The sequence below is a fragment of the Atractosteus spatula genome, chromosome 9, assembly GCF_055471065.1.
Source record: "Atractosteus spatula isolate fAtrSpa1 chromosome 9, fAtrSpa1.hap1, whole genome shotgun sequence".
Lineage (NCBI taxonomy): Eukaryota > Metazoa > Chordata > Actinopteri > Semionotiformes > Lepisosteidae > Atractosteus > Atractosteus spatula.
Genome location: NC_142714.1, coordinates 19,247,558 through 19,471,030, shown reverse-complemented (window position 1 = coordinate 19,471,030; position 223,473 = coordinate 19,247,558). Strand labels below are relative to the sequence as shown.

At 36.2% G+C, this 223,473-nt stretch overlaps 10 protein-coding genes across 18 annotated transcripts; 5 read left to right on the top strand and 5 right to left on the bottom strand.

Moving 5' to 3' along the window:
* The first annotated feature begins 43,153 nt into the window (after nucleotides 1-43,153).
* On the top strand, nucleotides 43,154-45,492 carry fam181a (family with sequence similarity 181 member A). Its single transcript, XM_088925210.1, has 2 exons — nucleotides 43,154-43,770; nucleotides 44,190-45,492. Exon 2 carries the CDS (start codon nucleotides 44,260-44,262, stop codon nucleotides 45,139-45,141), a length of 882 nt encoding a protein of 293 aa, XP_088781336.1. The 5' UTR covers nucleotides 43,154-43,770; nucleotides 44,190-44,259; the 3' UTR covers nucleotides 45,142-45,492.
* A 1,742-nt stretch (nucleotides 45,493-47,234) lies between these two features.
* Nucleotides 47,235-74,883, bottom strand: asb2a.1 (ankyrin repeat and SOCS box containing 2a, tandem duplicate 1). Of its 5 annotated transcripts, XM_088925209.1 has the most exons (13): nucleotides 74,730-74,870; nucleotides 73,710-73,912; nucleotides 69,995-70,301; nucleotides 67,781-67,843; nucleotides 64,353-64,487; nucleotides 60,508-60,674; nucleotides 58,109-58,264; nucleotides 56,927-57,172; nucleotides 55,789-55,960; nucleotides 54,189-54,242; nucleotides 51,091-51,649; nucleotides 50,545-50,698; nucleotides 47,235-50,035 (listed from the first exon to the last, which is right to left on the bottom strand). In XM_088925209.1, the coding sequence occupies exons 2-13, from the start codon at nucleotides 73,894-73,896 to the stop codon at nucleotides 49,893-49,895; spliced, it is 2,343 nt and encodes a 780-aa protein (XP_088781335.1). In that variant the 5' UTR covers nucleotides 73,897-73,912; nucleotides 74,730-74,870; the 3' UTR covers nucleotides 47,235-49,892. The 5 variants fall into 5 exon arrangements, with proteins under 5 accessions (XP_088781335.1, XP_088781330.1, XP_088781333.1 ...); XM_088925204.1 differs by lacking the exon at nucleotides 73,710-73,912 and having other exon boundaries at nucleotides 49,401-50,035; XM_088925207.1 differs by lacking the exons at nucleotides 67,781-67,843; nucleotides 73,710-73,912 and having other exon boundaries at nucleotides 49,401-50,035; nucleotides 74,730-74,883.
* A 5,165-nt stretch (nucleotides 74,884-80,048) lies between these two features.
* ccdc197 (coiled-coil domain containing 197) lies at nucleotides 80,049-90,055 on the top strand. The gene is made up of 9 exons (XM_088925165.1): nucleotides 80,049-80,356; nucleotides 80,738-80,783; nucleotides 81,539-81,715; nucleotides 82,151-82,308; nucleotides 82,779-82,861; nucleotides 83,192-83,364; nucleotides 85,414-85,524; nucleotides 86,861-86,977; nucleotides 88,637-90,055. The coding sequence occupies exons 1-9, from the start codon at nucleotides 80,250-80,252 to the stop codon at nucleotides 88,844-88,846; spliced, it is 1,182 nt and encodes a 393-aa protein (XP_088781291.1). The 5' UTR covers nucleotides 80,049-80,249; the 3' UTR covers nucleotides 88,847-90,055.
* On the top strand, nucleotides 89,857-94,006 carry LOC148828360 (ubiquitin thioesterase OTUB2-like). Of its 2 annotated transcripts, none has more exons than XM_088925166.1 (6): nucleotides 89,857-90,747; nucleotides 91,012-91,092; nucleotides 91,848-91,966; nucleotides 92,749-92,833; nucleotides 92,948-93,139; nucleotides 93,674-94,006. In XM_088925166.1, exons 1-6 carry the CDS (start codon nucleotides 90,739-90,741, stop codon nucleotides 93,875-93,877), a joined length of 690 nt encoding a protein of 229 aa, XP_088781292.1. In that variant the 5' UTR covers nucleotides 89,857-90,738; the 3' UTR covers nucleotides 93,878-94,006. The 2 variants fall into 2 exon arrangements, with proteins under 2 accessions (XP_088781292.1, XP_088781293.1); XM_088925167.1 differs by having other exon boundaries at nucleotides 90,448-90,610.
* A 467-nt stretch (nucleotides 94,007-94,473) lies between these two features.
* ddx24 (DEAD-helicase 24) lies at nucleotides 94,474-103,954 on the bottom strand. Of its 2 annotated transcripts, none has more exons than XM_088925163.1 (9): nucleotides 103,908-103,954; nucleotides 102,378-103,246; nucleotides 101,257-101,661; nucleotides 100,407-100,560; nucleotides 98,630-99,145; nucleotides 98,008-98,083; nucleotides 97,508-97,696; nucleotides 96,840-96,969; nucleotides 94,474-95,149 (listed from the first exon to the last, which is right to left on the bottom strand). In XM_088925163.1, the coding sequence occupies exons 1-9, from the start codon at nucleotides 103,952-103,954 to the stop codon at nucleotides 94,920-94,922; spliced, it is 2,616 nt and encodes an 871-aa protein (XP_088781289.1). In that variant the 3' UTR covers nucleotides 94,474-94,919. The 2 variants fall into 2 exon arrangements, with proteins under 2 accessions (XP_088781289.1, XP_088781290.1); XM_088925164.1 differs by lacking the exon at nucleotides 103,908-103,954 and adding an exon at nucleotides 103,809-103,879.
* A 957-nt stretch (nucleotides 103,955-104,911) lies between these two features.
* Nucleotides 104,912-146,550, top strand: ppp4r4 (protein phosphatase 4, regulatory subunit 4). The gene is made up of 25 exons (XM_088924847.1): nucleotides 104,912-105,770; nucleotides 108,816-108,889; nucleotides 122,553-122,655; nucleotides 124,675-124,822; nucleotides 125,669-125,745; nucleotides 126,786-126,892; nucleotides 127,210-127,317; nucleotides 129,567-129,688; nucleotides 131,115-131,237; nucleotides 131,768-131,931; nucleotides 135,082-135,201; nucleotides 135,685-135,762; nucleotides 136,786-136,869; nucleotides 137,842-138,021; nucleotides 138,478-138,583; nucleotides 139,291-139,438; nucleotides 140,437-140,581; nucleotides 141,709-141,747; nucleotides 141,847-141,918; nucleotides 142,215-142,278; nucleotides 142,562-142,642; nucleotides 144,550-144,640; nucleotides 144,950-145,011; nucleotides 145,338-145,491; nucleotides 145,593-146,550. Exons 1-25 carry the CDS (start codon nucleotides 105,681-105,683, stop codon nucleotides 145,636-145,638), a joined length of 2,586 nt encoding a protein of 861 aa, XP_088780973.1. The 5' UTR covers nucleotides 104,912-105,680; the 3' UTR covers nucleotides 145,639-146,550.
* Nucleotides 146,551-147,201: 651 nt separating this feature from the next.
* On the bottom strand, nucleotides 147,202-152,078 carry LOC148828357 (protein Z-dependent protease inhibitor-like). Its single transcript, XM_088925542.1, has 5 exons — nucleotides 152,013-152,078; nucleotides 150,645-151,246; nucleotides 149,495-149,768; nucleotides 147,834-147,981; nucleotides 147,202-147,440 (listed from the first exon to the last, which is right to left on the bottom strand). The coding sequence occupies exons 2-5, from the start codon at nucleotides 151,231-151,233 to the stop codon at nucleotides 147,249-147,251; spliced, it is 1,203 nt and encodes a 400-aa protein (XP_088781668.1). The 5' UTR covers nucleotides 151,234-151,246; nucleotides 152,013-152,078; the 3' UTR covers nucleotides 147,202-147,248.
* A 4,081-nt stretch (nucleotides 152,079-156,159) lies between these two features.
* atxn3 (ataxin 3) lies at nucleotides 156,160-165,884 on the bottom strand. Of its 2 annotated transcripts, XM_088925643.1 has the most exons (11): nucleotides 165,809-165,884; nucleotides 165,129-165,293; nucleotides 162,449-162,493; nucleotides 161,946-162,031; nucleotides 161,105-161,171; nucleotides 160,395-160,482; nucleotides 159,853-159,988; nucleotides 159,182-159,345; nucleotides 158,747-158,873; nucleotides 157,968-158,047; nucleotides 156,160-157,468 (listed from the first exon to the last, which is right to left on the bottom strand). In XM_088925643.1, exons 1-11 carry the CDS (start codon nucleotides 165,830-165,832, stop codon nucleotides 157,386-157,388), a joined length of 1,065 nt encoding a protein of 354 aa, XP_088781769.1. In that variant the 5' UTR covers nucleotides 165,833-165,884; the 3' UTR covers nucleotides 156,160-157,385. The 2 variants fall into 2 exon arrangements, with proteins under 2 accessions (XP_088781769.1, XP_088781770.1); XM_088925644.1 differs by lacking the exon at nucleotides 157,968-158,047 and having other exon boundaries at nucleotides 165,809-165,862.
* A 1,497-nt stretch (nucleotides 165,885-167,381) lies between these two features.
* ubr1 (ubiquitin protein ligase E3 component n-recognin 1) lies at nucleotides 167,382-207,891 on the top strand. 2 transcript variants are annotated; one of them, XM_088925071.1, is made up of 47 exons: nucleotides 167,382-167,488; nucleotides 170,404-170,663; nucleotides 171,321-171,399; nucleotides 172,723-172,833; nucleotides 175,753-175,883; nucleotides 176,711-176,849; nucleotides 177,308-177,370; nucleotides 177,870-177,993; nucleotides 178,226-178,333; nucleotides 179,416-179,504; nucleotides 180,517-180,615; nucleotides 180,934-181,091; nucleotides 181,204-181,303; nucleotides 181,892-182,020; nucleotides 182,286-182,466; nucleotides 183,008-183,069; nucleotides 183,268-183,378; nucleotides 184,404-184,469; nucleotides 185,238-185,339; nucleotides 185,617-185,680; nucleotides 185,828-185,952; nucleotides 186,615-186,667; nucleotides 187,107-187,209; nucleotides 189,610-189,658; nucleotides 190,105-190,259; nucleotides 191,099-191,198; nucleotides 191,809-191,912; nucleotides 192,532-192,612; nucleotides 194,007-194,188; nucleotides 195,171-195,370; nucleotides 195,667-195,760; nucleotides 196,076-196,228; nucleotides 196,409-196,509; nucleotides 196,599-196,683; nucleotides 196,835-196,983; nucleotides 197,124-197,179; nucleotides 198,603-198,699; nucleotides 199,250-199,317; nucleotides 200,139-200,286; nucleotides 200,444-200,531; nucleotides 200,913-201,049; nucleotides 201,867-201,975; nucleotides 204,412-204,468; nucleotides 204,734-204,811; nucleotides 205,470-205,640; nucleotides 206,311-206,412; nucleotides 207,231-207,891. In XM_088925071.1, the coding sequence occupies exons 1-47, from the start codon at nucleotides 167,444-167,446 to the stop codon at nucleotides 207,370-207,372; spliced, it is 5,208 nt and encodes a 1,735-aa protein (XP_088781197.1). In that variant the 5' UTR covers nucleotides 167,382-167,443; the 3' UTR covers nucleotides 207,373-207,891. The 2 variants fall into 2 exon arrangements, with proteins under 2 accessions (XP_088781197.1, XP_088781196.1); XM_088925070.1 differs by having other exon boundaries at nucleotides 195,168-195,370.
* A 9,029-nt stretch (nucleotides 207,892-216,920) lies between these two features.
* Nucleotides 216,921-221,798, bottom strand: prph2lb (peripherin 2-like b). The gene is made up of 3 exons (XM_088925633.1): nucleotides 221,218-221,798; nucleotides 219,484-219,730; nucleotides 216,921-217,187 (listed from the first exon to the last, which is right to left on the bottom strand). Exons 1-3 carry the CDS (start codon nucleotides 221,796-221,798, stop codon nucleotides 216,921-216,923), a joined length of 1,095 nt encoding a protein of 364 aa, XP_088781759.1.
* Between the last annotated feature and the right edge of the window lie 1,675 nt (nucleotides 221,799-223,473).

Below are 223,473 nucleotides of genomic sequence, written 5' to 3'. Positions count from 1 at the left end.
CGCTTTTGGTGAAGAGAATGAGATTAATATTACAGTGCTTTATTTAATTCATTTGATGTTCAAAGTGCACAAAAGCACGCCACATACAGTATGTGCAGGCAGTTCTCTCCTATTATGTGCACTCTTAAAGGCGCCATGAAGATAAATACTTATCCAGCTTCGTTGAACTGTTTTCTAAGGAGTGCCGGGCATATTGCACTGGATACATAGTAAATTTTAAGCTTGATGCTGTCAACTTCTCCGGATGAAAAAGTTGCGTAACGCGACTTCAGCAATTGTCAGTAATTAACAAGTAAAACAACATTAGTCTTTCAACGTTATATTTTATATTTTCCGTTTTCTAGAAACACAAAATGAACATGATTTGAGAGATTTAAGGAAAGACAGCTACAAATCCACTAACAGTAAGACGCTGTATATGAAGTCAACGGTTTCTTCTCCATTTTTATGAAATTTTACATCGCATCAGGAAGGAACTACATTTATACAAAATAATCTGTCAGTTTGGTGCATATTGTAATTTTAGAAAACCTTAGCTCAATTATACCAAATATATTAATTTCTGTGAGGTACTGTATACATTGCCTGCATATTTGTGATTTAAAGGTCTTATGTCTACCAGGAGTTTAATTTGGGGAGTTAAGAGACACGAGAACGGGCACTCCCTTCAGATAGCATGTAGCACTTTTTGTTACAAGTTAAAAGGCAAGTTAGAAGGCATTTGCGCCGCTCATGTGGGATGTCTAAAATATCACCGTTGCATCAAGCCACTCAGCTATTGTTTTTTTTTTAAATCTGCATAAAATGGTACAGAACTACCACCCAGAGAAATTCAATGCAAAACCCGTTAAATTAATTTTCGGTGTCCGAATTCGTGTTGGACACTGCACAACTGGTGATATAGTGTTTAATATTTCTTGTATACACTAAGTAGATCATATATACATTTCCTGTTCTACTGTATGTAGTCTCAAAATACAACCTATGTACAGTACATATGTATATGTACAGTTATGTACAGTATAACATTATTCACTAGCACTGAACCTGGTTACTGTCTAGTTCTGTGACAGAAACCTTGTCCTTTAGTGTAGCAGTTTCTCTGTTGTCCAGGAAGAGGCAATGTCTGACACTGAATTATTTTCTGGTTTACCAGCAGGTGGCACTGTATGGTTCCAAAGTTTTAGATGGCTAGCTTTTAAGTCTCACTGCATGGTTCTGAATTCTCCACTGGCTGCCCAGAGAGTGGCATTGTGTGACTCTAAATACTTCACTATCTAGGGAGTGGCCCCCAATAAGAATTAACAACTGTGTTGTTCAGATGTCAGGGAAGGTTTTGTTCTGCATTCAACAACTATACTTTCTCATCTTTTTATTTTCACTGTTATGCACTTACTGTGTGTATGTTTTACATGTCCTCTGTTATTACGCATATGCCTTGTATCCACAGTGAGTTGCCTTTGATATGATTGTCTGCTTGCATTTTACATTACATAATCCCATTAATATTCCTGTTAACAACATTGTAAAGGCAAGGTCCAAATTACCTTAGTGTGCGTACTCCTGCCCACAAAACCAATATACATTACATTATACAGAAAGAGAAAATCAGTCTTTCAAAATGTCTTTATTATTTTCCTTTCTTGTCAGATAAATTGGAAACTGTCTTCAAAGATGATTTTATGGGTCATACTTTATATTGGAATCTTTGACAGGATTGTGTAATTACTTTGTATAATAGCTCAAAAAACCTTTGTATTTTTTCTTCATTTCCATGACTATTTGTAATACCCATTTTCTAACATTTTGGTAAAATATGAAGCTTTTGGAGCACAAAACAGAATTTCAATTGCACAATGTAAGTGGCACAAACACATCTACAAGGGCAATTCAGAGACAGCAGTTACTCTGGTGAACATGTCTCTGGAAGAAGAGAGAAAATCTTTAAGCCCAGAGAAAATCATGAACATGGAAGAGGGGATGCAGACGCCACACGCAAGGCATTCCACCCCACAATCAAACCTTAGAGGGCCGAAACAGAATGCAAATCTATTGATAAAACCATTTAATAGCAAATTTAGCTAAATAATGTCTCCTTCAATAAAACATAATATTATCATTATCAAAGACGCATGTACAAGCAGCTCACTCTACATGCATATTAAACCTGTAGTAATGTGTACAAAGAAGGAGGCTACTGTGTTATAACTGAAAAATTACTTGAGAAATGTATTATGGTGAAATTCCACATGGGCTGTTCAGCTGTAGTAAAAATCTTCAAATGTTAGGAAAACAATTAGAATTAGGAAGGCTTTTTAGCTGAAAACTTGTCGTCTCCTCTCCATAGATTGTTATTTTTCGGTAACTGCACTGTAACAAAAAAAACTAACGAGACTCCGATTAGACACACAGCTGGTCCATAGCATGTAACGGGAATGGAGGACTTACAAGAAAAGCATGGTGATATAATTTTAAAAGATTTTAGAAAGAACTCAATACAAACAACTGGAGTCTTATCTGCCTTCGTTTTTGTACTACAGTATGTTAATCCCAATACCTTTCAACAGCTCCATTGGACAACTTATTTGATGATACAGCTAACTGCGTTATCTCCTTTAATTCAATAGCAAGGCCTGGGTTTTGAAGTTTTCATAAATATCTATCCCCAAGCCATGGGAAAATAATTAGTAGATGCTTTAATAAGCAAAACATTGATTGAGACCAGGCTCAGTAGACACTACACAGAGGAGGATATAGAATTAGCAGTGTTTACCGTACATTCCCTAAAATGATACTTCAAGTGTCATAGAAGATTGCACTTCTCAAACTGTATGTGAACAACAACTTCTATTCATGAAGGATTATCAGTTAAATTAAGATTACTGCATATGGTAATACCTACTGTAAGTATCAAAGAGGTGGTTCATATTTTCCACACTTCTGTTAAAAATCAATTCTTATGATATTGTGTATTACAGTATATGTACAATGTTTCCTGGTAAAAATGAGAATGAACATAAAAAAAAATCATTCTGATTTATCCATGCCTGGACTAAGTCAATAGATTGTACATACAATATCTGTCTCTCCCACAGTAGCCAAAAATGCTGGTGTAAATTGAATAAAATTATTGAAAAATTGAAATGCACTTTTATGACAATATAGATTTGCTTACATATTAGCAGGTTTGTACAAAATAGATAGAACTTGCTTTCCAGGTGCTACAGTACATTTTTAAATACTATATCCAATTCAGGGGAGCTGGAGCCTAACCCAGCAAGCAATGAGCCAAGGTCGGATACAACCTGGAAGGGACACCGGTCCATTGCAGCCAACTGCTTATTAATTGCTAATGATCTGTTAAAATAACTGTGTCTACTAATCTACTTTTCCTAAATGCATAGAAAGAAGTAGGTTGAAAATCTCAGTCAGCAGAGCTTTGAATTTTCACAGCTCAGAGCTTATTCCACTAACAGCTAGAAAGGCTGTAGACAATATTTGCGAAACAGCAAGGAAAAAAAAAGATGTTAAGAGTGTTTGATCTTCCTGTGGATACTTGCTATTGAACGTCTCTTCAAACATTTGATTCAGCAGTTGCCAGAAAACATTGCCAGAAATTTCCCTTCGGTTTCTTGGCTTTTTTTTAGGTCACTGTTGGATAGTAACATTCTCTGGCACTTGTCTAGTGTTTGGCCTGTCTCTTAGATTACTGTAAAAATATACCCAGGAACCTTATATGCATACATATACACTATGTAAACCTTAGTAGAAGTTAATTGTGTCCTAAGAAATAAAAACAGTATTATTATAACAATTATAAATGTCACAAATTCTTTTAGATACATAATGCATAACTTGTGAGTTATAGACTCATTTATTTTTTGCTGTTATCTAGGCCAGAGCTTTAGGTACTGCCCTGTTAAACAATATTAAGCGAGAACCTTTTGTCTACTATTTGAACTATTCCCTTTTTCAATCAAATTGTCCAGTGTCCTTTCTATGGACAGAACTGTCCTTTCTATGGATGGAACTCATCAGGAGGTCCATAAATTGTCTTTGCCCATTGTGAGTTGAACCATAATTCATGATCTTAGTTTAATATACTGAGAATTGTTGACACTCAATGGCTTTGCTGTAATAGAACCAGTAAAACAAGACTGCTCTGTGTAACATCATAGAATGATATTTAAAAAGCTACTTAGAAGAATAAATACATTTCCCTGCAGGGGTAAATAATTGAATAATGTAAGATGTTACTGCCTTTGTAATTGACCTTTTTTCTAATATAGAACAACATTTCACTAGTTAGCAAGTTTTAAAAGGAGGTAAAATGTGTTATTTATAGATGACACAGAAGTGATAGAAGTAGATCAGTTCTATTAGCCTAGATAAAAATCGGTTATTTATATACAATATATGGTCTACAGTATATATTGAAAAAAAATAACAAATGCTATAGGTGGAAATACTAATTTCTTGTAGTTTTAAATGCCTCTGTAAAATATTGAGAATTTAAAATTCTATTTCAGCTGTATGTGCATTTCTGTAGAAGTGATTGCATTGAAGTGAACAGAACCACCTATTAAATAACATGATTGCTTATGAAAGATTGACTGTTACCCAGTCCAAAATGTCCTTATAGTTTTACTGGAACATGTGATTATGTGTACACTATATATCATATTTTCTTTATAGTTTTACTGAAACGTGTGACAAAATGTATACTATATAACCCCCATCATGTTCTTCAATTTCCAAAATACATAAAAAATTGAATAGTTTAGCAGAATTCTACAGTTCAAAACTGGAAATTGCTCATGCACATTGTGATGAAACAGCACAGTGAAAGGAGTCTCTTCATGTATTATATATAAATGTAAAGTGCTACAAAATAACACAGAAATGTACGTACAGTATATTGTGTATGTGTTTAGTAATCATGACCAATTATGACCAAAGGATCTGAATATCAAGATACACAAATTAAAACAAAGTACTGTATCTGTAAGGTTAGTAATTTCACATATGTTAAAACTGAGCTACTTTTTTTTTATAAGTATTAAAGGAACTTACATTGTACAATGTGTAAAACAACTGTTAGGATTGGAGGCAGTCAGGAAAGTGCCAAAGATTAACCAAACTGGAGACAACAGTGAGGTGAATTTCCGTATCCTCCAGAACAATACTGAATGATACTTTATCTTTGAATCTCGAAGTGCACAACAGGAGTACAGATAATCACAACAGAATTAGATAAACGTAATATAATCATCAAGAATCAATCGGCAAATCAATAGTGGTCATATTAATATTGATGAGTAAAGCATATGTGATATTACATTTATTCAGTCTCTTCATCTGTTATTTATTATGTATGTGAGACATACATAATGGCAAATCAATAGTGGTCATATTAATATTGATGAGTAAAGCATATGTGATATTACATTTATTCAGTCTCTTCATCTGTTATTTATTATGTATGTGAGACACTATAAAATGCCTGGTAAAAACTGTAGTGTATTGTTTATTAAAACATGCAAACAGTGCTAGTAAATGTAATTTTTAAGCATACCATCAAAACAAGAAAAAGCTATTAAAATATTACACAATACATTTTAAAAGGATTATATACTATAACTCTGGTTACTTCCAATATAAATTTATTACATACCAGTTAATTTGGAACATTAATTAACATTCTATTTAAAAAAGTGCAGTGTCCTATAAGTCAATTTGCTTTTAAGCATCAATGTAATACATGCAATTAATCCTAGACGGTTTCTCTTATTATTAACATATTACAGAACTCTAGGCCATAATATTTTCATTCCACTAGGCAATGGTAAAACAAGGGAGGTCAAGAACTGTCATCATGAATGTGTGCAAAAAGTCCCGTCAATACCATTTAATTACTGGAAACAAATAGACGCACAGCATCATACACAAGAATAAAAACTACTACCAGGGAGAAAAAAGTGCTGGGATACATCTTGCCAAAAATAAGGCACACTTGATCTGAATCTAATACTATTTCTGTCTGAACTAAGCCAGACTTAATTGAGCTTTAAAAGTGATGTAATCTAATTAAATAATGATGTATAGCTCAGTGTACATTAAGGGAGATTTGACTGATAGTTTATCCAAGACAAGAATGTTCACTAGAGATCCTTTGGGCCTTCACTACAGTGCTTTAAGGTACAATTCCCTATTAACTTTAATTGGACCCAGGTTGACTGTAATCAACTTTGATATGTGGACAACAGAATATTTTAGCTCGGCTTGAAAAATGTTGTCCCAATGCTTAATTTTTAAGATGTCTCATATTCAATGGGTTTTGGTACAGTAAATCACTCACTCCAAGAGCTGTAGAGCTCCCACACCTTACTGATAAAAATAATAGTAAACTAGGAAGATGGCCCAAATGGACAACAGATGAATGGAGAGCAGAAGACATGGAAATGGGACTACATGAGATAAGAAACACATTTCAATTTCTAATATTTTGTCACCAGAAATGAAAGTGTAGTGAAAGAGTGATGATCTAACAATATTTTTTTATTCTTTTTTCTGTTTCATAATAATCTAAATTGTAAAAACAAGGTTTGCTGCCAACGTCATGATCGAAGCTCTTTTCTTTGTTGGTTTATCGGTAAAAGTAAAAATGATCTTTCTTCTAACTTATCAATTTCTGATTAAAGACACTAATTAACTGTTTCCTAAGTTTACCAATGTATGCACTTAAATTTAATAAATCATGATAGATGTACATTTTCATAATAAATACAATTAAAGAAATTAATAAAATTCAAATTAAGCACAAATCGCTATAAATGTAGTTATTATTAGTAGTAGTTGTAGTAGTAGTAGCAGCAAATGATTATAAAAAATGTATTGGTACGTATTGTTGAAATTAAATGCTGAATTATTAAGAAAGCCGTGAAATAAATTGTAAATACTTAAAGCTAGGTAAGTATCCATCCATTTTCCAAACTGCTTAATCCATCTGAGGGTCAAGAGGGAAGTTGGAGTCTGACTTGACAAACAACAGAGGCAACAGGGGATACACCCTGGACAGGATGCCAGTTTATCACAGGACACAGACAGACACAGACATGCACACACTCACACCAGAGCCAGTTTTCCTAGAAGCCAATTAACCTACCAGTTAGTCTTCGGACTGTGGGAGGAAACCACAGCTTTTGGAGGAAACCCATAAATAAATGATATACAGTATAAAAGATAACTGTGAGATCTACATAGAAGAGCTGAATGCATTATTATCGATACCATTGCAACATTTCATAGTCACTGAGGAGCACTATTGGAGATGTAGGACATGTGAATGCACTTATTAGTTCAAAGAGGAAGCACCAGGAAAGCTCTCCTGGTACATTGCATGTAAAAAAAGCAGCAGTATTGCTCTAAACAACAAGATCAAACAGGTAGGATAAGCTCCAGGAGTTAGGTTTACACTCCAGCTCAGAGATTTCTGATGTCCTGATATTGGGACACTTTATTTTCTAGATGACATTTCAAATCAGTGGCTGCATTGAAAACATCAGAACATGAATAAACGTCAGCTGAATAAATTGCAGTTCATACACGCAGGTTGCATTGAAGAAAATCTGAACCCTAACCCTAACTACCCAAACCCTTAGCTAGGGTTAGGGTTAGTATTATTAGAAAACATAGAGGATGTTTGATGGCATGGCTGTGTTTTAGGACAGAAGAGAAATTTAGGAAATGTGATATTTTAATGTTCTCTTCATATTTTTTTCTTGCAAATATGGCTCTATATACTGCATTGCCCTAAATTGGGATGTTGTCTAAATCCCCAAAATGCAAAAGATTGAAAGAAAGTGGTTAAATGTCTTAATCTGTTGCATTTGGCATTGAATGCACTGACATTTAAACAGGTGTAGCTAAAATATATTGGGTTTTCCAGACTCTTAACCTATTTAACTCTGATACCATGTTCATGGAGAGTACGATTCGACACAAAATTTGCAATAAACAGAATTCTTGTCAAAAAATGAAATTGTACCATAGTTGATACAATTTGCTTGGTGTGGCAAAGCCCCTTAAGTCTTTTCAGACTAATATTTTAATGCCCTGAGTTATATTTTCTGCTTAAATGAGTGTTAAGTTGAATTAAAGAAAATCTGAACACTAACCCTAACTACACAAACCCTTAGCTAGGGTTAGGGTTAATATTATTAGAAAACATAGAGGATGTTTGATGGCATGGCTGTGTTTTAGGACAGAAGAGAAATTTAGGAATTGTGATGTTTTATTGTTCTCTGCACATTTTTATTCTTACATATACTGTATGCCTATATTTTGCATTACCATAAATGGGAATGTTGTATAAATCCCCAAAAAGCAAAAGATTGAAAGAAAGTGGTTAAATGTCTTAATCTGTTGCATTTGGCATTGAATGCACTGGCATTTTAACAGGTGTAGCTAAAATTTATTGGGTTTTCCTGACTCTTAACCTATTTAACTGATACCATGCTCATTGAGAGTATGATTCCACACAACATTTCCAATAGCAGAATACTTGTCAAAAAATGAAATTGTACCAGAGCTGATACATTTTGCTTGGTGTGGCAAGGCTGCTAAGTCTTTTCAGACTAATATTTTGATGCCCTGAGTTATAGTTTCTACTTAAATGAGTGTTAGGTTGCATTGAGGAAAATCTGAACCCGAACCCTAACTACCCAAACCCTTAGCTAGGGTTAGGGTTAGTATTATTAGAAAACATAGAGGATGTTTGATGGCATGGCTGTGTTTTAGGACAGAAGAGAAATTTAGGAAATGTGATATTTTAATGTTCTCTTCACATTTTTTTCTTGCATACTGTATATGGCTCTATATACTGCATTGCCCTAAATGGGAATGTTGTCTAAATCCCCAAAAAGCAAAAGTTTGAAAGAAAGTGGTTAAATGTCTTAATCTGTTGCATTTGGCATTTAATGCACTGGCATTTTAACAGGTGTAGCTAAAATTTATTGGGTTTTCCTGACTCTTAACCTATTTAACTCTGATACCATGCTCATGGAGAGTATGATTCCACACAAAATTTGCAATAACAGAATTCTTGTCAAAAATGAAATTGTACCACAGTTGATACATTTTACTTGGTGTGCCAAGGCTGCTAAGTCTTTCCAGACTAATATTTTGATGCCCTGAGTTATAGTTTCTGCTTAAATGAGTCTTACATTGCATTGAGGAAATTCTGAACCCGAACCCTAACTACCCAGACCATTAGCTAGGGTAAGGGTTAGTATTATTAGAAAACATAGAGGTTGTTTGATGGCATGGCTGTGTTTTAGGACAGAAGTGAAATTTAGGAAATGCGATATTTTATTGTTCTCTGCACATTTTTTTTTCTTGTGTATACTGTATGCCTACAGTACATTACTGTCACACAACGCAAAGGGGACTAATGGTGTACTGTAGGTGTTCGGCCCCTATGCGGTGCCGACAAGAAACAGGTCAGACTTCCAAGGGACAGGAAACGAAGTTCGAAGTCGGAGTAACCAAGCTAGGTCGAGAGTCCAGAGGTCGATGTGGCGAGGCAAACAAATCCAAGAGACATGAGGCAGAGGCGAAGTCGAAGGCAAAGCAGGGTCAGGAGCCCAGAAGTCGAGGCTGCAAAGTAAACAAATCCGAGAGAGGCGAAACAGGGACGGAGTCAAGAGCGAAGGCAGAGCAGGGTCGGTATCCAGAAAGCAGTAGTAGAAGGAAGGCACACAAGAGTAAGGCAAAAACCAACTCAACAGTGAGCGAGGAGTGAGCGGAGTGAATGGGTTTATATGTGAAAGCGGGGAGTGTTGAGCTAATTGCTAACAGCGGCGCCGGTGTGTAAGCCGGGAGGTGCACGCGGGAGTATGATTCTTGACAATTACGGTAGGTTTTCATATTTAGATTGGGATGTGTAAAAATTTCAATTTACATAGAGACTCTTAACCTATGGTATGGTAACCTAAGTATTAACTTTTTTTCTGGTGCATGGTAGAAGTACTATCAACTACAGTAAAACTTTACAAGGTTTCAGGTTGCCTAGTGTTCTTTACATGAGTAGACACATGAGTACAATATTCTGTGCACATAAGCTCAGACAGATACTGCCTCTGAAGATGTGTTACTCCAAGACGCACTATGAGCTGTATCCCAGCTGTTGATGATGCATAGTTTCCATGGGGAGTCATCTCTGCTCTGGCAGATTACCAGCAGGGGAAACCTGGCCAATCACAAAACCTCAGACTCAAGGACCCTGTCATGTATCCACACATTTTTTTTGTGGGAAGCTAATTATTTATGGTCAACAGTTGTCTTCAGACCTCCAAAAAGCATCTAAAGTTTAGATTTTCTGACCTTAGCTTAAACAAAAAAAAGATGACTCAAGTAACCCAAAATGATTCTGTTACATTCATTTCAGAGCAGCAAAGAGTGCCATTTTTTATTAACTGAATTAGAATGGGCAATTATTTTTTATTTTAAAAACACTTTGTTTGGAGTTAAGTGTTTTCATTCCTCTGACAGACCCGCTTGACATGGCCTTACAGGAGAGTGAGCAATGCCGGGTTGTCTAGCTGACTTTGGAGTCCACATAGCTCACTGACAGAACTGCTGACTTGATAACGTGAGCCTGGTGGACTCAAGCCTATCCAACATGGTGATGTTCGCTTGCAGAAACCTGGTCACAATCAACATGTGCCATGTCATTATGCCCCAGGAGTGCTTGCACTTTAGGTACTCCCAGTGAGCACCAATACAGATTTAGGAGTCCCCAGGAGCTCTGACAGGCAAAGTTCAGACATCTTTATTTAATACATTTAATAAAATTCTGTGTAGTAAACTGTTGAGAAAGTCACTACAGTAAATAAAAGATTGATTGATTGGTTGGTTTAATATGAAAAGTCATGAAACTATATAGGAGGCAGGTAAAAACAGAAAGCCTACCTGCCACATTTTTAATCACTAGAATTTAAAGTTTACCTACAAGGTGTATTGACTTGCAACCTGAAGACAACTGTGCTGCAGAAAACCTCTTGAATTTTACTTTGTTCTGAAAATACTTTACAGTAAGTGTAAAATTGTGTTAATATGGATACATATTCTATCAGAATGAGACCAGCTTCATTTCACTTAGCTTATCCACACTGTAAAAGCAGTTGCTGCTGTTAAGAAGAAAGCTGATGTCCAGAAGACACAACTTTCTGTTACAGTTCGAAGAAAATAATGATTTTTTGTTTACAAAAATGACATTTTGTTCTCTGTAAACAGCACCCTGTAAGATGTATAAGGCCAACAGATTCATTTGTAGGTTTTCAGGATCTCCCTGAGCTGCATTTGTGTAGGATTCACAGTTAGAGAAAAATCTTCTGTCACAGATCAGATCTGTTTTAAATCAAATATTATTATTTAAAAGAGCTGTCCGAGGGCAGTCCTCAAGGATTCAAGGGCTGAATTCTAGCTAGCTAGATAGATCTCATTTAATGCTTAGTGTTTATACACCATGGAGATTATATTCATCTACTGTAGATCATGTAAGTAAGTAATTGAGCTTAATCAAAAAAAGAGCAGAAAACACAAAATGACAGGTCTGTTTTGTATACTTTTGATTTTAAAATAATCTTTTCTGGTTTAGCTGTAGAACTGTAAAATACTGAACTCATTTTTAATTTAAAATTGTTAAGGACAAACAATTTTAAAAGGTCTTTTATATTTGATATCTACAGAAGGTGAAATAACCACCTTAAAGTTCAACTGGTTGTTCAGGACAAGGAACTCCTAAAAACTAGGATTTGAGTTTTCCTTTCAATGAGTTGGCTGATTATTGGTCCTCCAGACATTCACAATTCCACATTATATTTAGCACCTACTCTCATTGGCAGAATCTTAAGGAATAGTTAGTCAAGTCTCTCTCAGTGGCAAGCCAGGCATGTGTGACTCGTGCAACTCACAAGATCCCTGCTGGAATTTGATCTTGGTCACTCACTCATGATCAAGCACACGGACAGCAGACAACTCTGCCATTCCAGAAACCCATGATCTCTGCTATGGCAGTTTTACTCTGTCTAGCATTCAAGGGGAGTTACTGAGCCCTGATACACGTGGTCATATTAAGGAGCATGTCAAAGATTTCCATTACCTTCCTGGAAAGAACAATCTCCATACCTCAGATACCATTATCTTCATCCCTACCTCAGATGGAGGAGATGAGTAACAGTCCTGCTGTAGCAGTGGAAAGAAATTGAATTGCACATGAATACCTGCCAAGTCTTTTCATGCTATTCTTACTTCTTTCAGGGCCCTTTACAATTAGATTTCCTAATTGACTAATGATCGCCTATAAAAATAAGTATTTCCACTTCCAAGAATGATGACTTCTCTCGAGAATATCCTATCACACAGACATTATTAATTGGTTACTTTAAGTATTCTGGGCATAATACCAATTTACCATTTTCACATAAAAAATCCACCCCATTTCTGTCTCATTCAAATTACATTAATTCTTCATCTACACATGAATATGCTATACTTTCAAAAGCAAGACTTCAGGTGGAAACATCGGGAGATATTTAACCAAACCAGTATTGTAACAGTCTCAGAAAATTGCTTTGGACTTTATCAGAAGTGGACAACATTTGATTTAATACAATAGTTTTGTTCACACAAAAAGATGTGAATATAACAGATAAATGAATAAACAGAACACAAATTAATTACAAAATGAAGATAATAAGAAGATAAATAAAAACAATATTTTGCATTCTGTTTGGATAATCTTTGACACCTTAGGCAGCAAGAAATTATTTGCCTTGTGGTGTTTATGTTTTGTCACATATGTTGCACTTTTGTAAAGAATATTTTACTATTACATTCCACAGTCATCTAACTAAAATTAGACTTCTCATAAGGGTATTATTTCTGCTTACTACACACATGAACACATGAGCCAATTATAGTGGAGAAAATTTCTATTCTTTAGACAGCAGTGAAAGGTGACCTCTAAAAATGTTTAATGTGTCCTACAGTTATTTACAGACCACAGTCAATCAAAGCCACAAGACTTTATGGCAGATATTCAAATGAAAACCAGCAGAGAGAAGTCAATTTTAGTGCAGCATCTACTGCAGGATCTGTCTCATGTTTATTCAGCAATTAAAAAAAATATATATAAACATAATGTTCTTCTCATTAACATACTGAAAAACAGCACCTTCATATCAGAAAAAGTATGATTTTGGTAGAATTAGATGTTGTGCATAGAATTCTGTAGGTATTTATTAATATAAATTATATTTTTTCTTACTTACATTTGCAGGGAGGATCTTAGTGATGTGTCTGATCGTTTGTTTAGATCTGTTCCGTGTGGTGAAATGTTACCTTTCCATAAGAAACTATGTTTTACCAAATCCTTTGGTATTGTTTTCCCACCCACAAATAATCCATCCACCACAAGTACAGTATCTTAAGAATATGTAGTTGAATCCACTTTTGGATTTAGTATCACTGAAATAGTAAATAATACACATACTTTTTTGCTTGCCCATTTCTGCTGTCAGTTGAGAGTTTCCAACATTGACATTGGGCCAATGGGAGTTACAAAACAACTATTGACAGAAAAAGCAGAATTTCATAACAAGATTGGTTTTACAGCTAGTTGTCAGTTCTGATACTCTGATTATTTATTGAAAACGTTTTATATGTACTGTACGTTCTTGTACAGTTTTGGATAGTCATCTGTCCTGCCAGTCTGGTGAAACCTTCTCTGCAGTCGGGACACAGTGTCTGGCAATGCTGGCACATGACATACCTGCCTGCAGCATGCCAATGGCCCTCTCCCTTGCTTCTGGTGACATTCGAGGAATTATGGACTGCACAGCAAACTGACTAAATGTGGCCTTTTTCTTGCAGTGACCTAAACTTTGAATTAAGGACTTTTTAAAGGTGACCCGATCAGGCATTGTTCCACCTGGGCCTCGTTGGGTATACTGTAAGTGCTCTGAATTAGATTTCGTGTGATTGGCAAGTTGCAATGCCTCACTGCACAAGCTGTATTGCTGGTCAGAGGGCTTAAAACAAAGTGACAGCCTTCTGTGAAAGTACATAAGCTATAACTATAGTACAGTATTCTCATTCAAGAAAATTTTGCATTTCTTTTTTCCATCCACATATATAAAATACACCTTTAGTTTCTCAGATATCAAATTTGTTTTTTGCAAAAAAAGTATTGGATCACCAGGAATAAATCAAAGTACCAATAAATAAATAAAAATAAATACATAAAATAAATCTCAAAATAAATAGGTGAATACCAATGGAAGGGAAAGAAAGAAGCCATATTGAGATACAGCATAATTTAAACATACACATCTCTCAACAAAATGTCATGCTTCAGCTTTATTTGTATAACCAATATAGTTACAAAGCCTAACAATCCTTTGTACATACAGTAGCAAAATTCATGATGATCTTTCCACATGTATGCACAGATGGAGGGACAGATGAATGCACAGAGATGTAAAGAATTATGTCCCAATCACTATCCATCTTTCTGCAAGCAAATCACAAATTATTTACACTAATGATATATTAATATGGTGAATGTTGTCCTTCGACATCAGTAGAGCACTGAACAATTTTGTTAATGATGACTGAAAACATACTGTAATCGATAACTAAAATTCAACATAACAGTAAATTAAATACAAATTAAATTAAATGAACCACAATGAGGTGATCATAACAAAGTTAGTAATCCACAACATTGAAGTGATAATAACAGAGTTGTTACACAAGCAATAGTGAGTCAATATTATGTCTTTCCAACTAAGGGCCTGCTGTTTTTGAGAATTCTGTGGGTCTGTTCAAAATGTTCTTAAGGAAAGCTTTGTCCATTAATGTCTTTTCAATCAATGAAAATTTTATCTTTTTGTCTTTAATGTCTGAGTGAAGTGTCTGGAGGAGTAATGTTGATTGATAGAATAATAGGTTTGAGTCTAGGATTCTTTTAGCTTCCCATAATAGAGCCAAATGCAGAATGTGTTCACAATGCCAGCATTTCTGAATAAGCTTTAGCATGTGTGTAAATGCACCTGATTTTAAAACAAAAGCATTATCAAGTAAACAGCTGAAGCAGATAAGGGCATCATCCTCTGTAAACTCAACAGACACTGTTGTAGGTGATGTGGAGTTTTAATTTACTTTAACAATCAGAAATTGTCACAGTAAATTCCAAGAGTACTTGACAACTTTAAGGAACCAATCAACCATAATACTTTACAGTGTCATGCACAGATTCTAAATATACAGTATACAATGTCTTGGATATAACCAAAACATACATAAATAACAAATACTGTAATGCAATAGAATATATTGTGAAACAGTCTGCTGTGATACAAAAGGCTTGTCATTCGCTCAGGGATTACAAAGATCAAAATCTGTAACGTCAGAGTTAAAATGCATATCGACTGTAATGTGCTATTGTCCACCTTGTATGTTTATCAGTCTTATATAATTAATCATATTTATTCTCAGATACAAGAAAATATGCATTACTATCATGAACTAAATACCAAGCGTGTGTTACGCCCAAGCTGGCAAAAACATGATCTGACCTGGGCAAACAGGACATTTGCACTCGCTCTCAGCCTTCTTCGGAACCTGTGAAAATGCGGTCGTGATGCATTTCTCAAACAACCTGTAAATCTACCAATCAATCAGGCAATTAAGATGCTATTCAAGTTTTTTTCCTACTCTTTCAGTGTCAAGAAATAACAAAAAAAAGTTATAGCTTTGTTGTCACTTAAACGCTTGTCCTACAAACAACTTTTTTTGCCACTATCCGAGCATCGAATCAGCAGGGTCTGTTGCCCTTATTGCATTTTCCTGGCTTGCACTTTTCTATCCCTCTTTTTTTCTTTTTTTGACTTGCTGTCACCACCAAGGCTTCTGCTCCCCAGTCTTCTCCACGGCCGCTACCAGGTAGTAATTTACACTGGGAGTCCGGTGACATCTGACAGCTTTATTCCCACCAGCCTCTCCACTGCAGTTAAGGCAGTCTATTCACCTGGTCATTGACTAATTTTTTCTCATCTTTTCAATCAACCTATATCATTTTTTCATTCACCATTTGTTTAAGCCTCACTTCCACCGAACCTTTCTAAAGACTCCAGGGGCTTCACTGAAAACCTGCGCTTGGACTTTGACTTGTCTTTTACAGCTACCCCAAAACTTCTGGAGCCTCACCATAAAAGCATGTAATTGAAATAATAGTTCAACTCATAAGAATTATAATGTGAATAAAGAAGTTTTACACTCAAAGATCCATTGACCACATATCCTTGATGAGTTAAATGTCCTGCTGATAAGACAGATGTCAGGAACAGTTCTTTCCGGGCCCTATGCGGACGACACGATGCGAAAGGTGAAGAAACAATAGGGAAAAATATCATGCAGGAGTCGGTCAGGAGACAGGGGGGCGTGTCCATGCAGTGCTAGTGTCCAGGGGGGAATGAATCCAGGGCGAACAATCCAAGGGTAAATCCAGAGGGGGAATCCAAGACAGGAGGTTTAGTCCAAGACCAGGGGATCCATCCGTAGTTAAAACCAGAACCGGGTCGGGACCGGCGGGGCAGGGAATCAGGAACAGGAAACTAAAACCATAACGGAGCCAGACGCGGCAGGACCCCGGGCTCTCACGACACGGAAATCACTGAGAAGCCCCGAGCAATCGCCTGCGTCTGGCTTTAAAGGTGGAACTAAAGAGGGGCTGGAATAAGGAACAGGTGTGGGGAATGTGACAGAACGAGGAAGGGCTGGAGCGCCCTTAAGAGGAGGAGTAACGATCGTGACAACAGAGCTGGCTCGAGTGGTCCATGATCCATCCTGGAGCTGCTCTGTGCTGGGAGTTTGTTTCCTCCCAGTTTTGCCAAAGTCAGCATGGTAGGCAAGTGGTTCCTTGGTTCATCCTGGCTATAGCTTGATTCTGAATTTACTCAGATAATAAGGATGTTGACATAAAAATTGTCTAAATTAATTGATGATGCAAAATAACAGTAGGTTATTGAAGACAGAACAATAATTATCAATAAATGATCAGAAGCAGGATCATAAAATGTTGTAGAGAGAGAAATGGCAAGTATGTCCTTATAATTAAAATGCATTACATTCAGAAGAATCTTTGTGAAAAAAATTCTGAGGTATCATTGCATTCTATTGCATTGCATTATCTCATTATCTGACATAGTATGAGATTATAATTGGTATTTAAATTAGAAAGGATATTTATCTAATAGGTCTATTAAATAAACTCCATAACTGGAGTGAAAGAAACAGATGTGGCTTTTCATATGAAATTAGTTTTGCGATTCTTTGACGTTTAGAAGATGATACCATTAGGAGTGCAATGAACTAGATTGTATCACATTATAAATCTTATTAACATAAAACTATAAACCTTTCCCTGGATGTACCTTGGTAGTAAGATTAAGATAATCACTTAACTCATTCCTCTGAAAACAACCAAATGTTAGTCACATGTTTTTTGCCAAAATGTTAAAGTTTTATTTCTAAAACATAAAAACTTGGAAAAGTAACACCTATACTGTAGAGTAGAGTTTCCTCATGTATTTAATCTAAATCCATCCTCGTTTTTCGTGTGATTCAGATTGCACAATATAGTGACATTCAATCTGGCTAATGACATCATGGGTAGTTGCTTCTGCAGTGGTCTGAAGAAGAAGAATGATAAGTAGTTAATATCTTTTGTGTATTTTCTTGAAAAAATGTCCTTCAGACTTCATGATGCAAAAAAAAAACTCAGCAATGACAGTAAAAATACTCCTGAGGACAGAATATGGAACAGAAATGAGGACAGAATATGGATTTCTAGAATGAAGACTTTTAACCAGAGAAAAAAGTCCGAATGTTTATATTGCAGCTTGCTAACAATGGAGCACAAGGCCCATGAACAGTGATACAAACAACCATGTGTGATGTCTGATGCATAATTACTGTAGAATACAAGTGCATCCAGCCCAATATGAGGTAGGTGCTGCTGAATTTAAATCCACATATTTCTGTGATATGCCAAGCCAGAGGAAATGTTAAAAACTGTGCTATCACTTGAATTGTATTGAAAAATACACAAGATGTGCACAATGAAAATACACAATGAGAGGAGACAGTAGATGGGGGTACTGAATACAGTAGGAGCAGAGGGGTACAGATCCAGTTAAGTAAAGGCCCTTCTAAAGAAGAAAGGTTTAAGTCTAGATTTGAGGAGTTTAGGGAAGGCAACTCTGATATCCTTAGGAATGTAGTCCCAGAGCTTTGGGGCATAACAGGAGAAGGCCCTGACACCCATAGAGTGTAAACAGGTTTGGGGGACAGTTAGGAGACCAGAATTAGAAGAGTAAAGGCTGCAAGGTGGGGAGTAGGAGGGTAGTAGCTCAGACAAGTACTGAGGTGCCAAGCCATGTAGAGTCTTATACTGTAGGTGAGCATGAGGATTTTCGAAACAAAACCTGTACAAAGACTCCAGGATAGGAGTGATGTGATCACTTGCACTAGACTTAGTCAGGATTCTGACTGTGGAATTTTGGACATACTGGAGATTGTTTAATGTGTATTTAGAAACCCCAGTGAGTAGAACATTACAGTAGTCAATTCAGGAGTACACAAATGTATTGATCAGCTTTTCAGTAACAGCGATAACATAGGACGTAGTCTGGTGATATATCTGAGGTGAATGAATGATGAATAATGTTTTGACAATATGGTGCACATGTGGGTCAAATGTCAAGCCTGAATTAAATATCACCCCCCGGTTTCTCAATTTAGACTGAAGTTCAAGTACAGTACCATCCACAGATAGGGTTACACCATTGGCTTTACTAAGTTGATGGGGGATGCCAATAAGCATGACTTCAGTCTTGTCACAGTTTGGGTGAAGGAAATTTTGAGTCATCCATGTTTTTATGTTGGAGATGCTTATAGAAAGAATGGAGACAGTGTCAGGTTTGGTATGGATTTAGATGTGAGTATCGTCAGCATAGAAGTGATAGGTGAGGCCATGTGATCTTAAAAGCTGAACAAGTGGAAACATATAAATGCTGAAAACTAGGAGGCCCAGAGGAACACCAGACTTAACGGGTCCAATTTCAGACCTAAATCTGCAAAGAGAGACAAAGTGACAGAGATCGGTGAGGTAAGACTTGAACCATTTAAGAGCAATGTCAGAAACTCCAAAGGGTAAGTTGGAGATGGGGCAAAAAATGTTTAGATTGTCCAGAGCCATGTTTGGCTTTTTTGGGATAGGAGTTATCGCAGCTGTTTTGAGGACCGTTGGTACAACACAAGTGCTCAAGAATTCATTTATTATACTGAGGATAATGGGACAGAGAGGAGTGAAACAGGATTGAAATAAAGTGGTGGGAATGGGATCTACTGTAGTAGGCAGGTGGTGGATTTAATATGCAAAACCATTTAACTGATGGATACAGAGTCAAGAAGTTGGACAGAAGGGAACCAGAAAGGTTAACAGGGAGGAGGTGTGACATGTGTTGTGGAGAGAATGTGATGCCGGATGTTGTCAATCTTGGAGCTAAAGAAATCTAAAGAAAGAAATGTGATGGGGCAGTTTGGCTTTAGCAGTCTGTTGATGGTGGAGAAAAGGTGTCTAGGGTTGGGATTTAGATGGTTAGATGGTTAGATGGTTTAGATGGTTAGGGATTTAGATGGTTAGTCTAGATTACTTTGTCAGGTATAATACTGTATATATACTGTACTGTGTACCTCCTTTGTGTTTTTGATTTGAACTTTGAGCCATTATACAGTATGTTAATTGATCTATTTAACCATAGTCACATGCTGGAGAGCTTTTAAAAGTTTCCATGAAGGATGCTCATATGCCATGGTTTTGCAGGTGCAGTTTAGTGTTGCATGGGTCATCATGGATGACTGTAGCACTGATGCTGGTGCCCTCCAGCTTCTTTTCACTTGTGGTTGCCAGTTTTTGAGCCACGTTGTCTCTTGTCTTCTTGATGACTATCTTCTTCTTTCTTATCTGTGAATACCTGCAAGATCATGTTACCTAAATCTGCAGGTATTCTGCAGAGATGCTTTAGGATCCAAATGAAAAACCAATATATGATGCAAATGGATACAAATTAGTAGTAGTTTTATGATGTGTTATTTTACTTTTGGAAAGGACCAGGAAATATATTTGATAATGATTGATGTTTCTGCTTCGGAATCATATTTAGTCGCAAAAGCTAAGCCTGAGGGCTTCTTAATTTATTTATGCTTTTGTTACTTGTCCATCTCTAGTAGAGATTGTGTTTTGGTTAAGGCTGATGTTTGAATAAGGGGAAAATAACTTGATAAGTGGAAAGTTAACTTGATCAGACCGTACATGGCAAGCAAATATGTGTTTTGCTAAATACAAAGATACCCTGAGGTAAACTACGCCTTTTTAGCTAGCTCTCATGTTTGCATGCTATTTTATCAATAACCAGCAACGTTTTCCCAGACCTGACATTTACCAATTTTTCCCTAAATTAACATTTTCTAATTTCAGCAAGTTATTATCAGGCTCAATTCACCTGAGTTGAATTGAAGTGTCAATTTGAAAAAGGCATTGGCTTTATTCCTTTGATTCAAAAGCAATTGCCAAAGAATTACAGAATTACAAAAAACAGTCAAATGACTTTTGTTATCACCACATTTTTCCCAGCTGAAATGGGCATCCATGCGGGACTTTTACGCTTTTACTTTTACATTTTTCTTTTCCACAGGAAATATAATTAAAAGTGCTCTAGCTTCCCAGGTTTCAGAATCAGGGAGATTAGTGCAGGGCATTATTAAGTCTCACAACCCAGGACATACATTTATTTTCGAAATCCTTAGCTGTTAACTAGTCCATGAATTTGAAGACTATTTAGTTTTGATTTTTCCCCATTTTCTGTGGGGTTCAAAGCAGCAAATAATTTGGAATTGTTACATTTTTCATGCAACACAATTTTGCCTACAACATACACCACAGCAAAGCTCCATTAGACCGTGAGATGGAATCCTAAACATTACTTAAAGTTCCTCTAACACCTGCCCTACTATTTCATAAAATACTCCTTTTAGCCTTTGATTTAAGATTTGTCTTTTTAAGTATTTTAAGACTAAAAAAAATACAAGATTTTAACACATATAATGTTTGAAAGTCTTTGGAAATTAAAATCATATTTACCCCATTGGATCCTAAACAACATTTGAACATTCTCAACTTTCAGAAAAGTCTATACTACTCTTATTGTATATATTCACTTAATGAATAGAGAGGTGAAGAGCACAAAGTAAAATAATGCACATCTATGGTACATCCATTATGTGGGTTTATGAATAATTGGGCCTTCAGTAAAATTCGTTTTCTATTTACCAAATAAAATATATTGAAGAAATGTACAGTATACTGTTATTCAGACCTCAGGTAACCCAAAATTTCACACATTTGTTATTCTGTAAAGAAAACAAATACACACACATAATATATGTTTGATTTCAAATATTATTCAATTATAGAAACCTACACATTTCATAAAGGTTTATCCCATTCATTTCACAAGAGAAACAAAAAACCTATGGCTTTGAAGCAGTGCCAAAATGTTCTATGGGAGCTGAGTACTGTCCCAGGGGAGCAATTAGATGGCATGACTCTCTGAGTATTACTGAATCAATTTCCCAGGATGAGGAAAACCCTAAATCACTGCTAGCCATGTGCTTAGTTTGCTTAAATTCAAAAGCTGCAAAGCAGATTGTGTCTAAGCAATATTCATCATGTCGTGGTTCATTTATGCCACAAAAAGCCAACAACAGGATTTTTTTTATTACAGCATAGGAGAAAGTTTGCAAATCTTTCTGAATGCACACATTGCATCGACGTTGTTGTTTCTGCTCGCAAAAGTACATTTTTGCATGTAAGTTATCAAGTGCCACCTTTGCCACCTGCTAGAACTCAAAATATTCTTACAACACTAACTTGTATCTGTTATGAGGCACATAAGCATGCTTAAAAATCCTAGGGGGAAAAAACACAAACATTTAAATAGACCAGCAGTGTTTTAGCTGAAGGTGGAATATAACTTTTTGAGACAAACTACTGTATGTTTAACACCTCTATCAATTTCTTTCAATTTTGTACCGCTAAGGAATTGCTGTTAGGAAAACAAAAAGATGAAGAAAGTTAGATAAAAATAAAGACTTTGATTCAATGAATATTCTACAGATCATTCAACTCCACTTCCTAAATTAGATCCAGTTCTCCAGTTACTGTAGATCTCCAAAGAGCAAAAAAGTAGTATTTTTGTTCCTTTTATTAGGCAATCCTGATTCTATTATACTGTACATGCTGGAAATAGAAGATACTGTATTTACTGACTGAATCCTTTGGTGCTTTCATTTCTGCTGCTCAAAAATAGACACTTTTAGATCAAAGTCCTGAACAAACAAGATATTTTGTTTATAAAATGAGCCTCAAATGTATGGCAAAATATGCTGATGATTCCTTTGAGAATTATCTTTTGAGCTACTGTAGGCATAATCCTGCTTGAATTCCTGTGGAACCTTAAAGCTTCAAAAACAACAGCCAGTTCATTTGGAAAGAGTTCTTGTTTCAGGAAGCTAAGCAGACTATTTTCCAAAAGCCTGTTATTTTAATTAGAGACCATGAGACCCTAACTGTGTTCTAACAGTCAGCCCTGAATCTTTGACACTCTCCAGCTCATCTTCTTGTTAATACAGACAGTTTAGGAGGAGCAACACACCACAACTACTCAACTCTTGAGTCACCATTCACCTGTCATACAGATGAAGCATTGATTTATGAGCAATTAGGATGTTTACTGGCAGACGATATATTCAATTCTGTTAAAAAATGGACACATGGAATTCGGAAGTCTAGACATCTTGGCCCTTCAAATTCAGGTTTCTCAAATGGTGATGGCTTCTCTGAGAACTGGCTGGTACCAGTGATGAAATGTTCTTGCTTGGGTTACAAGTATGTCATTAGACACAGATAGTACCACATTTCTACAACCAGTGATGCCCAAGGCAGGCTCAAATTGTTCCGAAATAACGTGACTTGTCATATATCATCACCATTGCAAGGTTGGCAGTAAGAACTACTTCACTCCAAAATATAGAACCTGTATGTAGAAAATGATATTGTATATATTATATAGAAAACCCTCATTCTAATTATGGAAATTACTCCTTGTTTAATTTTGAAATGGTCTTTTATTAAATATCCAAAAAGATGTATAGTTACAATTCAATGTTTTTTGAGGTGCAATAAAAGTTGAAGTAGAAGAAAATGGAAAATGATTAATCAGAGTCTATGAAATATTGAGAGAACCCCTAGTTTACTCAGCACAGTATCTATGTGCACTCTGTGAAGGGCTGGTGTCCCATCCAGGGTGTGTCCTGTCTTGCACCATTTGCTTGCTGAAATAAACTCAGGTTCCTCTGGAACTAACTTTGCATCATCACCACATTCTTTTCATTAACCGCTTATCCAGACTTAGTCTTGGTCTCCCGGAGCCTATCTCTGGAAGCATTTGGCACAACACATGACACACCCTGGTAAGGACACCAGTCCATCACAGGGCACACACAGACACACACACACACACTCTTACCATGACCAGTTTTTACATGAGCCATTTAACCTACCAGCATGTCTTTGAATGGTAGAAGGATACTAGGATACTACTGCAAATAGCACCCCAACCCATGGCCCCACTGCCACAAAGCACCAATGCTAACCACTGTGCCACTTGGCTGTCCTTGGGTGGGTACATGATAAAATATTTTTAAAAGCAAATACATGGAAACCTAGTCCACTAATATGATAAATGCTTTAAATCTTGACACAAGAAAAAGGAAAATAAAAAAAGTCCTAAGGTATCATGATTTTCCAAAGGAAAAGTTTCAGGTTTCATGGTGAGCATTCTACTACAGGTACATACTGCACTTCAAGAGCAGAGTAAGAGCAATAGCTAATTACTGAGAATGGAGTCAATTAATCTTCAAGTGTTTTCATTGCTACCAAATGACTACATGTACAAGGAGCTCTAAGTCTCCCAGGTGGAATACAATAATTCTGTGAGTCAAATGATTTCGTGTAAAAACTGATTTCTTGTTAATGTGTAGAAAAAAATGGAACATTGAGTATAATTGTGGTATAAATGATCATTTCCCTTCAAATGCAGTAAAAAAAAATCTTTACTTTTCACATTATTTCTGGTAATCTGAATTGTTTGAATCAGTAATCCAACAAAGTTTAATGTGCGCTTTTGCATATCAGTGGATGAAAAAACACACGGTACAAATGTGTTTGCAGTGCAAATTTTACTGAAAGTAAAAATGAGAAAGCGTTCAAGACAACCGCATTTCGAAATCTGAAATTCCCAGTGGGAAGCGATCAGGGAATAAAATGGAGCAGGAAGACTGCCAGGCTGTCATTTTGCTGAACAGTCCTGAATCATGGAGATATGACAGTGCAGAAACACTCAAGTGACAGTTTGGGACACGGCGCAGAACAAAAAAGCAGTCTGCTTTTCAGGGCCATGACAGCTTTAGGCATTTATTTTATTGCTCAAAATAGGCATTCCTCACCTGAGGTATTGTTCCTTGAATTTTCTTGCCTTCTGTATTGAAAAAAATATTGCACCTAAAGGGATCAGGAAAATGATTACATATGAAGGAGTAAATTCACACCACGTCACCCAGTACTTAAACCAGGCATCTTCTTAAGTACTTGATGTGTACTTCAAGAACCTTGAATCCATTAAGCCCCTTGTGCTCTACCTTTCTAATGATGGCTAATGGCTTTGTACAGTAGATGCAGTTATCAATGCGCTGTTCACCCCATTGTGTCTGTCAGTCAGTTTAGGTTAAACTCTGTAAGTCTGAATGATGATTGAAAGAAAAACTGCAGACTGAGAAAGTGGCACCTGAGACTACCTCTCTAAAACATACAAGGTCATTTAAGATTTTGGCACTTAAAAATCTAATGTGGTAGACAGACATTTCTCCAAGACATGTGACTGAGGTGAAGGAAATTCAAGCCCAGAGATCATTGTGTGCCCTGTCCATCTGTTATCAGTGAACTGTTTATGTCTGGTAAGGGTCACACCAACTCACCAGAAGCAGCTTTAACAGACTCACATTGGATGGTGTTTGAAAAGACACACACACATGTGCACAAGCATTCAGAGATAATCCAGAGGCACCACTTAATTTAGCCAGCATGTTCTTTGGAAAGTGGGAGGAAACCAGAGCAATAGCCCACATGAACTGGGGGAGGACATGCAAACTCCAAACTGAAATCATACCAGTTGAAAATCAAGTACTCAAGAGCTGTGCACCCTTTTTTGTGCACCCTTTGTAAACAAAGAAAATTAATCTTTTTTAAAAATACATGCCTGTTTTACGTCTGCATGATGGAAGACGAGACTACAGTATGTGTCGTATTTTGAAATGTAATAATCTTGAGATATAATTTTTTAAAAGGTTTTCTGAGGGGTTTTATTATTACCGGAGAACTTACAGAGTTCATAATGACAGTCCTAGAAGTATGTCCAAGATAGTGATTGGGGAACTCAGCATGGAGAAATGTCTTGTTAGTGTCATTATCCAGGGATGCTTCACTCCTTCTTCGGTGAGGTGTGACAACGATGGGGAACTAAACACAGACTTGACATGACAGAAACATCAAAAGAGAAAAAGAGTACTTCAGCTTAAATAAAAACAGAGATGTTCAATTTTCTGTTTTTACCTGTTTAAATCAATTAATAATTTGATGCAAAAAATAAGAATTGTTGTAAAGTCTTAGGCACTGGGTTTAATAGGTACCTATTAAATTAGGTCCATAGACCACTAGGACCACAACTGTCCATTCTGAATGAATACACTAAAAATGAAACCTAACTACTAATTCTGCCATTCACACCTCATAATTTATGTAGATGTTGAAAAATAACATAGAGACCTTTAGCAAAAACAAAGACTTTTTTTGAGGACACTCAGAGCCAAGGAGGAAAAAAGAAAAAGATGAGGTGGGGATGTCATAATACTTGCCCTTTTGCTTTTGAAACTGATGAATTATTCAGGCATGAGGCCATTGTTTATTCTTCCTCTCATTGAAAGACTGAGGCAGCAGTTTTGCACAAGAAACATAAATCTTCCTGGGGCTTAAGATGCCTTCTTAAAAAATAGGCTCATTCAGTTTTTTTCTTTTTCTTACTAGGCGGCTGTAGACAGCAGCCAGCCATCCTCGGTCCATTACTTATTCACCTCCTTTACACGTTGCCATATTGTTTATTTATTTACTTCGTCTATTGACATTTATAGATATTGAGAAGGATTCCATAATAGCTTTTTTTCCTCTCATTCTTGAGAGCAATTCATTCTTCAAACTAATATGCATTGGAGACTGTCTGACAGTTTGTTGGCTGCTGAAGTGGATAACGTCTCCTGCATGTCACTTAGCCACCCTGCTGTTTATCTTGTGGTTCTCAAAGTGTACTGTTTATGGAGAAATAGTGACTGGTGGTGATGTCTTTTGCTTTCTGAGAGGTCTACTTGGAGCGAAAACCACCAGCCAGTACAATTTTATGTTTTTGTGAGGAGGGGCGCAGTCAGCATTAGGAGAAAACAAAATGTCCTAACTAAAACACTCTAAAGTGTTCTTTTACTCTGGTGGCAAACAATTCTCCCCTAAAGTAAAATAATATAGGATGGTGGTTTCATTTCCATTATTCTGTTTGCATTGTTGGCATCATCCACAAAGTGTGAATCCTAGTGCTCTATCCAGCTGGGACAAGTTCAAGGGTTTTTTGTGAGAAGAACTTAACTTTATTTGAGCAGTACTGTAGGTCTGTGTGACAACTTTTTATTGTTTTGATGCATTTCTAATGGGATATATACAATAGACTGTACAGTATATACTGTATACAGTATACTGAAGATTGAAATAAAAGGGGCCCTAACCCTTCTTTATACTCAAATAAGTCTGCAGTAAGTACAGTAATGGGTACTGTATGAATCCCTCCCTCCACTCCATCCTCGTCCTTTCAAGAGCTCTGTGGTTTCACCTGGAAGTGGGCAGGGTTCCAGTACGGTTCCATCATTCCTTCAGACAAGTGCATTAGAAATCCAAAAATTGCATCTTATGCATTAAACCTGCTCAATACTAGCGTTAGACCAATGCTTTTGTAATTGCATTATTGCTTTAACTTCAAAATACAATATAGAAATATCACTCAGCCAAAGCCTTTGACCAATGCGTACACGATCTATTTAAGGAGGAACAACTCCTGAGGTCTTTACGAAATTATCCATTCAAACCTTATTCAAAAACATATTTTATGTAAATACAAATTACATTTTTGTTAAAAAGAACTGCATACAGTACTTTTGAAACTGGTAGCTCAAAAGCTTTGATATGAAGGAGGAATTTTGAAACATTAATATTTTACTTCAATGGCTCTGTGTCATCCATAAATTGAAGTGTACTGTATTATGACCTAAGGAAGAAACTCTTTTTGATTTCTTTAGGCAGAATGATTCTGGTTTCGGGCACAAAGTCCTATTCCTTTATTTCATAGAAAACAATGTCATACTGAAACCCAGAAGTTAAATGGCTGAGAATTCGGAATCCCGCATTATTTTTGTCTCATTAATCCACTTCTTTAAAAGAGTGTTACCTCCTCCAAAGTACTGGTCTGGGACTTATATTGAGAAGCTCTGGAATGGTTTTGTTAAATATGACAGAAAGGTAATCGGTTTTAGTTCAGATGTGTAATTTCTTTGCTTGGAACAGTCCTCAAGTAAAAACAACTAGCAAGCTAGTTCCCTCTCTTATGTGTAACTTATATTGTCCTGCAAGAATGTATTGCAGTCTTAGGACTACACTAATGCATTGGTTTTGAGGAGAATAACAACTTGTCTGAAAGGAAGAGGCTCAGAACTCAAAACTCTCAAAAGAAATGAGAGATATCCCATAACACCAATAGAGCATTCTTAAGTTATGAAAAAAAAGATCAAATATGAGTTCATCAGAGTGAGTTGTCAAAGACTAGTGTTGGAAGGGACTGCAGTCCAGGCAGAGTGGAATAGTTCATAGAAATAATGTAACGCTGCTCTGTAGAGGTGAAAAGGATCCGATGCAGATGCAGGAGTCGCAGGGAGGTAAGTAAGCGTACCGAGCAAATCCAGGAGCTGAGTCGTAGTCCGAAGGCGAAGGTAGGTCGAGATCCGGTAAAGGCACTGGTGGCGAACTATCCAATACGTGAGACAGAATCGTGGTCGAAAAGAGGGCTACAGGGTCAAATCCAAAACAGGCAAAGATAGCAAACAATCCAAGGGGCGAGACGAGATCTGAAGTCCGAAGGCAAAAGGTGAAGGCAGAATTCCAGGAAGGCAAAAGAGGGGTAAGAACGCTAGGCTGAGCAACAAGTAGAGAACTCAATACCGAGCAACGGGAATCAGGTAAGAATGGTATAAATAACCCGGCGTGCCGCACGGTAGAGCAATTGCAGGTGTGTTAACTCGTGCGGCGGCGCTTGTTAGTAGTAATCCGCTGCTGGTGCTGATTAGCTCGCTTACGTGTTGATCTCAGCTGGCTGGTGGTCGTGACAAATAACATTAGTGGATAATTAATAACCAATGAATGGAAAGTTCAAAGTGAGATGCTATGGAGGAGGTGTTGCGGCATACAGAGGAGGAAATAGTAGAATATTACTTCTGAAAATGTTTAAGAATAGCAGCCTTGATATAACAAATATTGCTCAGGAAAAAATGATGAGTATATTACTTTTTAAGTTCAATGTCTCTTGGTATGTACTGCATATAACCTTAAAGCACATACAGAGATATCAAGGCACCTTTTTTCCTTTTTTTGGAAATGGGAAACTCCACATACATCCAAAATTGTGTCTTGGTGGAAGCTTTGATGCTGGTTAGTTGGATCTAGCATCCCAAAGGCATACCTGTAGCCTGCATGCAGCATGTGCTTAAAACCCTTAAGCTTTGTTGAGCCAGTTTTTGACAGGACACTCCAGACACAGCTATCCATTTATGATTTCTGAAGCTTGAAGACAATTTCATTTTTCTTTCACCCTGTATGAAATGCCCCTTCAAGGTCCTGTCCACCCCCGAGATAACTTCAGCTCACCAGCATGAGCCCAGTGGTCCTCATGAGTGACACACCGCAGCACAGCTGCCAGTGACAGTTAAAGGGTGTTTTTTGTTCACTCACTGGTCGCTTTGTCACACACACTTTTCAAGGGAAGAATTGTTCTAAAATAGCCAGTACTTCCTCCAAGCAAATACCACAACCTTTTGATTACTTCAGGAGGCTTTAATTAAAAAGCAGAAAAATACAAGTAAGATAACTGACATTTTACTGGATTTCTCTTGTTGTTCCAGTTCATGGAATTTATTCCCAGCAGAGGATTTTATATATCACCAACTTACAGTTCAACAGTAAGTAATTGTTACTGTTAACAGTGATAACAATGAAATAACGTATGTGGGAAACACTAGCTTTGAAAGAGATGGCTTGAGCACAGAGGTGTTATTGAATATGTGAACAACCTTCACTATAACGCTCCAGCTTGCTTGTCATTACTAGTCATCGTTTCCAACTCATTAACTTGTTATAATTCGATGCAGGCAATAAATATTGTGCGTTTTTTTATGCTCAGAAATGCTGTTTCCCAGACACCCCCTTTTTACAGGAGGCCTGTGACTCTAAGTTCTTTTTTTACACCCTTGTTTGAGAGAAACAATATAAAAAAACACTGTGGAACAGCTGTCTTCAAATTGGGGGGAGTTGAGGGGGGTCACTTGAGGTTCAAATTGTAGTTCTTATTGCTGTCACTAGGTATTCGCTGTTGGTTGGGCATTAAAAAAGCCTTGAAAAAGATCCAATAGTCCCAGGACTTCATGGAATCCAATTGTTTTTTGTTTTTATTTGTATTTTATTGGTGATTTGAAAAAACAATTTGACTACATTTATGTTATGTAAATCTCATATAAATAACCATGAATTCCTATAGTTCAACCTTAGGTTTGATACTCTTTTTCTCTTCATAAAGGTTTTTTTCAATACATCTTAAATTTCAGGATCTAAAGATTCAAAGCAACGCTTTCAGATGTTTGTTAGTTTTATGTGCTGATGTCATGTAATCTATATACAATGTTGTTGATACCATACGACTTTAAAGCTGAGAATTTGTGGAAACCAATCCAGTCCATGACATGTACTATGAAAGATCTGAGAAAATTCTTATTCTTTCTCTAGAGGATAGCCTGTAATTTGGTGTAAATCAGACATGTCTTTTTCTTAATCAATCAGAGAACTAGAAAACTGTCAGAGGAAGCTCTCTGAAACATCAAACCAGTTGTCAGTCATGCCATTTTTAATTAATTGCATGGCCAAACACTGGCTGAGCTCCACTACAAATGAGTCATCAATTTATGACACTTGCATTAAACTCATGACTAATTTAAATGTCAATAATGTTCTCATAAATTGCTCTTCAATAACCTAAAGTCATATTAACATTGTGATTGTTCACTTATATTGCAGGAGTAACCACATTACTGCACCATGGTAGATAAGGCAGTACTGTACCAGTAATGACCGATAAAGTTTGGAGGTTCTATATTTATAGTAACAGAAGAAATTTGACAATCTAGGTTTTATTAATCATGCTTAACTTTTGGATGCAGAATTCTATATGTATTTTATAGTCACAGAAACAACTTATTTCATCACAATATAATCAGAAATGGCCTTAAAAACAGATCAGATGAAGGCAGTTTTTCTTACTATTTAATGTGGTAATATCATTTCAAAAGAAAAATGTAAATATAAAAATTGTGTTGAGTTCTTAATTACACAAGTGACTTAAGGAAAGCCTCCAAGACATGGGATTCATATCTGTGGATTCATGATTTTAGATAAATTGACAGTCTTGGCCTGCTTGCACATGGCACCATCTAGCATAGCTTTCATTTTAGCTCCACCACCAAACCCAGCAGAACTGCATCGCCCCCCAGTGGAAAATTATAATACGACACTATTGGAACAAGTAACAGAGCCTCAATCATAGAAAGCCCTTTATTTTAAAAAAAGTCAGTTTAAACTCCTCGCATTAAAGAGCACACTTAACACATAAATCTTAGCTAAAGAAGTATTAAAAGCCCTACAGATGATGTGGAGTACAGTTTTCATGGAGCATCCTTCACAATGATTGCGACAGAGCACATTCACAAATCATTCAGCACTACAACATTCCAACTGCAGAACACTAGCACAGAGGTATCCATTCACCATATGCAGTATAAATGCATATTTGTCTTCACCATCAGCTGCATTCAAAATTAGTTTTTTATGAAGCAGGGTTGGATTTTATGTACAGTACATCTATCACGGTGATTAGTTTATTTCCTGAAAACCTTTTTCTCAGCTGATTACAATTGCTGGAAAATGCAATAATCAAGTAATGAAATATGTTATATGCAGCTTTGAAGAATAGAGTGTCAGTGCTTTATTTCCTTTTCAGAATATAGTTTCCCAATGGCACTACTGCTTGTATACGGTCCACTACTAAATTTTAGTTTGCTTCAATTACTGTAGTACCTCACTCATTTAGACCCCATGATTGTTTCAGTATTTGCATAATTTTGGTCACTTTGTTGGAGTACCTCTCCTACTTTACCGTGTGCAGTTTGAATAACTGCTACTTGGTTTTCAGCAATATAAAACCAGTATGTGACCAATTTAATCGTCCTGCATCACTGTAAAGGTAGGATTCTGAAAACAGGAATGCGAAAAATAGAGATTGGTATAACAACTGAGTTGTTCAAAAGACAAATCATGAAGATCCAGTTTGAAAACTGCAACTGTAGCAGATTCTTCCACTCAGGTCACATGGTCTGGAGAACCAACTGTACATAAAACCATTTTCATCCTGGTTGAACAGTCTGATCCCGTTTATTCAGGGACATACAGTAAATCAAATCTATGGTACTTATTGCCCCTGACACAGCAGCAGCACCTTTGGTTTGCAAGAAACTCAGAGAATTTCCATCTTTCTTTCAATATCATGCCTACAGCCATTTACCAGTCTACTACAGGTTAGGACAGTGGCTTCCAATCCTGGTCCTGGTGATCCACAGGCCTGCTGGTTTTCATTCCATCCCACCTCCATTAGATAAAGCCTAAATTGATCTAAAATGTTACAATTACAAAATACAATGGTTAAACTCCAACATGTTTAAGAGCTGGGAACAAACAGTTCAAATTAAACTCTTCTTCTTCTTAGGTCAATGAAGGGTTTGATTTTGTAACTGAGGGCTCAGCTGGAATATAACACAGCAGGTTTTGTGGGTCAACAGAACCAGGTTTGGGAACCACTGGACTACGAATATACAATTAGACAGCCTCTGCTGTCTGAGGTAAAAAGCAATTGCCTACAGCAGTAGCCCATTCCTGGAACTACTTTGTAAGGAATGTCAAGTGTTTTTCTCAGTCTCTGGACTGTTCCTCTGCTGCCTCCAGTGGTCTAACCCAAAACTAACACTCATATCCCAAAGCTTCATCACCTCGACAGAAAGTTTGCAACCTCCTTCTGTAATTGTGTTTTCTCCCCTTCTGCTGATTACTGATTGCCTTTTATCTTTCTGTTTTGTTATCTCAATTTAGCAACTAGTTCAGAAACACATTGCCCCCATTAAGAAAAGCCAGTCTTTTCAAATGTTTGCCATGACATCTCCACATTCTGTACAAAAACCTTCAGTAACAGATGTAGCACCAGGGACCATGTTTAAGAAATGAAATAAACCATTAAAGAAATAACAGAAATACACAGCAACTATGTATAAGAAAACATCTATGTCTGCTAAAATCTATTTTAACCTAAGCAGCATTTATAATATCAGCATCATTGTCACCATATATAATCACTTATCCAATTCATTGTTACAGTGGTCCAGAGCATATCCTGGGAAGCAGTAGGTGGGGTACACCCTGGATGGGACGCTAGTCCATCTGAGGGTACACACAGACACAAATGCGCTCACACACTTATGGTACTGCCATTTTTACAGAAGCCAATTATCCTACAATTATCCATCAATTTCCCTAAGGGATTAATAAAGTATTATCTATCTATCTACTGTACATTCACGTTTTTGGACTGTGGGAAGTAGATAGCACCCCAGGAACTGAACACAGCTTCACAGCTCTGCAAGGCAGCACTGCAAACCACCATGTTGCTTGCATTTATGATAATGACAACCATTGTCTCTGCACAAAACCCTGTTGAATTACAAAAACCAATTAAAGATTATCCATCCATTTTCTAACCACTTCATTAAATTCAGGGTCACACGGAAGCCAGATGCTATCTTAGCAAGCAAGAACTCAAGGAAGGGTACAAACTGGATGGGACGCCAACCCATCACAGGGCAGACACACAGGCATGCACACACTACCGCCTAGGGTCAATTTTCCCAGAGGCCAGTTAACCTACCAGTATGACTTTGGTCTGTGAGAGGAAACTGTGGCACCCAGATGAAAACATGGGGAGAACATACAAACATGCATATAAATTACTGTATAACATGCATATAACACCCCAAGAATTGATCCCAGGGTCCAAGAGCTGTGAGGCAGCAATGCTAACCACTGCACCACCATGCTGTCTACTGAACAACTGAAATGAATACCATTAATACACGAAGATAAATGCCAAAGATTAAGTTAATATTATAATCTGGATCCTAGATGCCTGTATTAAAGAGAGAAATCACAATGGATTGGATCTGGGATATTATAAAAATCATCCCCTGCCTGAAACAAATGTCATTACTTCCTGGATTAAACAAAGAAAGGTTCAAACAAGAGGAACCCATCTGGCCCATCTAGCTATGGATACAAAACATGAACATGAAATTCCAAAAATGATAACAGCTTCTGACGACTCAAAGACATATTGTATGCTTTTAATTTAAATAAAGGAACAAAATAAATGAGTAAGAGTAAAGTTGCTATGATACAATAATTTGTTGATCCAAAGAAATACCAAAAAAAACAATTGAGTTTCAAAAGACAAAAATGACTTAGAAAACCAAGGTGAACCTCTGAGTTGGCTGAATGAAATCAGTATGTTAAATGTATGCATATTTCTTAGCTATGCAAAGTATACTCTTGTGGATGAATTGGTTTTCTAAATTAATACCAAGCTGAAGAAATTACTCTGAAAATGTACTGTGTTAATTATGTAGTTACTGTACACATGCTACACAGATCACTGCAACTGATTACATTTTCCAAGTTATGTTTTCCCGACCTGTTGATTATTTCAAAATAGTAATCCACTACACAACTAACTTGCAACTATGGTAATTCTGAGATATGTATTAGATTAAGCTCATCTTTTACCCTATTGAACAATTAAATGTTACCATTAGATGGCGTCTGTGATTTTCAAGACATGTAAACAAAGTACTTTGCAGACCTGAATTTAAGGGAAGGCTCGGAATACTTTTCTGCTGTTGACCGACATCTTCAATATCTTATTGGTTTACCGTATTCTCATAGCTTGTGAACTAAAAGAATAAGCCATTGCTGAAATTTAATGAATTGTAAAACAATGTTTTTTCTCAGTGTGAGCTTCAGTACAATATAAAAGGTTGGATATTCTGAGATTTTATATCAGAAAATAAATACATAGATTTTATGCATTATAAAGCTTCTCAAAGGCGCTTCTAATACAGGAATTATGGTTAAGTCTCTGTGGAATCTCTATCATGTCATACAGTATAATATACAGCCACTTCAGTCTATCAATGTGCTGTGGTTACCCAAAGGAAAAATAAATTAAAGGTTAGGTTTAATTTATGTCTTCATAAGTCTGTTGCTCTTGCATGCTATTATGCAATTTTGTCTATTAATAAGTGACCCCATGTTTGTGTTTACAGACGAGAAGTCAGTAAGTCAGTATTGGCAGACATCAATAAAAAGCTTAGCTTCACTTCTGGCACAGTTACCTGAGTGAGTACCATTCCAGAGATTCCACTCAGCACTCAAGGGGTACTCTCAGGGAGACAGTCTAGACAAGAGCAGGAGTGACCTTTTGACAGAACTGATTTCAGTCAAAGTTAGGACGTTTACCTTGTTTTGCCTTCCTGGGTTCTAAATGCAACAAGTTGTTTTCTCGTTTGTTATTTACTGTAAGTTGTGTTTTTAGTGTGTGTTTTCAGAGACATAGAGGCTAAAGGAGAGCACAGAACCGTTTTCTGTTCCAGCTGTCAATCTGTCAAAAAATGAAACTAACTTCTGCAGGACATGTTATGTTTTTTAATATTTCCTATGTTTTATTTACTGTACAATTTCAATTAAATCGCACATATAAACAGTTAAAAACTAAAAGTATTGGGACAATATATGATTTAGAAGGTTTCTTGAATGTCCTGTATGACAGCCACTGTGTTAAGATCTTTCATATGGCTCTGGGAAAGAAATCAAGTGACATTCTAAACTCCAGAGCATAATCTGTACTTGATGAAACATGTCTCATTTTTTATTCCACTGTTTTTAATTGTGCTGAAGCACACATGAGCACGAGTAGATAACAAATGTCAGCTGTGATATGTGTTTGTTAAGTGAAAAGCAGGAAAGAATGATTGTAAACAATATAATTATTTATTTAGAAGACTATTTTGTGAATTAAGCCATAGTTCTATAATAAATGGAACACCTGCTTTTTTTGCAATTTCTTTGCTACTCTCTTCACCTTCACCCACATAAACTAGTTCTGAGCAAATGTGTGCCTTTATCAGTCCTGATATAATATTATACTGGTTTCTTCATCGAGCCTTGATTCTCTTTTGCTCGGGATTTGATTCTGTTGCCTCTGATGCCAAGTAGCAGACTTTCTGGGAAAATATTGGAAGGCAGAGATGTGTCAAGTCTTTTTGCAAGCAAAGAATGGAAAATTTACTTTACTATCTGCAGTGGAGACAGTGAGAAGTTAGAGGTCGCAGAAATGAAAGACGAGAACAGGTGAGTCCAGTCCTGTTTGTGTGTAAAACACAAGCAAAAACAGCAATGAAAAATGAATTTAGACGAAAGATGTGATTATCGTTGAGCCTCTTAAAAAATGACAAATTGTTAATACAAAACTACCCCCTGTCACACAGTTGCTGCACTTCTGTTCAGGAACATGCCACCTATGAGCTCATTCAGGGTACCCCAACACTAAGCCTGTGAAATCAGGGCGCTCGAACCGGTGCTAAAGAAGTATTTTAAGCCTTTGTTGTTAGGGTTACAATAGCGAGTAAAAGCACTACATGTGTGTGCTTTAACATCTAAAAAGCTGGTTTTGTATTACCATTGGACTGGAGGAAACAGCTGCAAAATTCTGAAAGAGCCAAATGTCAGGGAGCGTGTGCAGTCTCCTACAAACACACACTAGACTATTGTGGACGCGTAGCTCGGGGAGGGTTGTTGCTGTGGCGCTGGATATGGGGGAGAAGGGAAAAAGGGAGGAGGGGTGTGTTTGTGTGTGTGCCCGGAGGCGCTCGTACAGCATCTATTCAGAAACAAACACCCTGCCATCTGTCCCGAAGGCCAACTACTTAGTAACCCCCAACACAATGATGGAACGTAGCTTCCACAGACAATATTCGTTCATATAAAAAAGGGAAAAGTCAAAAGTAAACAGTGCAGACTTTGAAGAGGTTTTTTTCATCCTCATTCAATTGAATCCTACAGAAATTGGACCGATGTTGTTAAAAACACAAGCAGTCCTCTTTACTAATGTGCATTTTGAATGTTTTATTTATATTTTGTGAACATAAAAATAATACACCTACTATATTCTGTAAATATATTATGTGGATGTATAATACTTCAAAATAAACAGACATTTTCAGATATGTTCTATGTCAACTTAAATATACTGCGTGGAAATTCAGATCCTAGGTGGATTTCTGCTATTGTAACCTTGAGCAAGGTACAAAGTGCTCCTGTAATACAGCCCTGTTATATTAACATTACACTAACATTACTTTAATTACTCTTCAGTTCATTACTGTAAATGTGAATTTTCTAAATGGACTTATCTTGTTAGCAAAAGACTTAATATATGGTTTGGCTAAAAGTATTTTTTACATTTTTACATGGCAAAATATCATGAAATGCTTTTCAGAGCAAATACAAAAGCAATTTATTTTAAAATATTATTCTACTCCAAAATAGTCTGCATAATACTGGTCAATACTGTGAATTTCTGTGTAGAAGACTTTACACTCTGCAGTGTTTTAAAACCTGCTGACAAAGAAGTTGTGTGCAATATACAGTAGATATACAGTACATTTTGGTGACCATTTTAAAAAATTTATACAGTTTCTTTTTTCTGCCCATTAACACCTAAAACTAATTAAGATAGTGCTTTGCTAGGAAGATCAAAAACCCAAAACCTGGAATGTGTGGTTTAACTGTACGGCAACTAAAAAGATAATAGTCACCTACTTTCTTTTATATTTTCTTTGATTAAATTGTGCCTAAACAGCTAAGGCAATTTTGGATTTTAGCTCACTATCCATGTCTCAGCCATCAGTACTCTGATGCTCTTTTTCTTATGAACAAATATGTACGGAGTAATGTCTGAGTAATGCTTTCCCTGAGATGCCTCTGCAACTACTCAGTCCTTAGGTTTAGCCAAAGGACTGTCTAATAGCAATTACTGGACAGGGGGGCAGCATGCTGCCACTGCCTCATTGGACAGAGTCAAGGAAGAGGACTGGGGAGTAGGGAGAAAATCCAAAGTCATACGGCATTGTTGATTTCTTTAGGGCAGGATTGTCATGGAATCAGTGGAGAATGGATGGCAGCAGCTTAAAAAGATTCTGCTTCAAGTGCTGAACACATTCATCCCAACAGTGAGTAAATCAAAAGCAAAAGAAGCAGTATCCCAAATCATTTAGTGAGGCAATTATGAAAAAATATTGTATAAGAAAAAAAAAGTTTTTTAGTAAATTATGAAAAAGAAAAAAAGTTTAGTTGAAGAAAAGGGGTACAATATACCGAAGGCACAGGTGAGAAAAGACATTTTAAACCCAAGAGATGGAATTGAAAGGATTATTGCAATGGAGGGCAAAATTAATAAAAAGGTTCTTTTAGTATTACAACTGCAAAAGAACAGTAAAATATCAAGTAAAACATATCTGGAACAATTAAGGGAAACTTCTAGATAATGAAAGAGGAATTGCTGATGTACTAAATAAGTATTTCACTTCAATATTCACCAAAAACACAAAAACACGATTCACAATTCATGATTCAGGCAGCAAAAAGACAAAGTTCTAGATTTAATAATATTAGCATAGGAATTGCAACAGTGTTTTGCAAACTAGAAGCACTTGCGATGAACAAATCTCCAGTGTCCGACAGTATTCTACCAATTGTACTAAGTTGCTAGAGATCCTTGAACAATGACCTTTTCATATAGTTCCTTACAAAAGATTACAGATAGCAGAACATTTTAATGGGATGAAAACAGCGAATACAGAAGAAGGGGGAAGTGCTCAGACAGGAATGATGTAATTAGTGGAATAACACAGGAGACTTTGGACTTTCTCTCTAAAATCTTATTTGTGATTTGGATTTTGGTATAGTAAGAAAACTATTCAAGTTTGCAAATGATCACAAATCATGACTATTAGCAAACACTGTAGAATTAAATTAAATTAATTGAGATTAAAATTGAATTTAAAAAGATTGTTTAGGTCTGTTACAACACATGGTTGATGATTTTTAAAGTAGGAAAGTGCAAAGTATCACATGTAGGTAGGAAATTCAAACTACATTAAAAGCATAAAAAAATGGTAAACACTGAGTTGAAAGGGGCTACCTACGAAAAAGATGTTTGTATTTATGTTGATACTGTATATCATTTAATTGTGCATATGGAAAAGCTTTGAATAAAGGAAACAAAATTTTACATACTGTATAGTTAAAAGTAGGCATGATATGTTAATATTGTACAATGCACTAATAAGATCTCCATCTACCCATTTTCAAATTGCTTTATCAAATACAGGTTTGTGGGGGAGCCAGTGCCTATTCCAGCAGGTAACATTTGCAATCCAGGATACACCCTGGACAGGAAGCCATTTCATCACAGGGCAGTTACATAGACATTAACATATGCACACTCACAACAGGGCCAATTTTTCCACAAGCACATTAACCTACAGTACCAAGATGTCTTTGGACTGTGAGAGGAAACTGGAGCACCCGTAGCAAACCCACACAAACATGGAGAGAACATACAAACTCCAGGCAGACACCGCCTCAGGTGCAGAGTTGAATCAAGATTTCCAGGCCCAGAGCTGAGAGGCAGCAATGCTAACCAATGCACCACCATAAAAGTAACCTGTTTAGTCTTGCACAAAAAAGACTATGAGGGAACCAGATTCAAGTATCCAAAATCCTCTAGAGCATTTATTGATTCTATGCAGTGGACATTAGCTGTGAAACACAAAGCAAAAGCTACATGAAAGTGCAATAACTGTAAAATCAAGAACAGGAGATACTTCTAAATACAAATATGTATAGATCAAACTACCTAGTCATATTCTTGAAGCTGATAGCATGTTTCTTTTTCAAGAACTAGAAAAACAAATGGGTTAAATGGACTAAATGAACTCCTCTAATTTTGTAAATTTTCTGTTGTTTCAATGTTGCTATCAGTAGCTTTGGATCTTTGGATGCGATTGTTAATTTACAGTGAGTGATATTTACTTACCTGGGGAGTGATGACATATGGAGTGATATGGTGTTCTTTGTGTTTTGAGTTTGTGAGCTTACTCTTCAAGATTTTCACAAATGCTCTTACAAACAAGCACAAACAAAATGGGATTCAGTCTAACCAAAAGGATCATCAGGATTCAAAAGAAGAATCTTCAGGTGCCAGGGCAAATTATTGAGTATGAGATGCTAATATACTATAGACTGTACCTGTATAGTACATTGATCTTGATAAGGCAATTGAGGAAGAATATACATGTTTTAAAAAACACAAAGACTGTGCACCATTTACAAAAAGGAAACATCTTCAATAAGACTAAATACATTTGCCTGTAAATTAACTTTGCAAGTAAATCCACCACTCTCTTTTCCATTCAGGACAATCTCAGTTCACTGTTGCAGTCTCATGAGAGCCATGTAATCTCCTAGGGAAACTGTACAATTGAAGATATTGTGCATTTCGTGGAACAAAATCTGTATTTCTTGAAAAATCAATGTACAATGCTTCCAATTAAAATGATTGATTTTTGTGCTTTTTAAAACATAAGGCTCCTTTACTTTTAATTTGTCCTTTGTACAACTAAGCTTCATTGAGTCTTTAGTGAACAATTCTCTTATAATCAAAATGAAGGCATTTTTCTTTCATTGATAGGAAAAAGACAGTATTGAATACTTCACACCACAGAAATGTCCACATGTAAAACTTTCATAGAAATCCCTGGACATTCCTGTCTAGCTGGAATTGTAGCAGAACTGCCAGAGATACAGCACCACGATTTGACATTGTCATGTAAAAACAGAAGATAAAGTTTCACAGCTGTTCTTCATCTTCCTGCTGGGACCATGTGAGGGAGGTCCTTATTATTATTTCATGGTGCCTGTCCTCCTGCGACATTTTCAAAGCTTTAAATGATTTATCAGTCCAAACACCCTTCTCTCCTATCCCAAGTAACTTCAAAGCTCAGGCATCAAGCTGGAAGCCAGGGGTGGGGTGCTCTATTGTTAATTGCTCTTTTGAGATGTACACTGAGGTGAACAAGAAAGAGCAGAGAGCAACAAAGGGATCTAGTCGCCCCTTAAAGTGGTGACAGACAGCTCTTCAACAGAAAAAATAAATGCTGAAAACGTTTTCCAAGCAGGTACTTCACACTGAAAATCGAGTGCCTCCGATTTGAAAACATAAAGGGCAAAGAATTTATGTCCTTCCGTAATAAACCAATTATGATGCAAGAATCTTTTTGAAATGCACAGCTGATCAAAGTCTTCTTCTAATAGTATAAAACACCTTCTTAATGAAATGTTGCAATTGCTAGAATATATAAACTTTAGCACAATAATGTCAGGTGAATCATGAAAAGCATATTTTCTTACCTTTTCCCATTCTTATCTAGATTCTCACCTACAAGCAACTATCCATGTACTGTACACTGTAACCTGTTATGGAGTACAGAACCTTTCCTCAAGCTGAATGCCACATTATTTTATTATTTGCAGGAAATGCAGCTCTTATGATAATATTATGTTCTGTGTATTAGTTTCTCTAGATGATGCAACAGGGAATTATCATACAGGAAAAAGAAATACACCAATAATTTTGCAGCAGCATTTTAATGCATTTTTCTTCAAACTTAAAACTTGACATATCATCATGAGCACTCCCCTACCAAAATATCAAATGGCATATTCAATAGGAGTGACCCATACAGTCCATATAAGAGGAAATGTGCCTATCTATGGTATATCCCATGATTCCCAAGGATTGTGCAATAATAGTACACCAGACCATTGTCTGTGTAAAAGGAGGCTGTTGTATATGATCTTACAAGAAGCAGAACTGCTGGTGAATGTGCATTTGCTGCAGACAACAGCAGACCTGGCTAATTTGTCAATTCAGGCAGCCTCAAGAGGTTACAGGTATGTCTGGTTAATGAAAAACAATGATGTTGTACTGTACCTTTACCATATCTATTGGTGTTTTTTGCATATACTAATAAAACAGCTGATAATATTCATTTAACAGCATCCATTTGTAAGTGAAGGCATAATTTTATCAGTTTCTGATTCTGCTTTTCCACAGTATTTACTATTTGAGATAAAAAAAAATATATTCTTACATTTTTAGGGAATAGGTGAATACAACGTTACAGGTACCTACCAAACCGGTAACAAACACCAACCACTTAAAGTTTTCGATCTAAACTTGTATAGCTGTATAGATGTATAGCTCAATAAATTGTACTGTATGTGTTAAAAGTGGGCAATGTGAAAAAAACAGCACATAATTAACAAAGCAAAACAAAAAAGAACGTTTTGTCTCATAGTAAAAGACGCACACGGCTGCACAATTATTGTTTTTTTTCTGTCAGACGGAGAGTAGTCGGAGCTGGAAGTCGCACTGCAGTCTGCAGTTCTTTTTAGCCCAGAAGTGACGCGCGAACAGGAGCCTGTTACAGTATATCGCACACAGCGTCCACTTGTGTTAACGACGCTGCTTCTGTTATGGGGGTTACTTCGTTAACCTGTTCATCTCAGTCCCGGTTTTCCGAGATGTTGCTGAGCCAGTGAAGCAGAAAAGACATCAGGTTTTACAGATCTCGTGTAGCGCACGCAGGTTTTACTGATTTTTGTCTACATTTATTTTTACCGACAAAATAAACTGACTACATTTTTGAAGTAATGAAGGGAACGTGAGTGCGGTTGAGTTTGAAGTTTGAACGTGGAGGCGGCGGGGGGTCCTGAGGTGCACGAGCATGAGACTAGGGTTACCTAGAAAAATGGTTTTCACGCATCTGAGTGCCACCTCGCCGTGCCAAGCCTGAGAGGTTTGGGGAGGGGGTGTTTGGGACTTTTTTTTCTCAATAAGGGGATGGAGCTCAATTAGCATTTCACAAGTCTTTTCCCCCTTTTCTATTGCTACCTTCCCTGCAGAGCCCATGCTTTCTCCAAGGGATTGTCCTGTTTTTGGCCCTCGTCGGCGTTGGCAGGGTGACAGTAGTCGAGTGTGCAAACTTGTGCTATTGTCCCCGGGCCAGAGGGAGCCATGGAGACCCTACTAATATGACACAGGAAAATGTTTGCTGATGGCAATTCTATGGGCTTTGTCCAACTCTCTTTCTCCATCATGACGACTCGATTTAAGTCTCTAACTGTTTGACTACAAATGCAAAAGTGCTATCCAACTCCTCTCCCTTTGTCCCACGAGGTTTGAATGAGTAATTCAGCCTTTGTGTGGCTCGATTGAGGGGGCAAACATAAAGACAAGATTCTTGAGCGTTCAAGCCCCCTTTCCATGGATATCCGCACATCTCTTTAGAGTTTTTTTTCAATCCCTACTTCTTCTGACATCACTCTTGGTGGAAAAAAAGAGGTCCAGATCAGAACAGTTAAGAGTAGCCTAGCCTGAGCTCTAAAAACTGGCATTGTCTAGCGGCATTGAAGCATGCCTGCTGCCAGCCTCCAGACAGACTTAAGTTATATCCAGGAATAAAAGATTTAAGTAGTCTTCGCGCACCGTCAGTATAAGACGTTAAGACGTTTTAGACTCCTCAGGAAAAAAGGCAGTGGACTGGGGGGTGTGGAGAGACTAAGGTAGAATAGAGGGAATAGTTGCAAAGAAATATTGCATCTATTAGCTGCTTTTCTAGCGATGTTTCTATGACAACAATTTGCGATGTTAAAGAATGTGATACAGGGGAGCTCAGTGCCTGATTGGGGTGTATTGTGTAGGGAAAGGAGGTCGCTGATTGGTCTGAAGAAAGCACCATAACTACGCGCAGTTTATATTCATTCAGCTTGCTCGAGTGCTAAAACTTTTCCAGAGAAGAGGTTCTGCTGGAATACCATCACTTCAGTAGACTCACTAGGTAAGTAATATCACTGCCAAGCCAAGAAAAGGATCCAATATCAGCTTTTTGATTACATTTTGATTCAAATTTTGAATTGAATTTTATTTCATGATTTGAATTTTATTGTATATCATTATTTATTTAAAAAAATATTGAACCTTTTAAAATCAACATCTTTACCGCAAATTCTGTGGACTGCCTCACTCTCAAACTATATTTGAATGTAATGCAGTACATTGATTATATATTGTATACTGTAGATACTGTATATACATATATTGAGACTACCTGTAAAGACATATATTACTTTTAAATAACTCTGATGGGTCTTGTGCATTCTCTCTTTATACAAATAACACTTGAAATGTCTTGCAAGAGTTTTATAGATAATTTTATAGTACATGTAGGAAAACGTCCTTTCCCCTTGTCTTTCACAGGTAATGATGCTAGAAAAGGAGCACGAAATGCTTGTGGAGTAATTAAAGTTTCAGACCTCAGGATGTAATAATGGCATGCACCGACAGTGAGGTTAAAACTTTACTGAATTTTGTAAATTTGGCGTCCAGTGATATCAAGGCTGCATTGGATAAATCGGCCCCATGCAGGCGCTCGGTGGACCACAGGAAATACCTGCAGAAACAGCTCAAACGTTTTTCTCAGAAATATTCAAGGATCCCCAGATGCCAGTCTTACAGAACAAGCGAATCGGGCATTGGAAAAGCTCTGGAGGATAAGTCTGGCACTTACCCCCTGGAAACGGTGAATCGGAATCTCAGTTTGGCACATTTAAATGAAAAAATCGGGTCTGATCTGAGATGTGATGACACGGTCAAGCCGAATCCGAACTCTGCACACGAAAAAAACTACAGCAGGCAGGACCAGGTGCCAATGAGGAAACGACAGCTGCCTGCTTCTTTCTGGGAGGAACCGAGGTCTTCCCAAAGCAAGCATGAAACTTTTCAAGCAGTTTGGCGGAAGAACCAAGCAGTCGGGGGTAGTGGGTTGTCAGGTTCAGTGGAACAAATAAGAAAGAAATGCTCCGAGGGACCTAAGACGAATTCAGTGCATATCAATCGACAGAGTGTGGCAGAGAAGGAACCCCTGACGGTGGAGATGACATCCCTAACTGGGAGTGCGAGTCTTTGCGGCTGCTGTCCATTTCAGTACCACGGACAACACGTCTACCAAAGCCATATAGTATTACCGCAGTCAGGGTTTTCTGATTCGAGTATGTGGGGGAAACCTTCTGTTGCGCAAACAGAGGGCCTTGACAGCTGCAAGGATGTTGCAATAAATGGACAGAAGAGCCACACGCACGTTGTAGTGAAGCCCATCCCGACTAAACCAACAGTCCCGTCGCCAATTTTCAGTGTGTTTGGATTTATTTAAGCACTAAACACGGTAACGGTACGTGTGTAAAGTAATCTTTAAAAACGTGATAAGCACATTGTATAAATAAATATCCAAGTGAAATGATTTATTATTTTTGTAATGGGACCTTTCTGAGAGTAGCTTATTTATTTGTTATTTCCAGAAGCACACGTAGCTGTTTTTGTTCTGATAGGTTATTAAACTTTTGACATTAACCCGTAAGATTAAATGTTTAAAAGGCACTTACCAGAAACGAAGGAAAAGAAAACTCAAACTCTTGCACCACACTTGTAGATTAGTGAAAATCTTATGAACCTGTAAATCTATCGGTGTTACCTTGCATTTAATAAACTTCTTCTGAAATGCAAACGGAATAAAACCTATTTGATATTACATTTTGACAATATAACCATGCCGTGTGTCTGAGTGAATGCTATTGCTAAAGTTTGGTCATATATCGCTGATACGTCAAATTTTAAAAAGTTAAGAAAGTCCCGAGAGAAAAAGAGCATAATTTAGAATCAAGACAGACAATTAAGATTTTAACAGTCCAGACTTTGTGTGAAAATAAAATCAATAAAATTGTTTGAAATATTCGGTTTATGAATTTACATGCGTTGCTCTGGTATACAATACGCCTTGCCTGTTTCCTGCCAGTTTTGCAATACGTTGGTTATTTCTATACAAATTCACAAATAGGTTGATAAACAAGAGGATTAGTGAAATTGTATTAAAGCCGATAATATTTTAACACTAACGAATTACGTGTAAAACAACCGAACGGCTTAAATTTTGAGCACCAATATGTGGCGAATATCTGGTGACATTAATGAACTGTTTTGTGAAGATATTTCCTAGCGTCTCGACACTCGCGTTTTCCTGATAGATGATTGCTAATTGCTGTTTTTTGGAATTGAAGTGGGCCCAAACTGTAGGCTATACGGTAACCCACTCAGTCAAGAACGCCAAAGGGACTGACATTTCCAACTCGGTAAACAACTGAGATCTGTGGTCTCTCGTTCTCAGTGTAACATGTACACAGGTTTTATATTTATGTTGCTGTTAAAGGTATACCTTTCTTACTATAAATCCTTGTACATTTTATATATTGTTTGACATAAACACTTGAAAAGTTCATTCGTATGGACAAAAAAGGCATCTTCTGAAATTATGATAAAGCGAAGCACAGTTTGGATACTTACTAAAAAATCGATACGGAGTAAACTTTGAAATGAAACAAGAAACCTTAAAAAAGCCTACACACTTTTGTCTTTACTATATAACTATATAATTCCTTAGGCATAAATACAATGGCCCACTTAAGTAATGCCAAAAATAACTTTTAAAACCAAAAGAGCGATTGGAAATTTTCAGAAACATCAATTACATTACATTTGCAAATGTGTCTTAAATGCAACATTGCTTAATTTTGTGATAAAATTCTTCGACACTGTCAAAACCAAAACATCGTTATGCTACCCTGTAACTATTTTTTAAAGTATTTTACACAGTAATATGAATAAATAATCCATCACAATTCTTTTTTATCACATGTTCATTGTAGCTTCTGTATTCCTTTCTCTGTCACTTGTTCATTTATGTAAGAATTGAGGGGTTTATCTTTCATTTGAAAGTCACTATACCTTTGTGTCAGTTAAAGTAATCTAATATAATCTAAGTGAACATTTTATAATGTCTGTGAATCTATGACAATCTCTTTCCCCCTGCACAGGAATCTCATTTTCATAGTGACATCTGTTAAAAAAGACAGGGAAAGTGTGCTCTCCTAGTGTATGTCCTACTTCTATATGATACCTGCTATTGTTCAGAGATTTCATTTCAGTGTCCTAATGAGGTCCAAATTTGTTAAATCACATCACAAAGTAAACAAAATGTTCCTCCCTATTTCAATTCCACCTGAATGGAATGTACTATTTAGTGCCTTTTTTCCTATTTTTCAGTATACATGAGATAATGAATTGATATGTAGTTTTTGCTATGCCTACTTTCCAAATTTAGGAATTTCATGGGTAATTTGTATGTAATTGCTGACATCAATCTCCTACAGTGATAATGTATGACACATATAAAGCCTTTCCATGCTGGAGTCTGATGGTAATTAGATTTATTTTTCTTAGAAAGAAACAAATAGCAAAATTGCAATAGTAAGGTCAGCTCTAACTAGACACTAATCCTCAACACACAGCTACTTAAAACAGAATTCATCACTACTATCAGGGATTAGAGATAATCAATACAGTGAAGCCAGAGATTGAATTCGTTCTTTAAGAAACAGCAACAATATTACATTTTGCTCGAGGTGCAACCTTAAGCATTTTTTACAATACATTTGCAACCAAAAGCTTATAAAAATCAAAAACTACAATCTCTTAAAATTGCCTGGTAAATTGAAGAACAAAATAAAATATTGAAAATATCCCATAGTTCCTCCAATATATATATATACTGTATAGATACTGTAATCTGACAAATTTGTACTTTTGAAAAGAGCAAAAAAGGACAAAAATATTGTGGAACTACAAAGTAAAAAACCTTAAATTACAGACTATCAAAGTATTATACAGTATTTACTAAAAATACACATCTACAGTATCTTAAGGCATATATAAAGAAAACAAAAAATGTTGTTTCTTACTATATGAATCCACAATTTGTCTATCACCTGCTTCTGACCGAAACACCTATAATGTTTATTTTTAATAGACTTTCACCATCTAACTTTGAGGAGGCAAAATCTCATTTAACCATTACTATTTGCACAGTACCTAGAACCACTGACAAAAACAATTTTCAAGTCTGACTCAGTGCATTTCAATTTTTTCGGCACTTTCTTCACTGGAAATACCAAACTGACATCTTTAACTTAAAAAAGGTTACCTCTAATTAATGATCACAACACTTGAAAAAGTTCCATTAAAATCTGTTAAGTCAGAGCAAAATTGCATGGGTAGTACAGCAATTCCACCCCTAAGTATTTTATTTGACTTCAAGTAAATATTGTTAATAAAGCTATTAATAAGAGTTTTATCATCCGCTTTTCTTTAAGTATACTGTACATTAACAAACAGCATGAATTGCCAAGTTAAAGGTGTACCTAAGTACTGAATGTAATGTAAACCTTAAAATTGCTTTGCAGATGGAACATATCTTGACCCTGTATTGCCATCCTTCTTTCTGTCTATATTACAATAATATATTATATCAATATCACAACAAGAATTTTCCACATCAAAGAATTTTTCATGCTAAAGGTCATATGTAGTGATTTATTTCATAAGCTCACCAAATTGCATTTAGATTTTTAAGTTTTCAAACCCTCCCAATTTCAAAACCCACAAGACATTATTTTAAGCATTTAATTAATATCCTTAAACAAGTCTAAATGATGCTTTCATAAGATTGTAGATAGCCTTTTGTCTAAATACAGTATGTACAGGGCAATTTCCTCTTTGCCGTTTTGTCCCTCCAGTCCAACCAAAATTACTCTAACATTCTACCACTTCCTAAGCAATACTTCAACTGATATTCAGTAAAACCACATTTTCTCATCAAAGTACATAGTCATAACTTTCTCTTTCCATTTTCCTTATACCACTACATCATTCATAATCAATTTTTGTAAATATTTGAAGCATACAAAATGGCTGACACATAAAACCTTGTAACCAGTAATTCTTGGTGCGACCAATCTGCTATAGTAGTAAAAGGCTTAATTAAATACATAGATATAGCAACTATTTCCCACTGATAGGTGGAATCACCATTTGTTTTTTTAAAGGAATATGCATTTCAGGCTCCATATATTTGCCCCATATACTGCATATGCAACCTGAATTTGTAGTGCATGCAATCTAATGTTTTTTTTTCTTCAAGGCTTTAAATAAATCTTTGCTACGAAGGCAAATGAATAACTCTACAAAAGTCACACAGCAGAGTACAAATCTCACAAAAGTCGTCAAAATGTTGAGAAAAGTATATAGAGTGAGTGATTTTAAAATCGTTTCTTAAGTCTACTGTCAATTAAACCTCAACTGTGAGTACTTAAAGTTCACGTTCCAAAAAATAAAGCAAAATACAATAAAAGAAAAATCAAAATAAAGCAAAATTATGTATGGATGCTGGGGTGATTTTTAAAGATAACTCTCAACCAGTTCTAAACAGAATATTATCACTTTCTGTTTTCAGTACACAAACAAAATATTCTGAAGAAATGTAGAGAGAAAAGATAATTTGACAAAATCAAATACCAATTCTGGCATCTTTAAATGTATCTGTTTAATAAATTTCCACTTTGTGAAAAGCATAGACTTTTTTGCTGCAGTTATTGCTTGACACAAAACTGGTTAACGGTCTACCAAAACCTCTAGAAATAAATAGTACTACATTTATAATAAAAAGTATTGCATTTTTGCCCTTCAGCATTTTTCACATTTTAGGTTAAAAAGTAAAAAAAAACTGAATGTTTTTTTTAAACAGCTTAATCAAATGATTTAAGAACTGACTACTTAGTTTATTTAGAAATATCCATTTATGAATTTGTATTGGAACTGAGAAATTTCTAAGACAAAACATAATAGTAAAAACACAGCAATTTGAACTTTTTGCTCCATAAAACTATATTACAAATTTTAATACAAAAGACAAAAGTAAAAAAAAAAACATACTACTGTACATGTTCACTGTTATTGGAAAAAAGCTGTATATTCTTTCCTAATTCAACTTCTTTTGGCAAACGAATAATGGAATCACTATTCTGATGTGGAGTAGTCATGATCCAGGTATCGGATGATTCTGGCAGGAGCTGGCAGGGTGTTCAGGTATTTCAAACGCTCTTTTCCTATTAGCTCACGGATCTTGAGTCTACAGAGATGCATAAGGGGCCGAGGAGGCTCTGAAACAACACCCAGCCAAAAGTTACAAACTGTGTCCTGACAACAAACAAGTGAATTTCTGACATTGCATTCTTTGCACAGGGCCATTTTACATTAGCTGCAAATATCATAAAATTGTTAGAGCATTAAATAATCAAATCTGGTACTGCAGTTCTTTCTTACTTCTTTTGTACAATGTTAACCATTTTTTTAATTTAAAGCCATCTGGAGTTTGGAACAGCAAGGGTAGTCCCCCTGATTCATTTCTGTACAGCACCATACCTCTGACCATACACCCTTAATGTCTCTTGCTGTTGAACTACTGTCATTCCTGAACTACTGTACATTCCTGATAATTTCCGTAAATTAAAATTGTTGGAAACAATGAGTTCCAAGTAGGGTATTTTTAATCTTAGGATTGAAAGCAAAAACAAGACAAGGCCAGGCAGCTACTGATCTAGCTATACTGAATTCTGTATGCCCTCAAAAACCCATCTGATTCATGGGCATCATGCAGTACAGTACTTACTGGACTTCTCTTTGATGACTGCCCAGTCTTCATAGCTGTCCAGATGCTCAAGAAGCTTGGAGCACAGTTTCACATGGCCCACATAATCGAGAAGGACATCAATGATGGGCCCTGCCCAACGGCATATTGATGGTATAGAGATCATCTCACAGAACTGAGAGAGAGACGGTTCAGAAAAATGAATCCATTAGTGAAATCATAATAAAGAAAAGGAAAAGTAGAAGAACAAAATGTTCTACAATTAATCAAGAAACAATTATCCAGTCTTCATCCTGACACTGAAAGCACATACAGTGCCCTGCAAAATTACTTAACACCTTGTCTGTTTTCACATTCTTTCCATTATCTCGGTCAGGATTGCTCATTTGAAAAAAGCAAGGATCTGTATTTGAGTGACCTTCAGCTCCAGGGGCAATCAATTAATTAAGGATCAATGAAGTAGTTCAATCGATGGCTGAACCAGGGTTCCTGTAATAGAATTCTTCACGAAAAACCAAGCTGCCTATCCATGATATACAGTATCACAAACAAGAGCACACATTTTACCTGCACCATTCTTGGAGGCACATGAGGGAGTCGAAAGTCATCTCGAGGGGTTGTTGGGAGATCTGGATGAGGGTCACATCCAAACTCACATTTGAAGCACGCCTCTGCATCACAGCCACGGTCCAGCAGGAACTTGAGTAGCGTGAGGTACTTCATGCAGAACATTATGGTAGCGGGAAAGCTGGTTGGGTGGGTGGGGATATAGGCGTCAATGTTGGCTCCATGTTGCAGAAGGAGCTTAATGGTCGTGATGCAACCCTGGCGGATGGCCACCAGCAGGGGGTTGAGGATGTCAATGTTGGGGTTGGCACCAGCTTCCAACAGCATCTGGGTAGCATTGATGTTGTTGTTGCTGACTGCAAAATAGAGGGGAGTACTGCGGCGGTCTTCATACAGCCGAGAGCGGTCGTTGGACAGGGTGGTGTTAACATCAAATCCAGACTCTATCAGTAACTCCAGGACCTCGTCGTGGTTTCTCTCAGCGGCCAAGTGGAGAGGGCTGATGCCACTGCGTTTGATCCGGCACTTGCTGGTGACCGGAATCAGCAGGGAGACGATCCTAGATGGACACAGGACTGAAGTTACTGAATACTAGTGATGCATTCAACTATGGGGCATGTCAACGACAAACTACAGCATTCCTAGACTAGGAGCGTAAACATCCTTTGCTGTAGCTAGAAGCTGCAAAGCAAAAAATATTTGAAACATGGGGAATTTCAAATATGAAATATGTAGGCTATTTCACAAATAACAATAATGTTTTTTTTTCATATTTACAGTACAACCAATCTAGAAACCAACAGTCCATTCCTCTTCTTTCTATTCTTACCTGATACAGCACAAGTAGCTTCTAAATCACATTGCCTCATTTAATCTCTTAACATACCACACTGGAGTAGGGTTTAGTTTTTAATTCCTCTTATAAACCATTTACAGCCTTAGGCCAACTAGATGATTATTATGCTTTTCTAGGGGCTTTTGTAAGCAATTTTGAGCCAACTAAGCTTGTAAATCGTTATTGAATGCTAGTCCTCAATAATAATGTATTAGAACAAAATTGTGTTTTATTGTATGTATAGTAATATCAAACATGAAGAGATCTATATACTGCCATGTTTTACAGCAAACATTCAGATCAACTTCAATAATTATCAATCCAACAGGATACCCATAAGCAATGGTTATTTATTTCTACAATTAAGAGGATAGATGTTTGCATTTAGGCATTTTGCAACACTGGTTCCAGGAAATCTTTATGTCTTCTTTTTTTGTTTCAACTGAGCACTTCCTTCAGTTAATTGAAAACTGTTCTATACTATTTTCTTTCCAATTTTTCTTTTAACTGTTTATCACACAGTGCTTTGTATTAAAAAACACCCTGCTTGAGGTACAGTACGTATTTGCTAAGCACCTTGGCAGAAGAAGCATTTAAGGTTGTTTTCATCTTGTGTAATAATCTGCCAACCCTATAGAACTATTATATATACTGTAAGTCAATAAGAGTAGTTGTCTAGATGGATATTTTACAAAGTGTCTTAAGAAGTAATTATTAACCATTTCAACCATCTTAATTTCAGCTTCTGAGTTACACAATATCCCAATATCTCCCAGCAATATAACATCACCTTTATTATATACAGTACGGAACCTTCCTGACCTCATCATACAGTATACTAACAAATATTCACAGTTCTACCTGGGCTAATTTGCTTAAAGTCCAAACACAATCACTGAAAAATCTACCAACATAGAGGGTTGACAAACCTGGCCCTTGAAGGATCAATACTAATTTTTGTCACCATTTATTGTGCTAAGAGCCAAAACAGCTTAACAGTGCCACATTAGCCATACAGCTGAAACAATAAACTGCATTTAGCCAAAGCCATTAAGAGATCAGTTGGAGCACAAATCAGAAAACATTAGGATGAGACAACTACAATGTGGTTTTACTCCATCAGGTAAGACAAATTCCCATTCTCAATGACAATCTAGAGACCCATTAAACGGCAGGACATTTACTAGTGCAATTTGAGTAAAGTGCGCTGCCCATAGGTATGACCGCACTGTAATATCCTGGATATGAATTGACAGGTCCACAGCCCTTCCCACATGACAGAAATTCTTTTCATTGCAATCTTCGGGTTAACTAGTCCAATCAGCATCTTGGATTTCTAAGCTGTTTAAGACTATATTATTGTCAGTAGGGGGAGTAAATCATACTGTTAACAAACTAATAGGAAAAACATTTTAAAAGGGGGAATGTTTAGAACAGTGATTTACGGAAGAGGATGTGAATGTGAAGACCTTGATTTTAAATTCATGCTATTTATGAGGAAGGTTACACACCAGAGGGGCAAGTCAGAAATATCATGCTTTACACCACTTTGTGATTTAATGACGTCAGCTAGCAAATATTTAATGAAAAATCTGTTGTTCACTATCAATAAAAAACCCAATAAAAAAGTTGAGACTAAAGAACATCTCTTTAATTGGTATCTTACTTCCATAGCCACCTTGAGCAATATGATATGATCAGGCATCTGACAGTAAATGATGGATGAGATGAGGCTAGAGAACCCGGGAAAACAAGTTGCAAATGAAGCAGTCCATAAAATGGAACTTACCGTTAACATATTAACAGCCTCCAGAATATAGTAAGACTTAATAAATAATCCATTGTGTTTTCCATTTACAAACAGGAAAATTGCAACGATTTGGCAATTTTGGTGAAACTATTTTTGAAACCACTGCCTCTCAAACAAACCAATACTTTCAAGTGCAACAAAATCCCTTTGTGGGTTTCAATTGAAAACAATAAAATGTGTCATTTTAATTTAATTTGCTTCTGTTTCAATGGGTACTGTACATGGCACCCAGCAGGACCTGTATTAGTTCTGATTAGTACTGAGGTCTTTCAACTGATCTTAACACTAGATTCTAGAAACAGACACAAACGTCCAAAATTGTCATATAAAGAAAAAGCAGGCATAGCTTCTGTAATGTTAACATCTGGTTCCCAAGCACAACAAAGATGGTTAAATAAGCATTTCCATGTGATTCTTCTGTGACAACCTTTAGCATTGACCACAGTAACTTACTTAACTGCTTGTTCATTATTGTAGGGGAAGGGTTCAAAGGCAATCAGCTTTTTTCTGCAAACAATGCAAGACAACGACAAACTCACCACCTTTTAAAACTTGAAATCTCAAAAGTTCACTTTCTTGCCTTGATGGAATATGATGGAATATATTCAAATACTAACAGAAAAGCATCACTGTATGTATTTAGACACAACATCATTTTAATCTATTTCAATGTACTTACATTAGCTGATTATTACAACATATACTGTATTCTTACATGATTCTTTTTTCATGGGTGTTATAGAATAAAAGGGATTTGGACTGTGAATGGAACATAAAGTGAGACTTGGGTTGACTCAGCATAAACTCTGGACTCTGGTGATGAAAATAGCACATTTCTACAAATAAAAGGTTAGCACTGAACCCACAGGAGCGTTATGGTTGAAACCAAGGTTGTACAAAAGGTAATTCAGATCTTAAACGAGTTATAGAAGAAATGTGAACAGCTCAAGATTTAAGATGATGCACACTAAGGACAAGAACTAATCTGATCTAAACTAAACTCATCTTCGGCCCATCTGCCAACTGCAAATTCTGAATCCAATACTTGGTAGCTGCCTTTCAATTGGTTAGATGGTGCACCATTAAGTATTGATTTTGGGACTATGTAAATGACAAGAATGCAATTAGTCTAGGCTCAGCTGCTCTTAATTTAGAAATGTTTTTTAAATTTTTAATCATGGAAGAAATCATCTTTAGGTAGCCTAATGACACAATCTTTTAAATGAAAAAAATGAAAATAAGAGACTAAAAAATAAAAAAGATAGTGTTACTGTTACTTTTACATTACTATACATATAATATAATGTAAAATGAAAAACAAAACAATAAACATTTATTTTAAATTATGTTCTGCTTTTTGAAATACCAAATCAAAACAGAATTGCTCTATAATTTCTTTTCATCCCTACATAAAAAAGGTTACAAATGAGAGGCTATTTGTCCAATATAGCCTGTTTGATAGTTAGTCTTTAATTGATCAAAGGATCTCATCCAGATGTTTTTTGAAAGAAACCAAGCAGTTTCTATAGTAATATGGGATAAGATGATGGAGTTTATTTTGCAGGAACTCAGGAACATGAGAACGTTTTCAAACATAACAAGGTCATACAGCCACCTTCCTTGTTAAGCTAAGTGATCTGAGAGTCTCTTCCAGCCATTTCTTTGAAAGAAGCGATGGTTTCAGCTTCAACAACAGAGCTGAGAATCTCATTTCTAGACTACCTTTTACATTTTGTCTCAAGGAATATGTCCAGTGCTCAGTTTTAAATGCTCAACTGAAAAATAATACTTCTTACAATTACTCTGACACATTGCCATTTCCTTTAAAAAGCATCTACATGAATTCCTATCACATACTGTATATATTATAGACAAAAAATAGTGTAAAAAATGTTTATGCACTGTTAAAAATAACTGAAGTCAAAAATATAGAATCCATTATCATTTTGAAATAGTCTCACAATTTCTATACTGGTAATTATGTGTTGGCTATTAATTTAATCAGCAGGGAGGTTATCAGAAAATTATGCAGTATCTCATTTGACATCCTTACCCATCATGTCCACGCTGAGAAGCAATGTGAAGAGGGAGCAAACCATCCTTCGAAGGCTTGTTAGCGTCCGCATTGTAAGAGAGCAGAAGCTCTACCACTTCCGTGTGTCCATTCTTACTTGCCTCATACAAAGCTGTGGCCTTGTCACTGGCCTGGCTGTTGACATCGGCACCTAAAACAATGCACACAGCTACTGGATACAGAAGGTCACTGCCTCTCTGATCTTAACAAGTCACCTCTTGAATCTAAATCAACTAAAATAATTTGTAAAAGTCACATGAAATGTGAAAGTAAGGCCAGGGGTGCCCCACTGCACTCTTTGGAGGTTGAAGCTTTTTGTAGTTTTTATAATAAGAATAAGAATTTATAGAACCAAGATTTTATTAGACAGCATCTCAAGGTTCCTTTCAATAACACAAAGTTAAAGCAAAACATAAGAAACTCAGCAATATTCACAATGTAATACAATTAAATGAACCTCATTGTATAACACTTATGTTTTTCATTTTATTTTCCTTTATAGTATACTGCATATGCACTCAAATTGGAATAGCCAACCTTATCATTTTGTTTTGTCTCACATCAATGGCTCCTGTGGGAGAGTAAGGAAAGGCAGAAAAGCTCCTTCAACCCCAGCAGACCTAAAGTCATTCATATTGTAACAAGCTGCCACTGTGACAGTGCCTGACAGGAGAGTGTTTCTCTGCTGTCACTGCAATCCCGCCAGCGCCAGGAAGTGAATGTTTCTCTGCGAACTGAGAGCACTGTGGCTGATTAATGCCTTCCCTTCCCTCAGCAGCATTAAGCATGAGGAATTCATACTGTATGTTGGCTAGTGAGATAACCTAGGTTTAAAAGGGCAGTGTAGCTGGATTGTAGAGCTCAACCATGTACTCAGACATAGTACCTTCACAGTTTAGACCCACCTGGGCACCCTACCCAAAACCGTTTCTAAATAACACAATAAATAGCATAAACTATACTGCACTGATCCCTGTAATGTGATCCCTTAAAGTAATGTCCTTTCTTAGTGTGGGTTAGCAGTATGGCCTAGACAGATTGCTCACAGTATAAATATAACAACATGCAACACAGCACAAGTACAGCTAAGAAAGGTAATGTTTCTGCGTTCACCCACCACAATTGATCAGGTAGCGCACCGCTGCCACCTGCCCACTTTGTGCTGCCACAAAGAGCGGGGTGATGCCGTATATGTTGGTGGCCTCAATGTTGGCGCCGGCCTGTACCAGGAGGTCAATGATGGCCAGGTTGTTTCTGCACACAGCCTCATGCAGGACAGTCCAGCCCTGGTTACACCGGTGGTTAACACTGGCACCAAACTTGAGCAACAGATTTACGATATCCGCGTTCTGCCGCTCGCAAGCTGAGGAGAGACAGGTGTATCACTGTTAAGACACTACAGACACAGGCCACTTGGTAACCGATCCCAGTCACCTTAAGAGCTAGCTGTTGAAGATTTGCAGGCTAAGGTTTAATCATGATGTAATATTCAATCATCAGCTTTAAATTACTACATCTTATTGAGGTGCTATGCACATTCTGATTTGTCAAATATACTGTATATTTTTTAGTTTAAAAAATAATATACTTGTAAAATGTAAAGTTTTATCTCCTGGATTATAAACGGTAGCATTCAGAATGAATGTCCATGCAGACATAATGAAAGTATGTTGTGAGGTGTCTTCTGCAATTTTAACAATCTATAAATGCATTTATAAATGTTCATATAATAAAATAATCTTAAAAATATATTCATTTATATATTTCAGCTAAACAAACGTTCGACATATAAGTACATTTAAAGTTTTTTAAACAACACGTTCCTAACTTTTCAGTTTCCATTCAAATTAAGAAAAGGCCTTAAACACAAAACTGAAATTAATTATGTCCAAGAACTAGGCTGGAGAAAAGAGTAGAGAGCCACAAGGACAACTACTGATAACCAATGCAATGCTCATTTATTGCATTTTTAATGTCTCTCAGTATTTTCTGATTCCAATGATTATCATTAAATCAATCATTAGAAAAGAGATTTACACAAAATGTGCATCATGGGCCTGGTGCACAAAAATCAAGGGCGAACAAGCAATTTAGATTACAAATTGTAAAGTGAACTAAATTGAATAGTTGCATTTCACAATTTCTGTACACTGCTTGTACTGTAGATTTTAGTTTTCAACGATTAAAATAGTATTTAGAAGAGCAAACACCTGCTCCGCAAAGATTTTGGGGTTCTTGAATATATCCAGAAGGGCACATCACTCTTTCCTGGAGCCAAAGGTATTGCTAGTTGCATTACCTTTGTAAAGAGGAGTATCTCTAGACTTGTTGGCAATGTCCGTCTCTGCTCCATTTTCAAGCAGGAACTGGACACACTCCAAATGTTCCTTTGATGCTGCCAGTAAGAGGGCCGTCTGTTCTGCCAGTGTGCGCTGGTCAATTATGCCTGGATAAGCTGTGGAGCACAGTATACATTTTCAAAAGGGGGAACAGCATCATATTAGGCTTTCAAAATATGAAATAATATACTGTATGCTGGGTCATCCAAGCTCGCTCAAATCCCTACATTAAGCAAGCCAGTTTAAAAACATCTCAGCCTACTTTTTAAGAATTCAAACACGTGCACCACCCATACTTGTGTTCCTTGTGTCTGTTAAATGAGAATCCTAAGCACAACCTAGACATTCAATAAGGTTGAATGGTGCCAGTTTGATTAAATCAAGAGCTTGGTGTTTTACCTACAGTAGGTATGTTATAAAATACAGCTTTACAAAAAAATGGACAAGGTTTGACAAAAATAATATTTTTTTATACTGCAATCTATTAATTTGCATTTCTTTATTAAAACACTTTAATATAAGTAATTAATTTGTCAAGCAAAGAATGGATATTTCCTATTTACAAACAGCACTTTAGTAAAATAAACGTTCTGTACCTTAACTTTTAATGATGCACCTATTTCCTAATGATAATATTGGAGGTTGTGATCTGTCTGTAGAAATTGCTAGTGCTCACTCTAGTCTGGAACAAGCTACCCAAAGATGCTGACTTCCCCCTGACTTCTTTCAAGAAATGAAAAAAATGTGATGAGATCATTGGTTTAATTTGCTCCAAGCAACCAAAGAACTAAACGTACTAAACATCTACTGCTCAGTTTTTTACTTTTATTTTTTTTTAATTTGTCGCATTTGCTGATGCCAGAGCACATGCTGTATAACTCACCTATTGCTAAAGCAACACCAGTGTCAATATAATCGATAATAAAAGGCTCATTCTCACATAGGAAGCCTCAGTCTGGGATTAGCATCATGCATTGGCCCACTGTAGTGCCAATGTATAGATCAATATCAACCACAGTTGAACAGCACAGCACATTTGGTGACTGCTTCACAGTTATGTTATGAAGTAACATTGCTGTGGTCTATGTGTATGATTGTGTGTGATCTAATGGAGGATGGACACACATTTACAGTACATGTGGGTAACAGCACTTAAATCCACCATGTGAGCCACTTAATCCATTCCTTCAGAGCCTTTTTTGTCAGAATCCTACTGTACTGTAACACGTTTCTAATTATAACATCTCTAAGTCAAAAATATTTTTGCAAGTGATGAAATAGAAAACAAAACATCTACAATTAACATAATCCTCATCTAGCTAATTAACGTTCTGAAGGGTTTAAATGTATATCCTTTACATTAGGTAGACTTTTTGAGATTCAGCTATTTTCTGTTAACTGTATGGTCTGCCAGAGTTAACACACCAAGATACCAGCAGCAACTTTGGCAGATTGTTACTATTTTAAACTTACTCTGTGGCTTTTCTAACATTTACTCATTAATTTATTTTGCTTTTCCTCTCATACCCTATGAATATATTTTGGCTTCAATGTACTGGGTTGTAAAGCACTTAAAAACTGACTACCACAATTTTAATTACCAGATGTAAAAAAAAATCTTTCAAACTAAATCCATCTACAGTATGCTGTAGATCTTCTTTTCCTCATGAGGGTCCTGATACATTTCAGTATGACTTATTTATACAGGTAGGCCATAACATTGGGAGTAAATACTTCAGAATTAAATCATAGATTGAGATGATATTACTTCAGAAAATGACCTATTAGAAAAGCAAATACAGTTTAATAACTGTAATCTCATACATAACATTCAACATGTTATTAATCTGGTTCATAACTCACTGTTCCACAAAGTCTGCATTCAGTCTGCAGACCCACACAGACTGAAATAGACCCTAAAGTAGTGAATTATTTTCATAGAATTTTGCTCTAATTGCTAATTGCTCACCATTTTATAACGGAAGCAATGTGTAAAAGTACAAAGCCACAACAAACAAAACACAATTGTGATGAGTGGAAATGAAACGTATTGCAGGGTGTTTTTTCAGAAAATTATTATTTGTTTGCCTTTATTTACATTTTATTTAAAAAAGGACTGGTCTTGAATGCTTTCACAAAAGTCACAAAATGTATTGTGTAAATGTTATGTAGGAGTATGCATTTCATTTCTCAATATTCTGATGTAAATGGTATAATATCACAGTTTACAAATGTCCCACCCGCATCTGGTTTTGAATGGAGCAGCTCAGTGAGCTGGCGTGGAACTCTAGTGAGGATTCCCTTACTCAGGTCCCCAGATCTCCCTAGGTTTAAACCCTCACCCAGCTTTTTAACCAACCTTTCAGCAAAACTTTTATGCATTCCAACTGGCCATAGAATGCTGCATCATGCAGTGGCATCCAGCCATCCTTATTGGGTTCAGCCAGGTTTTTTCCAGATTTTATCATTGATTTCAGTGTGTCTGCTGATCCATTTTTGATTGCTGTGACAACAGGGTCTGGCTCTCTGAAAGAGAAAGTTTACACCAATGGAAGGTGGATAACGTCATTGTAATCAAGGATATTCTGCATGTAAATAATAATACTACCTATAATAATTACACCTTGAATTATACTGCATTTTAAGCACAGTAGGGGCAATACTCTCTGTGAAAGCAGCAGCAGTTTAATTGTTTCAGCAGCTTAATACCAGGCATATAGAACAGTCTAGAAACCATATTGCTAAAATGTCCTGAAAGGAATTCAAGAAAGAGCAAAGAGAAGCATTTCTGATTTTACTGCTCCTATATATCACATGCATACAAATCAAAGATGCAAATATCTTCAATGTTGCATGAATTAGACAGCATAATAACTACAAAATACTGAGAAGTATTGACAAAGTGTTTGAACCCCACCCTGCCACCAAATGTCACACAACACAATCCTGTGTGGGCAGTGTTGGCCACAACACGTGTTGATCAAAGTGTTAGTGAAAGGGTCTCACACTGGCAAGTCAACAGTTACTGTAGGTTAGAAAATGGCTTTGCCCATCTATTTGCAATTGTGTGTCCCAGCCGGGACCATAACAACCACAATAAACAAAAACCAAGTTTGCTCAATATTCCTAAAGCTCTCCTATTTAAATGACTATTACTGACCAACTAAACATTTCCCAGCATCCTTTTATATGCCTTCGGGCAATACCATTATCAATGGAATAACATGAATCATAAAACAGTCAAACATCAAACATACATTAACGATCTATAATTTTAAATGCTTAATAATAGACCATAACCACGCCCTCAGTGCAAAACCAACATATTTCAAATCATTCATAACTATACAAATATTATGTGTCACTTCACCCCCCTCCTCTGTTTGCATTGGTAAATTCCCATTGCCATCTCCACAGGCATATAAGAGGTCTACTAAAGGCTCAGGTCCTTTTCGTTCTTGGGGCTCTATAGAAGGAAGTCAGGTGCTAGGCCTGAAAATAGTTTCTTCACTCATAAACCTGCTAAAACAACTTGCAAATCAATACACAATAAAGTGCTGCCTTTCCTCTATACCTGCAGGAAGGTATTTATCTTAACCCAGTATCCTTACACTGCCTCTCTCTCTCCAACTTTTGTGTGTGCACCCTTAGCTTGAGAAAACATGGGTACGTAACTGTGTAAACCAGCCAAACCACCACACGGTTTGCCATCTAAAGCTTCCTAATAATAAAGGAAGCAATAGCTAAATTAGTGAGAATTCACTTTTGTTGCACAGTGACAGAAGAACAATTAGGAGGTCTTTTTTTACACAATGAGATGGTCTCTGGGGGGGAGAACAAACTACCCACTCTGCACCATCAGATTATTAAACAGGTGACCTCTAACAAGCAAGATGCTTCAAATCCCCTTTCAATTTAAACTTTTTTATGTTCTTACAAAATGCATAAATATCTTTAACAATTATCTTCTACACATAATGGAATTTGATGTGGAAGTTTATGATGAAAACTGCAATTTTGTGAATTATCCAATAACGTATCATGATATAGAGTAGCATGAATCTTTCCAATGTAGTCTCAGAAATTATTGTATTTTTCATAATTATTTTAAGTGCCTTTAAGGGACTAAAAGGGCAACATTTCCTTTCAAACTGTTTCCACTTTCAGCATCTACTACCTACTTCTTCTCCATACAAGTTTGAAATGACGCGCAGACATTTTTTCTTTGTGGCTGAAATGACCAATTTTGAGTTTGTTCTTGTAATCATTTTTACGTCTTTCTGGTGGGAAATGGAAGTTTTCTTTCAGTTCTTAAACTATTTAAATGTTATGCTGGATTGTAAACTTAAAAGCCCAAAGAATAAATCAACTTCAGTGGAAGCTTTGCTCTTAATATCTGATCATTCAAAAACAAAAAAATAACTGTAGTGCAGTGTTCCGTGTCCTATTTTTCAGAGAAAATCCAAACTGCTTACAAAACCTACAACCAGTGGGAGATTATGGCATTTCTCTTTTCCTTGCATATGTGCAAAAATAGCTACAAATTCCAATAATGTCCTTTCTATCAGCCATGACTGCTGCTTTCTCTCAGATCTTGGGTCCTAGTTTGTCTTCGATGTGAAGTTTACACGATCTCCCCATGTTTTCCACCCACTTCCAAAATATATGCTATGTTAATTCATACTGTATCTCTAAATTTTGTGTTTTTGTGTGTTCAGCAATGGACTCATGTCCTGTCCACAGTATAGTGCCACCTTCCTGTGCAGGTTTAAAATCCTGGGCTCTGGGCTTATATACCAGCTTTAGGTAGTGGAATTATTATTGTTTATTAACAGAAGTCACAGAAATGAAAGAATGCACAGGAAGTGAAGAAAAGTAAGAGTTTTTTTCCTATCAAGATTCAGAACATCAAAAAACAAAGTTAAATTTGGTCAGATCTGTGTATTTGTGTTAACTCACATATTACAGTATATACATACCTGTATACAGTATCTGTACGATGGTATTACACAGGGAAATCATTTTTAATTTGATCCAATTTCATTACAAATTACCTGACTATATACTGTACTAAATATAAGCAAATATTTTTTGTAACATCCATAAATTTTCTCACCACTTCATCCCATTCAGGGGCACGGGGAGCAAAAGCCTGATCCAGCAAGCAACAGGCAAGACTGGTTACACCCTTGACAGGACACCAGTGCATTGCAGGGCACACACAGACACGCTCACACCAGGCCCGATTTTCTCAGAAGCCAATTAACTTACCCATTCTGTATGTCTTTGCACGGAGCACCCAGAGGAAACCCATGTGAACTCATGGAGAACATGCAAACTCCACACAGATAGCAATTCCAGGTTTGGAATTGAACCCAGGACACCAGTGCTGGGAGGCAGCAAAACACTGTGACACCCATTTCTTTGAAACATTTACATTGAATATCGAACCATTACAAGACAACAGGAAATGTCTCATTGCTTCAGTGGTAGTTGTATAATATAACCTAGCTTTGCAGATTGACTGGACATGCACTATATTTGTTAGTCACCAAAAGGTTTGCCACACATTTTCCCATACAATATTTTAGTGCAGTTACTGTGCCAGATCTGTTGGTTCCGTACAAACTGTAAGCTTATATCTGATTTACAAAATATATGTACTATATACAATGTTACAGTAAAAAGAGGGGACACTGAATTACATTTATATTGAACTGGAATATTGCTTTGACGGTAGCAGTGGTTTATATGTGTTTTCCACAAAAGAGGATTACACAATCGTATACACAAGTATGTTAAACTTGTGATTGTATTATACATTGCACATACAATACATTATTTGTGGGGAAAATGTACTGTACATGTTTGGGAGATTAAAAAATGCCTTCATGATTTGAATATGTTCTCTTTTTCTAAACCATTTCATTCAGCGTTACTTAGTGCCCATATAAAAGTAATAATACATGCAATTCGGAGTAAGAGTTAAGCAATCCCCGCACTCCCCTAACCCCCAAGCCATCTCAATAAAAAAAATATAAAATATAAAAAAATATAAAACGGACTTTCTCATAAGATACTGCCTAATGTTTTCCATTCAAAATTAATATCGTTGTGTGCCACACGTACACCTATATCATTATATTTAGCACCATACTGTATATTGCAGAGGAACAATGCGGGTTAACAGACAAAGACACTTACTCGACTTGAGGGGTGACAACTAGACTCCCATCGTATCTTCGCCAGGCGATGCATCGCTTTCCGTTGCCAGTGACAAAAGAATAGCTTTGGGTTGCAATACCCCTCTCAGATTCTGAGGGATTGCAACTCGAGTTGCTAGAACGAAAGAGAGAGAAATACTTCGAGTAACTAAACCGAGTCATTATTTGAGCACGCCGCCGGCTGGTTCTAAATCAGAGTTGAACAGAGGCTCTTGCAGAATGAGAACAGATGGAAAAAGAGCAGGGCTCAGCTGTGTTGTTGGCGATTATTTTCGGATCTTATTGACATGTGGAGGATTGAGATGACCATATTTGACAATGCAATCAAAACAGCCTAAACGGAGCAGAGATAATACAACAGCGCATGGTATTAAGATAACTAAGTGTTCATTTCGGACATAACTAAATAGCACGACCCACGTACAACATGTACTGTAGTAGCTATTTGAAATCCTAATTTATATTTCGCGATGTGTTTAAATAAATCGGTATATCACAATTCACTGCTAATGTTTTTGGTAGAAAACTTTAATTGGTTCTGAGTGACTCTTTTCATGTTGTCAATTGTTTGGGTATTCTGTGTAATGTAACATAATCTGCAGTACCAGACTGAGCAAATAAAGGAATAAACACTTCCTAGGAATCCAATTTTCGTCATTTTCAGTTTCACTTCGTGGTTCATGTATTTCAATCACGTTATTATCTCCAGGAAATCAGCAGTAAAAATAATTAAAATTCTTTTAACAGAGAAGAACATACAGTAATACAAAAAAATAAACTTTTATTTGTAATAAAACACATACTGTAGCTATACCTAATTGCGTCTATTCATGCTTACAAGTACTGGATGTCAAAATTAAACCCTGGTAAATCTAAATAATGCGAACCAGGAAAAAAGAAAAAAACATAGAGGATCTAAAAAAGGAATCAAATTTAAGGACTTTCATCATTTCGTTTGAGGCTAATCGTTATCTAATCAACTAATGGTCAATGGTAGAAATGGTAAGTTTTAACTAAAAATGACGAAAATGAACCCTAACACAAAAAGGTTGCTCAAGAGAGTCACAGAAACATGACACTTAAAAATATTTGTTAAATAAAATATCATGCAATATCATTGCATTCTCCATCGTGCAATATTCCAAGTATGGGAAAATATTTGAAGACTTTAACAATGTGAAAATGACAGGAAACATTCAGTATTAGATTGTACTTAAATTAATAAAACCAACAAGCTCCACATGATCTTTGCCATGTCAAACCTCTTAGGCTGAATTAGACAAAACAGTGAGAAGAAAAAAAATGAATATGGGTGTGCTCTGGGAGATCATGATATCTGAGTGGATAAGAATACTTTGATATTACTGTGTAAGAGAATATTTTAGTGAAAAAATATAGCAGTAAAATAACAGCACATTGAGTCAAACAGAAAAAATAATCAGTAACACAAAAGTAGAAAAAAAATAATTTTAGCAACAATGCCTTTGTAAAAGATACCCTAAAAGTGATCCAGTACTGTATATCTAGCAGATCGCAGATCATTATGTAAATAAAGTGCACACCATAGTTTAAACTAAAAGACAAAAACAAAATTAAGTGAACACGAGAGCTATTCATAGAGAGGATCTTGATTTATTTGCAGTATCTTAATCTGTAGCAGGACATTGTATTATATGATTGTTCAATCATTGTTGTTTCTGTGTAAAGAATCATTAGTATTGAACGAATCATTCCCTTCAGGGGTCATGATATCTATCTTTTATTACCAAAGACACTTATTGGATTAATCACTTGGGCTCACTATTCCCTTGTTGACTTAATTAGAATTTGGATCTCTGGTCTTTTCTCCAATTAGAATTAATTTAGAGAGGATTCTTCAGTATTAATATTCTTAACATCATTACTTTATTAACCCTTTACAATTTCTTGTATTAGGAATTTGTCTTTTCACATACCCCAGCTTGCTCTCCATGAGACACACAGACAGAGAGAGAGCCTGGGGTCAGAGTGCAGGGTCAGCCATTGTACAGTACCCCTGGAGTAGTTGGGGTTAAGGGCCTTGCTCAGGGGCCTAACACAGTAGGATTCCTCTGCCGGCTGCGGGATTTGAACCAACAACCTTCCAGCCACAGACGCAGATCCTTAGCCACAGAGCCACCGCTCCACCCGTATGTATGTGTGATTTTCTTTTTTTTTTGTATTGTTATTAGATATGGTTTTTAGGGTTTTCATTTTTTTATTTTTGGTAAGAATTAAATTAATATTAATCTTAAGTCAATAGAATCATGAATATTTACTTAAGATTTAGTTACCTAGAAATGTGTTTTGGAATGTTTTCAAGACAAAAGCTTTGTTACCAGGATGCCACGTTTCCTGATTGGTGTCTGCCTAGCAAAAAAGTAGTCAGATGAAGAACAGTAAACATTTGCAGTATTTTGTGAAAGTTTATTTTTATGTTATAGGGTGTGTTCCTATTTTTTTTCTATCCCATTCGACCTGGTTATCTTTTTGGAACTTGATATTCTTTTTAATGCAAGTTTTCAATAGTTGGAATAATTGTCACATGTACTGTACTTGCATGCTTGGGTAAAACAATAACAAAAATGTATCACTCAATGCATGTAAAAATAAAGTATATAGAATCTGGATATTAAATATTCTGGTGTCATTTTGATCTATGTAATATTTTATGACTGAGTGTGATATACTTGAATAAGTTTTATGGTTGCATCAGCACTAAATCACGTTGTTAGTGAAAAAAGTGATTGATCACTGGCCGTGAGCTTATTTAATTTGTTGAATGTAAAGCGTGGAGAAAATCAAGAATAAAAGATCCAGTATGTCCTGGTTAAAGGTCAAAACCTTCCTCCCTTCCGTATGTTGGAGGCTGGCTTAAGTCAGTGCACTGGGAGATGCTCACACAAGCACTTTTTGCCTTGCAATACAATACAAGCAAACAGTCTGTCAGTGACAGGCCACAGCCTGGGAGACCTGATGTCACAGGTCCTCACTGAGATCAATGTTTGAGTCTAATTGTGATAGTCTGCCTAGGGATATCTAGTTGCAGTAGAACTCCACCTGTAGTTATTGGTGACAACCTGAGAGGTACATTAAGTCCTGGGATCTCACTTGTTGTCTTTATAGAACCATGCATGTCCTCATGCTGCTCGTGTAACACAGTGACTTTCTTGCGGGATTAGAATGTGACAGTAATGCCATGGGTGCCCTCCCCATCTTGAGCCCCATTGAGCATTTGCAGAATGAGCTTTGATGACAAATGCTTCTTGAGCTCAGAAACCAGTGTACAGACTCATGCGTATCCAGGCTCTGTGAGAGAAATGGGACACAATCCCACAAGACAGCACCTGCAACCTGGTGCCAGTCATGCATCTCAAATGTACAGTACACCTTGTATTGCTTCCAATGGTGGTCACACATTTCTTGCCTGTCACCTTCATTGTAGATCCAATGCTGTTAATGACAAATGTTGGTCAGAATAATGATTTTTATTTTTTATGTAAGGTCTGTTAAACAAAGTAATGTCCCTATATTACAGGTGACTCCAACCTCTTGTCACATTATAAGCATACATAGAAGTACGTATGCTTATTCCTTTTCAGTGTAGACTCCTTGGCCAATATTGTCTAGACACCACTTCAATTAATAATCAGACAAGCAACCAGCATGTCCTATGGTGACTTTATGAAGACAGGTGCACACTGACGAGAGCAGACACTGTTACTCTTGTTGTTAGTGTTTCTAAGATGTGATGAGAGAGGCTGTGCAGCTGTCTGTTTGCAGTAAATCGAGCTACTATGAACTAGCACGTGAGGCCCACAAGACCCTCTTCACAAAAAGCTGGGACATAAGAAATACTATGGTTGTATGTTTCACAAGCGTTAAAAAGTTGTCCCCTTGCTGTATTACTATGGAATAAGGCCCATTTTATTCTGCTCGTACATATCCTCCTGATCACCTTTAAAATCTTTTATTCTAATATTAAGTTATCCTATATTGTAAATCCAATAACAAATCAATCAAATATAAATATTGCACAACCACATATAACTCATAAAACAGCCTCTGAAACATGAAAGATAATATGAGGTAGTCCGTCAGTAATCAGTGAGTTGTTTGGTGGCATTATTTGAGTGTTAAAATATTAAAACCTAAAATGGTGGTAGATACATCTTGGTTCAAATAGAAACATTTTTTTTCTTTGCTTAATTGGCGTCATTTTAAATTGCTGCTGTGCTCATTCAAAGCAGGTCCTGTTACCATGTGCAGGAAGTTTTCCTGGAATAAGTTCAGTTTCCAGTGAAGTTTCCTTGGTTAAGTGCCCGACATTTCTCCAGTGCTTACAACTGATAAGATGAGAATAGCATTTACTGTGACACTAGGTGAAAAGCAACAGCTATTTTTAGTTCAGAATGCACTTCACTAAAGTAGACTCTTGGCTGCAGCTCATCATTATCTAAACACTAGTCAAGAAAAAAAAAACTATTAGTGTTCCTGAAACATGAACTGGAACACTGCTTCTTTAACAGGACAATCATCATTACAATATTTATTCATAAATAATAAGGTAAGTACAAGTCTATTAACAAGTGTAAAAATTGAAAGAATAAAAATAATGTAAAATAATTAAACCCATAACAAGCATTGTAATGATGCCAAAAGGTATTAATGGATTACAATGCAAACCTCCGTTTTGATTATAAATGCAATAACTCACATTTTACAGTATATGATAGTTCCCATGATATATGATAAAGTTAATTGTTTTAGATTGTGTTTCTAAGGCTAACACATTAAGCCAATTAAAGTAAATTTCTTCTCATTATGATGCCTTCTATTTCCTATTTAAAAAGGTAATATATGTTGCATTTTTACTTAAAAAATGAATAAGGAGAAATGGACTCTAATATTCTGGACTCTATATTAACCATGTATCATTCCAAGACCACCTTTTAAATCCACACCAATCTCAGCATCTGCTTTTGGTCACACTCCAACTAGTCAAAATATTCTACTATATAAACATTCCCAGCTTTCCACATCCACAACTCCAAATTCCTGAAAATGATACTGTTGTAGGACTGAAAAGTTCCTCTAAATGTTTGCAGAATCCATGCACCTATGGTATGTATCCCCATGTTTTAATTCCCTTCTTATTATTAGATGTTTGAATGATATTAATGCATCATTCCTTTACTTTTACAAAATAAAAGCAAATTAACCTCTGACAGTGGGGATCAAGCCCTTAAATTTCAGATTACATGGGTGATAACCCCAGCCTCAGCTGCTGTGTTTTCTGACAGTACTCAGTACTCAGTACTCGTATATATCAGTTACTGTGTGAACACATCTGGTAGGTTTAACACAACACATAATGAGGAGGGTCAACTAGCATTCAAAATACAGGCCTTGGCAAAAAGTGAAGCACTCCTTCCCTTGCCAGAGCTTGATTTCCCAAAGGAAATTTTGTACATCTTCAATCTCTTTATAAATTGTGATTGGCTTTTAAGCTGAAGTCCTGGTCTAGTCTTAAGTATGGGCACTCATAACTGAACATACAGGAAATGCCAACTGCTCCTATTGGCCATCGGGTCCACCTCTCACCTGGTTGGTGGGTTGGCGGGGGGAGGCACATTCTGGGCCCGGGAAATGCCTACGGCGTGTTGATTATCTTGTCTGTGCCTGTTGGATGATGCTCTTTGCACCCAGGGCTGCTGGTTATTGTTTACCATGTCGGGATTCTTGGCGGGTTCTGGGGCAGAAGCCTGCTGTCCCGATGAACTGGACAGGCTCTGCTCGATGGCCATCTCGATGAGCTCCTCCTCGCTGAGACTGCTGTAAAGGCTGTAGTCTTCATGGCTGAGGGTGGAGCCATGCACACTCTGGGAACTGATCCGCGAAGCCATGAAGGCTGAAATTTCAGAGATGTGTGAAAATTTGAAACCATCACACTGTACCATCACGACTTAAAATTTCTGGTCTAAGTGAAAAGAAATAATACTAATAACCAAAATAAACACAACAAAAATACTTGTATATTTATAAGATACTAGAGACCGTATTTAAATATATACTGATGTTCAATTATGATAGTATTGCACCTGATAAACCACAGATTATTTTCTTTAATATACCGAACTTTTACTTTTATAAAAAAATATAACTGGATGCCACCTGCTTTGCAATCTGCAATGCCAGCAATGCAACCATATGACATTCAGTAATGTTGCCCATAACTTGTAGAGACACTGTAGCTTCCAAAATCCATGATTAATCTTTATACATCACTTTGTCTCCTCCAAACAGTGGAAGGTTTTATCATCAAGATAAATTCGCATTCATGCATACACGAACTAAAACAAAAACTGCAGAGTGTATATCTTTTTAAAACAAAGCATTCACTTTGCACTCAACCATGTTTAAATAAAACATTATCTAGAACAATAAATTCCAAGTAAGAATTAAGATACAAACCTGTAGACACACATGCCCCGTGTACTGCCATATTGAACATTGCAGGCAATTCGCATACAATGTCATCGTTATCCTTTTCAGCTAAGTAGCTGTGCTTGAGCAGCTGCAGCAGTAGTGATGCCTTTTAAGGGCATGTTTCGGTTTCTGCTTTTTTGTTTCTCCACTCTGCTCTAAGTCAGTGATTTATACCTCTTATAAACAGAAATAATGAAGAGGTGTTACGATTGTTTGGCACTACCTCTTGAATTCCATTTTTACTTCTAAACTTTATAGATGAGATTTTTTTGCTACAAAATATATTGTATAAACAAATCTCAGAAGCTAAGCTTTGCTGTTCCTGCCTTTTTCTAGTTTATCATAACTGGCCAATGCTATTAATGGAACTGTTTTATAATGTGGGTTTCAAGAATATTATGAAATCATTAACCAATCAGTTTGATCTCATTGTCTTTAATTTGCATTTTTTCTAATGCTTTGATTTGTTAACCAAAGTCCTAGTCAAGACTTAGTATACAGTACTGTACATTGAATAAGAATTGATATAAGAGCATGAGAGATTGCTAACAAGTGGTGTGAGGCATTTACTGTTATTGCATGTTTAAAAGTTGACCTTTGCTTTGATCCAATCAGGCAGCACTAGTGGCAGAATAATGTGGTTAAAAATGAAACGGACAGCAGGTCAGTCAGCAGGTGTAATATTAGACATGCCCTGGGATGAACTAGCGCTTACCCTGGACTGAATCAGAAACCTGCCAACAACATATCCCAGAAGCCACTTTCTGTTTATCTTTCTGTTGAGGGCTATACCCAAAGGAAACCTGCCAATAAGCACTAAATTTGGAATTTGTAACTGGTCAAATGTTTGATTTAACCTGCTTTCCTAACAAGATAACATAATTTGTCAGCTTATAATGCTATGAGGTTATTGGCACACATGAGTTCCATTAACATGAAATTCAAACACATTAACAGTGATAAATAAAAAGAACAGCACTCTGGGCTGGTATTAATATTAAAGGGCCTCCAGTGTAGGACAATGATTGACATTAATTGAAGCAGAGTAATGATACAATGAAAATGATAATTGTGTGACTGTCTCTATGAAAACATAAGAAAGTAGAATTTCTGTAATGTTTTTTCTTTCTCTTCTTTGTATCTATCTTTTTTGTATCTCTGTTATTTTCAGCACACCACAAAAATTCCTAATTAATAATCAAAAATAAAGTTGACTTTAACTTTGATTTCCATAGACAAAACCAGAATATTCCATTCTAGAATGGGTTTTTCTATGAGAACTAAAATACTTGAGCATATATCAGAATATATTTACTACAAAATTGTGATGTGTGAAAAAATAGACTACTCACAGAACTCAATATGAAAGTATCAGTGCACATAGTTTATTTTATAAATGATGTTAATAAGTTAGACACTTACAGCTTTCAATAAGAAGAGCCTGGAGTTAGGTAAGGTCTGTTTTGAACACTCATGAAATCTCAGGTGTGGGATTTTTCAAGGAGACATTGTTTTCTTATTCTCTCATTTAACTGGGCTTGGTCAGAACTGATTTTTGTCAGGCCGACTGTGACTATTTCGCTGAGACTAGGAAGTGTGCAGACTATTGTCTGAACCATCTCCTTTAGATGGATACTATTCAAGCTTTCCATCTTTAGTGCAGAACAACTTGAAAACTCGAGGTTGTCAGCACCTTTTCCAAGACATTGGTATGTTCTCCATGGATAGATTTGGATAGATCTGCAAAACTATTAGGTGTGTAATCTACTCTAAGATCTATTTACCACAAATACCAAGGAAAACTTTCAAAAACCACCAACTCCTACAGATGTGTTAGTGTGGAAGAGAACTTTACAGTTGTTGTCGTGAAGCAAGGGCTGACAAGCAAAATGGCAGACTCTGCCTCACTCTGAAGACTCTGTCATTAACGGTCTCACCCTTCCCACCCTCAGCTACAGCTTTGCAGTTTTGGACCCACAGAATGCCAGCCTATGAGCTGAGGAACTAGAAGGGTCCTTATCAAGTACCATTGCACACTATCAGAAGGCCAAATAAATAGACCTTCCTGGTTGCAAGGTATGAAGGGGATCATTAGACTTGAATTCTTCTGTAAACAAATGATATGTGAAATCACATATCATTTGTATCATGTTTATCAAGACGATGCAGGATGACTTAATTAAATCCCAGAGCTCACAATGTTATCAAAAGGTCACATTGCTTCCATGAAGAAGCAGTCTGCTTCCAAAACCCTCTCCTTCTCAGCAACAACTACGACAAGACAGAAGTGAAGAAGGCACATGTCCATCAATGAGAGATACATTGGTATTGGAAGTGCCTCATGGCAAGAATCCTAAAGCTAAAGGTTTACTACTAATCCATACATATTGTATCTCGCCTAGAACCGGCTGATAGAGGCTGAAGGCTGAGACAGAGAACACCATCCTAGCCACTAATGCTTTAGGGGGTTTAATTATGAGAAAAAAATGTGCTAAAATGGAATGTAGAGGTCCACTGCCAGCACTGAAATGGTCACATCCCACCTGAAATGATCTGCCATCTATTGAATGCCTGTCTTGAACACACCTCCAAAAGTTACAAAAGGATACACAACCAGGTACATAAATACTGTATGTCCACTGGTATTTCCACAATAAAACTTGATCTGGCCTAGACCACGAAACATGGTATGAAACCAAAACCCACAATGGTGAATTCCTCCATGAAGGTATAAGGACAAGCTGCATTTATAGAACACACCATTGAATGTAACTGACTGTTCCCTGTATAGGCCAAAGCTCACTATCAATGTCAGAAAGAATAAGAATACCCTTCTCATAGCACGAATATCTGTAGTCATCTTCAGGCAAAAAAGAGAGAAGTGTGGAAGGTGCTGGGAACTCAAAAGGTGAAATTGAGGAAAGTATTGTTGTCATCCAGTGAGATCTTAAAGATGACTGGTAGAAGCTGCATTTGCCTTCTGTGTGTTGACATCCTCCAATGTGTGGTGAAGGCATACCTTGTACTGTACAGCTGTGTAAGATGAAATTACATCAGAATGACAAAGCACATTTTTGGAAACATTTTAGGAATGTACGACCGGTGTCCCAATATCACCTATTAACTACACGTAAACAGTGACCTACTGCATTCCATTTGCACTACTCACAGTTTGTTTACAAGAACTGTTTAATACATGTATTTAGATGCATCTGTTGTTGCACTTAGCTTTACCGTAATGGGTTTTACAAACACTCCAGTTTAAAATTGAAAAGTGATTACAAAACTGCTAGATTGTGGTTTAAGAATACCATCCCCAAAAAAGTCTCTGCGATTTCATATTACATTCATTATGTAGAATGCATTTGGAAATACATTTGAGTGTGTTTAAAAGACAAAAATGATTAACACGTGTTTTGTTTAGAAATTCTGGCGCATGTTTTTATAGATCAAGCTTTTAATCGCCTATTTAAACAGCAAGCCTTGAAGCGATATTAAAGTTACATAACTAATTCTATGGAACTAATTCATGTATGCAACTATACTTTGAGAAATAGCGCTCTTATTTAGGAAAATATTACATCGCCCATAAAGACAACTTTGCAGCAGGTGAATCCTGTTGACTGTTTTTCCTTGTCTGCCAATGAAAGCTGATACTTTTACATAAATAACATTACTGCATTACATGTTATCTATGCAAATGTATGCTTCGTCTGAACTTGTCATTACAGCTGCAGTCAGCAGTAAAAAGAAAATAAAACAACTGAACATTCGAAGTAAATTCTTGTGAAAGGGTGACTGAGTTTTGTGTGAAAACCACAAAGTCTTAAAAACCGCAGAAGTCACCTACCTTTGCTCTGTTATCCAGTGAAAGAATTTTTAGACTTCTGTAGTTTTCACAGATGATTTCTTTTCACACTTTTATTATAAGCTTAGTGTCATATCCCTGTCGGTGTTTCTCTGCTCTGGGATGTTTTCTGCTCTGCTGCAACTAGACACTCTACAGGGATGATGGTATATTTCTGGAGGCTTCACATGATATATCTACACAGTGACAAGCCAACATTTAATATTTCTATTAGCTCGGGTTGCTATGAAGTCCAGATGAGGTCTACTAATTTTGAAGAAAGAGGCATCAACAATGCAGGCAGATACATTTCAAAATCTTTTAAATGTGAAAATAGACTATAACAGAAAAATAATTTTGAATTTGGTCTTCAATATTAATATATAATATTGATATGCTAATATTATTACCAACAGTAACAGAATTAGTAGTACTAAGAGATGCATGCCTATAGATACTAATTGTAGTAACAGAAGTATTTAAGGTAGAATCAATAGCAGCAATAGTAACCACACCAATACAATATCAGATAATCTAAACCTTACAAATATGCCTGTTGAAGACCCTGTGCAAATAAATTTAAATAGAGATATAAGCCAGATGTTCTAAGTGGTATGTTTCAATAGGGTAAATATACCCAAAGTAAACATAATGCTTTTTGTATCAGAGGTTTGCAAAGGAACATCTTTTATGTTCTATTATTCAAGGCTTCAATGGACAGATCAGATGTCACAGAAGTGACATTCCAAAATACTGGAACCTTGAGCTGAAACAATATAGCAAATACCTCAACCTTTTAATAGATCATAAAGTAGAAGAAAGTGCACTTCTGTCACATTAGGCCAAGGTCAACTTAGTTGTCTCTTCCTAAGTTATAATGGCTGACTACTGTGTGTGTAAGGGAATAGAAAGTGTCAAAAAAATGTAAAATTGTTATACAAGCTAGAGATGTACAAGGTTGCAGGTATTTTTATCAGATCTGAATTACTGAACTGAGCATGGTATTCATTAAATGTATATAATTTAGACAGTAATCAGAGATCTTTATGAAACCTTGAAGAACTGGGGCTACACAGGACCAGGACAGGACAGGAGGTCAACTGTATGCAGTATATCACAGACCAACAGAAATGTATTCTTATAATGTGGGATAAACACCACATAAACACCAATGTACAAATAATACAGATTTAATTTTCTTGTGGTTTGTTTCTTTGCTGACAGACAACACTATTGGTTTGATTGTTCATTTGCAAAACACCTAAACTTCTCGTCAGTAGAAAACATGACATTAGCATTTGCCTTCAGATTATAGTAAGAATATGGCATTTGAAATATATACTGAGAGTTATTAAAAGCATGTTAAATCCTATTTTTTCCAAGACTCCTTTCCTGTATTTGTGATCATTCTCAGACTATTTTTACAACATACTATAAAACTTAAAAAGGGTGATTAGTTTTAGTCTATCTCTACTACTTATTTGTGGGTATTTTTCACTGATCCTCAATAGCTATACAGTGAAAAAAAACATACAAATGAAGAGATACTTTACACCTCAGTCTGCTATTTGCCTTGCATTTTGTAAATTGACCAAAAGACACGATGAAATTATATTACAACTTTCACAGCTTGATGCTGGATTCCAAATTTTTTTCATCAGTGCCACAGATCCATGACTACTATCTCTCTTTCTTATAATGAATACATAAATACTATATATCCATTCCATATACTATACAGTATATGAATGTACAGTATATATACATTTACATTCTGCAGAGTATGTACGGTTAACGTATACTGTATATTTTAGCCTGGCACGTGGGCCTCTGTGTCCTCATTTCACATTAGTTTATCTTACAGGTTTCTGTTGCTAAACAGCTTTTAGCATGAGTAATGAGAAACTAATTTTAGATCTCCCTCTGAAGTGCTGAGCACCTGACAGGGGGCTATGTCATTTTGTGTCATATTGCAAAATCATTAAGAAGCGCATTGACTTTTTGTAGAACACTCCTGTGTAATCAAAGCTTAGGAAGTTCTCAAAACAAATAATAAAAATTTAAATCAGGGAAAGTCTACTAACATTTATATTATAAAGAAACTGGCAATGTTTGCTGAACATCAAAGTAGTACTACAGAAAAATCCAGTTCTATTAATTATTTTGCATTTAACACCTGATACTGTATGTGCTCAAGAGATAAAAAAAGTAGAGAAATTAAATAAATTATGTGATGAGGGTGGAGTTTGTTATAGAGGTACGAAGTCTGAAGACTTTATAAACCTGTCTTATCTTAGTTTATTTTTAATATTTACCCACTTGCTCAACTGTTTTTATGGAATATGAATAAATAATATTAGAGCCAAAATATTGTAAGGTTGCTAATGTATTATGTGGATGGTGCAATAAAGAATAAGGACATGGTGTAAAATATCAATAGTATTTTTTTCTTTTAACATACATTCATTTCCTAACCAATTCTTCTTCTAATGCAGGGTCACGGGGGAAACAGAGCCTATCCTGGCAAGCAAGAGATACAAATTAGGGTATGCCCTGGACAGGGTGCCAGTTCATAGCAGGGCAGACACTCACACTTAGGGCCAATTTTCCCAGAGGCCAATTAACCTACCAGTATGTTTTTGGACTGTGGGTGGAAACAAAAACACCTGGTAGAAACACATGGGAACACGGGGAGAACATACAAACTCCATGCAGATAGTACCCCAGGTTCAGAACTGAACCCAGGGCCTCAGTGTTGCAAGTTAGCAATGCTAACCACTGCACCTCCTTTAAACATGCAAAACATAAAAAAATCAAACTTCTGGATATGTTCAATCACATATTAGCTGAATTAATGTAATTAAATTATTGCATACATTTGGATGTTTTCCTGCAAATGTGAAATAATAATAATATAATAATAAACTTTATTTTTATAGCGCCTTTAAAGGTGGCTTCTCAAAGCACTTTACAGAATGACAACAACAAAAAATAAAAAGAATACACAAGATAAAAACACAATTACAATATACAGAGGAGACCGTGGATGGTGGTACTAAGAAAAGCAGAGGGGTGAAGAATGGAACCAGTTAAGTAAAGGCTCTTCTAAAGAAGAAGGTTTTGAGTCTGGATTTGAAGGAGTTTATAGAAGGCAGGGAGTTCCAGAGCTTGGGGGCATAACAGGAGAAGGCCCTGTCACCCATACAATGTAGACAGGCTTGGGGGAAAGTTAGGAGACCAGAATTAGAAGAGCGAAGGTTGCGAGGTGGGGAGTAGGGCGATTAATAGTTCAGACAGGTACTGAGGTGCGAAGCCATGCAGAGCTTTATAGGTAAGCATTAGGATTTTAAAGTCCACACAGAATTTGACAGGAAGCCAGTGCAAGGACTGGTTAAGTAATTCAAAATGTTATTTGTTTGTAAAAAGAGATTTACAAGAGGACTCCCAAATGTAAACTCCATGGCCATTTTTTTGTTTTGGTGCTACAATTACAGATCTGGAAATATGCAAAATTTTATATACACCAAATAGATTATATTCTTTGGGATTACAGTGTATACCTTGTAATGGTGACCCTGCTTTCTCTAGTTCACACAGAGCATATTTTACCTATCACACAAATGTTTGATTGGATTGAAGTTTCTTTAGTCCTTCTACAGAAAAAAAACTAGGTATCCATCTGCTCCTCGGTTTTAAAAATTGGCTATTTAAATTGTATTTCAATTTAAAATAGCTACGTTACATTATTTGGTCCTATTACACCTGGGAGTCTATTAACTTTGATTTGGCCAATCCTTGTCCTTTGTACAGTATATTGACATGTAGACACCAAATGCATTAAGTCATCCTCAATGGTTTTTCACATGGAAGACTTACAAATATTTTATCTAAACAGAATGAGAGTCTTTAAATATTCACAGTTGTTTTATCAGAGTCTGAGATAACATCCCAAATACTTTTCTGACCCCACAAAACTTTATTACATGTACGTGCTCTACCTAGTGGGGTAGCAAGCAGTCCAGTAGTCTTGAGATGACAACATAGATGAACCATGGATGTCTCTTGAATGTACTGTATTTACAAATGTCGGTACAGTAGCTTAGTTTGAGGTTATAGGCTTTACTTTAGATCTGATATTCTCCATGATGATGGGGTTATAACTTGTAATTCTGTATTCAAAACCTTTGAAAAACCCAGTGGTAAATAAGATGGCTTTCAGAAGCTTCCATTAACTTTCTGGACTTTGTGAATATGCCGAATGAATAACAACATTTTTTTAACATTATATTTACAAAATGTATTATGTGACAGGATGTAAATATTACATTATTCATTACCATTAACCAAGAGAATATGCAGTTAATTTAGACATATGCATCTTGGTAACATCCAATGCTCTTACAATTATTTATGTTTTAATGTATTTATGCAACAACTACAAAAAAAAGTGCATTTCTTTGCTAAAACTAACTTTCAGCTATCTGTAGTGTACTCATATTTTTGGATCTAGCTGTATATTACCATTGCAATGTTAACTCTTAGGCAGATAACGGTGTTGGGCAAATAGAATAATTACTTAATACAGTAACTACTATGTATGTACGGCTGTCACCTATCTCTTTCTTCCCTAGCCGTTTTTACCGACAGACGTGTAATAATTCTACAAAAGAAATCTCAAGAAATCATTGTAAGAGCCCCAAAGAGAAGCCAAGCAGTTTTGAGTCAATTTATACCAAACAACCCTGACACATTTCAGGTTTACTCAGAATGTACTGTATTACCTTCATTTTCCATTGCAAACATTATATTACCTGCAGAATATATCCCAAATCATAACACGTTCTATTCCAGAGTGTGTGCACCGTGATAAAACGTTAACACTCGAGACCACTGTGTAATACCGGTTTCTTTTTGTGCTCTCACCTGCGCTAACTACTGGCGGAATAATGCTAAAACGCAAAGTGAACTTTGGAATTAAGTTTTTCGTTTGTTTTGCAGTAGGTGATTGCAAATGTGAGTTAACATAAAACAACTAGTTTATATAACTAGAAGTGTTCATTTTACAACAAATTGGATCTTATCTGCCTCTAAATCCAGACATTTAATTTTACACAATGCTCCGAATTACTTGATAGAATATATCGTCAAATCACACCTTGCATGAAAACGTCTTATTACGTATAGTTATGAGTTTAACAGACGTTGACATTTTTGTTGCACGTTTTTTAAGTTCTGTGTTGCACCGCGGAGTCTAACCCCGCCTCAAATAAAACGCTCCAGGGCGGTTGCTATGACAAAAGAGAAATGATCCCTTGGCATACCTCCTTTGCTCGTGATGGTTTCTCAGCAACGCAAAACACCAGTGTAGGACTATCCTCAACCTGGGAAGTTCTGTAGCTTTATTGCAGAAAGGCAAAGGAGACCGGCGTAAATAAGTAACACACGATTAATTCTTATTCTTAGCACAGTGCATTCAGCATCATCCCACTTATTTATTCACTGAAGACGTTTACAGAAACGACAATGGAGATCCTAACTCTTCCCTTTATAAAACCGGATGACCCCCGTTTAACGCTGAAAGTGGAAAATAGAATGAGAAACATCTTTGTGACCCAATTAGAAGAGCCCAGGTATGGTATGGATTTTACCAGTCTTTATTATCCTTGTTATGTTCTGCATTACAACAAACTACAGTAGGAGCCTTAACAATATTGTAAGCAAGACATACAGTAAGCACGTTGAGACGTTGCAGATAATAGCCGCTCCTTTAATTATTAGTTACTGAATTTCCGTTAGTGTGATGTGTTCTCCTGATGTGCAGGGTCAGACCAATTCTTCATGTACTGTAAGAATGAGATTTCTCAATAAAACATTCTCTGCCCGTGTCCTCTACCGCTGTCTTCGAGTAGTAAGTTAAAATGTTTAATGGTATTGAACAAACTTTACAGTATACATCATTTTCACAACTTTGTTACTGAAATTTCAATAATGCATTTTCTTTCCTGATGTAGAGAGGACGAAAATGAAAATATCAAATATATTCCAGTCATCAATGAGGTAGGAAACGACAACTGTTCAGCCATTCCTCTGGTGGTAAAGCTGGGAACTTTGTGAGGTCAAGTCGAAAATATTTCTGGGATGGGGTCATGAATGCCTAGGACCCTTGTGGTGATTGAAAACAACATGTGATGGCACTGAGAGGTAGAATGTTTACTCTGAAATGTGTGTGTGTGGGGGGGTGGTTGGGGTAGCATTTCTCTATGGTGATGACCCCTGTTTCTACCTTGGCTGGGAAATTAAAAATGATGGAGGGATTAGATTATTGCCCTTGTTGAACCTTTTGGTTCTATAAGAACATTAACGAAAACAGGACAGAAATGGGATAGCAACCAAAGAGTACAGTAGGTCAGATGTATTGTTTTTACTAAACTGGTGGCTACACTGGCACTTACCACCCAAAAGTAGACTGTCCCCGGGGAATCACTTATAGTTATCTTTTGTCCGTGGTAAAAAACTTTAAACATTGAATTTCAAATAGAATATCCCAGTTTTAAAATGAAATGAAAAAAAAAATATCAAGCAATCAGCCAGTCACATAGGAATTGGTCTCCCATTAATTTTCTGTAAGACATGATTGATGTCATTAATCTCATATTTTGTCAGAATGCATTTGTCTCTCTTCCTCATTATTGCACTTGATACTAGGCCTACAGTGGCCTCTTGTGGTTACTTTGTTCCGTGACACTTCAGTGTTGGTGAAAAGTTGGTGCAGGAAAGGAGAAATGTGACTAGCAATGTTATTAATCTTCCAGGCTTCCAGTAAGATTTTACAGACTGGGGTAAACACCCTCCAGAAAACCCTGGTTCTGAAAAGAGAGGTGGAAGTGGAAGACATCAACAGGCAGCTAGCGGCCAAACGCCAGGATTTCGCCAATCGCATGGAGGCCTTGGCACGGCGGAGAGCTGAGTTTGAGCTGAAACAAAAATTGGTAAATGGAGGCATTAGCTCTTTCAGACTGAAAAGTCTGGTTTAGTTTGAAGCAGCAGAGAGCTGAGACTGAGACAAAAGAAAATTAGAAAATCGATGGATGGACAGTTTGCCACAAGCACGATGCTAAGTAATAATAAGATTATTATTTCACATCAGTCAGAATTTTGTATGCGAAGGTTTCCTAGGAATGCCACCACATTAACTGTGCACTGGTTAGATTCAAAATGTTTCAAATTACAGGTTTTCAAGACCATAAAACATAATCAAGACCTTAGCAGCAGCAGCAGCAGCAGCAACAGCAACAACAAAATATTGACAAATAGAGTAGTCAGTGGTGATCAGAAAGAGACAAGCTAAGTGAATAATTATCACAGTGGATGTACTTATTTTGTGGATGTGTTTATTTTTCATTTCTGGTATTTTCTACTAACAGACAAAAGAGAGAGCTTTGAAATTTGACAAGTTCCTCCAAGACAATGAGAGCAAACGGCGGAGAGCCCTCAGAAATTACCAGATGGAGAGGAAACACAATGAACTGAAGGAGAAAGAGATACAGGATCTCCTACAGGAACTTGAAAAGCTTCAAGTCAGGTTTGAATGGTTCTGTACTGCTAACTGGAAAGACACCGTGTAAAGATGATGCTAATGTTACTAACGGGCTGCAGAAACACTGTGAAACATTTGTATTCGAATCCATTACTTTTAATTTAACTAAAAGCGAAACTGAATATATGAAATGTCTGAAACCAACTTTATAGTGAATGTACCACAAAAATTAGTATTCACATTCAATATTAAATTTTGACATAAGAATGAAAAGAATTGTGTTGGCATCAGTACAAGATTAATTCAAATGTAGATAAAATCAAATAAAAAATCCGACATATAAAACAAAAAACTAAACATTACAAAGATTATGTAATTAATAATGATTAAATTGTACTGTATGTCATATGTTAATTATTAAGCTTATGTTCCTTTAGCAGTATTTTAAGATTTATCATTATAGCTATTTATTTTCCTTTTTAGTGTTTAAAAATATATTTTGTGAAATATTATAGACAACAGCATTTAAAGAAGAAGGTGGAGAAAAACAAAATGCATGAAGATTATTTGCTGAAGATTATTGATCACCTGCCAGAAAGTAAGTGTGAATATCCTCTGTCAAATAATTTAATTGTTGCCTGTATTACTATACAGGACACACCTTTCAATACACCATTCTTATTGGTTTTTCCAGTAAAAATTGAGCTCATCTTCACACCATGTCAACAGTTCATTAAAAAGGAGAATTAAAATTAAAATCTCCATTTCATATTTAGATAGTGGTACAAATGTATGGTTGATATATCAATATAGATAAGCACTGTTCCATTTCTGTCAACATTTGCCTAATCAATGGACATCTGAAGTGTTGAATGGATAGAGAGCTGATATGCTTTGTTTTTCAATTGTAACCCATTATTATGTGCAGATTACCTGGAGTATGGGGCAGACTCTCTGGTTATGCCTATTATCAGAAGGCATGAGACCCTGGCAGTCACCAATGAGGCACTAGTCAGGCAGCTGAGCAGCCTGTCAGAGGAGCTTGAGAAGAGCCAGCACAAACTGGAGTCTCTTCACCAGGAGCATGATACGAACAAGCTTGTAAGAGGACATAGAATTTACAGTGACATCCATAAGTACAAAGGCCTGCCAGTTTAAAACAAACCTCATTGAGGTGGAGAACACATTTATACAATGCATAACCAAGCATGGCATATAGCAGATATGAAGTAACGTGAACTTGAATTGGAGTACCTGAGAGTCTGACACTGATATCCATACATTAGTTAGCTGGTAATCAGGCCACTTTAACCTTTATGACCTTTAATTCAACATAAACATTAATGACTGAAGACTGATTTCTTTATTGCTTTACAAAGCAATTATAATTTACTATTGTAGCCATTGTGCAAGTTTAAAAGGAAATGGACAGATATGTCATAGGTGTTAAACATTTCCATCAATATTGTTGCATAAAAAATTCTGAAATAAGACCCATTCAATTAATCTAAAAATCAGACAGTTATTAACAATAAGTATACCCTTTGTAGTCTGGGAGTATCACACATTACATTGCACGTGTGTTCTTAGTTTTTACAGCTCAACAGACACAAAAATAAACTGTTATCTTATCAAGCAGGAATCCTGCCCAGGATTAAGCTGCTCTCTAAAAACTGATGCTAAATGAATGGGAACCTATGTTCCTATTCCAAACAGTGCATCACTGAACAAGGGGAGATTTCCTTATCCTGTAGATTCCAAAAATAGGAAATCAGTATTTCTACCAACAGATAAAAGACAAACATACTGTATAAGACCCATTACCTAAGTGTATCTTACTTTTCCAGTGTTCAAATTACCTACACAGATCCTGGTTTCTCCTTTACAAGAATTGGGTCTCTAGTTACCTAGTTACCTCTGTAGTCTTTATTCCTTTTCTCCTTCCTATCTTTACTCTCTCTTTTTTACCGTGTGTCCTATTCATCTTGATTTGAAGTCCCATTGTTCTGTGTTCCATCCCCATGGGGACTGGATTCTCACTCACTGAGAATGATTGGGTCAATGTTAAATATTGATAGTCACTGTTGTCTATGTACTATGTATAAGTCTATGTACTTAATGATTTGACTGAGACAACAGTTAGTACCACTTGTTTGCTCCTATGGCTCTTTCAGATAAAAGCACAGTTTATGCCAAGACTTAAACAGTGCACATTGTATTATATTTTTAGAATGGGTGCTTTTATTGGGAACTCCAAACATTTATTGGATTTGTTTTTGTAATATTCTGTAATATTCATCTATTTTTACTTAATGAACATGTGTACCAATTAAATATCTAGATATTTTAGTGAAGCCTTATTGATTGACAGTTTTCCTTCATTACAAGGACACTTCAAAGAGAATAATGTCATTTTCTGGATTGAAACACATAAATGCTATAAGTATCAAAACTATTTGAGTTCATTTTTAACTCAGGGCCAGATGGATGTGGGTTGTGTTCTTTTGTAATTATTCTTCTTATTAAGATAGATTAATTAACAGAAAGACTTAAAAATCTTCATGGTGTCTGTTATGAAAGTTCAACCAAGGGTTTTGCAAATTTGTTTTGATTTTACCATCTTTTTCTAGACCATGGGAATACTGTGATATACTGTCGTCAATTGTATATTTACTATATACAGTATAGTAAAAGCTTTTTTACTCTAGTTTATAAAGGCATTGCCATGTTCCAAAACACAGTGAAGAGCTGTTTAAAAGTATGAAATCACAGCAAATGTCTCATAAAACCATATTCCAACCACAGTAAAAGTGCTCAAATCTAATGGCAAATTTCCTTTCATGCATTATCTGTGAAGTGTCACAGGACTGTACCCTTGATGGATTTCCAGTCTATTGAAAGGTGCACACACAAGGGCATTTTATAGATAAATATTCACCAGAATAAACTTTCAGAAGTTATGTCTATCGGGATATAATTAGTTCTTTTCTTCTACATTTTATAACATAGGAAATTTATTTCTTGAGAATAAGGAACTCTAGTCTCTGGTTGTCTCGCTTAGATAAATTGAAAAACCTTCTGCCTTTCAGCAACTAAATATTGACTCTAAATTCAGTTTCATATATTTTTCTGTTTGCATTTTTCATACAGATGACCAACAGTGAGCTATCTGACCTCCAAATCCAATATGACAGAGCTAAGGAGAGAAACAAACAGCTGGAAATGAATTTGACCCTACACCAAGGACAATTTAGAAACCAGGTGTGACCAATAGAACACATGCTATGAAATGTATATGCTGAAGCCTGAGTCCCTACTTTTCAGTAGGGACTTCATACAGATTCTTCATACAGCCCTTTTCACTATGTGCTCTTTACTTCAAGAATTTTAAATTTATTGATAGAAACAGTAGATTGCAATTAGAAAATAAGACAGTCAGTATTCAGATTACAAGAAAAGTGCATTAAATTGAGATAAGGTAGAAAAAGTATTGTACAAACATCTTTTAAAGTTGTTTTACTTTGGATATCAACTTTAGAAGTCTAAAAACATTTTACTAGGGGGAAATGAGATGTTTAAATAGTTCTTGAAATAGTGGTGCGATGATTACTTTGATGTTTTCAGTACTATTGCTTTACTATTAGTGATCTATAGAACTTATATAATACAGTACAAGGAATAGATAGCATAATGTAGTATAACAAAAAAACATAATGCAATAAGGTATAAGACTCCAACATGTGGAGTCTTGAACAAAGGTTCTCACTGAGTTCCACCTACTTATGTATAAATATCATGCTTCTAACCTACCCGCATGTGTGTTTCTTTTCACATCTCTCACTCCATCCCATCTTCACCCTTGCAGCATGAGGTGAATAATTTTCAATGCAGAACTGTTAAGTTGCAGATGTGTTATAGAATTAAAAATGAAAAGGGAAATAGGTGATAGAATAAGTGATACCTTTAATAGTGACAACGGTATCGTAGGATGCACAGTTGTGGTCTGAGTAGGGTAACAAGGAGATTCCAGAGCATAGTCCTGATATTCCACTGCATGAGAACAAAGGAGTAGAATAAGTGGGCAGGAGCAGTAGGAGAGTGGAGAAAAGGATCAACTAAGCAGCCAGCAGAAGGGAAGAAGAGAAAATGCAAAACACATTGCTGAGTCTTACAGTGAGCTTCTAATAAAGGACAAATGCTAAGATAGTTTAGAAAAGGCAGAGCTGCATCAGGAAATACATGTCTGAGGGTAGGAATGCAAATTGGGGCTAATAACCAAGGTTCATTCAGAAGGAGAGAGAAGTTTCTAGAGTCAAGAGAAACAAGTAAAGGTAAATGGATCACAAAGTGGAAAGGAGAAGGGCAGATAATATTCTGGAAATATGAGTTTGAAGTGAGAATCCTGGAGTTGGAACATTGAGGAAGACATAGTTCAGTGTTAAGCATTAAGAAAGGTCAGATGTAGACAATGGTAAAGAGAGGTTTACAATATTCCATAAGTATCTCCAAGAAAGAGAAACAAGAAGAATATACCTAGGAGTGTTTTCTTTTAAAAGCCACATCCTTCTGCTCTCTAAAACCTTTTATTTACTGATAGAGTGAAGAGCTGGGCAGTCTGCTGATGGCTGTCACTAATCTGGGTGAACAGTGTTACATACATCATTATGGGCCACTGGAGGATCTAAACATATTAACAATGCTGGACATGATAAAGGTAAAGGCTGAAACCACAGAGTAACCTCAAAGATGCTGCTTAGTTTAAACCCAGATAATTCAGATGTGTATGTGTAAACGTAATGAGCAGGCCCCAAAATAACCTCATATACAGTAGGTTTAGCTATTAAAAATATGTAAAGGATAAAGAATTCAATTCTGTTCCATGGATTTGTTTCCTCCCTTTTTTCTAATTAAAAATAAATGTTAACATTAAATTATATACAGGTGGGTAGCTGCGTCAGCACGCGTAGGTTGCAAAGGAACAAGTAATAGGTTTATTCCATGCTGAAAAGAGAAGAAAGAAAACACAATGTTTCGGCTGTGAAGACTTCTTCGGGTGTGAAGAAGGCTCCATGGCCAGAACGTTGTTTTCTTTCTTCTCTTTTCAGCATAAAATAAATGTATTACTTGTTCCTTAATTTATATACAGTATATTAAACCATAAAACGTATCATACAGTGTGTTTATCAACCCAGTAGCAAAATTCCACAATCAAAACACTTTGTAATTTTATACTTTGTAAACCCTCTCCTCTTAATTGTATAGTGTGGCAGGCCAGCTAAAGAAAGAGTTGTAATACAACTGACCTGCCACTAGAGGATGCTACTTGGCCTCTGAGTTTTGTAAATACATTTCACATCAGGTGATAATTAACTGATTGATTACATTTGTGGTGAAGGCTGTTTCTACACATTCTCACATGCGGTTAATTTGGATTTGTCTGGTATTTAAAAGCCAGGCTTGGTGGTGGTGGTGGTTGAGGTTTTTTGAGGGACTTTTTTTTTGTGCCCATAGTTATACACTTAGGTTATGGTGCTTTTAAGAAATATTAGTTTCATATAGTAGAAATGTTTGATTTTATGAGTTCCATTAATCTGTGAATGTTATCAATGAGGAGTAAAAATCTCTTGATTTTAATCTTAGAAATAGTGATGTTAAAGCTGATTGAGCAATTAAAGGGGAACTGTAAAATATAGTTTTATATTTTGTGGCTAAAAAGAATTAGTATTGATGAGTGCATTTCAAACCACAATGAAAGTGAATTGTACACTGTAACTTGTAAAACCTTGAATTTACATCACAAAAAAGACTAAATTTCCTCGTCTGCACAGTGCCATATTCTGTGATTCAGAATAAGTAACAAAACTTCCAGTGACGTAAAGTGGCCTTAATACATTGTAAAGAAGCAGGCTTGTGAATACATCTCTTTAATTCAATAGAAATATTGCTCTTGATTTCAAGATAGTTTTACAGATAAATGGAGCTTACTTGTTAACCCTGCATGCAGATCATGGTGGAAATATCTGTGGTGAAATGTATTCTGCACAACCTGTACTTATGTGTTTGTACATTGCATAACATTAGTCGTTACAGTGACTAGAGAGCAGGAAGGGCTGCTTCACGTCACAATTCATGGGAACTCTCGTTCTCGGCCGTGGTGAGACCAGTGGTTTGCGACACTATGGCCACTTACAGTACTTTCACAAAGTTTATTATTTTGTGATTAATTTGAAATTTGTACACTTTTAATATAATTTACTCAATGAATTTATTTTGTTAATTAATAATATTTAATAACTGCTTTAAGAAATTGGGACTGCAGTTCTCCGTTAAATCAGTAGTTGAAAGTATAACATCCGTCTCTCTCTTTTGGCAGGAATTCATTTTAGAAAAAATAGATGTTGGAAGAAAAGCAACACAACTTGCTGACTCAAGCTCGGCATTAGCAAATAGCACAGACTTCACAGACACCAAGGACAGGGGAGCCACACTCCAGAAGACTAACAGTAAAACTCGTCTGAGAAGAGCCAGTAAGAGTAGCAGTAATCCGAAGAGCACATCTGGCCTGAAAACACAAAGACTGTGACATGTCATGACAATTAAGAATTTCATTTCACACCATTATACATGAATGCAGAATTTGTGTTTTACAAAATGTGATCAACTATTTGTTGTATTTTAAAACTGCTTTATTTAAAAAGCAAAAATAAGCTGTTGTATGACTGATGCAATGTGTAACAACACTTTTTATAACTCGGAAGATCACATTTGAAGATTTTCAGGCCCAAAGGTGTTTGTGTTCTGCATTCTATTTTACACATACTGTATGATTACTTTTTAAAAACAAGATTGCTGTGACATTGATCAAACCTATGTTAGTTTTCTCAGAATTATAAATATCCTCATAGCACCAAGTTGTACCTGGGAATTATTTTTATAATGTGACACTTAGTGTTGTAAAAATTAAAATTTGCCATTTTATTTAGCCAAGCAGGGTGAATTACAGTAAATAATGTTTAGTTCTGAAATGAGAGTGACGAAGCGATGTAGCAATAAATGCTGCTGCCTCCTAGATCTTGGGCCCAGGGTTTGATTCCAGACTGGAATGCCTTCTTTGTGTAGTGTACATTTTATCAAAAGTTTTTGCTGGTTTCCTCGAACCTATCAAAGGCATGCTGACTATTCTGAAAATCTCTCAAATGTCTGTCTTGCACCCTGTGATTCTGGACATGTTATGACTTGCCATGACCCTTACAGGAGTAAGTGACTTTCTGATAAAGGTTAGATTTTAGAAATGATTATGCTCCTGAAGCTATTTAAGAAAACTGAGAAACTAACATGTACCTGTATGACAAGTAAATTAATTGAGTACAGCGTTGATTACAAACATGAGTGAAGCAGACCATTCAGTCATATTTGATCAATTACAATTAGATTAGATTACAATTAGTGACACTGGTATTTTCTTAAAGGAAAGGGTTATATACTGTACTTGTAGAACAAAAATTACAGTGTCACTGAAACTGTCGCATTAGAAATGCATCACTTTACCTTTAACAAACCACTTCTGTTTTTGAAGGGCTGATCTGCTGCGTCAGATGCTGAAGTCTGCGGAAGTGTTAGAATGTTATGTTATATATGTATATATATATATTATAAAATGTTAAAATTATATACCTATTTTGTATTGAAAACTATAATGATGTTCATATGCGTCTTACTCTAGTTGTATACTGTAGCTATACATTTTGTTTGTTTCAAATAAAAGTGTCATGTTGTAGCGCAAATACCCAGAGATCTGCAGCATTTTGCGTTTTGTCGAGTTGTAGAATGTATCATTTTAGCTGTTTCCGCACAGATTTGTGCAGGTTCTAACGCTTCCGTGTGCATCTTCGAAATGCAGCTGCTAAAGACTCATTTCACCTGCGAACCTATAAGTTGACGTACATGTCAAGACTGTAGAATAACTGAGAAAGTATTCAGTTTATTAGTGCCACTTTTGTTATAGAGTTCTGAAGTCTTAAGATCGACCTTATTAATTCCTGAAGATACTTTTGGAAATACAAAATAACAGGATTTCCACCGAATGTTGCCATTTGCTTCTCTGGTGCACAGTACAACAAGGTTTTGGAAAAAACGCTTTTGAATAAATTGATGATGACGTCACAGGAGCGTCAGATGGTCGGTGTAGCAATCATTATTCGAATAGAGCAAACTCGTTTTCTGTGTCTGTTAAAATCAGCGCACGTCCGTTTGCTTTAAAAATGCTGTTGTGTTTTTTGTATGAAGGGATTTTGGACCAACATGTTAAAGGGGTTGCATTTCCCATTATCTGTCTTCTCTAAACATGGTTAGTTACAGCTCACACAGTTTTGTGTTGTTTACAGGCCAGAGAAGTACTAATTGTAACTACGCAAATGCTATGCTCTGAGTTTCAAACAGCTTAAAATGTAGAGGCATCTGGTATGTTTTGGTTTTATGATTCAGGTAAATACCCTGTCTTGTTATAATTTTAGTCGGATGTATCGTCCGTCGCTTAGTATTTTGCTTGGAATTATTGCTAATTTTGTGCTCCGTATTGCCTTCTGATGTGTATGTAACAGGTCTAAGAAAGTCTTTTGACTACTTGAAACGTGGCTGATAAATGGAATCCTGTCTTTATTTTAATCATAAAAATGCTCCGTGTAGTCTGTAATGGTGTTGTGCGGTGCTACCCTTTTGCATGTTTATCGAAGTATTTGTGTTTTTTAGACGTCAATACCTCGATTGATCTCTCATAAACTGGATATTTCGACATTGCTGCAAGAGCAACCAGAAGATACGAAGTATCAGGTAGTTCTCATTTGTTTCGGATTTTTATCCCAGCATATAACGAAATAACAATAACCTAGGAGATTAGGCCGGTAAAAAAGAATAACAAGGCGTTTACATTCATAACGATAGCCTGGTGCGTGGTTAATGTAAAATATTATGATGTTCCTATGCTAGATTCTTGTTTAAAGAAGGTGGAACTAATCTACCCCAAAGTTTAAATTATTAAATTTTGTTCATTTGTGGTGACGGACCCTAAACACTGGCAATAGCAGATTAGTCAGTACACGTACTGTATGTTATTCTATCCAATGTAGCCTGACTAGACGAGCAAACTTTTCTTTCTTCAATCCTACAGACAATGTGCTGGAGAAGCAGATCGAGTACATGAAAGCCTAGGACAGTTGTAACTAGAATAATTCTAAGTGTCTTGTTGTGCGAACATGTTGACTCATGCTTATTTTACAGCCCCCCTAAGCAAAAGACACATTAATATGATTTGAAGTTTCCTTGATGTGTGGTACAGTATCTACCTCCTCATACAGCAGTTCTAAAGCATTTCACTGAGCATGGCAGTGTGAAAACACACCCGTCTCCTACAAATGTTAGAAATTTTTGTCAGCTCTGGGCAATTTATCTTTCCAAGAACATTTGTTATTATGGTTATTATTTTTGTCCCATTCGAAGTCCCAACATTTGAAGACAGAAAAGCATGAACTGTGGCATTTTTGAGCTCATTGGTAAAAGGAGATTGTATCATCTTTGTTTTTGGGAAGGACATTAGTCAACGCTATGCCTCTATTCGAAGAATCAAAGGAGATGGGAACTGCTTTTACCGGGCTCTTAGCTTTGGCCATCTCGAGTCTTTGTCGGAAAATGCAAGGGGATTGCAAATGTAAGTATTCAGAGTCTTTGTGGTTACAATATCTTTGTGAAATTGTCTTTGGCATTGAGGCATTTTCAGTTATAAATGAGGGCTTGTATGCAGAGCCAGTAAAATAATTCATGTGATGGCTGTTAGTTCCTTTCTTCGCCATTGCAATATTTGCTTCATTATTTGTACTATTGGACAAGAACATCGCAATTATAATTGTATTAAAATGACCAGAAGTATGCATTTTGTATTCTACAGATGGGTACTGTAAGTCTGTTGAGGTGGCAGTGGTTAGCATTGCTACCTTGCAGCACTGGGGACCTGGGCACAATTTCTGGGGTGCTATCTGTATGGAGTTTGTATGTTCTTCCTGTGTTCACATGGTTTTTCACCCACAGTCCAAAGACATATTGCTAGGTTTAATTGGCTTCTGGGAAAATTGGCCATGGTGTGCATGTCTGTCTGTGTGTGCTGTGATGGACTGGAGTCCCATCCATGGTGTGCCCAGCCTTAAGCCTGTTGCTTGCTAGGATAGGCTCTGAAAAGTCTGCAACCCTGTACTGGGTAAACAGGTTAGAAAAAGGATGGTTGAAAGTAGTCTGTTTATGAGACTTACACCTGTAATAGGTTTACAGTTATTTGCCAGTTTCCCCAAAGACCATTCCTATTTCAAATTTCAATTTTTATATGAATCTAAATTTATAATCGGTAATAGCCCAATTAATTTGATATGTAATACAGAAAACATGCAGAAATGCAAACAATTGTAATTGCAATATTGTTTTTTTTTAACTTTATTCAAGCTTTAAAGAAACTGTGCAACAGAGCAGGAGTGAGCTGTTGTCTGCTGGATTTGATGAGAACCGGTTCACAGACCTGCTCAACACTGTGAGTATACTGAAGTATTACATAACATTCAGGCTTTATCATTCTTGTTGATCTTGGAGTTGCCATTGACCACTAATGATATTACATCTGTTTCTTTTCTGTTTGTCTCTTCAGTTTGTCTGTGTTATTGAGCAGACACAGGAAGGTGGCCAGGGCTCTACTCTGTTAAACCTCTTCAATGACCAGACCACCTCAGATGCTATAGTCCACTATCTGAGGCTTCTGACCTCAGCCTACATACAGAACCATGCTGATTTCTTCCAACACTTTGTTGAAGCTCCCAGTCTGAAAGACTACTGTACTCAGGTCTGTATGCTAGATCAGGGTTAGCTAATTCAGGTCCTGAAGGACTACACACCTGCTGGTTTTCATGCCAGCCCAGCTTCATTACCTAAGTAAAGCCTTCATTGAGTTGACAAGATGCTTGATGGGAACATTTATAAGTTCTATACTCAAAAGTGTGTGATTTTACTAATGGAATGTAATAGTTAAAAGGCAACCTTCAACAGGAGGAAAAGAGTCATGCAGTTCAAATGAATCCTATTATTGAGTCTGTTGAGGGTTTATTTGTGTAACTGAAAGCTCAGCCGGAACAAAAACCAGCAATTGTGAGTCTCCAGGACCTGGATTGGGAATAACTGAAAATAGCTCATTGGATGAAATAAGAAATGTAATGTTTGGTATTTTTCTAACATTAATTATATTTGGAATATATCTGAGAATCTGACCCTTTTAGGAATACTTTTGCCAGTGTAGCTTAACCACTGTCTAACCTTAAAACCACACTTTTCTTGCCCCTTTGTAAACCCAGTATTGATGCTGTACATTTTGGATTGCTAGGAGGTAGAGGCCATGGCAATGGAATGTGACCATCTTGAGATTCTCGCCTTGTCACAAGCCCTTGGTGTCGGTATTAAAATTGAGTGCATGGAAGGAAACGACAGTGGCCTAAATCATCACATCATTCCGGAAGGAACACAACCAACTCTTCATGTCCTGTACAAAACCTCACACTATGATATCCTCTATGAAAATAAACAGTAACGGAGAAGGGATCTTATTATTCACAAAACAGTTTGTATTGCCTTTTTTAAAAGAATAAACCATGGTTGGGATTACACAGAGTGTATTCCATTGCATTCTATGTAGTCCTGTATCATACCCTTTTTTTCCCACATTTGTTTTATGGTTTAAGAAGCAAGTTTCACTACAGTAAAAAAAATTAATATCAGACCACTTTGCAAACTGGAAAGTACACATTTGAGGACAGGTTAGATGAAGTACAGTACTAGTGCCTGTTTCACTTTAGTGCCATTTTACTTTTTTAATCCAAAGCCATTTTTGTTCTTTCATAATCAGGGTGATTCATAAATGGTATAAAGCTCAGTACATCAAGAAAACAGAAGGGTACTTGGAAGATGATATGTATGATGTCACATACTGAATTAAAAGCAGCAGAACTATCTTCCTGGTATATCAGGTGGTGAGCACACATTTTGGAGGACAGATGTGTAGGACTTTAACTGTACACTGCATGTTTCATAGCCGCATATCCTGTCTAAGCACACAAAGAAAAGTGGATTCGTTTGTGATGTCACCTGCTACACTGCACTTCTGTTGACAATAATTACTTGCATGTTGTATTTATAAAGCAATTTATTATAGTATTTTAATTTAGTATGCTTCCATATGTTTGAGACTTTCTAAAATCTAAAATCTTTGATTTAAAAAAAATTAGAAGCTTACAAAATTACATTCATATGGATAAGTGAAACGGTATAAAATTGCAAACTGGAACTTAGGTTAGAATTAACCTTATTTCAGTTTGTCACGTTATGTAAAAATGTATACTGTGCATTAATATTAAGAAAAAAGAAAAGTTTCATTCATTTGTTTTCTGATAACTGGATTGTTTAAAAAGTCCATGTTCAAATAGGAATCCAGGTGATATGTGAACATGTATGCTGCAATGTCCATATTCAAAGATGTATGAACAAAATGCTACATTTCAAATAGCTGTATTTATAATGTTAAGTGGCATTTTACTCTGAAATGTCTGTTAAATCATCGACAAAACTGATTTAATCTATTTTTGATGCTTATTTTTCTTCTGCTTCTGATTTGACACGGTGTCCAGTGCCCTCTCCACATTAGCAGCAGGCAAGTCAAAGACTGGCAGTCTGCCCATCTGTGTGGGGTATTTAGTTTTCATCATGGTTTTAAATATAGGCTGAGAGAGCACATGTTTGAGGTGTTTCTTCATGCCTTTGACCATCTGTTGGTGCTGCTTATCCTCATATTCATCCTTCCTTTTCCCTGAAAAACACATTGAAGAAATAAGGTTATTTCTAAAAGCTCCTGTTACTCTTTTGGAGAATGCAAACTCATCTATAAAAATATATACAGGTGAGCACACTAATGCATTTCACCAACTTAATTTACTATCTCACAATGTCTCAAGGGTTACATATACATTTTTCCACCCGCAAAATCAAACCAGATCTTACACAAACCAGCAAATATTTTATTTCTATTGAAGTGAACATAAGTTAGAAATTCGAGTCAACAACATGGACAATAAACAGTGAGTCACACTAAGAAGAAAGACAATGTAACTGTGTAAAATAATGACTGTAGAATAGGTGATTATAACAGCCACTCACAAAAATGTTTTGCTCAAATCTGTAAACATGACAATTGCATGGTTCTTGTGGTATGGTGTAAGTGTATTCTGAGAAATTAATGTAATTTCACATTTTTTTACCATCAGTCATGAAAAATGACATCACTGGGAATTAACAGAATGTGGAGCAACTGTCAAAATAACAGTATAAACAACACTTTATATATCACAACCCACTAGGGCAGGGATTGGCAACTAAAAATTCATAGGTAAATTGATTCAAAAATGGAAAGAATGCCAAACCCAGATCTCTTCAGTGCGTCATAGCCGAGTCGTAAGAAGTACTACTTATGAAAGAAATTCATTCAGTTTGTAGAGTCTGTGCATTTCTTTCCACATGGGTTTTTGTGCCAGGGCAGAATTCTGCCTTTAGAGATTTTCAAGGTATGTCACCAAGTTAATACATTCTTGTGAGCTCAACAACTTGGCTAATTCCAGTTCAAAATGTGATAAAATCAGAAAAGTTCAGTAAAGGCATGTCAGCTTCAAGGGGTTTTACATTATACATCAAAGCTGCCCTCTCCACTAGTTTCTGAAATTGTATCCTTGGAAAACAATCTTTGTATGTTTAGAATAACTTTTCTCAATTTCTCGTTGTCAAGCTCATTGTTCTGCTCTTTGAATTGTTTCACTGGTGTTAAATTAACCAGCGAGAACATAAAATGAACATAAAATATCTGTATGCAAAATTCCTCTTGAGATTAATCTTTTTGTTATTTTGATTTTTAAATTGCTAATTAAACATATTGGGAACCCAATTCAACTGGGTATGCATGCAAACAATTCAGTCCAGTCATTTCTGAATTCTTATTTTTCATCCAGAATTGTCATCTTTCATGAGTTTTTACTGCTGCTAATCTTTGTCACATGCACCATGAAACAGACTTATCTAAAAGTCTAAAACTGAAAGTTACACAGTGCAGAATTACAGACATTTGAGTAGAACGTGAAATCTGAAGAGATGGAATCCCAGCCTGGCATTTGGGATTTAGGGGTGTACTTGTAGCCTGTGATTTTAAAATTGGAATTTTTTTTAATCATTTAATAAAACAAACTGTGGCTGAGTGCTCTTTAAAAAAAAGCCAGTGTTCATTTTACATCTGAATGCTGCAATTTTAAATTTAGAAGGAGCTGTGAAAGATGCTCTGCATGTGGTTTTGCAGCGGACATTTGCCGACCTGACCATATTTCTTCATATGAAGGAAGAGTTTTGTCTTTGTGATTTCAAATTGTTGAACCCCAGGGCTTTTCTCCTGTTGTTTGTAGCATGAAGAACAGTGCACTGTTACATATTGTAGATGGCTGAACACAAATTTGTCTTACCTATGAGGAGATCATCATCGAGATCTATTTCCAGAGCTTCTGCAGCTTGCTGGAACCAAGAATTGTGGTGCTTTGCTCTATTGTTGTGGTATTCAATCTTCTCTATTTTCCTTGCCAAATTCACACGCTCCTACAAAGAAAGCCACATCAGTCAAGTGCACAATCTGCACCTTAAACCATAATACCACTGGACACAAGTAGCTTGAAGCCAAGAGAAAAGCATTACAAAAATCCACTCAGATTCAATCACATTGAGAGAAGTTACAAACAGTTATTCTGAAAGTTTAAGACTGGTAAACGGTATAAGATTTTTGACAGTGGTGCATTCAATTTAGACCTAATTTGGAAAAAAAGTGGAGATGTTAAGTAATCACAGACTTCCTTTCCCCATAGGAAACAGTAGTTACCTACGTAGTAAAAAAATGTAGTCTCAATGACTGTAGTTTTAATGTCTAGAAATTCTTTCCCTTCATGATGTAACACACCTGGCATCTAAAGATTTGTAGTCAATTTTCTCAAATGAAATAGCATTGGCATTTTACAGTAAGTGGCTGTTCAGATGAAGAAAAAAATATCTATAACTTCAGATCTAAATGCATTAGAAATGCAGACTAACTGTTAGGCATTACCAAAAACAGCATAAAACGTGATGACCTGGCATTACTTACCTTTATTGCTACCATGCATTTTGACTGCACTGGAAACATGGGGAGTTCCTCATCTTTTCCAAGTGTTCTGTATATTTTCCTGAAGTTCATCACATCATCTGGCCCAATCAGGAGCAAACTGAGACCTTGTTTGGTGGCACGGGCTGTCCGGCCACTGCGATGGACATATGTTTCAGAAGTTCTGGGAACCTAACAAGAGGAGCAAAGTTTAAACAAATGGGACACTTACTAGTCTGCTTAAAGTAGGGATGGGTAACGAAAATCCTTGAGGGCCAGTTTTTTTTTTGGGGGGGGGGGTTTATGTTCAATGCCAGCTCGTATTTAACTGAACTTGGTATTTGTGAATTTAAATAGTTTCCAGGTTTTATAGAAGTAGTGTTAAAAAAATACTAGAGAATTGTGGCTCTCTAAGACCAGGGTTTCACAGTACTGTTCTAAAGAACAGTAACAAGTAGAAAAAGTATTTTCAGTGGATGTGATCTTGGTGTGGGTATTTTTACCTGATAGTGAATAACATGCTGCACATCCGGAATGTCAAGCCCACGTGCTGCAACATCTGTCGTGAGGAGAACACAACTGGAAAAGAAAACATAAAGAGGAATTAGTATTATGAAAACAAAACCAGACAACATCCACCAGACGACTTTTAAATAGTTTATTTTCTTCTGTTATAAAGAAAATGTATTCAACTTTTGAAAAGAATGATGTACAGGGATATATGGTGACTCATTTGAGAATTAAAAACTAATCTTCTATATACAATTAGAGAATTTACCCAACAACTGTAATATTAAGACTCATTTCTCAAGATGATAAAGTTTATTACAAAGTCTTGAGATAGCGGATGCCATTGCTTCTCACACAGATGTGAATGACTGGAGGAAGAACCTTCCTTTAGAAAAATCAGATTTCCTGAATGAATGAAGCAACTCGGACAGGCATGTTTATGACCCACAAACAAAAAATGTAATTTTTAAACCATGTGTCATATGTTTGCCCTCAAAGAATGTGCACAGCACAGGCAAATACTTTGATCATTATTAAAGCTAAATAAAACAAAAACAAATAAGTCTTGTGGTCTTGTGAAAAAAAAAAAACATGCTAAGGCTTTGAAAAGCTTACCTGTCTCTCTCGGCGAACCTCTCCAGGTTCTTCAGCCTCTGCTTCTGGTGCATGTTGGCGTGCAGGGGTAGTGGGGTGCAGTCCAGGATCGTGAGCAGGGAATTGAGGCGCTTGATGCAGTCGATGCTGTTGGCGAACACCATGGTGCGGCCTGGATACTGCAGCAAGAAGTAGTAGAGGTAGAAATCCTTCTCCTCGGTGTCGCAGTGGATGCGGGTCTCAGTGAGAGTCTCCACGGTAGCCTGCTTTCTGGTCAGGTCAATGACTTTGGGTTTATCCCTGATGCCCACTCTCTCCATCAGAAGCTCCAGCTTGCTCCTCTGATCAAGCCTCTTCCCCTTCTTCTTCTGCAGGATTCTGGCTGGTGTCTGGTGCACCATGGTCAGTGTGGCCGAGAACACAAAATTCTGCCTCAAGGGGTTGAACTGCACATCGTTCAGCATCTCAAGGAGAGATTCCAGTTCTGCAAAGTGTCCCTTTTCCACCATCCGGTCTGCTTCATCAATGACAAGGCACCTGACAGTACAGAATGTGGTTAGCTTTAGTATTTACAAGTACTTTTGTCACAGAACATAACAGTTCAGAAGAGCTTTGTCACACAGAACTGTGGAATTGCACGCTCAATAATAACATAATTCCTACGATTTCAATCATTATGTAGTAATTGCAATTATCTATACAATTATATAGATTTTTTAAAATATAAATTATATTTTATAAAAAATACGTAATATAAATATACATATATTTTAATATTTTAAAAACATATTTATATCAGATAACAAATATAAATCTATTTTTTTATATTTATACAATGATCTATACTGCAAAGTAAAACCAAATGATTAATAATAAATTAAATTAACACATCTTTCCTCAAAGCTATTGTCTGACAACAGTTTCTGAAACCTAAAGACCTTCAGAGTAAGACACGCTGGTATTGCAAGATATAGACTGACTAGACAGACAAGCCGGGGAAGAGTTGACAGTTCTCACAAGACGTCACTAGGTCTACAGGTTTTTAAATGCTTGACTAACTGAAGTAGCTTCTAACTTAAGTTATAATGAGGCAGCTGGGAGAAACTGCAGCTAGTGCAAAATGTAGCCACTAGGCACAAACAACCTTGAAATGCTGATGAGTCATTATTTTAAAGAAACGTTTTACTTGAATTCAGGGTGTTAATTTGGATATAAAAGGATAGTTCTTCCTCTGTTTTTTTTCTAACTGAAATGAAGCTTCATTTACTTAAGAGAGCTCTGAATTCCAAACTAATATTCTTCTGAAATTATAGTGTAGTCAGTCTTTAATTGGACGGTTGCAAATACAATTATTTAGATCATTTCTTTTATTTAGAAGTTTCAACTAAATATAAAAATCCAAAAACACTGCAATTGAATCCATGTGTACAATTCTACAATTTAAATATAATTCTTTGACTCTTATTTGTTCCAATGTTAAAATCATCATGGAAGAATTATAAAATGTCAATATTTTAAAGAGTTAATACAATTCTTAAAATTGTATTACTTAAAATAATGTCTTAAAAATAGGCAAGTAAAATAATAACTTTTCAGTTTAAAACTACTTCATAGTTCTCATGGAAACAAAATCTAAAATTTCAGACATTCAAATCCAGTGGGCACGGGGCAATGTGTCATAAATAAAGACAAACCAAATTCCCTATAATACATATTATCCAATGAATGTGCACTCTGTGTGCTAATTAATAGCTTTGAAATCCAAAACATGGGTTTGGAGTAGCTGCAAATATCGTACCTGAGCCGTTTGAGATTAGAGAGGTGAGGATGTCTTTCCTTAATCAGCTCCCAGAGACGTCCTGGTGTGGCGATCACAATCTCCGGCCTGCGGTTTAGCACTCTTGCCTGCTTTTGTGGAGCCATTCCACCAACAACAATAGCAGTCTTAATTCCTAGAGACAAAAGTTGAATTTTCACCAATTTTTCATACGGATTTAACTTTTCAGTGCAGCACATATGAACCACAGTACAGCAAATATGAATTACTGAACAAGCACACATTTTCTAGAATCATAATCTCTTTACCTACTTTTACCTGCTTACACAGATAAGATAAGACTATGAGAGGACTTGATTGATATTTAAAATTTTCAAAGGTATTGATAAAGTCAACTCAATTGACATTGTGAAGTACAAACCAGAGAACACAAGAGGAAACTAAGGAAAAGGACATATATACACAAAGGGTTGTGGGAGTCTGGAACAACTCCCACGTTGTTGAACCCAATACTCTGACTTTTTTCAAAAGGTGACTGGATGAGATTCTTGGATTAGCTGCTAGCACATCAATGGGCTAGAAGGATATCCCGAATGTAACTTTTTATGTTCTTAACGTACAGATATTAATTGAAAATAAGAATGTATTTACAAGACTGTAAATAAATGTGTCCTGTAGACTGCAGATGAAAAAAAATATATAGACCACAGATGCCCAGTCCTGAAGAATGACAGGTTTTTTTTTATCCTGGTGGCTTGCCAAGAAAAAAAACGTTCAGCCCTTTTACTGTATGTACTGATAAAACAGAGCTAGAGCACTTTGGGTAGTGTGAATGTTTTCCCAGGACTGGTGCCTGAATCTGACTACTGACCTGTAAACATTGCCACAGCATCTATATGGTGCTTCACCTGGACTGCAAGTTCTCTAGTTGGGGTGAGGATGAGCCCCAGCAACGGGTTCTGTTGCTTGTCTTCCATTTTGGACTTATTAGTCTTTTGATTGGAATTGAAGTCAAACTCCATATCCTCTATGACTTTAACACAACCCAGCTTCTGCGACTGACTGTCCCCCTCCCAGTCCTCTTCTGAATCCCCATCTGAATCCCCGTCCGCTGGTGTCTCTTGGGGTTCTGGCCCAGACAGACAGACTGCCCCCACTTCTCTCCCATGTTCCTTCGGGTTGTTAACCATCTCCTTGCTCTGCCCGTCCTTTGCTTTCCTCCACTCCAAAATGGCATGGATCATGGGGATGCCAAAAGCCAGAGTCTTTCCGCTTCCTGGTTGAAGATAGGCATGGGATATGAATAATGAACCAATGGTGTTATTCACATGGGGAAAAATTAAACGTATAATCACAAACACTAAATATTTACCTGTTTTCGTTTTGAAATGTTACTTGCTTTCAGAATGCCAGAAGTAATTTGCACATCAACCATTTTAATAGAGGTTTGGCTGGGATTATTTCAAGGGATATTTGAATTGATTTCTTATAATGTATTCAGTTACCAAGATAAGAAAACAAATGTAATTACATTTTTTATGTATTATAAATAATACATAAACATACAGAATGATAAATAATAAAATAACAGCCACCCTAACATACAAAATAGTGAAGTACTGTATATTCTTTTATAACCAGTACCTGCTGGTGTCTTACTGTTGCCAAGGAAACTAATGGTAGGGTAGCTCTACTAGGACTGCAATCTGCTGATTTATGCAGCTCCTCATTTATACCTTCTGTTATTCTTTGTAAAAAAGGATCTGTACAGGGTGCTGGTGTTTATTCCGCTTTGACCCACAAAACCTTGTTCAAAACTAAATTCATCTCTTGCTAGACAACAGGACTCTCAGCCCAGTGACATTTGTAGAGCACATCAGAATCCGGACCAGACTGATTCAAATTTGATCACACAGCATTTTCAGTTATACTGTCACTAGATATGGGTAGTGATGTTGTTCTGTTCAAAGAACAGCATCGGTTTTCACTCACCTGTTTCAGCTGCGCCTAATATGTCCATATGGTCTCTGATGGCAGGAGGAAGAGCCAAAGCCTGAATAGGAGTAGGTGCCTTAAATCCCAGGGAGCTTAGTGCCTGGAGGACTGGTTCTGGAATGAACAGATCTTTCCAAGCAGACATATCCAACTTCTGACTTCCTGACACTGAAAGGGCAGCACTGGTCCAATTTTTCACCTTCTGTTTAGGCTTTGGAAGTTCAGCTACCTGAGGCTCTGCTACTGTTTTATTCTTTTCTCTTTTCTTTTTTGGCGGTGCCTGGGTTTGTACACCATCTTCCTGAAGTGAGGACATATCTTCCACTTGTGGCACTCCTTGAACGTCTTCTGCATCTTCACCATCTGCCTCATTTCCAATTCCAGTATCACCTACAGGCTCCATCTTCTGAGTCTGACTCTTCTTCTTCTTCTTCTTCTTTTTTAGCTGTGTCTGGGTTTGTATACTGTCTTCCTGAAGAGTGGAAACATCATCCACTGGTGGAACATCTACGACAGTTTTGCCATCTGCCTCAATTCCAGTTCCAGGCTCCACCTTCTGAGTCTGACTCTTCTTCTTCTTTTTCTTTTTAGCAGGTTGCTTTGGCTGTCCCTCACTGACCTCAGAATTACAGTCTTCCTCGACTGCCAACTTTCTTTTCTTGCCTTTCTTCTCCTCGGTGAACGTAGAGTCAACAAGCTTGTAGTCTCTGAGTTCCTCAAAGCATATCAGCCCTCCCATGTTCTCTTCTGAGAAGAGATCAGGGTCGATCTCTACTGGACTCCACTTTCCTCTCACCTGGATCCCCCGTTTGGATTTGAACGTGGTCTTCAAAACATTCGTCTTTGATCTTTTAGTCTTCATTTTTCTGAAACACAAAGACAAGGTCAAATTAACCTTTCTGAAGACTGGAAACCTGCTTCTTTGTTGTGAACCTAAACTTAATATTGTTTCCAATTAAAACGATGTATTATGAAATGTCTTGTATAAAATATAACCTGTCTAATTAACAATACGCAGTAAAGATAATATAAATGGTTAGTATCGTTTTTTAGCTTTGAAATTTGTAAAAAAGAAGGGCTACTTAATTCGCTTCCTTCACCATAAACACGACTTAGAAATTTAAATAACCAATAATCATCAAAGAAAGAACGTTTGTAATATTCTTTCTCTGCATCATTACGAACTGATAGTAGCAGCTTTAATTTTAAGAATTAGGCTACATTATTTTTAATTATGCAATGTATAAATACCCAATTTACACTGAAAGAAAAAGAACAGTGAATGTTTCTAAATACTGTTTCTATATTACCGCAACGCCTCATTTTATCTAGCGTAGATGATAGAGCTTTGAAGTTGCACAGCATTACGATGGTAAACTTTTAAGATGTATGCCACCAGCAGGCATTTTAACAAAAATACCCACGTACCCACTATAAATAAAATGAATGTATCACTTTTTTGATAGCTTTCTCGTCTGAAGACAATATGGATCAACTACATTCCACATGAAAACAAGAAACACTCACACTTTGCACGAGGGCGCAGCCATGTCAATGTGGGCGGACACAAGCATTGTGCACCAATCAGATGCGAGTAAGTTTGAATAACTTTATTAACAGGTCACAAAAAGCAAGCATGCTTTAACAAATTGGTTTGTGTTAGAGGTCGTTCTTACAATCCGGTTTTACTTTTATTGTTTCATTGGTAATTGTCGGATGCTGAATTTCAGAATCATTTTGTATACAACTCTATTTGTATTTTCGCTGATTTAAATGAGAAAATTCAAAATCAAGTAACGCGTTTTCCTTCACATATAATCACATACAGTTAGACTTCATCGACAATTGTTTCATTTTGTCGTAGTTAAGAAATGAAACGTATTAGTGTTTTGTGAGTAATTTCAATTAACTGCTATAAATATGTGTTGAAAACATTGAGGCCAAATGTATGTGATGGCGATATTTAGCTAGTGAAACTAAACAGCATCGTCTGACTGTACGAAGGTTACATTTTGTTAAAGCTCAGATAACCTATTCCATAGCGTGTACCGTGTCATTTTTTTGGCATCAGAAACAGTATTGCCTATTACGTTGACATATATATGTAATACGGATCCGATTAATCTTATATTTGGTTATTTGACGTTTAACTACAATAAGCAAACTTTCAATACTGAGTATTAATGTGTAAAAATAAATTATTGTCTACTATCTACTAATATGGAAATATTTTAACTATGCCAAACATGCAGTATCAGTGATTCATTTATTTAAAAAAGAAACACAAGGGCCATACTAACACCGTTGTTTAAAGTTAATATCTTAGACACATTCGTAGATAAACCTTGTCTGTAAATAAGGGGTATAATAAAGAACTATAGCACGGGGCTTTCTCAGGTCTCCGACGCGGCTGTGTTTTTTTAACGCACAGTGCGGTAAATTTGTCAGCGCTGAGCCACGGCTTGCTGTAGTGCCGCGTCTCCATGGAGACCGGTTTAGGTGCTGCACTGTGCAGCTCTCTCTGTGTGGATAGTGAATGTCAGTCCAGGGATCCCTTTCAAGGCTGTCGGTAGCAGTGCAAGTGTAGCAAAACGTATTTTCGCCTTATTGGGTTTGATTAAGACTTTAAAACTGAAGACCTTAACTATTTAATGCCAGGTGAACTGTACAATAGTTGCCTATGCAGTATGCAGAAATCTTCAGACTGAATAATTTTACATGAAGAGCCGGCCTCTATAGAAGGAATAGAGTAGAGGATTTACTGTATGTAAAGCTGAAAAGGAGAGACTGAAAAACAGTCAAGGAAGAGGCTAAAAGTTATAACTGGGCGGACACTGAGTTTTCGCGTGAACTGACTTCGTTTAATCCTTCCTTCGGTTCTTTTCTACGAAAAGAACAAACGCTGCCTGTAGTCTTTTCAAATAACTTCAACCTGAAAGCATTTGTCGTGGAAAATATCTTGTGCTGTGGCGAGACCAGGACATTTTAAAGAACTGTAGATTACACTAAATGGTCGTCGATAGAGAATAGGATAACATGTTTTCAAAGTTATTCAAATCAGTCAAAATAATCATGTGAAGAAACACTCCGGATACCTATATTTTAATGTTATAGACTGACACGACCGTAATCCTCTAGGCTGTAAGGCAACATACAGTTTTGCCGAAAGAGGCTTTGTCGTGGGTGGAATTCAGCTTTCCCCAAATCAAAGAAACCTATTGCTCAGTCACGGCAGAGACAAGATCATGATAGAGCATTGATACCAGCAGAGAGAAAATTTAGACTTAATACTTCAACAAAATGACGTTGAACCAGTCCAGTTTGTTCGGGCAAATAGATGACCTACAAGACCTCGCAATCATTGAAAGACCTGTACGCAGGAGTCTGAAGGTATTTTAATATTTATATAACACATTAAAAACGGTATTTGTGTGTCTTGTAAATCTGTCTGTATCTGTTCGTATGTCAGTAATGTAATCTGTATCTTTTCATTTTTGTTTGTGGAATGTGTAACTTCATTTTCAAATAAGATGCTTAATATGAATTTTAGGTATTTCAGATATGATATTTATATAATTGTCTGAAAAGACACTTTCATTAATTCTAAAAAAGCCGTCCAGCTGCTACGATTTGACCATTTAAAACGCAGATTGGTAGACATACGGTTAATAGTGTTACATAAATGAATAATGTATATATCTGGGGATAAATTACACGTTCACAACGATTTTAAAATTTCATTGAGCAGTTGAAAAGATATGGGCAACAGCTGATGAAATATATTTCAAATTATGGTATTCAAGCATGGATAATTTATGCTGCATGTTGTATTCTACACTTTGTATATAGTATTCTTTAATGTTAACAGTACGTGCTCTTTGATGCATTCTGTAACATACTGTACAAGTATTTACGACAACATTTGGAATTCTTGATCTGTCTGAAATGAATCTGTGTGTATCTTGTTGGGTAAAACATACAATTCACTGCTCTTACTGCAAATGAGCCTCTAAAACTAGCTTACTATGTAATGGGGGTTCCCCATTTTTAGTGCGTGACGCAGTTTTCTGTCAGAATTCACTCTGGAGGAATCCTTTCGCCGGGTCTCCGGGTTTGTGAAAATAATGTTGCTCGCTGGACAATAAATTAAGATTGAAAGACCTCAGCCGAAACCTTACTATGCATTTAACCCACTGAACAATGAAATGGCTTACGATTTGTAAACTTGCGGATGCTACATTTTATTAAACGTGATATATAATCGTTTTAATAATTCCTAATGTTTACCCGTGCTTGCGTGATTGATTAATAATTTAAGTCAATTATTCTTCAGTTTGATTACCTTATAATGTACTTGTACAGTATGTTGATACATACTGTGATGGAAAGCAAGTGATATTAATGTTATTGTGCGTTGATGTGGTTTTCGTCTAGTGCAGTGTGTTCAGGTTCGGTGGCATCATAAAATATTCCTGGGGGAATGGGTATTTTCAAAGAGTTTTTTTTTTGTCTGGGGTTCTATGACAGCTTTTACAATGAAAAAGGCATTCAAGTAATAGGCTACTCCTACTCCTCCATCCACACACTCCACCTCCTCTCCACCTACATTCAAGAATGAAACATATTTCATTGTGCAGCACTCCATATTGTGTGAAGTAACGTTCGTTTGAGTCATTTTTAAATGAAAAAGGGCAATTCAGTTCTGCTGTTGTTCTCTGAATGTAGTATTTTTTGTAGATACATGATGTAGACCACTAGTAGTGCCTTGGATGGCCTGGTACAATACAGTGCCAGTAGCCACTGGCAAAGATTACTCACCTATTTGACTGGGTTATGCCTGAGCTTGTGTTGTTTAGGTCATTGGTTACCTGGTTAACAAAAATTATATAATGCAGCAATGTAGAATTGTGCATGGGTATGTTCCAGAGTGCAGCATATGAGTTGATTTTGATTTTTGCTTTTATGAATAGTCCGAAACCTCCCTCATTACAGGGCTTGACTTTTTACTTAGTAATCTAGTCAAAACATTCTGTTTGGGTTTTTTATTTACACTAAATATATAAGTACAATGCTAGTGTTAAGACCATTCTTATGGTGTCCCATTTTCTGATTTGTTTTTAAACCTAGTATTTTATTCAGAACCCAAGTGCTCAAACTGGAGACTTGCTGAGGAAGTAATTTGCAACAAATGTGAGCAAAACTAAAGAGAGGAAAAATAGAGCATAGTGATTGAATAAGTATTCAAACCTTTGAATTCAATTTTTGATGCAAGCAATTTTGGCAGCAATCACAGAAAAGTGTTATTAGTTGAGTACCACTGTGACAGTACACACTGTCTTGGTGTAAATTTTGCTAATTCGTCTAGGCAGTTTTACACTTTGTTGTGTCAAGGTGCTTGGGGAATGTATATGAACAGCAGTTTTCTAGTCTTTCCACGGAATCTTAAATGGAACTTTGACTGGGCCACTCTAGGGCCACTCTGCACTTTTGGTCATTGTTCAGATGAAAGTTGAATTTTAGTTACGTTTAGGTCTGAAGCAGATATTCTTATCAGATTCGCTAGTGTTTTACTCCATCTCTATTCTCTTAAGCCTTGAGAATCTTCCCAGGTCCTGCTGAGGAGAATCAGAACTATAGGCGTGACTGTTGGCATGGCATTGACTTACTGTAGCAATACTTTCTATTCGGTTTGCAACACTTTGCATTTAGACCAAAGTTTTTCAAAATTGTCTTGTCTGACCACAAAACCATTCGCCACATATTTGCAGTGCCACTCAGGAGCTTAGTTGCAAACTCCATGTGATTTGAGATGTTTTTTTCAATACCAACAAGCACCCTTTGTGAAGTGAACAGAATATTGTTTTTACCATTTGAGCCACTGAACTTAGTGATTGCTGCTTGGTCTGAAGAGGGTTTGGGTGCCTTCCATTTCTTAATGATTGATTTCCTCATGCTCAAAGAGATATTAATGATCTTTGAAATGTTTTACTCTCTTTTCCTGATATGTGCACTTATACAACTTTATAAGTGAGTTGTTTAGAAAATTCTTCATAGTCTTCATAGTTGAGTCTTGGCTTGAAATTCACTGCTACACTGGGGGACGTCAGAGAGTTACTCGTACTTAATCTGAAATCTGAGCCAATATTATGGCAAACAGACAGAGGCCACTCAACTACTGTAATCGTGTGGCTTGTTAATATACTATTGTGCACCTTAATTAATTCAGGTTTGGAGTAGGTTGTGCATATGACAAGTAATTGCTGCTTCAAAGTGTCATGACTACAAGCTTTAAAATCACATAACATGAAAACAGTGCAAGGTTCTGAATACTTTTGCACGGCATTGTATATTAATAGTATCATCACTGCCATTGAGTCTTATGCATACTTCAGTGACAAACAGAGACCTCCTCCTTAACTCTATCTTACTTTGCAGACTGCAGAGGAAATTGAAAAGCTGACTGTGGATGAAGACCTCAATGATATTGAGCGAGCTGTCTACCTTCTCAGGTATCCAGACTTTTTTCTGACACATGGCTAAAGGTAATTTCACACATTTAGCAAGGAGGCTGCAAAAAGAAAGGACTGACATCATTTTTTTTAAATTGTTTTCTGGGATTGGCGTATACCAGGTGGCCTCAGAAGAACTTAGTGGGTTTCGTTCTGACTGGAGTATCATATCAATTTAATTATGAGTGGAATTTCCTATGTAATAAATAAAGTTATGTCATTTCTACAGTATATCTGCACTGTTTCTCTGGGTGAACTGGCATCTATATCATGTTCTAGTTTAGTGTCCCACATTTTGAATCTTGGATTTTAACTTTGATTCCACTTTATGCCGTAATTTGAAATATCCAGTTGTTAATCAACTGTATTTTGCTGCTGAGATCCTCCTACTACCATGTAGTTGGTGAGAACCATGCATGCTTTCTTCTAAAGGTACAGAGCCATCTGTCACCTCTCATCCTATGAATCCTACAGTGTTTGGCAGGGACGTTAGTAGGGATTGGATTATCGATGCAGCTCTCACTTATAAAGCTGCACTCAGAAAAGTTCAGGATCAGTTAAAGGCTGGGTAGCAGTTCAGGACATGTCAAACTTGGCATCACTTAGCCATGTGTGCCCTTGTGAAATTCCAGTTACTGTATGGATAATGACAACACCCAAGCCTGAATCCGTGATGTCTGCTAAAATATAGAGTTCACCCCAAGCTGTGAAAGAATACCTTTACTGGTTTTACCACTTGAAATTTCCCTGAGGTATTCTTTCTTTTGTTGTACCAAAGCATTTTGGCAGATCTGATATTGTACAATGCAGTATTGTTTTCAAAAGGTTTTAAAGATATTTGTACTGACGAAGTGTTTAAGAAAACAATTGTGGGAGAAGTTTGCAAGTGTTCAACAGAGGAAGAAGAGTAGTCAGCCTTGTTTGTGTGTTACTTATAATCTAATTTTTATCTGCTCTACGGTTTCCATGTTCCTACGTTCTGAAGAATCATATTATTTTCATTGTTTTTCTGTCATCTAATCAATTATTGTGAAATAGTAGTGAGAAATGCCAACATGTCTATACATTCTAATGAATTTATTCTTCATTCATTCCCTTTGAAGAACTACAATGTATAATGTCTTGATAAACTTAAGGTTGTTACATCTTCTATAGGTAGCAAAAAATTGAAATTGCCTAGATATGTTATTCATTACATTGCCTTCTAGAAAGCTACAAAAACATGCTGTTATCCAGGGGGAGTGTATATATCTGGAATCTTGCAATAGTCAAGGTTTTGGGTTAACATACTTCCCCAGTGACGATTTTGGTAGGTATTGGCTGTGGGATGCTGACTTAGGCATAGACAACTCATAAAAGAACCCTGACTAATAAGTGAAAAAATATATTAATCACACACAAAATCTTTATTCAAAAAGATAACTAATTGTAATTTTCTAAACAACTCTACTTCAAAACAATATAGAACAAATCCGGTCTCTAGAGCACCTGTTACGTGCTCAGGGTTCCACCAACCAAGGCAGAACCAAAACAATTTATTTCTCCTCAGGTCAATCAGTGACAACAAAAGCATACTTGTGTTGACATTCCATCTGTTAATGATCCTGCCCCTTCCAGCTCCATATGTTTAGCCCATTTGTGGATTTTAAAAACATATAATACAGTTTTACTTACAGACTGTGAGATGTATTTCTTTTGTGGGGGTTATTTAAGTAGTTTGTTACTTGTTAAATAGTTGACGTAATCATTGTATACTTTAAGGAAATGTAACAGCTACACAGGATAAGCTTGCTCAAGGCAATGATATTTGAAACTGTTTCCTCAAGAGTTCCTCAGATTGTCTTTCACTGACTTTGACCAATTGTAACTGTAGATAATGTCACCATAGCCAGAACCTTATAAGTCATAAGATCCCCAAGCATTTCTGTTTAGAAACAAAGTACTTTGTTACCACACAGCTATTTATGTACCGCAATATTTTGTTTACGTTTCATCCAGTGTTCATAATCACTTGGTACAGTTGTTCTTGGTCTCATGTAAAAACACAAACTTCCTATTTTGAAAGACTCCTAAATTCTTCAGCTATCTTTCATCCACAGAATTAACATTCACGTGCTTAAATGACGGATTAAATATAGAAAGTATATTGTAGTAATAGGGCAGTGAGGTGAGGGCGGTGTGGTGGCTCTGTGGCTAAGGATCTGCGCCTGTGGCTGGAAGGTTGCCAATTCGTATCCCGCGGCCGGCAGAGGAATCCTACTCTGTTGGGCCCCTGAGCAAGGCCCTCAACCCCAACTGCTACAGGGGTGTCGTATAAATGGCTGACCCTGCGGTCTGACCCCAAGCTTCTCTCCCTGTCTGTGTGTCTCATGGAGAGCAAGGTGGGGAATGCGAAAAGACAAATTCCTAATACAAGAAATCATAGATAGATAAGATAAGACTTTATTGATCCCGAAGGGAAATTGAGGTGTTACAGCAGCCCAGCCCAGCCCAAGACAAGCAAAAACAGACATCAGAATAGACGAAAAATTAAAGTAAGTACAGCAATTCAAAATAAATGTAAAATAAGGTGTGTGCAAAATATGCTCGTAGTCACTGTAAAACAATAAAATATGTGCAAAATGTGAATAGGTATATACAGATTGAGTGTCCAGAAAGTACAATAGTGCAACATGCTGTCTATAGATGAGCAGATGAAGGGCTAACAGTCCTAGCTTAGGAAAGTGTTATACACCCTGACAGCCACCGGGAGGAAAGACCTGCGGAAACGTTCCCTTGAACACTAGCTGGAGCATTCTGTTGCTAAAAGTGCTCTGCTGCCTTATAACAGTTCCATGTAGCAGATGAGAGGCGTTGTTCATGATGGCTGTGAGCTTGGTCAGCATTCTCCTCTCAGCCACCACCTCCAGGGGGTCAAGGCTCAACCCCAACACAGAGCCAGCGTTCTTGATGAGTTTATTGAGCCTATTTACATCTCTTGCCACGATGCTGCTGCCTCGGCACACAACAGCGTAGAAGATGGCCGCTGCCACCACTGATTCATAAAAAATATGTAGCAGTGTTCCACACACACCAAAGGACCTGAGCCTCCTAAGAAAATAGAGTCAGCTCTGACCTTTCTTGTACAGGGCGTCAGTGTTAACAGTCCACTCCAGTTTATCATCCAGGTGAACCCCTAAGTTTTCGTAGGACTGCACCACCTCTATGTCCTCACACTGGATTGAAACAGGGTTCAGCGGAGACTTATTCCTCCGAAAGTCAATGACCATCTCTTTAGTCTTGCTAGTGTTTAGCTGGAGATGGTTAAGATGACACTACTCCACAAAGCTGGTAATCAAGCTCCTATATTCCTCCTCCCTCCCTTCACTTATACACCTCACATATAGCCAACAAAGCAACATCATATACTGTGCAGTTGTGAAAGAAAAAAGAAGACATATGACAGCTTCCTCCCTTGACAATAGAGGAAGACCTGGTAAAGGAGGAGGGCTTGATTTTTAATATCGTATGTTCACTTCTATCCTCTTAATTTTTTTATATGGAGATATTTTAGTGTAATATTGGTATAGTTTAAGAAAGGGAGGAACAGCAGAGCAGAATATATGCCTCTCTAATGGAAGAATGTGCTATGTCTGCAAAACCACAGCAACTTAAAATTAAAACCGGGAGAAGTATTTCTCTCTGTATTTTACAGTGTCTGAGAAATGGAAAACTCCTCTTGGTATTTAATAAGGACAAACTTCAGTCCTGGTTGTGGTACAGTGTAGGAGGCTTCTTAAAATAAAGGATAATGCAAGAGAACAAAACATGAATGAAAGAATTCAGAATTTGACTTGGAGATGTACTGTGCCTAATTCCTGGTGCATGTCAAAGCAATAGAAAGGGGTAAGGCATATTTAGACACTTAAATAAATTGAGTTAACACAAGTATTATTGGGGCACGATGAAAGCAGAAATTATTTTGTCTTGTTCCTTTAATAACTCCCTTCCATGTTCAGCTTTTGCACAGATGGAAAATTCCCTGCAAAATCCTGCTGGTTATAGATAAAAAAAAATCTGACAGCTTGCACAACCAGCCTCTGGCTTTATTATCTATATATAATGTTTATTTCACAAGATTCACAGTTAAGAGGCTCTGTCATCTAAGATTTTAAAGGATTGAATCTTGAACTTGGTTTGATTCTAGCCTAATAGGAAAGGATGTTTTCTTGATTTCAGCTTAAAAGATTTACCCAAAATAAGTCAATGCACTTCATTTCAAATCTGCAACACGCACAAAGCAAAGCATGTTGTATTCTTGGCAGTAGAATGTACTGCATAGGTTGTGGTGGATTTTTTTTCTGTTTCATTAAAGTTGCATGTCCTGTTTCTGATTACAGGTATGATAAAGAAAGGCCTTTGTTAAGTGTAATGAAAATCAAAGCCTTTGACAAGCTCCTTGTTAAATTTCAAGGCAGCATGCATGACATACATTTAAAGGCCTTGACAAACAAATTTCTGACATTTTTTGGATTATAATCAAATAGTTAAAGATGTTTATTTTTCAACATTGATTTGGTACAAATTCAAACTCTACTGCCAAAACGAAGGAAATACTGGAACTGGAGACAATTCATAATTTAATAGAAAAAAAGATACCATAGTAGTTTAACCTAATCACACCTCTCCTACAGTGTCAAGAACATGTTTGTGAACTCCCCAATATAAAAATGGGAATTACAGTTTCTTACAGTATATCCTTGTTTAATCAAGAACAATATTTTATTAAGTAACTAAACTGTTTTAAATGGACCGATTCAGTATTTTCTGAGTTGCATTGGTGTATGAAGTAAAAAATATAATCAGTGTACAGTATGTGAAATAGTATGTGAACCGTTAGTTTTCTTTGCACATTTAAGGTATTTATTAGAATCAAGTAATTAAGTAACTGGGTAACTGAGCAGCCAATGTTCTACAATAAAAAGTATTGGGGCAGAGAATTGCAATTTGTCATTTTTGCTGTATATTATGTATAATATATATATATATCATGTATATTTCAGGACAAAAGATTACTGTGAGACAAAAGAATAGAAAAACTAGAATTGCAGTTTTTGTTTCTGAGTATTATTTTGCATACATGTTTACACATGTTAGAACAGTGCCATTTGTTGTGTTCAATACCCCATTTCAGGTGAGCTTAAGTATTGGGACAAATGACTGACAAGTGTTTCAGATTGCTCAGGTGTTCCATATTAATTAGGAAAATATAGAAGTGCTATCAAGGTATAGTCTTGGTTTCAACTTAGTTCACTTCTTCAGTCTGCATCTTGGATTAGGAGACATAAACCAAATCAAATACTAGTGAGTTGTCTACGATAAAAAATAAGAAATTGTGAAAATTATGTTAGGTTAAAATAAAATATAAGGTTTTTACTTTATCCTGTGCATAATAAATGGTATTCAGTTCAAATTTTAAATACTCAGAAATCTTTCTTGATACTAGTGGAAATTTTCCCCACATTAATATTTTAATGTTGGAAACATCTCTGAACCATTTTTTTCTTTTCCAGAACATTTAATATTCCTCGATCTCTGAGCAAAAAGAATGAAACCTACCCCTTCAATGCAATGCATAAATTTGACATTACAAGTAATAACCTTTAAAAAATATGTTTAGATATTTCCAGAATGCTTTATGTTCTGGAATAACCACTTATCTACAAACTTTAAACTAGAGAGTACCCTGTTTCTTTTATTTGTAATAATTTTTTATGGTTTGCCATATAGGTAAAGAGTTATGCAGGCATACAGTAAGTGTATAATACATTCTCCTACTTGTGAGATATTCTGCCTCTGTTATTTTACTGTACATGACCTTTACACTGTTAAACAGATATGAATTTTAAAGGGGACTGTACCACATAATACACATAAATTATTTTATTGTTAACTGAGGTGTTTTGAGGATTATATACTATCATACTAAGGAGAAAGTGGTTGGCTAAGAGAGAAGTGATATATCGTAGAGTAATATGATCTCTATTGTAATACTGAGGGATATTTCTAATAAAATATTTTACAAACTTATATGATTTTGATATTTGTTTTCATTAATAGCTTTGGGATTTTGTTGTCTTTTAGATCTTCTTTTGACCTATTCATTTGACACTGTTATGCCTTCTTCTATAACCTATGAACAGTCACATATTCTTCTGTGAGAAGGATTTAATTAGGCTCAGGCTAATTAAAGAGGGAATTCCTTTGACTTTTGTACTCTGTTGGGTGACAGACTAGTTAGATGAAAGAAAATTGTTCTGTTTGGCATTTCACTTAATATATGGGTTCAAAGCACTAGAGAAACATCCAGATGACATTCAAGTAGTACATATTCAGAAGAGGTGAACTATAGTAAATTAATTTTAATGTGTACTTATTGGCACATTATTATATCAATCTTAGTTAAACTTTCCTGTTTAATTGAAAGTGTTCAATCAATATTTAGCATTTAGTTTGTTTTGAATATGGGTCATTAATTAAAATCTTATTTTAATAGTTTGGTCAACTTTGCTTTGTCACTGCACTAGAAACCTCGTTCTTTGTTTTACCCCTAAGGGGTTTTATTTTGTGTATCTGATATGGATTTGGTTTATACTTGCAAACTGAAATATAATTTTTCCAGTTTTCTTTGCTATTTAAGCTATTTTGAAATTCCTTTGATTAGTAACTTTGGATATACAGCACAGAACATGTTCAAGGAAGCTACATTGATAAGTATGATAAACACAGGGTATCCAGAGCACTAGCTAAAATATGTTTAAGTATGTAAAACATGTTGAAAACAGTAGTGCAGGGGTGTTGCTAAGACTACCTCACCAGAGCAGTTCTGTTTGACATGCTGTACCCTGTTTGTTGGTCGGGATACATCACTTCAATTTCACCACTGGACACCAGTCCATTGCAGGGAGCACACAGACACAAACACACATGCACTCACACTAGAGTCAATTTTACAGAACCCAGTTAACCAGGCGGCAGATCTCTGGACTGTAAGAGAAAACCAGAGGACCCTGAGGAAGCCCACACAAACACTGGGAGAACATTCACACTCCACACAGATAGCACCGCAGGAATTCAACCCAGAGCCTCAGTACTGCAAGGTTAGCCATGCTAACCACTGCACTACCATGCCACCCAAAACAGAAAGGTAAATTTAAAAAATGTAATCAGTATTCTACAATCTACAATCAAGTTTTCTACAAAGAAACAAATTCCCTGAAGATTATTACAGGTTTTAAAATTTCAGGAAGCGCTATGTGTACTGAACGTGCCAATCTATTTGTTTTCCTTGGTTTAATTAATGTTACTGTATGTGCATTTTCATTCACTCATGCTCATTCTTAAACCTTAAATGTAGGAATAGACTTTTTCATGCCTACCCAAATTAGACATTGTATGTTTACTAAAAGGTGGTTGTATAGTGAAGACAAAATGTACTGTGCAATAAAACCACTGGCATGAGAGAATGAAATTGTAAAAGATGTAAAACTGCAACTAATTACTATGTCCTTTGCCATAGCATCTTTTAAGATATGATGACTTTTTGACCTATTTCTTTTCTGAATCTCTTTGGATTAAATGTGTTTTGTTGCTATCTACAGGGTAATGAACAAAAATCAAACATTAAAATCCCTTTGTAAACATGTAAGATATTGAAACAGTAAGTCCAACTGAATAAATGGCTTGTCTTGTTTTCCTTTGACAGTTGGTTCTGGTCAAAGCTCAAATGTCAGCAGTAACTATTTGGATTTGCTCAACCTTAATGATCTTTGCTGGAATGTATTTGAAGTGTTCTGCAATTATTTAAATAGACCAGGTTCGTTGAAGTAATGACTTAAAAGAACAGATGGTTCCTGGTTCATTTGACAGCTATTGTTACTCCTTGTGTGTGCTGTCGTGTGTCATGTACTGTATGATCCTACTGTGTTGTTTTTTTAGTTTCCATTTAACTATATTATAAAGTTTGAACTTCTCAACATACTTTATTAATATGTAAAGAGTAGAAAAAAACTGATGTAACAGCAAAATATAAGAGAGCGACATATGTCTTTTCGTTATACCAAGCTTTTTCTTGCCTTAAATTCCCTACACTTAAATAGAGCTTTTCCGGACACTCCACTCAAAGACCTTTACAGAAAATGGGGACTCCCCTCCACCACCACCAATGAGCAGCACCCACCTGGCTGATGTCACATCAACCAAAGTGTGCCAGTACGCTCACCACACATCAGCTATCAGTGGGGAGGAGAACAGAGTAATGAAGCCAGTTCATAAATGGGGATTATTAGGAGGCCATGATTGATAAAGGGAAGGGGAAAATTTGGCCAAGACACCAAGGATAACACCTCTATTCCTTTCAAAAAATGTCCTGAGATTTTTAATTACCATGGGGAGTCAGGACCTCAGTTTTATATCTCATCCAAAGGAAAGCACCTTTTTTACAGTATAGTGTCACTATACTGGGGCATTAGGACCCACACTGACTGTAGATTTTATAGAAGACTGTCCATCTGGCCGGTAGAGACTGTGCTGGAAATCAGACAACTTCCAAAGGATTTTTCCCTTGTTTGGCAATCAAAGCAGTAGTAACAGGAGTACTACCGTGCTGTTAGGAGCATTTCTGGAGTGAAATGGATAAACTTACATTTAACCATAGCACAATGCAATGGTGTTCCTGAGCCAAGCTTAAAATAAGCTTAAAATAAGACCTATTTGGGACAAAAGATAAATGATCTTACACTTGTTTTGTTATACTGAATAGAATTAGAATACTAAAAATAAAACATATGTACAGTATTATAACTAAACCTCCAAGATTTACAGACTGTATTCACTGAATTAACAAAATTCACAATAAAGACTAAGACAGCAGAATTACAATGGCTGCAGTGTAAAATGTGCAGTATATCTCTTTATCAGCACCAACAGAAAATACAAATCAGAATTTGCTCAGAAGTACAAAGATGAGTAAGAACAGTTTAAAACAAAGTTTAATGCATATCCTAGTTTAAAGTTTAATGGAATTACCCAAGATAAATCTTTGCCAAAGTGATGGAAAGATTAAAATGTGGAGCAGATGCTCCAAGTTACACTACCTCACCTGTGAAACATGCTGGGGGTAATGTCATGTACAGTATAGCTCCTATAGGAACTGGTTTCCTCATCTTTGTTGATGTTGTAGCTAATGACCAGAACATAAGAAATTTTACAAATAAGAGGAGGGTATCTGGCCCATCTAAGATATTTGGCCGTTAATTGATCCAAGGATCTCATCCAGCCAGCATCTTTGGGTAGCTTGTTCCATACTTCCACATGATGGCAGCAGCAGAATTAATAATCAAGTTTACAGAAACAGTCTCCTGGTAATGTAGACGAGAATTCTTCCATATTTTGTGAGTGACACTTCACCATACAACATGGCAATAATCCAAAACATCCAGTCAGTGCAACCAAAGAATTAATCAGGAATAAAAATGTTGCTGATCTTAGACAGACTTTTCAAGATTTCAATCACAATTACTATGCACTTTACACAAAAGAAAAAGAAAAAAATGAATTCAAAACACCCCAGGAACAGGCAAGAGTGTAAAGTGACTGCACAGGGTCAACAAAGCATCTACAATTATTATAAAAATCGACTCAATTAGTACTATTATAAGAATCAATGACAGCAAAGTGACCAAGCCACCTTAAAATTAGCAACAATAGTTTTTTTTTCACAGAACTAAGAAAATGTTTACAATTTACAAAGCCACATTGGGAAAAAATCAAAACACTGGATTGAAAGCCAAATGTATAAAGTTAATGGAATATAATTAATTGCCTAATATCCAATGAAAACATTTTTATATTTACTCTAAAACCCAGGGAATTACAATTGCAAATTATAAATTACATCTGTTGTGATATATAGTTTTGCAAAACTCTTCTGTAATAAGACTTCTTGGATTTTAACACTTGATCTTATCTATCTAGAGTACAGGCTTACAGGATAAATAAGAAAATCAATTTGTCTTTGTATGCCTTTTGCTTTGTGGCTTTTAACACTTATTAACACAATAATACTGAGCAGAATAATATGTAAGCTGTGTCTCCACAAAATCAGCTGTCCTCTCAATATTATATATTTAAATGCTGTTGACTTTTTTCTTTCATGTATTCCAACCTCCATTAGAATTCGCAATTCACAGAAAACATCCTTGTTTCGTAATACATGAGCGAATGAAACTAAACTTGAAGTATCAGAAAGAATTTATGCAGCTCACACACTTCCTTTTTATATTTTTGAATTAATTTACTGTTAAATCGTTTACTGATCCAGGCTATCAATTAACCTATGTTTAAGGAGCTTTCGTGATTTTATTCTTATATTGAAACAGCAGGTAAATGGCTCTTTCTTATTAGCTAGATGCCAGTGCCAGTTAGATGTGGCTTGAGACTTTGTGGTGCTTTCCAGGGACACTGTAGAACTCATTAGACACGCATTAGTACACCATGTGGAACCCATACTTACCATCAGTGTTGTTCTGCAAGATCATGAATCACGTCAAACTATCTCTCTTTCCAAGCTTGTTTGCAGAAGATAAACCCCCCGGTCAGAATGTCACTTTGCTGCAATGAGCAAGTCAGCTGCTCTACTGGAAAGTCAAAGTGCATGGAGAACAAATTATTATGTTTGTAGTTTGCTGCCTGGTTGTTTTGACAATGTGCGCAACTGCAGTCTTCTTTCTAGTGGGTGGTGATGTTTGTGCTAGCTGATTGTTTGCAGGTCTTATCACCATTTCTCATTCCCTTGGAAACCAGAATAGTATACTCCAGGCAAATGGAGACCATCTTTATTAGCATTAAAAAATACAGATGACCAATAATTAACCTTGCCTCCAGAAAGAAAACATAGAAGGGTATAATTTAATTGAGCTCTATTACGTGTAGGTGTAGCTTACTGCTCTCCAAGTTATTGTTCAGCTGCCAATTGAATTTCTGAACCTCAGTATGAAGACAGGGTTTCTGCATTGCAAACTCCAAAATAATTGCACAGGGTTAAAAAAATTTCAACTAACACCCCTACTGTCTCATATTTACTATAAATAATGACATTCTACTTCAGCAGGGAGAGAAATATAGTAGTCTTTGCTTTTATGTTTTCTGGCATTATAGACTAGGGTGCTGTCAGCAGACAACTACAACAGAACAGATCATCCTGCCAGAAGTCAACTTTTCTTTGTGCTTAAGAAAATACACCACATTGTCTATAATTTGTTTTGGATAGTTGACAGCACAGTGACAGCACAGGTTGTATCATCAGTTCAATTACAAAATCCAGCCTGCTATTGAAAATCAGTTTTATGCTGCATTTAAATCTTTCAATATAAATGTATTCTAATATAAAGGTTATGAAAATGTCAAAACGATTAATTTGTGTAACCAGTCTCATTGCATTTTTCAGTCAACAGTTCAACCTAATTACAAAGTCATGCCAGCTCTTTTTACTTCCTGAAAGTCTTCCAGGTGACAGCGGATCCAGATATTCCCTTAGAAGATTGAGATATACTTTTCAGGGAGTGGGGTAAAGTTACCACATCTCTCAGCACTTGTGCTTAATTGATTTAGGTTTAGTCATTCTTCACCCTGCATTCCATCTGGTTCAGCTTAATGGAGTTATTCTTTCAAAGATTAAAGAGCCAGAACTCTTTTCAGATACAAGATAGTATTTTTTGTATATAGCCCTACAAACCTACACAAGGATCAATACAACCTGATGTCTGCAAATTGTAATAATCTGTGAGTATAGCCTTCAGTGCCACATGGCCAAAAGCTCCATGTGTCTTTAATGTTCTCATTATTGCAACTGTGTTTTAGAAACAAATTTGAAAAAGATCACATCCGAAACTGAAAAATGAATGTCAAGTGTCACTTAGTAGAGTTAATGTGTGTAACAAGATCCAGTTTTTGTGAGGATTAGGATTAAGGAAAGCAAGAGCCATTATCACAATTCCTTAAGAAATCATGTTGACTTGGATATTACACAGCTTTTTCTTATTTATTAAAGAACTTCAGTCAGCTATGACTTTAGTGGGGAAAATAATTATCCATGAAAATTAATTAGCATTTGTAAAAGTAGTAGTTTTTTTTAGGTAAACATCATTTTATGGCAGATTTAAATCAAAAGTGTCTCCGATCAACAGCAGCCCCTAATAAATGATTCTACTAATACTTCTGTTTAAGTGAAATTTCATGGTTTTTTTTATTTTGTTAATGAACATATTTTTATGACATAGCATTTTTACAAGATTTTAAATCGATCACTGCATTCACTATAAATTAATTCTGCTGAAAGTATGTAAATACATTCTAAGCTTCTAATACACTAAATAAAGCACAAATATTCCAGATTGGGCCAACTCATGCACAGCCAAAGATCCATACATTCAGAAATGAAGATAGTGCTTTATCATATTTTTTAGGACTCCTGAATCACTCATTCATGTGTCTGCTTGTTTCAAATGAATTTCCACATGACCTGTTTTGAGGAGTCACTCAACTGTGATGAGATGAAGCAGTTCCCTGGTGATTTTTCCTCCCTAACCCCTGGGAGTGCAGATTAAATAAGTGCTAAACATGCTTTCCCATCAAATAATAGCAACTTGATGTCGCCGAGACTTTTCTTGCTTAAGTTCCTGACAGTCTTGAAATGTAACAGTTCACATTGTTGAGTTTGGTACCATTAGCTGGTGCATTTAATTTCAGTTAATTTCACTGGCAAATCCTTTAGGAGATCAAGAAAGCAAATTAAAAGAGATCGGCATGACCTCTGTCTTCTTCAGAATACAACTAGAGCACATTTAGTTGGCACTTTAATTTCGCATGCTATTTCTGTCAGGTTCCATAGACGAATAAAGAGCCACAAAATAGGGCATAGAGACATTTCATAGTTGCAGTGTCAAATGTAGTGCAGAATGTTCGCGTAAAATTGTTAACACAAATTCACTGAATGTCAGATTTCCATTTTCAGCCAAAAGCAAATGTTTGTTTTCATATTTATGTGAATTTGTTGCAATTATTATTCTTGTTTTCAATAACATTATGTGATTGCCTCTTATTTGATTTGTAGATTTTGTTCCAGTATTCCAAAGCCTTCCAGTGCAAATTAAAGGAATCAAGATATTAAGTGAAGATGTTGCAAAAAACTAAGGCAAATATCAGTTCATATGGAGATTAGTGATACGATTAAATACCTATACAGAATACAAGGGCTGTATCTGTATGAAAACAGAAGTTAAATCATTTGGAAAAAGAAAACAAAAAGGGGAAGACATCATTCATCCCTAGATTGTGTAGATAGTGGCCTCTCTGTGATTCATGTATGTTTATCTAGTGGATCAGTTTTTATGTAGCTTTTGTTAAACGTCTGTTGTCCAAGATGCTAAATAATCAGTAAAAAGTGGTTTTATCTAACAGTTTTCAGGGCATATTAATAATTAACAGCCTCATGTGTTGAGCACAGCAGTGATGCATGTCTGCCATTTTGTCTGCTATTTAATTTGTTCAAAATCCTAAAGAGAAACCTTATGCAGATGAATCTCTCTACAGGACCTAAACATTTTCACTCTGATTTCATTTACAGCTCAGGTCAGGATGTACAGCGAGCAAGTGTTGTCATCAGTCTGCCAAGCCTGGTTCGACAGAATCCAGCAGAGACATTTCGGAGGGTAGTGCCAAAAGTCAGAGTAAGCCAAACTAAATTAATTCTCTAGGTCATTCACCAAATGTACATACTGTATACTGAAATACAAATACAGAAAATATCATCAAATGAGTTAGAATTTATTACTTAGATTGTTTTTTTTTTACTATCAGAGTTCTTCAGTTTTACTCCATGTTTTTATAAAAAGCAGCCTTCCTAAAAAATAATGAGCCAATTAATTTATTAGTGGTATGATGTACTGTGCATGCAGTGCCTAGAAAAGGTATTCACATTTTCTATATTAATTATGAGCATATACTTGAATTTCAAGTTAACCTCTTTATTCAAAATTGTAATCATGAAACAGAACACTAAGAAATTTCTCATTGCATAAGTATTCAGCCCCCAAAGTCAGTCCTTACTGAAAGCAGCAAATCTTTGGCACGGATCAGCTCAGCCAAATCAGTTGTTTTGAGCTTTGTACAGTTGGATGGTGTTTTGTTGTCCGTTCTTCATGGCATGATTGTTATAGTTATGGGATTTTCATTGCGGATAGTTAATGGACTGCAATTGTCAAGACTCACCATAAGTGTTCCGTTGGGTTCAAGTCGGCAGGGATATTCATTCATTTATTTTTTCATTTCATTTCACATTTCAGTGTGGCTTTGCCCTTGCGTTTCAGATCATTGTCCTTCTGAAGTGTGAATTTTGAACCCAATTTTTGATTTTTGTTGTTTTCTTGTTTTTTCTTGATTCTTGTATCAAGCCAGTTTTCCTGTAGGATTTGCCTGCAATTTGCACAGCCCTTTTTTCCCTAAGCAGCTTCCCAGTCGCTTCTGATGAGAAGTAGCAACATAACATACTGCTACCACCACCATACGTCACAACTGGGGTGGTGCTGACTTGGCAATGTGCTGTGTCGGGCTTGTGCCCAAAGCAACAGCTTGTATTTAGGTGAAAAGTTGAGTTTTTGTTTTGTCTGACCATAAAGTATTCTGCCACATGTCAGTAAATCTCATACAAGATTTAAGATGAGTCTTTTTCAGGATGGGATTTGTGAAGGAGCCAGGGTATTGTCAAGGTATGAACAGTGGCTGCCATCTCAGGCATAGATCTTTACAGATCTTTTAAAGCCACTGTTTGCTTCACAGTTGCATTCATTACCAGTTTCCTGCTTGCCCAGCTTCTCGGGTTGGAAGGACATCCTGATCTAGATTGTGTCTGGGTGTTATGATGCACATTCCACTTCTTAGTGATAAAACATCATTGTAGTCAAAGGGATAAGTAACCTTCTCCTGATCTATACTTTTCTACCACTTCATCCCTGGTTTGTTTTTGAAATATTCTTTTTCTTTATGTTTGATTTGTTGTATTTTTATGTGAGTAGTGCCTTCAAATTCATTATCTGTCTGACAGAACTTATACAGACAAATGCATTTACTGTGTCAAGTTACAGTATTCCGTAGGTTTGTCTCACAGACAGAAACATTTAAACTAATTTTGTGGCCTTTCAAAATATTACTTCACACCAGATTTAGGGTTCTCATAGCTAAGGGGTTGTATACTTAGGCAACTGAGAATATTTAAAATTATTTACATGCTGTAAGATCAACATTTTTAACTTTATCAGTTTGGAGTATATTGTGTTTATTATTAATATACTGTGACAGCAAACTCAGACAGCAACAAAATTGAAAAATTATGGGTTTGGGTCTGAATGCTTTTTCTTAATGCACTGTATACCACCTATTACTGGAGTATCTCCTAATTCAAGATGGTAATAATTTATCAAAGGTGAACAAAGGTGGACATATTATGTACATTAACTAGTTATGTTCCAATAATTCAGTTACATGGTTTGATCAGTACATAGAAGAATTCTTCTTCTGAGAGATTTCTGAAATGTTTCATTAAAATCAATAAGACAGATATTATTTTTACATTGCATCTGATGGGCATTCATAAACGTATAGATTGATTAGCACTGTAATTTTCATTTTCTCACTGGTGTCAACGTTTTGAAGTTTTTTCTCTGACTGACTTTTTGTGCCCTCACCCATAGGAAGTCCTACACGTTGCAGGGGTGGAGATGCAGTTAGCAGCTGCTGGCTCTTTCCTAACCATCCTGCAAGATGATCTCATATTGATCCAAACTCACACCCACTCGATTTTGCAAATAATTCTACTAAACCTAGATCACAGGGATGCAGGTCAGTTCTGTACAGGGAGAAGTGTTGGTGAGTCATGTGTGATGAGTCCGTTGTGATAGCTCGATCTGTTATTGGTTCTCTTCTTGGTAAGAGAAATTCTTCAAGTCATGTCACTACTCAGAATGTGGCTGGGATTCAAAATTTGCACACCACAGTAAGAACATACACCTAAGTATGCATTACTCTCGTGAAAAAAATAATAAAACAAAAGAACTGAGGCTGTTTGATTCACAGTGAGTCACCAGTGGGCTAGTATTTTGTTGAAAAACTGCATGCTCTACTAAAAATAGAATCACCTGTTAGTGATTTTAGACTAGTTTAAAATAAGACTTGCTTGCAACCTATACTCAAGTGGTCTCAAACAGTCTCAAACTCAATTCCTGGACAATCCAGTGTCTTTTTTGAACTAAGAGCTTTCAGTTATGCAGTTGGTCTAATTAACTGCATCATTGCGATACTTCTATTTAACTGTTTTATACTGTAGGTAACTACCTGTAAAAAAGTGATTGTTTTGTATAATCAGCAGGAAAAAACAAAACATGACTAAGAATAGGTTGAATGCTTAAATGACTACTTGTAGTGGAATGAAAACTACTGTACAATTCTTGGAACTGAAATTGAGAAACCCTTTATAGTCTATTTTGTTTGTGATTTAGGATGCTTTTCATGAAGCTTTGGTGTCAAATTCATTACTCATTTTTACAATGCAGTAAGATCTGGAATGAAAACTAATAATTAAATAAACTATAATGTGTGTATATGATTAAGAATATTCCTTCTACAGTAGATTGTGACTTAAGAAAACTGTCCCGTGCATATTTTAAGTGGCTTTGTTTTTGTTCTTAGCAGTGGTCTGTAATGCTTGGCTAGAAACACTATTATCTGCAATTGATGTTTTACCAAAGGAAACCATAAGGCAAGAAGTAAGTGATTAATTGTATTTACAACATTAAAATATATAAATGGCAAGTTTAAAGTTTGTATGCCTTTCTTGTTAACTATTTCTCTTCCATGTTGTCAAAAATCAAAATCAATTTCCAACCTATCCCGAGTCACAATTATCAGTATAGACATTAACCACTGTGTATAACGTTGACTATAAATTCTCATGTCACAATAATACATTAATTTAACATGTTAGACTAAGATTCAATCCTTTGTATTTCTACATGAATAGTTTTGAATTTGAATCAAGTACAGTATACAAAACATTAAAGGAAACATCTATTCACATTAGTTTTTAGAAAAATAAAGTACAGTATTTTACTGTTACATAAGCAATAATACACCTCATTCAAAGAGAATGTGATAAGGGGATTTAACCTGTTGGATGTTAAGCTTGATGAAAATCTAGAAAAGCACAGAAAGGAACCAATATACCCCTCTTATCAAGAAAACAAATACCTTTGTGCCATTGGTATGCCAGAGGCTGATCTAAATCACGTCAGTTGGATTTGCCAGCAGTGGAGCCAAGTCAAGCTTTTATGACCACCCTGTTCGACATCAGTGAGTGTGGTGCAGCTGTACAGAATGATACATTAATTGTTCAAAGTCCATTTATAGTGATTTCACCCTGGCATTCAAGACATTGCATAGATCAAGTCCTGGGACCTCACTGATGTGGGCTCCTCCAGATGTGGCAGTATTCCAGCAGAGTAATGCACATTCTTATTCTGCTTGTGTAGCATTGGCTTTCTTGTGAAATGAGAAGGTGGGAATTATGCCATGGATGCCCTGCTTGCCTTAAACCCTGTTGAATATTTGACAATATGTGGCATGAGCTGGGACGAAGTGTGGCATCTAGGGCTCACAGACCACTGAACTTGCTTACTGGAAAATATGCGATTGATGCCTACTCTCTATTTTCATGCAATGTGTTTTGAAGATAAAATGCTTTTGTAGACATGGTTGACTCATCATCAGTGAGACTATTCTTAACTGCACTGATTGTTATTTTCTATAGATACTACACCCTCTGGTATCCAAAGCACAACTCTCTCAAACACTGCAATCCCGCTTGGCCAGCTGCCGCATTCTCGGAAAAGTAGCAGGGAAGTTTGATTCACAAATGTAAGTCACAGAGGGCAAAATTTGTCTTTACTATAAACTCAAGCTGATCAAAGTGTATTTGTTTCTGTTGTATTTTTAGTTTGTACCACTCTGAAATTACCAAAGGAGACTGTATTATAATGTCATGTTATAACGTACACTGTACAGTCTGGTAAATGTATGTGCTTTTACTGAATTTTAATGTTTATTATCTCAACGGCGTGTATATAGTTTTATGTGTTGTACAGTACCTTTTAAAGTACAATCACAGCATCTCTGCTGATGCATTTAAAAGTGCACAGGTCTTCAAATGTATTCATATTTATCATTTCTTTCAGAGTTAAAAAAGACCTACTGCCTCTAGTAAGGTCTCTATGTCAAGATGTGGAGTATGAAGTACGGTCCTGTATGTGTCGACAGCTGGAGAACATAGCCAGAGGAATAGGGTAATTGTTTGATCCTGTCAGGTCGAAGTCTCTTTGTAAGTCTTCTTGTTTGCCTTTGGGAAAGCCTATTACATTTTCTAACATTAAAATGCTAAATAAATGTAACACAATAGCCCATTAATGTTATAAAAATACCTGTGGCTATTTGAATATAGATCAAATATATATAAATATATTGAGCTACAGACTTGGATGTGGATAAAGTCACATTAGACAGACTTCTGAGTTCTGTAGTCTTCACCTATAGCCCCATTAGAGAACACAGCATGTAGATAATCAATGTAGTTAGTTACCCAATAATTCATGGATTTAGATAAATTAAGCCTAATCTGCTGTATATAGTTATATGGTTTGTAATAGGCTGGCACAAATAAAATAATTAAAATGTGAAATATAACATATTTCTTTGCTATTCAGTCACAGTAATTTCAAAGTGCATTTGCTATTTCTATAGGTCAAGTATGATAGTATGTTGTAATGCCGGCTACTTCAAGGAAGTAAGTACATTGTTCAGTAGCTGTCAATATGAAATTTGTTTACAATTTACAAATTATCTGGTAACAAAGTGTTAACATTAATTTATCATCCATTTGCTATTTGAAGGACACAAAAGGTAACTGGGTGTGTGTTTTGCACAACAGCTACTCTTATCAATTAATAATAGTGCATGGCAGTACCAGGGACATTTTTGTATAACATCAAACATATAATACTTATAATGTACATAGTTAATGGACTAGCATTGAATGCTTACTATACACATGCCAACCATTTTTTTAAATTCATTTTTATTTAGAGCTGTGCACAGTTCATATATTAAGTAATGGTTAGTTTACATGTTTTACCTTAGAGATACAGGTAAAGTACAAAAAATGGAAACACCTAGGTAAATGAAGAACACCAAGTAAATTGAACACAAGGGCTTCCACACAGGTGTGGCACATGCGTTATTTAAACAAATAGCATTTCAGCATGCTTAAGGTCACGTATAAAAATGCTGGACTGGCCTGGTTGCCTGTTGTACTGTATATATATGGCTAGCATGACTACAAAATGAACCTTCAGTGGTTTTGAAAGGTGGGTGATTATTGGGGCACAATCTGACAGGAGCTTCCATGACAAATTCAGCTCACCTTGCTGATGTTTCACAAACAAAGAAGCAATGTCAGCATGGAACCCGGAGGGGAAGGCATCATCAGCAAAAGCCAACAGTGGCCAGAAGCGCATAGTCATGATATCTGTGCATTAATTTGGAAGTGCAAGGCAAAACAAATGACCATCTGAAGATTAATTGACTGCATATTTCGATCTGGGGAGGAAGGATTGCAGTATGCAAACCACTCATCACACCAGGCAATGCATTGTTATCAGTCCAGTGATGCAAAGAGCACAGAAAATAAATGGACCAATGAGCTGTGTAGAAGTGTTGAAATAGGAGAATCATCCTTCACCATGTTTTTTACAGACTTGTGCACATGTGGCACCATCCTAGGTAACTCTACAGCCGTGCGTGATGATTCTAACAGTGAAGGATTCTGGTGGTTCCATAATATTGTGGGTTGCATTTTCCTGGTTTGAGTTTGTGTGCACTCTTTCCTTCAGAAGACAGGATCAATACTATTTGCTACTAAATGGTACAAAGTAATCATCTTCACCGCATTTCTTTACTGCCAGGATTGGTGTCTTCCAGAATGACAATTCCTTCTATCCACAGATCACAGTGGTTTGATTAGCATGACACTAAAGGGAGACTTAGGGATACCTCAGAGACAGAGAGAGACCTAAATATGTTTGTACATTTGCAGGAAGTTATCAGAGGAATCAACTCCAGCTGTCTGGAATGTGATTCCACTATAAAACTATAGATTACTAAATATTGAATTATAAATAAATATATTATTGTATTTAAGACAGAAAAATTAAGTATTGTGCTGAGACTATGTTTTTAGTGGAAAAGGTTTAGTCTCTTGGGGAGACAGCATTGGTGATAAAAGGATAATCTGATAATGTTTGAAAACCATCCCTGGACATAAAGGATCAGCCAGTAGAATAGGTTTCAGACTTAAGGGGAAATTAAGTTTACTTTGATATTTTTATAGATTATTCACACCCTTACAGTACTCTGTGTCTTAGATTTGTGTCACTATACAGCATTTGTGAGTTCTTTTGCAAAAATATTCTACATTTCCTGTATTGGCTTTAACAGTGTAAGGATATGAACATATATGGTACTCATTTTGTCCCTGTAGGGCCGACCACACTAAGGCAGTGGTCTTGCCTGAGTTAGTTGAGTTGGCTCGAGATGAGGAAAGCACTGTACGTCTGGCTGCATTTGAAACAATTGTCAATCTGCTGGAAATGTTCGAAAGTGGTGAGTGTTGGAGTGTCATTATATAGCTGTTGAACCTCATTGAGAAAGTCAAGAACGAACATAAAAATGTAATACATAACCAACTCTGTGTTTGAAATGTATGTGTTAATTGAAAACCTTGTGTGTTACACAGTATGTTACACAAGTTATGTCATTTGTCAATATTTTGGTCATGTTTGGTCATAAGCAATATCAACAGCAACAGTCATCATGAATACAACATAGGACAAACAGCAAAGTAGAATCTGTACTGTTATTGGTTGATCTAAGAGACACGTGGAAAAAAACAACATCCTTACATTCATTGAAGGTCTCATATAGTCTGATTTGTAAGCAACCTCCCATTTCCTGATTCTGTTACATAGCACAACATGGTTATTGTTTTACTTTATTAACCACTTTTTCCAATGCAATTTCACCTTACCTGTACTCTCCTGTTGCTGTACATTTACAGGTGATATACAACCTCAAGAACTGAAGATTTTTCCCATTATGCCACAGAATACAATAAAATGTGCCAACCCCCCCATATATACACACTGTGTGCATAATCTTACCGTATTACACAATGGGAATGGGAAAAAACAGACTTTATTCTATGAATCTGCTGTTAATCTGTTTGTTATACATTTTGACTATGTATATTCCAGAAACTAGGTACATTTTAATTGAGTAGAATAATGTTTCACAAACATAATTATAACATTTTTTGCATCTATTTCTTGTCATTGGTATTTTTTAATCAGCTTTTCAGAACACAAACAGTATGTGTTCTGTCTGTCCATAACATCTGAAATAGTTTCAAGGCTGGCAATTGAAAAAGCTAGTCATTAACAGCTATATTTCTTTGTTCCTGCAATGGGTTTAGGACATTTTTGTTAGTGAATATGAAATCCTCACTGAGTCGACCTGAATTCTTTCTGTTGCTTCTGCACTTTATTGATCTTCATAGTACTGTATATTTCTATATTATTAAGGCAACTGTACAATTTAAAAATTGTAACATCAAGGAAATGTTAAAAGTTACAGAAGTGCCACGTACCAATTAAAGTGGTAGTCACATACTAACCAGATAAGTATTGGTACAAGTATTAGGATGTTAAAATTATCTTTAAACATCTGTCAATGACTTTAAAATATCTTTTTTTTTGTTTAATAATTTGTGTAGGATTGTAGCCAAAACTATTTCTAAACCAGATAGGATCTGGTACATAAATTATTTATACATCTAAAGAAAAAAAAATACGATGCTGTTAAATGTATTACATTACATTTTTTTTCATGGGCAAGTATAAGGTTTGCATTATTTCAACACTCACATTGTCCAGCAATTAGAACCTGAAATGATGTACCTAAAAGATTAGCGCTTCCTAATTTAGTGCTATGTAAAGGCAGTTTTTGTTAAATTTATTTCATTCTCTTTCAGATGACAAGACCCGTGTTATATTTCCATTAGTGAAAACATTTTGTGAAAAATGTTTCAAAGCTGATGAAGCTGTTTTGACTTCTTTGTCATTTCAATATGGAAAACTCTGCCATGGCCTCTCAGGTTGGAATGTATTCTTTCTTGATTTAAGTAATTAAGCAGTATAGTTAAGAGGGAAGTGCAAATGTTCCTATCCCATATTTTCCATTTACACTACGACTTTATGAATTTTCAGTAAATTTGCAACACTAATGTGTGCATGGTCACAGCTAACCCGCTGATTGTTGTGGGTTTTTTTTTGGGGGGGGGGTAAGAAATGGATTTAACAGCATTTTAATTTTACCTAATAGTAAAGATGATAATGGAGAAAAAAATTGCCAGCCACTTTCTTTGAGTTTCTGTTGAAATATCCTTTGTGTACTATGGATTAGTTTAGCATTTAAAATCCTCAGGATGGCTTTTCAACAGTATTTTTAGAAAATACTTTAAGACGTAATACTTTTCTTATGAACAGCGATTCTTCATAACCTTTTTTTCTGTAGTATTAAGTTAAGAAACACTTTTTAAGAATTTTTTTCTTAAGAAAGTTTCATGTATACAGTTTGTACTTGTGGATTGTTTTACTATTTCAGTCTTTTTTTTATCACCTGAAGGGAATTTCACTGAAGAGCAGCATTTATGGTTTCTAGAATTTTACAAGAAACTGTGTGTACTGGGCCTTCATCATGAAAACGGTCACTGTGAGAGCCAGGGCTACCCACTAGAACTGGAGAAGAAATATGAGACAGTACGAAAAAACTGTGCCTATAACTTCCCAGTGAGTACGCCTTACTTTTCTGATGTGTGTGTTATAAGGTTATAGAATTTGCAAGAAACTAAACATTGCCATGAGAGTTATACATATAAAAAATGATTTACAAAAACATCAAACTGTAATAAGCTGAAACATAAAATTATTAATTAGAAGGGAAAAAGAAAAAAAACAAATCTTACATTGGAACAAGTAATAGGTTTATTCCATGCTGAAAAAAAGAAGAAAGAACACAACGTTTCGGCCGTGGAGCCTTCTTCAGGTGTGAGAGAGACAGGGCAGTAGGCAAAGGTACAGTAGCGGGAGGACAAAGGTTGGGAGGGAGGAGGAGTGAGAGGCGGGAGCAGGGGACAGAAAGAGAGGCCAATCAAGAGGTGTGAAGTCAGAATAGGTGCAGAGAGGTGTGAAATGAAACTTCCAATGAATGGAAAAAATTTAAAAGAACAGTAGTCTGTCGTTAAGAGAAGGGAGAATGTGTGATCCTAGCTGCAGAATAATTTTGGTTTCGGTGGTCTTTCTGATGTATGAGTTCGGAAAACTGTCTTTGAGGACACAGACGGAGAGATTAGAGTGGTCGTGGCCGTCAGAGGTGAAATGAGAAACAATGGGCTTGGAGAGATCTTTAATCTTCACAGCCCTGACGTGTTCTCTGAAGCGGTCTCCGAGTCTCCTTCCTGTTTCTCCAATGTAGGTGGCTGGGCATTTACTGCAAGAGATATAGTAAATAAGGTTGCTGGAGGTACAAGATGCTGTCTGGGTGATCTGGAATTGTCCTGAGGGGCCTTGAATGAGTGTGGTGGTGGATGTGTACTTGCAGGTGATACAGCGAGCTCTGTTGCAAGGGAAAGTGCCTGGTGTGGATGGTTGTTGAGGGCGGTCAAGGGAGCTGTGAACAAGGAGGTTACGCAGATTAGGTGGTCGGCGATATGAGATGACAGGGCGATCAGAAAAGAGGGCCCCAATGGAGGGATCATCCTGTAGGATGGAAAAGTTGTGGTTAATGGTCCTGGGGATAGGAAGTGTGTTAGGGTGGTAAGGAAGCACCAAAGGAATGCGGTTGTTACGGCGGGAGTTCCACCTGAAATCTTACATTGAACAAAGAAAGGGTAGAGACTTATCTGACAGTTAGTTGTAGAGAGTGAACAATCAAAGAATCATGATTTGTTATTGTGCATGTCTTTTGTCTTGTATACTGATTGTTATTTAAATAATTTTGTACAAAGCTGAACAAAAATAGTAACATGTCTAGTCCTTTACACCTTTCTAACCCTTTCTAACACATTTTTATGTACCACCTGAGCTTTCTCAGTTGCGTTCTTTAGTGTGTCCGTGGCTCTTGAGTTGGGAGTGTGGTTTTTTGTGGCACGTGTTCATTGTATACATGGACGGTGTGCCATTAAGCTGCTTTAGTTGCTGTTTTGTTTCCACACTATCTGTATAATATGCAATTTTTGATTGGCACAGTTCTGTTAAAGCTTGTGCTGCTCTTATTTTTCAACGCAAGCTTGTTGTATGCCCGTGATTGTTACTGTGAATTTCATGAATGTATTATAACTCATGATGGATAAGTGTGTCTAAGTAAATAATAATGACAACAACAATAATAATTGGCCTATTAAAGAGCTGGTTATTTCATTTGTTTAAGTGTTTTACTAGTGTTTGTCGATATGCCTTTATGGGCAAATAGTGCAAGTCTGGACCTGCAGAACGTTTCACTGCTATCATATCTTCAATGTGCTGTTAGTTCCAGCAGGCCTGAGCGGTATAAGTACACGCTTTGTCTGTTTTATTGACATATAAGTGGCACTGTTTGTACATCAGAAGTGCAAGATGAGAAGGAGCAGCTGGCCTGAACAGTCATGTCTTAAAGGATTCATTTGTGTGTCTTGAGATCTCATTAATCAGGATGTAGTGAATAGACAGGCAGAAAATAGAAAGGTCACTAGATGTCCCTGACAGATTGGCTTTTAGTGCCTCAAATTTGCCTAGTTCAGGAATGTGATTACATACAGTATGTGGAAGTTTAAATATCCCAGACCATCCCATACCAAAGGATACTAATGTATTGTAGCTGTAAAAGGGCAGTGAATACTGGTTAATAGAGAAGAGATCTGCCACTACAAAAATACTGGCAAAACAGCAATAACTGTAGCACATGTGTGTTTAAATGAAAAAGAAAATGTTATAAAAGTGTATCATGGAACAGAATATTTCTATTCCTGATTGGAATATAAACTACATTGTTCTTTTGACATAGAAGGTGAAGAAAACTGTATCCTTTCATTTATAATAGGGCTGTTCATCTTTTTTAATCAATGTGTGCAAGACAGGAGTGCCCCCTTTTCTTTACTGTTAGTTTACAAGAGTTTTATTATAAGATTAAGACATGAGTGACCTGAAAAGGCAGAATATTGTGATAGTCCAGGTTACCATGCTTTCCCTATCATGGGATTGTAACTACAGTATGCTTGTTTGTTCTCCTGCACTCCTGTACCCCCTACATTTACAACACATTTATCACCAAAGACTATAGAATTGTGTTAAGCTAATAAATGTATATTGATCTTTATTAACCTTTGCAAACATATCTTCCATAACAGCAGTGTGAAATTGTTTTGTTTTGTTCATGAAATCTTTCTAACGGGCTCTAGGAAGAGCGTTTTCAAAAGCTTTTCACTTTCTGGCTCATTTGTGCCTGAGAGTCTGATGGATAAAACTCCAGTGGCTGTCAGTGACACAGCCAGTCTAAATCTTTTTGTTTGTATTGGTCACTTAAGGTTCTTGAATGGTGTATATGCACATACTAAATGGTTGACTGTTTATTCAAAATGTAGGCTCGTGATATCTGGCTGAACAGTCTTAAATACATGTCTCGTATACAGCTATTTTTGTGGTCTTAAAAACTATTTTGCACTGTTCCTATTGTACTGTATGTTCTTGGTGATGACCACTCTAAGAGTATCATTTGTGAGAAATGGCGCTTTGTCCTAGTCTATAGGACTGATGAATTGTGTGTAAATTGTGATATAAGTCATTTTTTTCATGTGTGAGTCCTCCCATCTTAACTGATGACAAGTAAAGAAGAAAAAAGGAGATTAAAGTTAAGGCTAATCTCTACAGTCTTTTACAATTCTTTTTTCCCCTTGATCTTTGCAGGCCATGGTATTATTTGCGGACCCAAAAACCTTCCCTTCAGAGCTATATCCTACTTTTTCAAGCTTATGTCATGATCCTGAAATTTCTGTCAGGCATACATCAGCTAGTGGCTTCCATGAAGTAAGTATATAGTAGAAATAGCCATGCCATGTTTTCTTCGTGCTAGTTATGATTCAGGCAGAAAAAAACAGTTTTCAACATTCTGTAATAGAATTTAGACAAATGAAATGTGGAATTTCAAATGTATACAAGTATGTCTGATTTTTGTTTATTGTGCATAGACAAAAAGTCTTCAGAAATAACAGTAAGTATAAAACGTATAACTATTATACAAGGGTGAAACAGGACTTCTGCAACAGATAACCCACACTTACTGTATCATTCTGCAATCTGGGTGCTATAAATTAACAAACACCAACTTTAGACATGGATGTTCAGCTGGCTAAAAAAATATTGCAAGACAAGATCCAAATATATGATTAAGAATAATATACTGTATTGGGAATTCTTTTAAAATATTATGTGTGTACTGGATTTATATTGCTAGAATAGGGTTTTATTTCTATATACATTACACTAACAATGCATATGATTCTTTTTTAGGTTGTTAAATTGTTAGGTCCCAATGTACATTATATACACAAGGAGCTGATAGCACTATTACAAGATGACTCATTAGAGGTAAGATGTACAGTATATCAAATAAATTAATGTACTAACTGTATTGTAAAATAAAATATGAATGTTAATTTTTGTGCCTGTAATTATTTTGTGATATTAGACATTTCTGGAACTTCTGTTTTTCTCCAGAGGCCTACAAACATGTTTCAATAAAATCTTTCATAAGATATGACATTCTTTCATGATTTAATAGCTCTAGAGATTGGTTTCCTATGGTTAGGTACATAAAATATAAATTATTTTGTTAAAATTGTACAATGAACTAGTAATAACTCATTTAGAATATTATACTGTTTTCATTGACACATAATAAAAACGATATTGTTGTTATTAGTCCAGTGAAGAGCAACCCAAGAACAGGAGGCATTTCTTTGAGCAAAGCGTTGTTGAGGAGCAAAGAGTTAAAGGCAATAAAAAATGGATGGATTTGATATTTGGATTAATTAACTACAATTTTTTATTAGTAGCTATTTATGTTAGTTTTCTTAACTTTCTACATTTTGTTGTAATTTCGTAGTTACCAAAAGTAGTTGTTCTGACCTTACATTTATATGTAACTGTTAAGTGACATTCATATTTTAACTTTCATACTATGTTGAATGCTTGAAGTGAAATGTACTTTCTTTGCAAACTGTGATAGCTCTTCTAATATTAGGTAACTTGTGAATCTCCTAAGGCTTTACAGTAGATGTGATACATTTGCAACTGGTGTCAAAGAATTAAAATGTAACCAGATCAGACTTTTTAGAATGTGGAATTGAGTGGGGGAACCAAGTTGTATCTCTCCAAAAATTATGGGTGTGAATCACTCTGTAGGATAAATTCATGAATGGCAAAATACTGCTTTATTTGTCAATTTCATAGGACTGGATATTAAAAAACAAAAGAAATCTGGATTCGGTCCCAGAGATTATTATTCTATGCTATGCCTTTTACCTTATTACCTTTCGGAAAAGCAGTATTACGTTGTGGATTATCAGTAAAACTAATAAAGGTTATGAATAATTTTCTTATTATTTTTAGGTATTAGATGCACTAATGAACAATCTCCAAGAAACTCTGGAGCTTGCTACATCACGAGGAGAAGGATCTGCATCTGAAAATAAGGTTACATTTTATTATAATATTAAATCACTCTTCCCCCTACTGGTGATTGCGTATTATAGCCTGAACCACCTGCTACTGTACTAATTAGGTTTTGCCCTGAGCCATTCACTAATTTCATCATTCTCAATGTAAGTTGAATAAACAACGGCTGACTTTTTTAGAGAACTACCACAATAAACTTCACTGCAAACCCGTTTTCTCTCAATATTTAATGAATGATCCCACCTTTAATTGTAAGGAAAGAATATTATAATAAATCTGTCTTTCACCTGTTTTAATTTTCATGTAGACTTGAAGCGTATACTTTCCCGTATAAGTATATAATAATAATCCTAGAGCACATCCAGTATTTGTATACTGTTCAGCATAGTAGTTTGCAAACAGTTGCATTCTACAAAAGTCTATTCAATGGCACAACTTAGGCAACAACTACAACATTCAGCACTATTACTGGTTAAAAATTCTAAGACTCATTCTTGTTTATGTTCAGTGATGTTCACATTTGTTACATGACCCATGTTAGTAGTACAGTTTTGATTTGTTGTGCTAATGAAACCAGAGTTTCCAGGAGAATGGAGAGTTTCTGAGAGACTGTCAGAATAGGTTATTAATTTACTGTATATGACTTTATTGTCATAATATTCAAAATACAAAGAGTAAATTACAGTGCTCCAAACGTTGAAACGTATGGGTTATTTTAGAGATTTAGTGCCGTTCACAACAAAACAAATAAAATAATAAACATAATAAAATTTTACTTCATGTTTTTCTGTCTGGTATATGATTTGGCAGAATTTCAAGTTTTGAGAAGATAAAAAAAAGTTAGAGTATTTTTATTTTATTTTGAATGGTAACTACAGAGTACATTTGAGTACCTGTAAGCTTAATGAAATTCAATTGGCCTAAAATGAAATAAATCTTCAGTACATTCTGTATATCTGATGGGTTCATTAAATGAAGTTTGCTCTGTAGGTCAGTATTCCAGACCTGGTCCCTGCACTAGCTGCAGCAGAGCAGAAAGCAGCCACATCTCTGAAGTGGAGAATCCACGAGAAAGTTCTGCAGAAGTATTCCTGCCTGCCTCGCGTCATATCAGGAGACCAGATCTACTTCAGGTTCTTACAAAGGATGTTTACAATAATTACAACCAATGTAAGTTTTGTTTTGTTCTATTCTGGGGAAAATTTATTTTAATTGGAATGGGTTTTTTTTTGTTAAAAGCTAAAGGGACATTATAAATCTTATGAATCCATTATAAAATGTGTAAAAACAAATTCTTAAATTGATTACATTTGTTTTCACTTTGTTGTTTTCAATGTGTGGTTACTGGCTGAAATGTCATATGCAGACACTAGGCCCTCAATTCTGGCTTCAGTCAAGTAAAAGGCATTACTATAGATATTCTTCAATGCAGTGAATGAGTCTACTCACACAATTATGAATTGTTAAATAAAGCTAAGTAGGGCTGTGCACGTTTATCCTGTATTAGCAGCTTTTTATTTAAATGAGCCATCTGTGTGATTTTTGATCATGTTGGAGAAAATAATTAATGGTTATAACTCTGGAAATGGCATTCTTCTAATTGTTGGATCTCCTGCTGTTGTTTAGAATGTCCTTCCTGTACAACGAGAGTCTGCCAGAACATTGTGTGTTTTCCTCCGCTATAACCGCAAACAGGAGCAGAGACAAGAGATAATTAATAAGCTGGTTGACCGTGAGTATCCTTCTTGTTGCCTTTAAGTTCATTGTAATTTTTAACTTGTATTACACCTGTCCACAGTGTACCCTGTGTTACACCGATCGTGTGATGGTTTAGGTTCCGTCGCATCATGATCATATATTGGACCTTGCAGTTGTTGAAATCGGATGAACAGAAAACACTCCTATACCCCCATATACAGTAAACATACAGTAATTCAAAAGCCCAGAACAACAAAAAATGGTGCCCCTTAAACATAGGGTCTAATCCAAATGAGTTTAATCCAAATTAACCTAATACAGACAATAATATCCCTAGAGCTCCTTTTAATTAGGCACTAACATTAAGCTGTGGCAAAATGCTTTTCTTAGTACTGTACATCCATTAACTTATTTTTATGTCTATATACTATATGCTGTATCTGCACAATTGTATGTGAGCAGGGAATCTTTAGTAGCTGGACATTTTAGGAGGTTAAGTAATATTAAAAGTATATATGTGTAAAATAAGAGGACAGTACTGTAATAACATAAAATTATTCCATTATGTATACTTTTTTTACAGTACGTACAGTATGTAAAAATATTATTGTTCAATATTATCAACCAGTTTTTTTGTCTGGTCAAGTGACATATTTTCTCTAGATATGGTTTTAGGTAAGTCCAGTGTCTTTGAAAGGGGTTAAATCAGTCTGTTAAAGCTTGACACTACTTTTTTTCAAGAACTGGGTCAAGGAAGAAGTTACTGGAATAGACTACGATATCTCGACCTGTGTGAAATTGCAATGGAGCTCTTTTCCAAGTCTTACTTCTGTAAATACTTCCTTGTTCCTGCACTGGAACTGGTGAATGATCCTGTAGCAAATGTCAGGTAAGAATTACACTTGTTTTTTAACATCCTATACAGAAAGCAGTGGTTTATACAGCTCTTGTAAGAAGGACATATCAAAACACAGATTTTGCAGATTTTAACATTTTTAATATGAATATTAATGAAGGTCTTTTCACTGATAATTGTCTCTGTTCATGCTGTGTTTTAATTAATGAATTTAGTAATGAACTAGTACTGCCTTACTAAGTCTTTAAACTAAGAACTAAGAGTTTACAAATTAAACTAAACTATTTACAGGAAAATAATATCAGTATACAGTATGTACACTTGGTTACCCTTTACATAAAAAGTTAAACTATCTTTGTCTTTATATACAGACTGTGACTGCACATTTCTTTTTCACTTTATAACATCTCATAAATACATGTGACAGGTTAGGATCAACCTATTTTTAAAGATGGCTTAACGTCATTGTGTTAACAATAGCCATTAATGCTACCATGACCCACTAGTAGTTTTTTAATGTGTAAATACATATATACAGTATATATACACACATATAAACATATATACACCCATGCTTACACACGTATATACATTTATGCATGTATACGTACACATACTGTATGTACACAGAAATACACATATAAACATGCATACATGTACATAAAAATTCACGTACATGCTTGTTGATACAGGAGGTTTTTCTAATGGTTACATTTATTTAAATGTTTTTATTTAAAATTAAAAACTGTTTTGTAGGATAACGCATGTTTTAGAGGGCACATTTACCTTTGTGCAATCTTAAATTGGCTAAAAATATTGGGATATTTAATTATATAATAAGAGTTTCTGTATTCTGGGTTACTGCTACATGTAAGTTGTGTCATTGTAAAGGGAACATCACTGTGTGTCTTGTGTAGCATGTATGAGATTAGATTGTGAGGACATTATTTTTTATTGGCCCACACATTATCACTTAATCAATTCATCTGGATCATTTTCATTAATATCAGTACCTCTGTCTACATCTTCAGGTATAAGTTATGCCACATGCTGCCAAAGCTGAAGTCAACAATTAAACTACCTACGGACAAACATCTCCTGCAGCAGTTAGAGTTCTGCGTGAGGAAACTGCTCTGCCGGGAAAAAGACAAGGACATTATGGCTATAGCTAGAAAAGTGAGTGTCACAGAAATGTCTTCAGTTTTTTTTACTGTGTCTTCCATTGCCATAATTGTGTAAAAGGTCAAATTGTATTATTAAATACTGCCCATCCATCACTGCAGTCCGGGACAAGTCACTTTGTAGGCCTCATGGATCTTCATATGGTAGTCAAGACCAGAAGCTTGCTGTCATTGATCATAAAGAATAATGATCATAAACTGACTCAGCATGTTTAAATTAAATGAAATTATTGAACTGAATAGTGTTAAAGCATTTAAATTGCAACATCTCTATAACTATTATTCTGTATTACTAGCACTGTCACACTCCAAACATTCCATCATACACACTAAAAATCACTTTTCTTACTCCCTTTTGGGTCACAGTGTGAGCCTCCTTTAGTAGGAGGTTAGCTACAATCTGACTTAGTGGTACTAAAACCCAGATTTCCCTTTCTGGGTTTATCTGGGTGCCATTAATATTAATCCATAAAGTAATGAAGATCTGAATAGCCTGTAATTGTCTTGTCTCACGGGTAGAGCACAGCTAGCAGAAAATCCTTAATGATACCTATCAGTTTCAGTGTTTTTATAACCTGTGCCACTTTTGTCAAATATTGTATTGTTTTCCAAGGAACTGGTTTTGAAGGATATTCAATGTGTTCAGTTCTGCTCTGACCTGCACTGTCACTGTAACTACTGTATCACTCAAGTTACACACAGTTACTAACTCATTGACAGTGCGCTCAAGAGTGGCTTTAAAGACTGAGGTACTGTACAATTATACTGTATATCTAGGAATCCTTCAAAACTGCAACCTGAAACACAATATTTTATGAAATCATTCATATCTGGAGAAACTGACAGAATTAATGTATCAACATTTTTTTCCACTTTTAGTCCTCCACTAAAAGCTGGGTGGTAGGGGGAATGTTTTTGTATTGTACTATTATTCTTATTGTGTTCCTGAAACTATTTTAAACTGGTTCATAAAAATATGTTAACATTTTCTAAAGGTTAGCTACAGTATGTCACATTCAGTAGTAGGGCTAATTGTATCTATAATATTTCACCTTTGGTATTAAAGCATGTAACTTCTATAGCTGAGCAACAAATATTTAATATCCTGTTTTTTTATTTTAGACAGTGCTGGAACTTGACAAAATGGACATCACAGAACCAGTAAGAGTGCTTATTTCTTCAGTTCTTATCCCTGAATGGATGAAAATTTGATATAATGTTCCAGAATGTATTTTTACATGCAGTATTTCTGGTGTTTAGTATCAAAAGAGGCACGAGAAGGATCTGCTTGATCAGAAAAAAGAAAAGGAAGAGAACCTTCTGCTAGAGATGGTAAGATCAAAGGCAGAGATTTTTTATTGTCCAAACTAGAAGTCTTTTTTTATGTTTTTGTTTGAACAAGCACCAATATCCCTGAACATGGAAACATCTGATTTTGATGGATGGAAACATCCATGTTTTTTGCCAGTTAACAAGCTTTTGCATACATTTTGGCTGCTGAACTTTATATTTGATTCTTAATAATATTATTAAGAAAATGTTTTCTTAAAAATACCAAAATTAATACTCACATGTTTTCTTGAAAACTTTACAGTACTTCAGCTAAATAACGTATTTTAATCTAACAGGAGCAGCTGGAAAGGCAACAAAGTGAAGGAAAGTTAACTACTGAGAAACATGCAGACAAGAAGCGTAAGTAGCTTTAACTAAAATCTTTGCCATCCAGCTTATCTATGTCTAATCAGTAAAATATCTAATGTTGGGGACATTGTCACGTTATTTGAAAAAGGCTAATCTCTCATATTTTCCGTAATGTAGAAAATGCAGCAGTCAAATGCTGAACTAGGTTTCTTGAAAACTGCTATTATTAGAATTAATTGTCCCATTTTCTATTTAGATTTGTTCTATTAAAACCATTGATTTATGTTTATTAATACTTTGTGATTTGTTCATGTTTTTATTAATATTACTTTAGGCAGAGACAGTAAACCTGGATTATCTGTACCAAAAAACATGGCAGTATCGAATTCTGGATCTAATACAACTACCTCAGTTGGTAAGGGCAGCATTCTTTCTATTGTATTATATGCATTTATACAGTTTACTGTGCTGTGTGCATATATATGAGGTACTGTATATTCAGTATCTTACAAAGGTTTTCAACTATTCCTAAAGATGATCCCTTTTGTTGAATTACAATTATATATTTTCTAAAGTGAATATTATTACTTCAATGTAAAGTAAACTTCAATGAGTGAAAAAGGTAAATGTCAACAAAAAACTACCAATAAAAATCAATAACCTAAAGATTTTATAATTATTTACTGCCTTGAGTTAATAATTGGTGGAAGCACAGTAATTACACCTGTGAGACACTGTGGAAACACTGAAATAGATTTTTGCCTCTTCTTTGCAAACTTGCTCAAGTACTGTATTGTTTTGGGGGGATCATTTATGAACAGTAATTTTCAAGACTTGCCACATATTTTCTATCAGATTCAAGTCAGAACTTTGACTAGGCCACTCAAGGACATCCATTTTCTTCTTGTCCAGCTGCTCCAGTATAGCTCTGGCCTTTTCCTGTGAGTCACTGTCCTATTGAAGGTGAATTTGCCCAGTTTTAGATGTTAAGGAGACTTAGGCAGGTTTTCCACTGAAGTTGCCTGTACTTTGATCCACGCACTTTCTTTGGCAAGTTTCCCCGTCCCTGCTGATGAGAAGCAGCCCCATAACATAATTCTGCCTCCACTATGCTTGACCAGTGTTGACTTGGTGGTGCACTGTGTTGGTTAACCCTTTGCATTGGGAATAGATAGTTCAATTTTGATTTGACCACAAACACTTGTAACAGGGTGGTGGCTTCAGTCAAAATGGCAGTTCTTATCTGAACCACATTCCCCAGAGAGCAATAGGAAATGCCCCATTGTACTTCTTCTCTTTACCAGTTGGAAGGAAAAGGTTGGTCAGATGCCTTTTTAAAAAAGAAAGGAAAGGTTTCCTTTCTGGCCTTTTTTTGCCCAGTGTCCTCTGCTATCTGCAAAGAAAGCAGTTGAAAGTGCTTTCATCTGTATGAAAGTGAGAACAGAGTGAACCAGTGGATGACGGAAAAGCCTGGGAATTGTACGTTTCTTTTAAAAAGAGTCTTGGAAAACAATTCTGCTGATACGCAGCTTAGCTTCCCATATATAGAGAGATAGAAGACTAAAGAAAAACTTTAGTTAGAATTCTGAGAGATTTAAGGTTTTATTTTGCGGTTTTGGTTTGTTTTTTGTCTCTCTTTCAAAGTCATCAGTGCCCTCATGGTGGCACTCCTTATCCAGTCACTCAGTTTGGAGGAACTAATGTAGGCAGTATCTGGGTGGTAATAACTCTTTCCTAATAATGGACTTCACTGTACTCAAGAGGATGTTCAATGTATTTGAAAAGTTTTTTTTACCCCTCTCCTGTTTTATACCTTTATACATCTTTATCTCTGAGTTGTTTTGAAATCTCTTTGGCCTACATGGATGAATGTTTGCTTGAAATTCAAAATCTAACTGAGGGATCTTACAGAGATAGGTGTATTTATGCTGAAATCATGTGAACCACTATTATTGTACACAGTGAGTGACCATTCAACCGTGACTTGACAAAGTAATTTTGTGGCTGAGAACTAATTTATGTCTGCCATGGCAAAGGGGGTAAACATTTGTGCAGTCACTAATGTTTAGTTTTTATTTGTTCTTTGCAGTTTTTGCTGACACTTAGTGTAACCTGATTAGTTTGAACATTCACATTTTGATTTAAATGATTCACTTAAAAATTAGTGTACATAATTTGTAAATCAACAAGAAGGGGCATGATTGAAAGGCGGTAAATATTTTTTCAGGGCAGATGTATTCGGTTTAGTGCTGAATTTTAAAATCAATATTATTTCCAAACCTTAATGCTGAATGTTACCTTTCCCTTTGTTCACATTTCTAGGTAAAGAAATCAAGAAGACTAAATTGGCAAGAAGTCGATCACTCAGCAGTCATCCTTCAACTTCTAAAATGGTTAATTCAGACAAACATATGTAAGCTCAATTTGCCACATTCTTTTTCCTGTTATTCCAAAATCAGAATTGCTGTGTATTGAAAATAATGAGCTTTTTGTCATTTCATTACAGCAAAAGGATTTACATACATTAACATTTTACAGTAAATCAAAGGAGAATTATCTGAGGACTTTTAAGAATGTTATTCTTAATTAATGTCTTTAAATTTCTGTTAACTTTATGAGGGTTCCAAAGCAACTGACTGTCCATAAGCCTATGTTTTTTTTTATCTTTGTGTCTCCCCTTAATTAATGAGTTCCCCTAATCTTGTCATAACATTCCTTCCAGCAAAGTAAAGGAATCAGGAAGCTGTCCTGGAACAGGCAAGAGTTCACTACTGCCCATTAATGGTGAGCATCTCTTCCTTCATGGTATCGAATATTGAATAACTATAAAATAATATTCAGTGTGGTTCTTATCTCACATAACGGATCCAACTATTTATCCAAAAACCAATGTACAGTATATCTACCCATGTGCATTTCAGAAGATGCATGTACATAGCCCACTGCTCTGTTCTTACAGTATAAGTGCATTTTAGTTCTTTTAGAGTCCAAGTGATGAACAAACCGCGATTTAAAAATTGATGAGGGGGTAAAAGGACAGTAATAGTAATGTACAATAAGTGTAATGACCATAGATACCTTTCAAGAATTCCTCGTGTGCTCTTTTTCAGATGACGTCATTAGGACCCATCACTTTAGTGCAGCATCAACTTCAGTTTCGCCTTCCACCTCCTCAATGCCAGTATTAATCCGCAGTAACACAATCAACACTGTTGATCACAGGAGCAATGGCAGCAAGGATACCCAGTCTAGAAAGATTACCATGTGAGTTTCGTTTGCTTTGTATTTTTGTCTGATATAAAACCAAGCACCCAGTACAGACTGTACAAATGCTAATCTGTAACTCTTTACTCTGTTGGAGGAAGGCAAAGAAAGTCGAACTCATTTGGGATGCAAGCAGGGAGGGAGTGACAGGTGCCTTGCCAGCCCAGAGGACAATTATTGCCGCAGCTCTGCAGAAGATAACTGGTCAACAATCAATAAATACACATTGTCAAATGTGCATTCCTGCTTTGGACATACAGTGCAGTATTTCTTCACATTAGTTTTGCAATTTTTAGGATTATATGCAGTCAATTTTGTTGTCATTAATTCATGTTTGCAATACTTGTACCCTTTGTTAAAATGACACTTGGAACAAAGTCATGTACACTATGTATTTTTAATTTTTTTGCAATACAGCATGCTTTACAAATGTTCGCGATTTTTGTTTTGTTCTTTCTCCTTTGTTCTTTTTTATTATGGATACTTTTATCGACGAGTCTAATACTGAGTTATTTTAAATCAAAATGGGCCCTGATACACTCCTGCAAATAAAACAATTGTGCCTGATGTTTTAGCACTTCAGTAAACTCAGACAACATTCAGTAACTGATTACTTTGATATATGTTGGATATTTGTTATGCTTTAATGAAGACAAATTAAATAGATTTCATTTTTGTAGACTGTGTGGTTTAATGACCTAAGTTTTTTTCTTAAACTTGTTGATTAAATTTAAGGTGTTCCCACACTCAGAAGTCAGCGTTTTTCGTTAAATCGTGGTAAAATAATAAAGTTAATAGAGTGACATAGTAGAACCTTGTTTATAATTTATGCCACTCTTTAGATAGTTTAACATGTGGGCTTTATTATTGATGCATCTGTTGGAATGAGATACAAACATATGTTATTCTGAATTTTAAAATCTTAGTCTGCACAGATCTTTTAATTAATTTAAAATTTAAAAATTAGAGAACATTATCATGAGCATAATCTAGGATCTGTTGCTATATTTCATGGCCTTGATGCCTGTGCCAATAAAACAGTCTTCCATGTTTTGGGGAAAATACTGTTAATAAATTGTTAAAGGTGTTTATGAAAGGATATAAGAAAATTGATTTTCCAGAATCAACAAATGAAAAAAATCTGTTTTTTTTCATGTGCAGTATACTAGATTCATTGAAGTGTTTATACTTTGCCAACACTAGAGAAAACAACTACTTTTCAAACACATTTCAAAATAAAAAAACATTGTAGTGAAACAACTTAATTTAAATCCTAAATGTCTTTTGTCATGGTTTCACGTGTCATGATTCTATTAGTTTTTCATTTTATTCGTGTTTTTATTTTAATTATTATAATATATACAGTATATAATATATCAATATATCATACCTGAAGAAGGCTCCATGGCCAAAATGTTGTGTTTTCTTTCTTCTCTCTTCAGGATGGAATAAACCTATTATTTGTTCCTATAATATATCAATTATTTTTTTATAGGAGTACATCACCTAAAACCGATAACATGTTAGTGAAATTATAAAAGGAATGTTAAAACGTGTATTCCATAATCAGATTTTATTTAGAATTTATCGAATTCACTTGTTACTTTCTTTGCAGAATTATTCTTGAAATGTAAGGGATTGTAAATAAAGTCATGTTTATTTAAGTTTGACAAATGACTAAAATGAACAAACAAGTTTAGCAGAACAAACAATGCTTCAAAATGAAGCTTTATTAGTTGTTATGAAGAGCTTTGCAATTAATTTTTAGTGGGGTCTATCACCCTTCCCATGAACAGTATGCTGTTTGTTTTCTCATGGTAAATGAGGAAGAGAAAGGGACGGTCCACTATCAGCCTTGGTGGCATTGAGTATCCTGTTATTCCTGTAGCTGTTGCACCAGCTGCTTCAGTGCCCTTCTCGTCCACTTCTATCACTGCCTTGTGAAGGACCTGTAATCAGAATAGAAACAGTGACAGCTTTCACCAAAAGCTACAAATACAAGGTTTGTGCCAAGGATTACATCTTATTTTTCTGTTGTCAGGCACTAAGAACTAGTACTTTGCATGAGTTTGCAAACTTAACACCTAACGAAGGATGAAAATTTGACTGTGTGAATACAGTACTTTGAAAATGCAAACTCCACTCAGACAGGTGCCCAGAATCAAACAGTGGAGGAGCGAGGTAGTGTTGTGCACTGTGCCACAGAAAGCCTTTGCAACAGTTTCTTGATTCTGTTGCCTTTTTGACAAGAAAAATGGTTGTGAATAAACTACAGGGGCTACAGGAGCTTAACAGCTGATTTTGTCTTATTAAAATGAGATATTGTTTCATATCACACTGACCTCAGAAACTTTGAGTCCCACTTCCTTGCTTAGGCCTGAAAGGTCAGCCGTATTTTCAAATACGTTTCGAATGCCCAGATCTGGAAGAATTTTGTCCATGTTGTAGGACTGCTCCATCTTGAACCGAGGCAGCTGTACTTCTAGTTTTCTGCAACACAGTTGCAGAGAACACATATATAGTTTTTTATTCTTGGAGCACGATGACATGATATGGATAATCAACCATAATAGATTTACCTGATACACAGTAACATTTTTGAGGACTGACAACTAAATCAGGCAACACTTAATGAGTGCTTCTTATTCTGTGTGTTGTCCTGTTAGCTTGCCAGTCTACATCCCTGGCTACACAAGAGGGGTGCCCCCCACCAACCTGTATAGGTACCTCTTTCTGGGAGCTCTGCAGTAGGAATTTGAAGCCGAGAGAGCAATACTCCAAGAGCTAAGGCCCCCTGATCCCAGTCCATGGGCTGAGGTGGGCAGTTATGAATGAGGGCTGGCTTTGTACAATGCCACCCTTTCTCTTTTCTCGCCACAGCCGCAGTGAACTTATTATCTCTATTCTTTTTGCTTGCTGACTGGCTGGTGCAATCTTTGCTTCGCTAGCCAGTTCTTAATGGAAGATTTCTTACCTTTAATTTTCTCCTGCATCAGTCTGCTTGTCCACCTGCCTGCACCCCAGTCTAATTAACCCAGACTAGGACTGCCCACCAGACCCATGCGGTCCCCTTGTTTTGGGGAGCACAGCAGTAGGTATCCAGTCCGAAGTCAAGAGAGCAATTTCCCAAGAGCCGAAACTCCCTGATTCTGATCAAGGACTGAGGTCACCATGCTATCCCTTTTTCCTTTTTTCACCTGTGATGCTGCCAGCCAGCTTGTCTTTAGACTGTAGCATCTTTGCCCTTTTCTCTTTCTTTACTAACCTGGGCCTGGGCTAATCACCCCACTGGCCAGTAATGTATCATTGTATTGGCACTACTTTTTAACTTCACTTTCCCTCTGTCCCGGAGTGCTCGAGCCGAGTTGGATCTCTTTGGGTGTTTCAGCCACTCTCCATTTTCTTGCACTTGGGTTCAGTCCAATCACCACCCCTGCAGCTGTATTCAGATGTCTTGTGACAAAGTTATGTAAAGGAACAGAAGAGTATAAATTCACTTCAAAGAATCTAATATCTCCTTGTGCATAAGGAAGCTGATCATTAGGAAGTGGAAGGCAGCCTGTTCTTGAGCAGCTCAGTTAATGTCTTGACCTGAATTCTATTGAGAGCCCATGGGACGACTTGAAAACTGCTATCCACAAGTGATCCTCAAGCAACTTGAGAGAGCTTGAGCAAATCTGCCACAAAAGACGGTTAAAATTGCACTACGTTTGAATCCCAAATGAATCTGAATACCTGTGCAATCAACATATTTCATTTTTTTCTCTTTACTTTTACTGACATTAATCTTACCCTGACACCTCTTCAGTTCGAGCATTCAGGTTTAGAATAAAACATTAAATTGAAAAAGAGGTGTGCGTGCATCATTTTGTAATTCTGCAAAATGGGACAACATCAGAGGAGTCTGAATACTTTTGCAAGGCACTGTAAAGTTTGTGTGTACCTTTCCAGTTTTCCAACTAAACACATTAAAAAAGAAAGAACTTATTAAAGGTCTGCTTACGTTTTCTTCAGTTTCTGTATCCATCCCAGAAAGCTCTCCGCAGAGATTTCATCATCGATGGATGTATAGTCAACACCCTTGTCAGGAAGAAGGATCAGCATTGCAGCATGGCCTCTGTATGGCAACTTTAGAATGCCGAGCTTCAGCACAGGATCGTAGGCCAAGTAGTATTTATCTTCTCGGAACATCATGGGGACCTTGACAATATTGTATTTGTCAACATAAAATCGTGCTTCCTCTGTAAAGCTGGAGTTAAATGGTAGCTCCCATTTGCCTAAACGAAGACAAAGTCAAATCTGTTTAATAACAAATGAAATCTGAGTCAATGCCAACTTGTCAGGAAGTTTCATGTTTTTCTTTTTTGGGTTTCTTTTTTATTATAATATACAAGGTTAACACAGACACACCATAGATAATGTGAATTAAAACAATGTAGAACACTTTTTACATAATTACCTTCAGATTTTGAGCCAATATTAAACTGAAGAGTTCTAGTGCTACTTTCTTCAACCATATCAAAATCTCTATTCTTTAAAATATTTTACTTAATTTGTTGTAGTTACGGCTCTAAATTTTGATTAATGAAAGAAAGGTTTGCTCAAGACATTTCAATTGAGCATCCAGACAATTCTGGGCATTAATATAATATTAATAATATATTTATAGTCCATTATATGTGGAATTCTAACCTAAATCATAAAAACATCAAATGTGACTGGTGATGGGATATCAGATTGAAATGATGATGTTTTGCCCATGAACCGGGGTCTGTAGACCGCAGGTTGGGAGCTGCTCCTCTAGATTATTAACTGGGCTCTGGTTCCAGTTGTACTTTACTCCAGTTGCTCCAGTGCACCTACAGTAGGTGAATACATTTCTACTGCTGGGGGTGTGTTGTGTTGGACTAGCTTCCTGTCTAGTGGGGACTCACATCCTCTCTTTCTGCTCTGCACTCAGAAACTGGAATAAGACCTATTCTAATAAGCGTCAATGCTCAACCACGTCACTGTGAACGTTGAATCATGCGTCTTCACTTGGATAATCCTGGTTTACAGTTAACTAACAAAGCAGTCCACAGTTAAACATGTAATCTCTTCATTATGGTCATTTTACCATCTGTGAGGTTGCTACAGTATTATTATTCACCCACCTTGGAAAAGAATGGTATTTACAAGCACCAACTGAGTAAGAGGATCTATCTGACTGATGAGCCCCATGACCTTTTCATTCGTCTTCATTTTTACATAATCATTAATGGTTGTTTTGCTAGCTTCGGTCTTGGAGAAATCTATGTTCATTATATCTGAGTTGAAGAACTTCTTGATTTGCTCACTGAAAATCTTATCAATTTCAAACTGCTGATGAACAAACATAGCACTGCCCTGGGCCAGTATCAAGTCTTGGTTTTGGGTGATATTGGCTTCCAGTTGTCGGAACAGTTCAGGGATCAGGTCTGGCTGGTCCGCTCGTTGAAGCAGTTGGAGGTTGAGACCCTTAAGGATCTGATTGTAAGTATCCCCTTTTGCAGCCATCGATAGCATGGTGAATGCTACTGACATGCACAAAGGGGAGAAGAAGATGTTGTCATCATGATGGCTGGCAAGCTTCCTGTACAGGTTCATAGCAAAATCTGTGTTTTTTGTCGACAGGTCCATGATAGTGGGATTTTCCTTCTGACCTTTGCTCAGGGGGGCAAAGAGTGAGGCACATACCAGAAGAAAGAGAAGTCTTGTCTTCATTTTGATTTCACCCCTACAGACACAATAAAATGCAACATAAGGCAGGGTGTGAGGCATTTGTGCAGTTTTAATTCTCAAGCAATGAAAACATGCTAGTAAAAAGCAAAATATAATATGTTTGCATTGTATAATGCTCCAATGCAATGTAAACGTTCCATACATGTACAGTACATGTAGTTCTGTTCAAAGGTTTGTAAAACCACTAATTGTACATAAATTTAAGTCATAATTTTGAATTATTACTTAAATATAGAATTGATGATTAACAAGTAAGTCATTCCGATGTCTATATATTCTTCATCTAAACCTTATCTCACATATTTTGAGGTCAATATTGTAGGAGAACTATGTTTTACAGGCAGATTAATGACATAGAGACCCCACTCCTCGTGGATTTGGCAATTTAGCATAGCTAATCAATCTACCAGCTTTCGTTAAGAAGAGAGGAAACCAGGCACGCTTGGAGAAAAATCATGCTTACTGTACAAAGAGAGAAAATACAAATATCACATACTGTAGAAAGCCACCCAGCGTGCACAACAGCCTAGAATCGAACCCAGATCCCTAAAGCTGTGATGCTTCACTTACTACCCTGGTTTATTTCAGAGATATTTTCTTTACACTATTAGTAGTTTAACATGTTTAAACATGGAATTAACAATTTTCTCGCAAATGCAATATTGTGATTTACTCCTCTTTTTACCACCATAGTACACCATAGTACAGCTATATTGTAAATCCGACTTAAAGATTAAATAGAATGATAACGTTTAACTTACAATATTTGGCTTCTGTTCCTGCTTCTCTACTTTTTTTTTGTCTCAAAAGTCTCTTACAGGCAAAAGAAAATACCCAAATATAATGTTTAGAGGAGCAAAGTGCAAGTGTACTTTTGTGGTTGTCTATTAACTATTTTGTAAATAATGGCCAGCTATTTCCAAGAGGTTCAATGCTGGGTGGCTCAGAAAAACTCAGGTTTCAAATCTTTTTGGACAAAAACATTTCACAGTGTGAATAATATCTAAGAGTGAAAATGAATGAACAATACTGATATTATTAATTGTTTACACACCTTTGAACAGTGCTGCACATTATGCTACGCAGAGTTTAAATGATTGAAAAAATCATTTGTGTTTATACACAACATTATTTTGTTAATACACAATATATTAACTGCTTGGTGCTTACATTTATTTCTAAACAGCTGAACTTTCTGAAACGTCATGAAACAAATCATTTAGGCCTCTTGTGAAATGTAAAGCCGTACTTTTGTCAGGTATATCTTTGTATCTACTGTTCAGTCTACTAAAACAATTATGGAAACACACATAGGACATGCATGCAGAGGTCACAGATATTGACTAATCAAAGATTTTTTTAATACACTGCATTGTTACATGGGGAATTTTAACAATGAAATCTACAAATACGAACATAATAAGCTGGACAGTGCATTTGTATGAAATATGAGATTGTACCTTAAGCAGAGTGTAAGCATTAAGTACATAACGCTAGGTTTTCATTTCACAAAACAGTTTGGAAGCATTGTGGAATGGTGATTTAATATTCTAGCAGTAAACCTATACAGACCACAGAATATTCTCCGATTTTTTTTATGTATCTTTCTCTAAACTAAAAATTCTTCAAAGTAAAAACCAATTATAGGTGGAGAATATTCACATTACTCTCCGTGTGACACATCTTTTTAGGGATTATCTTTTTCTGATAAATTATTCTCTTTTATCTAGAATATCAGACAAAATGATACAACCATTCTGTCGAACCATAAACCCATTAGTTTTAAAATTTCATATAAATATGATTTCAATATACACCTTTCAGATAGCATTTTTATCTATTTTTATGAAAAGATGAGGACTTTTTTTTAAATAGAATAACTTCACAGAATTTAATTACATCCTTAAATCTGAACAAATACCCACTCAGCTCTGGGAGATGACCAAGTTGGTTTTAAGAGGAAGTGTCATGTTGTCTTATATAGAACGAAATTCAAGCAGGAAGGAAATTAAGGCACTCTCAAACTTTTTGAACCTATAGTACATTTGCTGAATCACCTACAATTGCAAAATCACAAAAATGCTAAAAGTGAAATATAGGTTAAATAGAATGTCCGAAAGACAATTTATGTTAATCAAATTAAGACAGATTCTCAGTATATTAAATATATATGTATAAATTATATGTATTTTGTGTTTGATGAAAAAAAAAGAAAATCCCTCTATCAGATAACTGGCAATCACATGGAGTAACATAATTTCTTTTAACATCAGTGCCAAATCTTCATAACACTACTTGAAAACCTTCATGCAGTAATGAAACATGGTGCCAGTCTATAATCTCAAGTGTTGGTTCATAATTTCTTTAGCCCTTGTGCTAACATGACACTTGATAATTGCTTTCAGGAAAGTACATCGCTGTGCAATTTAGTTTTGCAGGAGCTGGTCTTCTATTGTGTTATTTGCACAGTTTGATCCTCCTGCTGTTACAGAAGCTTTGAGACAGGAGGGAGTTCTTGAAAGCTTCCCTCTGTTGGAGTTATTAGTGGTGGTAATTAGTCTTTCCCTCCCAGCTGTACTTTCTCCATATCTCCAGATGCCAGCAACATGGAAAATAGGGCACAATGGCATCAGTCAGTGCACTATGTCTAGCTTCTAATTTCCAAAGGAATTAAATATATCAATTCTGTTAACAAATCATTTCCATTCTTTCACAAACCCTATTAGATTTTCATTTTTAAAAACCTTGCTATTATTAAATCTGAATAACAAATTTTGGCTATTGCAAAAAGGTGTGAGAAGCAGTCTGACGAGCAGCTTTTGTGTAATAACTGGTAAGGATTTTAGCCTTATTCGAAATGCAATGGTCGTTTTCTACTATTGTAATGAGAAATCGCCTCTTCAGCCCTCTCACGATGGCCTAAGAAAGGGCCAGTTCTTATGGCAGGTTTCTTTTTTCCTCAAAGAGGTTATGCAAAACTAGCTCATATCTTTTCTAATTTTGTAAAAGTCAATGGATTTTTCTGGCTGTTAAAAATGAAGGTTTTCAAAATAGAAAAATGCAAAGTTGATATGAGATTAGAATTCAAGCAACAGAATAATAGTGCAACCTTATACATCACAAAAAGGTACAACTTTACATAGAAAAAGTTGTTTATATTTGCAAAAATGAGACTTGCACTATATTTAACATGTACAGTATTACATTGCAATCCTCTGGAGATCTTTTGGTTAAAAAGTATACAGTGGTGTGAAAAAGTGCTTGCCCCCTTCCTGATTTCTTATTTTTTTGCACGTTTGTCACACTGAAATGTTTCAGATCATCAAACAAATTGAAATATTAGACAAAGATAACACAAAATGCAGTTTTTAAATGAAGGTTTTTATTATTAAGGGAAAAAAAATCCAAACCTACATGACCCTGTGTGAAAAGGTGATTGCCCCCCCTGTTAAAACATAAATCAACTGTGGTTTATCACATCTTTGGAAAGCTGAGTTCAATTTCTCTAGCACCACCCAGGCCTGATTACTGCCACACCTGTTCTCAATCAAGAAATCACTTAAATAGGACCTGCCTGACAAAGTGAAGTAGACCAAAAGATCCTCAAAAGCTAGACATCATGCTGCGATCCAAACAAATTCAGGAACAAATGAGAAACAGAGTAATTGAGATTTATCAGTCTGGAAAAGGTTATAAAGCCATTTCTAAAGCTTTGGGACTCCAGCGAACCAAAGTGAGAGCCATTATCTACAAATGGCGAAAACATGGAACAGTGATGAACCTTCCCAGGAGTGGCCGGCCGACCAAAATTACCCCAAGAGCGCAGCGATGACTCATCCAAGAGGTCACAAAAAACCCCACAACAACATCCAAAGAACTGCAGGCTTCACTTGCCTCAGTTAAGGTCAGTGTTCATGACTCCACCATAAGAAAGAGACTGGGCAAAAATGGCCTGCATGGCAGAGTTCCAAGATGAAAACCACTGCTGAGCAAAAAGAACATAAAGGCTCGTCTCAGTTTTGCCAGAAAACATCTTGATGATCCCCAAGACTTTTGGGAAAATACTCTGTGGACTAACGAGACAAGAGTTGAACTTTTTGGAAGGTGTGTGTCCCATTACATCTGGCGTAAAAGTAACACAGCATTTCAGAAAAGGAACATCATACCAACAGTAAAATACGGTGGTGGTAGTGTGATGGTCTGGGGCTGTTTTGCTGCTTCAGGACCTGGAAGACTTGCTGTGGTAAATGGAACCATGAATTCTGCTGTGTACAAAAAAATCCTGAAGGAGAATGTCCGGCTATCTGTTCGTGACCTCAAGCTGAAGCGCACTTGGGTTCTGCAGCAGGACAATGATCCAAAACACACCAGCAAGTCCACCTCTGAATGGCTTAAGAAAAACAAAATGAAGACTTTGGAGTGGCCTAGTCAAAGTCCTGACCTGAATCCGATTGAGATGTTGTGGCATGACCTTAAAAAAGTGGTTAAGGCTCGAAAACCCTCCAATGTGGCTGAATTACAACAATTCTGCGAAGATGAGTGGGCCAAAATTCCTCCACAGCGCTGTAAAAGACTCATTGCCAGTTATCGCAAATGCTTGATTGCAGTTGTTGCTGCTAAGGGTGGCCCAACCAGTTATTACTGTAGGTTTAGGGGGCAATCACTTTTTCACACAGGGCCATGTAGGTTTGGATTTTTTTTTCCCTTAATAATAAAAACCTTCATTTAAAAACTGCATTTTGTGTTTACTTGTGTTATCTTTGTCTAATATTTCAATTTGTTTGATGATCTGAAACATTTCAGTGTGACAAACATGCAAAAAAATAAGAAATCAGGAAGGGGGCAAACACTTTTTCACACCACTGTACATAAGCTGCACATTATAAAGGGAAAAAATGAAGAACAGACTGGCATGGAAAAAAAGGTTTATTTATGGGAAGAAAAGGTTTTTAAATGCAGACAATCATGTGGCAATGCAGTTTACATTTAAAAAATCAAATAATTTAAATATCTCTAAAACTGTTAAGATCTGCCGCACGAATAAATGCCAAAACAAAATCCTCAAGCTTTTATGTTCAGAGTGGTCCCAGTAATAAACAAAATAAACAAAACATTAAAGCATGATCTGAAAACTATTAAAACAAAAGACAACCTGACCCTTTTAACTTTTTACTAATTATGTATACCTCAGAACTTAAAAATGTGAGAAATATAAATGATAAGAAATTTTACATCCAGAGAACTTTTAACCGAAACCTACATACTTTGAAAATTGGCACCTCTTCTTGGACCAAATAAATGTAACATCAACGTACACACAAAAAAGTAAACAATTGGATTCATAGCCCCTACACTAAATTATAATAAAATAGTGTTCTGTATTTTTCATCTAGAAGGGTTAAAACAGAAGTATGAATTTTTTACAAAATCAGATTACTAGCGGAAAGACTTTAGATGATAAAGCCTCATAAATTAATATCAGAAGAAAGAAGTTCTCCTTTTAGTTATGGCCAATAACTGGTTCATATTGCCTACATATGAACCAGTAATGCTTGGTCTAAAAGGTTCCAATTCCTAGGAGACTTAATTAATGCTATTTTTTTATGGTTTTCTGGAAACAGAATCTATCATTCTTTTATCTGTCAAGATTTGACACCCTTTCCAACAGGATTCTGGGAGGAGTTGGGGCGGGGGATCTGAACTGACCGTATCGGACAAAGGATTCACTCACATGTGGTCCCATACCTTTCCAAAAGGGACAGTCTGGACACCTTGTAGATCCATCATGTACCCTGTTTTTCAGAAACTGCAAATTCCCCTCTCTCTTCTACTTACATTGATTAATGCATTTTGCACAAACATGCACATTTTTTAAGGAGAATGACAAAAAACAAATAAAATAAACGACAAGGTGCTGAAGCAGAAGGCCGTCATGGACACGGAATGGCAGTTATACAGTTACAGAATCGCAAACCCCCACCCTCGGTTTTCCTTTCCAAGTATCTGTAAACGCAGTCCTCCGTCAACACGCTCTGTGCTCATGCATTGGGTCAACCAGCTGCTACAGTTCAGCAGAACAGAAGGACGGGCATTGCGAAGAGTACTCTGGGACTGACCACTGGATTCTCCATTTTTTACTGACTTGTCTTGGAGTCAGGCTGCTCCGGAGTTGTACCTAAGGTTGACTGCGTTGTGTTTTGCTCATTTGGAGCCTCCCCTGTTTAAACAGTGCAAAGCAGACAAACATAACTGGTTTGTAAAGTGTCTGAAGGATTTTAAATTCTCCTCCACAATAACAGAACAATCAAAACAATAAAACTGTAGAGAAGTACTAGGCCTTTTTTAAACCCCCCAGTTAAAAATGGAACCATTTTCTAAGCAGCAATTACACAGAAAGGAGACGGAGGAGACTGGATGTGGCAGCACCCATATCATGATTTCATTTTCTTCATGTTTTGGTATTTCCAATTCACACAAATCATGCTTGATCAATACTCTCAGTTTATGTTAGCTAAAAGATTTATTGCAATTTACAGCACATTCCCCACTTGAATTTCCTGGTGGGTAAACTGTATAAACGTTTAATTAAATAAGTGCGAAGAGTTCAGTTTACCCAGGATTTTCAGAGATAAAATAAGGCCCTCATATTCATAAACCCATAATGGAAAATAGATCACAAATCAAAAGTCCTACTGCCACTGATGTGTCTATATTACCTGTGTCATTTGCCAGTGTGCCAGTGCTTTTGCTTTCTTGCTGTTGTGGTGCTGTAGCTCGTGCCTGCTGTGTTGACTGCCTGTCATAAAATGGGATTTATCATTAATATCTTTACTCTACTTCATGTTAGAATATGAATATCTTGCTGGATACATTCCTTTCTAGCTTTTGGCTGACCCATTATTTCTAGACAAAAGTCCACCCTGCCTTTTATTCCTACTGTGAACCCCAGCTTCCACTGCAGAGTACACACATAGGATGGAGAGATGTGGCTCACACTGATGACACTTAATGTTCACAGGCACGTAGCTCACTGTGATTAGAAAAGGATAACCTGGTAGACTGGTGCTTGATCAATTGTGTTCTGCCACTTGGTGAATTATCTACCATTGCCATTGCCTACATATGAACCAGTAATGCTTGGTCTAAAAGGTTCAGTATGCTGTCTCATTGAGCACTTCTGCTGGTTGAGTCACCTGGAAGCCTTTTACATACTTGTGAAAAACGTTTGGTATTTTTATATAGTGTTAATTTCAAGTTCATGTGGTGGAACTAACTTGAAAGGGAATATGAAATAAACTTAAGGCATTGTTATATTCCTGAAGATGGAAAAATACATGTTTTTTTTTCCAAAAATAGGAGTGGTCTAGTTATTTTGGGTATATCGTGTGACACCATCACTCCAGACTGGTGCTACACAGACAGTCCGTAGTTCTCAGAGACACTAAAGGATAACCTGAAAATGAAACAAGGAAAATGGAAAGGTGGACAAACCTACTTGTCAAAATAGGCCTGCCTTCTCTTTCGAAGCTCCTCTGCTGTTAGTGTTTCATTCTGGCCTGATGTTGATGTATGGGCAATATTTTCATCTTTGGCATCAGGAAGCTTAGTGTTGCCTGTAGTACCTGAAGTACAGAATGGAAAAAGACTAACAAATCGAACAAATATGACTGAATTTTTACAACATTTTCTGCTATGAAGGCGCTGTGAGGCCAAATAGATTTTCCCAACAGTATACTTATCAAGCTGGTTGAATTTCTGTCATTTCCTTTCATGTAAACATACAATTGCTTATTCAAAATAAAACACTAACAATTACCTTGTATAATGTAATAGTCCAAGTTATTTTAAATTTTGAAGTGTAAATGAGATTGAGGAACTCTCAACTCCAAAAACTGCTTCTTTACACAAAAAGACAACGTACTGCTCATACCCTGCATACTAAGCTGAATAGCTCTTCGTAGATCAGCCTCTTCATCCTCCACCTCAATGTCCTGTCGGCTAAGTGCCAGAGCCTTCCTCAAGTTCTCCTCATCTTCATCTACTGGCACTGCTTCCAAGTTCTGGTTGGAATTCAGTGTTCTGTCCATTAACAGACTACAATAAAAAAATATTACAGGAAGAAAATATGCAAAAGAACAATTCAAAGAGCAAGGGCTTTAAGACTGAGAAATATACTTAAAGAAATCAAATTAAAATTAACTTTCACTTAAAAAAATACGATTTAATGCCTTTTAGATGTGATACTTGATATCACAAATTATAACTTCTTGGTCATAATGCATTTTTGCATGCATGCTATCAAAAATGTCTTGATATAGTTCCCTCATCAGTCCAGCTGATGACAATATTTATATTTTCATCCCAATATTCAGAATTTTACAAAGGTATTCGACTGCTAAATGTATTCGGAAAATATCCTTATTCAAATATTCTGAGTCACCCTGGCATCATTTCTGTAAAGTAAACATTCTGGCACTGGCTCAACAAGTACAAAATAACTCCTGGTGTAAAGAAGCATTTCCATCTTGCCGTATACAGCAGCCAAGCCAACAGGATATGGAAGCTTCTGCCGATGAGTATTTTTTCTCATGTTTCACTCACCCTTGCCCACTACCGGACTGAGCCACCTCTTCGCCTATCAGTCTGGGCCTCTGCCTCTGCTCCACCCTCATGATACCTAGAATCTGGTCTGCATCACATTCTGGGAGGTTTCCATTAATAACAAAAATTGAATAACCTGGGAAAAGCAACAAACAGAGGCCAAAACAGGCAAAGAAAATGTGATGGACTTTCTCTCGATTACTTCATAACAACAAAAACGTTGACATGAAGATCATAAAAAACATCTGATTGCAACTGTTTTTTTTTTAAGAAAAGGTTTTCTTATCAGTTATACAGTAAAACATTAACACAGACCTCTATTGCTTATAATAATGATATCTCAGATATGAGAAGCCCTTTCAGATATTCTGGGTTCTTTTTAGAAAGAAGTACAAAAACAAAAACATTCTAAAGTAGGTATGTTATACTATTATATACTAATAATTACTCAGAATCAGTCAATGTTGATAAAACTCACTGTATCCATTTTTTATCCATTCCCAGAAATTATGAAGAATAAAAGATCTCTTTATTGTACTCACCTTCTTGCTGTAATTGTGCTAAAAAAAGGGCAAGATAAGTGTCCGAAATCAGCTCAGGTCCAGTCAACAAAGAGTTGAGATTAAACCACTACAAGTTTTCAAGAAAGAAATTAAATTAAATTGGAATTGGTGAAAGGGGCGTTTAACATATCAGCATTATCTTTAATAGGTCTTCAATAGGTTTTTGGCAATTGTCAAGATCTTCAAAATATGAATTTAGAACCTTACTCAGTAAGTATTTATACTGAACAGTAAGACAAAAACATTTTCGCTCTCTAAAATCAATGTAAAAATAGTACATCAATAATGAGCAGCCCAGCAGATTAAGGAAAGTATTTGGCAGCTCCTGGTGAAATCCTTTGCTGTGACTCACTTCATGCTACCTTGTCCAAGTTCCTTAACATTCTTATACTTTATCCTTCAGGCAAAAACACAGTCCAAGTGAAAGTGATTTACAGTAGCCATGGATGCAAAGTGCACCTTTTAGTTTTTGTTTAGGTCCATGTGAAGGTATTTAGGAAATTAATGCTTTATTAATTAGAACATAAAAGCAAGACAAAATTCTGGAGCTACTGACAAAATGTACAGTATATTAAAAATGGGTAAAAAAATAAACTTTGCTTAAAAACACTATTCAAATTGTGTTAACTTCTTTGACTAAGATAAAAAAGAAGAAGAAATCTCAAATAACAAGTGGCAGTCAAAGTTACCTGTTGTCCTAGTTTTCGTACTGTAAACCAGTGCTCCTTGTAGTTACATATAAATGCCTTCTCATTTCTACAATAAATTAAACAATTACATTACCAATTAAGCATATATATTATTAAGATTGATGAAAAAATAATGCTATGAACATATGAATTTATTAATTTTTCATAAGCTTTGTTAAAGACGAACATTGTCAGGCTAACACTGTCACACACCACTGTTGTGTGGTTTGACCTTACAACAGCCAGTAGCTAAACCCCCAGGAACACATGGACCTTGTAAGACACACTGAGAGTGCATTAAAAGAAACTAATATCTAAAGATACATTTCATTGCAAAATAATCAGCATGATATTACATTGAGAATTAACAACATCACTTTATGAGCCCTATACAATTTCTTGTATTAGGAATTTGTCTTTTTGCATACCCCAGCTTGCTCTCCATGAGACACACAGACAGGGAGAGAGCCTGGGGTCAGAAAGCAGGGTCAGCCATTTTACAGCACCCCTGGAGCAGTTGGGGTTAAGGGCCTTGCTCAGGGGCCCAATGGAGTAGGATTCCTCTGCAGGCTGCGGGATTTGAACTGGCAACCTTCCAGCCACAGACGCAGATCCTTAGTCACAGAGCCACCGCTCCGCCCCAATTCACAAAACGTTTAAGGTATTTAATAATAAGCTATTGGATATTGAGTCATCCATTCTGCAATGGATTTTAATACAAAGATACAACAGTTATGTTGAATGCAGATAAAATGATTTTCAGGCATATCTGTCTTTTCTCCTTTTACCTTTGATACCCCCACAAACCGTTATATTAGTTTTTAGTAAACAAAGTTCTTACATTGGGTCAATCATCAATCTCTGATATTCAGGACTATTGAAAAGAATCAGTTCCAGGCCCCAGACTCCCAGTGCTTTACTTATCACCTATTATGCACAACGAAAAGAGAAAACAAGGTAAAAAAAAATCTTAAAGAGCCTTAAACATGTGTTTACATGTATATGTTTGTATACATGACAGTATATTATATCTGATTTTAACTTAGTACAGTGTATTCACATTTCAGTTCCAAAAAAATATGTTGAAGATACAAAGCTTATATTTATAATTCAGTGTATATATCATTTATATCACTTCAGCTTAAAATAATATTCATTTTCTGTCTACAGTCTACACAGTTACCTTTAATTTAATAATGTTCTATGAAAGACACATGAATTGCATGAAGTTACCTGTCAAACGAATAAATTAAGAATAAGAATAAATCCTGAAGATCCCCCGGTTCTAATATTTAGTTCACATTTGACTTTTTTTTTTAAATTGTGCAACTTTATAAAACTCACTTGAATTGAAAAGAAGCCACTGTCATCCATGTTTCCAGATGGTTGCTGTGAGAACAGGAAAAAGTCAAAGCTGGATACATGTTGTGTCATCGGTAAGTACTAGAGGAGTCCTAAAACAGTAGAAGTATAAGCTAGCACCTGAAATAGAAGGGATATTCCCATCTCCTTTACACAAGGAGAAATGCCAATCACTCATGGGCATCAGGAGAGTTGAGACCATAGTCAATGGCTTGTGATGCAGGCCATTCCGTTGTACTCCTCTAAAGACATGTGTAAATCATTCTAAAACCAAGGTACTGAATACGAAAAAGCAGACAAGCACAAACTCTTAAATATTTAAAGGTAGTCCAGGTAGAAGTAGTTCCCCTAAGGATATTTAGAGTGCAAAGCAAATATGCCCTAGGAACTAAACTGCTTAAAATGCCTATTAATGACCCGAGCTGTGCACCACAGTACTCTGTAAACACCTGGCAGTTATTATTGTTAATGTGCATGACAATGGGTCTGGTCTATATTTTGCTTGTACTGCAAGCAACAGGCTATAATTCGCTTCCTACACTGGCTATGTCCCTGACCTCTACAAACGATATATTGATGACTGCGTCGGTGCCGCCACATGCTCCAACGATCAGCTTGAGTTCTTCCTGCACCATTTCACCAACTTCCACCCGTCCCTCAAATATACGGTTAACATATCTTCCACTACTCTTCCGTTTCTAGACATCAACTTCTCTATCAACTACCCCCGACTGTCCACTTCAGTTTATTACAAACCTACGGATTCACACAGCTACCTCCTATACAGCTCATTTCACCCCAACCACACTAAAAACTCTCTTCCTTTTTCACAGTTCCTTAGGTTACGACGATTATGCAGCGACGACATCGACTTCGAGAACCAAGCCCTCGAAATGTACTCATTTTTCATCAACAGAGGATACCCCAGCAGTGTGATTGACAGGGCCCTTGCCCGAGCCAAAAACACCCCCCGGACCATCAACCCGATCAGGAACTCCCGCCGTAACAACCGCATTCCTCTGGTGCTTCCTTACCACCCTAACACACTTCCTATCCCCAGGACCATTAACCACAACTTTTCCATCCTACAGGATGATCCCTCCATTGGGGCCCTCTTTTCTGATCGCCCTATCATCTCATATCGCCGACCACCTAATCTGCGTAACCTCCTTGTTCACAGCTCCCTTGACCGCCCTCAACAACCATCCACACCTGGCACTTTTCCTTGCAACAGAACTCGCTGTATCACCTGCAAGTACACAGCCACCACCACACTCATTCAAGGCCCCTCAGGACAATTCCGGATCACCCAGACAGCATCTTGTACCTCCAGCAACCTTATTTACTGTATCTCTTGCAGTAAATGCCCAGCCATCTACATTGGAGAAACAGGAAGAAGACTCGGAGACCGCTTCAGAGAACACGTCAGGGCTGTGAAGATTAAAGATCTCTCCAAGCCCATTGTTTCTCATTTCACCTCTGACGGCCACGACCACTCTAATCTCTCTGTCTGTGTTCTCAAAGACGGTTTTCCGAACTCATACATCAGAAAGACCACCGAAACTAAAATTATTCTGCAGCTAGGATCACACATTCTCCCTTCCCTTAACGACAGACTACTGTTCTTTTAAATTTTCTCCATTCATTGGAAGTTTCATTTCACACCTCTTTGCACCCATTCTGACTTCACACCTCTTGATAGGCCTCTCTTTCTGTCCCCTACTCCCGCCTTTCACTCCTCCTCCCTCCCAACCTTTGTTCTCCCGCTACTTTACCTTTGCCTACTGCCCTGTCTCTCTCACACCTGAAGAAGGCTCCAAGGCCGAAACGTTGTGTTCTCTTTCTTCTTTTTTTCAGCATGGAATAAACCTATTACTTGTTCCTTTGCAGGCTATAATTGATAACTAAATAAGAAATGCTGAGCTCACATCCATCCATTTTCTAACCATTATCCTGTTCAGGGTCAAGGGGAACTGGACAAGACACCAGTCTACTGCAGAACAAACACAGAAAAAAAACACAAACATGCACATACAAACACCAGGGCCAATCTTCCCACAAGCTATATACTAGCAGTATATCTTTGGACTGTGGGAGGAAACTGGAGCACCTGGAGGAAACTCACACGAACACAGGAAGAACATGCAAACTCCAGCGTGCCACCCTCCAAGCTCACATTATGAATGAAATTGTTCATGAAGAATTTGGAGAGGAAGGACACATATGTGCAGTATCCCAGAAAGCAGTATCTCAGTTACAATCAGTGAGAAAAAAAAAGTACACCCACTGTGTGGCCATCAGAATATTTGCCCACAATATCTGTTAATATTCAAACAGAGCTCCTAGTGGCCTTAAGAATCAGTTCAAGAAACTGCTCAGATTGCTCACAGGGTCTCTAGAGACGGAGGAGAACCAACTGTTTAACCTATCACCACAACAGTGCAACATCTTCCATCTAACACAGCTCATCTGATCTGATAGAATTTAGTTAACATGTTGCCCTAAAGTTCAGTTCATTTTTTTTAGAATTAATGGTAACATTGCTTATAACAGTCGTAGGGTCCTGCTTGATTTTGCTCAGATTGCTGGAATTGGGAGACAAATGTCTTGAAAAGGGCTCTCCTGGCCAAAAAATAAAATGCCCAAGCCCCAGTGCTGTTACCTGCAGAAAGGTCCTATACTCCTCGCTAGTGACTCCTCCTTCTGCCATTCTAATCCGCTCCTCTTCGTCCAGCTGCTGTGCGATGGAGGACAGCTCGACAGGGCTGAAATACTCTCCCTGGAGTAGGTTATTCAGACAATGCTGGGCGCAAAGGGAGCCCTCTTGCTATGACAGAGAGTACAACAGTCAACTCAAAATAAGGAGTTCACTTTTTAAGCAACCAAACAACACGATTTTAGACAGCCACACCCTGCAATCAATGATAATACAAAGACATCTTACACACATGGTTACATCTACAATATGGAAACTAAAAAGGCAAACTGCACTTAAAAAATGTAAATGGATTATATGAAAAAGTGATGGAAGCTGATCGATACCTACTGCATATGCAAAACTAACCAAACCAGACTCAGTTATACATCGAGGAATTTCCCAGATAACTTTAAACACGTTTATACATGTACGTTGCTCCACTGAAGTTTGCCAAAGCAGAAATAGTAGTCTTTTAAAGAACATAAACATTGGAGGTTTCACTAGTTAAAAGAGGAAAATGCAGAAGAATTTTAAAGTTTCATTCATTCGTTTTATTAAAATCACGGTTTGAGGTAGCCAGACAAAGCACACACGAATATATTTAAATCCCCCCGAATCAGATTAAATGTTTCAAAACGACTTACTTTCTCGTGAAAAATGGAATCCATATTTGATCCTTCTGTTGACTAACATACTTTGAACCTTGACCTTCCGGGGGATGGGTCATGTAAACGCGGCCTATCAGTAAATCGTTCGTCATGTGACAACAGTTCGGTAGGTGGGTCTTCTAGCGGAAGTATGAAGACCTTTTTGTCTTTTTTTTAAGTCTGAGAAACTCTCGGGAAAGTTAAGTATTTCTGATATCAAATTATATGTATTTACTTAATGTAGGGGCGACTTGTATTCAGAAACATTTAAAAATAATAAGAAGTTTACTAGAAGATACTTCTAGGCAAAAACAATATAACAAACATAAGTAACAAAATAATCAAATTTATTCCGGCAACAAACTGCCAAAGATATCAAGTAAATAAAAAATGCTTTGTAACAGGTTCTATCATATGTATTCATTATTTAATAACGAAATTATTAAGACGTAGGCATCTTTATTATATGTTGATTAATATGTATTGTGAAAGTCCCAGGCTGAAGTGTGTGGCCACGTTTGGAAGCAGGTGTACTTCTGAGATGCCTGATTGGCACCAGGTTGCAGGTGTTGTCCTGTGGGGTTCCTCTAATAGAGCCTGGATAAGCATGAGCCTGTTCAATGGTTTCTGAGCCTTAAAAGCCACTTCTTGTCCCAATTCATCCTGTAAATGTTTGAGGGGGCTCAAGTCTGGCAAGTAGGACATTCAGAGTTGCGCTATTAGTCATTGTGATCTCCCAATGTTACCCCAGAAAAATGAGTGTGTGTGTGTGTTGTCCTGCTGGCATATCGCTGGATGGTTTGATAAAATTACCTTATCATTATGCTTTTCTGTGTCACAGTAGCTGATGTGCCACTTCTGGCTTCCGACATATAATTAATGTTGGATGTTCATTTAATAAGCAACAAGTCTGGCAAGTGATGTATTCAATATAAGATCTTGCTGCTGACCTTTGAGGCTTTAAATAATCTGGCTCCTTCATACATCTCTGAATGCCTTTACGTTTACACTCCTTCCCATACGGTCTTTTCAGTCGAGACCGAGAGAGAGTCAGGACCTCAGTTTTACGTCTTATCCGAAGGACGGTGCCTTTTTACAGTATAGTGTCCTCGTCACAATACTGGGGCATTAGGACTCACATAGACCGCAGGGTGAGCGCCCCCTACTGGCCCCACTAACACCTCTTCCAGCAGCAACCTTAGTTTTTCCCAGGAGGTCTCCCATCCAGGTACTGACCAGGCTCACACCTGCTTAGCTTCAGTGGGTTGCCAGTTGTGAGTTGCAACATGATTATGGCTGCTGGCAGTAAGCAAAGAAACATTTAATCAATATCCAAAATCAGTATACTTCATTTTTTTATGACAAACATGCATAGTGATAGGTTTCTTTCTGTACTCAATATAGTTTCAGTTGTAGTAAGGTGAGATTTATGAAGTCTGTACCTTTCTACTTTTCTATTCCAGTACATGTCTCTAGAGAGCCTTAGGAGTATTACAGGCACTGGTATGTGCATGTTGCGTACAACCATGCCGTGTAAAGACAGATACTGTCGCTAGCCACAATGTCGCAAAGCAGTTTTGGGACCTGTCTCACACTCTCGTTGCCCTGGTAACAGATTACGGCAGATGAAAGATGGCGGAAGGTGAAGAGACATTAACAAAACGAGAGCTCAGTATGGTGAGTATATTTAATTTAATTTCGGTAATTTTCTGCGTCTCACTAATTGCGTATATTTCTTTTCTTCGATTTGTATACTACTTCGATACTAGCTTTTTTTCTTTTCTACAAATGCTATTCTTACCTGGGTTGAATTTTGGTTAGATTTCTTGAAGGAATTATAGCAAACTGCTGCAATTTAATTTTTCTTGTAAGATCTCAGTACAGGATTGGATACAATAGATGACAGTGGATATGTATTGAATTCAGAATGCATTGCTTTTCAAATAAAAGTGCAAGAGTGACACTGCCTGATCTCACTAGTTTAAAATCGACCTGAATCTTGGGTTTAATTGCTTATTCAGACTCAACAAGAGCTGCTTGTAGTAAATAACATTGAATAATATGGTAGTGATACTTGAAAGATCAACAGTAATCTGTTTGGAAAGGGACGGAAGTTTGTTTGTGGTTAAGTATGCTCTTGGAAGATCGACATTTTAAAAATGTATATAACTTTTATTGATTGTTTATGTTATTCTGTAAATTATAAGAGGAACAATAGCGTGTGACAGTATTGCAAGTGATATATTTCATTATCATACAATGAAATGAAAACGAAACAATAAAACAGAAAACTTGGCGCTATTCATAAGAAAAAGATATGGCTTTTTTTCTTCGTTTTATTTGAAGTAAGCAAGTCTTAGTTAAATTTATCGGAAGCATTTCAACATCTTAGAACTAAAACTCGGAAATTATTGTAATCATGAATTGCATGTGCTTTCATTTTTAATACGTAAGTCCCACGTAGACTAGACTTGAGGACTACCAATTAAACACAGAGTTTCACTTTTACTTTGTTTATATCATGATTGTTTTCTGGATAAATCCAACTTTACAAGGAAGCACACTTTAAGGACACTTTCCCAGCGTTTCAAAACTGTTGTGAAACATCTTTGAAAACTGACAGTACAAAGGTGAATTTCTGTGACAATTGTAAAATCTACAGACATAAATACAGACATACGTAGTTAACTAAACTAGGATTGGTAGTGAATTACTGAATTTGCTACACAGCTTTTTGAACAGCATAATTTAGTATATACCTGCAGTGTCTTGGAAAAGAATTCAAGCCCTTTTATTGGTGTTTGATTTTTACCTTTTCATTGATGAAATTACAAAATTATGCCTACCCATTTCTTAAACTTAATATTCAAGACCTGAAAGCTGAGACTGAAGACATCTAAGAGTAAGGTAAGTTACTTAATTTCAGCGATAACGTAATACAAAAAATGAAATAATGCATAAATATTTAGACCCATGAACTTAATATTTGGTGTAAGCATCTTTGGCAGTAATCACAGCCACAGGTGGTTTTGGGTAAGTCTCTTCCAACTTAGCACACCGGCTTTGTGCAATTCTTGCCCATTCTTGGCAGATTTGCTTAAGTTGTCTCATGTTGCTTTTGGATTACTCACAGACAGCAGTCTTGCTACTGTTTCCTATTGAGTCAGGAATTCTATTGAGACTTAGACTGGGCTACTCAGTACAGGGAATACACTTTCTTATTGCCTTTTTGGCCTTCTACTTTGGTTAATTGCCCTGCTGAAAGATGAATTTTCATCCCAGTTTTATGTCTGAAGCAGGTTTTCCTATAAGATTTGCCAGTACTTTGCTCCATCTCCGTTCCTATCGGATAAACTTCGCTGTTTCTCTTGATGAGAAGTGAAGCTACTGTATAAGACGATGCTGCCACCATCATGCTTCACAGTGGGGGTGTTTATTGAGTGGTTCACTATGGGTTTGTGTCAGATGTAACACTTTGCATTTAGACCTGAAAAGTCCAATTCTGTGTTATCTGACAATAAAACTATTTCTGACATGTTTGCATTACCACTTAAATATTCAGTTGAAAGGTTCTTGTGGTTTTTTGAGATGTTAGTATGTCAATTCCATTCAAGGGTTTGTGGAATAACTGGAATATTGTTGACCCATGGACATTTTCTATCAACTGTCTGGTCGCCTTCACTTCTTAATCAACTTCACCATGCTCAAAGATATATTAAGGGCATATGTAATTTGAAAGACATATCATTTGAAATGTTTATACCTTTCTTCTGATTAGTGCTTTTGTACAGCTTTATCCCTGAGTTGTGTTGATAGCTCCTAGGTCTTGATGGTTGGATTTTTCCTTGAAATGTACCACATGACTGAGGTACATTACAGCGATGTGTATTTATTCTGAAATCATGTGAACAACTTTTTCTGTACACAGACTGTGATCATTGTGTGCCTTGCTAAGGTAGTTTTGTATATCTAAATACATTAAGTTTGCCACAATAGAAAGGGTTTAAATGTGATACAATCATTCTTTCATATTATTTACTTCTTTTTGTTTTTGTTTTGACTGTGTGGAGTAGGTTGAAGATAAATATATATGACAACAAAACTGTGAAAACATTGCAAGTGTCTGAATGCTTTTGTAAGACACCAAAACCGTACAGTGTTTTTCAAATCTATACGTTAACAATGGCTCTAACATTTAGCATTTTTTAGGAAATGCGTTATTGATTTAAATACATTTCGTCACCTTGAATGATTGATTTTATGTTGATCATGGATCATTTAATGTTTTTGTTATTCGGTTTTCAAAGTCAGGAAAGATCAGGATATTTGCTGAAATATTTGGAACAGTGGAATTTGGGGGAAAAGATTAAAAAGGAAATTAACATATTGGTAAAGATTTAAATTAAAATTAAATTTAAATTAGCCAAGTTTCTACTAGATGAAATCCCCCATATAAAAAAAAAACCCAAACCCCGAGGCACAAGCATTTCTACAGGACCTTCAGTGCCTCAGGATACGTTATTCAATATTTTTTTTAAAAAAGTCACAGTTGAGTAACAAAGCTGTGGAAAAATGTACCTTTTCTCTTCTAGATGTGGAAGGAGCTGCCTGATTTTGGCCCAGAGCTCCTGCTCTACCTGGCAGAGCAGGTGCCCAGGATCTACTGCCAGAACGCCGAGCCGCAGCCCGCACTGGAGGAGGAGTTGGCCGTCCCTCTGCTGCTGCAGCCCCTGGAGTGGTACCTGTTCGGGGAGGACCCCTGCACTGGACTGGAAAAGCTGCAGCAGACCAGCACCTCCTCCCAGCTCTGTGGCCGAGTCTTCAAGGAAGGGGAGACCACCTACTCCTGCAGGTAAGACGCTGAGGGATTCACGGACCTGACAGGGTGTCCCGGGCTTTACGTTTTGCGAGGTAAAGCAGCAATCGTGTGGAAATTAGAATCCTCTGTACAGGTGGGAAAATCAATAAGACCTCCATTTCATTGTAGCTTTCTGCATTTAAGGTTTCTAGAGCTATGGTCTCTTGTGCTGTATTAACGACTATTTAGGCTACGTGTAATATATTACAGCTATATGTTAATGATATGGGAATAGAACAAGTACCACATAAATTGCTACAAAAACTGCCTCAAAAAATGAATATATTTATTAAAATAATTAATAACAATATTAATAATTACAATAATGATAAAAATACGTAGGTGCGCAAGAGAGGGGATTAATAGCCCCTTCTGAAAACTCAAATGAGAACTGTCAAGTACGGTGATAGCAGTTTTCTAAACTGATAAGTGTAAATAGCAGTATTTCATGTGAGAATAAAAAATGTATAAAACCAATGGCTTTGTGAAGTTTAATATCAAAAGAAAGCAATGGTTCAGACAGTTTAAATGTGTACCTTTATAAACCAAACTGCAATCATGCTGAAATTGTTTGTGTGGCTGTCCTCCCTATATAATCTTGTGTAACAAATGTAATTATTAAATTACAGCTTAGGCTTTTTGGCTTTACAGGGACTGTGCAATAGATCCTACATGTGTGCTATGTATGGACTGCTTCCAAAACAGTGTACACAAGAGTCATCGTTACAAGGTAAGGATTGTCTCTTAATCTGTGCTTCCTTTAAGATCTGAGATGCTGAGAAACTCGCTTTTGTGACTGAGAAACCTAAACAATTCTAACACCTCAAGACAAGAGAAAAAAAATGTTTGGTATTGTACCAAGGTTAGCTGACTCAAAACACATTTAAAATCATTTTGCAATTTTAAATCATTGCTTCTTTTTTTCTTTTACTGTAGCATTTAACAGACTACGTGAATTTAGAAAAGGGGTCATGAACTAAAGAGAAAATGAAAACTTGTTAATTACTCAAAATTTTGTGTAAAACGTAGTGACTGGGGTTAATATGTTCCAAATTGTTTACTATGTATTTTTTTACACATTAAGAAAATAAAAGGCTTCCTATTAGCCTATTATAAAGAAATGTATTCTTGCTGTAATTCTCATGTCTGTGCTTTTTAGCTATCTAGTAGAAAAAAAGAAAAGAAATAAAGAAAACCCTAAAATGAGTTTATGTAAATTTGTTCTTTGTAGATAAAGTTGAATGTTGTAGAATGGTTTTCAAATTGGCAATTGTGCTTGCCCGTGTTTATCAAGGTAACATCCACCAATTACATCCATTCAGCTCAGTTAAACCCCAGATTTGTCCCTGATCATTAACAGGTGAGTTTGTTAGAGTTGAATGATGATAGTTGAAGGGGGTGTGCATAAGCAGTATCTACATTGAACTGTTTAGATATCATTTTGAAATCCATTTGTTTTATTTGTGGTCCTTAGACTTAGAAGCTGATACTCATCTTTTCAAGCAATATGTTTTCTGCCAATGTGTCATAGTAGTGGGTGAATGTAAAATTCCCCACAGTCCTCATTTTCTTCTATGATATCAAAGTCCTGAGGTCATATTTCAAAAGCAATTAAAAAAACAAACATTTTCATCTTGGTCAGTTCGCTGTTCATTAATTAAACATATTATTAACTATTGTATTTTAATAATCAAGAACTGATCAAATTGTGAATGAGATGTTAAATTATGTTAAAACATTTAATAGCAGGTATCCAAACCGTTTATTCAGGGATATGTTAGTGTATTTATTAATGTTGTGATCAAGTATCGTCAAAAGCCATTGACATTGCAATTCAATTTCACTGCAGTTGAAAATCACAAACAAAACATAATGCAGAAACTAGTTTGGGCATAATTTACTGTTTGGCACTTAATATAGAAAGCTTTAACAAAAGTGATCAAACTTGTATTGAAAAAAGTTGAACTGCGGGATTTTCAGGACCATCAATCAGTTTGACTTAATCACTGTGACTAATTGATCTTGTTAAAGAAATGTGATATCTTTTCACTAGATGCATTCATCCTCTGGAGGCGGTTTCTGTGACTGTGGGGATGTGGAAGCCTGGAAGACTGGTCCTTCGTGTACAAAACATGAACCAGGAAGTGCAGAGGACATGGACACAGTATGTGTGTAATAACTGTAGATGTCAGGAATCTGGAGCTTGGAGTGGGAGGTGTTCATAACAAAAATGTTCATGTATGGGCATTCATGAACTGCTTGCGTGATGTTGTGTTCTTTTGCACTCAGCCTAACAAAATCATACTCTTGGATAAATGTTTGCAACCCTACGGCCTTGGCTGTTTTCAAGGAACAGTTTGTTCTGTGGGAAAATTGCTAGAGTGATTGAGATCAGAAAGACAGAGAGGGACATGGAAACTTCTTTTTTAGACCGGCTGGACTCCAGCACCTGGAGCTTTACACCAAAACTATTCAAAACTGATCTGCCTATTTTGATATATTGTGCATCAATTTAAATGTCTTTCCATTACCATTAACTATTATCAATGTATTATTTTTTTGGAGTAACCACACTGTAGTGTTGCACTTTCAGTGTATGTACATAAAACAGAGGCCACCTTCTAAGACCATTCATATGGGGTACAAGTTATGTTTTTTTAAGTTTGACGTACATGAAAATGCAGAACATTTGAGAGTGGTTGAGCACGAGTTTCACCGTCACCATTTTCTGCTGGAATAAGATCTGTGCAGACTCAGATTAAGCATTAAAGTAAGTTTTGTCCATCTATCCATTTTCTAACCACTTTATCCAGTTCAGGCTCAAGGGGGTAGCCAGAGCCTATCCTGGTAAGCAACTGGTGCAAGGCAGGGTATAAACTGGACATGGATTCACACGCCAGGGACAATTTTCCCAAAAGCCAGTGAACCTACAAGTACAGTATGTCTTTGGATTGTGGGAGGAAAATGGGGCACATGTCGAGAAACCCATGTGAACAGGGGGAGAATGGAACCCAGGGCCCCAGCGATGTGAGACAGCAATGCTATCCACTGTACCACCGTGCCGCCTAAAAAAAGTGTTGTTTACATAGAATAGTAATGTGCTTAGGCCAGTGATGTGTGAAAAGATAATAATACAAATAATCATTGATGATTATTGGTGATTGGTGGAACATAACACATAAAAAAGTATGGCAGAGCACAAAACCGAGGATAAGATTGGGGAGATCATTCAACAGATGTGATTTTAAACAGACAGCCCTTTACTCATTTTCCCTGATGTCTTTCCATAAACAGCGGGTGTTTCTATTGAATTAAAGCTTGCTGTTCTGGTGTGTTTGTGTTTCATGCTTTTATCGAGCTGCATCTGTGATGCAACAGAACTCTTTCAGAATACCCTGGTTTAATTATGAAAGCTTTTAGGTAAAGTATTAGCTTTTTCATTGTATTTTACTTACTCATGCCATCTGGTGTGTTACGGACATATTTGGTTTTGACAGTGGGTGATGAAACTATAGATAAGGAATACTTGATTTCAGAGAGGTTAGCTAATCTTCAAAGATTGTATTTGATATAGATTTACACACAATCTGTTCTGAGATTTTTAAACCAAAAGTGTTCGCATTTATTATTCAGTATTTGTATGGTTATAGACTGTTTTTAGAGTTAATTATTTTCTTTAGGCATGGTGATATCTGTGACAATATTGAAATTAGTGCCACGACCACAACATCATGATTTATACTTTGCACATTAACAATAGAGGGCAATATCATTGCAACATAATGTGCAAAACTTGGCAGTGGCTCTAAATTCAGTGTTAAAGCAGAGAAAACAGAGAAAAATGACAGAAAAAAAATGAAAAGAGCTCAAATACTGAATTAAGATATGAAAATTAACAGAAGGTCCTAACTTCCAAAAACATTTGTTAAATCATTATCAAAGAACTTGAGCAACATAACTGTACACTAAAAACACTTTTGTGTATTTCTTATAAAGGCTTGTACAACGTTATTCTGCTCTGGCCTGTACTGCACTGAAAAACTTAAAATGTCAACCTGTAGTGATGGTCACTCACACCCCCGGGTTGGGAGGGCACGGGTTAAAAAAAAAGATTTTAGATTGGGTTGGGTGGGTGCGAGTAAAAAAAAAGCCGGCCCACACATCACTATCACCCTGCGTTCTCAGAAAAACCTAACTGGTGGGTCCAATGGAATATTTTCCATAGAGTACAGAGGAAGTAGGGTGAAAGTTCATTGCTACATTTTTGGGATTATCATGGAGATTTGCCAAGGAAATGTTCCTGAAAAATCAAAATTGTGTACATTGTGTTAAAAGCAAGTTATGTTTCATTATTGTGAATAGTTGTGTATATTTTGGTAAAGTGCAATTAAAAGTTATGATTTAGTAGCTTCTTAATGCTGAATGCTGAACTTTTATTTAATGCATTATTACTTTATTTGCTTTTATACTTGGTTTGTTTGATGTAGTTTTGTTATATCTGTTTAGGCTATGTTGGCTCTAGTAAATGTTGCAGCCTGTATGGCACTTAAGAAAGAGTGTAAGCTGATTCAAATTACTATTAAATCAAAGCAATGAGCGATTTGGGCGGTGTAGTGGCATAGTGCTTTTTTAAAGACTATATGGTCCTTTTTAATTCTGAGTGGTAAAATAAAGAAGTGAGAGTAAGTCAGAAATTCTCTTAGCAAAACTGTTTATTCTAGTATAGGTTCACACAATATTCTAAAGTATGCACACTGTTTTTCTTCATTATGAATTTTAAGGCCATCATTTCAGTTCTTCCCAGTTATTCAAATATTGTAACCATTAGTGAACAACCGACATGACTCATAAGTATATAATTATGAAGAAAAAGACAAATATAATTCAGAATTATCTCTGTACAGCTGATGCTATCAGTTAAAGTGTATTGCTGCCTGGAGCTTTGCTTTTTAGATTTTCCTCCAGTGTAAGTCTTAGAATCTTAAGTGCAAGGGGTAGGCCAAGAAGTATTGGTGAAAACTTTAATTCTCTCCCATATCCTCTTGGTCCTGAGTGGTGAAATGTTTTTGTGTGTTCTGCACAGGGTGAGGAGAGTGTGTTGGAGGAAGGCTTGCGGGAGAGAGCTCTAAAGCTGTTCCAGATTCTCTTCCGGTACACTGTCGACATGCTGGTGTGGGAAGAAGGGGCAGAGCTACCTTCATCATTGCAGCCCCGGTATAGTAGTAATGTTTGTCTCCACAGAACGGGTTATGGAAATCACAAGAGGGGAAGTTTACATAGATAGTGAAGGCTATGTCTGGGTAGATGTGCCTTTTCCGTTCTCTAATTGAAGCCTTATTTAACAAAAGATTTATTGCAAAGTCTTTTGACCTAAATGTAAAGGGCTTCAGTATTATCATCCTCCTGCTTTTATCTGCATTCCTTCAGTAGTGTAAACATTTGTTTACTCCCTCTGACCCTGTGACTATAGGGAGTTCTTTTGTAACCAACAGTCATTGACTTTGTTGCAGCTAAAAAATCTGAATAAAATTACTTTTGGTTGGTCTAAGGGTCTACTGAGATAATTTCAGAAACTGATATTTTATGTGCATTCATATGCTAGAGAAAGGTGAAAACAGAGAAGAGAAGGTGAAAGAAGCTTGGAGGGCTTGTCCTTGAACCATGACCAGAATATGACTTACAGTAACAGCTCTATGTCAGTGACTGAACAAGGAAAGAGATCAAGCTGACTTAAAGTTGTACATCTGAATAGGTGAATTTAAAGAAACCCACCAAATTGTTGTTTTTATTCCTTTATGGGTTAAAATTCTGGAAGGACAGTACACTTTGTAATTATCTGCAGTAAAATATATGTGCTCACTGACAAATATGTTTTTTGGGGGCATTTTTGATTGGATGTAAAGGATTCACAAACTGTTTTCTGACTTTTGGACATTAAAGATATCATTCCTACTTGATTTGAGCTTTTTCTTTAACAAAGAGAATAGAAAATATAAATACTGTTGTATCTGTTAACTTGTTTATTCTTTTCTAACTTGCAGTGTGAAAGAAGATGTATATTACTGTGTACTGTATAATGATGAGCACCATTCCTATGACCATGTCATCTACACTCTCCGGAGATCTGTGCAATGTAACCAGAGTGAGGCACAGACCCACACAGCACTTATTGACAAAGAGGTAAGGGAGAGAGCAGATGAGTGAGATGGCAGTGTTGTAATACTGTATTCTTATTGTTTTTAAATCAGAAACCTATGTTTTAATTCTAGTTTTTCTTTTCAGTGTTTTGAGGTTTAAGTGTTTTGTACCTTTTGCTCGTTAAATTTAGCTTTCTCACTTCAACCAATGTGATTTGAAATTGTAGAAAATTACTCACCAGTGCCATGAAAAGTAGGAAAAATTTCCGTATTGCCACAAGTGCAAACATTAAGTGGTTAAAGCCTTCATGGGTATATTTGATTGCATTATTTCAAAAATGATTTGCACATACAATTCAGAAAGTTTGGTGTATTTTTGTATGGGAAATAATAATAATAATAAACTTTATTTTATATAGCACCTTTAAAGGTGGCTTCTCAAATGCTTTACAAAGTAATGCACTGTATGATTATATACTTCCTACATTGACATTTCTATAGGGACGCAGAGCCGTGAAAAGAGGCACTAAGCAGTCCTGTCAGGAAGCTAAGGAACTCATTAGGGTAAGTGCAGAAATTGTCTGAGAAGGGATATTAAAGCTTACCAGTATTTTTAATTGGTGCAGTTAAAATTTTACTAATCATCTTTAAGAAGTATTTCCAATAATGTCCCTTAAGTCCTGTTTACTGATTTCTTTTTTCTTCTTGTTTTTAATGTCTGTTGCTGCTGTTGCCATTTAGATATGCCCGCCTAAGTAGTAGTATCTCTACTAGACAGTTTTATATATATATTTCTGAAAGTTAAATAAATGAAGCTAGAATAACTATGACTTTTGTTTCATCACATACCAGGGAATATCAGGGAGTTATGGACAGTTTTGCAATTATTAACTTTCACCTTTAAATAACCTTTTATTTTCTTGGATATTCAGCAACAGAAAGGGCAACAGACAGTTTCATTGGGCATGCAAATTAGAATATTGAGCAAAGTACAGGCTTAAACCTTTTGTAAACTGTGTAAGTGAAGGATATTCTGAATCTCCTTTGTGTCCTGTGTTGGCAGTCAACCTCAGAGCACATATCTGTGGAGCCTCTGCGGGTAGAGATCCTACACTCTAGTGTGGTGGCTCACCAGAGTTTTGCCATGCGACTGGGAACCTGGTTTCAGAAAATTATCAACTATTCAGGTCTGCCATCACTGCCACCGTGTCCATTTTCTTGTTTTAGGCTTAAGCCCACTTCTTGCCTTAAAAGCAAATGATAGATATTAAGCCTAGCTGTTATTTTGTTTAGAAACAATGGCATTAACATTGCAAATAATCAAGCCTGTTAAACATATGTGAACTAGTAAAGAGAATAAGATGCTTAAGTTTACAAGTTGTCTTTTTTAGTGATTTTCTTTTCCCTCTTTATTCTCAGTTGGGTTTCGGCAGGTCTTCTGTCAAGTAGCCCTGGAAGCACATCCTCTTCCAGACAGCCAAAGTCTCATCAGTAGACTAATGCTGTATGATGCAAATCTTTATAAAGGTAGGTATCTTGGTTGTTTAAACACTTATCTCTGACCACTGAGAATTTAATACTTTTTGTGCCAAAGGGCTCGTGTTTTTGTTGACAGTACGCTCACTGGCTGGCCAAAATTTTAGGAAACCTCATCCTTGGTAACGGAGGTTTAACTTATCTGCATGCAATGCAAAAACAGTGAGTCACACGACAGAATCAGGTGATCCTTACTTCAGACCATACTGAGTAGGATTAATGGGGATCTAGTGAATGAATGATATCCAAAAGTCTAGAGATATGAAAGAATGTGAAAGGTCAGGTAGGGGCCAAGTTAGCCGAGGCATCTGTATGGAATATTTGCAGAAAGCATTTAGCTATATGTAGTAAGTTACAAACACAAAAGGTATCTGTAATTAGGGAGTCTGTGTGTGAAACTGTCAGCTTTAGGACAGGACTAAACAGATACTGTTTTGGCACGGAAAGTAATGGACATGCCACAGTTTGGCAATTTATGGACAGCTGTAGTTGTTGTCCTGGACCATCCATAACACAAACTCAATGCAGGGACAATTACTCAGAGTACCTAATTATTTTGGATAGTTAGTATGTTTATATGTGTAGATGTACAATGCGTATGTATAGCATGTATACATTATTGTTAACTTTAAATAAGTTAATACATTATTGTATTAACTTTATTCAACAAAATCACCGAACTTAAAACATAGCTGAAAATTCATGTACAGTAGTATATAAAATAAAGTCCATAAATTCAATGTAATGCAATAACTGAAACAATTATAATACATTATTAGCAATACTGAGATATAAAACTTGCACTTAAATTACATCCTACAACATTCCTAATTTTGACAGTTGCTTTTATCCATATTATTATTTGTACCTATAATGCCTAACCAGGCATTTAACTAGAGTAATCTGAGTGAAATTCTTTGCACAGATCTATAACACTTTTGCCTCCATGGGATTTGAATCCTCACCTTCCAGTTATAGTCCAGAACCCTAAGCAATTATGTAGTATTTATTAAGTAATTGTAAGACATGACATACATTGCTTTCACTGTAGCCTGTGTATTTTATTTTCTTAGGAGCCCGGAAGATTGTACATGAGTTAATTGTCTGCAGTTTACTGATGGAAACTGAATATAAAAGGCTTTTTGCTATTGAATTTGCAAAGGTGAGCATGTATATTTGTTATTCATTTTGCAGAGGTTAGAATTAATGTCTTTCAGATGTAAGGATATGCAGTACTAGTCCCGATAAAATACTTTTTGACTGAAGTGCACCACTTACCTGCTGAATCACATTCATTGTGTGCAGACAGCCACACTGGGCAGTAGATCAGGCAGAGAAATGAGAAACCGCTTTACTGGTCGAACTTTTGGAAGCCCAGAGAGAATATTATTCAGGATACTGTGGTTAACACTTACTCTTTGTAAAAGTACAATCTTCGATGACCAAGTAGTAGGACTTAGGTTCAATGTCTTATGTGAAGGACAGCACCCCCTGCAGCAGTGTTGTTGGTCACCATATTGGGAAATTGATCTGGAAATTGTGGTCTAGAGGGAAGTAAGTCATTTATGACCCACCAACACCACTTGCTTCAGCAGCCTGGATTTTCTCAGAGGTCAACTTTGGAACAAGTAATAGGTTTATCCCATGCTAAAAAGAGAAGAAAGAAAACACAACGTTTTGGCTGTGAAAGTGTGTTTTCTTCACACCTGAAGAAGGCTCCACGGCCAAAACGTTGTGTTTTCTTTCTTTTCTTTTCAGCATGGAATAAACCTATTACTTGTTCCTTTGCAGCCTACGCATGCCGACCCACCTGAACTACACCAATCTTGCTTTGCTTTTGAGATCCGACAGGATCAGGCTATAAGATGATAAAGCATAAAATATGCAGTAATTTTGGACAGGTTTGTTTTTTGATATATCCAGTAGCAAAGCTCTCATAGTTTTTCTTGTTCTAATTTATTTAAGCAACAAATACATCATATACACTTGCATTTTACTGATGGAATCTCAATATAATGTTTCAAGGAGATGACTAAATTTGGCTGTTCCTGTACACATCAGTATTATTATGTTTAAGTAATTTTTTGTGTAACTTGGGAAGTCAGAAGTTGTTTGAAATAAAGAAGAGTAAATCTTCTAATAAAGAGTAAATCCCTGAATTTGATTTTTCACAGCATTATAAGCAGCTCCAGAAGGACTTCATTAATGATGACCATGAGCGGAGTATTTCAGTAACAGCTTTATCTGTGCAGATTTTCACTGTCCCTACATTGGTGAGAAAATATTTTTTCTAGTTTTCATGATTGACATGATTGTTTAAAACAAATTATTCCTAATTGTGTCCTACTACAATTGTATTATTTGTTGAATGCAAAGAAAGAATTATCATCTACATCCAAATTAAAAATATAATATCTCTACTTGCATGCATGCTCTTAATTAAGTTGTTTTTTATTTGATTGTGGTTTTGTTATGTTCTTCAGCTTTTTACAAAGAAATGACTGACATGGTCCTAAAGTGTTATCTTAGTGTTTGTGTTGCTTGTGATGTTTTTTGTGTTGAAACTTTGTCATCACTGGGATTCTTTGCAGGCTAGACAGCTGATTGAAGAAGGGAATGTCATAAAAGTGATCATTGACACCGTGATGGAAATGTTGAGCGAACATCTCGATGGAAACAATAGATTTCATTTCCAGGGATACAACTCAGACAAGTTTTTCAGGATTCAGGTTGTCTTTCATGATCTCAAGTAAGTGCTATCTTTCCAGTTTTTTAGGAAACAGTGCTTGAACATGTTTTAACTCATAGGTTTCCATTTTTGGCATACTGTGTTTTGACTGTTCACAATGTTTTTTTGGCAGATATATTTTGATCAGCAAGCCATCAGTATGGACTGAGAAACTACGACAGCAGTTCCTTGAGGGATTTAGAAGATTTTTGGCAATGCTGGCCTGCATGCAGGTACCTTTGTTCAAATAGACTGACATGAAAAGCAGAAATAATTTCACTGTATCATGGATTGGTTTCAAGTGAATATATTTTGTCTTGCTAAATACTGTAATACCCAGTTACATTTTTTTCTGTGTTGTAGCTTATAAGAAGGTTGAATTAAGCAATCTTGTGCAGATTTCTGTAAAACATCTACAGAAGTGAAGTTTATTTTTGGTTATTGAAGATTGAATTCAATTGAATTATCCCTTCTAGGTGAAAATCTAACAGAAATTGAAGCACTGTATTTTTCATGTAATCTGGCTAGAATTTAATTCTGTTCGTGAGCAATTTTAAAACAGGCTAGATTAATAGTCCTTTATATGATTGTATTGATTTGCTCTTTTATTTAATGACTTGAGGTGAGGAATGGATAAATGACATCTTGGTTTAATGTACTAATCTACTGATGTTCTCTGAGACATTTAAATTTCATCATACTCATTTTATATTGTACATTTTGTCTCAAAGTGCTATTTTAAGAAGACGTTCTTATACAGCTGTATTGTGTATTGGTATTACTTAAATGAAGAAGTTATAACTCAGATTGGTGTCTTTCAGGGAATGGAAGAAGTGAAGAGGCAGTTTGGTCAGCATATTGAGGTTGAACCTGAATGGGAAGCAGGATTTTCTATTCAGATACAACTCAGGCACATTCTCTCCATGTTCCAGGACTGGTGTGCATATGATGTAAGTATTCACAGTTGTCAATACATAACTATCAAATAATCTTGTATTAAAGTGAAAAGAAAAGCAAAAGCTAGACAGCTAAATTTTGAATTTTATACTGTTAACATTTTTTGTAAGTCAGAAAAGGTTTTCTTATTTTGTGTCTTCTTAAAAAGATATGAGTAATATGAATGTCAAGATGTCATGATACAGTGCAAAATGCTCAACCAGTTTGTATGTTTTCCTTTATGAAATGTTATGGATCTTTTTTATCATTACAATTTAGGAGAAAGTTCTTCTACAAGCCTTCAAAGAAAGCCACATTGCTTTGATGCAGTGTACAAACCAAGCCTTCAACAGCGAAGCCACAGATTTTTATATGTGTAAACACATTTTGCGCACAAGACCTTACAAAGTGTCTCAGGAACCTGTGAGCATCCACCTTCCAATCTCCAGATTGCTGGCTGGTGAGTAGCAGATTTCTGAGTAGCACCTGGGGCTCCTATTCACTTTCTCTCACCCATGTTAAAAGTGCAAAATTAGCTTCTGCTTACTCAATTAGACAATGAGTGTATTTTCGTCAATGAGAAATATTTCATTTATTTTATAATTAATCAGATTCCCAATTTGTTAGATTGTTTTTAAAATATGCTACTCTCATGTTTAGACAAAATAAACTAAGCCTAATTTGTAAAGCATTTTGGATTACATTAATCTTGTTAAAAACAAAAATTTTGCAGGATTGAGATTTGTAATGTTTTTAATGTGTGTTGTTTTTAGACTAGTATTTGAGTACTATAGTTGTAGTTATTTCTTAGATCTTCTGTGAGTGAAAGATAATAATAAATGTACGCAATTCTTTCTAGTCTCATTAGCCAAAACACACACACAGTAAGATTTTCTTTTTAATTTCTTTTAATACTCTCATTTAAGTTTATCATTAAGATTCTTTAAGTGATGGCATCTCAGAGGTGTCTGATAAGATTGTGGTTTTGCTCTGGCTTCTAGGTTTATATGTCCACATCTGCAGAACTGGCACAATAGCGAGGCTTCACGAGTACATTGATGAAGTGAGTACTGGTGCCTGCCTTACTGCTCTCAGCAAAGTCTGATGTATAGGATGTTCCATTTGTTGCAGGATCTTCCCTTTCATGAATGCGTTTGCTAAGATCAAGTTTAAGCTTTCTTCACGTAGCAAGTGAGTTTATTAAATGTTGTTTTAAGGCTGTGAGATCTTTGTCATTGCTGATTCTGTGTCTGTGTTTCAGGAGAGTTGCAACTTTGCTTTGCTCATGGAGTACCCTCTGCGCTGTGTGGTTTTGGCAGCACAGGTATCAGCTGAGATGTGGAGGAGAAATGGGCTTTCTCTTGTCAGTCAGGTGAGAAAGAGCACTATAGCACTCTACATTGATTTGTGCACAAGTTAAAAGCTAGGTAGTATGATGAATGTCTTTCTTCTTTAGACTATATTAAATGTGTAATTGTACTAGAAAATGTGTACATTACTGAAATGCTTTGTAGTGTTACTTTAGTACTTTATGATTTAGTGATTTATCAGCCTGTATTAAAATAATTCCATATGTATAGTTGGATCTTAGAGGCTGAAAATTATAATTAACCCTGAATTATTTGATCACACAACTAATAATGAAATGTGCAAAATGTGGAAATGTCAAAAATGTTGAAGTGACCATATTGCACCATGTCTTAGAAGCTTTGTCTTTGTAAAATTGGAGTCTGTATTGATTAATTTTTTGTTTGGCATTGCCTATTAGATTTCTGGCTAAAATGACCTGGTGTTCTGGTATGCATACCATAGTTGCTGGAAAACTGCATTTCCTTGTTGTTTTTACATTTTGCCATCATTGCTGTCTATATTATAAGGCACTGAAGAACACTAGACAAGTGAACTCATTTTGCTCTAATGGATGAATTAGGGAATTATTATAACCTTCCTTTGTATCTTTCCACTGTGTAACACAACCCTCCATCTGTATTCTGTTTTACCTTTTAAATGATTTTGCCCACAGTTGTCTCCTGTATAGCATCACCCCTGTTTCTCACTAATTTCAATGTCTGTGCCAGGCTGGTTGTCTAGTACTACAGGTGTCTCAGTTGTGATTGCTTGGCACACAGCCTTTAATAAATCAATCCTGAGCAAGTCAAATGTATTATTTCTTACATTACAGTAGTGGATAACAGAGAAGCTAGATTCCCTATACTTAAAACGTTTTTTAATATTATCAGTGTTATTAATCAGTTTAGTTTTTTTTTGCATATGCTTACATTATATGGTTTATAATTTTGCACAGTACTCTTATATGCCCTGGCAAGAAGGGAACTATGTGAAATTAATTTGAATAGACTTTTCTGATTAAGTGTTTATCTAACGACTGCATTTTAGGTATACTATTACCAAGATGTGAAATGCAGAGATGAAATGTTTGATAAGGACATCATAATGTTGCAGGTACATTACTACTTCTATTCTTTTGCCTTTTTGAGAATCTGTTAATTTGCAAGCAAAAAGTTAATATTCCGAGCCTGCCATGCATTTCCTTAGTAAAACATATTGCCAAAACTTAACTGTTGGAGTATTCTTTAATATTCAAGATTTCTTAAGTACATCTTAATAGTGTTACAACAGAAACTGGAAATGTTAGGAAAATCTCTGGCTATGATGTGGGTGCATAATATACATATTTCTATAATCGGTAGTAGTTCAGGTGGGTAGCTGCGTCAGCATGCGTAGGCTGCAAAGGAACAAGTAATAGGTTTATTCCATGCTGAAAAAAAGAAGAAAGAGAACACAACGTTTCGGCCATGGAGCCTTCTTCAGGTGGACACCTGAAGAAGGCTCCACGGCCGAAACGTTGTGTTCTCTTTCTTCTTTTTTTCAGCATGGAATAAACCTATTACATATTTCTATAATGTTGTATTTAAAAAGTTCCTGAACCATAATATTGCTTACTCACATTTCAATAAGAATGAGAATAACATTTCTAGATTCAATAAAAATCTTCACAGTTTATATAGTACTCTACATTTCTGGGATATATAACTTATAGCGTTCCCATTTACTTCTATGTCTTCATTCTCTCAAGTAGATTGTCTTGTGTTTTACTGAATATTTGAAATCATAGGCATTTTTTCAGTTGTTAAAATAAAGATACTTCTAAACAACTTCAGACATACAGTCATTAATTGGAATATAATGATATTTAATACATTCTTATAGATTGCTGCTTCCAAAATGGATCCTGATGATTTTGTGATGTTGGTTCTTCAGAGGTTTGAGTTGTTTGATGTTTTTAATGGGAACGTGTCTACTAAAGATAAGGTGAGCAACAGTATTTTCAATGTATTTTACATAACAATGGCTAAAGGTTTCAGAGGAATTTCAGAAGTGTTCAGTTTCAGTGTGTACATTATTCTGTTTATATATTTTATTATATGCTGATGCCATATATTATTTTTATTTTATTTCATTATTTTTTTCTCTAAATAGTTGTTTGGATTCATAACAGTTATATACCATATAGGTGTGATGGGATACTTTAATTATGTTTCCTGTTATTTATGTTATATAATCAATTATTTTTGCATTATCTCTGCAGGAACTTGTCAAGCAGTGGAACCATCTGACTGAAGAAATGCTCCACCTTCTCATCATCGTTATAGGCAAGTCAGTAAAACTGTTGAAACATTATAGTTCCCATGTTAGAAATATCTTTGGTAACGTAATTGCAGTCTGACTTCACATGCTGAACCACTAGAGTAGTTGAGGTACTGTAGTTGAAATGGAATAAATCAGATTTTTACCCACAGGTGAGAGATTTGTCCCAGGAATCTCCGGTGTGGTGAAGGAGGATGTCATCATGAGAGAAGTGATCCACCTGCTTTGTATTGAGCCCATGGCACACAGCAGTCTGGTCAAGGCCTTGCCCGAGAATGTGAGTTCAGTGGCTTATTATTTTATATTCCCATCCCATTAAGTGTTAGTATTCAACTTTTTAATATAAAATAGTTTGAACACCCTTTGCAAATAATAGTAGGAAATAATTTGCAGATTATTAAAAATGTACTAGAGACAGTAATCAGGCATTGTACAAAACTGTGATATTTTCCCTATACATATTTGTAATCGAATTCAAATAAACCTATAGTATCAGTCTAATTAAAATATTGTTTTCTGTAAATATTGCCAAATATTGACATAATGTATACAAAATGCTGAAGGTTTATTTTCCTACAGGTTAAAGTACGTATTATTTGACTTTCTGAGACTTTATTTTTTAAATTCCCTTTTGTTTTAAATTGGAACACTTTCCATTTCTATTTCTCACAGTTCTATAACCTTAAAATATGAAATATATGTAATGGACCTGTAATCAGAAAAATGTTTAGATACCATATAGAAGTAAGCTGAAAGTATAAACGTAAGCTAAAAGTGTGCTGAAGAATATTTTCCTTGAGTTTTTGTGAAAATCAGTGTTTGCACTGGAAAAGATTGAATGGTTATTGTAGATGCACATGACAGTGCAGGTGGCCTTTCATCATGGTTCAGACTGGATTTTTAAAGTATCATATACAGGAAAATTGTCTTCTTTAACAGGAAAACAATGAAACTGGTCTGGAAAGTGTCATCCACAAAGTAGCTACTTTTAAGTAAGTTTTTGTTTTTGCTGTTTTAATTGCACTTAAATGTTTGAAAATAAAAATTATTACAAATTTTTATATGTTAAACACATTAAAAACACTTATCATTTTTCTTTGCATTAATGGCTTGGTATTAGTTTTTTATGGCCATTTTTATGGCCAGCTGAAATACTGTGATTTTCCACATAGTCAACTTGTTTTGCTCTCCTACGTCAAAGGTGGCATTTTATTTATATCTCATAAAGTGTAGCATTTATTCAAGGTCATTGCTAAATCCAGGGGGTGTTAATTCACTGTAATACAGTATGCTTATAATTCTTTTACAGGTGGTTACTGTGTTTAACATAGTAGATTTGCCCCAGTGTCATCTCTCCCTTTAATCAAGTGCTCCTGGTCATGTGATTATATAAGCTGAAATTTAGAGCATGATAACCTTTTTCTTGTCCAGGAAACCTGGGGTTTCTGGCCATGGTCTTTATGAAGTGAGGAAGGAATGTCTGAAAGAATTTAACCCTTTTTTCTACCACTATTCCAAATCCCAGCACAGCAAGGTATGTCTGTTTACGTTAAGGCTCAGTGAAACCTTGTAATCCTAAAACATTTCCTGTCACAGTATTTTAGTGGATTTAGGTGATGTTTAAAGTCTATGCAGCTGCAAAAACCTTATTACACCATTTAAACTTTTAATAATAATGCAAAGCAAACCAAAATTACTTGTAATAAATCAATACTGCTTGTAGATTTTGTGGTAACAAGTTGTATCACAAAACTTTTGTGGTATACTGGAACACTGGAAGAATTGGAACACTGACAATTAGCATGGGCTTTCTTGTTAATATGAACCAGAACATCATAAATTAAACTCATCATAACATTTCAGTGATGAAAGGCCCACTTTGAAGTCTCTTAGTCTGCCTCAACAAGAGGGAGAGACATCTGTACTTATGACAGATGGAGGTCATCTGTCATAAATCCACTGTTGGCACCAGAGTGATACACCAGTGAGGAATATGCAACATGGGGATGGCTACTACACCTGATGATTGATGATGATGTCATGACCAATCTCCACCTGTAACGACATGATTTAAAAGGGTGTGCACAACAGGGATATTGGATATAATATATTTAATAAGGATATTTTCTAAGCTGGCAACTTGACAACCAAATAATCATTTGAGACACCATACATAAACAGAATTCTGCCCTAAAAGAAGATTTGCAAAATGCACCAAATTGTAGTTTTGCCTGATCAGCAACATAGTACAGTTAGACTGTTGTCAACATTAATGAATATCAGAGAACTTCCGAATAGCAGTTTTAAAATATGGGCAAGCAGACTTTTAAAGTTTCACTCCATCTCAGTCTCACTTGTGGCCAGACCCAAATCAGACTACCTGTGCATTTTCCAACCTCAGCGTGTAGCTAAGCACGACATAAGTATGGTCTGGCCAAGCATTCTTCTTTTGATCACTATGATGGTACTCTAGAATTCAGCACTTACGTAAAACAAGCATTTGGTAAAGTTTGCTTCAGGAAAGAATTGAACATTAGCATTTTGAGCATCTGAATTTTGAAGTCGTTTGAGATTAAATTATGAGGTGGGTTGCAATAACAAGTATTCAGGTTATTGTATTTTAACCCTATTTTGGTATATATTTTTAATAATTCTGGGTTGTTGTGTAACAGCATCAGATAATATATTGATTAACCATGTGTTTTATATATTGATTACATATTGATTTGTCTTGACTAATAAAAATATTTACACATTTATATTGTTATGCATGTTTTGTTATTAGACTAATAACATTGTGTATTGGATTCTTATAATTCATCTGCTTACAATATGTCCCCATTGTTTTGATTGAGTCCCAGTAACCACAAATTAATCCCTGAGTTTACTGTCCCAGTTTCTAATTATTTCAGTAAATTAAAACGTTTAAATCACTACACTGCCTGATTACCTTTAGCCAGTTTATATTTCTATAGTTTACAAAGCCTCTCATACCACCTTATGCACTACTGCTGTTTAAGGTCTAGTAAGGGAAGAGACCATTCCTACTTAATCCATTGTCAGTAGTGTTGGTTTTCCAAAAAGATACACTGATTGCAGCTGCTAATGAAAGACTGCCTTTTGCTGTTGAATGATTTGTTAATAAGCTTACAGTTTGTCAACTCCCTGTAAGAAAACAGACAATTAAGCTACAGTACATTGCCTAAGTTTTTGCAATGCTTCGCTTGGAACTCAGAATGACAGTCTGGGGAAAGTTGTGAGAAGGATAGTACAAGGCAGCATCACAAATAGTCACAAAAAAGAATAATATGACCTGTGTGAAAGCAAAAAAAACTAAAAGCTGACATGGAGTGCTGGCTTTTGATAAAAAAAGCAATAAAAATGTCAGATTTCTAAAAGCTGTGCTTTCAAACCCAAAACACACAACAATAATTAGGCCCTGCAATTCTAGCATTGTGGTGGGCAACACAAGAATATATAAAATATGGCAGCCATATCTTCATGTGTTTAAAGAGAGGAAATGTTTCTTTTAGAAAACACGATAGATTTGGTTTTTAAAATGTGTTGTTACTGATTTAATTAACTATTTTAATGAGTTTCTTGTTATATCTCATACTGTATGTATTGTTTGCTGTATGTTGTGTATTTTTAAATGTCGACTTAATTTTTAAAGAACAATATTTATTGGGTTTAATTGATGATTTGGGTATTTTTGGTAATTTAATATTAGATTTTAATATGTTTTTCTTCTTTTACCATAAGAAGATGGAACAATTCATTGAGCTAAACAGTTGCGCCTAAATCACTCCTTATTGGCTTTGTTATTTTGATTTTCAACGCTGGTCTTATTGCATCTTAGATATTCATGTGTAGGCATGTAACCGTGCGTCCATATACTGTGACTTCAGGTTTGTTTTTTTTAATTTTAATTCAGGCTGAAGATGCTCAGAAGAAACTAAGGAATCAGGAGAGCAATGATAAAGGTAAACAAATTTTAACTGGATAACTATTAGCTATGTTAGCGACTAAATTCAGTTGTCCACAAATGCGGTGATTTGCATTGATATAAGTGTGTAATTATTAGAATATTTATTATTAAGGCATAGCCCTTAATATTCAGTGGTCAAGATGAGAATGAGTTGATGGAACAAGTAGATTTTTACCTTATGGACTACTGCTCAACATCCCTGAAACAATTTTACTGAACAAACTACAATCAGGCAAAGGCTGTGTTTTCATAGCAGTTTATCAATGATTAATGTCATCCCACATAGGTCTTTATTACACTTTAGCGTGAGTGCTGAACCTGTAAACAAGTTAAATTTGCAACAGTTTGCATTAATTGAAATGCTAGTTATAAGAATGTTCTGCTTTTGAAACTGTAAGTTCTGGAACGTTGATTCCAGTTGTGAAACTTTTTGTTTTACAGCTCTCCCACCTCCAGTTCCTCCTGCTTTCTCTCCTGCCTTTGCAAACATTGTAAATCTTCTCAAATGTGATGTCCTAATCCACGTACTTCGTACAGTACTGCAAAGAGCGGTGGAAGATCAGGCAACATTATGGACTGAAGCCATGATTCAGAGGGTATACTTTTGTTCTGCTGATGACGTCTGCTTTGCGCTATGTACTTTAGGATGGGGCTAATATTTCCTCTGTACTGTTGATTTCAAATTTATAAACAATTAAACAACTCGTTACACAATTCTATTAGTTTACCTTTGGTCCAGTGTGTGTTACTAAATTGGTCCACTGAAGTTTTTCAAGTAATGTAAGAGTACAGCAAACCCTCTCTTTAGTGAACAAATTGTGTGGTGCCCATAAGTGCCAGTGTCTGTTAAATCACAAATGATGTTTTTTGGCCTCAAAACATACTTTTATGTGACTAATAATATATGCTGTAGTCTTTAATATATGCATTATAGACTATATAAATCCGATATCTGAATCTTTTGACTTATTTTTTGAAAATCTTTCCATGCCTTTTTTTAACTTTAATATACAAGCTGTTTATTTCATGTGTGTAAATATTCTGCATGAAATTTGCTAAAGCAAGCAACAAAATCAACACCCATCAATAGGCAATTGACCTTACTCTTTGGGGCACCATTGATATTCCTGAATGTTAAACCTATGTAGTATACATTATTACATTTTATTATTTTACTACTTTTTAAAACCATGTTACTGGATTTTTTATGAATGTTTTTTTCTTAGCTAATGCATATGAAACATACACCCAGCATAAGCAATTCATTATTGTGAGGGTAAGTTCAGCATCTGTCATGTTATAGGCAAAATTCTCCTTTAGAAGAGTGTTTACTGTAATAGAGTTCAGAGTTAAAAAGTGTGTTGCTAAATATTTAATGGCTCTAGGTTTATTAAAAAGGCTTTGCTAATTTAACTGTTTTTCAATTTAATGTTAGGCACTCCATCTAATTGCGCAAGGATTACTAGAAGAAAAGCAACAGCTTGAGGCTAGCAGTGAAGAAGAAGTAGCTTTTGACTTCTGTCTGAAAGCAATGAGTGAGTTTTGGGGGATTTTTTATGCTCCTGGCAGCCTCATTATTTTGAATGTGCATTTTAGTGACACTTTTTCAAGACAAGCATTGATTCCTGTTACCTTTTTCATATAAGACATAAATCAAATAGTTATTTTGAGAAAAATTTAGTTTCTAGTATCGAGGATTGTTAATATGCTGTAGTGAGCTTCTAATGTAGCTCCACAAATGTAGCTCTTCAAAGGTGCTGAAATAACTTCTTTATCATCATTGATTTATTTAATAACTGTCTCCACTGAATTTATACATTTATAAAAAGTGAAACACCTCACACACTCAAACTGCCTTCATGAGAGTTCTGTTCTCGCTTTCTCTCTGGTGTGAGTGGGTGTTTGTGTTTGTGTGTCGTGCATTATTTTTTGTTTCAAATGTGCTATTTCTTATTTTATAAGCAGACGCTTATCTCAGAAAAGATGTGTTGTGGATAAACTGTGCTTTCTTTTTTCCCTCATTTTTATGTAATGGTTGTTTATATGACACTGGAGTAGAATAAATGTTAAATTTTAAGTTTAAATTAAATGGGAGTTAATGTGTCCCATGCTGTTAATGTTAATAATACCTTATTTTCCTCCCAGGTACTGGCAGGGAACATGGCAAATCTCTGCTGAACTTCCTCGAAAAAATGAAGTCTCTTCCACCTCTGGAGGCGCAGAAGGACATGATCAAATGGACACTGCAGGTACACTGAGAACCTTCACAGTTGCCTATTTAGTTTGCCAACTAAATTTGTTGGTTTGATAGCCATTTTTTTAGCTTGTTAGTGGTGTGATGGTTATTTTTTAATCCTTTATTTAACCATATAAATTTGAGTGACGTGTATTGCTCAGGGGTACAACGGTGTCCCACCAAGCATTGGAACCCATAACCTTTTTTTCAAAGCCCGAACCCGTGCTCCATGCTGTCCTGCCTGTTGTATTATTGTATTATTAGCAGGGACGCATGGGAAATATTACAAGGGATCTTATCAAGGTGTTAAGACTGTTATCAAATGTAACACTGTCTAGGTTTGTATGTGTTTTGCCTGAAATTGTTATCTATAGATGTCTCAAGATATGAGTCTTAAATTTGAGAATGTCACCAATGAAAGAGTGTAACAGATCCAGTACAGTATTCTTAATGTATGACTGATGTGTGAACTTTAATACTTTGTCCTTGCATCTTAAGTATTTCTGTCATATATAAAATGTACGTATGGTGTTTGTTAATCTTCTTAATCTTTTTTATTTTTATGTCTTTTATGTTATTTTTATGTTGAAAAATTACTTAAATATGAAAATGTTTTATTATTATTTTTCTAGATGTTTGAAACAGTGAAATGTCTTCGAGAGAAATCGAGCCCTTCTGCATCAATGAGTGTTGATCATACCAAACCAGAGGAGGTACTGAGGCAGATATCATAGGACTATTAAGATTAGAAAGAGAGTCAGAAATCTGGAAGGTGCCAAGGGTAAATGGCAGTGAATTATGGTGAATTGTGGTTACAGTGAATTGTGTGAATTTCATCATCTGATTTCTTCTAGTTATTTCTTGACCAATTAGAATTAAAAGTGTATAAAAAATAGCAAAACAATTATCTTATGCTAGTATTTTCTTTAGGGTTTAATCGGTATTTGCATGAAGCTGAATTTTTCTGAAATAACCTAATATTTTCTATATTGCTTCTTTGATGTTGTTGTCAGAATGGGTATTCTGTTGTTTGAGAGAGAAAATGGTAGAGAGCATTAGTTTCCTAGAAGAGAGTTGTAGAAGTCTCTGAGTGTTACTCTGTGTGGTGTCAGAGTCAAAAGAAAAAGTGTAAAATTTCAGGCGAAATCCATTAGGAATTATGACATCTGTAAAGGAATAGTAGGTGGTTAGAAAACCTGGTCTTGGAACAGATCGCTGTGAAGAGACGGAATGCTGGTTTAGTAAGAGAGGGGGGCAAGTGGCCCAGAGAGGAAGAGAAGGAACGACAAAGAGATCTAGAAAAGGCTTTAGAGGAAGGCATAGTGGGTCACAGCAGGAGTAGGCTGAAGTAGTTCAGGTGGGTAGCTGTGTCAGCATGCGTAGGCTGCAAAGGAACAAGTAATAGGTTTATTCCATGCTTCCATTTCTTCTCTTTTCAGCATGGAATAAACCTATTACTTGTCCCTGATATTTTTGATGGAGTCAAAGTAGCAGTTAGGCATATTATTGTGTCATAATGCAAAACACAAGTATTAGTCTCTTGTGGTTACAATATTAATTATTATAAAATATTAAAGCTAATAATTTAACCAATAAAATTCTTATAGAAAATTCAAATGTATTAAGTCACAGTTGAAAGTATTTGTCATTTTATTCATCTATATAGCAGGTGATATTTTCAATGCATAGACACATGTCTTGTACATTTTGCACTTGTACAATTGCACTTTTTTTCAGATTAAAAATGTGATTGTATTTAAAATTGCATACAATAAGAAAAAGTATTTTTAATCTTTTATAAGATAAAATCAGAATTAATTAAAAATAATGTTAAGCTCATACATAAAATTATATTTTGGAAGCCTGTATTTTTTGGAAATACTTCAGTGTGATATTTTTTGTTTGCTTTGTTCTCTTTATGAAGTTAAAATATATAGCACAAAAGGCAGCCATTTGTAGTCATTTTTTCCTTCTCATTAATTTTCTAATTTTACATCTCTGTGACTCAATGAACTGTGAAATGGTCTGTTTAGTTTTTGGGGGTAAAGGTGGCCTTGAGGAGACCAACACAGGTCTTACTCTTGTCACTGTGTTTCTATGTGGGTAGTGTGTTCAGGACAAGGAGAAGGCTGAGAGGAAGAGGAAGGCAGAAGCAGCCAAGCTGCACCGACAGAAGATCATGGCCCAGATGTCGGCTATGCAGAAGAACTTCATTGAGACACACAAGCTGCTGTATGAAAGCACTCCAGAGAGCGCAGGGCAGGGAGAGACCTCTCGGGTCCCAGAGAGGTGAGTGTCCTTTTTGCAGGAAAATACCTCATGAAAATTGAAATTATGTGAAAACTGAAATACTGTTTTGAAAAAGTCTGGGTTTGCTTTGCTCTCCCATAAGACCAGATTTTATTTCTATTTAGAATTATGTGGAATTTGTACAATTTAAAAATTAATCTTTAATCTAATAATTCATCTTGAATTTTGCCATGCAGATCTACTGTAATTTATCATAGTTACTCCTTGTAAACTCTTAAGCACAGACAAATCTGTACCAGTAGAGTAGAAGGAGCAGAGCTGCAATGTTCTGTGCAAGGCAGACAAATGCTAAAAAGGAAGAAGTAAAGGTTTATTCCGTGCTGAAAAGAGAAGAAAGGAAACACAAGGTTTCGGCTGTGGAGCCTTCTTCGGGTGTGAGAAAGAGAGGAAAATCAGTAGCTGGTAGGAGAACAAAAGCCGGAAGTATAGAGGATGGGGAGGCAGAGTGGGCACTCAGGTGGTGTGAAGTCAAGAGAACTGAAGAGAGGTGTGAAATCAAAACCTACAAATGAATAGAGAGGATTAGAAGGAAACTAGTGTCATTAAGAGAAGGGGGAAGGTGTGAACCAAGTTTCAGGATAATTTTTGGTTTCTGATGTCTTTCTGCAGTGGGAGTTAAGAAACCCTTCTCTGGGAACGCAGACAGGGAGATCAGTGTGATCACGGCCGTTAGAGGTGAAATGAGAAACTATGGGCTTGGAGAAATCTCTGATCCTCACAGCCCTAACTGACCCTTCTCTGAAGCGGTCTCCCAGTCTCCTTCCTGGTTCAGACTGCTTCAGAGAACGTTTTGACTTGTTAATATTTATATTAATTTCCACGTGTCATCCTGCACAAAGAGTACAAATAAAATGTACAACATTCCTTACTGTCCTTACTTTGCTTTAAGCTCATTTTAAAGTTAATGTGTGCTTTATATTGCTAAAGAAAAAAATGGAATAAAAAGGTTTCTCTTCAGCAGCCCTGCGATGATCCTGAGAGAGTCGAGGGTGGCTGTGGGCCCAAAGCGTGGCCTTGCATTGGCTGAGAGGGAAGTCCTCACCTGCATCCTGTGCCAAGAAGAGCAGGAGGTGCAAGCAACAGCTCCCGCTATGGTCCTGACGGCCTGTGTCCAGAGATCTACTGTTTTAACTCAGTGCAGGGGCAAAACGCCCAACACAGGTCTGTCATGTGCGAGATCTTCTACCTAAACTGAGCCTAACCTGCCCTGAGATTGGCTTCCACTAGTCCCTTAGACTGCCGTAATGTCCGTTTATTTTTCTCATCTTAAGGTAAAAGGTTCAGTTTGAAGAGTTTGAGTAATCAATTAATTAACATAAAAATCATAAGAAATCAAGGTCCAGTATTATTGTAAAATGCACATCTCAGCTTGAAATTAAGAATCATTCTTTTCATGAATATTGAGTTATTGTGCTCAGATTGCAAACTAATTTGTTTGCTTTTCTTTACTTGGAAAGAAACCTCCATTCCTCTGTTCATGCACCCGGATCTGGCTGTGGGCACACACACTGGAAGTTGTGGGCACGTTATGCATGCCCTCTGCTGGCAGAAGTACGTACACAACATTCTCCTATGTATTGTAGATGGACAGGTTGAAATAGACAATTAAAACCAACTCGTGTCAAATATAATTTAAACTATTAGCTCTCAATCCTATCAGGCTTAGCAAGAAAATTATTATTAATAGTTAATTATTTAATATTAATACCTGGGTACAAGAAAGTTATTTGAATTAGTCTAAACCATTGTCCTTCCTAACTTCTTGCACATTTCATGCATCTGCAATTAGCGTTCCTTTTAGAATATATGCTTGTTTTTCTTCTTCAGTCTTTTTCAAGACTATGAATACTGCTTCCCTGTGTCTAGGTACTTTGAAGCTGTGCAGAACACAACTCGAAACCGTCTTCATGCAGAGTTGATCTTTGACCTGGAGAATGCAGAGTACCTGTGTCCACTCTGCAAATCCCTCTGCAACACTGTCATCCCTCTCATTCCTCTAGAGCCCCTCAAACTCGACTAGTAGGTACCCCTGTTTCTGTTCTTTCCTAAATTGTTATTTTTTCCTAATGTTTCTAATGGCAACAGTGTCTTTGATATTGCATGAAAAATGGAAGATTTCTATAGGCTCAGCATATAGATTGACTGGTGTTTTCTTTTTTGCATTTTTGCTTTGTTATTCTCTGGGGTTTGTCTCCACAGTGAGAATGCAGAGTTAGTGGGGCAGCTCCTGACATTGCCACGATGGATACAGATAATCCTGGCCAGATTAAAGGGGTTAAAATCTACAGCTGAAGGGAGTGGTAAGATACCTTTAGATTGTGTCTTTCATTAGTATTTTTTCCATGTACACTTCCTTGTTTTGTGATGCTACTCAATTTTTGCTCAACAGAAAGCAGCTTTGACTCAGATTTGCATCTCTGTGTGGAAAATCCTGCAGATTTTAGATCTATTCTTAGTTTTGGAGTCCAAGCACCGTAAGTAGAACTCATAAATTAAATGTAATAATATAGTTAGTGAAACTGTTTGCTATAATAGCCAACCTGAGCTGTTTCCTTCAGATCTTATTAAGTGAAAGCATACATTATAGTTGCAAGCTGATCTTAATACTACCTTTTGTCCTTTTAGCACCAGATATTCAGACAGCATCAGCGAGATGCTAGTGGTATGTGCCACAACTGTGTACAGAGTGGGGTTAAAGGTGGCTCCTAATGAAATAGATCCCAGAGTCCCACTGATGACTTGGAACACATGTGCCTTCACCATACAGGCTATAGGTGAGGGCTGTTATTTTTTCTTAAGATTCTTGTGAAAAAAGTGAAAAGATTTGTCTTAAATCTCCCATTTCTGTCTTGTTTTGTTATGCCTATACAAGTGTAGGGTACAGTTACCGGTAAGGTGTGCTCTTTCTTAACAGAGAATGTGCTGGAAGAGGAGGGAAAACCACTTTTTGGCTCTCTACAGAAAAGACAGGTAAAGTATTTTTCATGTGGGTAGCTGCGTCAGCATGCGTAGGCTGCAAAGGAACAAGTAATAGGTTTATTCCATGCTGAAAAAAAGAAGAAAGAGAACACAACGTTTCGGCCGTGGAGCCTTCTTCAGGTGTGAGAGAGACAGGGCAGTAGGCAAAGGTAAAGTAGCGGGAGAACAAAGGTTGGGAGGGAGGAGGAGTGAGAGGCGGGAGCAGGGGACAGAAAGAGAGGCCAATCAAGAGGTGTGAAGTCAGAATGGGTGCAGAGAGGTGTGAAATGAAACTTCCAATGAATGGAGAAAATTTAAAAGAACAGTAGTCTGTCGTTAAGGGAAGGGAGAAGGTGTGATCCTAGCTGCAGAATAATTTTAGACTAAGACTATTTTAGACTATTTTTAGACTAATTTTAGACTATTTATTCTAAAATAATTCTAAAAATTATTTTAGAATAATTTTAATTTTACATCAGAAAGACCACCGAAACTAAAATTATTCTGCAGCTAGGATCACACCTTCTCCCTTCCCTTAACGACAGACTACTGTTCTTTTAAATTTTCTCCATTCATTGGAAGTTTCATTTCACACCTCTCTGCACCCATTCTGACTTCACACCTCTTGATTGGCCTCTCTTTCTGTCCCCTGCTCCCGCCTCTCACTCCTCCTCCCTCCCAACCTTTGTTCTCCCGCTACTTTACCTTTGCCTACTGCCCTGTCTCTCTCACACCTGAAGAAGGCTCCACGGCCGAAACGTTGTGTTCTCTTTCTTCTTTTTTTCAGCATGGAATAAACCTATTACTTGTTCCTTTGCAAGTATTTTTCATGTCTGAGATTATTTTTAAGGCCCATCTTTTTTAAGAGGTGAAGAAACAGTTTTCTCTTAACTACTTTATTTGTGTTAGCTGTAAGCATTGATATTTCCTGTTTTGTATTAACATGGTAGTGGAGATTAAAAGCTGTTTGATCCAGAGAAAAAAGTGCTCCTAATTTGATTGCAATTTTATTTTTGTTGTCAAAATCAAGTAAGATACACTAAAGGTGTGGAATATAGAATAATGTAGGCGGGTCATTAAACTTTTGAAAGATAAAATATTGTTAAAATCATTCTGCTAGATTTACAAGGAGGGTATTTTTTATTCTGTGTTAGTGACCAGTAGATTTGTACAGTATAGCTCAATGCAAAAAATACAGGATAAGCAGTGTGATTTGTACATTCCCTTGTGCTGTGAAACACAAAATCCAGCATGAACAAACTTTTCTCCTTTTTGTATAGTAAGATGTTTCTTTTAAGTTTGAAGTAATTTTTTGTCACATAAACATGGTGCTATACCAGGGTAATTTTACATTGTTAACTCTTTGTTCTTTGCAGGGTGTTAACAGTGACTTACATATTGATATCATACCTTTTCCTTGACTGTTTAATTGTAGCATGCTGGACTGAAAGCACTGGTGCAGTTTGCAGCAGCTCAGAGACAGAAATCCTCACACGCTGTGATTCAGAAGCACTTTGTTGGCATGCTTTCAGGTTAACAGTCTTATAAAAAACATTACTAGTCTTATTAGGTTGCATTGTCTGGAATATTAAAATTCAGTCTTTTGTGTGCTGGCTGAACCATTTATCCACAATAATTGGTTGTATTAGAAATTCTAAAATATTATTTAAGAGGCTTTTGGACAACAGCATTTCTTGGTTTAGTAACAGATCAAAAATTAACCTTTTTCATTATAATATGACTGAGATCACTAACTTTAGAATATTTTAAATTTGCCAGTTTTATTAAATATTCATATGTATATTTTAAAGAATTTAACGTACAGTACATACTATGAACTATAGCATATGTAATCTTAATCGTAAGATTAAGCGTATGTAATCTTAATTTAAGAGTTTATGATGGTACGTAAATATGCCAACATTCCAATCTGTACTTTAAATTACTAGAAAATTGTATACTGCAGTATACTTAAAGATGTTTTTTATTCTTTTTTTCTTTAATTTTTTTTCATTTCATATAGTAGTAAAATTAAACTTTACATAATGTAAATGTTTGTGGTTTGACTTTTTTCCCCACCAGCCTTAATCCCTAACATTAACTTTGAGGAGACACCTTCTATTCTAGATGTTGACCTCTTTCATCTACTTGTAAGTGTATTGTTTTCATGCTTTCCAACCATATACATCAAAATATTGCATAGAAATGTAAGATAATGATGAACAGTAATCAGTATTATTCTTTACTTTATTCCTGTTGCACATGTAATTATAGCTCACCATGTTGTGCTGCTGTTAACAGAAGCCTATGCTATAGTTTTGATAGTATAGTCATATTATTTGCTGCTTTGAATTTTTCAGTGTCTCTTCAAATGCATTTTGCTTTTCATACATAATGTGACTAAATGTCTCTTCCAATGTCCAAAATGCATGAAAGGAAAATAAGTACCCAAAAATGCATGTTACCTGTAAGGTATATAGTTTTCATTTAAGAACATAAGTAACGCTATAAGTAAAAGGGGCTATTTGGCTCATCCGTGGCCTCTGTGGTTGCTAGTAACTGATTGATCTGAGAGTCTCATCCAGCTGTTTGTTGGAAGCCAAGGTATAAGTTTCAACAACGTGACTTCATTTTCGCACCATCTGGTTAATTGTAAGCAAAAGGCAACAGCAAATGTTTGTAAAGTTACTATTCATGATTTAAGTATTTTTTAAATAATATATTGTCTAAAGCTGAATAAATGTCTATTAGAATGTACAAATTTTCTAATCTAATTACCTTATTTGCTGTTTTATTCCTAACATTATATAATTGTATTATGTAAAACTGGATTAGACAGAAGAAAAAAGGTGTGTTGAAAATGATATTCTTGCTATTCTTACATGCTGTTAGAAGGTCATTTGGTGGCCTTTGAATATACAAAGGTCTTATTCTAAACTGTGCTTAAGTTACATCTGTGTGTATGCTCCAGGTGGGCTTGGTGCTTGCTATTCCAGCACTCTATCAGGAGGAGATGGTAGACCTCCAGCCCTCTTTGATCAGCTCTGCATACAACCACCTCTATATCTTCCACCTCGTCACTATGGCACACGTGGTACAAATCCTGCTCTCCAACAATGGTAAGCATGATCTCTAGAGGAGCTGCCAATCAGAAAAAACTAATGAGACTAGATTTGCACATGTTAAGTAACATTTATGAGTGTACTGGGTGGAATGATACATGCAGTCCAATTTACAGTTGTGTTATATAGAAATCTCCTGTGCTTCTACTGTCAGATCCTCCAGAGATGATGGGAGAAAATGATGGAGAGGAATCCAGATCAGCAGCAGAGCTCTATCAGACTATGGTTCAATGTACAGAAGGGTGAGTGCAAGACCTGCCTCTTGCAACAGAGGCCTGTTCCACAAGGCCTTAAATTGAGATGTAGTAAGCATTGTGAACATTTATCTATATTGTTGTGGATTTAATTAATGCTCCCCTCTATTTTATCTTTGGTCCAGATCAAGTTGTATTCTATATCTATCCTCAGTTACTTCCAAATATCATCACAGTTTCTTTGAAAGGCTCTTTGAGCAACAGTAGAAAATTAGCAGTACAGAATTAAATTGTCTTTAATCATCTCAATTCGGAAAGAATTCTTATCGCACTTGTTGTAAACAGAATGGTAGTTAAAGGTTTGGGTCCAAGAAGGTGGCAAGAGCTGTCTTCTGTTGCTGCTAATGATGGCTTTTGTTTGTTTTGCAGGCTCAGGGGAGATATGCCAGGCTGGTGTGTGGCGGACAGAGTCAGGAGAGGAATAGTATCTTTCCTGCATTGTGCTGCTCTGTTCTTTAATTGTCTTACGGGAGTGCCTCCACCAGACGAGCTGTGCAGCACTGATGGTATCTGACAGTCTAAACTTAACTGCTTGCCTCTAGACTCTTGAAGTATAGATATTAAACTGGTAGTATCCAAAGCCAATAATATCTGGCTTCATATTAATAATAATCATAATCATAATAATTATTAAGACCATAAGAAAGGTTTCAAATGAGAGACTTGTCTAGTCCATTCCATTCCTTACACTTATGTAGTCCGAAGGATAAAAGAACTTTTATAATCCAAAGGACCCACCTCGTGCACCCCTGAAGTGCAGTCTGCATAGCAAATCGGAAAGAGAAGTGAAAATTTGCTCCACCATTTGAATTAAGGGGGAACTTCAGGAAGGCCAGGTTTTACAAGTCCAGAGTGGACGTTAACCAGGACACCTGGGTTTAACATTCCAGCACTTTGAAAAGTGACTTGGTCTTCATTGACAATACATCAATCTGTGCTTTCAAATTCTCAAATTCAAAGTCTAATTCTTGGTTTTAAGTCTCATCTGAGAGACAACACCTCTAATAGCACAGTGTTCCATCTTACTGTACTGGGGCATTGGATTTGAAATTCTGGTCTAGGGCGAAGAGTGCCACCTACAGTCTATCAGTACCACTTGTAGTAGCAACCTGAATTTCCCATACCAGAACTGAACAGCCGTGCTCGTAAGATCAGATGTGATCGAGCTACACAGTGGTAATGCTGCTTCCAAAAGGTTTTATAGTTCGTCCTAACCCTAATCTGTTTAAAACTGGAAAATATTATTTTAACAGACCCAGTTTTTGTGTGTTCTTGTACATAAAGGTGCTATATTAGTGATTTTGTCCTGCTGTTTTTTTGCAGTTTCTTTTGAAGGACAAATGGATGCACTATGTAGTTATCTGGCATTACCAACAAACCTCTTCCAGCTGTTCCAGGACTACAAAGAGACCGTTTCACCTTTATTAAGCAGGTACCTCATACTGTGAAACACAGCTGAACCTGAGGTTTTTTTATGTTGGATATTGGTGCTACTTTACTTTTTTTTTAAAAAAATGTACATGAAAGGAATTCAGAAAAGTTTCACTGTTGGTTACTAGAAACATTTCAACACAAGAAAACACTAGAATTATCAGTTTTGCACAGTGTGTACTTCCTCACTTGAGTTACTCCTCTACTCTGAATAATCCTGTGATTTAAAATCTTTTCCTGATTAAGAGAAAATTATATAACTTTCAATATATAAAGTTTTTTTTCCTGTTTCCTAGTTATTGCGTAGCTTAATGCCAAGAAGCAACCTTTAGGTTCAAAGGTGTAGTTAGCCAAGAAAACAGATTAATGTTGCTGTGTGAAAAAGACCATTTACAAATGTCTTTTTAAACAAATTTTAAATTATTAATTTGAAACTTCACAAATAAAAATGTATATCAAACATACTGTATTTAATTAAATAAAGCCTTAGAATCAAAAGCAATACATAGTTTCTTCATTTTAGCTGATGTGAGCAATCTTGCATGTTGTTGATCAAAATTAAAATTCATCTTGACTATTTTTATACACTGATATCGAACAAATTAATGTTTGCTATTTCCATTTCAAAAGAACTGAAATACTTGAAATGACTGTCAATTTCAGTTCTTCAACTGATATTTTATGTGTACAGATCATAACAGTGTTTGTGAAAATCATTAAAAGGTCTGGAATGGAATCAGTAGCTTGGAGACAAACCTGGCCTTTTGCTCCAGTCAATCCTGTTATTTGGATTTTGTGTTAAATCCAAATGACTCAATATTTATTTACTGTCACTCATTTCAGTACCTTTGATGAAGAAGGTCAGTTTTGACTCATAGTCTGAGTCTGACTGCATAGGACTGTATATACTTGCTCTTGTAGTTTAAGATTCAGCTCAATTCAAATGACTTGTAATGCTGATGAAGCAGAAAAACCCGAGTAAACAACCACAGTCTAAACGATCGGTGTGTTTAATCCTTTATATCCACAAACCTTTGCAGTGAGATAACCAGCAAATATTGCTGTATATTACACTTGGAATGTCTTTGATCAGTCACTGAAATTAATTGTGATAAAGGACTTGGAAGAATCCAATTGAAAATGTTACATTTCTGAATTTGGTTCCATATGATTGCTCACAAAGTGCTTCTTGATGAACAGTGCATTTATAGTTCAAAAGCAAGTAATTTATCAACTCTGACAAGTGTAAGGAAATCCACTATACCTGCCAATAATAATGGGTGCAAACAGACACAGCATCATTCAGCTACTGAATATTTCATCGTCAAATGTTTTTGAAGTATGTTCTTGCCCCTTCTTGGATTTTTCATTGATAATATCAATTAATTTTGTTGTTCACAGTATTTCCATATCGCTCACAGAATGCACAGCAGATTAACATCATGTGTTTGGTGTCAACATTTCATTTAGATTGCAAAGAGAAAATGTATAAAATACATTTTAGGCAGAGGCGTGATTTGTTGCTGGCATTGATTTTGAACCTCATCTGATAGTTATTTTAATCTGATAGCACATTTTAAAAAGTGTGTGGCAGTAAGTAGTAACCGTCTGCAGCAAACACATTAAAGGGGAGCTAAAGTCACAATTTTTCAGACTGGTTATTAAATCTCGATAACAAAATATATTAATTGACAGTATAGAATTGTTTTTAATAGTCTCATTGAGCAAGTGTTTGAATGAATTGCAATGTGAAGCAGTCCTTCCTGCTCAGTAGTCACCATAGGTATTAATGTACTGCTATGTACAAGTGGATAAGTACGGGTTGTGCAGCAGACATTTCACAGCAGACGCATTGCTACGTGATCTGTACACAAAGTCAAGAGCAATATTTCTGTTGAATTAAAAGAGATGTATTAACAGACCTGCTTGTTTATGATGTAATAAGGCCTTTTAACATCACTGGATGTTTTGTTGCCTCGTTCTGAATCACAGAATGTGGTTCTGTGCATACCTGGAAATTTTGTGTATTTTGTGAGGTGAATTGGAGGTTTTACACAAAGCTGTGTACATGTGGTTAAAAATGCAGTTATCAATGCTGATTCTTTATAACCTTGAAATATAAAAAGTGTTGCACTTCCCCTTTAAAGGTGAAATGTGGCACATAAACCACTATTAACTTTGAGCACTATAATGAGTAAAAAAAATACCTTTAATTTATGTACGCAATAATATTTTGCCCAACACTATAAATTGATAGATCTTTAAAGATGAGAATAGATCACTCACATTTGATTTTGTAATACTTATGGGACCAGGATAGTTGAAGAGGAGTCATCTTGCTTTGGCAGACTTGGGTGTACACAGTTTTACATTCCAGCTGTAGTTAAAGAATTAACATTTTAGTAGTGCTTTTCAATAAAGATACATTTATATGCAGGTGGTGTGGCCATCCAGCTGTATCAAGAGCACTTAAAGGAGAAGTCTCAGTTATTCGGTGAGTGAAGATTTATTGTACTCTAGTTTTTATATTTAAAATTTGAAAAATGTCTGGAAATATGTGGCATGGATGTCTTAAGTATTGATGTATGTGTAAGATTTATCAGAACATAAAAAGTTTAGTGTAGCTTGACCCATACCAAAACTTAGAACAGTGCCAGTGAAACAGCGCTTTTGTATTACACAGTCCATATGTATTCATATTACACTAGATCCGTCTTCACACTTAAAATATCCCTAAATATTTTCTTTTCTTCCGCCAGATATCCCAGGAAACGGAATAAGTTAATTGATCTTCCAGAAGATTACAGTTGTCTCCTCAACCAGGCATGCCATTTTAGGTAAGTAACACATGTTTTGAATGCTTCTAGACCTGAATCTCCTGAAGCAGAAGGAATGTCTTTTGCAGGTACTATAATTATAAGGAGCAGATATGTGGTTTAAATTGACCACTGCCTTTCTTGGTCTAAGAAAACCTGGAAAAACACAAAACTCTCCTCTAGTCAACTTTACTGTTTTCTGTTTTTTAAAAAAAAACACGTGTTATTGGCCACTCATACTCACGTACGTAATAAGTATGAGTAATAATATACTTAATAAGTAATAAGTGTTTGTATAAAGCACATTATAAGGAAAAAACCGGTGGCAGTGTTGGAATATTGAAGTGCAAAAAAAATTAAATGCAATCTGAAGGCTTTTTTTCCCTTACGTCTTAGTGTGATTTTATCTGTCTTGTATATTAAATTATAGTATTGAATGCTGCTAATAGCATTCATTCTAATTAGAGATTAATATTGAATGCTCAGAATTTTCTTAAATAAAACATTCGAATAGACGATCATTCAGAATTTCGTATCCCGTTGTTAACGCACATACCTGGCTTATGATAGGTGATTTAAATATGAAACTAGCACCTTCTTAAAAAACGTTTTTGTGATGCAGATCTTCTAAACCTCTCTCTAAAGCCCTTGATCAAATGAAACCCTCTTACCCTCTTAGATGTCCCAAGTCAGCAGATGAGGACAAGAAGCATCCGACGCTGTGTCTGTTCTGTGGGACCATGCTGTGCTCCCAGAGCCCCTGCTGTCAGGAGGTGCTGGACCAGGAGGAGGTGGGAGCTTGTACTGCCCATGCTGCCACATGTGGAGCAGGAGTGGGCATGTTCCTCAGGTAAGGCAGTCACCGGCAGTACTGCTCTATTGCTTTGAGGTTATGTTCATCAGCTGAGTTTTCTTGCCTTTTCTTTTATACATCCTTTACATTTGTCTCATATGTTATGGTTCAGTTTCTTTATTTTTCCCTTGAATTGTTAATACTGGAGCTATTTACCTATTCCTTCTCAGTTAAAATGAGTTTAAATAACCCAGTCAATGATGATGTTTGTTATAGCCTGAAGTGCATAGCACTCCAGTATTTTCCTATTTCATTTCTCCAGCTTCATTTTTGAAATCTATTTTATTTTTTAAATATGTAGGATATGTAATGACCAAGAAATCTATGCAATCTAAATGTAATGTAAATGTGCTTTTGCAGTGTTTTATAGTAAAGTATCACTATAAATGGCAATGGAAACAAATTAGGTTTTGATCCAGGTTACATTAAGTCATATGCCAGATATGGTATGAGAACAATATCAAATGCACAGAGCAGATTTATACAGTAAACAGCTCAGTTGTGAGCTAGTAATGTGAGCCATTCAAGTAATTGTAATATTTAATTTTTTCAGAGCATAGATATATACACAAAATAAATACGAGCTATTAATTGCTTTTTTCATTGCAAGCACAGTGAGTTTAATGAGCATATTTTCTGTTTCTGGTCATGCTGTTTTACCCTTTAGAATCCGGGAGTGTGAGGTTGTCCTAATGGCTAGCAAGACCAGAGGGAGCACATACCCAGCGCCATACCTTGATGACTATGGAGAAACAGACCCACAGCTGGGGTATGCCGGATGGGCTTTCGCCCTTCCACACCCCTTGACCCTATCCAGCAACAAATTTCATACATATTTCATAAGATGTGTTCTTGCCAATGAATAAAAAATAAAGGGACATTTTAAGAAGCAGAATAGTTTTCTATGGGAATGAATAAAATAGAGTACTAAATCAGTGTTCTATGCACATTTCTGTGTAACAGTATAGCAGTACTTGTGAAATAATTGGTTCCCATGTTCAAATCTTCAAATTCAAATGTGAGACTTTCTCACTGAAAATATTTTTCATACTTCTCTGTATTTATTTAGAAAGATGGCAATAGTAAAAGTCATGACAGTGATCTGTGTGAACGATGTTAACGAGACAATAAGAAAAAGAAAAGGCTGATGACTTTTAAATAGTTACTAGGGGGTAATACTAGTGGAGTAATAGTTGGTGCAAATTAGCCTAGATACTTTGTTGGGTCCCTTGCAAATCACATTTCTTTGCTGCTGTGCTCAGAGTTTTAAACTGAATTTTTTGTACAGAATTTTAAAATTAACAGACCAGTCTGTGTGGATCTGAACTTTGAATATGTTTATTAACATGATACTTCTCATTGACAAACGTGGTCAAATTAATGTCCTAACAAGATTTTGTTTTACACTGTCTGTTTTATTGAAGCACTGTGATTGTCCTTTGCAGCTGTTGGAGAGCATATTTTTTGTTTGTTTGGTTTAATTTAGAGCTTTATCAGTATACAATTACATACAGTCTTTATCAGTATACCATTATATGTTAATGATTAGATATAATCAAATAACAAAGGCCCTGTTTTGCCTTACAGACGGGGCAATCCCTTACATCTTTCACCTGAAAGGTACAAGAAGCTCCACCAGCTCTGGCAGCAGCATTGCATTATGGAAGAAATTGCTCGTAGCCTGGAGGTAGTCAATGTCATGTTTGCATTTGAATGGCAGATGCTGTGAGGGAGGAACAACATTTATAGTGAATAAAAGTTCTTTGACAGCTGAATGATGAGGCTCCTTTTAGCGCCTCATTATATAATCTAAAATTTAACTTCTAGCAACATCAGTGATGAAACTGCTATTTCTTGCTTCCTGGCCAGATTCCATGAGGAATGTGGAGAAAGGGATCCGTTTGTTAAGGGATAATGGAATGGAAACCCAGGATGACTTTTTTAACTTTCAGATTAGTTGGTAAAAAGTTTGAAGGCTTTATTGAACTGTGGGACACCTACTTAAAGAAGAATGCTTGCAGCTTCACTTAAGCTTAAAACTCAGTTATTCAAATACAAATAATGTGTTCCTTGCATCAGCTCCTAAAGTCATTACAAGGTTGGTTTAATCAGTTCCCTCATCGAAGAGAAGTCTTGAAAAAAATGGAAGCAGTCTCGCCCATCTGCAAATCGTTTAGATCTAATTTTTGAATGATGAAGAATGATCACAGAGAATTTCCTCCCAATAAAAAGATTGTTTGAAACAAAATAATTTATTCTGATGTTTTTTAACATTTGGAGAACAAACTCTGCTTAGGGAATCATTTTTATTCTGTAATGTTATTCTGTTATATTATTATGTTATTATATTCATAGGTCAATAGTTAGCTAGCTGTTTCTGCCAGAATATCCTTCCCACTTCATCTGTGGCTCCCTACATTTACAGACAAGTTTATTATATTTGTATATTGTAGAACTATCAACTTCTGTCCTTCTGTAGTTAGAATCTCTATATATGGTGATTTTCTTTACTGCCTGTTAATCACACATTACTCTATCTGTGTAGCTTTAAATGCATTTGAGCTCTTAATATGAAGCAGATCATCATCTGTTGTAACAATTTTATTACATCAGGATTCATTCACTCAACTGAAAAGGGGAAGATCTGTTATTTTTTTACTTATTCAGATGGCTGTAAATTAAAATAATGATTATTGTGTTGGAGATATGGCAGAAAGAGTATATTCTTTGTAGTTTGGCATTTAGGCTTTCTTTAATTCAGTTGTGAAAGCAATACAGAATCATTTTTTGCAAATTGAATATTGTGCACTGCCTCACCTGCTCACCATTTTTTGTTAAAACATAACCTTTAATTTTGTTTTATAAAAAAACATCATTTAAAATAAAATGTTTTGATGCGTGGTGCAAAAGTTGGAAATAACTGTTATGGTCCTTCTTAAAATAATCTCAAAACTCTTAGTTCTTATTAGTCATTGTAGTAGTAAAAATACACAGATTGAAAAGGTGTTTAGTGGTCATCCTAAAATGTTTTGTGCACTTTGTGGGGAAAACCCTACTTTGTTTAATTTAATCTGTTTTCAATTCATGTTTACACTATAATTTAAAACCGATCTTTCATGTATTTTATTTTATGCTTCATATAATGTACAGTATATCTTTTCAGTGTGATCTTTTAGGACAGTTGTCTCAGCTTCTTACTGTGAATAAAATCTATGTAATCTTATTTTTCAAAGGTAAATTAACTTTACAATATTGATTTATGTCATTAACAAACGGGTGAGTGCATTAAGATATTAACTTTAAAATTGTTTTAAAAGGAAAATATATTTTTAGAGGTCAATATAATTACATTTTGTTTTTGAATATGTACAAAGGCCCATTAGAAAGCTGTTATTATACCCTTTTTAAGAGATTATAAAAGAAGCACAGTTATGATATCTGAATATTGCTTTCACATTTTATATATTTTTATTTAACCTACACAAGGCCATAACTATTATAAATGGATATATAGTCATGCTTGAAAGTTTGTGAACCAATTGCATAATTTGAGATTTTTTGTGTTTTTAACCACAAAATGCATATTTAGAATTTGTCACTTCCTAATTGAAATAAAGTATAATTATTCACCAATTTGAGTGTTTTGAAAGAAAATGTCCATGCAGCAAAATAATACACACAGTATACAAAAATTGTGCAGGTGCAAAAATAAGTGAACCTAGTTCTATGACTTACGTCAAGGTAAAGCAGGATCAGGTGGGTCAGTGACAGAGTGTTAACCAATTAACCGAGGTAACCAATGAAGCTGAAGATCTGAAATGATGTATTAGGGAGGAGCAAACATAAATAATTGCGAGAAAGCAGGTCAGTTACTCTTCCTACGAGTTTAGCATCATGCCTTAAACTAAGGAAACATCAGCAGAACTGAAGAAAAAAGTAGTGGATGCTCATCAAGCCTGGACAAGGTTATAAAGCCATTTCAAAAAGATTCGGACTCCATAAATCCACTGTTAGGCAAATAATATAAAAGTGGAGGGCATTTAACACAATGGCAACCCTGCCAAGAAGTGGACATCTCCTAAAATTTCACTCAGGGCCACAAAGAGAATAATAAGAGGTAAAAGGTAATCCTAAAATAACCTCCTGAGATCTACAAGCCTCCCTTGTTGCTTCTGGAGTAGTGGTACATCAAAATAAGAAGAACCCTGAACAGAAATACCATCTATGGTAGGGTCACCAGTAAGAAGCCTCTTCTGTCAATAAAGAACAAAGTTGCCTGTCTGAAGATTGCCAGAGACCACTTGGACAAGACTGAAGAGTTCTGGAAGTCTGTTTTCTGGACAGATGAGTCCAAAATTGACCTATTTGGGCACTGCTAGAGGGCCCATGTTTGGCGAAGAGCCAACACAGCCTACCACCAACAAAACCTGATCCCTACTGTCGAGTATGGTGGTGAGAGTGTCCTTATATGGCGCTGTTTTTCTTACTCTGGCCCTGGGCAACTTGATGTTGAGAGAATCGTGAATTCTGAGAAATATCAAGGAATTCTTGAGAAGAATGTCAGGCCATCAGTTCGAAAACTCAAGCTGGGCACAAAGTGGATGTTTCAACAAGACAATGATCCTGAACATTCAAGTAAGACCACTAAAGAATGGCTTGGGAAGAAGAGGTTCCGTGTCCTGTAATGGCTAAACCAACTCCCTGACCTGAATTCTATTGAAATGCTGTGGCAGGACCTGAAGAGGGCTGTTCATGCAAGACATCATTCAAACCTCACAGAGCTGATGTAGTTTTGTAAAGAGGAGTTGGAAAAAATCCCTCCAGCAAGATGTCAGGGACTGATAATTGGTTATAGGAGGCGACTGTATGAAGTTATTGCTGCTAAAGGATGTGCCACAAGTTATTGACATTTACTTTTGCACACAAGAATATCTGGTGATTTGTTAAATATCACAGTCTAATAATCTATGAGATCAAATCCCTTTTTATTTAGGATATTCATTCTATATATTCATTAAGAGTTTAGGTTCATATAACCTCTATAATATCTAAAATAATGACCACCTTGAAGGGTTCACACTTTCAAGCATGACTGTAAGTAAAGATTAAAGTTGGAAAAGTATTATATAGACATGCATTGTAGTTGATCACCTTTTTATAAGAAAATTATGTTCAGATACTCAGGACTTTTTGAATATATTATAGCCTGTAGTGAGTATAGTACTCTTTTGTTACAAATCAGCTAAAAAAGAGTAGAAGCCACAATCTTGTGCACATTCTTGTTTTTCTAGTTCTATTTTGAAGTAAATATTCTTTATTTAGAGAAGCTTTATAGATGTGGGTTGAAACGTCTGTAGTTCTTGTCTTAATTTTGCTGTAACACCCAGATCAGAATAAAAATTAATACCTATTGAATTGAAACTTAAGTTTCTTCACTAAACAAAGAAAGAGGCTCTTTAAAACATATGTATAAATGAGTTCAAGTAGGTAGCTGCCTCAGCATGCATAGGCTGCAAAGGAACAAGTATGGCTGCCGTCGCATCATCCGGGTGGGGCTGCACATTGGTGGTGGTGGAGGGGAGTCCCCATTTCCTGTAAAGCGCTTTGAGTGGAGTGTCCAGAAAAGCTCCATATAAGTGTGTGCTATTATTATTATAAATTATCAAAGGTTTTTTTCCATGCTGAAAAGGGAAGAAAAGGAGCGCAACATTTTGGGTGTGAAGCAGAAGATACCCGAAGAAGGCTTCACGGCCAAAACATTGTGTTTTTTTTCTTCTCTTTTCAGCATGGAATAAACCTTTACTTGTTCATATGTACTGTATAAATGTGTGTGTGTGTATATGTATTTGGCTGCCAGGCTGATAACGCCACTTGCGTCTAGGCTTCAATACTATGGAGGGATGTAGCTTGATGTGCATTATTTTGCTATATAATTAGCAATTAGCATGCATTTGTCATATGAACCAGTTTTTGGTGAAAAGAATCTTTCCTCCCAAATTTTTTATAAGCAGAAATGCCTTAATGGCCAAATAATTGTATTCAGGTGCAGTGTGTTTTTCTTAATATTGTCCTTATATTCTATTCGGCAATGAATAAAGAGAAGCAAAATGTAAAAACTTAAGAATTATTTATAAAAATAATGTTATAGTAAGCTATAGAAAGTAAACTATTAGAAAGTAGGTATTGAAGTATAAAACCTGACATTAACAGGGTAAGGAACAAGTAATAGGTGTATTCCATGCTGAAAAGAGAAGAAAGAAAACACAACATTTTGGCTGTGAAGCCTTCTTCAGGTGTCAGGTACCCAAAGCAAGATTGGGCCTTATTAGTATTAGTTGACCTCTGAGAAAATCCAGGCTGCTGAAGCAAGTGGTGTTGGTGGGTCTTAAATGACTTACTTCCCTCTAGACCACACTTTCCAGATCAATTTCCCAATATGGTGACCAGCAACACTGCTGCAGGGGGTGCTGTCCTTCACATAAGACATTGAACCTAAGTCCTACTACTTGGTCATCTCGTGGAGATCACTAACACATTTTTAAGGAGCACGAAAGGCATGCAATACAATAACCATAGATTATTAAAAGAGCATCTTAGTGCTTTTTAGGGTGATATAATTTAAAATATCATTTGTCTTAATGGGTTTTGTTTCGTCCATTAATACTTATGTATCATTTTTAAAGCAATTTCTATGTTTCTCATGAATATGCAATACAAACTATGCTTTGTGCCTGCACTATTTGTGTGTCATTAGTGTCAGCTAAGTCTCTCTAAAGTCTACAAAGAGAAGTGGAGAAAACAAGGGCAGCAATGATTCTTCTCATGGTTCTAGTTTTTCTTATTCTTTTAAAAGCCTTTTCCCTTTACCAAGTATATATCCAGAGATTTTAAGCCTTGACTGTACAGGCTTACACAGGCTAAAGATCGTCTAATTTATTAAGTCAAGGAGGACTGTGTTGGTACATAACCCTAGTCTAAACCTTTTCTGGATGAGATGTGGATCTCTTGTGCATGTGTTTTATTGTATATTCTCTGTTCTTTTCAAGATGCTAAAACAGAAATAATATAATCCTTCTCTTCATGATTTATGATTAGTATATATTTGAAAATTGGCTCTCTTATGCAAATACTGTAATTATGCTACAGTTTTCTGTTGACAAGTATAAATGGAAAATATAAAATAAAACCTTTAAATTATGCAAATGTTTGTCATTTCTGTTGCTCTCCAGTAGTGTAATTAGTGTTTATACAGTACATGTATTTGCAAAAGTGGTACGTGGGAGGGCACTATATTTTTTGCCTCCCTAGGTCATTTTGGTCTTACATCTCCTGATGAAGATGAAGCACATAAGGATGGCCTGGAGATGCAGAAAATATGTTTTGTGCCTATATATACACATGCACACTTTATGAAAAGTATACAGGCTAGCATGTTCTGTAATGCTTAGGTGTCTGGATCCTGACAGTAAATACACGTCTTGCTCCTTATTTACACCTATTGCTCTGTATGGGGGTATTCTTCAAGTTGTCAATGAAAATAAAAATGTTCTCAATTGACTTATATTGATATTTAATGTATGGCTATTTGTGCTGCATAAAATATAAGATTTTTCAAAAATATGGGGTCATATTCCATATGAGGTGCTTGTAGAAAGCTAAATGGATTTTGAATATTTTTCTTCAAGCATTGTTGGGGTTTTTTTGTAGGAAAGTTAGGTTTGCTGATGTTTTGCAAGAAAATGTGAGTTTTTGTTGCAGAAATCTGCTGAAAGCATATTGAACAACTTTCCAAAGAGAAACAGTAGGGTCCATTAACAAATCTTCAGTGTCAACACCAGCCCTTTTAATAGATACAGTGTGCAAGAAAAGAAGAGTAAAAGTAAATAATATTCAAATGCCATGATATTAATTGCAAGTGGATGCATTACATAGCTGAGGATAAACCCAGAGTAAAATTTTAAATGTTCCATGTATTTATTTGTTATTTGCAAACCTTTTCACTATTCATGATCAAAATTAGGTTAGATGAAATTCCTCTCTCCACTTAAGTTGAGCTCGAGCTCCTTTTACACTTTTACAGAGTGATAATTTTTTTTTTTGCTTCTTTGTTTCTTGCAGACTAAGTGTTGTGGTGATTTGTTTCTGTAATCGGATGTTCGTTGTGATAGATTGAAAGTGATGTGTGCACTGAAAAGCGCATTAAAGCATGGCTTAGAAAGGCACTGGGGCTTTGGAGTGGAGATTCAGGTACTACTTATGCCTCATGTGTCACTCTTAATTAACAGATATATTGCTGGAAAGTTGACAGCTCAACCACATTCATTAGAAAATGAATGGATGCAAAGTAAATCTGCTCTCTGGATGCAGTCTCTAAAGGCTGATAGGTGCAATAACTACACTTGTAACTGCTGTACTAATATGGGGGCATATCCTTTAAACCTTTACTGATATTGAGAACTGCTTTTTTTTCTTTTACCTACTTAATCTCCAGAAGTTTACTGTTTTATACATTTAAGGTGCACAGAATAGGATAAGAACCAAACACCACTTAGGTGACATTAACACATTTTATAATGTACTAAGAAACATGCATGATTATACAGATTCTGTATGAAATGGTGGTTCTACTTCAAGCCATTTTTACTTTCAAGTCGAGTGCTATGTAACCCAGGGAGTGAATGTATATGTATACACATATCGGGGAATATGGACATGCCTCTGGTCAATGACAACCATTCTTGGCTATTTTGATTCATTTGAGGTTGTCTTTTGAAAACTACGACCTCCAGTGGATCTATTAATTTTATAGAGATTAACTTGTCTACTCAGTTTCTTTGTGATATTCCAGATATCACCAAAATTGTGTTAACTAGATTGCACAAAAGCTCACAAAGAACCCAGAGAGCATTGTAAAAATGATTAATTCAGGGTTTCCCTAACTGGCTTTTTCTTGTTTTGTAACCTTATGGGTTAAGTGTTCTATCAGTCTGGCGCATTGCTGCTGTAGCTGGGTACTGTATGTTGCTATATCTCCATTTTAGTTGCTGTTGCTTTTTTAAGGTGCATATTTTTTGTCCTTCATTCGCACACTGTGCCTAAACATTTTTAAAATTAACAACTTTTGTTTAAAAAAATGAATTTGAATTATCTTTTTGAATGTGGGTAAACTTTGAAAACTTCCATTTAACCGTTTGATTTAAACATTTTTTTAGCAAAACATTTCCAAAGATGTACTACAGTTGCTCTGAGTATTTAAATTTAAATACTTTTTTTGTCTTTTTTCTCTCACAGAAGATTTAGGCTCCCTTAGCTCTCTGGTATATCCAGCATGAAATAAAAAAAATAGTGTTGAACATGTTACCTCTAAAATTTAAACAGAAGCATGTCTTGTGCTTGAAACTCACAGAAAGCTTTGTTGACTCAGTTATTATGTGAAGCATACTGTAAGAAGCATGAATTTTTTAACAAAAAATGCTAACAATCTGAAGCTAAATCAGTCTGTAGCAGCAGTTTTTTTATTGATTACCTCTGTAGCACAGGTTAATGGCATTCATTTCCAGATTTATTAAGATATTGTGAGGCCCTAAAAATTCCTTAGATAATTAAAAAATGCTTATGTTGTCAGTTGAAGAAATTACGATTTTATAGGATCAAACTGCTTGCTTGTGCCCAAACGCTTAGTCCATTTTCAATCCACAACTGATTTAATTTTTGAAATTAAAGCCTCACATTACTGCAAAGCATAATGGTCTGTGCCATCTAACCCAAAGTTAACACCACTAAAATTTATTAATAAAAATAAAATTACTAAAATTTGTCAAAGAAATTATTTTAAACAAAGTTAACTAAAATGAAAACTCCTTTTTTTGTTAGGCTCGCTTTGGTTTTGTGTTAGGAAATTGTGATGAAGATGAAAAGTTTATGTGAGGGTACAGTTTTAAACTGTAATATTGATATTCAAAGAGTGATATTGAGAAAGCCGGAGTAGACAGTCTTTCCCCATTAGGCAGAAGAATTTGATATTTTGGATCCATAAAGAAACCATTTTCTCAAACAAGAATACCGATGGAGTGGGCAGAGGCACAAAATAATGCAACATTATTTGTATAAGGTCACGTTCAGTAGTGCCTGAGCATTTGATTCTAACTTTCTACTGTTACTTGCCCAAAATAAATGAACATTTATTCATTCACCTCACTCACCATATGCTTATTCACGTTTATATCAAGAAGACAACGGCAGTCTGTTTTTAAAGGCTTCAGAAACAAAGAAAATTAATTTTGAAACAAACAGCCAAAGAGAAGTCCAGTACTGAACAAAACTCATAATTAGAGTAGTTTTCACAAACTACTCATGATTCCTAACTTTTTTCATCCTTCTGTATTTTTAGCAAATTGTCCTGTTTTACAGGGAACTTTGCTTATTGTCTTCTTCAAAACCTGATGTTCTTGTAGACTACTAAAAGAACATCTGACACATTTTTCACAAATTAGCCTATCAGAATTTTAGGAAAAAAAACTTCAACAACAAAACTAAAAAGAAAATTAAGCTCCAATGAACTGGGTCTCTATGGCGGTTTGTCTTTAATTTCTGTGTAGATGCAATGAAGTATACTGTATGGTATTTCTCCCTACTCCCAAAATGTTGAACTTGAGCTGTTCTAATTTGTAGTTGTTTTATGATATAGACTTTGTTTTTGCACTTGGTGTTCAGTTTGATTTTGATTTACAATGTCTGTTCATACTGTGCAATGACAGTAATCCATTTCTCCCTTTAGCTGAATCTGTTATGTCCATTATTATATCATCTAATTTGAAATTTTAGGCAACCTTTCCAAATGGCACAGGGAATACAACATCCCAATGGAGAACATGCTCATCTACAGCTGCAGGGCCCAACTCACACCTGCCCATTAGAGTCAAGACGAAATGAAGATGACATATGTCCATTATCACTGTCTTTTCTGCTCTTCAGTACTGTTCAGTTGGCTTTCATTACTTCATCTCTTCATGGTGTTAATGGAATCCTCAATGGAACAGTTGTCGGACTCTGTTTAACAGTTTAAACCTGCTTGCAGTCTTGGTAAGCACTTAGCAACCACTTTGGAGACCAGAATCTTAGAATACGCATTACAGATATTAGAAGCCACTGGGGTTGCTTTCATTTTCTAAGGAGGAAAAGGTTAACTGCAGTCACCACCTTTACGCAAGTCCCAAAACACAGGTGAGACCCTGAGGGACATTTAAAAGGTTTTATGTACAGGCTGTCCAGACCAGCTTAGCTGACGATGGGGATGTGTTTCCGGGGTACATTTTCAGGCCCGTAGTCCGCAGCTGGGATGTCCATGTTGGGGTCATCATTGCCCGTGGCTGCATTGATCTGGTTAGACTTGCCCAAGTTCTTGATGATGTTGAAGTTGGACCTGGCTGTCTCCACAAAGCTGTTCTCCAGGATCCAGCCGTCTGACTCGGAGTCAGGGTCTCCTTGCCGCAGCACGTTCTCCAAGGCTGTTTGGAGGTACCGCACCCCTGTCAGCACCGAGAGCTAAAGGAGAGAAGCATGAGGAATAGTGAATTCTTCACGGAGAGGGAAGGTCAGCAAACCTTCCCACAAAAAGATGATGTACATTTCTTTTCCATACAGTATACTGTATGGTTTTATTCCTGAAAATATATATATAATATAAATAAATAATACAATAAATATATTATAAATCATAATATAAATATATTAAATATTTTAGGATACATTTTTCACTGTTTTTTCAAATGTATTTCAATACATCTTAAAATTCAGCATCTATTGAACTGACCAGTTTTGATATGGTAATATGTATTCAAAATATTCTTCCATGAGATTCTCGGTTTTCAAACAAAGAGGAAAAAAATATTAGATAATCTGAAATATCTGAAAAAAATCTGAAACACTATTTATTATGTTACAATACTGGTGACCTAAATTGATCATTGGTGTTTTTTGGGATTGAAATATTTATTTAGAAACGTTAGAAAGCAACAAATGAGTAGCTGCACTATTAAATATTTCTGCACTATTAAATTTCCCTCTGTATATGTCAGATCTAGCAGTGGATCTCTGTGGTTCTGAGTGGGAACAAGTTGAGTCTTGGGGTGCAGTGGGAGCCCTATACGCTGACTGTGCTCTAGATTGCTTTATGTGACAGTGCACAATAGACCAAGCACTGCAGGAACTGGGTGGGTTTCAATCAGCCTCAGCTTTCCTGCATCAGGACCTGCCAGGCACCTGTGAGTTAGTTCAACCAAAGAACAATTGGAGCATCCAAATGTAAAAAAAACTCAGCCACGGCCAAGTTGAAACAGACAACATATTTTGGGTTTATACATTCCAGTAAACAACATTCAGAATACCTGCAGCAGTCCATTATTAGTATTAATGTAGAGGGTCAATGCAGCGTAAATCACTGATAAGAAACACAACACAGCAATGGGTGATAGCAAAACTGAGGGTCCTTGACAGAACTAGCGCGGGTCAAGTGGAAAACAAGGAGCTGAGCAGGGATGACATGGTTTTGTGAAGGAGTGTATGAGGAATTATGGAAGGATTATGAAGAACACATTGTGAATGAGCAATGGGATTAATTAGAGAAGAGTGGAGTCATGGTAACTGAACCTGTCAGGGTACCAATGTGCCCATTTTGACTGTAACCTGTGTAAGGGTTACTCAACTTGGAGACCTTCCAATCTGCTTTATTGCAGTACGTTGATTCAACCAGCTTCTAAATTGTTATATTGTTCTTGTGAATCATTAGTAAAAAAATTAATGACCTTGTTGTAGTAAACTAGTACAGTATAGTAAGTGTGAAGGTCTACAGGTTGTATAGCCCTGCTGTATAATAAGACACATTACTTGGATTGTATTGCAGTTCAGTAATAACATATCATCACTTTATCATGCAGGCTGTAGTGAAGCAGTTATGTAGCGCAAGTGTTGGCTGTAATTTACAAGGCTTTCTTTTTTAAAGAAAAAAATGAAGGAATTGTAAAGTTAACTGACATTTTCTAAACTAAACTTATTTTAAACAAAAATTGTTAATGTTAGCAGACAAATCCAAAGATGCATGGATGGAACAGCAGGTCCTTTATCCCAGGTGCATTTGAAAGCTTAAAGGAATGCGTCAGCCTGTGGGTAGTGTTGAATAAATAGAAATCTAATCACCAGATGGCCAAATTTAATCTAAGAAATGGAGATATCACAGTGCTTATGCTTGAATGTTTTGAGTGTCAAGGTTGCCCGCATTGGGCCTATAACCTTATGAGTTAAAACATTCAATTACCTAGGAAGACTGAATTTAAAATTTCCCTTTTAACTAGTTTTATTGTACTATTATTTGTTTAACCCTTTGAAATAATGAACAAAGAAATAAACATAGAACTATTTGAGTCACCTTACATAAAACAGAAAAGTGGAAGTGTGGATTTTCCACCACTGTAATTCAATTAGTGTGAATTATTTTAAAGCCTGAAACATTTTTTTTTCCAATGAATGTCTTTTTTTCAGTGAACTTTCTATGTATCTCTTGAAAATTCCAAGACATGCCCACTCTTCCTCAGACACAGGGCTACCTCATTTAGTAGATGGTGGGTTCATCACCATCTCCACTGCAGCGTGGAGTTCTATATAAGCAAATGCAAGCAACATAATATGTTTACAAGTAATTACTGTGCACAGACTGTGGGAAAATTAATCTGACAATATATTTGCGTTCTGTAACAAAAGGTAATTGTGTGCAATGAAGTGTTCGTATAAACACTTTGCTCACAGCTTGTGGATATAATAGCGACAGGGTACGTATCAGACCCACCTCAAAGAGCCAGATAATGAGGACCGTGAAACCGATGGACTGCATGATCTGTGTGTAATACTCCAGCAGGGCCTGCCGGCATCCTTTCTTCCACAGGTTCAGCTCCTCCTTCTGGAAGTCGTAGTTAAAGTGGGCGGAGCTGTTGGTGATCTGGTACTGGATGCAAGGCCGGGGGGAGTTGATGCTGCAGCAACTAAAGGGCACTGCGTCCATCAGATACTTGCCATCAACGTTGCTCTTCAGCCGGCTGGGGGAGTGAGGGCAGAGAAATTGTTGGGTGTGAATTTTGTCAATGTTCGTGGACAGAAAGGCAGGGGGCTGGAAAACAGTACAGCGTAAAGTGAATGTTTTCTTGGAACACAAACAAGGTGGAGCAGTAGATGAAGAATGCCCAAAACATTTGAGAAAGACATGATATGAATGTGTAGTGTACAGTATGTAGCCTAACCCCAGAATCAAACAACTGAAAATCCCTCCAAACCCCTGTGTAGCCACGCCACACAGACTATATGAATAGTATAACAGAAAAGAAAGGGGAATTTGAAAGATCTCGGTAATATAATTGAGTGACATCTCATTAACCAGACATGATTTAATTAAAAATGCCAACACAAACTGTAAGGTTTCCAAAACTGTTTACAGCCTTACTTCCCTTCTCAATGGGTTTAAGGCAGTCATTTAAAAATAAATATGACATGTTAACCTTCTGATAATACACTTCAGTAGGTGTTTAACTGTATTATGTTCTCTGTAAGTTCAATAAAACCACTGAGTTTTCAGGGGAGGTTCCTGACAGCAAGGTAAAGTGGTATAGGGTGTGAAAGCAGTGACAGAGACTGGAGAAATGTACAGTATGTCACTGGCATGAGCAGGAAGAATTAATTTTATATACAATCCGTGAAAGCAGAATGCTAATTCAGATGTAGAAGGGTAAACAGAAATCATAATTCAGAAATCATTCATTGAGGGCCTGCAGAAGAAAGCTTCTTTCGGTTAGACTAATATTTCCCTGGGTAACTTCAATTTGTATGTTTTACTCGTACCACTTTATATGATTTACTACATTAAAAAGTGTTTCAAGAAAAGTAAAACAAAAATTGAAAGAATTTTTTTTAAATCACCATCACTTTCAGCAACTGCTTAAACATCCTACATATTGTACACCTGGGATACATCCTGGACAGAAAATCTCTTGCTGAGCACACACTAATTTTGCAAAAGCAAATTAACCTACCAGCATGTCTTTATACCCATGTTAACAAGGGGAAAACATGTAAACTCCATGCAGATAGCACCCCAGGAACTGAAACCAGGGCCCCAGCACTGCAAGGCAGCAATGACCACTGAATCACCATGCTGTCTCTTTTTAATGAATCCTTTCCTCAAGTCTGTTGACTTACATACATGATCTGATTAGAAACTAGCACCAGAACTAGCTGCTTGTAGTTCATCAGACTCAAAGTCTAACCTTGGTGCCCCCTGGTAACCCTGCTTTAGCAAAACTCTGTTCCCTGTGCTGGAATGCAACCTCACCTACCCCTCCTTAATTGTTCCCAGAAACTTTGCCTGATCAGTCTTTGCACTACTCTCCATTCTGTCTCAATCTCAGTCCAGTGGCCATTGCTGCCAAAATGCTGCAATGGCTCTCACTCCCAAAAGTATCTTATGCGCTTTTGTATATTTCTCCTCCATGTAGGCAGACAAGAAGAATGCTAGAATACCAGGACTACTTACTCTATGACCTCCTTGCTGGACATATCAAGGTATCGGTTGCTGATCCACTGAATTTCAAACCAATCCCGGAAACCATTATTTCCACAGCACTGGAATTCAATCTGCAGCATGTCAATGGTCCTCTTTAAGAAGCACCTGCCTGGCGTGTCCGTGTCCTTGTAGTACCTCAGAGCCTCTTTTAGCCCTTGGTAGAGAGACTCTTCCAGCTCGTTCCTCATGGTGTAGCACATCAGTGCCCCCACTAGGATGCAGAAGGTGAAGAAGAAGGTGCAGATGATGTATGGGAGCATCACCAGCTTCCACCGGTGAAATTTGTTGGTATCCACACAGTCGTAACAGATCTTTCCACCTAGGAAGTTGATCCCGCAGGCGATCACTCCCACCGCAATCAACATGTTGGGGACAGAGTGGATCTCCCGGTTGGACATGAGTTCCCTGCGTTTATGAATCTCAATCTTCAGGAAGAGCCCTAGACTCAGGAGGATGATGCCTGTGACCACTGAAATCCAGTTTAAGATCCACAGCACCTGGGCAAGCTTGTCCCTTTTGTGCTTAGTGAATTTCACTTTCAGGACAGCCATCTTCTTTAACTGGGGTTTAGAAGACAGGAGAGGGCGGGTAGGCAAATCGGCTACGAGACACGGAGGTGGGGTTGAGGGGATCTATTTTCTCGGAAACCTCATAAGTAGCTTATCAGGTATTTATAAACATGCCCCTGGATATTACCAATTTTTCCTCCTCAGTTTAGACCACCAAGCACTGAGCATGTTATAGCCATCTTCATACTTGAAAAAGAGAAAAGAAGAAACATATGCCTTTCAAAAATGCTCACTTGTCAAGCTGTCCAGCTTTGATTCATCTGCAAGTCCATATAAGTAGCTTAGCAGAGGTATTTATAAACATCCAGGACAGTGGCTATCACTGCTGCAGAGGATGACCCTGTCAAATAGAAAAAATAAACTAAATATAACCCAAACACTAAGTAACTATCGGGGCATATATGGTCCTAATTTCCAGAATTCCATGTCCTGTTTCTAATACATTTCATATCACAGTTGAATAATTCACCTTAAGAGTGTGTCTATGTCGGTCACAACAGATTACAGTATGCCAAATGTTCAAAAACAATTCATTATTTTGCACCAGAGTATTGAAATTGCACCACAAAAACATTTTGATCAAATACAACCATTCTATGATTTCCCTTAAAACTGCACTTCAGACAAAAGACAATGGCTTTGTTTTTATATAATCTGTTTCAGTTTCCTTAGAGCATATTAAAATTAGTTCCCACATTATGTACAGTAGGTAAAGTCAGCAACAAAATAAAATAAATGCACAGACTAAAAATAGAAACTGGAATTTACCTTTAGTTTGGAAATGCTTCCAATGCTGGAGGAAAGTCAAAATCAAAAAGAGGTTTGTCTCCCTGGAGGTGTGTTTTCCTAATTATCATTCTGAAAAATACTTAGGAAGGCTGACCTAGTGGCAGGAGACAAAGACTGTGGTTGCTACATCAGAATGACTTCCATACCCAAGCTATGCCCATCTATCTAATCCCCTTACCATTAATCAGCCCTATTGGATTTAAAGAAACGCCTTCTGCTGTCTAGCTCAGTCTTACAGTAGCAAACAGCTCCTGTGGAAAGAGAAATAACAAGGGTATTCTTTCATTTGTCATAGTTTCCTCTAAAAAAGAAGTAAAACAAAATAAAGGGTTTTGGCCAAAAAGACTTCAGTATGTTTTCCGAGATGAAAAGGATCAGTTACAGTATTTACAACATATCCATCACTTTTCAAGCCGTTTTATCCAATACAGGATCACAGAGGAGCTGGACACTATCCTGGTATGCAACATGCAAACAGGCAAAATGCAGGATACACCCTGGACAGGATGTCAGTCCATCATAGGGCTCTATGTAGTTGCATACACAGGTCCACTTTTCCCAGAAGCCTTTCAGCCTAGCAGTTTACTATGTGAACACAGGAAGAACATAAAAACTCCACACAGATAGCATCCAAGGTCCAGAATTGAACCCAAGGGCAGCGATGCTAACTACTGCGCCACATGCCACCCCAAAACCCTATAATGTAAGTGAATCAATAATCATTGGCTCTTGTTAAAATGTAGTTATTGTAGATTACATTTATATAAATAGGCTGAAAAAATCTGTCTAAACTATGGATTTATAATGCCTGTAGGTATTCGGGGATTTTTCTGACTGAGAAGTCTTCGGTGGTTCAAAAATAAATATA

Coding starts and splice junctions, on each gene's coding strand:
- ddx24 (XM_088925163.1), bottom strand. CDS start 103,954: ATGCTTGTGTCCGCCCACATTGACATGGCTGCGCCCTCGTGCAAAGT. Junction 103,247..103,907: donor GCTGCGCCCTCGTGCAAAGT/GTGAGTGTTTCT, acceptor TTTGTGTTTCAG/AAAAATGAAGACTAAAAGAT. Junction 96,970..97,507: donor AATGCATGGTAGCAATAAAG/GTAAGTAATGCC, acceptor CTTTCTTTGTAG/GAGCGTGTGAATTTGGCAAG.
- fam181a (XM_088925210.1), top strand. CDS start 44,260: ATGGCATGCACCGACAGTGAGGTTAAAACTTTACTGAATTTTGTAAAT.
- asb2a.1 (XM_088925209.1), bottom strand. CDS start 73,896: ATGCCTTCACCACACATTGGAGGATGTCAACACACAGAAGGCAAATGC. Junction 54,243..55,788: donor TCTCAGCGTGGACATGATGG/GTAAGGATGTCA, acceptor CATTGTTTGCAG/AAAAAAGCTGATTGCCTTTG. Junction 51,650..54,188: donor AATAATGAACAAGCAGTTAA/GTAAGTTACTGT, acceptor GTGTCCATCTAG/GATCGTCTCCCTGCTGATTC.
- ccdc197 (XM_088925165.1), top strand. CDS start 80,250: ATGGAGATCCTAACTCTTCCCTTTATAAAACCGGATGACCCCCGTTTA. Junction 83,365..85,413: donor AGCATGATACGAACAAGCTT/GTAAGAGGACAT, acceptor TTTTTCATACAG/ATGACCAACAGTGAGCTATC. Junction 85,525..86,860: donor AAGGACAATTTAGAAACCAG/GTGTGACCAATA, acceptor ATTTACTGATAG/AGTGAAGAGCTGGGCAGTCT.
- LOC148828360 (XM_088925166.1), top strand. Junction 92,834..92,947: donor TCACAGACCTGCTCAACACT/GTGAGTATACTG, acceptor TTGTCTCTTCAG/TTTGTCTGTGTTATTGAGCA. Junction 93,140..93,673: donor TGAAAGACTACTGTACTCAG/GTCTGTATGCTA, acceptor TTGGATTGCTAG/GAGGTAGAGGCCATGGCAAT.
- atxn3 (XM_088925643.1), bottom strand. CDS start 165,832: ATGGATTCCATTTTTCACGAGAAA. Junction 165,294..165,808: donor ATTCCATTTTTCACGAGAAA/GTAAGTCGTTTT, acceptor TCTCTGTCATAG/CAAGAGGGCTCCCTTTGCGC. Junction 162,494..165,128: donor AGTATAGGACCTTTCTGCAG/GTAACAGCACTG, acceptor CTGTTCTCACAG/CAACCATCTGGAAACATGGA.
- ubr1 (XM_088925070.1), top strand. CDS start 167,444: ATGGCGGAAGGTGAAGAGACATTAACAAAACGAGAGCTCAGTATG. Junction 182,467..183,007: donor AATCTCCAGATTGCTGGCTG/GTGAGTAGCAGA, acceptor TCTGGCTTCTAG/GTTTATATGTCCACATCTGC. Junction 194,189..195,167: donor ACCTCTCGGGTCCCAGAGAG/GTGAGTGTCCTT, acceptor GTTTCTCTTCAG/CAGCCCTGCGATGATCCTGA.
- prph2lb (XM_088925633.1), bottom strand. CDS start 221,798: ATGGCTGTCCTGAAAGTGAAATTCACTAAGCACAAAAGGGACAAGCTT. Junction 219,731..221,217: donor TCCAGCAAGGAGGTCATAGA/GTAAGTAGTCCT, acceptor TCACTCCCCCAG/CCGGCTGAAGAGCAACGTTG. Junction 217,188..219,483: donor TCATTATCTGGCTCTTTGAG/GTGGGTCTGATA, acceptor TCTCTCCTTTAG/CTCTCGGTGCTGACAGGGGT.
- ppp4r4 (XM_088924847.1), top strand. CDS start 105,681: ATGACGTTGAACCAGTCCAGTTTGTTCGGGCAAATAGATGACCTACAA. Junction 136,870..137,841: donor GATCTGCATCTGAAAATAAG/GTTACATTTTAT, acceptor TTTGCTCTGTAG/GTCAGTATTCCAGACCTGGT. Junction 142,279..142,561: donor GAAACATGCAGACAAGAAGC/GTAAGTAGCTTT, acceptor ATATTACTTTAG/GCAGAGACAGTAAACCTGGA.
- LOC148828357 (XM_088925542.1), bottom strand. CDS start 151,233: ATGAAGACAAGACTTCTCTTTCTTCTGGTATGTGCCTCACTCTTTGCC. Junction 149,769..150,644: donor AAATACCATTCTTTTCCAAG/GTGGGTGAATAA, acceptor GTCTTCGTTTAG/GCAAATGGGAGCTACCATTT. Junction 147,441..147,833: donor TGGGACTCAAAGTTTCTGAG/GTCAGTGTGATA, acceptor TTCTGATTACAG/GTCCTTCACAAGGCAGTGAT.